The 288,358-nt window shown below is 35.3% G+C and overlaps 7 protein-coding genes across 13 annotated transcripts in view; 3 read left to right on the top strand and 4 right to left on the bottom strand.

The window, feature by feature from the left end:
* The window catches only part of LOC128994183 (uncharacterized protein K02A2.6-like), an 8,208-nt gene extending 4,746 nt beyond the window's left edge, over window positions 1-3,462 (top strand). The window contains exons 1-4 of one of the 5 annotated variants that reach the window (XR_008490878.1): window positions 1-57; window positions 342-486; window positions 1,771-1,915; window positions 3,313-3,462. The exon at window positions 1-57 is cut by the window's left edge and continues 140 nt beyond it. Coding sequence is in view for 1 of the 5 variants with exons in the window: in XM_054418555.1 (XP_054274530.1) it covers window positions 1,771-1,803 (33 nt within the window). In the remaining 4 variants the exon portion in view is untranslated. Of the gene's footprint in view, window positions 58-341; window positions 487-1,770; window positions 1,917-3,312 lie in introns of those variants that run through there. The other 4 variants (XR_008490877.1, XM_054418554.1, XR_008490879.1 and 1 more) reach the window with 4 other exon arrangements.
* Window positions 3,463-15,960: 12,498 nt separating this feature from the next.
* Window positions 15,961-32,867, top strand: LOC128996003 (LYR motif-containing protein 4B-like). Its single transcript, XM_054421111.1, has 3 exons — window positions 15,961-16,216; window positions 27,994-28,114; window positions 32,466-32,867. Exons 1-3 carry the CDS (start codon window positions 16,134-16,136, stop codon window positions 32,532-32,534), a joined length of 273 nt encoding a protein of 90 aa, XP_054277086.1. The 5' UTR covers window positions 15,961-16,133; the 3' UTR covers window positions 32,535-32,867.
* Window positions 32,868-78,583: 45,716 nt separating this feature from the next.
* On the bottom strand, window positions 78,584-80,657 carry LOC128995964 (uncharacterized). The gene is made up of 2 exons (XM_054421049.1): window positions 80,487-80,657; window positions 78,584-78,916 (listed from the first exon to the last, which is right to left on the bottom strand). The coding sequence occupies exons 1-2, from the start codon at window positions 80,631-80,633 to the stop codon at window positions 78,641-78,643; spliced, it is 423 nt and encodes a 140-aa protein (XP_054277024.1). The 5' UTR covers window positions 80,634-80,657; the 3' UTR covers window positions 78,584-78,640.
* Window positions 80,658-81,491: 834 nt separating this feature from the next.
* Window positions 81,492-282,677, top strand: LOC128994399 (transcription factor AP-2-epsilon-like). Of its 3 annotated transcripts, XM_054418946.1 has the most exons (11): window positions 81,492-81,545; window positions 105,811-105,866; window positions 193,220-193,298; window positions 241,006-241,395; window positions 249,194-249,343; window positions 257,596-257,647; window positions 264,918-265,074; window positions 267,206-267,324; window positions 280,907-281,051; window positions 281,362-281,533; window positions 282,158-282,677. In XM_054418946.1, exons 3-11 carry the CDS (start codon window positions 193,239-193,241, stop codon window positions 282,296-282,298), a joined length of 1,386 nt encoding a protein of 461 aa, XP_054274921.1. In that variant the 5' UTR covers window positions 81,492-81,545; window positions 105,811-105,866; window positions 193,220-193,238; the 3' UTR covers window positions 282,299-282,677. The 3 variants fall into 3 exon arrangements, with proteins under 3 accessions (XP_054274921.1, XP_054274923.1, XP_054274920.1); XM_054418948.1 differs by lacking the exons at window positions 81,492-81,545; window positions 105,811-105,866 and adding an exon at window positions 175,277-175,363; XM_054418945.1 differs by lacking the exons at window positions 81,492-81,545; window positions 105,811-105,866; window positions 193,220-193,298 and adding an exon at window positions 213,459-214,118.
* LOC128994398 (dynein regulatory complex protein 11-like) lies at window positions 132,130-138,370 on the bottom strand. The gene is made up of 11 exons (XM_054418944.1): window positions 138,155-138,370; window positions 137,773-137,845; window positions 137,279-137,443; window positions 136,464-136,745; window positions 135,747-135,991; window positions 135,243-135,543; window positions 134,682-134,932; window positions 134,216-134,446; window positions 133,102-133,308; window positions 132,684-132,914; window positions 132,130-132,357 (listed from the first exon to the last, which is right to left on the bottom strand). The coding sequence occupies exons 1-11, from the start codon at window positions 138,347-138,349 to the stop codon at window positions 132,169-132,171; spliced, it is 2,370 nt and encodes a 789-aa protein (XP_054274919.1). The 5' UTR covers window positions 138,350-138,370; the 3' UTR covers window positions 132,130-132,168.
* On the bottom strand, window positions 138,548-141,267 carry LOC128995603 (dynein regulatory complex protein 11-like). Its single transcript, XM_054420620.1, has 3 exons — window positions 141,134-141,267; window positions 140,460-140,612; window positions 138,548-138,743 (listed from the first exon to the last, which is right to left on the bottom strand). The coding sequence occupies exons 1-3, from the start codon at window positions 141,265-141,267 to the stop codon at window positions 138,548-138,550; spliced, it is 483 nt and encodes a 160-aa protein (XP_054276595.1).
* Window positions 144,857-148,504, bottom strand: LOC128995602 (uncharacterized). Its single transcript, XM_054420619.1, has one exon. The coding sequence runs from the start codon at window positions 148,502-148,504 to the stop codon at window positions 144,857-144,859; it is 3,648 nt and encodes a 1,215-aa protein (XP_054276594.1).
* Window positions 282,678-288,358: the final 5,681 nt, after the last annotated feature.

Genomic DNA, 288,358 nt, shown 5'->3' with positions numbered 1-288,358 from the left:
TTGTCAGTTAAGTTCACTGGAAAAATGGTCATCTAAAATGTGGTTGCTGTAGAAATTGTAAGTAGTTTTAATATTGTTTAGTAATAAGATTTTAGGAGATTTATTGTATATAGCATTTGTAGAAATCATTTTTGGGAAAAGATGTAAAGTAAATAATAGTTTTCAAATCAATTTTTAATGCTTTTTACAAGAAAATAAAACAAGTAAAGTTTATACAGACCTGTCCAGTTTTGTTCTAGGAGAAGCACATTTTCACAAGGAGTTGTAAGGATCTTAAATCCACTTTTAATTATTAGAATTTGTAGAGAATAGTTTTTATTGGGTTTGTGTGATGTTTTCAGACAGAAATCAACCACATTGATATTGAGATTGACTTCTTGTTCACCTTCTTATGATTGGTCCAGTAGCTTTTGCACCACTTCTAGTTGCTTTGCATGGTATCTGCTAGTGCCAGTTCTGACCATTAAACCAGTGTCTCTGATTAAAGTAAGATCTTTCCACTATTTTATTATTTAGTAAAAGATTTGGGAGTAATAAGACCATAATGGATTTTATTTGGAAAGTGTATTTGGTGTAATTTGAGAACCATAAAATATATATGCATTTGGCCTACCTTGTCTTTTAATTTATCTCACTTCTACTACCAGCTTGAATTAGATTCATCCTAAATTGAAGTATACTACCTAATTGGCTACATGGTAGGGGTAGGCTATAGTTTCCATTCCTGCAAATTTGTGCCGGCACAAATCTCCAAATTTGTAGGAATGGAAACATCCTGGCTCAAGTCGCGGCACAAATTTGTGCCCGCTGACTGCGCGACAAAACATGTGCCCGGGCCGCGGGCACATGTGCCTGCAACTCGTGCATGCAGCAGGTCCTCCAAACTACCGCATGCTCATAAATGACAGGTAATCATAACCTCAAATTTCGTTGAGTCCGTTGGAGGAAATTTTCGAAGCCACTTTGTATGCGCAAATCTCTCATCAATTGATTAAATGCACCTTCCAATGCTCTTTTAGCCAAAAAACTTCTTATCCACTATCTAGGTAGTTTTCTTCTAAGTTCATTGTATGCACCAGCCATAAATAAAAAAGCAGAGGCTGTTATGTCATCCATGGTGATTTGTAGAACACAATATAATCAAAATCAGCCACCGAACCTCACCACATCACAATAAAAGAGAACACTGCCTTGTCTACCAGTTGTAGTGGCGGGACTTGTGCCTGGAATGGAAACGGCATGACAAACTACGTGCGACATGTGCCTCGTCATGGTCACGACATGTGCCTCGACTTGTGCCTGCGACTTGTAGGAATGGAAATGTAGCTTAAGGGTACTCACGGCGTAGTGCTTGATATCCTGACCCTAGAAAAGATGACGTGCAGGCAGTGGTGGATTTAGAACAGTCACAAGGGGGGGGGGACCAGGGTGTCTGAGAGGTTCGGGGGTACCCCCTCCCTCCCCAAAAATTTGTTTAAACTAAGTCTTCAAAAATGGCAGTTTTATACCATTTCTTTGTCCTAAGTTAGTGTGACAAATTATTTTACGCAATTTGTATGCACTACTGTATTAAATGCAGTCAAAAATATATGACATATATTTCCAAACTGCGACTGCCCCCCCCCCTCTGGATCCGCCACTGGGGTGCAGGAGTACTATACCAGAAGAGCACAAAATATAGACTTTTCCTGCTGTCGTCTCAAACATACCTAGAATAGCTATCCTCGTTCTACTATTAACTACAATTCATAACTGCCTACTCATTTGCAGGAGATGGATGCACCCTCCTTCAGAAGGCGCTGAAAGGAATACTAATTATAGGCCGCTGTACTCCGTAGAAGAACTTAAGGAAGAGCACCTAGTGAGATAAGTGTATGTCTGCCATATCATCCGTTAAACAGCCAGGTTTTTGAAGGTATAGTTTATTATAAATATTATATATAGAGTTATTTATTAAATCACTTAATAATTTACTAGCTTCTGTGCCCGTGCTTCGCAACGGGAAGATGAACTATACCGCCTAATCCAAACAGTTGTTAAGTAGTCCGAATTTATGAACAAAAGCCACCAAATGTTGGCCTACTGTATAAAAAAAATTATGACCAACATTGTAATTGCCCTACTGTTTACGTTAAAATATATCAATAACATAATATTCATTTTCATATTTGAGTTGTTTTGTCTCAAGATCAATGAACCAACTATAAAAGGTATCAAATTGCCTCAGTACTGCCAGATTGATCCTGTTTAGTCCTTATGGATTACGGGTTTTAAGGACTTAAGTCCTCATCATGAGATCTTGTACAAGAACATTTAACACTGTAACTTCGAAAGGGTCATCAAGAGTTTAAATGCGAAACACGGACATGTACTATTTACAGTCATAGACGTTTTATGAACAAAACGAGTAGGCTTACTGACAAAAACTTACAATGTCCAACCCCAACCTCGTGCGCACAGTTGCAGATGAGGGTCATGACTGCGATGCGGAAGATGGTTGGGCGGTGGACTTTGTACAGCTCGGCTCCTTGTTCATCAGCTGATCTTGTTTTTTTATTAGAGTATCATACAAAGCGTTAGACTGTAAACTGATTTTGTCGTTTAATAATGTGTTAGCTTGAATTTTGATTGTTTTTTAAATTTCAAATTCTTCTAAAGCATCCATTCCTGTATATTGCTTTTACAATCAAAATAAACTATGCCATGGCTCGGTCCCCAGGTACTTATTTCAATTCAGGAAATTAAAACCTTTACAACTATTATTCAACAAAAACTTCTTTGCACTAACTTGATCAGGGAAATATAGGCCTAGACAAAATATAAAAGGTTTAATTTACCTGTTGCTGATCCTGTTAAAACTGTTAACAAGGGCAGGCCAAGACCATAAAGCACTTCATCCAAAAATAAAATTATTGCGCACCCCATACAGTTGATTTCTTGAAGTTACAAGTTCAGGCGTCCGATAAAAGCATGTAGCTTCCCAATAAGATCCTCCTCAGGAAGATATCTACCTCTTGCCACATTAACAAGAGTTATTCTTCTAGCAAGAAGAATAACTCTTGGTAATGTGGCAAGAGGTTAACATGTGTCTTTAACAAGCAATGAAAGCCCCTTAAAGCTTGAGTTTGTGTCGCACGTTTGTAGGCGGAATAAACCAGTTAAAAACTTTTAGTTAAGGGTACCTATGGTAATTTATTGTAAAATAAGACCTTTTTATTTGAAACTACCAACTACATCAACCCGCATAATTTGGTACCCCCGAGTATTTTAAAATTGTGACTTTCTTTACCAAGATTAAAATGTTTGTTTCAGGAAGAAAGATGTAGCCCCAGCTCTGGACAAAAATATTATGGAGAAGGTTGGCCGCTGTACAGGGCAGCTATAGTTATTATTATATGTTGCCTTTTATTGTTATGTACTGTTTTTATACTTTACCAATAAACCTTATATTTATCTAGAGCAGTTAATTTTGTTAAAATTCTTACCAGTAAACTTCTCTGTAATTTGTAAAGAAAACATGTAAAAATGATTATATATTTTATTTTGATCTTCTAACTATTTTGACAGTTTTATAGATAAAATATTCTTTTTTTAGATAAATTTTTTTATTGTTCTTGTTCGTACATGTCTCAGATAACTATACATAAAGATAAAATGATATTTATATTTGTATCATATATGCGAGTGCCAATCTTAAGAAGCAAAGTTAATATATAGCTAGTAAAATAAAATAATGTTGGTGTTTAATGACTAATGAGTGTACTGTAAAATTGAAATAAGTAATTCAAAAGTTGAAACAAAAACTCTATTTAGCCAACCCAATAAAATCACTCAAGAATTTTCCTCTGAATAAATGTTTGAACTTCATAGTCTAGAGGTGTTAGAGTTAGGTTAATGAGATATAAGACTGCTTAAGGGTGTTGCTCAACATGTAATGAACAAAATTAAATTAAGAAAAACAACAAAAGTAAAGCAAAAGAAAACTTTGAAAAGGCAAAGATCAACAATAATAAGATAAATAAATGTACAACGTTATAATTTACAAGAAAAGAAAATCAATTAAAAAGTTAAAAGAATGAGTTACTGACAAACTATATGACTTGTTTGTTTTACAAAACTTTAGTTATATATTTTATTCTTTTTACATTTTGTTTATTGTCCCAGAAGCACATGCACCGATACACACACTCCGAAACTCTCGATCTTCTTGGTCCAGTGGCCCGTGGTGAACTCCTCGATTTGTTTCTTCAGCTCCGAGACTCCTCACCCCTCCATTTCCTTCATTAGCCCTTCTCATTGGCTGATTGGGTGTTTGACTTATAGGTTAACGATGTTTCTTGGAAGTCAGCCCTACCGATCATCGCCTAGCTCACGTCAGCTGTGAAAGGAATTTGTAAATCGATACTCATGCTACTGTTCAACTCTCTTCACACCATCTGGTCGACTATAGTCCTCGCCACCCTAAGTTGAGGCAGCCAAAGGCCGCACTAGATATACGCCGTGCGGCCTTGGGCTGCCTCAACTTAGGGTGGCGAGGACTATAAGTGTAATGTAAACAGAGTATCTGCTTAGATGAGCACCGTGGTTACGGGGTTAATCCCCTTTCTTACAATGTAAATCTATGTTGTAAACTTCTTGACATACGAGAACTACTTTAAGGACAATTTATACTACGCGTACGCTCATTCTTCCCGTATTGGGGGCCTAAGACATTGAAAAAGGCTGTGCTGGTAAAAGCGACCAGAATACACAGTAAGACCGAAGACCCTAGTTGTTGCCGCACATAAAAATTATACTGGATATATAGCAGGTATGGATACAAAAATCATGGATGCTCAAACAGTGTCTTGCACAGCAGATCATTTTGAGAATGCCAGAGGTCTTGGCACAGATGTGCTGAATGTCTGGCCCAAAGCCCAAACGCATATGGCGAGTCAATAAGAATCTGGGAAATAGTCAATATCCAGAGAATTTTGTTAATGCCAACAATTTTTAACTTATTCTTGGTGGAATCAACCATTATCTTTGGTCAGGTCTTAGCTAAGACATCATTAAGAGACTGAGACGGTGGTGTCATCCTGTAATTCAGCTACTAAGGAGGTCACGAAATGTGGATATTTATAGGCATGTACTGTGGATGTGATACTTCCTGGTTTGAATTAACGCCCTTACTAGTGAGTACTACGACTATCCGCAGTACTATCCTGATAATTAGACCAATTTTTTTATACCTACCAAGGAAAAATGTGGTTCGGATTCTACTATAAACTGTAGGTCCCAATAGTTTCCATTAGCCCAAAGTATGGGCTATTAATTGACAGCTGTGTCTAAGGAATATGTCAGCCTTAGTCACTAACAAGGATACAAAATCGTGCCACTCATCTCCATGCATACTGGTACTTGGCTTAAAATACCTACTTTGTATGGTTGCCATTTCAAATTAAAGTATTAAGCCTAAGGCAAAATGACTCTGACTCATAATCATAGAGGGAAGCAACTTTCCACAAACAGATTTATATCGTCAGCGAACTAAGCAGGGATCTTGATAACTCTCTTGATGTCAATATCTATATCTATACTATTATATAAAAATCTAATGGTGTCTGTCTGTATGTGTGTTACTAATAGGTGCAAAAACTAATGAACCAACTGGGCTTAAATTTTACAAAAATATAGCTAATATACCAAGGACCATTATAGGACTATTCACATTTCGATACTGACCATAGGCTTTGCCCCTTTGGCTTTATAAGTTCTGAGGTGAACATTTTAAAAGTAAATATTGATTGGTCTCCATGGATGCAATTAGAACACTAATAATGTTTGTTTACATTTGCTTTGACATTTCAATGTAAACAAGAAGAACACTGCTAAATTGAATAATTGAATATTTCACAATTTCAGACAGCTGATACAAAAAAGTTAAATATAATATTTTCCATAACTACCTATGAGGTAGGTTTATTTTAATGTAGCGTTTTATCATGGATTATTTATTCTAAAACTGTCAATGATTATAGAAAAAAAAGGTTCTATAAACTGTTGCTGTAAAAACTCTGGCTCTGCTTTGGATTTTTTAAAGCGTCTCAGTTATGAAAATAATGTTATTGATATGTTTTCATGGAAACAGTATAAAAATTACAAAGTATAGATGTTTTGTATGAATTTGGAGGCTACTTTAAATAAATTCGAACTGCTTAACATGTGTTAGATTAACTTAACAAAGAATAACATCAATAACTAAATTGTACGTCATTGATTTTTGTGTTCTAAAATCTGTTGTAGGCCTATATGTGTAACTATATTTAATTATCAAATGGTAATACAAAATACGCTTATTTTATCATAACATAGCTTTCAGTTCACATTTACTTTATTTGATAAATTTTTTATTTGTGTTTTGCCACACCACTGATTAAATTAAACCAAGAAAAATATCATAATACTAAGCAGTACACAGTGTTCTTTTGTTTCTAAATCAATGAAATATCTGTTACTATGTTTACTTAATGGTAAGTGTGAAAATTTAAAGGCAATGGACGATGGAACTGATTAAAAGAACTGGTTTGTATATTAAGTTGTTTGTTGATATTTATGTAGAGTAGAATCAGAGATGCAATGAAAAATATAGGCCTAATGTACTGCATTTGCTATCATATTTTTTAGTCCTCGACGCTATGATAATCATATTAGTTTTGTCTGCTGTCTTTAATGCTAAATTATTTATTTAAATTTTTTTATAGTATAACTTAGATATAGTTTCATTAATATTTCAAAAGACTGTATTGATAAGGCTCAACAATACTTCTAAAGTTTATAACAGCTGACTTAGTTTTGCTAATGATTTATAGTGAGTGAAGAAACTGAGGATGGAAGGATTTGTTATTTAATATGAAGAAGAGTGAAATAAAAAAAATCCATTTAAATTTAATAATTAGTATTTTTGCAATTTCAAAATTGAAATTTAAAATGTAAATTATAAATAAAAAGATATGTAATTAAGGGAGATGAAGGTAAATAGTATGTGAAAGTTCTATTCGAAGATTTGGTCAGTTTTTCTCACATCAGCCTACACAAGATTTAAAATTAATCAAAACCAAAATGGTGGTATCCACTACTTACCAGATTTAAAAGTCATAACTTAAACGTTTCTATTAAGGCCATAAAAGTTGAATTTTGTTTCTAAAAGTGTTGGCGGATGTGTAACTATTATATGCAACAGATGTAAAGATTAAAATGTTTCTATTTTGTGTCCTCTTCCCGTTGCAAAGCACGGGTACAACAGCTAGTATACAACTAAAAATATCTGTAAATTTCTTTTGATGTTTTCATGATATATATGCAATGCAATAACTTTTGAGTAACTTTAAGTAGTTTTTAAGTAACTTTTGAACATTAAAAATAGATGTTAACAACAAATTTTTCGATGAAACTCTTTACAAAAATCTGAAGGGCAGGTCCAGAATTGATGGCCTCTCAAGTCCGTAAATTGCATCTGTGATGTTTTTTAGTAAGTTCAACGCTAAATGATTATCAGTTAACTTAACTTATCCAATCAATAGTGTTAATTAATACTTATGAAGTCAAACGGAACGGAACGGGGTGAAGCCCGTGGGTAACTGCTAGCAGTCTAGTTGATATAAAACACGTTTTTAAAAATAATTCGTTTGATGCTTTAAATGCAAATGTTAGGCATTTATTTTATGAGTTATTTAACTTTTCATACAACAGATCTATGGGACATAACAATAAATTATTCTCTTTAGCGTTCCTTTAGCGAAGCACGGGTATGGCGGCTAGCTATAGTACGCTCTATTTCGCAACGGGTACACAAGTTCAGAATACATTTAATTGGTTGATGTAATAATTAAGTCAATAGCCCAAAAGTAAACTCATCCGATTTATTGTGCATCCTATGTTCAATTGTGTTTTGGATTTTGTCACATAACCTGAAAACCAGTCAAACGGTTACATGGAAATTGTGGGAAATTTCGCTCTACAAGTGCCTGCTGCATCCCTGCATTTATCCCACTGAGCTAGATTTATCCAACAGTGTTGTCATATTGAGGGAGTAACACTAAATTCAGGGGCGTAATCTCGCTGAATAAAATTAAAAGTCTGCAGCAACACCTATTTCAAATTTTAAAGACAGCTTTGTCTGGAGCTCCGTTTTTATATATTCTACTACTTTATTTAACTTATGGATTTTATTTTGTACCTTTCATATGTGTTATATTTAGCTAATAATCTTAACATATAAAAGTAAAAGCCCTCACTCAATGATTCATTACTAATCCAACTTCCAGACTAGCTAGAACGTTGAAATTTGGTGTACTGATTCTTCAGGCATTAAATAGGAAAACTAAGTAGTTTTTATCCTGATCCGACTTTTGGGTTCCACCCAAGTGGTTCTGGAGTTTCCTTGTTAACCTTATAAGTATCTATATTATTAAAAGACTTTGTTGGATTTTGTGTGCAGCAAATTGACCCATAAGTTTGAATGTTTATAGGCATATTAGGTATCCATATATTAAATATATAGATACCCAATATATTTAATAGGCAAACACGAATTTTGTGACGTATCCGTTTTGAAGCTGCTATGCATCCGATCACCACGTAGATAAATGCTTTCCATTGACCTACCTTTATATTGATTGGCATATCACTGACAAATGATCACTATAATGTATCTCAAAACATATATATAAAGCCTAGAATAATAACATTTTGCATTGGGACGACAATCCATGTATATGGTGTAGATGTACAAAGTTGGGGGTTTTGCAAAGTTCTAAATTCAAGGGTGGTTTAGGGGATTAAAGCTATTTCAGAAGAAATTCGAGTATGCAAGATATTATATTTTGGTCTGTAACTTATAAGCTACAATGCTTGGATCTTAAATCTTATGGAAGATCGGTAGTGTAGAATTAAATTATCCACAACTTTTGTATTTCAAGAGTGTTTTTCTATCTCAAACATATTTCGGTTAAAATAGGTTTACATTCAAAACTGTGAAAATTTGCTTGTTCCTCCACCTAAAAACTAGTCAGTGTCCGTACGTTTAACCATATGATTACCAATCTTTTATTTTATCCCGTAAACATTTGAAATCTTCTATTCTAAAGCTTCAATTCAGTATATGTTGTTATCATTAACCGGAACTGCTACACAATTTGTTGTAAAACGGTGATAGTTTTCGTTAAACGTTAATAGAGTCAATCTTCTTATATTTAAAAATAAATTTAACCGATTTTCATGATTGAGGTCTCAAATTGAAGGTGTGCACAGATTTCACTCTAAGCATCGGCATATATATTGATCTACTGTATTACTCGTCCAAAAAACATATATTTGACTTTTCGAATTCTTACTTCAATTTAAGACGCATTTCACCAGTTATAATTATAATAATCCTACATATTTTGGTCTAAGAACCTTCAGTGAAATGCCGGCTTTTATTTAAGCTATTAATTAGTTATCCAAATCGGACGGACTACAAGCAATTGCAATGTGAACATCCAACATATAAATTATTTTTTTATAAGGGTTTTCTATGATTAAAAATCAATAGTTCCACTATTAATTGTTTATGCTTTTTTTCGGACCCAGGGGCATGGAAAGAAACTGGTTCGCAAGATGATGGACTTAATATCGTATTTTGTTATTTACAGTATTTCACCTATGAAAAGTTCAAACTAGATATTTTATACATATAATTTCCTTCGGCATTTAAACTGCCTACTTTGTAGCCGTAAATATCGGAATTACCCACAAAACCCTTGTATGGGAATGTTTATTGCTCCAGACTTTTGGGTTGGCAGCACTGTTTACCCCATAACAACTACTCCCTCCCCCAGAAACCTTGCAGCCAATGAGAGCAGTCGATGCCCCCACCACAAGAGCAAGAGGGCGTTCATTACCTCACCAAATTGAAAAGTAACCAACCTGACCGATTTCAATATCGGGCAGGTAGGTCCCTTCACCAGTTTGAAAGGTTACCTACTAGAAGGGATCCCGTTATTTATACATTTATGACAACAGCTAATTTGAACCAAGCAGCAACAAAAACCTGTAAGAATAGGCTGTAACAGCAAACCTAGGTATTCGTCTAACCTAATGCTATTTAAATAGATTTAATTGTATACTAATTCAGGCAAATGGAAATTCGCTTAGTCTGCAGGTTTGCTGCGACGGGGTATTTTGTATTTAATGTCTGTTAATTAATCAGCTGTTATTTTATTTTAAAGTTAAGGGTCAAGTAGCAGGGGATAGATTTCTTCTCCTAAAACCACCTAAATAATTATTGTGAATTAAGTAATCGTATGGGGGTCCCAGTTGACCGACAAAACAAAATGACCCTGAAAGTAGCATTTGACTAACATCCCAAAATTAACCTTAAAGATGGATAAAACATCTTCCATACTCCACACAAACACAACATACTCCACTACTGAACCATTGAGTCCTGAACTAATTTAACTTCTCATGGGGTTACACCATAGACTAACCAACACAAGTATGTTTTATCTATGGTTACACTTAGGTTCGTAGTCTGCCAGTCTGCGCTCAGGTTTCCAGAAAAATGTTCCAATCTCCTCGATTTACTCTGAAGATGTACATCAATTGATGATGATAAGACAACTGGTTTACAAATAAACAAACCATTGTACCGATATTGGAGAGATAAGCATTACATTATTAACTTAAATTTGGATTTTCTGCTAAGTTGTTGCTTCCAATATCAGACTATAATTATGTAGCATAATAGATAAAACATACTGTTTTATCTATGGTAACATTAACCTTTTTAAATAAATGCCACGACTTCGCATAATAGTTACAGAGCATAGAATAAATATTTATTATATGCTCTGTGATAATACAGACAGGTGACAGCTAGTTATAAATTATGATAAATTATAGTTGAAGTCTGTTAAAAACATAAATAATTATAAATATGTGATGCGGGCACTGAGCTAATTATTATAACTAACTGGAGTCACCCACGGCCATCTATAAGGCAGTCATGAGTCACCACTCTGACTTTAAAAAGCACACCACTGTTTTTGCTGTGTTTTTTTAGTTTTTCGTGTTGTTATGTTGGCCTGTGCCCGGTTGGTGGGATTGCTGTTAAATTCGAACTCGAACCAATCAATCCAACCAACCGAGATAGTGTGCTCAACAAAACATGGCAACAAGCGGACATCCGGACATTTTCTTGATTCTTGATCACGCTTTTCTCTTGGGAGTATTTCAAAAGTTCCAAAATCGGAAGATCCAAAGAATATATTGCCGATCGGAAGTTCCAAAATCGTAAGATCCAACGTTTATATTGCCGATCGGAAGTTCCAAAATCGTAAGATCCAAAAGTACAGTCATAACTAGAAGTACAAATTTATTTCTTAAAGTAAACTTATGAAATAGACTGTCCTTTTCACTTTGGAACTTGTGATCATATGCCGGGTCGGAAGATCCAAAACTCTAGTAATCAGATCGGAAGTTCCAAAACGCTAGAACTGTTGCGTCTCTCAGATTGAAGGCGTTTAAACACACGTCGTCACCAGCAACGTTAATGGTTATTATTAGCATGCAGGGCTAGTGTTGGTATTGTTTACTATTTATTTTCAAAAGTAAAATAACGTGTTTATTTTTATTCTTAAAAGATGGTTTAAGTATTAACCTTGACAATAACAATACTAAATTATCTGGCAAACGTCTTAAACAAATAATAACTTATTTTTATAGCTTATGACAATTTTTGTTTACTCCGTAAGAGAATCCAGAATAAATCATTTGAAAAATGAAAAGATAATGAATTTGTCGTGGTTTATTTGAGCTGAACTATTAAGTTGTAATAGTGTACTAGTAACCAACGCTAAATATTTGAAGTTGTTTCCGGTTGTTGTAACAAACAGGTAGTTTTAAATGTAATTAAATTGAAATTGTAACGTTAAATTATATTTAGTTTTCCCCACAACTAGCGAATGTCTGCTGTAACCTAATTCAAGTGAAATGTAATTTTTTCCTTACAAAGAATGTGTTTTATCAGGAAATGTAAAATGTTCAACTGTATATCAAACATTTGCGTCTAATCAAGTTTTGTTGGAGATTCAATTTGTGTACCTAAGTAAAAGGTTTTGTTGTAACAATTTTAAGTCATGTTTGAAAATACTTATTGTTCTGCAAACTATCGCTTAATCGTTGAAGATATGAGAATTGACTTATACGACATAGTTTTTTGGTCTTTATATGTGTAAATAGCTGTTCTGAATTAAACTGTTTAAAAAATTGACTACTCGATTCCCGTGCGTTCGACTGACCAACATTTGTACATTAACTCTCTTTACTATTCAAATACTGTTTGCGTAACTGTGATGTATATGGGTTGCGTTCTGAATCACAAGGCACTGTAATTATAGATAGGGCTCAGATTATTAATTGACGGATATTGTGTAAATAAAGCAATTGTTTTAAATCCGCTTATTAAAAGTATGCTATCGTAAACGAATCAATTTAGCATTTAATTTGTTTAAATAATAGTGATATATTGTTATCAAATGCACAACAATTATTTTCAATAAATGTGTTTCCAGTTGGTGTCGTTTGAGTGCACAGGCGTCAACTCAATGTTTCACCCGTATTTAATGGTAGATTGTACAAATTGTAAACACTATTTTTTATAGTTGAAACAAAATATGGACAGGTCTAATTAGTTACATAATTATTGAAATTAATTATTTCATTATAATAATCTTTCCAGTAAAAGATTTATGCTCCAATAGGACTTATCAGTTTTCGGCTTCAACTAATCAACGAAAAGTCTAGTGTGGTACCGGTACCGAGAGATAAATTATGCCCCCCACCTATAAAAATAATCGTATTTTGCATGATAAATGTTTAAAAAAACTGGAGTAGGATCTTAAATATTCCTTTTAGCGAATTTCCCTATAGGGAAGTAGCTATTACCGTAGGTCTCATGGTAAGACTTAGGCCCGGGACCGATTTACTTTTTCATTTTGATGTCCCCAGAGGCCAAAAACACCACTCGTTCAAATTTTTATATATGTATATATATGTGTCCGTGAACACGATAACTTGAGTAATTTTTATCCGATTTTGATGAAATTTGGTTTGAAGGTGTAAGGCGGGATAAACTTGAATGAGTTCGCGATCCAGCATGATCGGACCATGGGAACAGGGTTTTATGGGGGGTTTTATGGGGTAAAAATTGGTTTTTCTCACTTTTGACCCTCAAAACACAAAATTTCCCAATTTTTCTCTAAACCTTCTTAAAGAGCTTAAAAAAACAAACAATTCAGTATATCAAAGTGTTTTTGTACGGTTATTGGTTACGGAGAAAACTAAAAAAATGGTAAATTTAAAATTCCCATGTTATTCTTATGGAGAATATTGTAAAATGTCGTAGTTTGCCTTTTTATGGATATCTTTTGATCAAACTTGGCAAATATATTCATTTTATACTAAGCAATAATTATTTTACTTAAAACACACACTTTATTAGTTTCCTTGTAGCAGCAAACCTAGGTACTCGTTAAACATAATGTTATTTAAATAGATCAATTGAAAATCAATTCAGCCAAATGGAAATTCGCTTAGGCGTCAGGTTTGCTGCGGCGGGGGTATTTTAATTGCATACCTTATTCAAGTTGTTATTAGTTCTGCGATGAAATTTCTATGGTATTTAATAGAATTATATTTGTATTGTAATAAAACATGTCTGTGTAGTATATTTCTTTAACAATTAAATATAATTAACCAAACTCAGCAAGGATTAGTCACCCGTTACTATCTTTTAGTTTAATATTCATTTATCTTTGTTTAAGGTATATTATTTTCTACAATTTAAAAACATTTATTAGAAGTCTAATTGTCTAAATGCAAATTTACTTGCTCTTATGCCATGTAGGTATAAAATAAAAAAATGAAAGTATTGTAGAAGAGGGTTCGTGTAAAGGTAAATTTAATGAAGAATACGCAGCCCAGTAATTTGTTGATATTGTAAAGAGTGTGATATTTCGTTATAAGTCTCTTTGAACTGTGAAGGATCCAAACAGTAAACAGAAAAATAAGTGTTACACAGGAATTAGTACTGGAAGGTGCTGAAGACTGTACAGTATGTAGAATCATTTGTGTTCGATAACTAAAGTGAACCTCCACAAAACTACAGTAACGGTAGGCCTACAGTGGTAGACTGTGGAAGTATAGTAAAGCTGTAGTTAATTTTTCACAACAAATAAACTTACAAATGTTACCTACAATTAATGTGGATCTTTGGTTTCTAATGACTCAATTTTTTACTTTTATGCCCATAACATTTATTGTACTCCCATTGATTATGGTTGCTAACTATCGCTATATCGTCATATATCGTCATTGGCCGCATTAAAGGTAATACGATAGACGAAATATGAAATATACTTACTTTTGTGACAACTTATTTGCTATAGAACTTTCAATTGCTATATTAATTACTAGCAGAGTACCCGTCCTTCGTATACGGGGTTGGCATATAAGTAAAAAAATGCTTATTGCAGTTATATTGAACTCAAACTTGGAACTTGCAATGGGGGAGGACACATGTTGAGGACAACATGGCATCAACCGATATACGCCGTCTGCAATTATGTTGCCTTGTTAGAAGGCAATCTATATATACCACAGTGAGGCAAGCAGTATTTGACAAATACGGGAGTTAGAAACTGTATGAGGAAAATTAAGATTTCCTAAACAAATTGCGCTGTTATCTAGATACATATTTTACTTTATAAAAAGATAAGTTACTTCAGATAAATACAGTATAAACCACAAAGTAAACTACCTATTTGTTCCATAATACTTAATTCTATGTTCTAATAGCAAAAAATAAAATGTTACCCTACTGAGAGTATTCTCAGAAGATTAACTCTTCTATTAGGAGTATTTCATTCCATCTATGTTTGATAATATTGTTGTCATGATGGTTAAATTTAAAAAAGGAGATGTAAAAAAATTATCATAGCATATATTTAAGGCCAATACATACGCTAGAGAATTGTAAAACTATACAAAGAGTGCTTCAAAGGGCATTTTGATACTCCATTGATAAAATACAAACAGCATTTTAGTAATTGCCTTTACGTGATATAAATTAGAACAAAACTAAAATTAATTAAAAACTCCGTTATACTTAATGGCTATTTTATGTGACAATATTTATCTAACATAGAGCGAATTAAAATGTTGTTTTTAAACATTGTCTGAATATACGTCTTAAATATGATGTTGAAATGGTTTTTGGACAAAAAATACACACACCAAATAAGTAGTTTGGTTACTTTTCTATACAGATCTAAACTCGAGTGTCTAAACTTTTCCCCTGACATTAGCAACGCGGCTGGTTACGGCGTTCATCGCCTTCAATCTGAGAGACGCAACAGTTCTAGCATTTTGGATCTTCCGATCTGACTAGTAGCGTTTTGGAAATTCCGACCCGACATACGATCGCAAGATCCAAAGTGAAAAGGACAGCCTATTTCATAAGTTTACTTTAAGAATTAAATTTGTACTTCTAGTTATGACTGTACTTTTGGATCTTACGATTTTGGAACTTCCGATCGGCAATATTTTCTTTGGATCTTTTGATTTTGGATCTTCCGACCCGCTAAATAACCTTTGGAAATTCCGATTTTGGAAGATCCGATCGGCAATATAAACGTTGGATCTTTCGATTTTGGAACTTCCGATCGGCAATATATTCTTTGGATCTTCCGATTTTGGAACTTTTGAAGACCATCCTTTCTCTTAATGTTAAACCAGAGAGTAGGCCTAAAGTAGTGACTCCATTTATAATCTATTTATCTCAATGGATGCAGATAGCAGTAACATGGTTTTATTAGAAGCCTGCGCCCAAGGCCCAATGCAAAAAAGGTCTACAACCTAAAGAAAAAAGTAGGCAGACGGGAAAATAATCAAAAAACTAAATGCAATCGGCGAAGGCGAGGCGATTCCAAGACAAGCTTCACAAACCATGAAGATTTAATTGGCTCTAGGCTCTAGAAAAAATCATCCTCAGTAATTATTTGTAGATAAATTTATTACACAATCTTGAAACTAAACTATACTATAATACAATGGCTGGTCAGACCTCTAAAACACTGAAGCTCTACAAAACCTTACTTAAAGAAGCTTCCAAATTTCCCCTCTATAATTTTAGGTAAGCTTTCTGCTGTTCTTTAGGTTGGCATAGCCCATTAGGTAGTAAATAGCTGCATTTAAGTACTGAGTAATATTATTTTTTTTAAATCTCAGATATTGGCTGAAATAAGTTAAACTAGCCTATGTGTTAAGTTAGCTATGATTAGGCCTAGGCCTACTGTAAGTTACTGTATTATAGGCCCTCCTGTATTGTGGGCATGAGGTTTTCTAAATCCGGGAAGCTGGGTTTACACTATGTAGCAAAACCTGCTATATAGCAGATTTTTGCAGGCTAACATCTAGCAATGATAACTTATAACATTTGCTAGAAGTAGAAAAAGTTAGGCCTACCTAGGCCTACTTTTTATAAGTGAGTGAAAATTTAAAAACGTACGTTTTCAGGAAACACACTTTGCAAATTTTTTTCCCCTTTTTTCAAAACTTGTATTATTTTTTTGATTTCATTAACATTTGAAGTTTCATAAAATGCCCATGGTAACGCAATATCTTTGGTAGTTTTTTTTTAAAGAGTATCTTTAGTGGAAAAACACAAAATCCTGTCACGACCATAACAGACGTTTAAATGAATATTAAAAATAGTTAATATTATTTTTATAACTATGTTTTGCTATAAACTAATTTACTTTTATGACCATTATACGGTAATTATTTGGACGTAGTGACTACTCGCAAAAGTGAAATTTTTGATTTTCATAATGACCTAAATTTCACGCTGAATCCGAAAATGACGTTTTTATTTTTCGGAAAATACCGAAAATTCCCGAAAAAAGGGAAAAACGGGAAATTTTTTTTTTTACTCAAAATACGTCATGTGGGTACTCAAAATACGCGGAATATTGTGTGGATTAAGAATATGCAAGAATTTTTTTGATCCGATGAAAAACACCGGAGATAGGGTGAAAAAACGGTGAATAATCGGTTAGGTTAGGCTTGGTTAGGTTAGGTTAGGTTAGGTTTGGTTAGGTTAGGTTAGGTTAGTTTATCAATAACATGAGTATTGTAAGTAAACTAACCTAACCTAACCTAACCAAACCTAACCTAACCTAACCAAACCTAACCTAACCCGAAAATGTGCGATGTTATTTTGGATTTTTTTGTCCAAATTTTGTCCGTGTTAAAATACCAGCTGATCAGCTGGTCAATATTTTATTATTATTGTTTATGTTAGGTTAGGTTAGGTTAGGTTTGGTTAGGTTAGGTTTAGTTAGGTTAAGTTTGGTTAGGTTCGGTTAGGTTAGGTTAGTTTACGTCAGTTTATCAATAACATGAGTATTGTATGTAAACTAACCAAACCTTACCTAACCAAACTTAACCTAACTAAACCTAACCTAACCAAACCTAACCTAACCTAACATAAACAATAATAATAAAATATTGACCAGCTGGTCAGCTGGTATTTTAACACGGACAAAAGTTGGACAAAAAAATCCAAAATAACATCGCACATTTTCGGGTTAGGTTAGGTTTGGTTAGGTTTGGTTAGGTTAGGTTAGGTTTGGTTAGGTTTGGTTAGGTTAGGTTAGTTTACTTACAATACTCATGTTATTGATAAACTAACCTAAACTAACCTAACCTAACCAAACCTAACCTAACCTAACCTAACCTAACCTAACCAAACCTAACCTAACCTAACCAAGCCTAACCTAACCAATTATTCACCGTTTTTTCACCCTATCTCCGGTGTTTTTCATCGGATCAAAAAGATTCTTGCATATTCTTAATCCACACAATATTTTGCGTATTTTGAGTACCCACATGACGTATTTTGAGTAAAAAAAAATTTTCCCGTTTTTCCCTTTTTTCGGGAATTTCCGGTATTTTCCGAAAAATAAAAACGTCATTTTCGGATTCAGCATGAAATTTAGGTCATTATGAAAATCAAAAAATTCACTTTTGCGAGTAGTCACTACGTCCAAATAATTACCCATTATACATTAAAAAGGTCACTGAGCTTTTAGTATATTTGGTCTTTCTAGAAAAAAATAAAAAACTCAAAAAAATTGAAAAAAAGCCAATAATATCTTTTTAAGTTTGTATAACTCCGAAAAAACTTACCTGAGACCCGAAAAATCGTTATGTTTGCATAGAGGCGTGCTTCTTTTGTGTATAAAACATTGAAATATGACGATATTTTAATTTTTGAAATTTTTATGACAGAAATCATAAACGTGATGGTCAGGGACAAGCGGTACGGTCGTGAATTTTATAAAAAAATCTAAATCTTTCTAAACAATCCTTTAATTATACTGTTAGTTATAATAAAAATATGTGTTTCAATTGAACTAAACTGTTCAAATTACAATTATATTAAAGTTATTGTCACGACCAAACACACTATAATCCATAAGGCTGGATAGGTCGTGAAAAAACCCGCGATGGTCGTGAAACTTTGGTCGTGAAATTACGTGTTATTTGGCTCTGTTCTGGCGGTAGCTCTGCACCTCATGTTCGAGGATACAAAGTGGACTTCTAGGTTAATCTAGCAATTGAAATATCATATAAACAAAAATTAACACCATGTCTACTTCATCGAATGACTATGTACGGTCATGGACACACCAAAATTACAAAAAACACAACCTTTCCTGTATTAATCTTGTAATTCCTCCTTTCAACTCGAAACGACCGGCACTACAATCCTGACGTACACCCCGAACTAGTCTCTAAAACCAACTGACTCCATCATCGCCAGGCTTGCCACTGTCGTGCTCCAAAGTTGAAAAATTTTCCCAAATGGTCGTGACGCCAAATCGAGGGACAGACTTATTATGTCATGGTAGTCAGTTTGCAATGACAATAAAATTATAATATGCTCCTTTTTTGTAAGTTTAATAACCATTGATGACATAAAAATATGGCTTTATATATTTCTGCATGAATAATTAGTCTAAAAACAGCGTGAAAGTTGGAAAATGTACCCTAGGGACACGTCATGGTCGTGAATTTCAAGACTTTAAAAATACGAAAAAAATACCTAGAACCTATTTAAAACCAAATAAATGTGTGTAACATGTTGCCCCCATCCCAAAAAATATTAAAACACTTAAACTACAAATCCAGTAGCTACGAAGTAAAAGGCCAGGGACATGAAAACGTACGTTTTTAAATTTTCACTCAAGTGCTATTAAGTTAAACTTATATAGCTAAAATTGTGCTATCCATCGGGAGTGCTATCCATGCAAAAATCAAAAGAAATAGGCCTACATACTACACCTAACATTGCTATACGTAGCATTTAGTGTCATCAGTTGTAGCCTCCTGGGTGCGGACGTTTTTGCTCAGCGATCTTTGTTTACAATGGAAGGACTAGAAAGTGACAGTGCGTGGGATCGGGAGGCTATTATAAACTTTAATTGGACTGTTACGTTGACAACCGGCGTTGTGGTCATACGTAAAACGCTTTTGAATTTTACCATCGCTTATTTCACGTGTTAATTATGGATCGTCAGCGTGATCGTCATCATTAAGGTCCCATAATAAATCTGCTAAGTACACTGTACTTTTTTCTCGAAGCAAGAAGCGGTCGAACCTAAAACCTTCGCTTCCGCCTCTGACTTCCAAAGATCACCGGGTCAGTCCATATGAAATAAACATAGGGTTCTCATAATTTTATAAGATTTTGTACAGTTATTCTACAAAATAAAATAAGTTTATTTGCAAAGTTTCAGATTTTTATCTCTTGTACTTTTTGAGTTATAAAAATTTAAAGTTATTAAAAAAATTCCGATTTTGGAAGACGTTACAATCTTTAAGCACGAATATCTCAGCTCCTAATTAAGAGTCTTCCTTAGTGGAAGCCATGTTGGATTTCTTCCCCATAAGAACAATGTTAACTTTGGGTCCAAATATCTCATCAGCAAATTGTCATATAATTATGGATAAGGAGTTAAATTTAAGGAATTGTGGTCCTCTAGAGATTGACGTTTTTTATTTCACAATTTTTAATTTTTATAAAGAATAATTGATTATTAATTAGCTTAAAATTAAGCTAATTATTGAAAGGAAATGAAAATGGATTTTCGAAATTCAAAAACCTCAGTCACGAGTCTATTATGTTAAAAATACAAATTATAAATTTCAAAGCTATATCTTAACAAATAACGCCGTTACGTGTCCACAAATGATGTAATGTTTAACATTGTTCTTATGGGGAAGAAATCCAACATGGCTACCACTAAGGAAGACTCTTAAGATAGAGGCATGAAATGTATGGCAAATTATAGCTTTTTAAATAAGCTTTATTATGATATGCAACTAAAATTATCGTGGGTCAGTCCATGCCAAATCAACACAGCTCACAACCTAACCTTTTCAGATCTACATGAAATTTGGTAGGCCTACTCTTATTCTTATTCTAGACTAAGAAATAAGTTTACATGCAAAGTTTTAGATTTTTCTCCCTTGTATTTTTATAATTAGGCCTATAAAGAATTAAAGTTAAAATACCCCCGCCGCAGCAAACCTGCAGACTAAGCGAATTTCCATTTGACTGTTTGGATTTACACTGAAATGTCTACTTAAAAATATAACATTTATTCTTGATTTAAATAGAATTAGTTTAACAAGTACTTAGGTTTGCTGCATCAGGAAGGGTAAAACTGTTTTGTTTTTTTTTGTAAAATGTGAATAAACTTAGGCCTAGTTAGTAAGAAATAAAAACATTTTCCAAATTTGATCAAAATATGTTCACAAACAAGCAAACTACAACAGTTTACTTATTCTCCATAAGAATAACATGGGAATTTTAAATTTACAATTTTTTGGAATTTTCTCCGTAACCATTAGGCGCATAATAACGCTTCAATATACTAAATTATTTGTTTTTTTAAGCTCTACAAATGGTTTGGAAAGAAATTGCTAAATTTTATGTTTTTTGGGTACAAAATGGGAAAAACCTATTTTTACCCCATAAAACCCCCCGTAAACCCCCATTCCCATGGTCCTATCATGCTGGATCGCGAACTCGTTCTAATAAACGTACGTTTACACGTTTGTACCAAATTTCATCAAAATCGGATCATTTTTGCTCGAGTTATCGTGCTGACGGACACATATATATATAGGTATATGAATTTGAACGAATGGTGTTTTTGGCCTCTAGGGACCTCAAAACGAAAAAAAAAATCGGTCCCGCGTCCAGGTCTTACCATGAGTACTACGGTAATAGCTTATTCCCTATATGGGAAATTCGCTAAAATTAACGAAATAAATTAGTCCTAAAATTAGAGGAATTTGTAAATTACAAGGCAAATATGTGGCTCGGATTCCACTATAAACCGTAGGTCCCTTAGTTGCCATTGGCTGTAAGTTATGGGCTATTAATTAACAGTCCTGTTTAAAAGGAACATGTCTGCCTTCGTCAGTAATCAGACTACAAGATCACACCACTCATCCTACACTCATCTCCATTCATACTTGGCTTGAAATACCCATCTTTGTATGGTCGCCATTTCAACTAAAAGTAGGCCTAACTTATTAACTTAAAGTAGCCTATAATAGCCCAAACATAACTTAAAATTATTTTTTCTGTAGTTAGACCTATGACTAGGTAGTCTATAGGCTAAGCATAGATTAACAAACACAAGTAGATTCCTCATTCCATTGTAAATTCCGAAGCTCGTTTTTCGTGTCTAGTTGACACCGGTGACACTGATTTCTAGGTTACCTATTGTCGACGAAATGTTGTTTCTTTATTTTATGGTTAATATCATTATATGTGCTTTACTGTTTGGTTAAATAACTAACTTAAGGGACGAGTTATTGTTTATGACTAGATTTATTTATTTATTCATACCAACGGTCAAACCAATACATAAATATGACAAAGCATTGTGACTTAATTTAAAAATAGACATTTTTGAAACAAATTAAGCCAACTTGAAGTAATCAATAAATAGATTAACAATAGACAACAAAAAGATTAAGATATAACAAGATGAAGGACATAAAAAGATATAGAAAAGGATTTAAGACATAACAAGATATAAAATGTAACAAGATATAGATAACAAGATATAGATATAACGATGTGACAAGCAACAACAGTATAAATAGGAAATGAATATACAAAATATAATAAATAACAATATAAATAGATATGTAACAATAAAGCATAACACGGACAAGAAAAAAAAAAAAAAAAAACAATATTATTCAATGTATGAGGAACGCGCTGCTAACAAGTTTTTTCTTGAACGTTTCATTGTTCATGCTGAACAGATCCAATTGACCAGGTAGGTTGTTTGCCAGACGTTGCAGACGAGGAAGTGCACTGTGGTACATGTACTGTGTTGAGTACTGCCGCCTCGCAAACAGCTGGGTATGGCGAAGGCTGCGTGAAGTGCGGAAGTCCAGTTCCAAGAGCAGGTCGGGAGCATCAATGGAGGATGTGACCAACTTCTTCAAGAACAAGACATCATTAACCTCACGTCTGGTAGAAAGAGGCAACAGGTTCAACTGGAGTTGCAGATCATGAACAGGAACAGCACGGTATTGCATCCCCAAACGTAGACCAACCAGGCGAACAAAAAGGCTTTGAGTGTTTTCCAGCCTGGCAATCTGACCAGACTGGTACGGATTCCAAACTGTGGAAGAAAATTCAAGTATGGGTCTGACAAGATGGATATAAAGAGTTACCAGTGCCGATACTGAAAATCTGTCATGACTGACCCTGGTGATGAAATTGAGTGCTGAGTTGGCCTTCTTGCAAACATAGTTAATGTGCTCTTGAGGATTGAGGTCAGGAGAGAGTATGATGCCTAAGTCTTTGACCTTTGAAGAACGTTGAAGCTGCTGATCTGCAAGTTTATACAGATGAATAATAGGATTATTAGATCTGGTGAAGGTTACCACCGAGCACTTTGAGACATTCAAAGACATTTCATTCATCTGGCACCATACTGACAGTAAATCAATACTATTCTGTAGAGCCTCGCAGTCACTCACATGAGAAATCTCTCTGAAGATCTTGGCATCATCAGCAAAAAGCAGTACATTTGAACCCAAATGCTGAACCAAATCATTGATGAATATGGTGAACAAGGCCGGGCCCAGAAGCGATCCCTGAGGAACCCCGGAAATAGCAGGAAACGGTTGAGACAAAGAGCCAGCCACTCGCACCTGAAGAAACCGATCCTGGAGGTAGCTCTCTAACCACATTAAGAGGGGTCCATTTATTCCAATGGCTCTAAGTTTAGCAACCAAATGTTTGTGGCTAACTCGGTCAAAGGCCTTGGAGAAATCCGTGTACACAGCGTCAATCTGGTGGGAATTTAAGAAGGCTGTAGTAACATTACTCTGGAAGGACAAGAGGTTCGTAGTGGTTGAGCGTCCCTTCATAAAACCATGTTGTTCTGCATTAATCACACTCTTCAGAGCGAATGACAATCTCTTCAGCACAAGCGATTCAAAAATCTTTGCCAATGTGGACTGAATAACAATAGGGCGATAGTTCTTGACATCAGCAGGAGATCCGGACTTAAAAATTGGTGTTACATAACCATTCTTAAGATTCGAGGGAAAGACACCAGCAGCCATGAGCGAGTTGAAATATATGGTGATATGAGGTGATAAAACACTGCTACAGAACCTCAAGACCAGTGGTGATATGTCGTCGGGTCCAGCACCTTTGCTTGTATCAAGTGAATTCAGCTCATCCTCCACCTCCGAACAGCTAACATAACATGACGAGATTGAGGTGATTGCATTTAGCTCATAATCTGGTGGGGTAGATGACGGAGACTTATAAACGGAGGCGAAAAATTTGGCAAAAAGATTGGAGATATCCTGGTGACAATCAGCAACTTCAACATCCAACTTCATTCTTGACGGCAGGGAGGGCAGTTTCTTGGTAGAATTCACATAACTCCAGAAGGCACGAATATTGGCTTTTATAGATGAATCAACAGTCTCGATGTAAGCTGAGTAGCATTCCCTCGTCATCCTCTTGCATATAGTTCGAACACCGCAAAACTGGAGATATGTTCGGTCATCGAGACTCTGCTTGAAGCGCTTGTGTAGTTCCTTTTTCTTGATAATCATCAATTTGAGTTCTGAAGAAAACCATATGGGAAAGGATCTTTTTCCTATATACTTTGGAGGGCAAGCATTTCTTATAGTATGACTTAGTTTAGAGCAGAAGTCGGAAAAGTATAACTCAGCATGCGTGTAGTTGTCAAGTATAGGATAACTAATGCTCTGTACCCAGTCAAAAACATGGTGAAGATCACATTGTTTAAGATTAGGAAAGACGGCACTATAATTGAGATCATCAAGAGGGCAAATAGGGAGTTCCATTTCTAAGGCAGGGTGATGGTGTTCCACAGCAAGAAGAGGATCAATTGCATTTTGGACACGCAAATCTTCAGAGGAAAAGACCAAGTCGAGGAGAACACCACGCTCATTCACAATGCTGTTACATTGTCTTAGCTTCAGGAAGCTCATAACATCACAAATTGGTTGAGCAGAAGTATCAACTTGACAAGTTGTAGGATCCAGCCAATTAACATTTGGTAAGTTGAAGTCACCAACAACCAACATAGGGTTTGAGTTTGGATTAGCGACAAACAATTCCTCAAGTATTGAAGAAAATTCAGTATATTGAGATGAATTTTGATTAGGTGGTAAATAGACTGCACTCAGTAAGAACAAGGAGTTTTTGAGCCTTACGGCAGTGAAGACAGACTCAACGCTCTGCGTAGATGATAGGAGTTCCCAAGACTCAAAATCATTCCTTATTGCAACAATAACACCTCCGCCACTTGATTTAAGACTTGATAATGGCGATCTATCACATCTATATACTCTATAGTTTTGGAAACCAAGTTCAGAATTACTTATATCATTAGTGAGGTTTGTTTCAACCAGTATAATAACATCATAAATTGAGTTGCTCAAAGATTGACGAAGGGCAGGGAGTTTAGTTCGTAGGCCGTTGACATTCTGAAAATATAAACTTAGTTTGGTTTGACCGTTGGACTTACCCGTTTTTTGGCTTTGTTTTAACAATAGAGGGTATACCATTAGAGTATTTTATAGTAAGATCCTTTTCTCCAGCATTCTTTCTTTCCTCAAGTTCCTCCCTCAATTTCTTTAGATGATTTCTCTCTCGGAGGGTGCGATCTCTAGAAACACTCAATAGGCTATCTGCAGCAGCGTTCTTTTCAGAGAAGCGTTGGTAGAAGAGTTTAGCTTCATCAACGTCAGGAAAGATAACTTTGATTGGCCGGGGTTTTTTGTTGTTCTTAGTGCCAATTCTAAAGTTTTAACATTTTTCACATTGACACCCTGGCACACTCCTGTGATGAGATTTTGTATTTCTTGAGTATCTTGTTGTTTCTTCAAATCAATGGTGGCAAGAGTACTCTCCGTGATACCATAAACAATAACGTTGAACTGACGCTTCTTTCGATCGTTGATTTCCATTAAAGTCTCCTCAAAACTGTCTACATTTGTTATTTTAGACTCAACTCTTTTTTCGACAGCAGACACTCTCAACTCAAGCTGCTCAATACGGGGCTCAAGCAGCTCAAATTTGTCGTGAATTGATTTAACATCATCTTGTATAGATTTGACGTTTTCGGGAAGATCATTCAGACGATCAACTTTGGCATTAAGAGCATCTATCTTTTGAGACAGATTAGAAAGAAGCGTACTTAAATCAGGTGACTGTGGCGAGGATTTACAATCCACGCGAGTGCAATACCACTTGCTGGCATTGTCACTAGAAATTTTAGTGTACTCATTTTTGGTAACTCCTACGCAATTTCGGTGAAACCATCGATCACAAGGCCCATCACACTGAAGTCCATCATCAGAGCTCACAACTTGTTTATAATAAGGAATGCAAATAGTTTTATCCATGATTTTGCTATATAATCATAGCCTGAAGTATTGACCAGTTGAGGCTACTCGATTCACCTCAAATAATAGATTGTTTTGGTACATTCCTCTGTTAATAGGAACATTCATTATTTATTATCGATGATTTATTTTCAATATATCAACATGTTTGTTTTCCTTTGCGATCCATATTCCTTCTGTTTAATATCTTCAAAGACATTTAAATTACAAATTGAGAACTAATCTTGTTTAGGCAAAAATTATAAATAATAGGTATGGATTAAGAAATGAAACTGTTCTAAACTAAAAACTAACAACTAACCAAACTTGCTGTACCATTTTAAAATTTCCGTTTGATAAGAGAAAATGTGGGGTAGCCTATAAGTTATCTAATGGAATTTTGAAATATGTTACAGCAAGTTTGGTTAGTGAAGTTAGGTTAGTTTAGAATAGTTGTATTTTTCAATATAATTTTTTAAAATTATTTGTTGATACAACTGAACAATATTTATTTATCGTAGTTGTCAGCTGACATGTTTAAACTTAATAGGCTATCGATAAATCGGATTGAAAAATAAAATCGATGTATCGAAAAGAAATCATCGATAATTATAAATGTTCCCTTTAACAGGAAAGTACCATTGTTTTATTTGGTTAAACAAGGGTTTAAATTAGGTACTCAAATAACAAGAAACACATTTTAAAGACAACAAGACTTCTTCAGTGCACTGGACAGAACTAACAATAAAATTGTCTTCAGCTGATCCATAAGGATGAGAAATTTACCAATGGAGTAGTCTTGCTTTTATTTATTAGATATAAGTTTAGGCTAACTTCTATTGCAATGGTATGTTTATCTTAACACAGATTTATCTTACTTAGGCTACATATTTAAACACTGCATCATTATGTGTCATTATCGATCCAAATTCAGCCTCATTCTTTTACCGGTTTTCCAAAATGTTTGGTAAGATCTAAGATGTCAGGCAGAATGCCACATTCCAAAATGATTTGACTTTTTTTAACATGTCACCAACTGCCTAAATCATTCTTATTTTTTGTCGTTTGTCAACAATTGAAATTCATGCGTAGCTGACGACACGACACGACGTCCGACCCGCACAAAATAAACTTAATAGCTACCTAATCTAGGCTAACATAAACAGAACTAGCCAGACAAATAAAGAAGATTGATCTTTATGCCTCAACAAGAATAAAAAACAGCTGACTTGCACAGTAGGACATAAAACTTCAACTTATAAAGGTAAACTTAAACTCTGAATTATTGAGGCTCGTGAACTAGAAACTTTGAGTAATTCTAGTAAACAGTGAACACTTTTCAGTTACAAGAGTCACGATCGATCTGAAGTTTCCAAAAGCAATACAAAAATGTATACTAGGTACCTCCCCTGTTGGAAAAATCTTGTCTTCTTTTGTCTATATTACTTAAATTAAAAAGCTAAACAGTATTTTTCCAGCAGCTCTGTTTTAAGTTAAAGATCTATACACCTTGTCAGAAATAGTCCAGAAACCTAGACGCAAAACAACACTGTAGGCCTACTCTCTTTTGCAAAGGCCACTTTACAATGTATAGTAGCTTGAGGAGCCTTTCATAAGAGGGGAATCTAATATTTCCAACACAGCCTCAGTTACTTTTTTAATGTATTTACTGTTTTATGTGTGTACAATATAAATGTTGACGCTATCTATTCAAAATCTCTGTCAAAGATAAAGAAGACAAGTATCCAAGTAAGTATCTAAATAGGCCAAATTTAGCCCGTTAAATTTCATACATCTAGTGAATCATAGTCGTAGGAATATTTATGCCAATTATGAGTGTGGAAAAATTACATTTTGGGTTAAAAAAATATCTTTAGTTGTTTTTATTTGTACTAGTTAGCTGAATTGATTACAGTACCGTGTATCTTGTTACAGGATGTACGCTCTGCGGAGGATTCATGACAAATTCAAAGAAAATAAATGCCTGATAGATACAGCTGCTATTGAGCAAGAGTTTAATGAAGGCTTGAAGGCGCTGGAAGTCATAAAAAGACAGGTACAAGAACATAGTCTCATTCTCCTTGTACTTTTAATTTTTAATGCAATTCAACTAGGCCTATCTCACACTGTAGGCCATAGTCATTGGTTACCTCCCGCTATCTCCGCGTTCCGCTACCTCCGTGACCCGCCACCTCCGAATTTCAGAGTGACCCTTAAAATCCTCGGTTACTACCTGCGTTCATAGCCTCCCTTAAACACCGCTAAAATATTGAATATTTTGTTTAAGAATTTATAGTAAAATATCCAGTTTGTATAATTTCTTTGTTTTAAAAATACTTGTATGGTAAAATATTCTTTAGATCTATGAGGTTATTTTATTTAGTCTATGATTTTGTCATCGATTATAGGAAACAAGTAAGATAAGTAGATATGAGTAGACCACAGAGATAAGTAAGACCATTGCTCTATATACAAATCAAATCGTATGCTCTGCTCCCGAGAACTGTATCATGGGTTTCAAATTATCGGATTTAAAATACATAGCTAGCTGTTCTGAATTAAACACAATTTTAACTGACTAGTCGATTTCCGTACGTAGGACGGGCCAACGTAGGGGGGCTATATATTAAAACGTAACAGGGTTTTTTTAATTTCACGATTCTGAATCAACCATTTAACGGATTTTCACGATTTTTGTGTTGAAAGAAAGATAATTTTTAGAACTAGGGAATGTCGAAGCTATAATTTTAGTTTAGGGTTTCAGTTTTTTTTAGAAATTAAGTTTTAATTTTTAAAAAGTCTAGCAGCTGACGCTTATATTCTAGACTAAAGCTTTTGCTATAATACCATTTGCTTAACGTAACAGCGTTAATTAAATGACATACATAGGGTTGATTTATTTATACTATGGAGGGGAGGTAATTAGGAGGCGGGACTTGATGACAATGACTGCTTGAAATGACAGCTAGCAACGCAGGCAGTGACAGGGGATTATAAGGGTCACTCAAGAATTCGGAGATGGCGGGACAGATATCGGTTCGGAGGTGGCGGGACGCGGAGAAAGCGGGAGCACACGTAGTCATTGATCCAATATCCATTCCAGGAGAGGGTGATTGAAATCATAAATACTTAGCCTATTTAACATTGCAAACAATATGACCACTTGGTCTTAAACGTAACCTCCGAACTACCATCAACTAATCATAAAAACTTAAATCTCTAAACAAAACATAGGCTAATCTGTAAACTAAAGTGAATAGCAACTTGAAAGTTCATAGCTATCCCTTGATAAACAAAACCTTTCATTTACAACTATGCAAGCATAACTGAAAGAAAACGATATAAGATATACTTGATGTTTGCTGCAGCCTTGAATCCCACCTTACAACCACTACTCTTGTTTCGCTACCGTACTGTAGTAGGCCTGTTAGTTTAGTAGATGGGTGGGTCCAAACAACAAAACGAAGGCTCCAAAGCTTTAATTCTCTGATCATGAAACAGAGATTGAGGGTTCGGGTCCGACCTCAGTCAAGTCTAGTGTGCTTATGACAACTCAAGAGGAGTTAACCTGTTCATTTTGGTGGGAGATGTCCACCTAAAATAAACGATAAAGAGTTCAGGAGTGTTTATTTATTTATTTGCTCAAAGGTACATCATTTTAACAAAGACGTACTGTATATTATTTCTCACACTCAAGCTAGACTAATTTTCTAATAGCAATTAACTGAACTTATAATGCAAAGAAAAATACTTAACTATTGTCGGGACCACGTAAGTTTGCAGTTGAGGGAGGAGCCTATTTACCATATGGTTTAGAATGAACCAATGAAAACCGTGCGGTGTTGCCAAATCTGTTAATACCAGCTGATTTTAATATATTGCTCAGTATATTTTAATTAGTGTTGTCAACGGGCGATGTGGCAACGTCGCACTAGCCTTGTCTTGTGATTGGCTGCCACCAACTGCAAACTTACGTGGTCCCGACTATAAATAATGCAATAACATGACATGACAAAATTAACAACTTATCAATACTAAATCTTTGAGAGAAAACAACACACATAGAATTTTAACAGTAAAAAGAAAGCTCGAAAAGATCTAAGTGACATAACGATGTGAAGTGAATGTTAACAGTGGCGACGTTGACGGGTTGAGTGCATTCTTTGTGTGAGTTGCACCTTAAATTAGGCTTCTTGCTACTGTTACCTATCTTTACTGTGTGTGTCTGTTCACTCTAAACTTATTTGATTTAGAATTTGAATTTTCATTTCCATAATATCCGTACATGAGAAAATATAATAAGTGGCAAATTTAAACCAATAAGTAACTCCTTGAGCTCACTGTGTTAACTCTTCCTGGACGGGCAACTTTTGTGGCCTAAGATGGGTAAAAATTATTCAAATAAAAAATAAATTAATTTTTATTATTTGTGTTTTTTGAATATTTATACCTGTATACATGAAATAAACACAATGGAACATCTCATACTATCTAAATAATTTTTTACTTGTTTTCATGCATAAAATAAATGGTGCGGATAAGCAGGAAAACGGCGGATATATCCACCGCCCGTCTTTGAAAATATGGCAGTGACAAGAATGGGCAATAAATAAAGAACAATATGTTATCACTATTTCATGCTGCTATTCAGACAAAAACTTAAGCTTTTAGTGCCAACAAAGTCAACGTTGTGCTGCGCGCCCAACATGGGGTGGGGGACAGCGGGCGGCCGGGAGGCCGACGTGTCGCTTTCAAGGTCGCAGTGGTTGCGGAGAGCGCGGGTAAGTAGCGCCGTAATAGCCTGAGACATCTGGGATACTGCAAAAACACAAGCCAGGCTGAAGATTGTAAACATATTTATATTTTAATTAAATTCCTAAATTTCATTCATGCTCATATTTTTAAAATTCGTATTAGGCCCATTTAAAACAATTATATTAATCCGAAGTAAATCAAATATTACAATTTTCTAATACAAAGAGACATGTTGAATGGCACCGACGAGTCTACAAGTATCATATTCAAGGTCCCGGGCAATGGACGCACAACCTGATCGAAGGTTGATCAAGGCTGATCGAAGTGGCAGCCAATCACAGCATTGAGCACCAAAGGGATCATCTATGATTGGACACTGTAGGCGTGGTTAATTAGAATGATGGGAAATCTCAAAAAAAAGGAAGGGACAGGAGGAGCAAGATGGGATCAGTCTGGAAGAAGATTTGCGAGGCTTAGGACGGGGTCGGATCGAGCAGGCCCCAAATTATATCAGGATTGGTAAAATCTGCCACCTGAATACGTCCTAGGCCAAACTACTTCACCTACTCAGCCCACGCCGAGAGAAGAGGTTCCAGGGGGTCGTCATCCACCATCGAGGACCAGGATCAACCACCGAGTCATCTGCCAACGGAGACAAGGGGAGGCCTGGACATCACGAGACGTCACCTCGGGGAATTCATCTACCCTCAAGATCTTCTCCTCGGTATGTCAAAATTCAATTATAATTCCCAGGACAACAAATTTTAGAAGAAAGAAGATAAATTTAAATTATATAAAAAAAGGGCCTAAGTTAAGTAACTACAATTCATTCAAACTAAACCTAACTAAAAATAAAATTGAAAACCTAAATAAATTGATGATATAAAACAAAATAAACAATTATAAATAAATAATTTACTGCTAAACAAAACAACAACAATATAGCCTTAAAGGTTATACCTGTAAAATAATGTATTTAATATAATTAAGTTCTCATTTAGTATTTCGTTTTCAAACGACTATTTTTGATACTTTGCTAAATTGTGAATAGTCTTTGTTTGCAAAGTGTATTAATTTTATAGAATTTCATATTAGGATTGTGTATTAAGTTTTGTGAACTGGACTTTGGCCAAATGGCAAAGATGTAGATTAATAACATTTATGAATATCCATATATTTATATAAAAGGGTTTAATTAATTAAGAACGAGTCATTTTACATTGGTATTATATCTATCACTTTTAATCTTATATGTGTTCAATTCTCTTATCTTGATACTGGGGCCCCAAAATATTTAATTCCTTTGGTAAATACGTCATTTGATTTATTGATTATTATATAAATGTATTGTGTTTTAAAGGGTTGTAGATTAGAGTGAGTGGTCAAATAAAATTTAGTAACTCATACAATGGTGTCAGTTCAATCAGTTCCTGAGTATTCTCACATATTCCAAGCGAGTATACTGAGCTTAGTTGTAGTCATTTTGTATTTTTCACATTTAAAGTCAAAGAAAACCCCATAAGTTTACAAGATAAGGCAGATATATCCGCCACCCGTCCTTTATCGCCAAAGACTTATGCGGATATATCCGTCACCCATCCGCTAAGGGTTAATAATTCATGATAATTAACATCTCGTTGATTTGATTTCAGGTGACTGTGAGTCAACTCTATGAACCAGAAAAATTAATCATCGAGAAATCCAATAAAAACAAACACTGAACTTAGTTGTGTCGAAGCAATCTCCATAATGTTTATTAGGTCATCATCATCATCTAATACTCTTGTATATTTTATTAATTTGCTATGTTTTGTTTTATAATCGTTAAAATGATTTTGTAGGCCTAAATTATAAAGACTGAATGACTTTTCATTGTCTTATGTTACGTTTTAACAGGGTTTAATTTTGCATCCAGTTATAATTTTAATTTTACTCAGATTAGGTGTATAGAGAACGTTTTGTATATATGAGCATTGTAAATAAATTCATTGTAAATAGACAGAGTAGCAACACTTTTAAGTGGCTTTATCGAAAATTAAAACATTGACACTTAAGGTTTCTCTTTTTAATTTACACCTTGGCCTTACAGTTAAACAATTCTCGGTTTGATCTAGAGAAAAGTCACAAACGAAAAGTTAACTTCTGATTGTTTAAACCTGGACCCAGCTGTCTTTTTATAATCAGGCTTTTAATTAATAACTTCAGAGCTATAGTTCGGCCGCTTAGAAAACGACCTGCGCGTTAATGCTAAACCAATGCTGGAGGAGGTCGCTTTCTCAGCGGCCGAACTATAATAAATAGCTGGCTTTAGTTTCAAAGGTACACTAGATATTTTATAGTCCTACACTCATATTTGGGGTTAACATAGGACCTGGAGTAGATAATAATGTTTTTATGTTATTCTTTACTTATTTATCCTGATAAATTGTAGTAAAAAGTAGACTTAAGTGAAAGTATTAGAATCTTACTTTGCACAGTTAAATGAGAGGCGCTAAGCATTTTAGTGAATATCTCTTGTAGGGAATAAGCTATTACCGTAGATCTCATTGAAGACCTGGACCGAGGACCAATTTACTTTTAGCGAATTTCCCATATAGGGAATAAGCTATTACCATTAATAGACATTCCATCCCCATGTTAAATTTGTAGCCGGATTTTTTATCAAAATTGTCATATTTGATGTGAGCTATTTAAGGATTGTGCTGTTCTAAATGACTTAATTCCGTCAAATACACTAACTTTTTTACCAAGTCAAGTTTTATCAAACATAGGGAATGGCCTATGTTGAGTTATAGCAACTCTTATGACCCCTCAACCTGGTCAGCAACAAAAAATAAAGTAAAAAATAGAATTTTAGACACTAGCGCATTTTGTGACTGGCTCACACAAATACGTTCTTTTTAAATAAAAAATTGGCTACAGCTGGTACATAGATGGGAAGTCTACTCCAGTATCCAATAGTCAATGATATTACCGTAGGTCTCATGGCAAGACCAAGACCCGGGATCGATTTGCTTTTTGATTTTGAGGTCCCCAGAGGCCAAAAACACCCTCCGGTCAAATTCACACATATATATATGTGTCCGTCAGCGCGATAACTCGACCAAAAATGATCCAATTTTGATGAAATTTGGTACAAACTTGTAAACCTATGTTTATTTGAACGAGTTCGCGAACCAGCATGATCGGACAATGGGAACGGGGGTTTAGGGGGGTTTTATGGGTTTAACTAGTTTTCCCATTTTTGACTCTAAAAACATAAAATCTCACAATTTCTTTCCAGACCATTTTGTAGAGCTTAAAAAAATAAATCATTTTGTTTATTGAAGCGTTGTTGTATGTCTAGCGGTTAAGGAGATAATCTACAAAAAAACTTTGAATTTAAAATTCACATGTAATTCTTATGAAGAATAAATAAACTGTTGTAGTTTGCTTGTTTATGGATATATTTTGATCAAATTTGTCAATTTTGTTTATTTTATACTAAGCTATCAACGTTTCAATAAAAAACACAACTCAATACCTTCCCTGTAGCAGCAAACCTAGGTACTCATTAAAATTAATGTTATTTAAATAAGATATAAATCTGACAATTTTCAGGGAATATTTTAGTAGAAATCCAGCCAGGTAAATGGAAATTGGCTTAGTCTGCAGGTTTATTGCGGAGGGGGTATTTTGTTTTGAGGTCTCCAGAAGCCAAAAACACCATCCGATCAAATTCATATACTGTAATACTAGCAGTTGTACCCGTGCTTTGTAACCTTCAACTGAAAATAATAAAAGTGGTACACTCTGTTGTGAAACCGTGTAACTTTTCAATGCTATTAAACATCACAGAACCCAAATTGTTGGTTTATTTGAAGCAGCTGTCAATGTTCTTTGATTTTTTCAAAATATTAATACCCATAAGGTAAACAAGGGAGACTTCAGAGCCACTGGGATGGAGCACCAAAGGAGTTCAAGAATGGGAATGGGAAAGAAACCTTCCCGGGAGTGTATACAACAACTTCCTGAAGTTCCATCACAATCGGATGCCCGGTTTTGGTAATACCAATACATAAAGAACAAATATATGACATACATTGGCTTTTATGTTTTATGTATATACTAGAGGTCGTCCAGTGGTTTAAAACTCAAACAAAAATATGTAATGTACAGACTTCAACTATTTTCACCCCACACTGTAAATAAAACATGTGATTGGAATTTCTTTTATTTGTTTTGACTTTCTGTTTATATTTCGTTGCCATTTCGTCACCAGCATGGCAACCCATAAGGCCCATGTTTATTTTTATTAAACTAGCAGCAAAACCCGGCTTTGCACTGGTAAAATTATACAATGTACAATAAGTAGTTATATAATTAATTTTTTCCAGTTTTCATTGATGTACACATTTTATCTTGGTACTATTATGGTTGTACTGGGGCTCATGGGGTAAAAGTAGGGTTTTCCCATTTTTGACCCTAAAAACATTAAATTTTGCAATTAGTTTCTAAACCATTTTGTAGGGCTTAAAAACAAACAATATAGTATATTGAAGCTTTATTATGCGCTTAATGGTTCAGGATAAAATTCATAAAGCCGTAAATTTAAAATTTCCATGTTATTCTTATGGAGAAAAAGTATTGTAGTTCATTGTTTATGAAAATACTAGCATAGTACCCGTCCTTCATACAGGGTCTAGGTGTATAAGTATAAAATGCTTCTTGCAGTTTAATTGTACTCATGCTCTGCGTTTGCAATGGAGAAGGACACGGTTTGAGAAAATTTATGGTAAGCTATAGTACAACATGTCTACCATAGCCATAATGTTCTACCCCTGCACCTAAAAAATAGAAAAAAGTCAATTATCAAATTAAAAACATAAGCATAACTGTAAACAATCCTACTTTGACAGTTCTCATTGTGTATCACAGCTTTTTGTTGTTACTTAGTTTAAATTAACTGTTGTCATTAATAAAAAATAAAAATAAAATAGTTCTGCACCCTGTTGGTATACCATGTAACTTTTTAATTGTATTAAATATCATGAAACCAACTTGTAAATTTGAAACAGTTGGCAAAAGTAGAGGAGATGCTAGGTGGAAGCTTGCCGATGAACTGGTTGGAACACTTGTATGACGAGAACACAGTGGTTAGTTAGTTCCTTAGTATAATGCGAGAAAATTAAAATGCTGGGAATGCACAGCACTATCGTTTCAGGCTGTAAAATGTGGTAGGTAAAACACTTACTCAGTTTTGAAACACATACTTATTTTCAGTAATTATTGTAACTATCTTCTGTTAGCTTATCAAATTTGTCTGTTTACACCATTCACAAACGAGATAAGGATTTTGGGGGAAACTCTGACAATTTCGGCATCCAATTGTGGGCCGCGGCAGTGGGTGAACTAAGCCTTTTACTACCCTCTGAATCATTGGCACCCTTGTTTTGTCTGCAATTCACAGAAAATATCCAATTCCTTTGAGAATAGTAATTTATTTAGGTGTTTATAGTCTGTAACCTCCACATATTGGCAATTGGTACATGAATTTAATATTGGACATTTGAGTTTTGTGGAATTAAAATTAATGAGTGTATTTTTGGAGGGATAAAGTTCTCGGTTACGGAGATAGTTATCCTCACTGATTGGTCTACCTTACTTTTTTACTACAGTAAGTGGACTTGCTCTGACTTGGCTACGAACTGGACCTCTTACTAGCGGCATTATCACATAGGTAGGGACCATTTTTAATTGGTGGAAGGTGGGATTGAAACCCTTCGTATACTATGTGAATCTTGTAATGTTTGTTAGTTTTTAGGAATAAACAAACTAAAAACACTCGTTTTCTTCACTTCGTCTTTCTTCGCTTCAATACAGTATATCCTTTGTCACCGTGTAAAAGTCTTTTACCATTGAAGATGTCGTAGCACGGGCGAAACTTCTGGTATTGTAAATAATGTAAATAGTGTATATAATGTAAATACCGATTTGACGCGGCTCCCTAAAATGAGTAGGTATTGAATTAACGATTGAGATGCCAATTAAGTTACTGGCTGAGATCGAGATCAGCTGGTTCCTTAGTCGTAAACATTTTTAAAAGTCCTACGGATAAGTTAGCTGAGTCAATTTTTTTCCATAAAAACATCAGATTTGTAGGGTCGAATTGGCGACGTTCTAGTCAGATCTAGTCCGGTTTCCAAGAAACATGCTTGCCTATTAATATAGGATCGAATAGATTATTAAAGTAATACAATCAAATTTTACGTAAATGGTTAAGGCCATTAACTAAGTGAAAATTAGGCATGGCACATCAAAATGAAGTTTTAGAGTGTGTGGATTTGCCGAAAATTATTGGTATGAACGAATTTCCAAAACGGCTCTGCCCCACATGCTGATACTGGCATGCTTCCAAAGTTGAAATGATTCAATTTTTTTATGAAACAGCTGGTCAATGCAATTAACTGGTGTTTATTTATTTACTCAAAAAAGATGCTTGTGGTGTTTTGTTTACATTGAGGAAACGTTTGCGTTGTTTGGTTAAATAAAGGTAGTGCAAGTTATGAAGAATATTACTCAAAGTTTTCTTTGTAATGTAAAGAGGCTGGACTAAAATTGAAGAATTATGGCAAAACATGTTCTCCAGGAAGCATCAATATCAAGTAGCCTAACTAATTCTTTTGGATCTATTGACATCAAATAAAAGTAGGGGTATTTAAAGTAAGTAAATATACACTTTTTAACCAGTTTATCTTTTCAAATTAAATCACAGAGTTCCAGTCTTTGTAAAAACCGATTGTGAAGCATGGGTTTAGCAGCTCGTATCCATTTAAATTCAGTCAGGTATAAAATGTCCCCTCAAAACATCCAAACCCACTAAAGTAGTTTGATTGCGACAAAGTAACTTACATACCTTTACTGAACGCCATTGTTGATGTATTTAAATAAATAATGACTTCTGAACTGCCTAACTTAATTAAATTTCAAAACCACTGTTTGTACAATTATTCGATGACGTTATGTATATTAAGATAGGGAATCTTAATACAAAGTTTTACACTGAGAAAAATTCCAAAACAAAATTCCAAGGAAACGGGCAGGATCAAACAAAGAAGAAGAAGAAATGGTCCACAAATCAGGTGAGTGCAACTAATAATTATAATCAAGTATGTACATCATAAAGACATAATGATAGAGTCGGCGAGCCCGTGGCGGAGGAGGGGCTATGGGGGCATTACCTCCCCCCCTCGCCCAGACTGGTGCAATTTGGGGCCATAACCGCCGCAAAAACCCGAAAACTCAACTCTTGCCACGTGTTCAGGTGTCAAGCATGTAGCTGTATATTGTATGGAATTTGGTGTTATGTGTTCTGAATATGTTCGGGGGAAACCATTATCATTGACATAACAGAGCAAGAGGACAACCAAATATGAAATGGTTAAATCCCAAGCTTCTTTTATGTGTTTCGTGCTGTTAACGTTTGAGTGCACAGATATTCCCAACAAGAATTGCCATCAAATAGATCATTCGGAAACCCACTACGTTCAATTTGTCAATTACAGATGACATAAAACAGAAAAAAACTAAACTTGAATGCAATTCGTCTTTAGATTTTGAATCAACACATTGAAAACATACCGAACACGTTTTAACAAAGACACGAACAAACATGACCAAACAAAGAAGTCGTCAACTCTTTATCCTCACCCTTGAACTGGGAGGAGCTACAACAACTGACGCGTGCCTGAGAGCCATTTCACGAGTGTGCGATTTAAAAAAATCGATACCAGAATTAATTCTAAAAAAGTGTTACGAGTGTCTTGCCCTTTGTGTGGTATCAGATGGGCTGAGAGCTGGGGGAGGAGCCCATTACCACCGCACGCGCGCCCCCAGCTCCAATTTGATAATTGTCAAAATTATCGGGTAGATAACGAGTCCAAGAGTCAGTTCGTGGTTTACCCGCGACTCTCCGCCGGCCTTTGTGTTGAGTGACAGGTCATTGACGAGTTAGTGGCCTCAGGGTTGCATGACTAACTCTGGATGCAATCTGGTAGTGGAGGAAGAGTTTGTGGCCTCCTGATAGGATTGTCCAGGAAGAAGAATTAGTAGCCTCCTGAAAAGATGCTCCTCAAAGAATGACACTGTGCTGTGTTTGTTGCTTCTGATAAGATTGCCATCAAAGAAGAGTTTGTAGCCTCCTGATAGGACGATCTTGACGTCCATAGCTTCCTGATAAGATCAACAAACAGAACACAAGTCTATAGCCTCCTCATAAGATAGTACCAAAAGAATAATCTGTAGGCTCGTGATGGGTCGTTGTTCCTTAAGGAGATTTCTTGACCATAAGGCAGCAAGAGTAACTTTTCTGAATGCCATGGTTTTGTAGTGAAAAATAATTAACCGATTCAGGATAAATTGGTCATAAAAAGGGTTGATTTTGGAACAGTAGCTGATAGGATTATCCTGAAAGAAGAATCCTTGTCGTTCTTATAGCATGGCCGTAGAATAATAGTTCATTGCATACAAATAGCAACTAACTCTCACGATTTCTATTTTTATTGGTGGTGGATAAGAGATGCTCTTGAATCAAGATTTTTAGGAAGGTTTTTAAGAAGAAGACTTAGTTGATCCTAGATAACATGACTAACTTCTTGACCCAACTTTAGTCGGATACGTCGACTGAATCTCAATAGAAACGTCTTTAGAGAAGGATTAATTGTTTCCAAATAGATCTTGGACATCGAGTTATTGTATTTCCGAATTAACAGAATTGAATAAAACCGTGGACAAGTAAAACAACTATGAGTCGCTGAACCGAATAGAGGACGCCTGAAAAAAAAAAAGACTTGGCTGCGTCTTTCGTCTTTGTAGAACTGTCCTGTAATAGTATATTACGTTACTAGTCCTGAAAATAAGTGTTTACCGGACGAGTGTGGTCGTTCCCGTGCGAGACGAAGTCGAGTACGGGATTACCATACGAGTCCGGTACACACATTTTGGACGAGTTACGTACGATAGTTTACGCCATACTACTAAATCCGTACAAATCCTTATTTCCACCAACTAAAGGACTAAAAATCACTAGTCATAACATGTTTTTGTTTATAACTACTCACTGCCACCTAAATACAGTATAATCAGCTGATTGGTGTCCGGCAAAACTCATTGCAGCACAGTAGTACGCAATGAAACCCCATTTGAATAAGCTGGCGGCAAACAGCTGTTTTCTGGACTAATTCCTTGCGTTGGAAGTTCGTCAAAATAATGTAGTGTGGCGTAAATATATTAGAGTAGCTTGTGGATAAAATGGTTCTGGATGAATTCTCTGACCAGAAAGGTCTTCAAGAAGTAGTTAGCTGCTTCTGTGTTAGCAATGTCTTTGGAGGAATAATCCAAGGAAATTTTAAACTGCGGAAACTTTTAAAAATATGTTATGGAATTCCCCCCTCCTTCATACTGTACAGTTTACTTTTACCAAAGATTACATATGGGCATATGTAATCTTTGCTTTTACTATTAGCAAAGATTACATATTATGCTAACGCAAATGTAATCTTTGCTATTAGCCAACTAGAAATTTGATAACCTCTTCGGGTTGAACGCTATACTTCTGAAAACCTTTGCAACAAATTTCTGACAGAAGGCAACAGTCAGTCCAGTCCTGTTTGGAGCTTGCGTTGAACGAATTGGAGGAGAAAGTAAAATCCAGCGTTGGTCCTTGTTTGGCATTGACTATTAGCATTGAGTATAAACCTAACCATTGACTATGAAAGGATTCATAGTCAATGCTATGAAGTAGTATGCTATGCTATTAGTAGTAGTAGTAGTAGTAGTAGTACAAAAGCTAGCCAATGCTAGTACTCGAATGGTTCTCGTCCTTGTTTAAGCACAGATTAAACATGTTTTCACGGATTGTGTTATTTTTTATTTTTATTTATATTCTCAAAATAGGTTATACTACGTGATTATTTTTTTGTCAAATTATATGTTTAAGTTAGTTGAATTGACGTCCCGTCGCTAAGTGTTGAACCCCACACTATACGTTTTGGGAAGTAAGGAAACTCTTCATGTATTGATTCAAAGGACATATATTTATGCTAACCTACTTCTTGTTAGTCTATTAACCTATCGTTACTGTGTGAAAACACAAATCTCCATCCAATGAACTTTTTATCCTCCGCACTCATTGACTTTAAAACACTCGACTACGATTTTGAAGTGTTATCAATCATTAACACGTACTGGGAAACAAACAAATAGGTTTTTGAATCAAATGATTTTGATTACTCAAGAAGACCTTGTTTTACTTAATCTCTATCGCAAAAAAATTGGCTATTCGTCTTAAATATATGAAAATAAGCAGGAAAATGTTTTGAGAAATGTTTTTCAAAGCCCAGTGTTCATGAATGGCTGGGTCCCGTTTCAAACCACCAATGTAACTAATGTAACCAAGAAGACTTCGGCGACTTTTGATTATCAGATGAGCATCATAACCAACTATTCACATATCGTCATTCTAACTTTTTCCCACTAAATGCACATGCACTATCAACACATTTTGGCGCTCGATCGACCCCGACGCGGGCCCTTGATGTGTTTAATCTCAATAGGATTTCCACGGTATAAATTACCATCACTAATTGTCTGTGGGGAGCTTGGTGGCATATGACGACCAGGGCTGTCCCATGGGGCCTCCTCAAAGAACTAAGCCTATTTGTCACAGGGCGTATAACTGTATTACGACGGGGGACGGTTATCATCGTATGATACGGTCGTAATGTAAATAGACAGACCGCCAATGTAGATATTATCTGTGGGTAAATTGTCCGTTCAGTCCCTGGTGGAATAAAAATTACTTATCGGAGAAATTGCATACTGAATGGTGTGAAATCGTGCGATTCTATAACGACAGCAACATGAGTTTCTTTGTTATTGTCTAAGATCAGTTGTAACTTACGCCAACTGACTTCTCAGGATTGAACTGGCGACCTCCTGAGTCTCAAGCTAGCGCTTTAACCACTCAGCTACCCAGCTCAGTGTTTATTCAGTGTATTCAGTGTTTATGAATAGGACAAATAAATTCAAAACTACTATGCAAGTTCTTTCAATATTCAAAGCATTTTAGTTATCCTTAGTCTAGATTATGCATTAATAGCTTCAGGGTTTAAATTTTGTTCAAGATTCAGGATTTTACAGTCATAATAAACAACAAATGAAGAGATCATTTAAATAATATGGAATTCCCAACGCTACTGGGCCTAAACAGATTACATTTTGGACTGTAGATAAACACATCATCGTTCTAATTTAGGCCTTGCACGAGACAAGTCCGTACTTATGTGAGTTATAGGTTGATTTCGGGACTGACACACCCTAAAATATACAACATAATTCTACACTTCAAAATATATTTAAAAATGTTTGGATTAAATGAAAATACATTATCTAGATTGCCAAGGCTTTGAAAGAGTAGTCCATTCCTATGTTAGTTTGAGACAACTTAAACTCAATAATGGCTACAAAGCCATTTCTAAAATCAAAATTAACGTATTTCGATTGAGCCACCGATGGATTTTGCTGCTATCGATTACTGATTTCTCACTTTAGCAAGCATCAAAGTATGCTACATCAAATATGTAAGAATCGACTATTGGAATAGTCAAAGATGTAAGTAACGAAAATGAAGAGACAATAATTTTGACAGTATCAATCTTAAACATACTTTAGCAGCTCATTTAACATTGTTTAATTTGATTGATATAAATTAGATGTTCACTGTAGTATACAAAGGTCATTGGTCCATATAAACTATATTTACCCAAAAACCAAAGTGGAATTCAAATTACCTTCCTGGATTTTTATTAGTTTGACTGTTTCCTAGAGACAAAAACTTACAACAAAACCGTCTATTTGATTGTTAAACGATGCAGTTTCCATCCCAGGACTAATTTTCACTTCCCCTCATGGTGTATCTGATCTTGGATTGTTCAGTAATAAAGTTTCACCGACCACGCCTCCTATTAAAAGTCGATGCATGTAAAAAGCGAGTCATTTCAGGCGCCCCTTCCCATCTGCTGGTCTACTAGTAGAAGCTACCCTCAGCCCTAAAAAATGAATTTGTCACGGTCGATGTGCGGTTAATCAATGTTTGACTTTTTAGTTCGAGCGCGAAAATTGATAGGTTTTTATAGTTGGATTTGGTAGTTGTTTAACGCGTTTCATGCGATTTTGTAGCTGTACTGTTGTTTTTTTTCTTTCCTTGAACTGTAACTGTTGGTATCGAAGATTACATTAGCAGAACAATCACTGACTTCTGTATAAAGAGCTACTAATTAATTTGTAAACTACCAAATTTAAATAATTCTTTTTGAAAACGTGAAGAATACTGATATCAGTTGATATTTCAAATTACAGATACCATGTGGACATTATAATTAACTTTGGATGATACAAGCAAAGCTTCTCATTCGACTGTAATTATGAAGCCTGTTTTGACGTGTTTCATGTCTGATTACGTCTAATGTCCTTATACCTTAAGTTACCAACCTTAAGTTGTTTTCTGGATTTAGGGTGAATTTTACTGTGAATGATAGTTTTACTACTTGTTTTCCTCTTAGATTTTAATAGGGTACTATCAGGAGTTACTTAATAGTTTTTAAAGGTTAAAATCGCTATACAGCTTTTTAAGTAACGATAATTCAGTAATCAATAAAACGCACTATTAATAGGCATACGAACATAAACGTGACTTGAAACACTTCAGTTGCTGAAAATGGTATACTTTATATAAGGGCATATTATGTTTTATGTAATATTATTCTGTGTCTATGTACTGTATTTCAAGATCAGCGTTGGCACTGCCTTATCCTTAATTTGAACATACTTGTTTTTCCTTGTGCAATTTATTGGTATGTTAGTTATTTAATCTGGGGGTTTTTATTAGTTTGAGATGAAAGTTATTTGGAAAAGCAGGTATACACTGAGACTCTCAGGAATTATTAAATCATGTTCATAAATTTATGAACTGTTTTGCTGTACACATATAGCATTTTTAGTACTATAAAGAGACAGTAATTAATGGTAGGATGGAGGTTGGATTCTAGGACACAAATGCTTAATCTTGGTTCTCATGAAGCCTTGAACGAGATAAATCAAGACTGGGAACTCTCAGGCTGCTGCTAGGGGGTGGAGAGAGGCATTTGCTGGGGGAGGAATCGATTTTGGCTCCGGGGCGTTAGAGGGATGCAAAATACAAGCTCAGGATACTACGCTCCATAACGTGCGTACTCGGAACATACGGCGTCTCGGATACTGGGATGCTCACCATTGTAGTATATCCTGGGATACTCACCATCGCCGTGTATACAGGGGTACTCTCCATTGCCATGTATATTGGGATACTCACAATTGTAGTATATCCTGGGATACTCACCATCGCCGTATAACCTGGGATACTCACCATCGCCATGTATACAGGGGTACTCCATTGCCATGTATACTGGGATACTCACCATCGCCGTGTATACAGGGGTACTCTCCATTGCCATGTATACTGGGATACTCACCATTGTAGTATATCCTGGGATACTCACCATCGCCGTGTATACAGGGGTACTCTCCATTGCCATGTATACTGGGATACTCACCATTGTAGTATATCCTGGGATACTCGCCATTGTAGTATATCCTGGGATACTCACCATCGCCGTGTATACAGGGGTATTCTCGATTGCTATGTATACTGGGATACTCACCATTGTAGTATATCCTGGGATACTCACCATCGCAGTGTATACAGGGGTACTCTCGATTGCTATGTATACTGGGATACTCACCATTGTAGTACTGTATATCCTGGGATACTCACCATCGCAGTGTATACAGGGGTATTCTCGATTGCTATGTATAATGGGATACTCACCATTGTAGTATATCCTGGGATACTCACCATCGCAGTGTATACAGGGGTACTCTCCATTGCCATGTATACTGGGATACTCACCATTGTAGTATATCCTGGGATAGTCAATATCGTCGTGTATCCCGGGATACTTACCAACGCCATTTATACTGGGATACTCTCAATTGTGATGTGTCCTGGATTACTCACTATCGACGTGTATCATGGAATACGGGATACTCACTATCGTTATGTATCCCGGGATACTCACTATCGTTATGTATCCCGGGATACTCACTAACGCCATTTATACTGGGATACTCTCAATTGTGGTGTATCCTGGAGTACTCACTTTCGACGAATTTCATTGATTACTAATCATTGTGACATCCTAGAATATATGATATTATAGACACATTATAAGATACGTCATCATGGTATATTCTGGATACTAATTATCCTGTTGGTTGTATTACAGGAGATTGACAACTGTATACACTATAGGATACCTGCGATGCTGTATGAATATGTCTACCGAGATAACCACCATCGTGACCTATCCAGGGATACTATCGACATGTGTGAATAATAGGTTATTCTTAGTATATGTGTATTTATTAGTTGAAACGTAAATATGTACTTGAGATAACCATCGTAAAATGTCCTTGGATATATTCCTGTGGATGTATTAAAGGATATTCCGTGTCTTAGCTCTATGAAATTTACCATGCTGTGTAAACATGTATTCCCTCATAGTAAAATCTCAAAATATCTTGGGATACTAAAACACGTGTACTACAAGAAACCCCAGTGTATTTCACCTCGAATATTTAATAATAGGCCTAGAAGTATGCGGAATAATCTCATATTTCAATTAATTGGTGATGGGTGATTTGAACCCGGGACCTTGGAGACATGAGGACGTCGTTATATTGATACACTAAATCATAAACAAGCTATTATATCAGTCACCGAAACACAATATTGAAAAACGAGTTGATACAAGTACAAAGCTGCAAGTTTATTAGGCCAATTAAATTATTCACGGTGTATATACAAAACTCGGACACTTGCTCCAAACATCCCTCAGCTCTCGTTGCCGCGGTCCTCATCACTACACCACATGTGGTACAAAGCACTAGCTATGAAGGCCAGCCCAAGCACTCCCAGCACTGTAGACCCGAGACCACGGGACGGTGGTGGACAACTCTTCCCATTACTATTACCCATCTGCGACTGTAGTTGCTTAAAAGTCTTCTGGGTCTCACAAGCCATCTCCTTGTACGCGCGCTGCACCTCTTGCAATTGCTGCAAACACTGCTTGGAACAATCAGCCATCGCAGTTGTTGGGCTCTCATCTGAATGTTTAGGTTTACAATGTCCCGGTAACCCCTTGTTTTCTGTTTTAGGTTTACAATGTTCCCCCGAGTTTTTCTTCCTCGGCGGACAACATTGCTGCTTTGTTGTGTAGCTCGTGGTGCGGAGGGTTCGAATGGATTGTTTGAGCAGGGTCTGCACTATTCTTGAATTTAACATACTGACGGATTAAATTACTGAGAATTTGTAGTATAGAAATTTTAGTGTGTAGTTTCCATAGTAATATGAAACGCATTTAGAATCATATTTCAATAACCCTGTCGGATTTCTCCACTATTATTTTTTACTAGTGGACCTGTTGTTCGAATGCGAGCAATTGCAAAGTATTACAGGCGTTATTTCAAAACGAATAACCCTTACAGTAATAATTTCCGATGTAAAAGAGTCAACTCCTAGATAATGTAATCAGAACCTGTCCACGCAGAAGGTGACTCCACTCCAGTTGTCGAAACTGAAAACAAAAGCTCTTTTTTGTATCATGTGTTAACTATGAACAGCTGTAATTAATACAAATTATTCGACTGTTTAATTAAACAAAATCTTTTCTTTATAAGAAATACATTGGGATTTTGATGGCCTGTTTCAAAGCCCGAGGACTTATATTACAGGAATTTGTGTAGGGCGTCTACACAAAAAATACTTTATTTTGACACGTCGTTTGTAAAAATCCGTTCATTATTAACGGAGGATTAGTGTTTCGTAGAAATCGCCTTCACGTATTGTATATAAGGATTCAAGAAATCGTATTCTGATATAGACCATATCTAACATTTATTTGTATCATTATACTCGATTGTTTACTCATAAGACTCCGAGCTACCAAATTATTTGTGCAAACGCTTACGTAACCGTAAGCATCCATAACTACTTACTGCGCTCCAGAAAGTATTACACGACTCCCGTGTAATGTGAGGTTAAGCGCCAACAATGTCTGCTAAAGGAAGCATTTCTACCGACAGAAGATTGCTTCAGTTTCATTCTTCGCCATTTTTCGCGGATCGCTGCACAAAGTGAAAACCCTCCAAACCGTTTTAATCTGGGCCCGAGAGGGTTAAAATAAACAGAGGGGGCTTCGGGCTTGGAATCTTCTTATTCTTGCTAAAATAAGATTTAGGAAAGAACGCTCTTTTAGAGCCGTTTTAAGGTTAAAATACCAGATTTCAAATCCTTTAGAAGGATTATTAAAATGAGTTTTTATTTATAAAGATTTAAAGTTTAAATTTGTATGAATAATTTGTATTTTGTGATAAAAACATTAAAGATCACACAATTTGGAGATTCTTATATTGTATACAGAACGTTAGTGTGCAATATTGAAGATTACAAAGTTTATAACGTGTTCTTTCTGTAAAAACAACGTGTAATAAATCAGATTACGGTGGTAATCAACTTAAGTATTATTTCAAATGGAAAATACTGATTGGTTTAATAAAAAATATTGAATTTCTCTGCATACATTTAGCATTTTTGTAGTAAATATCAATTTCCTAGTTAATCTGCTGAGGCTGATTGCAGTGTTTCTTTTTTTGGGGAGGGGAGACAAACAAAGAAATTTCCCACATTGGTTTTCAAAAGTTTCTAAATTATTGAAATAGAGTTATATGTTAGTGTTAAATCAGGTTATTGCATTTAACAAATAATTGAACTGTTATAGTAGTTAACGCAACAATTGCGTAAAGATAGTGTTAACGACACGAGTAGAAAATTTAAGGTACAAGCCTTGGCGAGTGCCTTAAAAACTTCTACGAGTGTCGTTAACACTATTTACGCGAGTTGCGTACACTACTTTACCTACGACGGTGTTTTAATTACTAAAAATCACTACTCATAACTTCTAAGAGAGGTTATGTTTTTGTTTATAACCTCTAATTGCCACTAAAATTGATGCAACACTACATACAAATTGTATCAAATACTAACTGCACCAATCAACAATTAAATTGGCCTGAACAGCTGATTAGTTGAATTTCGAATCATTACAATTTTGCTTCTCCTCTCTCAATCCTTGAACCTCATTGGTCCGTTACCCGTGTTGTGATGAGTAAAACTATGCTGTCATGAATGTAAACAATGCTGTTATGAGATACTTTTCAGTTCTAAGAACTGTACTGAAACGGCTACTTTAAAAAACGGTCATAGGTAAAATATTTTTAATAAGTACAGAAATAAAAGGAAACCCTTTCCTAACCACAATCACTTTTGTCATCATGAACAATAACCTGATCATTTAATTGCCTTTGGATTAATGTAATACCAATAACGTTGTTTGCCTTTTGGTGTTGTTGGTAGACTTTTCCTCATCCCGCCCACACGCCATCTCAATTGACACGTGCTATACCATTGCTATACACAGTACCGTTGCTAAAACATTTTATATAACTGGCATAAAACTAACACTAAACTAAACATAAAACATAAACATACTCTCTCAGTAGATTTGTCATCCTCATGGAACAGCTGAAACCAATATTATTGTTAGTTCTGTCCGATGCATTATAGAGATCGTGTTTTGTTTATATTTTTTTCAGTAATTTCAAACCTTGTTTAGCCAAATAAAACGATCTAGGTAATCATAAACAAAAACTTGTACCCTAGTTATATAACCTATATAAAAGTTTGTAGTTAAGTACAAAATATGAAATTAACCTTAAAATAATAGAAACAAAATGTTGTCGACACTAGCGATCAGTGTCACTGGACATGAACTGAACACGAAAAAATATCTTTACAATTTACAAAATGCTATTTTCTTTATCCCTCTGTTCATAAAATTCCTAAATAGGGAAAGTATGGTTTTAGTCACAATTTTCAAGTTTGAGTTTTGGGTGGAAATGTCCTTTTTGGTCCCCGAGAGCAAAAAAAAAAAAAAATATATAGTTTTAGAAGTGATGTATTGAGTGTGTTTATCTGTCTTTCTGGCTATCTGACGGTATTTGTATATAGACAGACCATAGTACCGACTATTATATCTATAGTCCGATTTTGACAAACTTTGGTATGTGGACTTATCAATGGCATCGCCAGGTGTTTTTTTAAACTTTGCATAGCGATTTTTCAATAAAAACTTATAAAATAACGGAAAAATTTCACGGATTTTCACAAAAAATGGCTCAAACGATTTTGATAAAAGTTTAGTACTGTATAGTCTATGGTCCTTTTGCCTAAAAAAAATTAATTTTACCCCCAATGCTATACAAATTGCAGTTCAAAAGTTATTACATTTTTTTGTCTTTTCCCCATAAAATATTATAGTTACGTACACCCAGCTAATGGCAAAGTATGTTTTTGCTGAAACCGTTGATTTTATAGTGTAACTAGCTGACCCGGCGAACTTCGTATCGCCTAAGTTATAGGTTTCCCCTAAGACAGACCGATGGAAAGAAAGTACCGTTACGTTTAATTTTCAAGATGATCTCGTTCGCATCGCTCAATCACGTCCTGGTTGAAGTTCGTTCGCTACGCTCACTCACCTTTGGGTTGGAGCTCGTTCGCTGCGCTCACTTGCCTTTAGGCTGGAGCTCGTTCGCTACGCTAACTCGCCTCCAGGTTAGCTCGTTCGCTACGCTCACTCGCCTCCAGGTTGAAGTTCGTTCGCTACGCTCACTCACCTTTTGGTTGCAAATTAGCTGTTGTCATAAATGTAAAAGAAATAATAGTGCTGCACCCTGTTGGTAATCCTTGTAAATTTAATGCTATTGAACATCATAGAACATAACCAACTTGTTTAATTGAAACAGCTGTTAAGATTCATTAATTCCATTTCTCATAAGGCTAACATGGGAAACTCCAGAGCCACTGGGGCGGAGCCCTTTTAAGAATTTCGAAACGGGAAATAGTTTACGTCCGATTCGCATACCTACAGAATTTACACACCAAATTTCATAACGATCGGTGAAGTCGTTCCGGAGGAGTTTGCAGACAAACACTGTGACACGAGAATTTTATATATTAGAAGATTAGTCAAAGAAAATACAAAACCAAACCACCGCACATTTTTAAAATCCCTACAACACTTGCAACACCAAAGACAACTGCTAACCACCAAAACAACCACGATGCAAAGACCAACGTAACCACAATACGGTGGTTAATTATCGTGGAAGGGTTGGTTTTGAGGGGGGCGAGGGGGTGTCACAGCCTAACAGATGAAAACATCGCGACGGTTGACAAGCATTGTTGAAGCGGCGGCATAGATTTGTACCACAGGATCGACCGAGTTTGACGTATTGAAGACTGTTCTTCAAAAGGAAGATGACTCTTCAAAAGCAAGACAGCACATCAATGTTCTTTGAAACAGGAATATTTGCATGCAAGATTGCTTTGAAGAGGAAATTGGATGTTTTACTCGTAAAAAAAGTACTGTTGTATTGTATGTGTTCTGGATTATGATCGAAGTAAATCTTTTTTTCAAACTATGTCAAAATATTCGTGTAAATAAGGGATGTTTTTGTTTTAAATGTAGAAAATGAAAATGATTTTATGGTGATGAGTCTGGAAATGATAAACAACCACCGGTTATAAGGGGGTTTCTTCTGTTTATATGTTTGTGTTTTCGTTAAAAGGAAGACAAACTACTAGAATATTACACTTCAGTTATGTTGCCTAAAGGAGCATGGATAGTTTATTTAGTGTTCCGAGTGTATTTGGTTGGTAATCCGCTATTTTCCTTGTTGGATATTGATACGGTAGTTAAGTAAAAACAACAATGTGAACTTACTGTAAAACTTAACTTAATAAAACTTAAACTCAATCATCCATTACATTTGTTGTATTTGGTTTCAAGATTTTGATTTTACCGTGACAAATTGTGGATGAAATATCTCTGGAGGATGAATCTGACAGTTGTTTACCATTATTTAGGAATTAATTATATGGTTTGGAACGAAAATACAAGCGAACTAGTAGCAAAACGTATCGCCTTTGGGGGCGCTGTAATAAACAAGTTAGGGTTAACATTTACCTTTGTTGTTTATTGACATAATATTATGTTCAATTATTTCGATGCTGCGGCATAAGTCAATTGCATTGGTAAAATATTTTTTACGTAATAGCTATGATTGCACACACTGCCGAATAGCAGCCATTTGAGTCCCATTTGAAAGCTGGGGCCCGTTTCGTAATAATAAAGAACTTTCTTCATATAAACCGGTCAGAGTAAGCTATAAAAACAGTTTTCTGTCTTTAATCAACATTTATTTATGTCAAACTGAGAAAGAAAATTACTGTTAACTATTATGTCATCAAGCAACTCATTGTCCGTAATAGTCTAGAATAACAAAAAAAGTACGAGCTGTTGCCCCTTTTGGGGGGAACTTTATTGCGAAACTCGTTTGATTGGGCTACGAAAATGTGTGATGTAGTATAAATAGCTTTCCTTCTTGAACGCCAACCTTAAACCTTTTTAATCACGCCAGACTAAAAAAAGAGCTGATTATTGTGAACTAGACTACTATGTCACTTCGCAGTATGAAAAGAAAAAAACCGCTTCAATAGTAGAACATTATATTTGTTCTCTATGATAAAAGGAAAAAACCTGACTGCAGCTGGTCTATATGGCCTAAGTCAATGGTTATTGGACACTTAGACTGCTAAAAAGGTACCGAATTTACATGGTTTTGTAACCAATAGCATAGATAAAAGGAGTATAGTAGTCTAAAATTTTGAATCAATAGTAAAATATCTACTTAAATACTTCATATTTCATACTTCATATTTCATACTTCATATTAAATACTTCATATTTTTTTTATAATTCTCTTATCCCGAAATTAAGAAGCCAAGACAAAAGTTTAAGGCTATGACATTATCAAGATAAGTGCATGGGTAAACTACAACAAATAACGACTTATATGTTGATAAAAATACTTGAAAATTTGGAAAAAATTAACTTCTTGGTAGTTTTATAAGACGTAACATAACGTTGCAAAGTCTAAAAGATATCAACCAAAATAATACCAAAATATCACAGGGTTGTTCAAAATATTATATAGCAACCAAAGTAGCACTTTAATACTGTAACATGAAGCACTATCGGATAATTTTATTTTCATTTCATTATTGCAATAATCTTCAACAATTTTCACACAATAAATTGAATGAACCCAATAAACAAACCAAAAGTTCACTGTAACCCCTATCAGTCTCACAAGGGGTTCTCACCTTTCTTAAGGGCTACTGAACGGCGCCCTCGTAATTGGAAAAAAGAATGATTCACAAAGCCCGGTGTGGGAGAATCTCGACAGGAGCGACGCTAAACAAACTACCGAGAAATCAAAATCCTCCCCCAGCTCTGAGCAAACATCCTAACATGGGGAGAGGGACTACTGTGCCGAGGAGCTCACCGAGGAGTGCCAACTTACAAATACAAATCCGGGTGGTCTCATTGGGTGTGGTAGAAAAGTATTTCAGTAATTACATGTAATATTAATTGTATGCATGCTGTCGTCAATTGTATACTCTTTTCAGTGTTGAGAAATTATATATTTTGATTGGTTTGTAGTTTAGAAAGTGTTAAGGATTTTTATGACTGAGAGGATTCAGCGGAAGAGCGATTGGGAAGATGATGAAAGAGTTTTCACCCAAAAATTAGATAAGGATCTTTATGAACTATGGTCCTCACCAGAAAGAAATAAGGTACATTGCTATTATCAAAATTATTCCTATCAACATTACTCCCCACAAAAGTGTCAGGGAAAACATTTGACGAAATTCTTAGGTAAAAGATCGGGGAACGTTTGGAGTGATTCTCATCCAAAAATAAATAAAAGAACTGTACCATCGAAAGTCTTCGTCTACGTGAAAAGGGATTTTAATATCCAAGTTCATCACTGTAAAATTGTTAAGGGACGCTATTACCAATTGTGTTTATGAGAAAGGTTAAGGCGCGTTATTATCCATATTTCTCACCCCAAAGGTAATCAGGGACGTTATCATCTTCTAGAGAGATTCTAACCTGAAAAGGAATGAAGGAGTTTGTATACAATTTTGAGAGGCATTTTCCTATATAGAAACGTATTAAGCTTCATTGAGATTTTTTGTTTAAAGTGAAAACAGCGTAAATCTAAAAATGTTTGTGCAGATTCTTAACTTCCAACCGCTACTATCTTAATCGAGCATCCAGCTATTTTTAAATCTGACGTAAAAATCTAAACTAATTGGAATTTTTTGTAAAAACCCTCCATTAAAGCGGTAACAGTGTAATATGAATTTCTGAATTGTCGTTTTAGTCAAGGTTCAATGTAAGTGTGATGTGACTTTTATTAACGAAATATTAAACTACAGTATCAGCTTTTTTTGATAAGGTGCAATATTAAACATTTAACAGTGTACAGTTATGACGTAGCTTCTCTTTTAACAAAACTAACGCAGGTTACCACAATACTTTCAAGACTACAAAGCCATACAAATGGAAAAGACATTCGTGAACACTTCAAATAAGTCTTACATCATTCGGCAATAAAATTCAGCAAAATCCTAAGTTGCAGATGAAGCCTCCAGTAGTCGATGAAGATGAAAAACTAATAGAGACTACCCCAATTCGACGCAGGGTAAGGATCACAGGATTCAAACGGGTCCTTCAAGTCCTACAATGGGATGCGAGGGGAGATCTTGTTAGTGCCTTTGTCGTAGGACCTCCAACAGATTGTTTGGCGACTGGTGACAGGAGATTTGTCACAGATGAGTTCAAAGGACGACAAACTGAGGATCAGGACAGAGTCCTCAGCAGGTCAAAACAAACAAGGTGACACTTGACAATGGTAGACCTTTCGATGGAAGAAGAATGGTGATCGAGGTAATTTCAACTGTTGGCTAGCTCTGTGGGTGGAGTATGTATCTTGACGTCATTGGGAGGTTCTGAAAGTTCGTCTGGTAAGGATTTGATCCGGTAGTGTGGTTAAAGTATCTGGTTTGACGTCATTGGTAAATTCTGAAGGTTGATTTGGTAGGAGTTTGATCGGGCGATGTGATTAACCCACTCAAACAAATCTTGGATCTATATTTCAATCCTCCTCAAACTTTTGCGAGTTAATTGTTAAAGTTTGCTCGTTCATGCTTATAATTGACCAAATTTTGAATTTTAGCTCCATTATTTAATTAAAAGCTATTAAAATTTCTCAAAAGTAATCTTTGACAAATTTAATATCGAGTACGCCTAAATCTATCTATACTATTATACAATTTAGGTGGTGTCTGTCTGTCTGTCTGGGCGGCTGTCACGACTAAAATACTAAACCAATATAGCCAAGATCAAGCACAAAGATGGTCCACGTACCTAGGAACGTCATAGGCCTATTCACTTCCTTGTGGATGTCCAAAGTTTTGAGGTGAAGTTTTAAAAAGTAAATATTAATTGGTCTCGATGGCAGAATGAGAAACTCATTATGTTTATCTTTGCGTTGACATTTCAATTTAAACAAGAAACACTGCAAAATGCTTATTTCACAATTTCAGACAGCTGATCCAAAGAAATTTAATATATTTTACACAACAATGTGGTAGGGTTATTTAATCTAAAACTTTATAATATATTATTTATTATTTATTCAAGGTCTATTTCAATGATTATAACACTGATTTTTCTTTCCGTTACAAAGCACGGGTACAGCAGATAGTACTCACTAAACCTAATGTCATTTTTAAATAGGGAATAAATAAGATATTTTTAAGGGAAATATTTTAATTACAATCAAATAAGGCAGATGGAACTTCGTTGAGTGCAGGTTTGCTTCAGCTGGGTATCTATTATATTACGTCTGAAAAATGTTACTGCATATACTTCAACAAACCCTTACAAAATAAGCAATTTTAAAATTATATACTATCTGAAAAGTAAACTAAAAAACTTCTCCCATACGACATTAGAATTTAAAACTAAAAGTGAGTGGATGGCAGAAATCAATGAAAAGAATTAATGACTATCCCTTTTTTACAGTCAAAGTTAAAGCCGTATGGCCCTTGATTACACTTACAGCCTGTGAGTGTAAGAAAAAGGTCTAAATGTTTGTCGAAGTAGTTATTTCGCACAAACATGAGTCTTGAACTGTAAACAATTTCAAAGAAAGTGTAAAAGAAATAACTGCTTTAAATATAGCCATAACTCAATTTTTTTAAAACTTTAAAACCCTCGCTCAATCACTTGGAAGCATATCAGAGTATATACTAGTAGTTAGAGATTTAATGTTACTAAATATGGCAGAAAATAAATATTTAAGATTAATCGACTAGTGAGGGTTACGTGATTTGTAATGTACTTTTGTTCTGGGAATCTGTAATTTAACGGATACTCAATTTACTTTATGGCAACACGCTTTACGTAATATTTCTTATTTGTAATAGATTCTACTAAGCTCAAATAACTATTTGAGTTATGTAAGTTGCATCTTTTGCACTTCCAGTGGTGTTCTAATCGACCTTATCATGTTCTCGAAAATACAGATGTGGACTAGTCAAGCCTGAGGTTAAGGTTCGTAATATGGTGAGAATGAAGCTAAATATCTAGTTTTATTGAAATATCAATCGATTTACTTACTTTTTATGTCGTACTTGTAAGTCTGACGAGCTTTGCTCTGTGTAAAATATTAATATTATTCAGAACATAGATGAAGGTAAATCACTACAAATGATTTCATATTTTTACTAATCGAAGACAATGTAAACCAAGTGTTCCATCCCCTTAAATTAGTTTATTTCTAAATAAACACAGTTATGAAACTGAGCCAGGTTTTGTACGGTAGACATTTAAAGCAAACAGAGGATCCACTTATTTTTAGAAATTCTGAGTATCCATAATGTAATTGATTGTAGAAGTTATATATTTCCGTACTGTGATCAAACATTAAACGTAAGAAACGTGATTTGCATTTCGCCAAAAATCTGTAATGTAAGTTAAATTTACAAGATGTCTGACGATGGTACACCAGAGTTCTCCAATAACCAACTACTGACATGTGATTTACTTCAAAGAGACTGTGCAGTGTGTGCACGTTGGGTGCATTCTCCCACGGTATAAACGTAGATGAGATATCAACCTTTCATATTAGGCCTATACACCCAATGATATACATTAAATATGCGATAAAAGTCTTAGTAAACCTATAAGCTCAGTTGTTCGGTGTGGAGTGGTAAGAAAATCGAATAAAATAACACATGGATAAGTCATGTTTTAATGGGATTATAGTAAAACTGTATGCTCCTACAGGCACGTTATGTGTAAGAACTATTATTATGCATGAAGTGTTCCTGTTTTAATCTTACACTAATTATTGTTATTTAACATTGTTAAAATGAGACAATAATAGGGACAAAACATTTTGTTTTTTAAACCACTTCATGGACATAATATAATTATAATATAAGTCTCAACCAAAGTATCTTAAACTTAAGCTGGGATTTGATTTAAAATCAAATGAACATATAAAAACTAAAACTACAAACTAAATGTTTGATGTGCATTTAAAAAATGATTACAAGTTGGAATTACTAAACAATTATTCAAAATGAAATATTGTATAAAAACTATAAACTGACAGTTCAAACCAGTAGGCCTATAAGCATCTTTTAAATATCGTCCTATCAATTGATTCACTCTGCACCAAAGAGAACAGAAGCAGCACACTAGACATAGAGTAATGACACTTAGGCCTGCGGCCCAGCTTTATGTACCTTCTGCGTTCAGCGTTTAGCGCTCAACGCACAAACATCTGCACTTTAGAAACAAACGGCCAATCGGACAACCAGACAAACGGACAAACAAGCAGACGACCAAAGATCGGCTGGCGGGCAGTGACATTGTCATCGGGTAATTATGTACTGAGACTTCAAAGTTCTTGCTTGTCGGAGAATTTATGTTTAATGTTTTGAGTACAAAGGGATGCAAGGGTAATGTTACAAATTGTTCTCAATTTAAGAGTAAAATGTAAAACTGTAAACATGGTTTTGTTATACAATTAATTCTTTATTATTTTTTGTATTGCTGGATGTATAAATTGTGTTAGTAACAATTATGTTGTTTAAGTTTGATCTGGGCGCCGACGACAACTCCTACATCCAAAGAGTACTTTAATTTATCAACGTAAAACTGTAAAAAAATTTTGTTAACTTCCCCTATTCGATTACGTCGTAACCGTTACATTTCTTTTACTCAACAACTTAATCTCAAAGATTATCCAAATCAACAAAAAAATGTAATTTGCAAGAGTATATGACTATTATAAAATGCCAGCAACGAATTGGACTGTACAAATTGTGAATATGTCAGTAATTACAGTATAGGACATGCCACAGTATGTTCCATGCTATAATATTATTATAGCAACATAAGTTTGAATGGGAAAACATACCGGCAGCTTACTTTGTAATTAATGAAAAAAAAAAAAAACAATTCTCCTGACTTTTAGAGACGAGTAATCACTAATATTCGCTTCTGCGTTGATAGCTACGACACTGAAAAGCCAACTCGCAAAAAAATAGTGAAATGAAGAAAATCAAGGTAGACGGAGTCAAGCAATGCATAACATTACCAGACGATAGCTCGAGGTTAGGCTGAAAGTGCTACAGTAGTTGAACATGAGCACGAGTGGTAATTTGGCAACGTAGTTACACATGTAGCAATAACGTTTGTATGTTTCAATTTTAGTCTTGAAGTAGAGGGTAAGATATGAAATTTCGTCGATAATATTACGTATAAGTGATCCAAATAATAGAAAATCGACGATTTTTAATCACAACAAATATGTCAGTCCGAAGTTTTGACAAACTTTGATAGCAAAAAATTAAATTCGCAACTTTTCGGAATTCAACCACAGTTCTTACTTCTTACACACGTCAACTTAAATGCCCAAAGAAATAAAACCCACAAACTAAACGTCCAGCAAAAAAACCAAAGACAATTTTCAATCACAAACTCGACGACACCACCCTGGGACAAAAAGCAAAGAAGGGGGAAAACTTTAAAATTATTCCCAGGGCGGATTTAATCGCGGAAAATGAAAGACGCGATTGGTTTGGAAGAAACATCTCGTAGAATTAATAACCGCAGACCTCTGTACAAATTACCGGCGCATTTGCATCGACCAACATGGCGGACTCCCCTATCATATTATTTCCAAAGTATATAAAAAGGTTGCAAGCGAGGGTATTGAATCAGTGCTCGGGGCGAGGGGGAGCCGACCAATGAGAGCGGAGTAACCCCCCCGGCCACTGGCGGCGCCCCTAGCAACGCAACTGGTTAAACACCGTAGTCGATACTGTAACTTCCGGTCGCATAAACATCCCTTATTGATTTCCGGTCCGCGGATTAACATGTTCGCGATCCATTGAGTCCTCAACGGCCATTTTGTTGAGGTCATGAATTAGGATTGATATTTGTGACAATATTGTTTTCGAAATTTCCTTGTTTGGCTATAAGTTTGAGATTGACTTGTATGATATTTTATTGGGTTGAGGAGGTTAGAGCTTGATAATTTACTTAGATTTTAAAATACTGAAGGTTAATTTGGTAAAAAATGTCATCATCACGACATGTTATATTTTGTTTGCTCCATCTTGCACTAATTTGTTCATTATTTACTCAATATATGTTTTTCGTTATTAAAGGACATTCACAGAAAACGTACTGCGTGTGTTTAAGAGTTTACACATAAGAATAATAAGAATATCAAATATATGTGAATGGAAACAAATAGGGTTTAAATTATGGCTGGTATATTTATTAAGAGATTGCTCAAGTAAATCATAAGGCAATTACGTAGTTGTATAATTGTAATGTACAAATGTATAGACATCAGACATACTTCTTCAAAGACAATGGTTTATCCCAGTAGTAAAACTTGTCTGCAGCAAACTTAGTGCGAATGAATTGTGGTTACGTTTAGTACAGTCGCATAGTGTACGTGTGCAGACATTTAGTTACAGATTTCTTCTCAGTCCAAGAAACTAACACACATTGAATTGGGCTTGTTATGCACTGTATAATATAATTGAAAAATCCCGAAGATAAAGATATTAATATATTCTGTCATTATGAGTTAACGTATATCCTATATGTTGTAATAATTTGTAATAATTTTCCAATATTATAATAATGTAATAATTTTCTCCTACTATCAAGCCATTTCAAACTAAACTTAGAGAATAACTATAAACCATATGTATTACCCTTTGATAGCTTAATAATTATCAAAGTAAAGAAAACAAACAGATAAATATATATAAGTATTACATTACACACAGTGCAACTCTCTATGAGCAGAATACTCTGTTTGATATTTTGATGAAAAGTTGTCCACAGGAGATCCATATGGTTGGATAACTTACCCTAGTATCCAAAAATACCAACAAAAGGCCGCATTATAGGCAAATTCAAAATACAGGCCGTTTATAAAAGAATCATCAGGATTTAAAACATTTTATTGACGTTAATTTTAAACAAATACGGAAATAAAATTTATCAACATTAAAGAGAACTCTTAAAATTTTCATGGATACCCCTACAAGTGCGAATTCGTCCACTCTTGAAGTGTTTAAGGCATTGGCAGTATATAAACTTTATCTTTTACAAAGCCCATTGGAAGAAAAATCACACACCGAAAGATCAGGGTACATTATCTAGGGGACATTTGAGAAGGGTAAAAAGTCATTATCGTTACATTTGCCAATCCATCTCAGCTTTTAAGAGAACTCTTGCGCGACCACTGCTTTTACGTTTTAATACAATTCTAGAATTCTTAACTGGCAATACCACCTTAAAATGCTTTGGTGTGTAGGAGGAGTATGTCTAAAATGCCCCCAAACTCACGCCGGACGGTTATTAAAGATGTACTTGAGTCATAATGAAAAACACAAAATGTTTTTCTTGAATTGTAATGTGACGTGGGGCCCATATCCCACGCAAGTCGAGAAGACTGCTGAGACAGCATCCCCGAGCCGTGGTGTCTTGGACGAAGGCAGAGGCAGTGAGCTGCGAGACACGGGGCCGAGAAGGTCTCCGAGTACAGAGAGCGTCGGTACTTCCGCGTCGCGCCGACACGGGAACGGGTAGAGGGTCGGTCGGTACCTTGATGTTTTAGCGCAGGGAATTTTATTAATTGTTTTTGTTAGAGTTTAAGTTAGGGAAGTTCGTTATTAATTAATATTTTCAATAAATAGTTCGTTCGTCTGCTGATTTTGTTGTGCTGTTTTCAACACCTCACCACCTCTCACCCAAGCGAGCACCCCCCCCCCCCCGTCACAAGGGTAGACGTGACAGTAATCATTTTTAAAATGATCCAAACACGTCCAAGAAAAACAAGACTGATTATTGAACAGCTGATTATACAACTTGGAAACATGCTTTTTAAGCACATGTTTCAAATATTGACGTGGGACAAGAATTGGGCGAGGTACACACAATTAAAACCTGACGATTCTTTTATAAACGTCCTGTATTTTACCAATCTTAGAATAGGTAATTTCCTTTCCTACTTACTATTAATACCCAAGTAGTCTAGTCTAGCTCAGTCAATTCAGCAAACTATTTAATCACGAATAAAAAAAAACATTTATTAGGCCTATTTTTTAAACCAATGTATGGTAAAAACTATCATAGTTTTCTTCTTTCGGCTTTGCCACTTTGATAAAGCATAATATATTTCGATCAAAATTCAAGACAGCAGTTCACAACCTTTAACACAAAGTACCAAAAAAAGTTTACCTACAATTTTCCCCTTCATTACATCTCCCTTATGAAAAACCGCAAACAAATTATTACCGCGGAACGATCCAATGAAAAATAAAACGATTTCCATAGCCGGCGGTGGCTCTGTACGTGTCACTGGTGTTTTTGACTAGTCCATTAAATAAATGCGAGTGTATCTGCTAGGGGGGAGGGGGTAGCCGGGAGCCTCCCCCTGGGCGTAGTGCGCAAAATCTCCCCCCGCCTTGGGGCGCGCGCCCCCCCCCCCCGGCACCACCCCAGGCCTTGAGTAATTGTCATCCGTATCACATCGGTCTGTAGTGATTGTGCTTGCTGAGAGATTCCCGGTTTCGGTAAGTACTTCAGTTTGTTGCATGTACCCGGGTTGGTTAGTTGGTTTACGCGAGAGGGTTCAAAGATGTTTTGTGAAGTGAAAACGCAAAATTGTGAAACACAGTGAATGTATCGGGTGTACTGTGATAGTTCAGGTGAGGAAGGAGTGGTAGCTGAAAATTGAAAATGGACTATAGTGTTCATTTACCGTATATTTTATATTTTGCATCATATATTTTGCGATATTGATATCGGTTCCTGTGCAAAAGTAAATTTTCGATCGGTTTTTAAAATAGAAGTTTCCAACGCTATTTCAAAATATCACACAACCAGAGATTTTACATAGTGTAACAACTATAAGTTGTAGGTTTGTCTTTTACATGTTGATAACACCCAATAGTGGAATATATTATGTTAAGCTCGTGTTTAATAGATTTCCTTGTACTTTCCTGAGGGAAAATGTTACCGATGTTGAACATAGTAATATATGAAGATTAATAAATAAAATCCTGTTACAAACATTGCACGATAATTAAATGAAAACACTAAACAGAGTGACATAGATACAATTAACAATTAATTTTGATTTGACAAAATGACCTATGCTAGGTGTTTTATATTGTCAAGGGCATAATTACCACAAATATATGTTTGTGGTAATTTAAAAGAACTTACATTTAACTTGAGTGATATAATACCAGACAGATAACTGTTTATCCGATCAATATCTTAAAATAAATGTTTGACTAGGGTTGGTTAAATTAAAAAAAAAAACGTGAATTATCGACCCACTAGGAAAATGTTTGAAACTTATTCTAAAAATGCCCTTAGGAAATTTCTGGAATAATTTTAAAGGTTTATGGACTCCAAGGGTGTCTACCCATAGCATTTGTTATAAGTGGATAAGTATCCAGATTTTAATTTGAAATACATAATTATATCTCCCTTAACGAATATCTCGGAAACGTATTTTTAATAGATTAAAGCTATGGAACTTTTGTTTCTTGAACTTGGCTTTTGTATGTAAAATAACAGTAAAATTCAGATTTGTAATTTTTTAAATAAATTATTTTATGTTCATGGTATGGAACCGTGTCTTTTAAAAATATGACGTATCCATCAACACATAAATTAATGTTTATCTATAATAAATAAATATATAGCTTACGAATACCACACTTAATACTTATTGAGAACACTTGTTTAAATATACATCCTCGTTGCGCTACAAAGGCGTTTCACTTTTTAGGGTTTTATTTTTTGTGAATATATTTTTTACGATTGCGCGAAGGAATAAAACTTTTAATACGTGTACTGTGTATCCAAAATATGTGTAATTTATTGGTCGATATAAAATTTTAAAATTCTTTGTTTTCCTAAGGGGTGTTGTTTTAATAGATAAGTTAATTAACTAGAAACTAGCAAACTATCGGTCATAAAATCATTTATTTCGTTTGAGAATCAATTTACATTAGTCATTTGGAAAACGTCATACTACATTACAATCATGATCATGTGATATCAAAAAATCTTCATCTAATAAATTCTGAAAAAAATATAATAAAAGTTTGATCTATTCTTTACCAAAGACTAATAATTGATGCTTAGAACAGTATGACATGCTTCTTTACCGTTATTATGTCAATTTTTGTATATTGTAAGACAAATAATGAATATTTATTTAAGTCTATTGTCAATTTCATGTAAAAAATATATGTTACATTTTAATCCTGCCTTATAATTTGAAAACAAAAAGCTTATATTAATTAACATTATAGATTAACATTATAGCTCCCATTATAGATAACATTTAATTAGCTATCTAGATACTGTTATTAGAGAAGTCAAAAAACCCCTTCGTACCTTATAAAATAAATTCAATACATCAACGGTTAAATTAACATTGTGGCTAAATCTTTCCAGCTTGTCGAACTATTTAAATTGAAATAACAAAGCTTCATGTACGATTTTTGATTATATACTCTACCTACATATCATTTAACTAATCCATATGATAGGCCTATGTTAAGATAAATACAGTATATCATACAATTATTAATTTTATATTTCTCCTATCCATTATAGTTAAAGGTCATAAACATGTGGTTCAAAATTGAGCTCGACTTTTTGTATTTTTTATGTTTTACTAACAAATAATTAAGAACTTTAAAATAAATATCAATGTAAGTTTTAGAGTTTAGTCTGCAAGGTTGGATTATACAGCCAGGATAAAATAGTGTTGTTTGGAATGCTTAAAAACCTACTTTCAAAAACCTCAACCTTTTTGACATTTCGAACAGCATTATTTTGACCAACAACTTTTAACATTCAGCATTATGCCTATTATATTACTGAATATGTAACCGAGTCGTTAAACTAATTTTAAGTTAAGCTACAATTAAAATGTAAAAAAAAACAATAACAACCTGTTTGTTAATAGGCATTACACCTTGTTGTTAAGGTTATTGATAATTTGATTATTGGTTATTTAACTAAGGATAATTTGGTACATTTTAGACAAAAGTAATCATTCTAAAATTTAAACAAGTTAAAATACATAATTATTATCCTTGGGATTTTAAAGAGTGACACTTTTTGCTCTCTTCCGTTAAAACGTTAGAAATCAACAAAACGCCCTCTGCATGAACAGAGCTAAGTTAGGTTAGCTATAAAATTGTGTTCAGCAGAACCATAAAGACGATAAATATATAATATAGTAGGTTTAATATATAAGTAGTGTACTTCATTTTTGTAGTTTTTGTTGTTCCGGATCGGTGTAGACAATCAAAAAGGGTTGAATTACCTGTGTGCCGAAATGTATAACTTCTTAATCAGCATCGTACGTGTTATTAAATTACCTGAAAGCACAAACATTCGTAAATATACGTAAACTTATACTGTTTACTCACAAGACGGTAAATACATATAAAAAATTGTAAGTGGTGGTCGATGGTAAGTTTACATAAATTAAAAAAGTGTAATGCATGTTTGAAATGTTGTGCTTCCATTACCTACCTGTATGGAATATCACATTTCACTACCAATTTAGTCGAGTGGGTATTGCTAGTTAATTATTGTTTGAATTTGCCGGATCATTAAGAATTGGATATATTCGTTACGATATGAATTTTAATATTTGGAAAATAGGTAATACAGTATTGTGATTCTAACATCTAGGTATGATAGGGCATGACTGGCCTGGTACGATACTCACCGTATATATTTAGTAACGTACATTATAAAAGGCCTATATTTTCTAAGTATTTACACGCTCTTGTTGACAAAATAATATTTTAACACAGGCAAAAAATCACGACAGTAAATTAGATACAATTTTAGTAGTTACAATAAAATAACTACTAACCACTACTACTATGTTGTGTTGTGATTGGCAAGGCTAATAAAAAAAATCATTCACAACTGATTTTGATGAGTAATGTTCAAAATACAATGTACAACAATTGTACAATTGTTCAATTGTACAATGTAATACAACTCAAATTTATAACCAAACTCTGATATCGCAGTACAAATTCAGTGTTTTCTTAATAAAGAAAATTGCACCCACAATTACAAATCAATTGTTGGTGTCAAAAGACAAAATGTAATCTTCAACTAATGCTTGATTCTGGACTCAGCTGCCCTTCAAATATACCATACATGGGTAAAAAGTTATATTTTTGTGATGGTGACATAAACTTAAGGTCTTTTGTGCAGAAATAAAATCCACTACCACATACAATATCGTCCAATACTAAAAACCTATGAGTGTGATTGATTTAGTAAAGTGCGCAGAAATTCTGTCCTTGAAACCATAATTCAAATGCCGATAATATCTAATGGTAGACTAAATGGTTAGGAACCCACCTTACGCTTTAGAAGCACCTGTAATGCCAAGATAGGCCATTTGTGAGATCTGTTCTGTAATGGACTCTTCATCCACTTACAGCCATACGATTAAATCTAAACACACTACTGTGCACTTTTACTTTTCCACAAGACTTCTCGACTCCAGAAGCTCCGGTAGTTCTCACGGGTCCGTACCCGGGAGGATCTCCCACACCCGGGCACGCTAGCCGCGGGGGCGTAGACCACTACCCCGGGCGGGGGATGGGGCTGGGAATCCGAAAAATCTGGCATTTTGTAACACGCACGTGAATATTCCCATCAATAATTTAAAGCGGATCCGTTATAATAAGATCGAACACGATCGGTTCTATGGGAATTGGAGGAATCAAAATAAAACCACAAGCGTGAGCAAGGTTAAGCTAAGCGTACCTCTGGTTTTATGGGTCGATTTCTTTGTGTAATCACGTAATGTGTTTTTGGATTTGTGTACTTAAACGTTACTGGATTTTTAAAACACTTTGGTGTACAATATGACCAGGCAGGTTGAGTTTACCGGAGTTGAATTACATTTGTTGTCAAATTGTTAACATTTTTTAAATAATATTTCCGTTGTGACCCTTTAAACCACTCAAGTATAAGAGCAGAGCTAGACATTATGTTGCATCAGGGATTAGGGAATTTATTTGTGTTTGTTTAAAATGTTTGTTTTGTTTTTATGCTTCGAAGATATTTTTTTGTGCTTGGAAGATCGAAGCCTCTTAAACCACTTTGGTACGTTAACAACGTATGTTGTGATTTTGAATATAATTGATGTTGAAACAAGTTGTTGTGCAGTTATTTAAAATATCTATTAACATTTTGTTCTTTGGCGTTAATGTAGTTTTAAACCATTTTGTTGTGTGAACTGAGCTAGGTGGCATTTTGAATTTTAATACAGATTTTAATGGTATAATATAATAATCAATTTGTGTCTTGAAGCGTAAGCCATTTGGACGTTTGTGTGGAGACTGTTAAAACCTTGGCCTTGCTAGTATCTGATACATATTTTTGCTATTAATATCCACGTGGAATAAAATTGATAAATTTAAGAAATATTTTAATAAATGTTGTAAATAATCAATTACACAATTTAAGGTCATTTTCGCCATACATTCCAGACTGAGTAACATAACATTAAGCTTCTATATTTTTTTTTAAATTTAAAGTGTAAATAATATTAACTCCGGAAATGATCGAACGCAAAATATTCTAGTAGATACAAAGTACGTAATTAAAGGTTAAGTGGCTCTATAATCACTGCTGCCTATATAGAAGCTAATATTTATAAAAATTTTATATTTTGATTTGTGACAATTACTTTTACCTGTTGAAGTTGAACCTACGGACTCCATTTATTAAACATACTCCTTTTTAGAATTACCTTCCTTATAAAGCAGATGAGAAATTAATTATAAGGTACAATAATGGCCGAGATATGTATAAGGGCGTTTTGATTCTTACTTTCGATTCCTTCTTATTTAACGGTATGAATATAAAACAATACTTTTTTAACTGTTACTCGCCCTACAGTATGATGGTATTACCAAAAGTGTTTAAGCACTTAGTGTAGGATTTAAATAAAAATAAGTGAAAGACATGTAGTCTATATTGGTGCATTCAAGCGTGCCTGGTACATATATTGGTTTTATATTCAAACATATGATGATAATTGATAAATCTACTTGTATTGAATCTGAGAGTTATGCGTTGGCATTCTCATGTTTGCCTGGAACCTGTAACGTGCCTTAAAAGTACCACAGGGACTGTGTAGTTTTTTAAGGAAGAGTAGAATAATTCAAAATCTGTAAACCAATATTTTACGAAAATTCTTCTTCTAAGGGCATATATTCAGGGTTGAAGCAACGCCCATCTTTCCATCTTTCCGCAGCGGAAATATCAATGTCCGAGAATGAAGGACGGAAATTTAACATTTCCGCGCCTTATTCGATTTTCCTCGGTCTCTATACTCACCTCTACAGTTGGTGGTTTACGCACAGAAGCGTTACATTATTTTTATCACATACCTATACAAATGTTTGAACTTGTGAGTTTGAATGTATTTTAAAATTAATTATCTTTACGGCAGTGATATTAATTGAATGTGCAGTAAATATCAACGACAATCTTATTTGCAACCCAATCAGACCCTTTTGGAGCGCGGGGCTTTGGAGCCCGAGGTTTCGGGTTAAAATCCCGCAAATCACCAAAGGATTTTATCTATGTGATAATGCCGCGACCCCTAGGACTAGCCTGAAGTTGTGTGTAAACATGTTCCGGGCTAGCTAGAAGGAGCTAGGATGTTCCGTCCTAGATGTGAAGGTCGGACATAAAATACCAATCAGACTAACGTAATATAAATTCATAAAGTCCCATATATGCATGTGTACAATATATAGTAATACACTTTGCAGTGTGTGGTAACAGTAAGTATGGAAACATTCCATACTCATACAAAGGCTTAAGAGCGCCTATGAGCGCCTACGTAATGATTTTTGCCTATCACTATTAATTGTTTAATTTAAACCACATAAATTAACTTGGTAACTGTTTAACTTCAGAAAAATGTTAGTTTAAACAATAAAAAACTGTTTGAACATACAAACTAAAATCTATAAAGAAAACTTTTAGCTATGATATTTTGTACTGAAATGTTCGTTATTTGTCATATTAAATTGTATTAATTTAGTCTCCATAAATATTAAAAATATTCTATATTCAACTTGATACCTTGCATAGGCATTAGTTGTTGCTGTAAACAAATTGCTCAACTATGATTGTTATCCATGTCAGAACACGAAAAACCTTCACAATGTTCAATAACCCTACCACAACGATTAGGATACTGCAGTTTTTGTCTATAAAAAAACCTTCAGCCTGAGTTACATGAAAGGAACTCTGGTGGAATCTTAAGGGTTAAAACTAAACAACCTCAAAGAGTAGAGGCTAAAATATAATCCACCCTTTAGAAATCATCCGGATCAGAAAACTCCAGTGTGTTTAGGACGATCCCACGCATAGATTGGATCATCTGCGTGAAATCTGCAGAGAATTTCTGAAATAAATCGCTGGGGTTGTTTGTAGAAACTATTTTTTATGGGAGGATGAGTTATGTGGAAGATTATTATTTCAATCGACAGTTAGAACTATAATGATGAAGTATATGAATCAATATTTAAACGAGGTGAACAAAGCCGTTGTCTGCTTGCAATATTGAGTGGAGCTAACGTAGTAATTCAATATTTTTCCAAAGTCAATGCTACATCTGGTTAATGTAAATGGGATGTACATTTGCAATATCATAATTCAATGCTAAATCTAGTTCACGTAAATGAGATGTCTCCTTACAGTATCCAAAGTAGTTGGTACATCTGGTTCACATAAATGAAAAATCTACCTGCATTATCATAAGTCAGTGCTAAATTTAGTTCACGTAAATGGAAAATCTACTTGCAGTATATCCAAAGTCAATTAGCTTAATTCCGGCGACCCTAATTCGTTATTTATTTATTAATTATTCTTCCAACCGTACATACCAATGCATAATACTGTGAAGAGTTTTTGGACAAAAAGAATTGAAAAAGGCAACAATTTACAATCAAACCATAGCAAACCATAAATTATATTTAGCAGTTGACGTAACAATAATTAGACTCTATGATGATATAAAAATTGATGACAAAAAAATTTCAAAAAGAAAACATCTTATAACAGTAATAGCATCAATAAATATCTGAATGTGCTATAATAATATTCAACAAGTTATAATAAAGTGAACAAATATCTAATATTATTATTATTTTGTAGTAAATTATCATGCTCAACAATATTATTCCGATTTGTTCATTCTTTTGTTGTGCATTTGTAATGTGGTAACATGGATGATTCGTTGACTAATACTGTACATGTTACGACTCTTTTTTTACCCTTGTATTGTTATCTTGCAAATAATGTCATGTAGACCAATAAACCAATAAGGCCCATGTTAAATTTTCAAAAATATACATTCACGTAGAGAAAAGCCCTATCGTCCGATTTGTACCGTTTCAGATTTATACCTTCCCGTAGTTTGAGTGTGCTAAATTTCATGCGGATCGCTTCAGCCATTCAGGAGGGGTATTTGTAAAACAAAAGCAGGAGTGTAGTATAGAGCTTCGCTCACTCCGTTTAATTCTTAATTGTATGTGTTATTGAATTACATTTGCAGACCCATGAGCGATTCACCGCTTGGTAATTAATATTGCTCTAGAAAATGGTACCACAAATACTAAAGTATAAGACCTCTCTCGATAACCTGACACTGACACCACGAGTGTATTGGACAACCAGTAAAGTCGGATAACCGAATAGAATACTATGCTAAAACTGTCCTAAAACCTAAGACAATTTAACTAGGCCTACTGTATTATGCGTTATTGTGTACACTTAAACTATTATTGGTTCAAATTGACCAATTAAGGCGTTATTTTACCAAATTAGGCACGTTCGAAATCAAATAGCGAATCTCACCATGTTAATAACTTATTAGGCACAGTGTTGGATTGCCAAACGTGACTATCAATTGACGAATTATCGAATACCAATTGTATTCAAATGTAGAAAAGAGTTACATTTAAAACAAAAAGCTGCATGATTTTCAAACCCTATCGAACACCCACATCGTAGTAAGATGAAACCAATAAAACATTCCTAATGAGAAAGAATCGTGTGAAAATCTCACCCAAGGCCGAACCCACTAATACCCGTCATCGCGCGGATATTCGTGTCAATGACAGCAAAAAACACAACTACCGACCGATCGCAGTTATCCCTTGGGAAAAAACTCCCGAAAATATACCTGCGCGGCTTCCAATTAATCGGAAGGTGTAATTTGTGGAACAAATGAGAATGTGGGAGGCTTTTGTCGTCTGGTCGCGTCGCAATAAGAGATAATTCCGTGGGACACTAGTTTGGGGGGGGGGGGTGGAATGCAAATGGCACGCGATTGGATTAATTGGGGCTGCGTGAGCCGCGCACCGGCCACAATTTGTGGGATTCTTTCCAAATTGGCGGCTTGTCCCCACGCAACGCCCAGTCTGCGGTCCCTTGGGTGTAACTTGGCTAGCTGCAGCGCTGCAGGGTGGTTACTCACTGGCCGGATAGTGTTGGATGCGTTTGTACAACCTCTGGTTAGCTAAAAAATTGATTAGTCTTGACAATGAGAGACATTGTCGTATGTTTTCGGCTGTGTTGTTTTTTTATGTATAAATAGTTAATTAATATTTTAAACCTCTGGTATGGTACGTCAACTAATATTTGTATCAGCCCCTCTAGATTAGAACGAAATATAAAAAAGTAAACGGACCAAGAAATAATATTTTAGAATCCTGTATTATAAGACTCCATTGGACACCATCCTCTACTAACACATACTGGACATACCATAGGTGCAGGTGAAATAGTTTTACTGTTTACGTTGGTATTTTTAGTTTAATTCAATTTGTTGTAAGATGTAGGCCTATATAACCACAGTGTTACTGCTGCGCACGGGCTACTGAGACAGTATGTAAGGCTGTGGTTTCCTAGACGCGTATTAGATGCGCAGCGGTTTAGATGCGCTGCTGCTTTTATCCAGGTCCCAAAACGCAGCCGTCGTGAGTGGTTTCCTAGACTGCGTACAATACACATGGTTGGTGCGTAACATAAGTTCACGGGAGAGTGGCTACTATGGTGTTATACGATGATTTAGATAATTAAATGTTTACTTTGGTATTAAAAGTCTTGAAGAAGCGTAAGCAGTGAAAAGTACATGATTAGGAACTGTACGTGGCCCTCGCGGAAGTTTTAACCGTAGTATTAAAGCAAACATGTCAATTTAAAATCTTAACAATAAATTTTAATTTAACCTATCCAACTTTGCTTTTACTGTTATTATATTTAGGCCTACCTATTTGGAATTTACCGAATTTACGAAATGGTATATTGTTTACGAGTATAACTGCAATAAGCATATCATACTTATACGCCAACCCCGTAAGAAGGACGGGTACTCTGCTAGTAATTTATATAGGATTATTACTAAGATGTTCAGATGTTCTTATAATAATTATGGGGGCTCTTATATTTGGGAGTTGGTGTTGTGCTGGCTTGAAAAGAATAATTGTCAACATTAGGTTTATTTACAAATTACAAATATGTGAGGACAAATTAATTGTAGGGAACTTTTAATAAGAGAATTAAATATTAAAATTACACATTATGGGAAAATTAATACTTCCTAACGAATGATATGAAATGTAATATGGTGCTATAAAAATTTTAATTGTATGAACAACGTACTTCCATAATATGTCATTTCCAGAGACAAATTCAATCGATTTTTCGTTGTTGTTGGGGAATTTTGCCATCTGGACAACATTTACTTCCGAATCCATTGCACAAGACATGTCTAAAACGCAGCGTAACTCAGATTTGACTGCTCTGAGAGCAGTCGGTGAAATACGCAGCTATTGGTGCGCGCGTATTAGATGCGCGCGCATTAGATACGCAGCCTTGGAAACCGCATACACGAAACTCCATAAGACAAGTGTGCTGCGTCTTAGATGCGCACACGCAGCGCATCTATTACGCGTCTAGGAAACCACAGCCTCACTACACCAAACAAGTTATTAAATACTAGTAATGTAGTTCTACCCGTGCTTCCTCCACTTAAACCTACACTTAAATATTGAGAAAACTAACTACATTTCATTTAAAACAGCCCAATCAAGGATAAAAAAAGAACCCTTGATTTTTGTGAGTACTGAGCCTATTGAGCTTGTCACAAGTACAAAATTTCTTGGTCTAACAATAGATAATAACTTGGATTGGAATAAGCATGTAGATAACATTTTAGCTAAAATCAATTCTGGTATGTACGCACTAAGAAGAATGGCAGGGATGTGCAGTGAATCCACTCTTAAAATTATTTACCATTCATACATTTATTCACACATTTCATTTGGAATTTGTCCGTATGGCTCATCTAAATTAGAAAATCTAGATAAAATACTTAAAGAACAAAAGAAAGCGATTAGAATAATAAAAAAAACCTACATCCAGGTACATCATGCAGAGAACATTTTAAAATGCTAAACATATTAACAGTTTATGGTCAGTTTATTTTAGACATTATTATGATATTTTTAAACAATAAGAAGGATACGATTTTAGAACAAGAAACACACCATTACAACACGTGAAAAAAGAATGAAATCATACCCACTCACCATAGACTTGAATTTTACACAAAGAAGCCGTCTTTCAAAGGAGCAAGTTATTTCAGAAAATTGCCAAAAGAAATAAAGTGTCAAATAAACAGTTCTAAATTTAAACTAAAACTAAAAACTTACTTGGTTTGCAAAGTATTATATTCCATAGAAGAGTATATGAATAATTAAGCAAATGTTAATTTAAATAGCTAAGTTGACACTATTCAGATGTACTAACATGTACTTGTCTTGTACGAATAAAGATATTTTGATTTGATTTGATTCGTAACAGGAAGAAAAATCTGTTTTATAATCATTAAAATAGATCTAGAAAAAATATTCGATAATAAAGTTTTAGATTAAATAATCCTACCACATTGTTGTATAAAATATATTTATTTTTTTTTATCAGCTGTCTGCAATTGTGAAAAATATGTGGAAAGTCGTCAGAATTTGGCTATTCATAAGGATTGCAATTTTGAAATAATTTTCGAGTTATAAATATAAACATTTATTTATAAAAAAATCACCAATTTTATGAGTTTTTAATCAGCACAATCAAATTGATAATTTGTCCAAATAAATAAAACTTTGATGGAAGGGTACACATTTCATTCCTCTACAATACGTCAAAATATTTGTCTAATGTTGACTTTTGAGACTGCCCTCCGAAGAAAAGTCCTCCAAAGCCCTTTGCATTTTGACAACGCGACAGAAGTAGACTACCCTTCCTTAACTGAATTGTTCACGGAAAGTTGCAGAGTTGATGAAGAGGGTCGACATAAGATCGATAGCACAACAAACCGCAATGGGGCCAATGTTTCGATCTCAACGTACCCTTCTCTACTTCCTTGCTTCTATATTTTGTTTCTTTTCTGTTTTGCTTCTTGCATCCCTGTTCGCTTCTCCCTGCTTCTTAGACTCTTTTTACCTAATATTTTCTCTTCCTGTTTTCTTGTCCTCTGGCTCATTGCTTCTTCAATAAACTATAGTTTATTTTCGTAGTTGCTTTTCTTGCCTGTCTTCTTGATCTCTTTCTTTACTTACCTATTTTCCTGGCCTCATAATATTATCAGTTTCTTTATCTTGTAGAGGGCTGCTTATTCTCTGTTCCTCTGTTTATACTTTCTTGTCCCTTCCTTCTTCCCTATGCTTCTGTTTTCTTACTTCCCCTTACTCTGGCTTCTAGCATCTTTAGTAATCTGTTCTTACCTTTTTCCAAAGTAGTTTTCTACTTACTCTTGTCCTGGTTCCTTTATATCTTACCTTCTGCACTATTTTTATTTTATTTTACTCATTTACATTGTAGTTTGCTGATTGCCTGTTTCTGATTATGTTCTTTATCTTTTTTGTAACTTTCCTAGGTTTTTTAAATTAAGTTTCTTTGTGGTTTCGCTTTTTTTTGCCCTATCACTTGACTCTCTCAACCATGATTTTCTGTTTTTGCCTACTTTATCTTCTGTTTCCAAACCGGTAGGTAGTCTATCTTATTCAGTTCCAAAAACATTTTCTGCTTTTCGGGATCCTTTTCTCCGCTATGTATTCTGCTCAATCAAGATTTTTGAAACAATAGTACAGTAGTAGTTATGTATCAATGCAAAAATATAGTGATATGAAAACTTTAAACGAGTTACAAGAAGTTGAATAAACTGTCTATAAATAAAAAAAAAAAAAAAAAAACTAATGTAAATAGTTATAAAACCAGCACACACGCAGATAACCGGAACCTTATTTTACATTAGAAAAACATCGACGTTTAAATATTCAGTATACTTTAATAATTTTCATTGAAATGGTGACCATACAAAGTAGGTAGCAGATATCATCACAACAGAAAATTATTAACATAAAATTATTTAAACCTCAACAACCTATCTACGGAATAAAAGTTTTTCAAAAATCTTTAATGAATGTAAAATTTCGTAAGAGAATCAGTTTTACTGGATTTCCTACTGAACTGAGCAGTCACTTTGCTCTTGATCAGGCCGGGATAGAGAAAGAAGCATGTTTGGGGGAGAGGTCTGGAGGGGTGTTTTCAATTTGGTCCTTGTTTGTGTGGGCCGCAATGGGCTGGAAAATGAGGCTTACACCCCGACGTCACCCGAGCCCAAGATGCATGGAGTAAAAGCATGCTTTTACTCCATGCATCTTGACCCGAGCCACCCCTAGTGTCCGTGTGGTCTGGTTACGCAAGAAATATTACTTATGAATTCAATCTTGGATGATATTAAGTATCACCTGGACAGTCTTACCTGAGGTGATCGTTGTGATGTTTGAGAAAGAACGATAGGTTTTATAAGATTAGAACGTTTGAGTTTATAAGACATTGTTTAACCCAACGGTCGAGATCTTATGCGATCGATGCATCATATCCTTTTCATTTTTACAGTTGGTGGTTTTTATTTATACAGTACTTTTTTCTACTGAAAAAGTTATAATTCCCGTTTGATGTATAAAGTTTTATCAAATACCATTTTTACTCATATCTTTTGTGATTTATTGTTTTTCTATGAAAACATGTAGCTACCAATATTTTACATAATACTTATCGTCGAATCGATTAAAACTTTTAGAAATTGTACAATAACACTAAGGTTTAACTTAAATGATATATACAGTTAATCATAAATTATTATGAAACTTCTCCCGGGCAAGTCAGTGTTCATGCACAGTCCCCTGAAATACTCACACATAAACAATGAATTTACTACTATTTATAGATTTAAAATAATCTAACAAACTCTCTTGTGTGACAACAGCAGTTCAAAAACCCTACCGAAACTTCATTAAAACACTTCGCCCTCTTCATTATATTGTCAACCCGTAGAAAGCAATATCGCGGCGGCGGCGACAAACAGCCGTGTTTGGTCAGGGCGTGCGTCTACACGCGTGTCGTGGTCACGTGGTACACCCCCACCCCCACCCCTGCAGTCAACAGCCCTCAGGACAAGGATAACACTCCACATGGAGAGGGTGGTGTCACTAACGAGTCTGACGGTGTCACTGAGCCTAGAATCAGGGTTTGTAAAACTTCAGATTGCCTTGGATCAGAAGTGGTCTAGAAGAATCAGAGCTTCTTTGTAACATTCACTTTGTAGAATTAAGGATATCCTATAATCGGAGATGCAATTCAGCGTGTTATAGGATAAAGATAGTCTGGAATCAGGGATGATCTTAAACATATCAAGAACCAAGGATTGTCCAGGATCAAAGCTCTAGAACGAAAGGACTGTTTAGGGCCAAAGGGCGTTCAGAATAAGGATTGTCTTGGATCAACGCTTGTCTAGAATTAAGGATTCTTGATTACCACAGCTTGTCAAATATTGTTAAAGATAACTATTTCATTAGGAATCAAGGGATGTCTAAAATTAGTGTTTGTCCGTAATTGAGGATTGTAAAGTTTCGTTATATAATATCACAGCTTGACTGGAATTTCAAGTAGTCTAGGATCAGAGGTTGTGTGGGATTGAGGATCGTCTAGGATCACAGGAATCAAGGCTATCGTCGGAGTTTATCAGGAATTTAAGGTGATGTCTGTTACACTTAATACCACACAGCTTTTTATGAAATCAGTCAGGGTGGACCTTCATTGGCACCCAGGATTGTCAATTACTGCTTGCCAAGATTCTATGCCGGAAATCACAAAATACAGAGTTATCTTGGATAGAAAATTGTTTGAAAATTTGGAATCATCTAGAATCTAGATTGCCTGGATATAAGGATTGTCATAAGGGATAATATAAAGGGTGTTCTAAGATCACAGCTTGACTGGAATTCAGGATCGTCTATCAGAAGTTAAGGATTGTATTGTATAGAGTTTGAACTCATCCGAAATTCTGGATTTGTAAATATTACAATGCTTATCTAGAATAAGGGCTCGTATGATATTAGAATAGACTATATCAATGGTTTGTCTAAAATAGAGGATTTTGGAGTTAAAGCAGGAAGTTGTTAATCATGGTTTGTCTATGCCTAGGATATTAGGGTTAGTCAGGATTCAAGAATAGGGTTTGCTCAGAGTTAGGGTATGTATATAATACAACATATAGAAACTTCCATTTTAGGATTATGATTGGGATACGAATTTGTTTAGATTCAGTGTTATCATCTATTTAAATGTTATTAAAAGAACTGTAAACAATTATTCAAACAGTTAAGACCTTTTATCTGACGACAATTAACTTTGATTTGTACTTTCGCTTTCCACAACCATAGCGTTAATTGTGGCAAATGAAGTGCTATTCAAGTGGTATGTTACATAATATCATGCGTAAGTTCTACTACGTCCTTCACGCAATCAATATGAATAACGAGGAAAATTCTCACAAACCTATTTGAAGCAACAATGCACTCAATCAAGCAATCTTTGGTCGCGAATTAATGCGTCGAAGATGGTCTTGTTGAAACGTTCATTGTTAACAATAAACTCAAGAAGTATATATAGCAGGAGGAACATGCTATGGAGTAATTCAAAATGAAGCGGACTATCTTACTGGTGAGTTGGTTTTTAATCTAGCCCTAGAGCAGAATTATTTGTATCATTGTACTAATATATTCATATAATATTTTGAGACTAGTCGTAAATACACATACCATAGAAACCAATCGTTCTCATTGCACTGAACACGACTTAATTATTTGGCAAATAATGTTTACTTCTCGTTGCTTGAGCTATTGTTTGAATTTGGTTGGCATTCATAAATCAAGTTCTATAATTTTACTTAATTCTAATTCAATTTTTTAGGTTTACAATTTTTTTGTGGTGATAAAAGATAACGAGTTCGATACTAGAGACGGCTATGGTTCGAGTCTTATTGGCCACAGAAAAGCTATCCTATCAACAATGTTACATGTAATAGTACTAAAATTTATTCTTTTCTTAACTTAAGTTGAAGGTGGCTGAACGAGCCTTGGTGGAGTGTGTGCTACTACGAAATTGTGTTTCCCTCTTTGTTCAAAATTATAATTGTATAATTATGTTGCTCTAAAAATGCGCATAAGTGGCATATAGATTCAACAGTTTATAATAATCTGTTTACAGTTATTGGACTCGACTTGATGCAAGGTTAAAAGAGGCCGCCAACCTCTTTAAAAAAAAAAAAAAGTTGAAACATTTACAACAGAAAAAGAAAAAAAAGTAAATTACTGTAGGAAACTGTTGGTGCTTTAAATCAAGCATGATCATTTTTACCCCTAAACTGGGTACAACTTGATCATGGGAATATAATGTCTGCCTTAATGTAAAACTTTTCAAGCTTCTATTACTACCAAAATATAAAAGAACCTTTTAGTTTAAATATCTTACATCTTAACACTTTTTCAGGTAGTGTTGGTCGTAGTGGTGGTCGCACACGCTTCACCTTTGGGCCTCGGCAACGGGTTGTCCATAGGAGCAGACGGTGTGAAGCTGAACACCAAGCTGAAGGGACCTCTAGGGGTGGAAGCCGATGTGAACACAGGGGTGGGTCCAGGCGGAGCAAATGTGGGAGTGGATGCTAAAGTCGGGGACACGAAGCTGGTGAATGCCAACATAGGCGCTAGCAAGAGTGGATTGAAAACGAATTTTAACCTAGGAAACGTATGATGAGAGGCTGCTGAAAAATGTGGAAGAATAAAAAGTGTCAGTAAAAGATTGAGTGTTTGTAAACCTAGTTCATGTTTGGAGTTGAGTGCTTTTAGAGTTAAACTTGTTTTATAAATAAGTGACAGTAAAACGTTATCGAAACTCGTCTCCATTCGCATGACGCATACACATTTTAAAGTTGTGTGGGTAACATTTCGTACAGACAAAGAGTGTGGTATTAATCTACTCATTATGGGAATTGTAAGCAATTAAAACATAATGTATTTCATAGTTTTTTTTTATTTTAATTTTATTCTCAAATCGTGTGGTATACAGTATTCAACTTTCAGTTTTGTCAGGAGAAAAATTGCAGTAGAATAGGTAATAAAAATGGAAATTCAATATATAAGAATGCATTTTGTAGTTGATAGCTGAACGATATCATCAACTAATGTTGGAAATCGTTAACACATTCATTCGTTGGATGAACATTTCTTTATATAAGGAACTTAACATTATCGGCCGTATTTTATTGCAATTATTGATCATGATTCTTGTTCTCATAAGTAAGTAAGCTATGCATCGTATTTTTACGCGCAGCTATTCCACATTATGGAATGTGTGTATGCGAGAAGCCCCGTTGTCAGCGGGACGGAGTATAACACCACCGAAGGGATTTATTATATCGGTTTCACATCCGTGTGACTAATAAAAATCATCACTGAATCATTCGTGTACTCCGCCTACCACTACACTTGATACGTTTAAAATTTTAAACACATGCCTGAGGTCCATAAACGAACAAATGCAAGGTCAAAATAGACCATCAATCACTTAAAAAACCTATTTAATCACAGAATGAATTGAAAAGGCTGCGATTTCAAACTTTAATCCTTCAAGTTCTTGATATGCACCGCCACTACTTTGGCGACCTCGTCGACGCGTCGGTCGAAGCTGGACTCTGCCGGAATCTGACGACCACGGGGCACTCCTAGAGCAGCCTCCAGAGACCGCTCGATGGCATTGACTGTGTCATCCTCTGGGAGTACGTCGACGGAGAGCATCGTAGCCTCCTGGTCCGGCTCAGGGGGAGGGGGTGGGGGGTCGTAAGCCTCTATGAAGAAGCCGAGAGTCACCGTCGCGGACAGAATGAAGAATAGCACCTGGAAAGAGATGTATTAGTTTGAATTAATTAATTATTATGTTTTTATCACGATTAGGAAATATTTCAAAATCTGGATTCTGCTCCTGTTTTTGTTGTCCACCACATGCTAAAAATTGGTGAATCTTTGTTTTTATATAGGGCGCGCGCGAACTATCTTTGTTAATGTACTGTATAACGTCAGACAATACTGGGATGAAAGAACTATAGGCCTAATATTGGTTTTATTCATGAAAATAATTCACTAGTAATATTAAACACTGAGTAGATTTTCAGTACGATGTACAGAAGTATTTATGGTATTTAATCGCAGATAGATTACTCTTAAATTTGAAAGTAAATACAAATTGAAGACAGAAATATTTGAAAATGATCATATGTATATGAGTCATCTGTTCGTAAATTAGCCTTCTGTTCATAAATGTGTTCCTATTCTATACAGTCCGCGTGAAAAGTAATACATAGCGAAGTGAATTTTTCCTGGTTATTTAAAGTGTTTGCCAAAACGTCTTTTGAAAAAAAAAAACATGTAATGTTATCCAATAGTAAAGGATAACGCGTACCTTGTAATAATTGAAGTTACTTGTTAAGTTAAGTATGTGCTATCAAATCATTCAAGGCTGTGTTTATATGTTTAGGTAATAACTGTTTATGTAATTAAATGTAGTTTCATCTACGTTGGAAATATAATCATAGCACCAATGACAAGTTCACTATTGTACCTTATAAAAAGTTAAAGATAATTTTAGATCTAAATCGGTATTGTATAACTGCAAATGAAGCACAAATATTTTTCTAAAACCAATTAAATAAAAAGACAAATTGATGATGAAAGAAATAATAATTTAATTGGACAATTGCACTCGGGAGTTTTATCTAAGGTTAATTCGCGTAATTAATTAGTGAGATGATATCTTTATTAATTACTACGACCAGCTGGTTTTGAAACCGGAATCCTCGTAGTGTAGCTCATTCTCAGCCCAACAATCAAAATACAGTTATCAAAATAATTGACCTCGGATGCTAAACCTAATTATTGAAGTACTAATCCAACAGTATTATGAAACATGAAGATTGTTTTGACCTTCAGTTTTTGACGACTATATTATTTTTCACACATTTTATAATATAATTCCAGGACTGATGCGCCTTTATAATAGCAGAAGAAATAATTTGCAGATACAGTTGTATATCTTTCCATGGGAAAACAATAATTATTTTAATATTGTCTTCGACTGGATTTGTAACAAATTCAAATCTACAATTGAACATATTCAATCAATATCATCATACGAAGTCTCATAATACGGTGAAGATAGATTCTTTGGTTCTTTGGTCGTGTAAAAAAAGAAAACACACTTCTAACCAATGTACTAAGTGTTCGTTTTCCATGAAATAAAATCTAAAATAAAAAAATATGATAATCCTCCACTAAATACGTCCATTGTGTTATCTAATTTAAGTCCAGCTTGGTTCTCACCATGAACATTAGACGTACCAAGGAAGGGCAATAATTATATTTGCAACCAACAAATCTTCACAACAATCAAATTAAAAATTTTACTACTTACAATAAGCAGTCGTCTCATCCTCCTGCACGCCGTCTTGAGACAATGCCTCATCCATGAGACAGCTGTTGTCACAATCTTGTCACATTTCACATTGTTGTCACTTCGCTCTACTGTCACACGTTGATGGGCAATTCTCATTTTACCCATGTAGCTCTGCGGTAACACAGCTGGCGAACACCTGATCAACTATCGACCAAGTTTGTGACTGCATCCGCGCTAATGGGTTGTTGTAGATTTTGTAATTTACATCGTAGATTCTGTACACGACGTTATTTCAAACTGATACATACATTTACCGTCATCATAATCTGGCGATTTAGGTTAAGAATTATGCATATGACGAAAAATAAAGTGTATTACAGGACCAAAATGTCTTATCTCTCGCTCATTTCACACAGCTTTGACAAGGTCGGTAAACTTGTGTTATTAGTAAAGAGTCACATTAGGCTAGAGATAAAATGTAATGTTAAAAGTCCTCTTACTAATGGAAAGATGTCCATTGTGATAATTGTCCATGCTATCTGACACTGACCGTAAACACCATGTGTGTCTTGTACAATTTCAAAGCTGAGCACGGAAATTACTTGGCTCGAAAACTGACGATACACTGGATTCAAAAGTCACTAAGATTTTAGTTTGTTACAGAACTACATATTACCCATGCATGTTAGTAAAATAAGAAAAACGTTTAAGGGAAATTTAGAGAGTACCATAAATGGTTTGAAAATTTTCACAACAACAAAATAGCTCACCTCTGCTAGATCAATGTACAAAATAACTAAAAATACACGTTTTTATTCAAGAACATTCCTTATTGATTCTTTAAGTCTCAGAATGTTTTTTGATAAGCTGATTTTAAAATATGTGCTTGATACACCTTTGAGGGCATCGTCCTTCGTTGCTAGATTATGAACCAACCAATTTAGTATTGATTAACACTACTTAAGGTTTAGTTAGTTTAAGTCGTTGTCAAATGTGTTATGACTAACTGACCCTTTGTTGTGTTTCAGCGAGTTGAGTGCGATGTCTTCCTTTTGACGACGTGAAGTGTTCGCTGAGGTAAGAACAGAATTCGTAAAGTAAAAATTAGATTTTTGTGGCGCTCACATGATGGTAAATAAAATATTTGTAGCTGCAAGTTTTTCTTATATACTCCGAACCTAACTGATTCCAATTTTAATCCCCAATCATTCGAAATAAACGAAAGTTTAATTTATTGTAGGCATATTCGTATTGATACTGTAGTTGACAAGTTCAAAGAAAACCTCTCTCAGGAAATAAGACTTCCCCTATAATCCCCACACATAAACAATAAAAATGCTTAAATTGGTTAAACTTATCAGTTGCGAATCTGATTTTACAATATTATACATTTTAACCCTTTTCCTACATACTCCACATCGGTGGTCCGCACCATGACAAACCCTCAGTTACTATCTAAGAGCGGTTTAAACCGATTATTGTGCAATCATTTGCGCCAATCGCCCCCTCCCTCCCCCAGCTTCATCAACCCTCTACAGACATATGGGCTAGACACCCCGCAGTCTACGATGGTTTAGCAACGATCTTGTGGCAATCGTGTTGTTGACTAAAAATTACTCTGAAATTGTGTGATAAATTTAAAAAGGAAATGTAATTTTTACAGGAGTTATCTAACGACAGACTTATTCACTTATCAGAACCAATGACGGTTTGGTTCTGAGAAAAGAAAGAAGTTTTTAATTGCACAACTTGATTTTTCGACATGATATTATATTCTCTGTACGTTCGTAACGAAATACGTGAATCAGCTCATCCCAATTTGTTAGTAAAAGTTTATCTACAGTAAAGTGATCAATTTAAGCATTCTAATGTTAAATCTGGCAAGGACTTGAGTTAAGTTTTAGCCAACAACAGACTGCACTGCCGTTAAATTATTGTTTAAATTCTCACATTGTCTTCTTAATTATGACAAACTTAGAGGACACTGATTGTAGACTGATAGTCAGAATGTGAAAAAATAAAGATACATTCAATTTAATTCGTTATGCTCAATAAACATCGTCCAATAATGCAATTAAATAGCCATATCCTTAAAAAAATTATAATGAATGATAATAATAACATAATACCCCCGCCATAGCAAACCTGCAGACTAAGCGAATTTCAACTTGTCTGATTAAATTTTTTCTAAAATATTTCCATAAGAAATATTTATTCCCAATTTAAATAACATTAGATTTACGAGTGCTTAGGCTTGCTGCTACGGGGAAGATAAAAAGTGTGTTTGACCATACGTCAATAGTATAGGATTATATATAAATAATTTGCCAAATTTTATCAATATTATATCCATAAACAAGTAAACTACAACAGTTTTCATTTTCTCCATGGGAATTCTAAACTACACTATTTTTGAATTTTCTTCGTAACCGTTAGGCATACAACAGCACTTCAATATACTAAATTATTTATTTCTTTGAGCTCTGCAAAACGGTTCAAAAAGAAATTCCAATATTTTTCGTTTTTACGGTCAAACGTGGGAAACCCCCTTTTTTACTCCATAAAACCCCTCATAAGCCCCCTTTCGCATGGTCCGATTATGCTAGTTCGCGTACTCGTTCGAATAAACGTAGGTTTACATGTTTGCAAAAAATTTCATCCAAATCGGATCATCTTTGCTCGAGTTATCGTGCTAACGGACATATATATATGAATTTGAACGGATGGTGTTTTAGCTTCTATCACGATTGCTTCTAGGAAACTCAAAACGAAGAAAAATCGGTCCCGGGTCCAGGTCTTACCATGAGTACTACGGTAATAGCTTATTCCCTATATGGGAAATTCGCTAAAAAGGAACTTAACAGGACAAAAAGGTTAATGTGGAGTGGTTTTGCTTCAACCATAAAATCTCTCTTATCTAAGTATCTCACCCCATCCCAAAGATCATGGTTATAAGCGGTTAACAAGATTAACGACTCCAGAAGAAGCAGGCGATCATCAGTTGGTCTCTTGACCTACCAACTTTCTCTGTTGGCCCTAGACTTTTCTGTGACCCCGCACTCCATTACACGCATCACTTCTTGGGTAACCGAGTTAACTGAGGGAGGCTGCAATGGCTGGAGCAGATAAGCTTGCGATTGCAAACTCGATAACGTTTGAAATTCATTTTTCCAACATACTTCGTGCATTGTGAATTTTAATAGTTTTCGTTTAGTTTTACATATTTTAAAGATGTATTTTTAGTATCTTATGCCAGGTATTGAGCGCGAGTTTCGTAATCCACTATATAACAGACTTCATATTTCACAACAGGATGAAAAGTCAATTTATAGTATCCAAATTCAACGTCACTTCTTCCAAAACAACATTGTTCCTCTAAAACTATGAAGGTGGCAAGTGATGTTAAGTGTCATCGTCTTCAAATCACCAAACGATTTTCAAATCACCCACACAATAGGTCTGCTAGATGATGTTGTCGTAGTCTCTTGACACCCCCCCCCCCACATCTGTTTACCCCCCCCCCCCCCTGTACCACACAGATGGGAGACGTTAATCGCCCATGTCATTGACTCGCCACTTTCATCCAGCAACACGCCCTACTCTGCACAAAGAACTATTTTATACCATCCTTCAAATGCAAACTAATCATTTACCACCCTTTGTACTCGCGAGGGTCTATCACCGGACAATTTTGGTTTAGGGGATGAACAGGGGTTGTCTTTGATCCCATATTAGCCGATGACGAATGCGAATTTTTTAAGTTTGTTTAAATTGAGATTTCAACCCTTTCAAGTTCAACGTCATGTGGGCTGCAGGCTTGGGGAAGTAGAATGGAATTATCATGGCTAGAAATGTGTCATACGTTTGCCAAGTATTATTTAAAACTAGTGTACCTGTTTGCTCGAATTCTAGCAAATTTTTGCAAAGTATTACAGGGGTTATTTTTTTTTTACAAATTACAGTTATAATTTTTGATTACTTAAAAGAGCTAACTCAAAGATAATGTAATCGATCATACCACTCCAGTTATCAAAACTCAGTCTGAAAACGAATGCTCTTGTGTGTATCATGTGTTTACTATGAACAGCTGTTTTAGTATGCAATCAATACAAATTATTCGTCTGTTTAAGTAAACTAAATCTTTTCTTCATAAGAAATACATTGGGATTTTGATGGCCTGTGGGGCAAAGCCCGAGGACTTTTATTACGGAAATTGGTAAAAGGAGGCGTACACACAAAAAAATACTTAATTTTGACACATCGTTTGTAAAAATCCGTCCGTTTCGTAGAAATCGCCTTCACGTATTATATACTGTATATAAGGATGTGTATCTTTGATGTGGATACATGGTTTATTTGTATCTACACAATTGGAATTTGTTACCTTTTTTAGGTAACGGTTCACACCCTGCTCTTGTTCTATCTCAAGCTCCCTACGCACGTAAAATTCGACGTGTGTATGGACTGTTTTGGATTTATGATATAATTAATCATTGTTTTCGCTTGTTTGTGACTAGCCTTTGTTTATAATAAGCAAACAAAACGGGCCATTTAACGTCCAAAAAGATACCATTTCAAATTTGTTTTGTTAAAAGACGCATGATCACGAACGTTTGACATCTTGTTTTAAACAAACACCACTTAGAATTGCCTACAAACCCACGGTCCAAGTTGTAAGTTGTACACCTCGAAGCGAAATCTGCAACAAACCATGTAAAACACGAGCGAACCGCGTACGAACGCCACGGGCTGGCGAAAAATGCGTGTAATAAGGTAAATACGTAAAAGACATAGTAAATATGCATGTGTAGTTGTTTCTAACACAACTCTTCGCGCACTAGGAGCATGTCAAGTATTGTGCGGTGCCTTATAAAAAGTAAACAAAGTACAATGTCAGAAAATAATGTTTATAGTAGCTCGTTTATTTATTTAATTAACAAGGACAAGGAAATGTGTAAGTGAAACCCTTAATATTTAAGCCCTACTATATAGCCTAGACCTATGTAAATATGACAAGTAGACCCTAACTCTTATATAACGGTGAACTTAAGGGTAACTCACTGTAAACCTTATAATCTTTTGTGTGCTTATAAATTAATTATGCTGAATATGAAAACGTAAATAGAATGTAGGTTACACCCCATGAGATGCAAATCATAAAATCAATCATAAAACTAAGCAGTACACAGTGTTCTTTTGTTTTCTTTGAGACAAAAGATTGCTGCTTATGACATGTTAACTTAGTATATTTGCGTAAGCGACAGATGCAAGTTAAACTTTCGTCCATTTAAGTGTTTACATTTGCAAATCTTTTACAAGTTGGATGCAGATTAAACTTACGCAAGTGCTACATGCTAGTGTAAACCCTGATTAAAAAAGTACGATCATGTAAAGCAAACAGAAACAATTTCGACCAGAGTTCTTGAGGACGATCATGAAGAGCCTACAATAAGTTTTTTCTGCTAGTCTAGCTGCTGATCACTTAACTTGTAATAAATTGTCCTAGCTGCAGAAACAACTAGTTTTAGTAACAGCTCCAACAAATACACATACCACATTAATCTTTCTTTCAATTTCGGGAAAATACTTTTTGAACTGTGTACATACCTATCTTAAATAATAATTTAGTAAATCAGATGTGTATACAACCCTTTTCATCTCAAATGACGCATATTTACTTCAACTTTTAGTAAAAATATTTGATTTGACCTATTGATCAACGGTACAATTATTCGAAGTAGATATATTTTTTAGCTTTGAACATTGCTCTAGCCTCTTGCAGGTCCCGTATCCCTCCCTAGCCTCACTACAGGTCCGCAATACCGCAATCAACTTGTCACGGTTGAGCTATAACCGTCTGATAGTCCACGATCACCCAGCTGGGCGTATAGTATTATTTTAGTACTAAATCATTCGCACGATCAGTTGTTATGGGTTAATGGAATCAATCATTTTCGAGCTATTATCTCCTTTGGTCAACAAACGCATGTCAAGGTAGAAACTTTAATAGATTATTGTCGAACGTGGGTTTTATCAATTTGTCCGTGAGCAGATGAAACAGTTAGTTAGTGATAAACAGTATTGAGTTTGTGGGTTGCAAAACTACTTTTACGTTTTTAAAGTATGTTTACACATTTTAATTGGAGTTTTCTTTTGAGATATGAAATTTTGTCTACAAACCAACAGCAGGTCTTTTTTAATGCAGTTTACTCTTTAAGAAAAGGATTCACTTTTGAAACAAAGAAAGGGTACTTTTCAGCAAATGTAGTTATTCGAGGGATTTCATTACCAATTAAAAGGGAGTTCTCCCCATACAAGCTAGTTCATTTTTCAACCAAGGACAACCCATTAACCAAAATAAAATAATGAACACGAGTTTTCTTCTGGAAAAGTAGGATTTCCTTTTAAAAAGAGATTTATTTATGAACTAGAAATATTTTTTTCCAATATTTTTTTGACAACGTTTACTCTTAAAATATTAGGGTATTCACTCTTTATTGTATTAGTATTAGTTTGTTATTCAATCAAGTCCTTGGCTTTTTAACAAGGACAGGTTATTCATAATCTAGTAAAGCATTAGATGTAAACCAGTGCTTTTAACTCACCAACCAGGGGACTTAATTGTTTTATCATTTTCCTGAGACAGTATATACTACATTGCACTTTGTGCTTGCGTACTACTGAACGTGGTAAGGGTGAGGGTGGATGGAGTTAGGCTCTGTGGCTCTGTAACTGACCATAACGCAGTTGTTTCTTAGCCTGACTTGAATGAAAAGCCTGATCAAAACCGTTTCAAATAATAATTAAAAGCTGAATTTTCTCAGGGTCGGACCAGTGACCTTCTGATCGTCAGGCAATCACTATAACCACTCAGTTATCTAGCTATTTTTAACGAAAAGTTTAGTCATCAACTAGTTTCTCTTGTAGATTAAAAAATTTTGCCATGAAATTGTTCTCAACCAGAGGTTTTACGCCTATGAGTTTTCGTTTACTCTTGACCAAACATTTCGCTGCTCGTCCATGGTTTAAGATAATACCAAAGATATTAAATCACTTCAAATAAGTATTATTCTTGGACTCACAGCATGTTCTAATTCTAAGTAGACCGGAAAGTTAACACCTCCTGCTCGGAATATACAGCGGAGGAACGAGAGGTGAATTCAAATTTGTCTCTTTCTTCACTCGCCCGCTCGCAGCTATCTTGATCAGGTGTTATACCTGATTAATTGGGCCTAATAACTGGCTATCGTCCATTAAACCGGTACCAACACAAGGTACAGTACCGAGGATCGGTAAAACACAAGGTACAGTACCGAGGGTTGGTAAAACACAATAAAGCCAGCGTTCGAATGTACAGTTGGACTATAAAAAGTCCCGTCTTTGGTACCCCTTGGAGTTGAATTAAGTAATCAATTTGTGGAATAGGGTCGAGCAAAACGTGAAAATTTTAATCACAAATTAAACAAATAAAAAAATTTTTGTAAATTTTATATCCTTCTTATACTGTTGTTTAAACCCATACCTGTTTAAATAACTTCAGCAAGCATAGGTTGTTTGATAACTCAAGTATACAAATTAAGTAATTTTGGTGATTTGCAGTATTTGAACGTAGATCTGTTGAAGAAAGTTCAACTTTTGGGTTAACACATTGTAACGCGTGTAATATTGTTCTCCGCAACACAGTATTTAGGTTTTATATCAGTTTATAACTTGTTCAATCCAAAACTAAGAAGCTAAAATCTACACGGTCATCTTAAAGGCCTATAAATTAATTGGTTTCTCATTTTTGACTAATCTATGTACTAAACTTAGATGCACGGGGTAGATTTATGTATGTAAAGTATGAGATCTTATAAGGTACGTGAATTACTTTTCTGGTGTCTCTGAAAAATACTTATGCGTTACAAAACTTTCCTCTCACAACTCTCTAGCTAAACCGCAGTCAACTTGTTTAATAGATATACGCGTATCGAATCTTGGGTGTTTATAATTTACACAGTTCACTATTCAACATTCAAACCCCTACACTACCAAGACCGTAGCTGAACGCTCGACCGAGCGCCAAAGAGTCCGCTCTAACACGGTTACCTCGCAATCATTTGCGCCAATTGCAAGCCCGATTTTTGAAACCGGCGTGGCGAGGGGAGCAAGATTGAAATTACAATTGAAACTCGATTTAGGGTCAGGATACGTGGTTGTGATCAAAATAAACTCGCCCAAGTAGTTTGTGTTTCATGCATGATTTTGGGGGGAGCAGGAGTCGCGGGCACTTCAAAGCGAGAGGGATTTCTAACGAAAATAGGGGATTTGTAAGTACAGTACATACAATGGTTAAAAATGTTCTTGAAAAAAGGTTCATTGCTTACATATTAAAATAGTACAAATATCATATATTATTCTTACTTGATAATCAAATGCAAATAGCTAATGCAAATGTAAGCTGAATGCAAATAGAAAAAAATACTTTTCTGTGAATTTGTTTACCTCATCTAGTAAGTGCCCTTCTAAAAATAATAATTCCCCTGTTAGTTGTTTATACTATGATAATTGATTATCACATATAAGTCCATAGTTTAGGCCTTAATGTCCACCTATTTTTGGCGCATTTGCAAGGTTTTATTAAAACGGATCTGAGAAGCTTAAAACAATGTTAATTCTAATGTTCTATATACCATTTTGTTTGGAAAATCATGGGCTTCAATATTATATATAAAACATAAGGAACATAAAAAAAAAAAAAAAAATTAGGTAAAAAAATATATAATTTTGAAAATTTTCAAATAAAAATAAGTTCGTGCTCAATGAAATTGTATAAATTATAGGCCTATAAATATTTGAAAATAGCCACTTTGTTCTAAATTTTATGAGGATTACAAATATATAATAATATAAGGAAGTAGATTTGCAAATAAATAAGTTATGGGCAAAAAACTGATTTCAGTATATAGCGTTTAGCTAAGAATGCATAGCCTAACCATAGCTAGGAATCTGGCTGATAATTTACATCAATATCACTACCTACTTCTTCAGGATCATCAACCAGCCCTTCAAAACCACTTAAATCTTCTTATAATGCACCACGTATATCACTACTTTTGATTTTTAACACTAAAAAAATGATAAACATAATAAAACACATCAGTCATCTTTCCGGGGGAACCTAGCTGTTTACAAATACACGCACGTCAGCTGTCTGCTACAATATTTTCGGAACTAAAATGAATAGCGCTTAGAGACAGACCTCTGGAGAAAGCTTAGAATATTACGGAAAGAACGATACCTAACTCGATCCAGTTCAATCCGATTCAGTCAGTCATAGAGCCTTCGCCGTAAACGATGTTTGTGCGTCTTAAACTCGACGCGTGACCCTACACAAAGTGTGTTGTGCGTCTATTTTTTGACGCGTGACCCTCGGAGGGTTAAGATGCCATCTTTACAATAAGTTGGTCTTTCAGTTCGGCTTGGTTGATGGGTCTGTGCATGAAACAGAAACCGGCATTTGGCAGCAGCACCGTTGAAGCACCCCGAGAAATTGCTATAGGAAAGTGCCTGAATCGAAATAAAAAAGTAAGGCCTCGGAAATCCCGAGTGGAAAACGGCACTCCAGGTTCAAAAAGTGCCTAAAAGGCGACACCTCCCCCCTACAACTACACATGTCAAAAACCGTAGCTTCATCTAATTTCCAATCACACTCACCCCTGCGGTCAAATCCTCGTGGGAATCCCCCGAAATTCTTCGGAAGTCACGAAGTCGAAATAAAAAAACCAAATCCAAGGACATTCCGGGTGGAAAACGATATTCCCACAGAGCGATCGGTTTCCCATGGAGACGGTCGCCTAGAGCAGTCTGTTTGTTTTCTTGTAATGAGGCGTTGCGGCCAACAGTAGCCGTGTAATGAGGGTTTTGAGCTACTAGTGTGTTATTAGCCCCGGCGTGCAGCCGTGGGTAACACCAGTGGCGTTCGTGGTCGTAATACGCGGCTTGTGCGCCTTATCTGCCAGATCATCCGAGCTTTATTTCTTCTTTAATTCGATGGGCGTTCGGTTATTCCACTAGATTTCGTGCATCCTGTTATTTGGAGTTTCACTCTGGTGATCATCGGGATCTTTGAAATGCAGTTGCGCTCTGGAGGGGATTGGGGGTGGAGTATTCTTCTGGGGATTTCTACATGAGGTGTTTCTAGAGAGTTTTTTTTTTTTTTTTTTTTTTTTTTTTTTTTTTTTAAATACGATTTCTAAAGTGATTTATCCTAAATTACAGTTTGTTATTAGTAAAAGGATTTCATTTGATCAAAATCTACGAAAAAAGTAATGGTGATTCCAAGTGCCTTGAGTAGTAGTTCGTTCTGTGTCAAAAGAAATTGCAAAAATATGTAGTACAGAACATTGTGAAGTAATATTCTCCTGAAAACTTTAAGTGTCACACTATGCTACATAAAAAAAATAATTAGTTTAAATTATGCAGTCACGATTTTCAAATGATGATATTTTCGGCTGCAAAGTCTTCAGCAACGGTGATGGTCTACGTAGCTACACAAAGTGAAATAAAATATCAGAGAAATGCGATCCCGTGCAGTGAGTATTAGTTGTAAATCTCCTTCGATGCCATAACTTTTCTCACGTGCTGGACTACACACTGACACGCTCGAAGTACATGAATCATGCAAGCAGTGGCTGACGTTAACTTGAGGCTTGGCAGTGCCTTTTATCCTAAAGGCTATGGCTATGACTTTTATCATAGAGGCTGTGGATATGTCTTTCATCCATAAGGTGTAGCTGTGTTTTTATTGGGTGGCGTGGTTGTGCCTATTTCTAGATGTGACCTTCTATTTTATCCAGGTGGGTGTGGGTTGTAGATATGCCTTTTCCTTGAATTTGTGGTTTTAATAAATAACTTCATGAACTCAAAGGTTGTTCTCCATACATCCTGGAAACTTACTGTATTAAATACAGAATTTCCTGGTGACAGTCGCGATAATATATCCTAGGAATAATGAGTTTTGTACACACATCCTACAGACAGCGGTTGTAATTTATCCGAAAATTCCTATATTCTGGCTATGTGACTTAAATCTCGATGGCTGTGGCGTACGTGTGGATGCCTGTCAGCCGCTGAAGACTAAAAATAAGACTAAAGAATTCAGCAACAACTTTTCAAAGAACCTAACCGACACAATGAAAATTGTAGATGAAAAAATCCACGCTGAAATAAACAAATACTTAAAAGCAATAAAGAAAAGAATATAAAAATATGAAAACCCATATCACAAAACATAGAACTCAAAATACAGCTCAACAAGTACATATATGTTTTCTCAATCCTTTGGGTGCTTCATCCGTGGCCAACCTTGTTTCGGGTTAGGACATTGCTTGATCGGTCCCAAGCAGAGAAGAGTCACCTTAACCTTCCATTTAATGAAATCCGTCAAATCTTTAGAATCCCGAATCCTACTTTTAATTAACAAAAACAACATGCATCACGATATACCACATCTATGTTTCTTACTAACAAAAATCTATTCACCATTGACTTAACTGGAAAATAAGATTGTGTTTACTAATGGACAACCACAGAGAACATTGAGGTCTCATGGGTAAAAATGCCCAGACCACCTTTTCGGCAAGGAAAAAAATCACGTCTTCATGCAAATGTCAACCTCCTTGGAAAACCACAACATTAAACGTATGTTTTATCTATGATTAAACTTAGCCTCCTCACGCTGGATCATTTAATAAATACATTTCTTTGAACTCACAAAACTGTGAAGAAAAAAATTGAATAAAATAAGTATTTAACTACGTCTTCGCTAAAACAACTTGGATAGTTCAGAAACGTTTCAATACAAATTGAAATTGATTAGAAAGTGTCAAGTTGGGAAAAGTGATGTTGGATGGACGTTTTGTAAAGACTTCGTTTACTAAATTTACTAAAAAATACTAAATTTACATATGCCAACTGCTTAAAATTTAACCATTGACTTTTGATGGTTCTTTGTTCCGTTTCATAAAAACGTATTGAAGCATTCATATTCCATCAAAGATTCAACCATGATTAGTTATTATAATGAAAAATTCAAACATGATTAAACCTACAATACTAAAACTGCCCACCCTCACTTTCCACAGTCGTACACAAATTGACAAAGCATTCCACACAAGAGCTGTAAACATTTCATATCTGAATCACTCCATCACCTCTTGTAAATGTGTTTCAACGTCCATCCTACAGCAGCCAATCTATAGCGATATTCAAATCGAACCGAGTGGCTATTAGAGTGATATCAGAGCCTCTTCAGCATTTGAATAATTACAAGTTCTGTATTGTTTCCTCTGGAATCTGGGCCTTCCTCGAACGCTGCCACCTGCGCCTAAATTACCACCCACCCTCGGTATTCATGGGTTTTCGCCCTGAAGAGTAGTTTTTATTGTGGATTGAGTCCAAAATTCGTGTATTTACCGGGCGCTGACCGCTTACGATAAATGCTTCCGTTTATGTCGGAATCTGAATATCATTGCTGCAGTTAAAAGGACCGCATTGATGTTCAACGAAATCGGTTTTAGGTTTTGATAGGGAATGATTATGGGTTGAGTGGTTCGTATTTGTAACACAGGGAGATGAAACTCGTGCCTATAAAAAGTGAGGCTTAAGTTAAAGAACTGTTGTAATAAACATATTGGTTAAGAAAACAGATTTAACACACTTAAATAATAATTGGTGTGTAAACAAAAAATTTCTTGAGTAATTGGTCTATTATCTTAGAAATCGAATACTCTTGCTGCTGAAGAGCATCATTCATGTTGATTGGTTGAACTAAATTGGTTTCGGGTTTTGATAGGGAATTATATGGTTTGGGTGAATTGTGTAATGAAGAGAATTGGAGGAAATCGGAAAAAGAGGGTATGAAAAGTCAGACAAAGGTAAACGAGCTTTGTGTAATTGATTAGTTGCTAATTAACTATAACTACTGGTTGAGGAAAATTCGTGACCAAATTACTGTTGACACATTTAGATAATCATTTATTAGAGATGAGCTTAAAATTCATAAGTGTGTATAGTCAAATAAGCTTGTTGACTCCTCTTAAGGCTTCTAGAAACTTCCCAATAACTGCAAACCTAAAAAACCTGATTTACCCTTGATTCAAGCTTTCTGAGGTTTCGCCTGTCTATGAGTCAGTTTACCAAAGAAGTCAGACACTGACTAGCTTTTTTTACATTTGAAGAGTAGATGCTCAGCAGACTAAAATAAGAAAAAGAGATTTTGAGTACAACAGAAATCATGCACATTGAACATTTTAATTAAAAACTTGACAATCACAATGTTACTGACGAGCTGTTTACTGAAAATTAGCAAGACAACTCAACGATATCTCTAAAAACAAACCTTCCAAGAAATACAACATCCCTCATAATTAGCAATTGTAAGACACAGGAGGAATTAACATTTATAAAAGTTTCGTTGTTTGGAGTTCTTGAGTTGCGGATTGGGGGGGGGGGGGTAAAACCATTACATTTAGCGAACGCCTAGGGCACCTTGTTTTGCGCTTCTCCCCCTCAAAAACTGAGGCAATTAAGGTGAAAATGCAGCCGCAGTGGAAGAATAATACGCGGGGGGACTGCCGATTGTGAATACTGAAAATGTAATTAATTAAAATTTAACTTGGTATTTTACATTTCATCTCCCTGCAACAACGTCACAACTTCTGATGTCGCAAGATCTCTTTGTGTTTCGCTGAATCGGCGTGAACATTTTGAAATTGAAATGTTTTTGTAATAATTATATTTTCTAGTTAGAGTGTAGTATATGGACAGTAAATTATCCAACACATCTTGTTTAAAATGCAGGTAAAGATTTTGAAGGATAGTAATATGAGGTCCGTAGTCAAAATTGTGCTATTCCCTTATCGACGAAAAATTGTAGGGTAAGATAGTTGAACAAGGTTTACAGCCACCAGAATAACAACTTAGCTGTGAAAATGCTGTTAGATATTTTATATCAGTTTGAAACTATGAACATTCAGTCAACGCTAAGCTAATTAATTACCTGATTTTGAATTTATTACCAATGTAGTACAACTCATTCCTGTATCAATTAGGCCTAATATTGCCATCCCAACAACATACGACGTTAGATATAGACTAGTTCAGGTTTTGATGGTTTTGAATAGTTTTAGGGTAAAAGACTGTTTGAAAAACTGAAATTTTCTGGGTATCTGAGAGCTTTCAGAGCCCGCCTTCAAAACTGAAGGTTGCAGGTTCGGTTTCAAAGATTTCGGAGTTTTCAGTTTTCATTGAATTAATAGCTAGCAATTAATTAATGGTAATCTATAATATTAAAACGTGACAGGGTTTTTTTATTTCACAATTCTGAATCAACCACTTGACGGATTTTCATGATTTTGCGTTGAAAGAAAGATAATTTTGAGAACTAGGGAATGTCGAAGCCATAAGAGTTTAGTGTGGGGTCCCAGTTTTTTAGAAATTAAGTTTACATTATTTTTAAATCTAGCAGCCGATGCTAACATTCTAAACTAGCTTTTGGTATAATACAGTTTGCTTAACGTAACAGCTGTAAACATTCAGCATTTGGAAAATAATGACATGCATAGGTTGACTTATTTATACTATGTGTAATGCTATAATCATTGATATGTTCATTTAATGATAAGGAGATGACAGACTATTTAAATATACATGGAAAAATGCTGGATGTTCTAATTTAGTTTTTAGAGCAGACTTTAACATTTTAAGTTTGCTTTAGTGCAATATAATTTGTTTTAACTAACAGCTGGTTGAATATAAAAATATTCTATAGAACTATCAGGTTGGTTTATTATTCTGTGATTTTGCCATTGATTATAGGAAATGAGAAAGATTCTATAACCACTGATGTATACAAATTGAGGCTCTGCCCCCGAGTCTTCAAAGGAAAGGTCATGCAAATTATTTTTCTGTTCCACTTTTTGAGGAAAGAATAGGAAAATAACAATATTTACATGTTTTAATTCATCTTGGCAGCTTTTTCTTTACAATAAATGTTTAACCGCTTAAACTTTGCTTGGATTAGAAATGGAAATTTTGAGATGACTTCAGTTTTCGTTCACTACTCAATCCCCGTACGTAGGATGGGCAAAAAGCTCGTTGTCTAATAAAAGGTGTAAGATTAAGGTGCAAGACTAAAAATTAGATCGTTCCCAGACAAAAACAAAACCAAATACCATTGTCGTCACGGACACAAAAATAAAGCCTGTGATCTGAATGCCACGACTTTCATCAACATACACACATATCTAAACCAAAACTTTCCCCAATCACTTAGCCAATTCAATCACCTATGTAAGCTCCTAGACCCCAGGTAATCCAGCCCTGGACTACGGAGCGTCCCCAGCCAATCTGGTGTCTATGTTAATTAACACTAGCTCTAGGCGACCGGTCTCATTACGATCATTACAATAATTCCGCCATTCAATCTTGCCAGTTTCCTGTTTATTAATTAATTACGCCGCATTACGCGGTTTTTGTCCGTCTTGTGCGGTATGATCGCTGCGGTAAAGGTGAAGACCGGTGAGATCTAGAAGTGGATTGAAAATAGAATAAACACGTTTAATTAGTTTCTTATGAGTATTTTATTTTGTGTTTAACGCCTTAACGGAAGTTGCGATATGATATCAGCATGATCAGGTATAAACTTATATACTTCACTTTCGTGTTTCGTGAGAGGCCAAATTAACTAATTAAATTGGGAAACTCAATTAAAACTGAAAGGCCTACCTCTTATTAAGGTTAAGTCGTATGGCTTTGTTTTATCGAAATATTAAAGATCTTAATTTTGATTTGGAACGTGTGGATAGTTTTTTTTTTAATTTTACTTGCTGTTAATCGTCTGTTTTAACCGTAAGTTTCTTGTGTATTTCGTGATTAGACCACCAAAAAGTGAAATCAATACAGAACTGTAAGATACATTCCTGGAAGTATGAATAAATATGTAAATTTATACATATTGAAACAAACTCAGATTTATTATTTTCCATTATTTGCAAAGTGTCCCAGCGCAGGGACCTAGTAATTTTCTCTAAGCCTAAAACTTCTATTAGGTAACAAATGAATGTTATTACAAATAGGTAAACCGCTTACGAACGCTAGTTAGAACGTTTTATTTCCTACAGGAATTATGAGAAATTAATCAAAATAATTTTTATTCTTACACAACTCCCACCTAAGCAAAAACAAGTCCCCCCTAAAAAAAAACTGTCACGTCCATCCCAGCCAAGATCTGCCCGTATCATATCAGGTGCCAAAACAAAAAACACCCTCTAGTCGACACGAGCCTATTAGTTACCCTCTTAATTTGTGTAATGGAAAAGCGCTCTTCTCGGCGCGTGGCTCTCCTTGTATTTCGTTACATACTTTTTCCTTTTGAAGTGGATGACAGGACTAATTTCAAACACCATTACCTCCCCCCCTCCCCCCGGGTGTTTGTCGGTGGGCTTACGGGCCCCGGGGTCGGGGTTTTGGGGTTGAGCTCCGGGGCAGCTCAAATCATCCGACCCATTTGTGTTTCAGTTTGCTCATCTTCTGATTGACGGTTAATCCTAGACAGCTAATTGAATGGCCCAGCTGTCAAGTGTCATTCTGTGCGAAACATGTTGGTAAAAGATCTTAGGGTTTAATTTTTTATTGCAATGAGTTTTTAGAAAATCTAGTTGCGTGTAACAATTGACATTTTTGTGCTAATCGGGTTTTTATGAAAGGGCGCCTCTTGATACATTTTCCCCTTGGATTTCATCAGATAGCATAATATTTTTCCAAACACAAGTACCCACATGCACATAGAGTTGGTATATAATTTACTAATCTACAAAATGTACTGAACACGTCACATTCGAAATTTACACGATTACAGAAACTTATGGCTGTAATTTCTCTGAAACCGTTACAGTCAATCGCAATGTTTTATAACAAGGAAAACTAGTACAGTAATCTGTGAAATTAATTTCTCTCAAGAATAGAATCAAGAATCATTAATGCCTTTGATAGATGCAATACGGCCATTGGCATAGTCAATAAATTAAATAAATAGATAGGTTATTATGATTTTACGATGATATGGAATGTATATAAAAGATTATTTCCACCAATAATTCGCAATATCTGTAATTTATAATACTAATAATAAACCAAATTAAAAAGCTGATTATTCTAGAAATTGAAAATTAATAATGTACTATCGTTTGACTTGTTTACACAGAAAATCACGATATCAAACATACTGTTTTGAAGCAGAACTTTTATGTCTGCTGCCTACTGTAACTTCACAAAGTCACAAAAATGCTATTCTTTGGATGAAATTGGATTACACTTCAATGATTCAACTGTAAGTTTTAAGTATTGAGTTAAATACCTTTTATGCCTAACAATGTTTGTTTGTGACTAATGTTTATCTTGTAAATAATAACTAAAACTGGAGAGACAATAATGCACATAATTTGAAAATTAGAGAAGAAGACCAGAAGATAAATAACTGACATACGTTAGTGAAAATGGTGACGAAGGTTTACAAATTCAAACAACTGTTTAGTGTATATGTCGAAGAGAGTTTAAAATGCAATAACGAAGAATAAATAATTAAAAATTTTGCATGTTAAAACCTTTATTGGAATATTAAAAGTAAGATATCAATTCCCTAATACTCTATCAATAATAATTGAGCAGAGCGAAGCTCTTATACTACACTCCTGCTTTTGTTTTACAAATACTCCTCCTGAACGGTTAAAGCGATCTGCACGAAATTTAGCAGAGTCATAGCAACCAACCATTGGACGGTATAAATCTGAAATTGTACAAATCGGGCCACAGGGCTTTTTGATACATGAATTTAAACTTTTAGAAATTTAAAATGGGCCTTATGGGTTAATTGGTTGCCATGTCATTATCTATATTCCACAACACTAAAAGAAGTTTAAGTCATTTTCCATTACTGAATATTCATGCTTATAAGGAGAATGGAATAGTATGGATGGACAAAAATTCTAAGCCTTTGGTTTGGAGACAAACTGAATGTGACTGAAAGAAATTTAAAGAACGAAGAAGACATTACTAAGTTAGTCAAGAGTCAAGACTACAATTATTTAACACCCCCAGCTACCACCACGGAGCGCTAGTGTCCCCAGATTACTAGTTCCACCTCACGCCGCCAGGCGTGCTGCTAGTGTTAATTGCCTGGTTACTCTTTTATTGCTTCTCAATTAGGTTAGGTCAGGCAGCGTAATCGGCCGCCGTGGTTCTTTAATTGATTCCAATCGCCTGAAGGCCGCCGCTATCACTGTTATTTTTCAATTAGTTTTTGTTATTACCCGCTAACAGTCCCATAATGTTTGTTTTGCAAGTGTGAGGTTATGTCGATTTTTGTGGCAGGTAGTTATTAATTTGGCCGCTTGAGCGCTTTATTACCAGGTGAGGTGGGTCGTGTCGACAGTTATTGGACGCCTACTTCGGTAGTCGAGGGGTGGTGCAAGTAAATTATCTTGGGAATGAAACTCGTTAATAGATTTTTAGGGAATATCGTTATGGACATTAGTTGGGCTATTTTCGAAAAACAGGACCCACCTTTGAAGTTTTCCCTATACAACAACGGTGATGTAAATGGTATGGCAAGGTTAGGATGGATTACCATTCAAAATCACCTTCGTTAGCAGAGGACAAATTTGAACAGTGGAGGCGCTCTTCTTGAGAATACCCCTTAGTTGTTATGAAGAAGCGTATTTCAGCTACGTCCGGAGAACAGTGAATCTATTTTACAATAGATTTCGTCCACTTGGTTTAATGAAATAAAAATTTAATTACTACATGATTTAAGATGAACCATCGAAAAAATAAGAGGATTTTGATTTTTCTCTTCATAAATATTCATTATATCAAACCAGCTAATAATTCCAATAATTTCTGCGTTATTTCCCTGTGAAGAGTGTTACTACGCGTCCAAAATACTGTACAGTGCTAGTCTTAGCTCTATTGCTATTGAACTTAGGTATTGATTGCATTATTCAATATCTAGAGGTACTGTAAAGTAAAGTACAAACAAAGTCAAACAAGCTTTTCCTCCAATTATTAACCTTCCCGCAAAAGAGGCAACATCACGTTTCCAGGCTTTATCTCCTTGAGTATAATTGCATGGCGAGGTCCTATTAAACACATATACATATTAAGGGTGGGTGGAGACGGGGGTGCTCCAGAGATAATAGGTCCTCGAGCAGCCGCTCGCCGCGCCACTGTCGCCGTAACAGTGAACTCGTGTAGACTAACAATCATCCCTTTTGTTCCTCGCCTTTTGTTTTTCTTTCAAACAAAACCCCCTCCAATTTGGCCCGCGACGCTGGTGCTGCTTTGTTGACCAACATCGTAACATCACGTCCACACCCCCTCACGGGGTTTTGATAAAATGTCCTAAAATGGAATATGTTCTCAAGTTTTGGTTTTGTCTTCATAGAGTAAGGTATTTTGTGTTAACGGTGACATGCCAGAGTCGTAAATGTGAAACACATAAAAATCCTTCAGATTAGGGTGCTTAGTCATCTTCCTGTAGTATTCAAAGTCAATATTAAAACTGAAAGGTGTACATCATGACTTTAGCCCTGTCGAAAAACTGGACTGAATCTTTGACTTTAAAATGAATCTTGGACTAAAAATTTTATTTTTTGACTATACATTGATTGAAGCCTTGACTTTAGGTTGAATCTTTGACTTTACAGTTTACCAGACGATAAAGAACCTCAAATTTTTTCTGCTCATTCATAAAGATTTTTAAGTTATTAGGGAGTATGGTGTGTGTCGTATGATATATCTATAAACAATTCTCCTCGTCCTATATTAAAATTTAATGTTATAATGTGTGGAATTCTGGTTACCTAAAGTAAGTGATTAAATGCGCTAAAGTAGATTGATTCTCTATCGGAGTGTATTGAATTTTATGCTTGGGTCTTTGGTAGTTCGTTGGTAGCAATACTGACAGTTGGAGGAAAAGGGATAGTTAGAATTATATCGCACTAATGACAATACGAATAAGCAGTTTACCTCAATCAAGTCTCTGTTTCCGTATCATATAATTAGATAGAACAATAGTTGGGAAAATTCTTAGACCAAAACCCAACTAATCTCAGAAAACAAACCCGAAATCAATAGTTGGTGCAATCACTAAACCACATTAATACCACAATCACCCAAAACCTCGCCTTCTGCGTTCCACAATTCCCTTATCAACCCTTGTTTCCCGAGCCGTAACAATCTTTGTCGATCTAAACAACTTTTCCCTGTTTCTCAATCCGGTAAACAATCACCAACAATGTCTGTAAACCACTCCGTTCCCGCCAGAAACGCAGATTTCACAGTCCACTTCCCGCGAATATTATCGCCCGCTGATTAATGAAGGAAATTAATCATCAACGGCCTAGCCGCGAGCTGCGTTCATGTGTTTAATTGAATTATGGTGGTGAAATTGCGGCGGGCGGATAACGGGGCAGAGGTCAACACTGAGGCAATGGGCAGGTGATGGTAAACAAACCTGTGGTGATACGTCAACCTGTGGTGGGGAAGAAATATGTGGTGTTGTTAACAACTATCATGGTATACAAAGATTCTGAAGAAAAACGTGGTGTTAGTGAACAAACAACAAACATGGGAAGGAAACGTGGTGATAGAAAACAAACTTATGGGGATACGCTAACCTATGGTGGGAAAGAAATATGTACGTGGTGTTGGTAACCACTATCATGGTAAACAAATATTTTGAAGAAAAACATGGTGTTAATGAACAAACAACAAACATGGGAAGGAAACGTGGTGATAGAAAACAAACTTATGGTGATACGCTAACCTGTGGTGATACGATAACCTGCGGTGATACGATAACCTGTGGTGGGAAAGAAATATGTGGTGTTGTTAACATCGATCATGGTAAACAAATATTTTGAAGAAAAACGTGGTGTTAGTGAACAAACAACAAACATGGGAAGGAAACGTGGTGATAGAAAACAAACTTATGGTGATACGATAACCTGTGGTGATACGCTAACCTGTGGTGATACGATAACCTGTGGTGATACGCTACCCTGTGGTGATACGATAACCTGTGGTGGGAAAGAAATATGTGGTGTTGTTAACATCGATCATGGTAAACAAAGATTTTGAAGAAAAACGTGGTGTTAGTGAACAAACAACAAACATGGGAAGGAAACGTGGTGATAGAAAACAAACTTATGGTGATACGATAACCTGTGGTGATACGATAACCTGTGGTGGGGAAGAATTAAGTGGGGTTGTTAACAACTATCATGGTAAACAAAGATTCTGAAGAAAAATGTGGTGTTGGTGAACAAACATGGAAATCATGTGATTGAAAACAAACCTATGGTGATACGCTAACCTGTGGTGGGGAAGAAATATGTACGTGGTGTTGGTAACCACTACCATGGTAACAAAAAATGTGCAGATGAAAAACGCGATAAATGTAAACAAACTTGCCGAATAAAAAGTTGTGTTGGTAAACAAACATGCTGAAGAAAACATAATGATGATAAATAGCCAAATAGCAGCAATTAAAGAAATGTTGTTGATGATAAACATCAATTCTGAAAAAAAAACATGGTGATTGTATAGCAGTGATCGAATATTTGGTGATAGTAAAAAACCGGTCGAAATAAAAAAATTGTGTTGATAGTAAGCAAAATTAGAAATATATGGTTATGGTAACCAAACAGCCGGTTGTGGTAACAATGTTGTGGTAGAGAAAACTATGTGATGATGAAGAATCTTGGCTTGATAAACTAGCTTTTGATGAAAAGAAACCAAGAGGGATGGAAATGTTAACAGATAGCCTAGTTAAGTCATGAAATTGAGAAGGTAACCTACAAAAAGTGTACCTCCGTGTTCATATTTATCAAACAAATGTCTTTTGCTTTTTTTTAAGAGTATATTTTTATTTTATAGTAATAAACATCCCAAGTACTTTAAAGGAAACTTTTGACTAAAACTACAGAGGGGTTTAAAACATTGTTGAGTGGAAAAACCATTTCACATCAAAAAGTAATTTCAAAAAAATCGCATAAACCTTTCCCAGTGAAAAGCATAAAGAGAAACAAACCCTCAAACAGTTACATTTACCTGAGCCATTTAAGAAGTTGATGCGACTTTAATTAGACGTTTCGGGTTTGGAAAGGGTTTGAAGACACTTACAGGGGTTGAAAGAGCCTTAACGACTCGTAGCTGGGGGTTGATGAGCTTTAATTATTCAGGTTTGCTCTCTCGCTCTATCTCCTCTCTCTTCACTCCCCAACCCTCTTCGTCATATCCCAGACGAGTTGTCAAACTTGTGCTTAACTGTTGGTAAACGTGCCAAGTAGTTTGATTAGGAAAAACTTTAACTAAGTTGTCTACATTTTCTTTTCATCAAGCAAGAAATGCAGCACCGAATGAGCCATTGCACAAGAAAAATCTACGTATGTAAGATTATCGAAAAAATTATCATACAAAAATAATATATAACATATTAAACAAGAATGGTCCTCTTCATAGGCTTGCTTAAGTGAGCAGTCTTGGGAAAGTAATCACCATAATTTAAAAAATAATAATAATAGCAGGACTTTCCCCTCAAGCCCCGCGATTTAAAAACTGTAACCTTTTACCAGACATTCTGAATATTATATTAAACAAATTTATATTTAGTGGGAAACTTGTAATATTGTATTGCACTATGTTTTATTTTCCACCTTTTGAATTGTGGGGCCTGTGTATGGATTTTATTAGTAATTTAGTCATCCCAAGCAAATACAAGAAGTCCTAAGACATTTTCGTGCAAAGATTTCAAGAAAGCAATGTCAAAACCGGGCGTCCAAGGTGAAGAAGTCAGGACTCTTTATGATAGCGATGAACTTGTAAATGTGAAAGTATTTCGTCACATATTACAATGACAAAGTTGTAACTTAGTAGAGGCAGAATTTTAATTTTCAGAGAGGATACTGCAAAATAACTGTTTCTCTTATGCAGATTCACAAAACCTACCTACATGAAAAGCAATCTTCTGGAAGTAAAATATTATCAATTTATGAAGAAAAAACTACGAAACCAGTGCATCTAAATAATGCTATATGAAAAATCTCTACACTCATAGGTGCTAAGTTGCATTTAACAGCTTCAACCCACTGCACTATGCAGTCTACCACACAATCACAAACGCAAGAGCCTATCGGTAAACTTAAAAGCAACTTGTAACAAGAATACCATTAAATCACAGGACAAAATAAATTACGGAAACCTGTACATAGGAATGAAGCTGTACCCTTGCAAGCTAAAGTTGCATCTAGCTTCAAGGCCTACGCACTACAGCCTACCACGCCTATCCAATAAAGCGTCTCTTTACTGCATTTAACTCATGTCCACTAACGACTGCGAATCCTACAATGATTATGATATTCCACCGGTCATAAACAACCACAGAGGACAATAATAGCCTCCCTTGACCATTCACTTAGCCGCCCGGACAGTCTTAGGGGTAATAGCCGCTGTCAATCAAGGGTTTATGACGTTTCCAAAATAAAAAGTATTTTTTCGGCTTTAAAATGGCGCCGCCGGCACACGGGTAAACTATGTTGCCCGGCGTTCTAAATCATCGAGGAGCATTATCAAAAGCAGTGTGAAGTGCTGGGGTACGAGGGGGGCGAGGGGGGTCCGGCCCCCCGGCTATCACGAGCTCCGCGGCAGCGGCACAAACGCACCCACCTTATCACTGTATTTACATCGCTAGATTTATACCTCGGCTTCGAACCTGCCCCCACCCGTCACTGTCCTGTGCTGTATATTGTATGGGATGTTCGGATTTTTATGTTTCGAGTTACTGGTAGCTTAATGTGCATACCAAATATTCCGACTCATTCTTGTGGAGAATTAGTTACCAAAGCACTGACATCGGCCATCAAAGAATTCTGTCTCGCCGATTGTAGTATTCAATCTAGACATAGATTTCGTTAATGCTATGTGTTCTTCTAAGTGAATCGCCGACATCGTTTTGTATACCATACGACAATATGAGTAACGTTTGCGCGTGCTATGATTTCAAAAACGGCTCCATTGATTTCCTCTAAATAGTTAGAAATATCTTGGTTTTAGGCTAAAAACAATAATTATGATAGGATATTTCTTCTGGGGAAAATTAGATTTTTTGTGAATAATTACCAAGTAGCACGATTACTAGAAAAAACCCGGTTGTTGATGTTTATGATCCATACCGGGTTTTTTCTAGTAATCGTGCCAAGTAGCCATGGTAATTTTACGCAAAAGTAAACAAATGAATCGTAACATATGCTTATAACAAACCATTCACAGTACATTAGGAATTTACTGAATACAGTAAAAAAGACTAGGACACTCGGATAATTACCATTGAGCATATCATAAAATACTTAACCTTTGTTGTTTTGAATTATTAGTTTTGTTTAAGCATAATTGATTTTACAGATGATGTTTTACAGAGACAGGATTTGTAAATATGTTGACTTTGATTATGTAATTGTAAATTTTTGTAAGAAATAGGTTTATTGAAGAAATTTGATTATTTAAAATGTTATTGGGATTTATCTGGTTTTGTTTATATAGGCCTTTGATGAACTATTCTGTTTTATGTATTTGGAACTTTAAGACAATTCTTGTTATTTGTTAAATTAGTGTAATGTTATGCAAAAATATATGTAATATTAACAGATATCCTGTACCTACATTATTATTAACAGCATTAGTAATTCATGTTATGCCTGAAGGGTGGATCTCTGTTACGTATATGACTCAAACTACAGTATTAAATACTGTAATTTATCAGCATATTTACCGTATATACTTCCTAAATAAATATGGCTCTATAACTTATTAAAAACCTTTTTTTCAGAAAATGTTTATCAATGATCCCATTTGTGAACAAATTAAAACTTAAAATTAATTTTAAAATGTCAAAATACAGAACTTTATAGAGAACAGATTACATAAAAAAAATTGAAAGTTATTCAGTTTTTATATTCATTTGTATCAGATTAAGATACTGATACTTAATTAAAAGAAAATGTATCGTTTATTTTTAATTGTTAACATGCTGCCATAAGATATCAATCAACAGCACTTAAGAGGCTTTACAACTGTAATATTTTAGTTAAATTATCAGCTTTTAAAATAATTGCATAATCTATCTTTAGTTTTTCTTGAATACTTGTATACTTGTTTATAAAATATTTGACGTTTAAGGTAGTAAATGTATTTTCATTTTGGTTTATTCGTCAAATTGATTACTAACCAAGTTTGTGTTTTCCAGGTTGAAGATTTCGAAATGGTTCGGTGATTTTACTAACAGGCAAACCTACTTAATTGGTAAGTATTACACAATTTGTCCGTTGTTGCTTGGTCAATTCATTGTCTGATACTCAAGGAGACGTACCATCTAATGGTGCCAACTGTAGCCAGTCTTTTTTTTTTTTACTCAATGGGAACATATTAAATTAACCTCTCATACAGTATGTCATTGTTGAGGTTCTATTCCTTTATCAGTTTTTCATAATAGTTTTTCAAGTGGATCATAAAATCAGAATACAATGTCATTTGATCAATTGAGCAAAGCTTTTTTATTCTGAAAATGACTACGTCTTCAACATGTCAATTGATTGTCCAAAAACCGTTTTGTAGAAATGTAGATTAAAGGCAAAACAATAAACGTCTCTTGTGCCAACCTGCAAACTTACCATCACTTGCCCATGCACTCATCGATTATATCCGGTAGTTTGTACCAGTATGCGAGTCAATATATTGCGTATATAAATGTTTTCCATACGCATGTCAATATGTATTCTCTCTCTCAACGATGATGTTAATTAGTCTTGCTCAAGGTTAGCAAATGCCCAAATAACCAAACCACATTGCAACAGTTTTTGTCATCACATTGTTATTCGTTGGAACTGAGGAAATCATATTTTGTCCTATTTTAATTTTTAAATTCATATATCACACTTAGCATTACATATTTAGAGATACTTGTTGAAATTATTTATATATTGTACATTACTGCTCCAAGAGAGCTTTCCATTACACCGGGACATTAGTAGTGAAACCCAGCCAAACCAGTAACCGTCCCGAAAAACCATGCCGTATGGAAATCCAATAAACAAACCCAATCTACGATCAATTTAAAAGCCTATTTTCAAATGATATGGTATGACGAATGGAGTATCCACAGGACAATACCGGAGTCCGCCGGGAGTCCGCGGCATTTTAAGGGAAACCTTAACATATGGTAACCAACCATACATGTACATATTCTCTGAATCTAATCTATGAATTTCAAAGCCTACATCCAAATGCTACGACGATTCCAGTGACTATATCTCCCATGGGCGGGGGCGGAGACCAACTCTTGCAACCACGACCTTCCACGTCCAACACCTCTCTTACACGGTATTTAGTGCAGCCTGCCCTGGGGCAGTCAGGAGTCGGAGGTCTCGGGTTCAAATCCCGACAAGGCTTGCGTCACGGTGAATGTTGCAGGACTGCAGTTGCGATCACTCCATGGATCATTCGCCCGGAGGTACAGATTTCGCTGAATAGTTTGCTGATTAAAAGCGTTCCAAATACCATCGAGGAGGTTCGTTGGTTGTTAAAATGTGGTTGTAAAGCGATCCAGTTAAAGTATGTAGTTGAATTAAAAGTTATCTTGGGATAGTGAGAAGTTTTGATTTTGAGCTGCGGGAACACTGATGACGTAAATTATGACTTTCGATCTCAAATTTGTTTTAAATTTTGGTAGTTCCGATTTTCCAGAGGTCTCTTTGTACTCGCTGTAGATGTGATTGGAAGATGGCGTAGTTGGAGTAAACAACTAACGGAGTGGGATGCTGCCTGCTAGTGACTGTTTCTCTTCTTGGCTTATGTATTATGTATTTCATGTGTCACAAAAATGTGATATCATCAACTATCGTATCCTTTCTAAATAGTGGCAAATAATAATAAAAAAGGACTCTCACTCTTTTTTATGTGAAATGAGGGAGTCAGTCGTGCTTTTATATGAAAAGTCAATAGTTTAGCTTACACTTTGAATATTTAAAAAGTTATAGTGTTGATAACTAACCCCTTACGATCACTATTTTGATCAAGGTTTATTCCAATTACTGTATAACCTTTTCATCAACACCTTAGCAATAGCTTTTAAAATATAAATTTCAGCGCATTGCAGCTATACCTACTGTATTGACTTCAAAATCGGCCAAATCAATACATTAAAAATAAAGTTTCGGTCACAAAGGTTACCAATTCACCATTATAATACCAGTATTATCTCCTGAGGGGCCTTAGACTTTGATGTTCCTCTGTGTATCGGATTAGTGCAACCAGCTTTGGATTGTAATAAAGTTACAGGCTGCATCTAATATCTTTACACCCTATAAGGGGTGTATGCGACTTTATTGATACAGTTGTGCCAGTACTGTACAACGTTTTATCATGGATCAAGTGATTTTTATTCAATTCAACTGTAGCTTAATCAACTAACTTCATTTACCACTTTATCTATACTTTCTAAAAAAGTAAACAATGTTCTAATATGATAGATAAGTTTTATGATTTAAGAAACGCATCTCATATTTCCAATAGCACTTGTACCACCTTCCACTGTCCAGCAAATCCAATACAAACCAGCCAAGCCCCGAGGCGCGCGTGCCTTTTATACATATGTTTACATATGCAGAAGGCAGTGACACAGCGACGGCGACGGGACCGGTCAAGATGGCAGTGGCAACTCCCTCCCACCGCTGATCGTACATAACCTATAATTACTACTGTCGCGGCGGCCAATCACCGCAGCCAGAGCCGCAATGGCTGCCAACCTCACCTGACTGTCAAGCGATCCTATCTCCCACTTCTTCTTCTTCTTTTTCGCTATTTTTATCCAGCACGATAATCGCGGCTCGTATTATTCTTTTTTCGCGGCAATTTCGGCCTCCGCCACCACCGCGCCGGTATTTCATTAGGATTCTCCCCGGTTATGGTCGGCTGATTACGATTTTACCCGCGGTAAATGTTTGTTAAATACCATTCTGGCGGTAATAACGCCGCCGCTGTACGAGATTTATTCTATTGTATCACATCGCGGACTGACGGGCCTTTAATCACTTAATACCATTAGAACAGCTGTATCGTGATGTCATCGCAGATCTTATCTTGTGGATCGCTAATTGTTGTTATAGAGTCTCGCCGCTCAGTGGATAGTTATTATACACTTGGAGTTTTACGTGCGGTTTGGGTTTAGTCTATACCGAAAATTATACTCTACGTTGTTAATGTGGGCCGGTATAACTAGTATTAATCCGCATTTCATCTTTTAACTCAATTTACAGTTTTACTTTTTAAGCGTAGTCTTAGTAGAAGTACAGTCTATCTTTACTACAGAATGCTTACGTTTTAAAAATATGAAATTAAAATGTTGATAAATATGACAACATAACAAATATCTAGCTCTAATAGCTAAATACAGGATACATAACGAAAGCACCGTAAACGAATACATATTTACCTCAACCTAATCTCATTGGCTGAGCAGTTAATTTCGAATCCAATATTTAACGTTGATGCTTGATAGTAATATAAGATTATATAACTTTTGTATTGTAATGCACGATTTGAACCGTTTTAGGCAGATATATTAACCGTTAACCAGAACCTACAGAGTGTATTTGAATTACAACTAATTAATTGTATAAATTTGCCTAACACATACTTGTCAGAAATACACTATTAGTCTACGTAGCCACAGAAAACATATTATGTTTTCTGTGACGTAGCTCACGTAGGATACCAAAGAATTAGGCTTTTACTTCACGCCAAGGAAAAACAAAATCCTAAATACTGTACTATTTTATGAAGATTTATTGTAATATGTAATTTTCAATTATTTTAAAATTATTTTAATCCATCTAGATATTTCAATTTATAATTATTGAATATCAATTCATTGATCGTGTCTATACAAAAGTCTTTAAGTTTAAACTCTGAATGTATAAATACACTTATAAAAACAATAATCTTCCCTTTTTTTATTTAAAAACTTTTTATCACAATTTAGTTACGGAGGGTGTCAAATAGGTATTACAAACCAAGTCTATAGGTAGTAAAATTAGTGGACTTCAACAATAAAAGAAAATGTCTTCTGTTCATTGCGAAGTTTTACTATAATGCATCAAACTTTGAAGTGTTAAATCGTACGGCACATAATGTGTATCACGTGTGTTAGAATGAAAGTGCTCTTATACTTTTATTCTCCTTCAATATCACATAACTAGGCTATAAGGTACATCTCTGTTCGGTTTATAAAGATGTTATATTCGAAGAATCTTGGTTTCCGAAAAATACCGCGTTATCAAAGTGTCTAATGGGTTGCAGTGGTCCACGTTTGGGTAAGCTGCAATTAAAATTCATCATTCCAAATTTTAGGGAAGACGAAAATTAATAGGCACTATATAAACTTCCTATAGTAAACCTACCTATAGTACCTAGTGGTAGTTCAGGAAGAGAAGTGGCTATTTATTAGGGATCATCCTTTTATGAAATCCATACATAATAGCTGAGTTTTGGTGCAATATTCTAAAACTACGGATGGTTTTAAGGGGTTACTATTTATCACGCTATCCTTCAATTACCTACTGAATAATAACATATGTTTAATATAATGTTCATTTGTTTATGTTGGGTTTGTAAATATTTACTTTTTTTACCTACCTAGTATCTCAAATAAATCCAACTAAAATAACTTTAAACTTTCTTAAAAACCTTTTACTCATATACTTTGTAAAAGGAATTTCCTTCAAAAGTTCTTCAACACAGATCTACATTTGAAATTTTGCGATACACATTTTATATTATTAATTTTTTCACTGTACTTCTACAACCTACCCAAATATGTAATAACACATTAGCATTTACAAAATACAAAATCTTAACTCACAAACCAACGAAATCTCTATAAACAGTGTTCCAGCTTGATGAAATCTACCAGGAGAAGAACTGCCATCACTATACATAATACTGCGTTTAACGCCGAGTGTCCACCTGAACTGTCGATGACACCGACGATTCCGACGATGAAGAACAGGATGAACCCTATGATGAGGAATAGCCTCTGAGCCCACTGCCCAGGAACTTCGTCCAGGAAGTAGAGCGCTACGAAGATACAGAGAACGATGAGGTACCCGCAGTTGGCGAGGAGGAAAAGAACAAATGTTGCCGTGCTTGTCCCATAGCCCGGATAGAACCCAATACTGCCAATACCGCCAATACGGACGCCTCCGATTCTGACACCTCCTGATGAACCTGGGACTCCACCACGATCTGAGGAGACCCAGATGATAAAGATGACGATGTTCACAATCATCGCAACCACCTTCAGCAAGAAGTTCAAGTCCTTCACGTCCACCATTTCTGAAAAGATGTTTGTAGAGGTTTCACAATAATGTTGTTGAAATGAAGTTGTAAATAAACAAACGCTCTTGAATGCATCATGTGTTTACTGAACAGCTGTAATTAATTCAAATTATTCGTTTAAGTAAACAAAATCTTTTCTTCATTAGAAATACATTGGGATTTTGATGGTCTGTGGGGCAAAACCAGACACGTTTGATTAGGTATAGGAATTGGTTGTCTACACAAAAAATACTTAATTTTGAAACATAGTTTGTAAAAGTCCGTCCATTATTAATGGAGGAGTAGTGTTTCGTAGAAATCGCCTTCACGTATAAGGATGTGCTCTTATACTTTTATTCGCCTTCAATATCACATAACTACATCTCTGTCCGGTTTATATTATAGATGTAATTTTTTACTATTTATTTATTGTTATTAAACCATCTTTAAAACTACGTTTGCTAAATATAACAATGTATTTTAATGCTTGTATTCTAGTATTGTAAACAAAATAGTAAAGCACAAATTGTTAAATAATGTGATGTCTAAAATGCGTTTCCAACACGTAAACACATTTTGGTCTAAAACGTGTAAAAAGTTGTAAAGACGTATAAAGTTAACGTACAACGCATTGGAATTTGTCATCATGTCACGTATAGGTAAAAATAGTGTTATTCTGTAATAATATGTAGTTTTATTTCATGTTTCTTTAAAACTCTAAATAATACGCAAAACCAGCAAAGCCATGGTATAAATTATTTATTACATTTAAAGATAAAACATAAAAGGAGTAGTCATTGTCCACTCTTCAATCTGAGCGTACATTATTCTAAACCATTGACTTTGAGTACTGAAATCGACTCGCCATCTTAACGTTACACAATCTACTACTCTTTTGACGTGTTTTCCAAAATCCATATAACCAAAAATATATAATTTTGAGTGATGTACAGACAAAAATATAATTTTATTTATATAGATAAAGTAATTCAATCTAGAAAGGAGGATTTAAAAAATAAAATTAATCCACTTATTTGTAGTTATGTTGCCTTCGACTAAATTAGTTCAGACAATATCAAAATACAAGAAATAAATGGAAATTATATTTAGCAATTTCTCTCTTCTGTCGTTCTCAACCCAGAAGGTATTTTTGCACATCCCGGTCATTTTATGAAATTAAACATTTAGCCTACACTAAGACAAATAAAGTCACGTTAAAAAGAATTGTCCATCTAACACGTGCCGACTAATGATAACCTACTGTATCTTCAATATACTGTATTGTCAACCTAAGTAACACACTCCTTGTGACCTGAAAGCACTGAATGTAATATCTTAATAACAAAACTGTTACTTAATTTGTATTCTGGACTCATAATTTTTACTCATATTTGCCTTAAAATACGAACCCTGGTGTGTTGTAGTCAAATCTAATACAGCGTTTTTAACGCAAAAAAAATTACAAGTAGTCTACTACCTTAGGACACTTTTTAACGACAAGACAAGCCCACATTTTGGCATCCCTGCTTTCTTTACTTCATTGTTAATAAGCTGATATGCATTTTTGCTTAGTTATCCATGAGTTTTAGTGTTATTGGAAATTTATTGTGAAAAAGACTATTAACATGGTGTTTTCGTAAGCTCAACGAGTATTTATTGCACAATACAATCATTGGTACAATCGTTGGTTCAATGCTATGAAAGATTTGATTAAGTTTCTAGGTGCGATTCCAGTACCTGAAAAATAAACTATTCATTGAAAATGGTCACAATTTAAGGAAACCCAATCCGTAGAAAATAAAACGTAGACCTACAACGCATACTCTATTCGAGCTTCCAAAAAAACATGTTATGTCTTATTTACATAAATTATTAATGTCACTAAACACATACATATTCAACAGAGCATATTAGCTTATCGGCAAGTAAAGAAAACATAAATAGGCCTACTAACATATGAGCTGTTTTTTTTTTTTAAGGCGGCTCACGGTAGTTGTAATTATTTGTGTTGCATTTGAAAAAGAACCCTGTACAATCGTAAACATTACCATATGATCATGGTTTGGACATTAAAGTCCAAACCACCCTTAAAAACTTTCAGTTTTTGATCCTTTCCCCTAGAACACCCTCAATCACCCATTTTTTGTACCCAACCCCTTAACACCCACATAAACGTAGCGGCTCTATCAAGATAGAGCACTTGTTCAATTAAATGGCCTCCAATGACCATGATAGAAGGGAACAAACGAGCGCGCCGGTAAGCAACCTCCTATTACGGCCAGTTGATATTAAATGTGCGTTATGCAGTATGTAATTGTGGGCCCGGGCCTGTTTTTGTCCCCGCCTACTATAATGACGTGCTTTGCTAAATATAGACACTCAGGCCTCATCAGGACTTTTCACTTTTGTTGCAAGTTCGTCAGAAAGGTTCGTTTATGATCGTGTGTGGGGTCTTATGAGTGTATGGGTAAAAAATTGTACTTTGGTATGAGTTTAGCGGATTTTCCATATAGGGAATAAGCTACTACCATATGTCCTGGCAAGACCCAGAATAGATTTTTTTAATTTTGATGTCCCTAAAAATAATAAAAAAACCACCATCCGTTCAAATATATATTTGTGTGTGCGTGTGTGTGTCCGCTAGCACGATAATTTAGGTAAAAATGAACAGATTTTAATGAAATTCGGTGAAAACTCGTAAACCTACATTTAATCGAACGAGTTCACGAACCAGCATGATCGTACTGGGAACGGGGTTTTATGCGGTAAAATTGGTGTTTTCCCATTTTCACGCTCAAAACATAAAATTTCCAAGTTTCATTCTAATCCATTTTGTAGAGCTTAAACAACAATTTAGTTAAGTATATGAAGGGCTTTGTACAATTAGTGATTACGGAGGAGATTCAAAATATGTACTCAAGGTCATAATAGTTGCAAAAGGTTATTTTTTACAACCCCTTTTATAACCCCTGCTAAGTGAACTGATTTATGAATAAATAGTTTGCTTTAGGACTATACTTAGATTAAAGTTAACAAATTATTCATCTTATACTAAGCTATTAACATTATAATACAAAAACTGTATATTGCTCTTGCAACAACAGACGTAAGTACACGTTAAAACTAATGTTATTGAGCTTTATGGGTATACTAGTGTACATGTTGCTCGAAATCGAGCAATTGCAAAGAAGTACAGGAGTTATTTATATACAAATAACTTTTTTAAAAACTAATTATAGTCGTAAATTTCGATGATTTTAAAAGAGTCAAGATTTTAATATGTTATTAACTAATGGAAATACTGACAATTTACATAACAGTCCTATTCCAGTTTAAAGGGTTTTAAACTTTTAACGATCAAACTGCCCATGGACGGGAAAAGGTAAGCTTACAATTTAAGTCAACGTAAAAAGGCTGTCAGCTTTTATGAAGTACCGTACCTAAGTTATTTAGCCAATTTGTAGACAATAAGGTGTAGGCTACTTTAAACTCTACAGGACAGAGTTAGGCAAAAACTGGCAGAACTCAGAAATGGTGTTATTTATCATAGGCTTACTCATATGCCAAATCCTTAAAATAAAAATTAAATAACTAATAACTTATATCGTTAAACACAAACCAACATTCAAAACTATACACATTTTTAATACAACATAGATATTACACATTGACTGTTTACAATTAACATGTTCTTCTTCTCACTATTAATTTTTGCTTCACAACGGGAAATATCTGTTTCATAATCATTGAAATAGATTTATAATTTTGCTTCACAACGGGAAATATCTGTTTCATAATCATTGAAATAGATTTATAATAAACTAGCTGTAACCCGCGGGCTTTGCCCCGTTTAACTTCTTCATTTTCAAGATTATCTCGTTCGCATGGCTCAATCACGTCCTGGTTGAAGTTTGTTCGCTACGCTAACTCGCCTCCAGGTTGAAGTTCGTTCGCTACGCTCACTCACCTTTTGGTTGCAAATTAGCTGTTGTCATAAATGTAAAAGAAATAATAGTGCTGCACCCTGTTGGTAATCCTTGTAACTTTAATGCTATTGAACATCACAGAACATAACCAACTTGTTTAATTGAAACAGCTGTTAAGATTCAATAATTCCATTTCTCATAAGGTTAACATGGGAAACTCCAGAGCCACTGGGGCGGAGCCCGAAAGGATTTTTGAAATAAAAATATGCCTATATGTTAATCGGGAATGTGAGCTATCATCATGCCAAATCTCAGCCCAATCCGACCAGTATTTTTCACGTTCACTTGTCACAAACATACATCCATACATCCATACATCCATACATCTAAACTTTCTCATTTATAATATTAGTAGGATAATTTATCATAAAGTTTAAGATTAATAAACCTACCACATAGTTGTTTAATTTTTTGGATCATCTGTCTGAAATTGTAAAATAGGCATTTGACAGTTCTGGTTGTTTACATTTAAATGCCAAAGCAAATGTAAACATTGTGAATTTTCTCATGCTTCCATAGAGACCAATTATAAATATTTAATTTCAGACAACAGCTGGAGTTTCAAAACAATGTTTGTTTCCCATGTTAATCTTATGGAGAAATACGAAACTTTAAAGGGCCTCAGGGCCTCACTCTCTAATTATTTCCCTAAAAAGAAAGTTTCCTGCACAACTTCACGTTACGCTCTTTCCAATGACACCAAAAACATGTCAATTGGTTCAGTAGTTTCGGAGGAGTAATTGTCACAAAAATCCTGCTTGCGTATTAAATAAGTAAAATAGATTTAGATTAAAGTTAACAAATTATTCATCTTATACTAAGCTATTAACATTATAATACAAAAACTGTATTATTGTTCTTGCAACAACAGACGTAAGTACTCGTTAAAACTAATGTTATTGAGCTTTATGGGTATATTTAGATTAAAGTTAACAAATTATTCATCTTATACTAAGCTATTAACATTATAATACAAAAACTGTATTATTGTTCTTGCAACAACAGACGTAAGTACTCGTTAAAACTAATGTTACGGTATTGAAACAGTAACAAATTTGACTGAAGATCCTCATAACGCAATATTTAAAAAAAAATTAGGATTTGTTATCGTAAAACAAGAATGTGTATAGAATTAATGATATAATATTAAGAAATCATTGCATACCATTTAGTGCATGCATATAATTTTACATAATTATGTAAAATTCAATACATTACTAAATAATGATTTTTCGATCTAAGTACAGTAGTTAAAGCAATTTATATTCTCAATCTAAAATAAATTATTTAACATTAAACATTTTTTTTATTTAAAAAATGACAAATATGCTTTAACAAATTACACACAGTGGTTTACGGCTGAAGCTATATGTCTAAATACAGACAGAAACTCTATTGTGTCAACAATATTGGTGTTTCTGTATGCAGTATTGTAAAATGAACAGCTACAGCATTAAAGTAAAAGCATATTAAAAACAAACCCTATTGTTGTAATGTGTTCAAACCACTCATCCTTCACACAGAAACTAGTAGAAAAAGGAAACGTCTGATCTTTCTGGGTATAGCACAAGACTCATAACTTCGAGGCCATCGAAAATATACTTCGTTGTTCGAGGCTGGGTTCAAATCCCGCCAAACACTCACGAATATTAGCTATTTGACAGCTCCGTGTCCCATTAAGCTCGGATCCCACCTTAAGCTTCAAGTCCTTCTTTGAACACAAACCATTTACGTCCCTAAAATGAGGAGAGCTTTCTATCTTTTAAAGAACTCACTTTACTAAAAGCCATGAGAAATAAAATGATTGGCTAAATATACAAATTAGCACAAATCTTTACCAGCCAGTAACTCTGCTAACAGAATAGCTGTCTAACTGATGCACTGTAGCGTATAATTAAAGAATCATTACAGAACCATCAGGGCTTGGACAGGTGTGCGCATTACAATAGTCGTGGGTTAAACAATTATACCTGTACCACTAATGTCTCTATACGGCTGAACCACATACTGTATAGTTCGGCCGCTTAGAAAACGACCTGCGCGCTAATGCTAAACCAATGCTGGAGGAGGTCGCTTTCTAAGCGGCCGACCTATAGTGTCATTACTGATTTTGAGGGTACAAGATTTATAGATTCTAATTATGTTATCTTAGCATTGAAACTCCAATTCTATTTTACAGGTACAATAGTTTGCAGGTACAAGATTTAAGCATTCTAGATAGATAAGGTGCCTTTCGAAGAGCAGCAGTATAGTCTGCTTTACTGCCAGTTCGATTTTCAGACAAGGTAAAGCCTGTCTCAATCTTGTTTAATTGGCCCTTATCCAATAAAGAGCTTTTTATTGTTATCTTCAAGAGCCTAAGATACTCTTGATAAAGTACCCCAAAGAGCATAAATCCAAAATTCACTTTAACTGCCTTTATACTAAAGACAAATTTATTTTAAGGTTATTCTCTTATGACGCAGGCGCTTAGGAACCACTGATGAAACCCCCTCTAGAGCAATCGAGTCTATGCACTAATCTACACACAAAATGAAAGCGTTCCATGAGCTTTTCCATGTTCTTCATTATGCATAGATAATTGCTTAAACATTCTATGCAGTCGTCTTATGACCCATAGGCCTTATGGCCTCCACACACCAAAACCTTAATGTGCCACTCAAAATCACTAAAAGTGTCAACGTTCACCATCGATGTATATCGGGGAAGCGGTTTTCAAATACATATAAAATCCAAGCACCCTTACGACCCTCTTCAACCTACTAACGTGATGGTCATCGAGTCATTCAAACACGTCCAACGCGGGTCCACTATTCAGTGTGAACCCTGATGAAACAATGCTAAGAAAATAAAATTCTAAACAAGCATCCAGGGTAACTCCTTCCAAACTCCACAACCTCAGTGTTCATCAAGTCTCTCATAATATCAGTGTTCAGCAAACAGCGAGAACACCAATCTCAATTTTCTATGCTATTCAAAATTATTGTTAGGCATGGACGATCGCTTTTAATATTTTCCTACCTTCATGGTCCCTGCTGTCCCAAGCAACCCAAAACTTCAATGTTCTTCTCAAAGCCACTCAACGTCAATTCCAGTATTTATTACGAACATTGATCTACATTTGCCATGCTCTTCAAAAACTGTATAGACAATAATTTTAACCCTCTATGGAGTCTTCCTATGTCACATGCTGACCCCGCCAATCCTCACCAAACTTAATGTTTCTCAACTCAAAAACGTCCAGCATCCAGTGTGAACCGATGAAGCGATTCCCAAACAAATTTAAAATTCGAAACAAGCAGGTCCCGCGCCCGCGCCGAGCGCCTAAACCAAAACCGCCGGCGGGGGACACGCAAGGCACATTTCTCGTCTGGAACAAAGCAGACCCCGTAGAAGCCACCCGCATAAGCGCTCTCGGTCCCTCCCATGGCACCCATATCTCCCTCTCTCTCAGACACACTAGAGACGCTATCTTCTCTCCTTGTCGTACCCATTGCCCGGGGCCCCTTCATGTTTCGGTCAAGATGTAATGGTCTCGGTAGAGTAATGCGATGACCCCATCCTCCCCGCTTTCTAACCGGTAACAGTCCTCACTGATATACCGAACAGCGCTTGCCCTTTCGCTGGTGGGATGTTTGTGTTTTAATAGTCTTTGGCGTAGTGGCTTATTGTTTATTTGTGATTAACATGTTAGTTTTGTGGTTCTACGCTCGTGTTAGTTCGATCCTGGAAAAGTCAGTAGATTCTTATGGTTCGGAATTGAGACTGTCTTTGATTATTGGGCTTTGAACAGATGGGCCTAGCTAAAAAAAACCAGCTGATATTAGCCAGTAACAAAGCAACACAGGCCATCTCACCCCTTCTACACTTTAGGCCGGTATGGTATTACACTATTATAGTTCTACGACATATATGTATTATCAAATATGTGATAATAGGTTCTCGCTGTGAGAAAATATTGCATAGATATATGATTATAGTTCAACTATTATAAATTAACTATTATAAAATTTGGTCTATTACACTGTAATACTTTGCCATCAAAGACTGGCACTTGTACATCAAAGACATAATGATAATAGATATAAGTCATAGAACTGTGATAGTGTAATACCGACGTAACCTGCTTTTAATCTACATATTGATTTGAAACAGTTTTTCTTTGTCACTAATTTGAGAGAACGGCTAGGCGTAGAAACTTGGTACAGGTGTCTAAATAAAGGTCTGTATATGTATATGTCTGTAGATGAGCCATCAAAAGAGAAACAAGGTAAATTTCCCTTTTTCCAAAGGCCTTTAAAATTCCCTCCCTAGATTTGTTTACATTATGACCATGTGGATAATTTTACACTACTTTTTAATGAAACAACTGTTAGTATTTAAATTGTAATTACGTATTTGCAATATTTTTCTCATATAATTCAATGTGTACCCTCGTCTTCTTGTCACACGAGCTTATGATGACGAAAAACCATCGGAGAGCAATTTCATTGTCAATATCCTTGATTGACATCATAGACGGTACTGTGAATTTACCGAAAATAGGTAACGTATATTTTTCCCCATTTCACATAGTCAGAGCAGCAACAGTGTGTGCGTGTTAACGTGCGTACGACTGTAGCCCACGTACGACGTGCGTGTCGTAAATGACACGCGTGATGGGTTTATTAAATCCGCGCTGTTTACGACCTTGTTACAGCTGTTTTACGGCCTCAAGTTGCCAGTCTGAGTTTACATTGTCAATTTTCGATGGTTTATAGAGCTTCTAAAGAGACAGCGCTACACGTGTAACTAAATTTGAAGAAACTTGTTGAGAAAACGTTCATTTACCACATAATGTAAAATTACATGGTTCATGTACCATGACATACTTTTTACCTTGTGGTGTACGTCGAAAAAGACAGGCTTATACCTTATATTTGTGCTATGAATAAAATGTAGTAAACTGTTTCACGGGGAGTAATAACGTGATGACGACGACGAGGGTATAGTAAATTTAAAAATTCGTACATTTCATCACTAGGGCCTGAAGTGACTCCTTTTCGACCCAAGGTCAAGTTTTACGATCGAGTCGAAGCCGAGGTCGGAAAATGAGTGAGGGTTAAAAAGTTAAGTTGTGTGGTGAACTATATTTTTCGTCACATTGCATAATTAATTAACAAACAAAGCTAGAAAACAAAATAATTTGTATGTAAAGATAACCTCTCAAAACAACTTCCAGCTTGTTTTCAATTCTGATAATGCAGATAAGCAGCTATTTAGTAAGTGATTCAATCATTTCGTCTATTACGATTGTGTGTCAGTACATTATACCATCGATATGTCGAGCAATCAACCATAACTAGTGTATCTGTTGCTCGTAATCGTATTATACAGTAAAGGTATTATAAAGAAGATATTTTAAAACTACAGTAATAACAGTCATAATTTTCTATGAGTTTAAAAACACCGACTAAATGCTTATGTTACTAATTGAAATACTCACGCTATTTGATAGCGCTTTAAAATAATAAACGCTTCTTGTAAAAATATTTTAGCATTTTTTGGACCCGGCCTTATTTTTTAGTGTTTTTACAAATGTTTCCCGACTTAAAGCTGCTACCAGTAAACATTTCTTGCATGTACTTATTTGATCTGATTTTAGGTAGGCTTACTTTACCACTGTAACAACATGATGGTTCACCCATGCAACGGTTCACCCATGGAACGTTTTTTTTTTTACTTCCAAAATAAGTTGCTTAGCATAACTGGCAAAAATGATTCACCTCCCCAAGTGATTGTGTACCTGGATTCCTTACTGTGAGGCCAGGCCTCTCCTCTACTCTTCTCATACGTATACGATTTCCTATTAATTGCCTCCTCCTCCTGTTTTCAATATTTCTCCTCCAAACTCAAGACAAATTGTATGTTCTTCCAACAAAACTGATTGACTCTTAAGATTTGTCTATAACCTCCTGAATATTACAAAAATCAATATTTACTCCCAAAAAAGCTGGCGAGTTTTATTTTATATACAGCTGTTTTTGTTTTTAAATTTGTTTTCAATGTAATTCTTATGGGGAAAATGCGACCTTTGAGAGCGTTTCATGCCCTTAAGGGTTTATAATATAACCTTTATGCAAAATCACGAATTGAGACGAATTATTTGACACCTCAAACGTAAAAATCGGTCCAGAAATAACGGAGGAGTTTTGTTCACAAAAAACAGCCCTCCAAGAGATAGGCTTTAGAACAGGTGATTTTTACTCCCTAGAGTCTAAAAATGAATGCTACTTTAGACCCGCAACGCATGCATGAAAAATTACTGTTTTTGCTGCAGTATGACGAAAAGTATATTAAGGCACTACAGGCGAGCTAGAAACGAAAATATTACAAAATTATGGTAGCCTAAACTATAGAACTATAGTACTGTACAATGAAGTTTTTTATGTTAGAGTATGGTATAGTTTCTTCATAGAGTAATAATACATAATGCACATAATCTATATATATAATACGCTAAGCCGATTTTTGTGAACAGAACTCCTCCCTCATTTTTGGACCGATTTTAATGGTTAAAAAGTCAAAATAATGGCCCTGATCTGTAGTTTTGCAAAGTGTTTTTCATTTTTTGAAATCTTTATTAGTTTGGGCAGGATCATCCATCAAAGTTGGGTTTTCTCCCATAAGATTAACATGGGGGAATTCAAATATTTAATTTGAAACTTTGTCTCCACTAATTTGAGAGAACGGCTGGGCGTAGAAACTTGGTAGAGGTGTCCAAAGAAAGGTCTTAGTCTCTAGATGAGTTATCAAAAGAAAAACAAATTGAATCCCGTTAGGGCTCTGCCCCAGAAGCCCTTAAAGATCCCTCCACAGATTTGTTTACATTTTGATGATGTGGATAATACTTTTGAATTAAACAGTTGTTAATTCTTAAATTGTATTTTAAACAACATACGTTTATTGGGAGTTATTGAGTTACCTATTGAAAATACCAAAAGAAGTATTTTCAATGATATTTACTTATTTTAAAATTTATTTTCTTCTGTATCATGTCATGTTTTGCAATATAACCTTCCATTACGAAATCAGTTGACAATCATTTTATAGCAACAACTCTTACATTCTTTTTGAACTAGGCCTATTTTATATCTATTGTACGGGTTGGTGTCTGCCTTTATTACCACTTTTGCCTATATTTTTTCATATTATTCTAGACAGATCATCATAGGTTCATGAGATTATTGTCATAGATGTTTTTAATCATTGGAAAAGTCTTTGATTGTGTAATACAATACAAAGTAATACAAGTGCAGAAGGGCGCGTTGTCCATATGAGACGTGTCCATATTTTATTAAATTAATATTAGTGTACAGCAACTGGAATATTTATGTAGAAATATGTGCATGATTTAAAAATTCATTAAACTGTAAAACTGCAATTTACTTCAGACTTTTCAGAGAGGTTACTTCGATGTATTCATTCCGTTTATTAAAAACATAATAAGGGTATGTATACAAATAAGAACTTCAACTTTTAGAGAGCCTTTGAATGTTATTAGACTAACGAAGAGGATTCTGCATGTTAACTATCGCTACTCAGCAACAAAAACCATTTAATTTATCTTTCAAAAATAAATTATGAAGTGGACAGAGCAGCAGCCTAAAAATACTATGTAACTTACTTATACAGTTACAAAATGCCCAAACTCGCTTTTATAATTCGGCTTATATGTCCCCAACAGATTAATTATCTGTAGAAGAAGTTCATTGAGCTCTTATCGTGTCTAATAACATCCAAACACAGAAACCTTGCCTAGAATGGTACCGGTACCTATCTTTGACAAATTATTTGCAGTAGCCTATATTACACCCGTGGTCCACTAGGTTGGTAATATTATTGAAAATAACATGACATTTTGGCTGTAAAAATGGCACAAAGAGTAAATACTATTTAAGCAGGTACAGTACTGTCATGACAGAAAGGTCATATTCCTTTATACTAGATCACATCATTCTTTATAAGATACGTTGATTAACAATGCATTTAAACGGCAATATTTACGTAACAGCCTATTTAGAGTATTCTTTACTTTTTGGAAATGCCACTTTGCTATGTCATTTGCATTATTTTTTGCCAATGTAGCCCCACGCCCATATAAACGAAGAGGCCCCTAACCGTCGATTTCGACGGGTTTCTCCTAGTACATAATAATACATTATGTATTATTACTCCGAGGTATTACCAAACGGCTGTTTCACTATAAAAAATAATAAACTACTAACGCAAAGAATGTAGTGATTAAATTTTAAATTAAATAATACCTGATGATACCAACAAATTAAAAATGGGCTTCTCAAAGCATCACTTTAATGTAATCACAATAAAGAATCAAATAAAAAATCATCTAATTTACTTTAGTAGTTTAATCCTTCATCTTAAATGTAGACTATAATACTTTTTATATACTACTGTACAGTGAAGCTTTCAATAAATTTTCAATAGTAATAAATTTTAAAATTCAATGATACCTGATGATATTAACATAAAAAATAGGCTTACCAAAAGCATCACTATAAAGTAAGCACAATGAAGAAACAAATAAATTAATCATCTAAATCATGCATTAGACATATGACCGGACATTAAACATGAGCGTCGATGGCAAACATTTATTCTGCATTTGAACAAATTAATTATCATGCCTGCAGGGCGCCTATGTTAGGGGGGGGGATATACACCCCGGGCGCTGTGAGAAGCGCACACCTGTGATACTGATAATGTCCAGCCAACTGGTCAGCAAGTGAATACAATTTGAAATTTTTTCCTCATTGACTTCACATTCATTGGTTTCCGTGTAAGATAGTGCGTAAACTTCTAGTTTTGCCCAAGACTATGAAAGTAGTGTAGTAACGTCAGTAAGGCGTGAAGTGTAGGTATGTAAATAAGTTTTTAATATTTTTGGCCGAGTTAAGCTGAGTGACTGTGATTATAGTCTGGTCACTAGAAGGTCACTAGTTCGATCCTGTGAAAAGTCTGTTGTGTTTTTATGGCCCACTTATATTGGACCCACCTGTCCTACATTGATGGGGCAGAAATATTTATGCTTTTCAATTAGAGGGATGCAGATGATGAGTTGGCCTAAGTGAAAAGAAAGGCAGTGGGAAGTTTACCCTTAAGATTTCTAAATTTTCGGACATATATTAAATTGGTTAAATGTTTAGGTTTATGTTAGGTTTTTACGTTATGTCATTGTTACGATAACATTTAATGACTGTCTGATCCAGAATCTGAATTCATTAGAGATCTGGAGGAATGGTAATAGGCAAGGAAAACTTAAAAATCTTACACAAACAAATAAAAAATGTGTCGAGTTTTACAGCACAAATTAGTTACATACTTATCACTTATGGATAGTTTATACTCCCCGATCGTGGCGTTTTTTACCCTAACCTACCATAACAGATGATATCTCCAGGGTAAAGACCGCTTAGCCCTACAACTTTGCCTAATCGTTGGTTACCCGTGATTTAAATAAGACCCGTTTATTTTGGCCCTTGGGCGGTGAGGGCGGCCCCGAACTCAAAAATCCCACGCCGCCAGTCTCACCCGTGGCGCCTTTAGGGTTAGGGGTCACTCAAACAGCGCTTCATTTGGTATCATTGTGATTACAGGGTCTGCACTGGGCGTTGCGGTGTTTTGGGGCAGACGGTTCACGGTTCCCGCTAAACTGAACCGCCGCGCCAAAAAGAGCCGCGCGACGATTCGCGGTAACGCGGCTACCCCATTACCATTACGGAATTATCACGTTAGCGTTGACCGAAAGGGTACGTTAATATTGATGAGTCATTAGCGAAATTGCGAAATTAGGGAATGGAACTGGTAATTAATTGTTATTAGGGAGGCTAATGGTGCCTTGATTGTTGATTGTTATTGATAGATCGAGGCTGTAGAGGCTAGAGGAGGTCTGGGATGTCACCCATGCTACTGGCGATAGAATGCTGTAGATAGTGTGCAATTGTCAGGATACTTTGTGCATTGAATATAAACATATCATTAGGGGATATAATTTCAATATTACTTATGAGTGGTCGTCTTTATGGTTGGTGTTTATTCACAGTTTCGACCTATGAGAACAAATCAAAAGTGCATTTTGTTGACAACATGAACATGACCATTTTTGTTTAGACCGTAATTTTGAAAAGGGCAAACAAAACTAGTATACGAACACAAATATCCAAAATATCTTTATTATATTGTAAAGAATATTTTTAACTTCTCCATTTTGTTTTAATCTAAATTACCAATGTTATTCCTCACTGTCGTTAGTCCTATGGTTAAATTTATTTCTTTTAAAACTTTCTATATATGATCAATCCATCAAATCGTATAACGCGATATGTAGAGCTAGGAATAATACAGTGTCCAAATTACATAAAGCTGTATCACGTCTAAATGCAGGACCTAACAGTACAATCTATATATTAATTTGAAACTGTTTTTCTTTGTCGCAGCTATTTTGAGAGAACGGCTGGGCGTAGAAACTCGGTAGAGGTGTCTAAAGAAAGGTCTTGGTCTGTAGATGAGCCATCAAAAGAGAAACATGGTGAATTCCCTTGGGGCTCTGCCCCCGTGGCCTTTAAATTCCCATCCCATGTTATTCTTATGGAGGAAAACGGGGGTTTTGTCACTGCTAATTTGAGAGAACGGCTGGGCGTAGAAACTTGGTAGGGGTCTCTAAAGAAAGGTCTTGGTCTGTAGATGAGCCATCAAAAGAGGAAAGAGGTAAATTCCCTTGGGGCTCTGCCCCAGAAGCCTTTAAAGTTGCCTCTTCAGATTTGTTTACATTACGACCATATGCATAATTCTACACTACTCTTTAATGCAACAGCTGTTAATATTTAAATTGTGATTTATTGAATTTGTCAAAATGAAGTACAGTGTTTGCAATGGATTTTTCTGATTTTAAAATTGATTTTCTTCTGCATCGTGTCATGTTTTCCAATATAATGTTCTATTACCAAATCAGTGGAAAATCGTAATATCACAGTAACTTTTAAAATTATTTCTCATGGAGTTAACTTATAGGTATCTATTGTATGGGTTGGTTTCTGCCTTTTTTTACCACTTCTTGGAGATTGTACGTAGGTGACATTCTTTGGCATATTGCATCTGTAGACGAAACTTGGGTTGGTGTAATTATTACAATGGAAATCCTGGACAATTTGAAATAGGCTAAAAATAAAACTGAATTAACACGGTGCTACATTTCTTGAGCAATCATTGAAATAACCGATTTGCAAACAATGGAAACATAGAAAAAGTCATAGAACACAACCAAGTAAAAGAAATAGAAATAATGTTTTTTTTTTCACTAAAAACACTAAAAAAACAAATCAGCTTTTTGAAAAAAGATAAGATATTTACAAAAGATTTTGATTATATCTAACTGTTGTGTAGATCGTGAATATTTCCATAATCTTTGAGACGCCTGTAATGCTTAACAATTGCTCGAATTCGAGCAACAGGTACACTAGTGTAAATTAAAACACCACAATGTAAGTTGTACAACATTATGAGATGACATGGCAAGTGGAAATGTAGAGCAAAGTATAATAGTAAAATATCGTACGTTGTTTTGTGATGCACAAGACATTAGAGCGTGTAAATTACATAGACAATTACACATACAGATTTATAGTATATTGCAGAATAATACGATGTTTAAATCACATAGAAGACGTTGCAAGTTGTAATGTAGAGCACAGACAAGCTCATAGTGTGAGAGCATATTGGGTTTCGTATAACGTTGTGAACTACAGTTGTGAATTATATGGAACATCTTCTGTGCCGACATTTTGCACAGAATAGTACAATGTATGAAAAAGAACAACTGTTTAGCAAAAAATAATAAATATAAAGAATACTAATATTAGTGTTCTGGGTAGCGTAGTGCAGTGAAGATTGTGAATTACATAACAGATCATGTCATTCTTAACGTTGTGTGAAATACAGTACAATGTGAAAATTACATAGTACAACTCGTAAGTCGAATTTAGTGCACAAAACAATAAATGCAAATTAAATAGAACATTATTAGTGAAAGTGCAGGGCACAGAACAGTGTAAAAATTATGTAGAATATCTTGTCAGTCAAAATATAGATAACATACAAATGCATTGTAAAAATTACAAAAAAAAAAAATGTAAGTGGAAATATGGTGCTGTAGAGTACTGTATGTTAAGTATATACAACAAAGTGTAAGTTGAACTAGTACAGTGTGTAAAGGCATAGTGTGTACTGTCTTATGTAGTGCAGTGCAGACTTATATAAGAATGTAATTTTCATAGAAACAGTTTAGCAAGTAAAAATTGTCATAGAACAGTAAAATGTTCAAAGGAATATTGGGTCGTGTAAAGTTCATCAGTACAGATTGGCAAACAAAAAGAATGCAAAACAAATAACGCAGTTTACAATGAAATACAGTGTCTACAGGCGAATTGTGTTCAATCATGTACTCGACACAATTTAGTAATTTAGATCAGTGCAATCTGTAGGTGGCTCACATCAACTACGACAATTTCGATAAAAACCCTGGCTACGACTTTAACATGGGGATGGAATGTCTAGTTGTATTAATAGTCAAATGTTCAATTCAACGCAGATTGAGTGTAGTGTGTACATTTCATATAAGACATTGTAAGTCGATATGTGCATAGTGCAAAGGCCACTTCAGTGTTTAGAGGCATATTGTTGTGTACAGACCACACGACGCGGCTGTGCTGTGGGGCGGTAGGGTGAGCGTCGCCGGCGGCCATTTTGAGATCGATGGGCGGCCCAAAGCATCGCGACGCTGAGCCCGCGGGCCAGCCAATGGGCGTTAGCGTCGCCGACTTGGGTTATCGATTCTCCCAGCATATGTGAGACGCTGCAAATGTATTCCGCATTGATTCAAACCCGACGTTTCTTTCCTTTGAAGTTCTTGATTTCTTCTCCCCCGCGACGGAGATTTGATTTCTATAAGGAATTTAAAAAGTTTTCAGGAATGTTTTACATGAAATCACACAGTTGATATGACTCACTTTAGAAGTTGTGGGTTTAGAGACAATTTTCCAATATTTTAGTCAAGTGGGGCAAAATACACCAGTGTTTTATTGGGGAATAATACCTTACAGGAACATTAATACAATATTACTAAAATTAAAACTTATTATTAATTTACTACTGTATAAATAAATAAATTAATTAATACTCACTCCGTACTCGTACTCATATAATTTGAACTGTCTACACTCTTCTAAACTTAAAATATCACTCCCATATTCTTCTTGCATGTCCAAGTGATTTGGTTCTCCTACGCCTTATCATTGCTAAAATATATCGCTTTCTGCACATATTCTTGAGACTAGCTGTGTGCCCGTTCTACGCACGGGGATCTTATCATAGTCAGTTAAAACCTTCTTATATAAAGCACAGCAGTTGGTTTGCATAGGCCTACTTTCAGATATGCTGACAAAACTATTCCTTCGCAAATACGGTATCTGACAGTTTCAAGCCAAAACTAATGCTTCGCAATTAAATGTCACCCGGATCTTGTTGGTCCATATGTTATATCCAATGGTTAAACTAATAAACGGTATCAGCATTCTGACACATACTTTCTCCCATAAGTTTGTCAACAACATTTATCATGTGTAAGCGGTGAGAGTAAATATACGGAAATGGGATTTGTACAATTTTGTTCAGAATTTAAAGGACTATAACATAATGGTTAAAAATTTTTAAGGTACTACCTCAACCTCTTAATTTAACACTTTATTCGGGTTGACATTTTCATTATCAAGGCGCTCTTGTCCTATCCGTGAAACATTGAGAAACAAGGACATTAATACGTTACCATCATACATACACACAAAAATACCGAACTTAATTAGGGAATCTGCTACGCTTTAAGCATAAAAAGGTACATATAAAATTAGTAGGCCTACTTTAAATCTTTGTTAATGCCATAAAATTTTATCATAACAATTTATATTTGCTTGGACCGGAGATGACTCGAAATTCTGTCGAAATGCTATCTGAATCGGTTTGCTATATGAAATGAAGTACAGTAGGCCTACTATAGACGATTTAGATTGGTAATTTATAATAAAAATTACCAAAATAGGCCACGAACTATTGATACATAAACAACGTTCAAAGTGTTTGAACAATTCATGATGGTTTGCTGAATAAATGTTTTACTAAAATGCGTTATAGTTTTCTTAGCATAACATTTTGGAATCCAGACAAAAAAAGCAAAAATTATACAGTTAAGACATCAATTAAATTGAATAGGCCTACGCCTGTAATAAATAAGGTGCAACACCAACGATAACTAATTTGTAAATTACTGTGATGTGTTGGTACGTAAAAATGATTCTTGCTGCTACTAAAGGTTAAAAGGAAAAGAACCAGTACCGTACCAAAAACCAACGTTTACAGTTAAGAACTGTAGTACAGCCGACCAATTATATGCGTTAATCAAGGTTATTGATCTCTTGGTTTTGGATTTTCTCGTAAAAAGTTATCGGCAATCAAAGTTATTTCCCATAAATTGCTTTATTTGTACACAACTCTTAATGTAAACTTATCGGTGTCAGTTTGAAAAAAAAAACCTTATACAACATAACTTGCTGTTATTTAATAGATTACGTATTCTCTAAACAATGGTTGCTGGTATATATATTAAAATTATAAGGAAATGTGACAAAAATCACACAACGTTGGGTTTTTGGACGTTTGTAATTTTATTTCTTAAGTACCTAGGTAGGCCGTGTATTCTATGGAAAAGTACCGGTATCAAGGATCGTTGTCGAAAGGGTTGCTATAAATAATTGGGTAAGCATACGTACCACACGTACCCAAGAGAAGGGCTATGGGCCTATTGGCTGTATGGTCCAGCGATTGCATCACACGGTGAGTAGGAACTATTGACTTTATATAGTCAATGGTAGGAACAGAAAGTGACACATTGGAAAATCGAGTTCAGCATCATCCGTAAACCTCTGTTACAATCACCCACTGCAGTTGTAATTTTTTGCTTTACACTTTACACAACCACCATTGAAGAGCCGTCAATGAGTGGAACATTGTTTCTAAGCTATTGGCGACGGTCATTAGTAAATTTAAGTTTCCCAGCCGTATACAACACTGATTCAATCTTGATTCAATGTCTTCTTTCTGGTTATCAAAACTCCAAAACAATTTTATACACATATTTCTGGTTCCTGACCTGGATGATGCTTAGTTATTTAATTTACGGTTACACTATATTATTCCACTTGTGATTAATTAAATCCTTTATGTAATAAAAACGTTTTTAATCTCACTTGGATGGGATTTGCCTTCAAAACGTGATCGGAAATTGTTGTGGTGTTTGTAAACAACATTTGTAAACATTTCAGTGACAGCTAGAAAAAATAATCTTGATCCGAACAGCTGTTCGTTGTTTCATAGATGATTATGTGATACAAATTGGAAGAAAACTTGACAAAAATCGCACAAAACAGCATTTTTGAACGGCCGTAATTTTAATTACAAAGTAGTGAGACCATATTTTAATGGCTAAAGACACTCTCGCCAATCCAGTGAATACATTAAAATGACTTGGGTCTTGATAGGTACTCTCGTTTTCCTGGAGAAGATTGCGTAAAATGCCATCTTGAGTGTGTCAGACAGACAGACAGACAGACAGACAGACAGAAATTTAGATGAGTCTTGTTTCGGCTTCTTTAATGTATAAAACGTAAAAATAACCTAAAAATGTATGATTCTGAGCAATGTACAGACAAAACTCTAATTTTATTTATATAGATTTATTTCTCACTCTCACGTTGTCCCTATGTTATCCCTCTCAAAATTTATTTGTAAAATACAATTACGTTGTCACGGCGTGCTTTTTACGAATACTGTCCATATCTCAGATGCATACATGAGCTTGTATAAGGATATTATTTGAGAAGAATTAAAAAATGTACAAACACAGTACACATAGTACATACAACATAGTAAAATGTGATGGACTTTACACAAGTCAGTGTCAAAACCACCTAACCTTTTCTCAATAAATCTTTCATGATGGTGAATGCCATAAAACAAAATTTAAAGATCAGGAGTGTGAGCACTCCTCAAACCATAAAGGTTTACCATCATAGCCCATACCGAACTGCAACAGGACGGATCCCTACACAATGACGACCTAAGTGTACATAGGCAGCCACTTAACATACACGGATTGCATCTTATAGTCCTGTCACAGGGGGAGGTTTAAGTGAGAAGGGAACAGCCCGGGGAGACAATCAGGGGTGGGAACAGCCACCTGGTTGACTGAACCGTGTCCATCAACCACAATCACATGGTTGAACCAATTGCGGTAGTTGGTTGCATCATGCCTACGGATGTATTCATTGTCCCACTCCAGTTACAGCTCCACTGTTGTTATAGTAACTTACTACCTCTGTATTTAGATTGTAATGTATTCGCTCCGACGGGGTTAGTTGAGATTTAATACAGCAAATGTTTTGTAATTATGATTGTAATTATTTGAGCACTGATTATTCATTCAATAAAATGAATAAATCATATAATTTTTTTTCTTTATGACGATGTAGGTTAAATGATAATAGCTTTTGTTTAGCTAACTTATTTGTACTTACGACCGATGTCAAACTTTAGTTGAGAACTCGATTTGAACGCGATTCGATTCGATTTTGTTTTATTTATACGATTCCGACACACTGTATACCTTTTTTAGGCGAATATTGGTGAAAGATGAGTATTGAATAAACGAAATGGTAGCTTTTTACTGACTATAAAAGCCGTATTTTTGATAATAGTTATTATTTTGAATTTCAATGATGAAGGACCGATGGATTATGTTTCGAATAATTTAAAAAGCTATTTAATTTTCTCGGAACCACTCTGTAATTTCCAACCATAATATTTTACTACAACTTTTAAGTCTTACTACAATACGAACTCTTCAAAATTTATGCCACTCACATAGCTCATATGACGTTATCTTCATTATACCATGTTCATCCTAAGTAAGGCCTTACTTATAGTAGGGAATTTGAAACATTAAGAAAACGCAATTCTTAAGTTTGTAATACTGTATACAATTAATAATCATCTATAGAACCGTTCGTAAGGATTAGACACTTGAATAATTTATTAGTCATACAACAACAAGTAAACAACACATCCTGCTTCCACTTAGCTTATCATTTCTTTTTCTTTTGATCCTTTTTCTTTGCCTCCGCAGCTGCCTGCTTATCCCTCAACTCCTTATCAATTTTCGCTTTCTCTCCTCTCTTCTTGGCCAGTGGGTAGGTTGCCTCGTACCATCCCCATAGCTTATCTTTCTGTTCTTCAGAGATAGCTGCTTCACCGAGGAGAAGATCCAGCAACTCCTATTCAGACGTAGCAAAATTAGATTAAGAAATTAAACATACAGTTACTAAACTCTGAAGCTACCGTGAAAATATTTCTTATAACACATCTCAGCGAAAAAAACACACATAGAAACAGGCTTCAGATTTTGAAATTGAATGAGAAATTAATTTGCACTATTCAAAGTCGATCGTCACACAAATGGATATTTTTTAAATTAGGTAAGGCCACCATAAAAGCCTTGTTATTGACATTGAGGTATTTACATTTCAGAGCTTTGCGAGGGATAAAAATATGACAATACCCATTCCTTGATCACCCTATCAATATCTACACCTAACCTAACCTGAGGATCCAAAGGGCGGTACTTGAGAGCTACGACCCTCTCTGCAGTCATGAGGTTTCGGATGACTTTGTCTATGGTCGCCAATGGGTACCCTTGGGTGCACCATGCCAACGGAGAGTGGAGGAAATCGCGGTCGACTCCGTGGTACCTCATCAGCTGGAGATGCCAATAGTGCGCGCTAGTAGACTGATCTGGTGCGAGAACTGGGACGATCTTGTCAAAAGTCTTTCTCTAAAGACGAAACAAAATATCGATGAGCATTAAATCATGTTCGAAGATAATGTGTTTAAGAACTCATTATTAAACGTTGAGAAAGTAATAAAAAAATAAAATCCGAAGTAAATGATTTTTATAGTGATAATAACAAATCAAGGAACATCTCCAAGCATCATCAATCTCCCAGCAACATTACACTCACCATCGACTTCACTTTCCCCATCCACGGAGCCTCCGATGTGGCTACGAGAAGCACCTGGTCCTGAGGACCGATAGACTTAACCATCTTGGGAAGTTGCTTTTGCAGAGCCTTTGGATTGTCTTGCTTCTCGGCCTTGGGTACTTTCTTGTAAAACACCTTCTCGCCACCTTCTATGAAAATCACGGACGGCTGTAGAATTTTTGACATCTGAAATCGTTTGAGAGCCAATTTTTAAATGCAAGTCGTGGAAGGTCAAAAGAGATTTCCTTCCTCTTAAAAGATAAATAAATACATCTTTTAAAAGTATTTGTGAGTTCCCACTTTCGACACGTGATGACTTTAGATGGTAGTGTAATAATATGCAATACACTATTTAAATAAAAAATATATATATAAATATGAAGTCTTAAAGTTAGTCATGGCCAGGTCCAAATTCACCAACATTTTTGGGGTCGTTTCTAATGTCCAAATTCACCAACTTACCTTTAGCAGGTACGATATTTCTCCCGGCGGGCGGGGAAGGAATTCCCTCCGAATAGTTTGCCATCGCCTGCTCCGTCTCGTCTCGGCGAGAGTGTACTGTAACCTAACCTAACCTAAATAACCTAACCTAACCTAACCTAACCTAACCAAACCTAACCAAACCTAACCTAACCTAACCTAAAGCTGCCTGAAACAATCACAGCTTAAACAGTACTATTTAGGGCTAAGCAGTACACTCTCGCCGAGACGAGACGGAGCAGGCGAGGGCAAACTACAGTATTCGGAATTCCTTCCCCGCCCGCCGGGAGAAATATCGTACCTGCTCCAGGTAGAAAGTTTTGGACATTAGAAACGACCCCAAAAATGTTGGTGAATTTGGACGTAGCCGTTAGTCATCACCCACTAAGTAGTAAGTAGTGGTAGTTTTATCATCCACTAAGTGGTTGGTCGAATAGATAAAGCTGGTCCCCAATCGTTCAATCAAAGCAATATTAAGTTGGTTTAATATTTGTTTCGAGAACTCTAAACTCTACTACTATCAACCTTAACATCGTAGAAATAACATTCATTGAATTAATCACGAAAGATATCTTCAATAGTTACTGAACTAATTATACAAAGCACTCCTCACCTTAGAAACCAAGTGAACCAGCATATTGAGTCCCTTTTTTCCGGGATATTTTCCCGCGGTATTTGCCGGACTGAGGTCGAACAAGACACTTCCAGTCTCTGTAGCAATAGCATCAACCAGCATTCTCTTGCCGCAGTCCGGATACCCTGCTAGCAGGAGAGAGCGTACCAGAGGGGCTGACCTATGCACAGTTACAGACCCCAAGGGTAGGATGGCGTACTCCTTCACCACCTGGCCAAGATATACATGATAAACAAGTGAAAAGTGTTGAAGGTACCATCGGAGGAGATTTCAATAAAAAATTAAGTTCAAGCTTTGACTATTGATAATTCTGTATCCAATGGTTACAGAATGGCCAACCTGATTTGAACTGATTTAAATTATGGCGGTAATTATCATACCATCCAACTAATTGCCGAGATTGATATTAATATGAAAGTAAGCAATGTCATATAAATGCTATTACCTGCTTTACATCCCAAAGGTTTGGTTGCGAGTTTTGCCACCAAGGCTCCCGCCTGAGATCATAATTGTTCCAAGACGGATCACAGAAAAACGAGTCAATCTGTATGTCCTGGCTCTTCTTTACTATTCCGTTTTCGACCAGTTCGCGAAAGAGAGACTCTTCTGTCCTGTCATGTGTTAGATCTTTTTTCTCCTTCTTTTTCTTAGGCTTCTTCTTTTTCTTCTTTTTTGCACCTCCCTTCTTTTTCTTTCCTAAAACACTTACTAGAATGAACAATTTAAACTTTCATTATATAAAATCGCATATTCTTCAAATGAAAACATATTGTTTAAATTCAACTGATGTCATTGCCAAGGCTGTAAGATTAACAATAACTTAATTTCAACCTCAGTCTGTTTTTGCTTAAATAATTTGACTCAAAAGTTGAAGAAAGTTATATCTATGTTTCAAGAACATAGGATTAACGTAATTCTAAATACCTTGTGTGTCTGGTGTTGGTTGTAAAGATTTGTCTGTTTAAGACGCGCAAAGCATTTTAAACTCAAACAATTATAAAATTACCTCTATCTTTGTTAAGAGCTGATTGAAGACGTTCTATTTCCATTCTCATAAGCTCGTCGACTACTTCTCTTAACTCGTTGTGTTGATCATAAACAATCTGCGTTCTAGGCAGATCATCCCTGTGTGTCTGATTTGGGTTGGATTCAAGATCGTCAAACCCATTCCACTGAGCGTTGGATTTGTCTAAATGCCTAGTAAAAGGATCCAGCAGATCTGTAGGATTCGGTACAACTCCTCTTTTTAATTTTTCTTCCAGCACCTTCTTTTTCACTTCGTTCTCTAAACGTTTCTTTTCCTTCTCCTGTAACGACCGTAATTAAATTAAAGACAGTAGGCGAAGAATACCCAAAAATAACCAAATTTAAATCTTCTTTGAGGGGGGGGGGTTTGTAATTTCTGATGCAGCTAGGGCAGAATATTAGAATGTTACACCAATGATACATAATATGTTAGATCTAGGGGCTACTTCTACATTTCTTAGCGAATGTAGATCATTCTATTTACCTCAGCTTTCTTCTCTTTGAGTTGCTGCTTGGTAAGTTTCTCTTTCTTCTGTGACTCCTTCCCCCCAGCCTTTCCCTTAGCCAGTCTGGCGGCCGTGTGTGCTAGGTCCCAGAGGTCCGGGTCAACCCAAAATCCGGCCACAAGAAGGGCGGAGCCCCCGAGCAAGTGTGGAGGAAGACCGGGATACATTTCTCGATGTCCCGGCGTCACCTTGGTCATTCTCTTGATAAAATCCTCCGGGGTGTCTGTTAGGGAACAGTAAAGAATAATGTTTATAAAAAATAAGCACTGCCAACAATATGGATAAATAGGTAAATGCTAATTCCATCTAAGCCATAATATTTTTTGCATGTTCTATATGCTTCTTGCACATCACTTTGCTACACTATCGGCATTCCAAAATGGTCTGGGTATCCGAATGGTTTATATGTAGTGCTCACCATCAAATCTAAAGATTGCAGCTTCGATTTCAAGCTAGGTTATCCTGGACCCAGATGCCATTTGTTATTTGGCTATGAATAGTTTAAATTTTTAACAAACATGAGATACTAGACAGTACAGCGTACAATATTCAGCAATTTCTAACCTGTTTGAATCAAATGCTATAGGGACACAAAATATACGAAAAATGCGTGATACAATCATTTTAAGTTAAGGATCATCCGTTTACAAGGCCAAATAGTTATACTTTGTCTTTAAAGTAGAATTTAGAATCACCTTTAGGCCATCCAAGCATGCCTTCTGGTTCATCTATCTTAGCCGCCGCTGGGAAGTCAGGGAGCTCGCCGATTCTGCGGTACCAGTCCTGGATGTACCAACGGAGGTGGTCTGCGATGTCATCCTTGACGTCGTCAGCACCGCGACAAACCTCGACCTTCAGTTGCTGCAGTGCCGCTTCGTACTCTTCATCGGCGACCTTCTGCAGCTCGTGGCGATGGTTATTCACGGCGAGCATCTTGTCCTTCTCGGCGTGCGGGCGCCAGCTAGGAGTCAGCTCTCCTATCAATTGAAATATGTGTTTAAGCATAGGCTTGTTAATATATTAGTCTAAATCCAGGTAGCGATCAGCTACCTGGAGCTACTTTTGGATTGGCAGAAATATTTGACAATAAGTTTAACTGTATGAAATGGTGTATAATGGAAACCCCCTCATGCTTTAGAGTTCTTGAATATTTAACTGGTAAAGGAATACAAGCTCATACGAGCTCATATTTATAAATCAAGGACTATTTTTTGAAAAAGAAACATTTAGAGATCGAAGTGAAAAAGAAGGCGATGGAAGAAAATCTAAAAGAGGAGTTGTACAAAACCCTATAGACCTGCTGGATCCTTTTACATTATAAGGTAGGCTTCAACGGGCAAAGTGAACTATCAAATCACCACGTCGTTGAACTAGAGTTACTGACTTTTGTTTCGGATCAAGCTCCTGGACTCAACTTGATGCGAAACACCCGAAACGTCGACCCATTTTAGCCACTATTAGGCCAAGATTCCTTCAGTTACAAAAATATCTGTAAATGCTCACTGCTCACCCATTAGCAGCCTGTTCCCCGTCATGTGACTCCACGCGCGATGCTTGGCCACGTATCCTCTCCAGAATCTCTGTATCTTATCTACAGACCGCTCCTGTACATCCTGAGGGATAGGTTGGTACACGTGCCAAGCAATGTCTCTCTGGATACGCTGCTTCTCTTTCACTGCAACCCAAAATTGAATTAACCCAGTGTACATGGTCATTGGTGGTAGGTTTATAACTGTTCCTATTGTCTCATCAAATTCTGTCCCTTTGATCGTACTACCTACCTTAGTAAACTCTAGGTATTTACATGCTTTTTGAATGAAAGGGGTACTGCTAGTATGTGTTATCTATGCTAGTAGTTAGCGCCTCATAATAAGGTGCGGAAGGTCGAAGGGCCGATTTCCCTTAAAAGCATTTTAAATTATTTAACCCAATACGGAACTTGCGTAAACATTAAAAAGAAATGCAACATACTTTTCACTTGAATTTCCTAATTAAAATACTTACATTCCTGAGTTTGAAGACGTGCTACTCTTGCCCGTTCGTGTCTTTGGATCAACCCAATCATACTTTTGAAAAGCTGAAAAAATTCAACGACTAAGTATGAATGAAATAATAATGTATGTACCTATTTAATTTGGAAATGCAAAACTCGATAACATTTCAGCAAAAAATTAACGATTTGTTTTTTTACTTTTTACCTTCAAATGTTACCAAAAAGCTATTGTTGTTTAATAAGTACGCTTTCATACAGTATTACATACTCAACTTTTCGGAATCATGAAAACAATACAAACTAGTCAACGTGGGTCAGATTTAGCAATATAATATAATTAATAGTCAAAGGTTATATGCATGCATTTATTAATGTCATTTTATTAACAGTTACCTTTTGTGATTCCGTAAGTTCAACCGTTTTGAATGAAGGGGGTCTGTTACGTATTTTTTTCATCCGCTCTTCCTCTTTCTCGGCTTCCCTTGCAGCCGCTTGTTTTATTTTCAAAGCACTTCCTTGACTAATTGTATCCACTTCTTCATCTGGGACCTCTTCTCCCTTTTGGCTCTTTTCTTCCTCCGAAGCCATATCAAGATTATCCTCATCAACTTCAACTGGCAAAGATGTTTCTAAAAGAGAAGATTGATATGTATATATGCGACAAGGCTATAATAATAATATAGTAATATAATCACTTTTTAACTGGATTTTGGGTTTTTAAATAGAGTCTAGGTACAGTATGTGATTTAGGTTTGTTCTGTAACCTTGTATAGGCAAGAGACGATCTTACCCTGGAATATATTTTGGACCGTAGTAATCTGTATAATTAGAAAATACTGTACCAAGTTCCTCCAGAATGGCATCTATGTCGTTGTTGATCTTCGCTATCTTCTCGGCCCTCTCACGTCTGTAGTACCTTGGTACTTGGCACTCCACGTCGTAGGGAGTCAATCTCATGTCAGCTAACACCCCGTCAAGATAGCTGCAATATAGGAGTTTTTAGGGACTTGGCTGTATGGCTTCAAATTTCAAAATAACCAGCTACCCCTATAGTTAAGCCAATTAACTACTAATTTAGTTAAGCCAATTTTATCAGCGTAAAACAACTTTTAAATTCTAATTAGTTCAAAAAATGACCGCATCCGCTGAGTGGATATTAACGGTTTTAATTCCATCCTCGGAAAAATTTAATCGATGGGGATGTATCACTTAGGTGTTCAAAGATTGTATTCTTAAAATATCATTAGTTCAAAATTTTAGTTTTTAAGTGATAAGGGGGTTATAAATGCAGTAAGGGCACATATTTTGTGTATTTTTAGTACTAGCTCAATTTTAGGTCGTGGCTTCACCCGACTAACTACAACTCGTATGAATAAGAGCAACTTTGGCCATCGTGATCAAATATACCATCAGTTTACCATGTGAGTGACTAAAATAAAGAAATTTCGTACTCAAGACTATTCTATACCACTAAAATTTCGCATATACTTTTTATGTTTTTATACAAAGAAAATCCAAGTTCCTTAATTTTTCCTGTACACAAATTAAAATTCAACCACTTGTGCTGTAGTCTGTTGGTTTATTTTTATTTTCAAACGTATTGCACAATCTACCTACTACTTACACGCACCAAACACCTTTACATGAACCTGTCGCTGCAACTTCTTTTTCTACTACGTGAGATATGGCTGCCAATTACTTGCACCGTAAATCCCACCTTAACTCAAAATTGGGCTACTTTAATGCATGTCGAACATGAAATTACGATTCGCTGGTCGAGGGAAGTGCAACTGTTGTAAATCAAAAACGTAAATTTATGTATGCAAAGGCAACACATCTGCCAACCATTTCTTGGTAGGAAACCATAATTTACACCTCGCAATAACAACCAATTATGATGTTTTATTTGAGTTTAAAGCTCAAATTTCCCTTGTGTTTTACCGATATTATACGTTGAAAAAACATTTATAATCCTGTAAACTTTTCAATTGGTTGATTTTTGTCACTACAAGACGGTAATACACTGGATATGAATGCAGAGTGAGTGTCGAATGAAGTGGATGATCTTTTTTTCTTACCAACTAAAATATTCTGCTCTTAGCCAGGATCCGAGACAGCTCGATCAAGTTTTAAACTATTAATATCCTACTTATTCTTCTCAGGATCTAATCTGCAACCGTTCGAAGACAACGGAAGACAATTAAGCATTCACCCTCTTAACCCCGAAATGTTCTATTTCCCGTCAATAAAATGTTTTACCTGAACGTAAACCCATATTAAGCAGTAAGCACATCAAGGATGAGCAAATATAGCGATATACAAGAATGGTGGAGGTCAGCATCGAGTGCATGAATTGACTCTGTCTGAATTCCCGTCCAAAAAGGTCTTTGGTCTGTAGATAAAACACATTAAGGCCAAAAAAAAAAAATTCTAAAATTTCTAAAAACTGTTGATTCGTTACTTAAGAAACCCAAGAGAATAATAAGTGAAGAATGGTGGAAGTACTACCGAACCTACAATACTTGTATCATAACACCTATTGCGATTAATGCTCATCTAATTACAATTAGTATCTTGTAATAAGATGCTGCTACAAATAATGTCCAAAATCAATTTTTTGTTAGGTACGTAAAAAGCTAGTCATAAAAACAAGCATAGATTAATCTACGGTGCTTTAAGAAACAGAAAACACCCTCACTTGAAGTCAGAAAGTTCTTGATTGACCAGTTCTTGCTTGACTTGAAGCATTCTTGATATAGTCGCTTCCAAAAGCGTCCGAACAGTTATCCTTTTATTGGCGTGAACCATCTGGTCAAGGCAAATGTTTAGTTTGTTTGCACACCGAGTATACCTGGAAAATTGACATTTAATTGCAGCATTAGACTTGGAAGAGGACACTTGCGACACTTTAAAAACACATATTTTTTGTTGATTTCTAATTCTACATTAGCTTCTTAAAGATTTCCAACACTTTTTGGGACACTGTCCTTCGCGAAGCTGGGCAGGGAATGGGAATGGAATCTTTAATTAACCTAAGTTGCGTGAAGGTCAACTCTTGTAGGTAATTGCAAAAACATGTTACTAGGTTCTCTATACATTATTTATGTCCCCATAAAAAGGTAGGTAGTTAGTATGACTAAATTTTATTATAAAAATATTTAGGCCTAGCCTATTTACAACGACATTGGGGAGCGAGCTGGTCTATAGTGGTTAGGGCAAGGGATTCCGGTCCCTGAGGGACTGGGTTCAAATCTCGTCAAGTCACCAATGATTTTAACTAATTGGTAATGCTGCAATTCCTAGGTCTAGCCTGAAGTAATGTGAAAAACAATTCTGGATTCGTGTGTACAACAACGTTATGCAAAGGCCTACCTGATATAATTTGTCGCAGCCTGCTTGAATGCCTTTGGTCTGTCCTCTATCACATCTTGAGCCACGTACTCCTTGTCATCTCTCAGGATATCAGCCAACTCCCCCTCCACCTCCCTCCAGTGCGTCTCGTACATTCTGTGTGACATGTCAACGTCTCCGCAGAACACCCACTAGATCGTGGATGTAAGGGTCCAGCTGGTGATCTGACAACCTCTTAGTCCAGTAGTCTCCAGGACAGGTGCAGTGGTCTTGGGTCCTGATGGCTCTCCTCAGTCTACTCTCAAACCTTGCAAGAAACTCGCTACTGGTCGCCCTAGGTGAGAGACGGGATATCTCTTCAAGTAAATTAGTCAGTGATCCTGTTGGAGCCGAATCAAAAGTAGTCCTCGGACGGATACCCTCTTCTTCACACTTCTTGAAGAAGGTTTCACAAAGAATCTTTTCCTCAGTCGCCCTAGGGGTGGGTTCTTTGATCCGTTCCGGGTAAGAATATTTCTCAATTATCCTTCTCAGACCTTTCTTTCTTCTGGAAGTTTCAGATTCGCTTTCGTCACCTGATAGAATGTTTCTGTAGATTCTATCCAACTTCTTTGCTACTTTTCTCGGGTCCTTTTCCTCTGGGAGGGGTACGTAGACATAAACGCCTTTGTCGTCTTTCCCAACGGCGTTTTTCAAAAGAATTTCCTTTTGTTTCGGAGTAATAAAGAATTCAGATTTCAGTTTATCTATAACTTCATTCAACGAGTCTTCGTCCTTCAACGGGTTGAAAAAGTTGTGACCACGATTACAGCCTTCTGCTCTGTTACAGCAGGTGTTGAAATCTTTATTTTCCGACTGTGTGTGTTGAAGGTACCTACTCTGATATTTCTCTTGGCTGTCTACGTAATCTCCTTTATGGTATTGAACGTCGTGCCTGGCGTCCAAATTACCAACTCTTCTAAAGCCTTGACAAAATTCTCTGTAGTGTTTTCTGTGTTCCAATACGTTGTCGTGTTCTGACTGCGACCTAGTGTCAAAGTGTTGGCGATGGTTGATCTCTCGATGGTGAGGATTGAACGCAAGAGTATTATGTCTTTCTCCGCGCCCGTGAGGTACTCTTGAGCCTTCCCGTACGTCGGTGGACGAGTAAAGCTGTTTGCAGATCCTGGGGTGTCGATGGTGTCTTCCTCGTTCCCTATGATCCAGGGATTCTTCTACAATCCTCGGGTGGGGTGCTACCTCTTCTTGACTACTCTCTTCACTATCCTCCCTTACGAACCTTGCGTTCCTGTGCTTCACTCTGATCCTCGGGGAAGCGTGTTCCTGTAGATCCTCGTCATACAGTGAATGTTTGTACAACCTGTACTCCTGGAGTTCCTGTTCGTTTGGACGTCGCTTGTGGATCACCACTTGCCTCGTTCTCCTCGGTCTCCCTTCAGGGTCTACCAAGAAGTGAGGAGATACAGCCTCCACATGCCGCCGATGACGGTGTTCGGGTTTCTTTAGTCGAGAAATTTTGGAATTATTTTTCAAACACTTTTGTGTGAATCTAATATTTTCGGTCAATATCGTGAATATTCAACTAATAATCATAAATATATTAAAACCATCACATCCAATAATTATTACTTGATAATTTTACATAAACATTACGTTTCAACGTTAAATTTGAAATGAATCTACCACCAAATTTGTTTACACTATTTTGGATTTGTTTACATAATTTGCTAGAATAATTCTATCGGGGTTTATCAAAACATCTGTTGCTATAAATCATATAAACACGCGCTCCGGGCACTTTGGTGGTTTAGTTGGTCGGGAAATGTGTGTTAACTATCATTTAAGCCAGGTAAGCAAACAGCCCCCGGGTTATTGTTTCATATAACCTCGATACTTTCAGCTGCACCGCTTGTGAAACGTATATGCGATGTTTCACAGCATGTCAAGCTCGTTTGCAAAGGTTTTCGGACCAAATGTAAATGTGGACAGCTAATAAATCTGGGAAATCTATTTTGTCAGTCTTGTAAATATTTGTAATGTAATCCTTGGTCTTTGTTATAGGTGTAATTAAAAAGTTTTAATGAGCCAAAGTGTCTTTCATTTTTTATTTTTTGTTGTTTGTACTCTAGTGGTATTTTTATTGAACGAATCACAGCCACTTATAAGAGAAGATTGTCCAAACTAATTTTTCTATGGATATGCTTGGGATTGAACCGCCACTCTCACACTTTAGTTTTTGTATTTAAACGGTCATTAAATTCGGAGGTTCCTGCTTTAATTCGTTTCTATAAGCTCAAGTTTTTTATCATTGTTTAGTCAAATACTGTTTATTTACTAAATTATTTAGCATGTGTCAAATGTTTCTATCCTACTTGGGTCCAACTAATCTAGATGCGGACTACGGACCTGTTTAGTGAAAAACTAATGTAATTGGTTTCATTTACTTAAACAGTATGATGAATATATGTTAATAAATGTTAATGTTGATGTTATAAGTTAGAGGCTAGTCTTGAAAACTTGACTCAAAAGGCGTTTACGAACTTATAATAATGAACTATCTCTGTTAAGAATCAATTTTAAAATGTATAAGTTATATTTCACTGTATGTGACATTTGATTTGATATGTTTATAGATTTTTCTTGGTGTCGTTCGATAACAGTCAAAAACTGGTCTTAACATAATCTAACGTTAATCCGCTATGAACCACCATAGACTAATACCGTACCTTTGACTATTGATAGAACTAGACATACCATCGCTATGTTATAGTTGCTTTCTTTTATACCACTACAACTCAACAACAAAACTAAGGTAAGCCTAAATTTTACAAAAATAGAATTTTAGACACTAACGAAATCTATGACTGACTGGCTAAGCTTTATTCATGTTGTTAAACAAATTGGAAACAGGTGGTGCATATAAATGGGATGTACATTTTATTATCCAAAGGTTAATGGGACTTAATTTAATATGGTAACAAGCTCTTAGCCCATACAACGTACGGGAATCGAGTAGCCAGTTAAAATTGTGTTTAATTCAGAACAGCTAGTTATGCATTTGAAATCCGATAATTTGAAATCCCTGTAACGGTTCTTGGGAGCATAGCATTCAATTTGTATATACAGCAATGGTCTTACTTATCTCTGTGGTCTACTCATATTCTACCAATCTTGCTTGTTTCCTATAATCAATGACAAAATCATGGACTAAATAAAATAACCCCATAGTTCTCTAGAATATGTATATCCATCCAGCTGTTTGTTCAAACAAATTATATTGTAAAAAATAAAAATAAAGAACATTTATTTACGTTTATAACACGTGAACATTACCAACATCTTCACTTTTCCAAAATGTTTTTAAGTCAAGTTAACAGTTAAAAAGTGTCTATTTCTAATGTTATCTTTTCCTACGCGCACAATTTACTTTCTCCTCCCTTCCTTTTGAACAACTATACCCTTAAGTCATGTTACATTCTTCAGTTGGGATTGTTTCTTTAACTAAACGCTTTGGCCAATCGATAATGGAGGCAGCTCTGTGGTTCCTGTTATGAAAAGAAATGTTTAGAAACCAAATTTATATGGTTTTATTCAACTTAATAGTCAGCTACATTTTACATGAGAGAATTGCACAAAACTGTAAACATTACATACATAAACAAAACAGTCTTAAATAAAACAGCTGAATAAATATTTGACAGTACAAAAGGAATCATATTACATAACATTCACCCCATCTTTTTTTTAAATGTAATCCCTTAGATAGGTGGGAGGTCTTCGGACTCTAGTGGAACGACGCAGGTTTGTTTCTTCGTTATCCCTCACAGAAGTAGGGGTCACGGTCTCATGCAGAGGGGATGTTTCGATTTCAGATTGAATAGAGTTCCCAATTTCAGGTTGAAGCAGATTTGATTCACGTCTTAGGTCTTGAAGAGCAGGATCTAGTTCTTGACTGGGATTTTCCGAAGTCTCTGGCTCATCCTCTTGTTGGATAGCTTCAGGAGGAACAGCGAGATGTCGCACCGATACCAGAGCCTCTCTACCATCTCTATACTTGATGCGAGCATAGTCTGGATTAGCCTCTATCAGCTGAGCTTGTTCCACTAAAGGTTCATATTTGTTATTTCTTACATGCCTTCTCACTAATACTGGTCCTGGATTCATGAGCCATTGAGGTTGAGAGGTGCCATAAAATGATCGTCTCTGGTGTTTGAAAAGTCGTTCATGTGGGGTCTCATTCGTAGCTGTACATAGTAACGAGCGTATACAATGCAAAGCTTCTGGCAAAACATACTCCCACTGTTCTGTCTTCAGTCCCTTGTTTCTCAGAACAAGAGATACAGTCTTCCAAATCGTTCCATTATATCGCTCAGCTTGAGAATTACCTCGAGGGTTATAAGGTGAAGATCGGCTAGTGGCGATTCCTTTAGAGTGTAAGAAATCACTCAGTTCTTTTGACATGAAAGCAGAACCTTGGTCGGAGTGGACAAAAGCAGGCATACCAAAGATGGTGAAGATTGATGTAAGTGCTTTGATGACAGAAGATGCTGATGTGTCCGAGCAAGGAATAGCAAACGGATATCTTGAAAACTCATCAACAACCGTGAGTATGTATTTATTCCTTGTCACAGATGGTATTGGCCCCTTAAAATCAATGTTAAGTCTCTCGAAAGGAGCCATTGCATGGATGAGTGTTGATGGGGTTTTTTGGTAGAACCGAGGTTTCACTTCCGCACAAACAGAGCATGAAGCGGTCATTCGCCTGACATCTTCGATAGAGTAAGGGAGATTTTTACTTTTTAAGAAATGAACCATCCGTACTATTCCAGGATGCCCAATGTCACAATGAATTCTACGGAGTTTTTCGAAATCTCTACAAGAGATGGAAGATGAAACTCGTGAAAATGCATCTGCTACTACGTTTTCCTTGCCAGAACGGTACACTATGTCATAAGAGAAAGGTGCTAGTTCCAATCGCCACTTTAAAATCTTGTTGTTCTTAACCTTTCCCGCGTGTTTCTGATTGAACATATATGACACAGATTTCTGGTCTGTAATTAATTTAAACCGTCTTCCAATCAGGAAATGCCTCCATTTCTGTATTGAATCGAATATTGCGAGGGCCTCTTTTTCCACAGCAGGTAGATGTTGTTCACTCTTAGTTAGGGTTCTTGAAAAGAAACATATTGGCCTTCCAGCTTGTGAAAGGGTAGCCGCTATAGCTGATTCAGATGCATCTGTTTCTACAGTAAATGGAATATTCTCTTCAACTGCAGACATACTGGAGTTCGCTATTTCTTCTTTTAATGTCTTAAAGGCCAATATTTCTTTACTGCCTACTGGGAATGATTTGACTGTAGTAAGGCAATGAACCTTTTCAGAGAATTTAGGAATCCACTTTGCGTAATAGGACAACATGCCAAGAGCTCTTTTAAGGCTTGCATTATCAGTTGGAACAGGGAAATTCAAGAGTGATTGCAGGCGGTCAGGATCAGGACGCATGGACATGTTTTCTACAATGTACCCCAGAACTGGAATGCTGGTCAACGAAAACTTAGATTTTTCTTTGTTCAGGGTAAGATTATAGTTTTTAGTTGCTTCCATGAATCTCTGTAGGTTTTGATCGTGTTCTGCTTGGCTACGACCACAAATAGTTACATCGTCCAGATAAGCAAACGTGTCTAGTAGATTTTCATTTTCTATAATCTGATCAATAGTTCTTTGAAAACACGCCACACCATTAGTTACGCCGAAAGGAATTCGAGTGTATTGGTAAAGTCTCCCATTAGCTTCAAATGCAGTGAATGGTTTATCTTCATTCCGAATAGGTATTTGGTGATATGCCTCCTTCAGATCGATTGTACTGAACACTTTGTATTGAGCAAGCTTAGAGACAAATGATTCAATGTGAGGTAGAGGGTAGGCATCAAGCTGTGTGAATTTGTTGATGGTTTGAGAGTAGTCAATACAGAGACGTCTCTTGTGCCCATTGTTGACCACAATCACTTGTGCTCTCCAAGGTGATTTACTCGGTTCAATTATTCCTTCTGATATAAGCCTACTTACTTCACTTTTTATGAACTTACTATCATCTTCAGAGTAGCGGCGGGACTTGATGGCTACAGGCTTGACGTCATTAGTTAGATTATCAAACAGTGGTGGTGGTGATACTTTAGCCCTAAGTAGATTGCAAACATTGAAGGGTGGGCGTTTACCACCGAAATTCAGCTCCACAGCAGAATGTTGCCGAAGGATGTCATGTCCAATTACAACATCGGCACATAAATCAGTTAAGATGAGCAGCTTTGTCAGTGGGTATTCGTGGCCATCGCACACCATGTCAACAATACAGTGGCCAAGAGTTGATGAAACATGACTTGTTGATGCCATCGATATTTCATGCTTTGTTGGGTATTTAGAAATATTGAATCTTTTCACAGTAGCTTCAGATATAAAACTGTCGGAACTCCCAGTATCAATGAGTGCATCTACTGGTTTGCCGTTTAACATCAGTGACACTGTAGCTTTTGAAAGACATTTTTGTGAGGCAGCAACAAGAGAAGAAGACATTGAGTTTATTTCTGTCTTATCACTTTGAGTTGTTTTACCCTTAAATGTCCTACTTTGGTTGCGAGAATTGCAAACTGTTGCCCAATGGCCTTTCTTGTCACAAATATTACAAACTGAGTCTTTGGCAGGACAGTTGGCTCGAGAGTGTCGTGACCGTCCACAAAAGAAACATTTTTCTCTTCTTATCGAGGATAATTGGTGTGAAGACGAATCAGAAGCTGCCTGAGAAACATTTGTATCAGTAACATCAACATCTTTAGGAGTTGACTGAGATATAGAGTTACAAGGGCTTGAAATATATGAAACCGCCTGATTTTCAGCTGATTCCAAGGTAATGGCTTGATTATAAGCTTCTTCAAGAGTCAAAGTTAGATTTTCAAGAAGTCTTTGTCGAATGGACTGTGATATTAGTCCTCGAATGAAAGCGTCTCTTATGTACTCGTTGCGATTTTCATTAGCAGTGACAGATTTAAAGTTGCATGCTTTACTAAGTTCTTTTAGTTTTCGAAGATACTGATCAATATTTTCTCCAGGTTCCTGTCTTCTAGTGGCCAGTTGATGACGTGAATATACCTCATTAGTAGGCTTTATAAAGAGTTTGTCAAGAATATATATAGCTTCGGTATAAGAATCAGCCTCTGAGATTATTTCATGTATGTTGTAGTCCACAAAATTAGTTAGAAGTTTTAGTAGATCATCTTCTGCAGCACATATTTCTTCCACGAAATTCTTGAAAGTGGTTTTCCAATGTTTCCACTGACGATCAGAATGGGGATCATTAGGGTCTAAAGATAGGCGCTCCGGCTTGAAGAATTTATCCATTTAGATTTGTTGGAATAAACTTGAATAGAAAAGATAGAATACAACTTGTATAGAAGAACTTGTAATAATATAGTTAAAAGATTAAGTTGAATAAATATTTGACAGTACAAAAGGAATCATATTACATAACAGTTCCATGGTCGTGCTGACATTTGTTCTGACTTCTTTTTCGTTCCCATAGATTCTGAACATTTTGTGGAACCTGTGGCTTCAGAAAGTTCTTATTTATTGGCAGTTTGCTTTGTGTTCTTCGGTTCACGAGGAGTTGAGCGGGGATAAAACCAATCCCTTGCAAAGAGGTGTTCCTGAGTTCTACCAACAGAGACCAATACCACAATATGGCTGATGACAACTTATTTAATGTTTGCAGTGAGTTTTGGGAAATTAGATGCTCGGCTGGTCCAATAGTAGTGAGAAGCTGTCCTTGGGATCCATGTACAAATCACTCCAACCACCAAAGTCTTTTAGTTTTATGATATGATGTAAAAAAAAAAAAAAATAGGTCTCTAACACGAAGAAACCCTTTTCTGCTTTTAATAACTCTACCTACTAAAATCTATACGTTATTTACCAGTAAACTGGTTCAATGCTGATTTGTGACCGCACCGGCTACAACAGTATTTTAATTTGAAAGTTAGAAGCCCCGCTAAGATATGCGGCCGATCGTGAGTCCGCCAGCTCTTCTGCTGAAGAAGTGACTACTTCAGCCCGATTGGCCGGCGGCCGTCACGACGAACCAATCCCGTACCCGTCCGCCTTCTATTCAAATCCGAGTGTGTTCCAATTTTGCAATTATTTCAAGTCTTATTGGTCAGTTTTAATCAGGGACGGGTCACGCGCTGAGGTCGTGAGGTCAGCAGAGGGGGGGGGGGGGGGCACGATGAGCGGGGCACCGGTCTAGGAGAGGTTGGTGAAGCTGGATGTTTGGTTGTAAATAATGTGAATAGTTGATATTGTATTGAGAGATTGCATCTGTAATGAGCAAGATTTAGAGAAATAATGTTTAAGATTTTTAACATATGTAAAAAATAGGGGTTGCATGTGCGCAATTTGAGTACCTATTTTAAAGAGGTCCAAAACTCGTTTCAGAGGGAATGTTTTAAATTGAAATTTCTTCAATAGTTAGTAATATACAAGCTACTTAAGACTCATGGGGATGGGCTTACCTTATACAGTATACTCTGTTACACTTCACAATTAAAACGTTAAAGTTAACTAATTTGATAAAACCCTTTTGCAAATTGTATCCTTTAGTTTTTTATATTACTGTTTACCAACTAGAGGTTTGCTAAATCAATAATTACAAAATAAATACCACCGCCACAGCAAACCTGCAGACAAAGCCAATTTCAATTTGTCTTATTTGATTTTTATTAAAATTAAACATATTTCCATAAACAAGACATATTTATTCCCCATTTAAATAACATAAGAATAAGGAGTACCTTGGTTTTCTGCTACGGGAAAGTTAAAACTTTTTTCACCAATTTTAATAGTATGGAATTTAATAAATACATGTTGTGGAATTTGATCAGCATAGATTATTAGTAAACAAGCAAACTACAATCGTATTTTTACTACAGGAAAACCTGAGAATCTTAAATGTACAGTTTTTGGGAATTTTCTCAGCAACGCATTATTTTACAACAAAGCTTCAACATACACATTCTTTCAGGATGGCTGTAATGAAAATTTGACATTTTCATGTTTTAAGGGTTAATATTCGAAAAAAACAATTTGAGAACATTCAAATCCCTATAAAATCCCGTTCCGATGATCCGATCTTGCTGGTTCGCGAACTCATTTAAGTTTATCCAACCCTACACCTTCAAGCCAAATTTAATCAAAATCTGAATAAAATTACTCGAGTTATCTCGTCAATGGACTTATATACAGTATAACGTATACGTATACAGTAAATATTTAAATACGTAGCCTATATACATATATACATAGATATTTATAAAAAAATTGAACGAATAGTGTATTTGGCTAGGATCTCGAGCTAGGAAATAGGTAGCATGGCTGTTGAGGAATAATTTTAAGCTTAAGGTCCAAGGACTGCACCAAAGGCCGTCAAAGATCCAGTCATTTCCTAATGGAAGTACTGCTACAGTGTTTCTACAATATTCATTGGTTTCTATCATCGATCTCTATTCAATGGTTTCTATCAGTCGTTTTAGATATACCAGCTGATGTAAATATTGCGCATTTGTTTTTTTATTGATTTTAGTGTTCTTTTTTTAGGTTAGAATGGTATTGCAGTGTTAAAATTTATCGTGTTAAGGAGAAGACCACGACTACGAAGGAGAGTTTTTAGGAATGGTGCAGAGTATAGGGAATGGTTTAGGACATATTACAACGGAGGTGAATGGCAGCAATTTGCTGCTAAGGTCCATAGTATTTATTTAACTCCTGACACAATGAAAATGATGACTTTTCGTGTTAAGTGTAACAAGAACACTATTAACTGTGTACTACTACAACTACGCACCTGAAGATGGAGTTATCTCCGAAACCACAGTAAAGTATCTATCCCCCCTGTTGCGTAAACGGTAAGAACAAATTATATTATTATGTAATTTTGAATTATAATATCCTAAATACTTGCTTACAGCCAAATCTAATCGTAAAATTATAATCTGTATGAATATGACCTTATGCAATTTAAATTTTAACTTATGTTAGGGGAATATGCTTTTCAGCAAACTACTGTATCACTTAATTGTTCAAGTTATAAGCAGTTAGGCCTAATAGCTATTTTTGTTCATGGTCGAACATCTGTCTGCCAGCATACCAAAATCTTGGTTAGTTTTGAAAATGTCAATTAGTAGTAGATATACAATATTGGTTTATAGAAAACTGTTGTACTGAAGTCCAAAAGGCTGTCAGTAGAAGCTAACATCAATTTATGTCATACCATAACTATCGCAGTAGCACTGTTATGTTCTGAAACTTGGGCACTGACCAAAGAATCTGAAAAACCGTATTATTGTTTTCCAGTTCAAGATACAGATGTTGAAGCACAGAGAGCTAAGAAAATCTTTAAACACGTAGATATAGGTGAGATTTCCGAAAGTAAAAGGTTAATATGGTCAGACATGCTAGGAAGAGGTTAGGATTCAATGATCCCTTCTCCAATGATTTTGGATTACATTTATGTAAACTTTTTCTTTACCCATCATGTACCTAGGCTATCTTCTATATTGCTAAGCTAAGATGACCCTTAGACATTTTTTAGGTCTAGATCTAATGGACTTTTAGCGAATAATAAACATTAAATTCTCACTTTAGTGTCTGTAGTTTATGATACTGTACAACTAATTACAATTCCTTTCAATTTGGACAGATATTATCTTAATTTATGCTGTACAAAATAGTACATTATAATTAAAAGTTCAACTTTTAAAGCTCAGATCAGTTTAGTGTAGTGACACAATCCTCGTGTTCAAGGGCAAAGATAAATCCAGCGTTCTAAGGTGTGAATTTTATGATGGATTAACAGCAACATTCAGGTAACAAACCGAGTCTATTTAAAACAAGCGCGTTTCCGACATGTTGTCGAAACGTGAAAAATACCCGGTCCCTGTTGTAAATTGCCCACAGGGAGTATAAATTAGTTGTATAAATTACCTCGGAAAACACAGAGCGAAAAGGAGTCGGTGATGAAATGAGATGATTAGAAGAAAAATGAAATGAATTGTTGGTTTCTCATTATACTTCCAAATTGTGGAGAAAATCTTGCCTCGGCGTGTGCCAAACTGATGTTAACCTTGGAAAATGTTAGCATTGAGTTTGGATAATACAAGTAAATATAAATGCTGGACATGAATATGACTCTTCACCTTTTCCATAAAAAAAATATAAAATAATTTTATATACCTATGGAATATTATAAGATTAAGATTTACCTAGTTGACATTTAAGGTGTCAAATGTATGACAGTTTATCTTCAGCAGAATTCAGTGATTTAACTAAAAATAAGTGGATTACATCGGCAATGTTATTTATGGTTAAATTAGTCGATTCTACTGAAGATAAGTTCGAAAAATGTCCAGTATGAAATAACTACATTTAACATTTGATATGGCAACTACGTAAGTAGATATTCCTTAATTGATAATTAAGGGTGCGAAGGATGGTCAGTGTAAAAATAAGTGAGTATGTTCAAAGTATGATATAACATTAATTAAAAATAAATAAATACAGATCTCTCATATTATTGTAAACTCTGATACTTGTGTGTGTGTCGGTGATTTTTCATTTTACTTTCAGTGCTTTATACTTTCTAAATTTCTTTATCTTATTTTCAGGTGATTTTAAAATATATATTTTACTCTTTCTGTCATTAAAACACCAGGTAACAAGAAAATTAGCAATTTTCAGGAAGATTTTTATTTAATATATATATATATATATATATATATATATATATATATATATATATATATATATATATAGTTTTCTAGTAGTTATACAATGTAGGATACTGTATACTAAACAACTATGTACACTGAATACTCCGTATAGTGACATGCCTCATAAATTTGTCTTCAGCTTACCCATGGATATTAAATAAAAACGCAGTACAGTACAGTTAATCCACGCAAATAATAATAGTCTAATGAGAAAGTGTAATATGTAATAGGGTAATAGGAAAGTGGTGTGGCTGTGGGATTTTTAACTCCTAAAGAAGGCGAATTTAACATCTACCTATAAAACAGGGTTTTTTAATGTGTCTTACTCTATTCCCAACTCGAAAAAAGATTTGTGTCCACTCATTATTCTGTGATCATACACATCCGAGAATATTCTGCTGTTTCTTATTATTTGTTGTAAATCATATGCTGTAATGCAATCGTATGTCCAGTCGAGTATTGTAATGCTGCTTTAGTAAAAGAGAGCAAGACAATAAATCTCATTGTATTTATATTTGATCACTAATCACTAATATACTGCAACCTTTCAGAATTATTAGCCTAAATATATTTAAATTAAGCTATATAGTAATTTGGAAATGCTATTTCTGCACCACCACAACCTATTACATTGTTCCAATAAACCTGTTGACACAAACCCCTTAAGTATATTTTCAACATTTAACTCTTTAAAACCCTCAACACATTCAATATATTTTTATAAACGTTTTAAATATCATACAAAATCTCAAAGTCAAAATCGACTTAAGTAGTTTCAAAAATTACTTAAAGTTCATACAGTTCCTTTACCCTTAATCTTAACTAATGTATTTGTACTTGTTAAAAATAATGTACCTACTTACACAAAATGTTTTAATACAGCCGTCTAGTTTTACCTTTTTAAAAGGCGACCTAGTCAAAATTCATATTTTAATTACCAAAGCGGACGTTGGAGTGGAAGGCATTCTATTAGAAACCCCGAATTCTAATCTATCAGATTGACAAAGTCCATCCGGGTCTGAGACTATTAAAAACACGATTAGTCCAGCGAGAAAACGAGAAACAAAAACGAAAGCTGTTTTAATCATAAATAAATTAAATTTGGCTACTTCCAAAGCCCATTTCCATTTCGATTTCCAACCGGGTTCGGTACGGCACGCGGAAGTCGATAATAAAAACATTAATTTACAGGTAGGGTCGTAATATTGTCACGTGGCGGGCGCAATTATTAAAAACAAATATAGTTTCGGAGGATCGGGGATCGAACAGTCGTTAAATCATAACTCCACTCAAACAGGGGCCATAATAGATTTGGGGCAGGTCAGTAAGGAGCCGAGCCGTTTGCGGTATTTTAATTGCTTCTCCAGATAAAAGTAACAAATTGAAAATTGTTATTCAGAGGCGAATGTAGGCGGGTGTAATTCTTGGTGTTGGCATTTCCTTTTGTCTGGCTCCTGAGTGAAACAGCTGGTAACTTTCCGGATGTTGGGTGGGTTGAATGGGACAAGGATATTGTTTAGGTCTTGGTGCTTAAAATGGTGCCCGAGTAAAGAGCGATTAAGTTAGAATTTCTAGGTGTTCTGGGTCAGGTCTTGAGAAGGTCTAAAAATGTCTAAAACAGAAATTCGTGGAATCGAACATCTTGGTGTAGGAATTGGAATATCTTAATTTCAAAGTGTTTAGTTATAAAATATGAGTTCTATGACAGGTTGTCATCTGATGACTTTCATGTCGGATATTTAACATTTATGAATTGACAACCCCTATGTATTTTTAGTTCAAGTTTCTCAATAGTTGAACAAATTTTTCTGTTTAGGGGAAAAAAGCTAAATGTTTATGAAAATGTAGCTTATATTTATGTCGATTGTCTAATCTTTGTCGGAAGTTATTATACTATTTTTTAAACTTTAACGTTAACATATAAATATTGCATAGTAGTATAACAAATTTTATTACCAACGTCGATCACTTTACTGATGTAATGATGTAAAGGATGAACTTAAGTTGTTATAATTCATACACCATAAACAACATAATTTGACATAATAAAAAACATAAATCTAACTAAGAAAACTTCGTACATCGTCAGTGTTACAAGTTTAAGAGTATGATTATATATGCATTTTTACAAGAAGAAAAGAAGCACTATGGTTCAACCACTATTAGACTCGTTTAGTAATAAAAATCCTTGGCATAGATATATATGGACCTCTCGAACTGTTGCATACTGAAATTGAAAAACAACTTCGACGAAATGACGTTTACAAATAAAATCAACCTGGAGATACATCGGTAACGTCAAATAAATCACTTATTGGAGCGCTACTCGCTGAATATTCATGAAGCTCGGCAAGTTGCCGATCAATTAACGAGACAGCTCTGCCTAGCGGAGGTGGTTGTAACTATCAGCTGTCCTGCAATGTCAAGTGACCATTGGCCAATCAGCTGATGAATCTGTCACACCGCAGGGCTGTGATACTGTGACGAGACATCTCTGTCTAGCAAGGTGGTTGTCTCTAACAGCTGTCCTGCAAGCAATGTCAAGTGACCATTGGCCAATCAACTGATGAAGCTGTCACACCGCAGGGCTGTGATACTGTCACGAGAAATCTCTGTCTAGCGGAGGTGGTTGTAACTATCAGCTGTCCTGCAATGTCAAGTGACCATTGGCCAATCAGCTGATGAATCTGTCACACCGCAGGGCTGTGATACTGTGACGAGATAGCTCTGTCTAGCGAAGGTGGTTGTAACTATCAGCTGTCCTGCAATGTCAAGTGACCATTGGCCAATGAGCTGATGAATCTGTCACACCGCAGGGCTGTGGAACTGTGACGAGACAACTCCGTGTATCGGAGGAGGTTGTAACTATCAGATGTCCTGCAATGTCAAGTGACCATTGGCCAATCAGCTGATGAATCTGTCACACCGCAGGGCTGTGATACTGTGACGAGATAGCTCTGTCTAGCGGAAGAGGTTGTAACTATCAGATGTCCTGCAATGTCAAGTGACCATTGGCCAATCAGCTGATGAATCTGTCACACCGCAGGGCTGTGATACTGTGACGAGATAGCTCTGTCTAGCGAAGGTGGTTGTAACTATCAGCTGTCCTGCAATGTCAAGTGACCATTGGCCAATGAGCTGATGAATCTGTCACACCGCAGGGCTGTGGAACTGTGACGAGACAACTCCGTGTATCGGAGGAGGTTGTAACTATCAGCTGTCCTGCAATGTCAAGTGACCAGTGGCCAATCAGCTGATGAATCTGTCACACCGCAGGGCTGTGATACTGTGACGAGATAGCTCTGTCTAGCGAAGGTGGTTGTAACTATCAGCTGTCCTGCAATGTCAAGTGACCATTGGCCAATGAGCTGATGAATCTGTCACACCGCAGGGCTGTGGAACTGTGACGAGACAACTCCGTGTATCGGAGGAGGTTGTAACTATCAGATGTCCTGCAATGTCAAGTGACCATTGGCCAATCAGCTGATGAATCTGTCACACCGCAGGGCTGTGATACTGTGACGAGATAGCTCTGTCTAGCGGAGGAGGTTGTAACTATCAGATGTCCTGCAATGTCAAGTGACCATTGGCCAATCAGCTGATGAATCTGTCACACCGCAGGGCTGTGATACTGTGACGAGATAGCTCTGTCTAGCGAAGGTGGTTGTAACTATCAGCTGTCCTGCAATGTCAAGTGACCATTGGCCAATGAGCTGATGAATCTGTCACACCGCAGGGCTGTGGAACTGTGACGAGACAACTCCGTGTATCGGAGGAGGTTGTAACTATCAGATGTCCTGCAATGTCAAGTGACCATTGGCCAATCAGCTGATGAATCTGTCACACCGCAGGGCTGTGATACTGTGACGAGATAGCTCTGTCTAGCGAAGGTGGTTGTAACTATCAGCTGTCCTGCAATGTCAAGTGACCATTGGCCAATCAGCTGATGAATCAGTCACACCGCAGGACTGTGATACTGTCACGAGACATCTCTGTCTAGCGAAGGTGGTTGTAACTATCAGCTGTCCGATTGGCGATCAACTGGGATTGGCATCGATCTGTATGTAATGTTGATGTCTCTAGAGAAGGAATTCTGTACTGATTGAGATTGTATCCTAAGCGGCATCATAAATACGTCCTGTAACCGTCTTAACTCATTTCGGACAGTGCTGTTTCTATTAACTATCGGAACTATCCACTGGATGTCACTCTGTCTGTAATGTTGAGATTAATCATGTTTCTGCTAAATAAATACCATCGATTTGTAAATACAAACACAACCATGTGGATACTACAACAGCTGTATCATAGGTATTTTTATCTTTCTATCTCCTCCTAGTAAGTGATTACATACCTATGTCCCATAACCACGGCCTATTTGTCTAAGATTTCTGCAGTGTATTAGTCAGGATAGTCCCAAGGCAACACTATAGGTCCCATAACCTTCCTACCTCTTCCTTGCCGGTGATGTTTCTATTACCAATCTGCTAGGTAGCAGGCGTCGGTCTGTCTGTACTGTTCTGTTGTGGTCTGTAGGAATCCGCCGCAGGAATGTGTTCCTCCGCCTGGTTCTAGACAGTCGCCCCAAGGCACTTCACCGCCCTGCCTCTTGATTGTTTAATAATAGTTATTAATTAGCCAGATTACCATGCATTGTTCTCGTTAGGATGGGTTATAGTTATAGTCGCCCTTTAATTATTTATTATTGCATTCTTTAGATTTTTCTGATATTTGAGTAGTGTGTATCTCATAAACAATTTAAAGTTTTAAAAAGTAAATCTTCATGTTTGATACATTTCATATGCAAACTTTGTATCGTTTAAAACTCAGTATCTATGAATTCCTGCCATGAGTGCATACTTTTGCTAATGTAATAATACTAGCTGTAACCCACGGGCTTCACCCCGTTTGACTTCATAAGTTAAAACTATTGATTGGTTAAGTTAAGCTGAAATAAACAAAACAGAATACAGTAATACAAACAAATAATCACATTTGATTTTAATAAGGTAAATACACTGAAAGAATAACAAACAAGTTAGTACAGCTGAGGTATTTTTATAGGTATATGGAGAGTTTCCTTTAGAAAGGAATTACGACCTTAAAGGGCAACTTATGAAATAATGGATAGTTTTGCGCAAGGTTTCTCGTCATGACGAACTTTTAAGTATATGGTTTATGGGGGTGTGACTTGTAGTTTTCTCAAAAGTTCATGGGTACTTTGGGATTTATATATGGATATAATCATAAGCCGAAATAGTTTTACTATAAAAGGCCAAACTATTGAAAGAAAAAACTCTTGAAGTTAGCGTCTTATAAAATGTTAGTTGTATTCACCCATGAATTTGTTATTTATTTATATTTATCAAATAAAGTAAAACCTACACGAAGGTTAATACTTATGAATTACTTAATTAATTACGTATTCGAAAATTGTAGTTACAGTGAATGCAAAACATGTGTCCAATTAGCCTTTTAATGTTATAACAAAATACATATGAGACACTACCTATTTAAATAAAAGGCGTATGTTATATGTTGATTGCCATTTTAAATCTAGCCATAATCCAACATAAAGTAAAAAAAAATAATCATAGGTGTCGATTCTGGGGTGTGATTTGAGCCTCTCCCGTCTTTCTACGACTTGCCAGACGCCTACAATTTTGACGCAAAGAATCACCTTAAATATATAGATATTGTAGTTTGCTTGTTTAAGGATACATGTTAGTAAAATTTGTCAAAGTTGGTTATTTCGTACTAAGCTAATGTCATTGAAATAATAAATACACTTCATTGCCTTCCCTGTAAGATAAAACCTAAGAACTCATTAAAATTAATTATATTTAAATAGAAAATAATTCTGAAAACTTTTAGGGATATTTTAGTGAAAATCCGACTTGGTAAATAGAAATTTTGTTTATCCTGCTACTGTGGTGATGGTATTTCTTATTGTTGTACAACACTATAGTGTTATTGTTAGATGTTCTGTACTGTTATTATTTTGTTTTAATAATTACTCCTTAAGTAACCACAACTCCTCGACAACTTAAAAAGGAGAAATAGATTCGTTAGATTTAGACAGAGTGAAAATAAAAATATTTAGATCCCGTTTATTTATGTATTTATTCAAGCGCCTCACCGAAGCGACGTGGCGCGGGCGCGGGCCCATACCGTACACCGGCGAGTGGCCCCAGGGCCCCTCTATATAACACTGCCTCCATAAATCAAGGGGCCTCATTACCCGCTGCCCCTTTATTAATTCCGAGGCTCCCATTACGGTTCACTTGAAAAAACGCATTTTTAAATTATTCTTAGACGACGTAGATTTAAGAGTCAAAAGAGTTTTTGTTTCTTTGCACCCGGCAACATTACCATGGCCCTTATCTTTGATTTGTTTATTTCTAGCTAAAGCGTCTGACGTGTGTTTTGAATTGGTTCTGTTTTTTCGGAGTCAAATATTGAATAACAAAATACTCGGAGATAAAACTTTGAGCGTTGTTAAGTATTTTGGTGTTTGATTGTGATGTTATATTAATTATTTAAAGTAATATTTTTGAAAATGAAGTGACTTATTTTAAGGTGTAGTCTGTTGCAAACTAGTTTTCAAAATGTTAAAGCTTTGGTCTGAATTATCAGATTACTGTATCAGTAAAACAAATTGTGAACATACTAAAAGAAAACTTAGAAAGACCAGTTTTTAGATGAAAGCAAAACGCATAGTTTGTGAAATAGTACATGTCTCTTTATACTTTTTCTTGGAACACAAAACTTCTATAAATGTTTCAATATACTAGTGAGGATGACGTTCGATACAACGTTGGAGATTTCAACGTCTTGAAAGTTGAAATCATTTACCTCCAATGCACAATTCGGTATATAACGATAAAAATCCAAATTGCAGTTTTTAATTTGCTATGAGAAGCCTATTCTTTGAAACCTATTTTTAATTTTCTCTGGAACCAGTAGAAACCGATGACAAGCTAGTTCTAGTATCTTCTAATCATAGAAATACTGAGTATGAATGTGGAAACATTCATAATTTTAAGTAAAGATCAGAAAAGGGCATACTAATACTACTAGTTTAAGCATGCACAGGACTATTTCTTCAGTTAGCTAGATAGAAGTGACAAACCCGGCCGGCCAAGTGGGTTTGTTCGCTTCTAGAGAAACCTAAAGCTAAAGTTTGCACTGATGTTTTCCAAATCAAGTTGTACACTACACACTAAGAGTCCTTTCCCAAGCTTCAAAAATCGCACTCCATTACGTGGTTGGCATCATCTTTGGACAAATCTTGTCCAATTCGTGCCCTTCATGAACAACGTGGTCGAAGGTAACGCTTGGGTCGGTTTCAATGTTTAGCGATTTTCACAATAAGCCACACTACACTATGAACCGATCATTATAACAAAGGTCAACTCTACCGTGTCCAACTAATTTGAATAATCGCCGCCGCTCTTTTTGTTTCCCCCCCCTCCCCCAGCACCCAGGAGGCGTTTAAAAATTTACGTAACTGCAGAAACTTGGGCATTAGCGACTATTATTTGCAGATTTACCGCGGCTTTTCGTCTTCTTAAGGTTTATTTTATGTTCGCAGTTCAACAATAAATCTCTTTAATGTTTGTTGGTCTTGCGATAAATTACCGGCATAACTCGGTGCATTGGAATCTGTGGTCGGTTTAGTGGTATGTTGTAGAAATACAAGCCGAAGTGGTATGTCCGAGTTTACAAGATAAATTCAACCTCTTTATATTTCTCTAGTTAAGAATTGTCTGTTTATAAAACTCCTCCATCTCGACTTTAGATACTACACGTAGATTTCACATCGTACTATAAAGCTTTTATTTCTTATTATGCCCACTTACTTTTGGGGTTGAGTATCGAGTACAGTAAATAATTTAATCCAACAATAGTAAGAACTTTAGAAGATTGTTGATCTATATTCTTTCGAAACTATCAAATGCCAGTCAATAAATTGCTTCATTGCTTAAAAATAAAATTTAAGTTAAAAATAATGAGAAATAAATGTATTGTCATGAACTCTATATTTGCCGTATAGAAAAGTACATTACAACGGACTAAAAGTTTTACTAAAAGTTTATATATCTGTAAGAAAATAATTTACTTCGAAAATGGCAAATAGGTGTGCTGTACTCATTTTGTGTAAACATTTTGTCAAGTGCATCATGTAACCGAAAGTAAAAACTTTCGGTTTAAATTTAAAGTTTGTGTTTACTTATTATTGGTTTATAATTCCCATCATTATTCTGACAGGTATCGCTAACGTTGGTTTAGTAAGAAACAAATAAATAAACAACACAATAGATAACCGACAGGAACGTGCCAATATTGGCAGGTGATCCATAAAGAAATACATGTAATGTAGTTTAATGCATGGTTTGATGTATTGTATAAGATACACACTAGAAAAAGCGATAGCATACGACCTTTGAATCGCCAACTAAAGTAATAATTATTAACAAGATAAATATTCAAACTTGATCACACAGTAATTACGTGTAAAATGTCAAAGTAGCAAGCCTTTACAAACCCAACCTGAGAAAATGAAAGACGATTTAAACGTTCCACTAAAACTAGTGCAAAAAGTGCAGCTGCAAAAACACAACATAGTAAAACAAGTATCTCCAATAATTATTTTAGACACGCTCTAATTGTTGCAACAAGTTTTTGCTTTGCCACTCTTGCAATATATGTTCCATTCATAACTGGGGCAGAGGACTTTGGGGCTTATTTTAGCACAGATTCTCTTCTACGAAACCGATTTGACAGTCATTATGACTTATGTATGTAAATTGTTTTGCAGATTGTTTGGGTAATTTTTCAGTCACGAGTGGGAACTAATGCCACCGATTCTTAAACGTGTCTCTTTGGATGGAAACTTTCACACGCATCAGAAAACGAACCAGTAAAAAATAATCTTGACATCATGTTTAATTATAACATTCCAAATTTGTTTGATTGATCAATGAGTTGCATGCACTTAAAATATTAAATAATAAAAAAATATGAAAAATAAACAATACATTGTGTTCTGTATTAGCATTGCCTTCGGGTAATGCAAGCTAACTTCTCATAATCCTTGCAAAGTCTGTTGTCATTGTTTTAAAATATCATAACTAAAATCATTGACTTGTAAATAACCCTACTAAAGTTTACGCACTTACAGTACGCTTTCTAAATTTTACAGTAGAGTATTTTTAAGCTTCTAGTATCGCGGTAATATATTTTAAGAATATTTAAGCAGCCAAACCAACGTTGACATTCCATTCCTTCACCACCATGATTGCCATGGTTGAAATAAACAAAAAATAAATCAAATTCACTTTCAGAACATCAACTTCTCGCCACACTTCATATTATGACATTATTGTCATCATCTAATTACCTTCATTCTCAAAATAATAAACACACGAACAATAACAAATATTTAAGTACTAATAAAAATGTGACCAGAGACAAAATATCTAAAGTGTAAACTCCGCTATACGTACAACTCAAGGAGATTCATCCAATGTCGGTAGCTATCGTATGTAGATGTTTGAACTCTTTTATTTATTACTAAAAAAAATCATCTATAAAACTTAATTAAGGGCCTAAAAAGGTAACGAAATATAAAGGTGCTCACAGGTTGTATAAAATATTGACTTAACGATAGAACTCGCAATGTAGAAGTTCACTCCGAAAATCGGAAGCCTACATTTATGTAGATGTTTAAACTCCATTTAATGATAAATGACAAATGATCTTCAGTAGGTGACGACCTTACCACCAGGGGGCGGCCGTATTTTGGGCCGCACGGTAGCCCCGTGCCCCACAAGTCCCTACAGGGGGCCGCTCTCTTGGGGGCACGATGGGGGGCCGAGCTTATACCCGCTCATGTTTTTAAATCATCCAAGTAATTGAGATTTGCGCTTCCAGTAATGCAATTTTCATATCTGTATTCTCGTTTACTTTGCAATAAAACGCAACGGTGTTCAGATTAAATTTACGAGCACGCATCATGATTTCTCAGGCACTTTAGTATTTGCCAATATTTTGAATTTCACGCGCTTTATGATGGTTTAGTAGCTGCGCTTCCATTTATTGACTTTTAATTATTCAATGATGACAGTTTTTCAGGCAGTGCAAAAACAAAAATTTCGGGAGATAAGTGACCCTAATACTACTACTGTCCGAATCCATGGGGAGACCCTTGAGTTCACCTCCCGGGTGTCGCCATTAATATTATTTCACAAGTCAGTGCAGTATACTAACATTATTTTACCAGCCAGTACAGTAAAACCGACTAACTTCTTGCTTTTCACGTCATGTTTCACGTACATACCAGAGGTCTCTGTGGACAGGCACATGCTTAATCCCTCGTAACTTACTGCGTGTCAACTAGTTGCTAAGTTTAGAGAAGCTCTTCCCAGAAGGTTGCTCGCACCTCATGCTCGCGTGTTGACACTCGTGCGAACTGTGCGAGCGAGCTTCCGATGTTGCTTGAACGGAATTGCAAATCTTCGTTCCTGGAACTCCGGAAATTCTGCGGTTGGCGAAACTAGAGGGAAAGTGGAATAGTAACAGTGTATCTTTATAGGTGTATGAAGGGGCGAACACTGTTACTATTCCGGGCGAACCTTGACTGGGCACAAGCCAAAAAGGGTTCACTAATCCTCGCCTTGGCTGGGCACATGGTCAAAGCCAGACAGAAGGCGCGCGGCAATGAATTCCTAGAAAATCCCGAGTGACTAGTGAAAGTGCAATGTTACATGTTAATCAAAACAAGGGTTAAGACAATCCTTAAATCCCAACATTAGATAATTTTTCAAAAGCCAAAATATAAGTGAAGTGATTTGATACACAGCACACATTTGAAAGACAGCTGGCAACAACAATGAACCTCTTGTGTGAAATCTATATAAATAAAATTACAGTTTTGTCTGTAAATTGCTTAGAATCATGCAGTTTTTGGTTATTTTTACGTTTCACAGCCTAAGAAAGCCGAAACGAGTCTTATCTCATTTTCTGCTCGTCTGTCTGTTTGTCCATACTATGATTCCGTCTGTGACGCCAAAATGTCATTTTACGCGGCCTACTCCTAGAAAACTAGAGTACCGATCAAGGTCCAAATTATTTTTCTGTATTTACTGGATTGGTGAGAGTGTCTTTGGCTATAAAAACATGGCCTCGCTTCTTTGAAAACAAAATAACGAACCATCAAAACCCAATTTTGTTAGATTTTTGTCAAATTTTCTCCCAATGTTTATATTAGGTACTATTACATTTTATAAAATGACGATCAGCTGTTTGGATTAGTTCTAACTTCTAGCTGTCACTGATATGTTTACATTAAAAGTTGTATACAAATACCGCAACCATTTCCGATCAAGTGTTGTCACCACAACCAAACCAAGTGAGATTAAAAACGTTGTGCCGGTTAAATTAATCTTAACCGGTTAAATTAATCGCAAGTGCAACGATTGTTCTTGAGTTTTGATGACCGGGGGAAATACCGTGAATCAGTGTTGTATTAGAGCAAGGAACCTTACATTTTTTAAACATCGTCACCAATAGGCTACCGGTAGCTTACAAAGGTTTCCACTCATGGACGGCGCTTCAAGGACAGTTGTGTAAAGTGCAAAGTTAAAAATCACAACTGCAGTGGGTGATTGTGGTTGTTGCTGCGATCTTGGAAGATCTTTCTGATTTCTCCGTGATTTCTCCGTGATCGTAACAGAGGTTTAACTTACAGATGTAGCTAACAAGCTTTGAAGACTTTGAAGGCTTTGAAACTGTCAGATATTGTATTTGCGAAGGTTTATATGTATTCCTATAATACAGCAATAGTTTTTCCAGCATATTTGGAAAAAATGCACACTAAATATGCAAACCAACTCCTGTTCTGAATATAAGGTTTCAACTTACTATAAGATTCCCGTACGTAGAACGGGCAAACAGCTAGTTAAAAAAATCTTCGCTTGTCTATCGGACATGGCAGCTCAAGCACAACGTTACTAGTCCTGAAAATAAGTGTTTACTGGACGACTGTGGTAGTTCCCGTGCGAGACCAAGTCGAGTGCGGGATTACCATACGAGTCCGGTAAACACATTTTGGAAAAGTGACGTACAATAGTTTACTATTGTTATACTATTTCAGTGAGGGTCTCATCCATAAATATATTTTCTAAGGTAAAAGGTTATAAAAATATATCTATTAGCAATAGAAGAGCAGTGGTCTATATATTCTTTTGTTTTTATTAAAATTTGTACTGCCACATCAACATTTCACGATAAGCCACTGTGAATAACCAAACTTGGTGAGAACTTTCAATTTTGTGATTATCAGACCTAGACATCAGAAGAAATTTATCAAAGAGACATTCTTAATTTCAATCTATCGAACTAAACATCAAATATCCAAAAGTACAATGTTTGAAAAACTGTCTACAAAGCATCAAGAATAATAAAATACACCCGCCGCAGCAAACCTGCAGACGAAGCTAATTTCAACTCGTCTGGTTACATTTTTTCTATAAATAAGACATAATAACATTAGATTTAACGAGTACTTAGGTTTGCTACTACGGGGAAGGTAAAACATGTTGTGCCCCACTAACAGACAGGTAAACGAAAGAAAAGGTGCGTTTCATAAATCAACAAATTGAACTACTAATCAATCGTGATATTGACAGCAGTGTATCTCGTACAGAGTATCTCGTTAACATCTGTGTTCATCGGATCTAAGCATTGTAGATTTTGTAAAACCTATCTTTTTGATATTCGATATAAAACCTGCACATAGGAGAAATGCATTTATTTATTTTATTAGTCTTACGTTCATTAGTTACGTCTTTAGTTCACTGCCTACGTGAGTTATTCCTGGAACCGAGGGGGGCAGACCCTCCCTGCCCAAGATAAAGGATGTGCCCAGCCAAGGTGTTTCAGTTGCCGCATGTGCCCAGTAAAGGCAAGCCCGTATGAAGTGCTGGAATCAGGGGTTTTCCACAAATTGATCCTCATCATTCGGGAACTGCAGTAGTTGTAAGACTTGAAATGGGAATAGACTATTGAGATGGATTGCTTTTTATTAGGAATGATTGCAACATATAAATAGTGAATTATTTAATACATTTTCCATGTCTGATTAGTGATTAAGGAGTTCCACGACGTTTTAAGATTTGGAATCTGACCCCGTCATGTGGGAGAGAGGAACTTAGCTTTTGTGCAGTTGCGATCACTTTGAGACAGTGTTATTGAAATTATTTTACCTTTTAATTTTTATTTATTGTTTCATATTTTATTTGGCAATTTTAAGCAATTGCATTTTATAACTCTTGAGTTTCTCAGCACTGTCTGTTCCTTGTACTAGAAGCTTATCATGTTCTAGGTTTCTCCTCACCTGATGGAGTCAGATCCAACTCCTCCATATTTATAGTGATAAATAATAGTTTTACAAAAAAAGTAGATCATACTATTTTATCACCACTCCTTAATAAATGGTACAACTATTTATTAAGTAGTATCAACTGTTGTTTCTATCACACCCCGTTGTGGACCTACGAGGTTTCAATGACGTAACAATACTAGTTTTAAATAAAGTTACACAGGATTAATCTGCTTAATATCTAGTGTCAATATAGTCTCCAGTACATCAATGTGATCCTGCTAGTCTTTGGCTACACGAGGATCGTCCTGAAGGTCCTTGGCCCTGGGTCCAGGATCTGCTCAAGGTCACAGGTCCTGGTCAAGATTTATGAGGACAGCCATCTCGTTATTGACATTGCAGACTTCATTCACTTCGTTTAACACTCTTCGAACTTGTAATACACAGGAATACGAAGGATCAATTTAATTGAACAACAAAAGTGATAGGTTTAATTAACTTTGAATTGTAGTAGACTCGTCAACCTGCTATAAAATCAGAGGTCTCTTATCATGATATTGTATGTTTTTGGAAAGAAGTAATTACAATATTTATAAATCTACTAACGCACAGAAATGTCGACTCAAATACATTCTACGGATTGTGTTAAATCCATCTCAAATAAGATTGTATAGTATATAATTACAAATATTGATGTAGATTTTTGTATCATGTATAATGTTGATTTAGCTTCACACCAGGTCAAACTAACTACTGGCGACTGTCACGACTTTAACTTATATCAATGGATTTTTTTACAATACCAAAATTGTAATATCAGAAACTGGTTTTAAATGTGTTTTCATGTTGGCAAAATTTAAGTGATTTTATAAGAAGTTCAAAAGAATTTATTTGCCTTTCAGTACAAAAAATACAATAGGCTTTGTCACATACATTTATGTAAAATAAATACTTCTCTCTTATTTTGAGGTTTTTTAGGTGGAAACATATACAAATGACGTTTTTGGCCCGAAAGTAAACAAACCCCCTATACTAAAAGCATTAATTAACATATGATTTTGTTTACTTTCGGGCCAAAAACATCATTTGTTTATGTTTATTATCCATACCGGGCCTGTTCTAGTATTCGTGGGTGGATGTTACAGCAGTTGTTTTAAATTTTATTTTTTGCTTTTTATTTTTTTTTTTTGTTATTATAATAATAATAAAAGAGAATAATCAATAGTGTAGAACTAAAACGTTGTGTTTAGTTTAAATGACTTAGAAATTGAGCACATAAAAACAAATGGATAGTAAACAACAACAAAGGCCTCTCTTCATAAACCAGACAAAATATATCTTCAGCTGATCCATAAGAGTGATAAATACACAATACAAGGGAGTATGTATTTGATTGCTGATAGAACCAGCCATCCAACCCCATGTCAAAGTTGTTGCTAGAGTTATTTTTTAGACGTGAGTATATTTTGATTTAGCCACCAATAGACTTCGATGATGTTAATTGCTGATATCTGTAAAAACGCCAACTTTTTACCGGAGTAAAATCTATATTACGTTACGACTTATTGTAAGCTATTGCAACTGATAGGTCGCATTAAAATTCTCAGTTACAAAAACTAAAGCAGAAAATATAAATTTGTAATCTAGTGCACTATGCCTACTGTTTAACTGCTTTTTCTTATGATTCATTTTATCAGAAATCGGCTTTAGTTGGTCCACATTGATAGGATGTCTACTTCAGGATCCAAAAGTAAAGGGCTTCACGTATGATAACATACACTATACGTTATACACTATTATTATGAACCGTCCCTTAATTACTTACTATGAGAGTGTATAATGGAGTGATAACCTGTGTAGCTTTGTTGGCCACTAAGATCAGCTGATTCTTCAGCCAGAACCAAAACCAGCTGTTTTCAGGCTTCAGTTCCAACTCATCAAAAAACTTCTGGCATCTGTCAGAATTGAGCCGATGACCTTCTGTTTACTTACTACCCAACCACCTTTGTTATGAATAAGGTAAAAAATGTTCTCCTAAAGTCAATATATGAGCAATACTATTAAAAATGCATATACCTACTATAGTAGACATTCCACCTATTTTCTTAATAGGCAAGCTGTAGCCCATTAATTGTTTATTCAAAAATAAAATAGTCAAATATGTTTTCTTCTTAGTTTTTGTTACTTTGATATTTGACGGGCATAACATAATTATGCTATAGTCACAATAGGTTATATTAGGTAAGGTCAAAAAACGCAAGGAATATTCAACAGAAATTATCAATTTACTCCAGCAAACTATCGATGGATTGATTCAATTACGTCTAATTTAATTCTAAGCCTGGTTACAACTTAACAATTGGAAATGCAGTGTCTAGGTCTATCCATAGTCAAAGGTACTAACCATATGGCATACTTTATACCTTTGTTGCATGGAGATGGGCCCAGAGAGCTGAGCTAGCTATAGCACAAGATTTCCTCCCCCATCCTCCCATCTTCTCTCTTTCTCTCTCTGCGCGTAGATCGTACCTCGTGAAGTTACGGGCGATCCTATCTCGTGCTTTACGAGCTCAAGTATTTACTGCCCAAATTGTGCCCCCTCCCCCCCCCCCCAAAACAGGCTCCGAACATCCCGATATTGCTTTCTATTTGTTCGCGTAAGCACATAATGCCAAACCGTAAGAGGCTATTGTGGTTAGTTAATGTTTATAAGTTAAGCAACAAGTTTGTTGGAAAGGCATCTCTTTTGCGGTTTGACTATGGTTGGTTTTGAAAGTTTGTGCACCCATTGACCTTAAAGGCAATACAAGAATTGTTTTGCTATAATAAAAGTTCCAATGTAACATAGTTCTTAAGTACGTTTTCTTTTTATAGTAGAATTGTATAGATGTTTCATCACTAGTCTCTGCGGCTTTTGTCCTTTGTTTATATGCAGTTTAAGAGTAGCAAATGAAAAGAAAATTAAGGTTCAAACTTATTTTATGGACTTCTTGTGGGCATTTTTCATCACTATTAGTAGAATCCAATTTTCACCGCACAATGTATTGACTTATTATTACATTTTATATTTCTTTAACAAATCTTCGCCATACTATAGATCTATGTTCTGGACCTACAAAACATAGATCGCCAAAACAGTTCAAAACAAGTGTCAAGTAGTATTAGTTCGTATAATAGTTCTTCATCTAAGTGAGTCGATTGAAATAATTTGACTCCTGCAGAGGAGTAGCTCAAAGATCCTGATAGCTTGAGCCAAATGGTAAGATATTAAACTATGCACCCCCATTATCTTGCTTATTAAATCAATTATATTACTTTGACGATTTGGAATTCAATCACAACAACATGATAATTTATTCATTTAGGATTCATATATAGAGCCACTTCTAACCCTTCTTACATGCTACTCATTGTGTTTTCTAAAGTGTTTCTTTGTTTTATTCCAAATACTGTATAGGGCTTACATTTTTAGCCTAAGTAACCTATCCAATGCATTTTATTCAACATACATTTTAATGTCTCACATTTGTGTTGTATCGTTATATCGAACATTGTGAAACACCATTTACTAATACAGAACTTATTTTAAACTATCTAAATCTTACTTCCAACCACATGCCATTGCCACAGCTCATGTAATACTTCAGCCATGATTATAAACCACTCATTGCTCGAGATAGCCAAAGACCAAGCCAAGTCTAGCACCTGACAACAATCTTGCTCTATGTCAGCATATGACAGTGCACCTAGATTACTCTGTGATAAGTACTATCAGTTTCCCGCCATTACTCGGTCTCAGCTCGTATAAAACTATTATCTCGTCTATTAGCCATTAGCCGACATATCTCGTGTATTATGGTAATATGACGGCGTTATGTTGGCATTATGAGGTGGTGTTAGTGTGGTAACTGTAGTAACCTTCGCATGGTGGGAAATGCACCGTGGAAAGTGGAAATTTGCGGTAAGACGTTTAATACGAAATAAGGGTTTTGGGAGTACTTTTATTTGTAGATGGAGTTGTGATAGCATTGGTAACCTTCACATGGAGGGAAACAGGAGTGAGGGAAGCGGGAAAAGTGGAACCATTGACTTTAGTGGAACTATTATTAAGTCTATAAGGACGTCATAGAGATAATACTTTTTTGTTTGACTTATTGGAATAAATGCAGTTTTATTATACACTAAAAACTCATTGATGACTTGTAAGTGCAGCATGTGAGAAGATGTTTCTATGTTGTTGAAGAAGGCTTAAAAAATGCAGTATTGTTTTCAGAAATTCATACGCTCATGATTAACTACAGGAGCTATACGTTTTTTCATAGTCAGCGATAGGATGTTACAATACAGTATACATGTGATTTAAAAATATGAGTCTAAGTCGGTACGCCATTGTAGTCATGTTTTTAAACCACTGACCTTAAGATGAAATAAAATTACGATTATTCATGTACTAGTATTATTTTTGTATAAATGACAATATGGGAATATTTGAATTTCGTGGTGGTTTTTATGTAATAGCCTTAACTAATCCTTTGAGTCTGAATCTCGAAGCGTTGTCCTTGTTAAAATTATGCTCATAAATAACTTAAAAATGAAAAGGAAACCCGTGTTGTTAGAAGTAAATCAGACTAATTAATTTGTCTTTTGAATAGTTACCTAATTTTAAAGAGTTTTTTTTTCAATTCAGGTGTAAAATTAATTCTCCTGAAGCAAGACAATGTAAACTGTTTATAAAATGAACTAAATTGGTCCAACTAAATTTTACTAGAAAGTATAATATGTAATATTACCAAAAAGCTGTAAGAAACAACAGACAACACTCTTTAATGATGATTTCGTCAACTAATGATTTTTCAGTTTTTGAAAAACATTACACTTTTTATCTTATACCAACTACCAGGGAACCGATCCTTGCTTGGTTGTGGTTAATTGGGTTTAGTTATAGCAGCATCATAAACAGACAAACTTTATACACGAAAATCTACCCATGAATAAGAGAGAAATTAGTCTGTGCCATTGCCCTCAAACGTCACCAACACGAAACACGAAACACGCCTCAACTCCATATTTTATAACAATATAATATGTATATTTACACTACTTAAAGTCAATGGTTGAGTAAAATCACACGTTTATGTACCTATCTTCGCGCAAACACTGATTTGACAGTTGGCTCATTAAAACAACTAATTGAAAATGTTTTAAGATTCTAATTTACAGTACATGAAATAAATATTAAATTTTAAAATATTTATTTAACTGTTAAATCAAAGTTTTCTAACACATGCCTCAGTATTTCGGGGAGAGCGTTTTGAAGGGAGAGAGACAACGGAACTATTTCCCCCAATATCTAGTAATCTTCAATTTAATCTTTGCTCAATAGCTACAACTGTTTTTTACCCTTTGTACTGTACTCTGTAATTTGGTAGTATTCTGAGGATGGCTTCTTATAAGTCTTTTGTTTATTTTTACCTTGTTATTTTGTAAAAGCAACTTTGCTACTTAGCTACCTATAAGGCTGTTAGTTTTTCAAATTCGATTTTCATATGAGTTTTGTAGCGAAATAAGAGTTTTCCTGACGTACTGGCTTTCACAAATCAAGTGTTTAGACATAAAAGTCATTCATTCTATAATTTAGTAAAAATCATCTGCTGGATTTCGAGATAACTTTTAACAAATAACATAGCTCATATTAGAGTTAGGATTAATCTACTTTTAACATTTTTCTTAGGAAATATTTCAATATTTCTATTAATGGTGTATGTTAATACATATGTATATTTTATCTATATATATGTATGTTAATACATATTAATATGTTGTATTAATGGTGTTCTGTAATAATTTTGTTTGTAGTTTTTCATTTGCCCACCATTTATTCTTGTAGTTCCATTTTACTTATATTAAACTATTTACTTTTCTCCTTAATGAATATATATATTTTAATTTACTAAACATTAAACTTTTGGGCACAACCTCAGTCGACGCACAGGCTTATTTCCCAAGTCGGCTTATTACATAAGCCTTTGTATAATTCTGATAAAACATAGAAATTGTGTTCAAGATTAATTCAATTTATTTTACTATTAATGCCACATTTATGTATGTATTTTTAATTTAATAGTTTTGTACAGGGTTGTCATTTATACTACTGAAATAAATATATATTGTAATATAATATGGGTATTGTTAAAATGCGTTTCAAAAGAATATAATAACATTTATTAGCTAGACAACTGTAATCAATGGTTCTATAAACACGACATAATTTATAAAATATAAAATTATATGTTTTAAAATATATTATATAACGTGATTAAAGGTTTTAAATATTAAATTTTGATATAAAAATAAAGTTATAATGTTTAAACTTAAACTGAAAGACTGCGTAGCACTGTGAATGTATTATTTTTCAGTATTTTTATTTGTTTATTACAAACCTATTTTGAATTTATTTTACCTTGTATTATAGAGTTTCTTCCAGCCACAAACCATTTCTGAGTTTGATATTTGTTAACATAACTAGCTTTTAGGTATATTCGTAATAAGTGCAGGTGGTAAGTTTATAGTTAAAATATTATTATTTGAGTTTTTCTCATTATAGGCTGAGCTTTTAAGGACTCTTTGAAATACACGATACTCAGTCAATAGTATATCTTTGTTATTTCATTTTAATATTCTTAGTTTAGGTCATCTAAAAGTAACTATTGATTGGGATAACAATTACCTTAAGCTATTCAAAAGCTCAATTATTGCAACTACCTATAACTTTATTTGAATATTTTGTAATGAATGATTGTATTATTTTTAGATCAAATTACACTAAAATACTTACTCTAACTACAGTTTAGCCCTAAACCCAAACAAAAAACTAGTAAAAGCATTTAAACCGGGTTTTTGCTAAAAGTTTTAAGTTTAAGTGCTATTTTAAGGTTGTAAGACCAAAATAACTCAAGTTAATTGATTGTATGTAGCTTTGTTAGTCATTGTTTCAAAATCAAAACGGCTTATAGTTACGCCTACTCGTTAAAGGTTCCGTCATTAAACATTTTGCAAACATTTTTGGTGTAAATGGCGGGGTCTATTAAGATAAGCGTTATCTATTTGTATTAATTGAATTTTAAAACAGGGGAATCCCATCTTATAGAAAATAAAATGAAACTAGAATATTTGTAAGATTTTAAACAATAGGATATGCTGTGTATTTAGATCTTAATTATATTTTCCTGTTATAAGATTTGAGGTTTCTAACTACAACTTACTTTATATACTTTTTAGCTAGTGAAATTCATTTATTATTAAGTTAAATAAATTATCAATAATTACAATCTTCTCAAGTAAATCTTCATTATAGCAGTTAAAAAAGGATAAACTATATGAAAGAGTTAAAATTACAAAGACTTTAACGGTTGAGTAGGCTAAAGTCGTAAAAATGTGTTCCTTATTCATCATTGTTTAGCTTAACCTAAAATATAATAATTAATCCAATTTTCAGTTTGAATTTTAAAGTTTTAGTTTTTCTTCTTTTGTTATTATCATTAAACTTTATTGCTTTATCCGGTCAGTTGTGTAACGCTTTAAACAGTCATGAATCGTAAAAGTTGTATTGTTATGAAAAACATGTAACAAGGAATGTTATTTCTAAATATACACTATTGTATATGTTCACTAAAGTTTAAATTTGATTGAAACGAACTTAAAATAATTCAGCATAAGTATAAGTCAATAAGCTTCCAAATTTCAAATAGATATACTTATACTTATTGACTTATATTGTATGTTCACTAAAGTTTAAATTTGATTGATACGAACTTAAAATAATTCAGCATATATTGATTTAATGTTTGTTTTAATTTATATATTATCTTTTTTGACTACTATTTGAACTACTGTAATTGTAAACTATCCATTACAGAAGACCAACAACCACTGCATAACAAAGTTTTAAAACCAAAATAAATAAAAAAAACATTATACTAATAATTCTTAATCCGAATTTATTTTATCAACATTTTTTTATTTGGGAGTAATTCTGACTTTCAAACAAGGCAATGTTTAGGGGGGCTACTCAAATTTTATAAATTTATCGAATTAATGGCTGAGAACTTACGAAGTTACATGACATTTTTTCAATCAATGTTTGTTTTCTATTTGAAATTTTATTTTTATTATTTGTACTAATAACTATTTATCCGGCCCGAAGGACCAATTAGTTATTATTTAATAATACATGTATCACGACCGTAAAAAAATTATTTAAAATAACGTAATACACATTATTGGTGTTAGATAATTAAACATATCTTGATCTTTTTATTTATAATACTACTTGGATAGACCATTAAAGATTGCACTACATAAATAAATTATTCTCCAGTTAAACATCTGTATAACAAAGTAATTAGGAAGTTACAATTTAATCTGCAGATCTTTTAAATTATTCTAGATATTCAAATACCAAATTAAGTGAATTGTTGTATTGTAAAATTTAAAATTTTTGGTATTGTCCTATTTAATTAACCATTGGAACCCCGGACATAACTATTACCAAATATCAAGTTGACTAATCAAAACCATTACTCCCACCATACTATTTACACAACTAACACAAACACTTAACACATGTAAACACAACACACACTAAATCACATCAATTAGCAGAGCCGGTGTCGTGGAGACGTTGATCCAATTTGGAAAGTATTCAAGTGCTATGAAACAATTGGCATTTAAGGAATGCCAGAGTATTTTTATTTTGAGTCCACCTGCCGTCTGGACCAATGGCGTCGCGGCTGGCTGGACCAATGAGAGAGCAGCAATTATGCTTCGCTCGCCCGCCGGTGCCGCCGTCCGCTCATATCGCTACAGGCCTTGTTGCAAGGCATTCTCCAACAAGTCGCTATAGACTTATGTCCTTTGGGAATATGGAACGAGTTGGACCTTATTTATTACTTACCGTTTTTGTCTTTGTCGCCGCGTAAGCCCTTATCTGTGTCATCTCAAGTGTTTTTTTCTGCCGGTTTTTGTGTGTGTTGGACTTTCCTGTATGGCCTGTTTGTGGTATGTAGAGTGTTTTTGTGTATACGTTAGTAAGTGTTAGATTTAGAATTATTGTTTATTTGTGCAGTTTTAATGTGTGTTAGATAGGTATTTCTGTTGGTTTACGTCAATGAACGTAGTATTCTTTCGTGTTACTTTCACCCCCAGCTACAGTAACAATATAAACTTATCTAAGTTACCACTTTTGTTTGACAAAATATCTGATACAAACAATTAAAGTAATGGGAAATTAATGAGAAAGAACATAAGAAAAGTATTAAATTATTTTTGTAATTTTAGGTGGAAAGATTTATGATCAAAGGTGGTTTTGCAAAAATTCAAACTAGGCTATTTATTTATAAAAGGCTATCAAGCAACTTTAATCAGGCCTACTATAAGAAAAGAAATCAACAACATGGCTGTCCGATGTTTACTGTAATTACATAAAACAATTTTCATAAAATTCCCTAAAACGTATTTATATTATAAAGCTTAAGTCAAGGAATTAAAAAAAGCTAAATGTAAAAATGTACAATATAATCTATTTCAATTGAATACCATATTTTTAAATACCTGATAGAAAATCTTCTTCTATAACAAAACAAATATATGAACGATACCAGTTACACAACCATAAAATTGGTAAACAAATCAAATCACTGCAAATAAAACAAATTATAAATACCATTTTACCAACATATCAATTGACTGGCAAATAAAATAATTATAAATATACAAAACAAAAAAACTCAAGTCCCATCACAGCAAATAAAAAAACGAACATACTCATAATTGTTTTAACTATAATTGAGCTTCAATGAACATTTGCTAAGTTTCGTGTTTGTAAACAAACAAACAATACGACAAATCAAGTGTATAGCAGCTAGCCGGTCGCGTGCACACAGAGCATGCGCGGTGAAATATGCATGAAGTGACGTATAGCCATGCACATGCATGAGGGAACTCGACTTGTGTGCGAGAACCAAACAATCTTGTGTACATTAATCTGGGAATCTATATTGTATATTAATAGGCAAGCATGTTTCTTTAAAACCTTTTTTCTCAGCTCGTGTATATCACAGGGAAAATCTACGCATACTGTTAGAAAGATATTTTCCTGTATATGTGCAGAATCCTTCCATAAATTAAAATAGGCTAAAAAATAAGCACAAAAATCATTTAACATTAAACAAATTAAATGGACCTTATGGTGGCTGGTGACTAAATAATAACGATAAATAAACAGTAAATCAAAAGAAATGGAAGACTGCTACACAATCATCACATGTTTAATTTACAGTGTGGGGAAGTCGGTACATTATTTTTGGTCGAGTTTTCTACTACAGGACGACCTCTAGTACGTTATCATTTTATACAATATTTTTTTAACACAAATTTGACAATAGCATTCAATAGTTTACAGTCAGTATAGGTTGAACTTCTGAATCCATATAATTCATTATTTTTTCGTACTTTAAATAATTTATTGTAATTGATTCCGTTGTTTGAAAAATTAGGTGTGTAAATTTTAAGATGATTTAATTCTCGGTGGATTTGTAATATTTAAACTACTGTACATTTATTTGTTATCTAAATTATTACAACGGAAAATATATTTATAATTTTTATTTTGACAATTAATATGCATAGAAGAATTTTAGGTAAGGGATGTATTTGATTATAGAGGACAACCCGAACAACATAATTTATTTATTTTACTTAATATACTGTGTTTATTAGTTATGGTTTAGGCGACGGTGTAAAAGTATTGTGAATTAGCAAAGCAAGTATTCTGTAATCCTAAATATTGTTGTCAGAATGTTAAAAGAATAATTGAAACTTCACTATATAAAAACCTGGCTGCATTAACAGTACTTGCATTGAGTTTTATATACTGAAGTTACTAGTCATTTTATCACATTCAACCCACTTAAGTTAACATGTAAAATGAAATATCTATCTCTAACTATTTAATTTCTAACTTAAACATTAACCATAACAGAGTTAATTTATTCTTAACAATTTTTAATTCAACAAAAATGTGTAAAAAATAACAGTTTTACCATTTATATGGATTCATCAAGGAATAAATAAATATCATTATATAATTTACTTATATATTCTAGGATAAACCAAAACAATATAATTTTCTGTTATATATCATTTAAAATAATGTAAAATTCTTATCAATAAGCAGTCTATAAAACTAATAATCCATAATTCTTAAACTAACAGCAAAAATATATCATCTTCCAAAGAATTTTAACAGTGAAATGCAGTATTGAGGAATTTATATTTATTTGTTAATCATTTAAACCTTAAAAGTATAAATATGTAAGACTAGTTCGTGAAATATTCGTAAATGTTTAAAGCATAAACGAGCTATTATTGAAATGAGAATAATAGATTAATTATTATGAGAATGTTAGGCCACTAAACATATTTTACAAAAAAACTGTAACAACTTTATAGGCTATTTATAAATATTTTTATGACTAAACCATTTTAAACCGCATTAATGTTTAATGTTTTATATCTTTTATGGATAGTTGGTAAATGTAAATAACAACTGGTTACTAAAATCAAAAGTAAAGATTTCCGTGTGATATTCTGGTGTTTAGTAAGACATGTCGAAGATAATCTATAACATCATAATACTAAATATTTCTAATTAAACTTTATTAAAGGGAACAAAGAATTTTAACTACTACTGTTTTATTTTTTTCCAGTACTTGAAACAATATTCGAAAATTAAATACTTATTGCAAAGAGGTCGACAATTTTAAGTCAGTAAGAATGTGTTACAATGGTTTTCTTATAAGTCTACTTAGATTTTTTATTGGTCGGTGTTATTCGTTATTAATGGGAACATGAACTTAAAATTTAATTTATGATTTGAAACTAAGTGAATTCTTACCTAGTTTTTCTTTCTTTCATAGGTAATAAGTTTGAACTAATAAATAAATTTCGCTAATTATATCCAAACGTGAAAAAATCTTTTAAGATAATGTGAGGATAAACGCTTGTTAAGACGCTCAAGAATCATAGTGTAAGAGTTGGCGTACTTATTGATCAAAGATTGAAATTTACTTTTAAAATATTAAGTTTGAGCAACAACACTAAATAGTAGGCCCTAACGTACATGTGTTTCAATCTTTGGTAAGCCATACTGCATTTAATGAAGTCGAAGCCTATTTAATGAGTTCTGTAGTGACGATTTATTTTTGAACCCATTGTGTTTATTTTCCAGTGTATATATATAAGATACGTATTCTACGAGGTTAGTTAATCAATGTGTAATACAATTCAGTACAAAACTGAACCTCGCGAATAGAGGAATTTTGTATTTTATTCGCACACTTATAAATACTCTAATAGGCATACACTTATTTAATTTTTGAAATCCACTGAAATCCATCGGATATTTTGTTGCATGTATACCGAATTTGGATACACATTTCAAGAGTCATAAACATAAATAAAACATTAATAACAAATAAAAAAACAAACACATTTTGTTGACTTTGACAAACTTAAAACTAGAATACCCTAGATCTGTATATAACATGAACTTCCTAGCTCACTTATAAATTTTTTTTGTCAATTGTCGATGCTTATCAAATATTTGTCAAAACTTCCTGTGTGCTTGAACAATTAATTGATTCACATTTCGCAATTTCAAACAAGATTATTTTCCTTGAGATGTCATATTTTCAAATACCACACTTTGATAAAAAAAAAGACCAATATGTGTTAGAAATTATCATCCGAACAGCTGAAACGGCAATCAATCTTCATCCCTAGTTCCATCAAATGACATATAAATCTTAATATTGTGTTTTAAGTAATAAACATACACATATCTGCATATAATATACACAAACAATATACATAAACATATCCGTTCTTTCATTTTGAAACAACCACTCACGTTTATATCTAAACTAATAAAATTGCTCCTTAAACTTGTACTCCAATAATCAAACAGTCCCAGCGGTCTTCAACGCTAATAGCTCACGTTGTAAAAACATAGCGAACCCCAAATTTTGAAACCACGTAAACTCCCACGCCGAAAAATACTTAGGGGCTATTACCCCGGTGAGGGACTCGAAACTTGGGCATGTCGGGCAAAAAACTTCGGCGTTGACTGCAGTCTACAATCTTGGTAATGAGTGAGGTTGGTGATTTATACCTAGCAGACGTGCGATAAACCGGCAAACTCGGGCCTTGGAGAGTCGAGACCGCACAAAACAGTGTGAAACATTTGTTGTTATATGTTGTATATCGTGAATGCACATATTTATAACGAATTCTAACAATTTCGTAACTTTGAAGTTCATACAAGTGTAAAGGTGTTATATAGTGTAATTTAGTTAGTTGATAAAGTGAAAAACTGTTTCCTATGAAGGTACAGATTTTCTTGGTTTCAAATTAGGGCTTTATTAAACATATAAAGTTGTATTTTTTGTAGTTGTTGTTTATAGTTCATGTATGACTTCATATAAGATATTCGTAACAAAACTATTTTGCAGTGTTCATCGTATGGAAATACCTTTTAAATAGATATGGTTAAATTTATTGTATTTTTTTAATCTCTTTTGACAATATAACATTCAGTTATAAACGTCGTTGCAATGTTGAACTAGAAATATTTTGATCAAATTTAAAATAAAAACATCACCAATATTTTTTAATTTTTATTTTCATGAGGCCTTTCGCCAGCTATGCCTGACATCATCAGACACATAACAAAAACTGAAGATGAGTTTGATGATTTTGCTTTTACCATCAATCTATTTCGTAAACCCATTTTTTATGCACATCAATAATGTACTGCTTCAATGATTGATTTTGATACTTTCACACTTGTTTCGTGTATCAAAAACGTGTATATTTAACAGATGTATCACAACTCGCAAGATTTTTCATTATCAAAAGCTGTCTCAATTTATGACAATAATCATATCTTATACTCAAACACTAGCAATATTTTCTGATCGGTGTGCCAAACTTACTTTGAAATCCAGCGAAACTATTTTTGTTAATAATTGGGTTTAGAGGCGTTTGGGACTGAAGACTCGATTAACAGAAGCCACTACCTCAGGAAAACTCTCATTGTTCCGTTTAGGCACTCGCTTGAACATTTCAACATTGGACTTATAGGTTGCAATTTGGTTACGGAATTTCAACAAAAATGTCAAATAACAATACTGTAGCATATGCATGCTTATAAAGAAACAGACAGTACAAAAGAAAAGACAATTCTGATGAATACCATTGATCACAGACTACTCAAAGGATATTATTGAGCCTTAGGGAAAATAACACTGATCAAATACGTAGATTATTTTAATTTGCTGTAAATTATACATAAGTCTGTTCTATATTGCCTTGACCACTCCAAAAAATTAAACAAAACTAAACATATTCCCCGGTGCTATTTTAATTAAGTACAGTACCATTAACTGTTGAAGTTTCCGTGGTTTCTTTTCGTTTCCAGATAAGGGTGCACCTGATCTGACTGTCATTACAAATGAAGTGTTATTAAACATGGCTCTCTACAAATAATAAAATAAAAAACTTTTTATTACAGTGTATGGTGGAATTTTTATGGTTTGAAACTTGGCTTTAGCTGTCCTTAAACATTGGGCGTCAAAGTGTAATTAAGTAATTCATTTTGGTGACTCGTCTGTAAAGTTGACCTATTTTATTCGTTGAAAGAATCTGTAGCTCAGCCTGAACTTTGGGGGGTTCTTGCATCCAGAGTGTGTGATCATACGAATGAATTCAATCGCACTTATATTTTACCCAACTTAGTATTATCAGCAAGATTTATTTTTCAGAAAACTCATTGCCATTTCAAGTCTAACAATCTTCGTACGACACCGAAAATTGCCCCTACTATTTTTTATCAATAAATTATCAATTATTTAAGATGGGGACGCCACTATGTGCGTATTGGTGCGATCTTGTAGTCTTGTTAGCTGTTAATTAATAGCCCAAACAGCTAATAGCAACTAAGGGACTTACAGTTTATTGTGGAATCCGAACAACATTCTTACCTTGGTATTAACGAATTGGTCTAATTATCAGGATAGTACTCCGGATAGTCGTAGTACTCACTAGTTCGGACGTCAATCCACACCAAGGAGTATCGCACTGTGTATCCTCTATAAATATCCACAATTCGTGACCTCCTAGTAGCTGGATTGGATTAGCAGGATAAACCAGTAGTTCGACTGTTCAATAACTCCATTGAAAATCAACCCCTCATAATGATAGATTGTGTAAAATAATAGTGGCACTGCGTATAAACAGTAACCGAGATAAAATCACGGGTAAGTTTTAGATAGGCGATTTTATAAATCAAGACACACGTGTAATTACGTGACCTTTCGGTCCAGACATACCTGCGTCTGCGTAGTAACGGTGTCATTGTAAAATTACATAGGAGTTAGGCCCTACCTGGTTATTTACGTTTAGACGATCCACCCTACAGGCCGGGTTAGGATTCCAAAGTTTTTTTACGACACAACCCTATAATATCATTACCATTCTCTGCATACTTCTACTGTTTGGATTTTGGAAGCTCGACTGTACAGTTTATATTGTTTTGCGTTTATCAAATTTAGGTGTTTGTGGTAAAAAAAAAAAAAAAAAACGTGAACTAGGCCTATCAATTGGGTATCTTGGCCTGTGATTGAGTGATTGGTGATGTGGCAAAAATGTAATGAGAATAACCATTTAAATTTTAGGCCTAACAACTGATCGTCGCTGATAAAGTTGGTCATGGCTACGGTATGCCCATACAATTGGCCTATAATCATACCGATATCTTCGCCTTAATGTTCATTTCCTTGACTTTTGGTGGATTAGTGAAATCATCATTGAGTCAAGAAGGGCTGATTAAAAAGTAGTCGAAAGATGTAAAGTCTGGAATTTAAAATAAATGAAGTTGAAACCTGTGCCCTGGAAGATCTCGAATGCTGTTGAACTTGCAAAATAAAACAACTCCTGCGAGAATAGAGAAATTGTTCGAGTCTGAAAAATCGACAAGACATTTCATTTTCGTAAGCATTCGCCACAGAAACTTGGTTAGCCGACGTTTTATTGCCTAAACGGTAGAAACTTCACCGGTTTCACTCTACGTTGTCAGACCACTCTATTGTCCTTCACATCGATGTAAGGATTTTACTATCAAGAATATCTAGCACGGAAATATTTCCTCGGTCATCCCGGGAATCGATCCGGTGACCTGTTGACCGAAGGGTCACTTTAACCACTATGATAAAGACGTTCTCGTGCATTCCCGCCTGCCCTGTTACTCATATGGATTCCCCGAACTTTGTAGTAACGCTCGTATCCTGGTTCTGCCGACTACCAGGAATGTTTCGGTGGACTGTAATTTGACGGTTAGGTCATATCTCCTTGACTCCGACCTCTAACAACCAATCTTTAACTTTCTGAAATGCCTAATCCACGCTAATAGGCGTGTTTGTTTTATGTCTAATTTGTCCTTTGCTCCTTTTTTGTGAAGGGCTTTGGTTATTGTGGACAGTGGAACCATTATTTTCATTTAGGAGTTTCATAGTAGTACCTATAACAATTTTTGGATCGATATGCACGAAACATATAAACTTGTACGATGCAGCCAGATACTACACGATTGTGTTAAAATGGATTAAGACAACGGATGCAATTTTTATATAAACAGGATCGCCATAACTAGGGTCATCTTCGTAATCATCCTAGTCCATTACAGTTCCTGGGTATGATAGACAAGTAACTCCCACTCAAGATTTCATAGAGTCGAAAGTTACTTCCCTCTATCTATAATTTATCTCTTGACCTTTTCCGCCCGTACCATCCTCAAACACTTATCTCGTTCTCTTGGCTCTCTGATATTCAGCGATCTCCTTGCTAATCGGATAGTTCTCTAGAAAACTCTAAAAGTTACAAAATCTCAGTCTTCCAAGATACAAGTTAAGTCCTGCTCATTTTGTAGTTTATTCGTAATGGGATACTCCATATATTTTCAAAATGGGCAGAAGACTGATTCCACCCTAGGAGCTATAGATGAGGGTCTAGATCTAAATACACAGAGAATAGCTATCTATATCCATGATCTGAACGATAAAGTAGCAAGTTTAATGATCTAATCGAAAATCCATCAGAATTTAGTACCACCCTTGGAACTTGTACCTTAATTCAATTTTTTTTAAGCTTTTGTAACACCAGGAAAATGTTGATGCAGCGTAAAGAAAATTATGTTTTATATCTTGTAGTTGCAAAAGTTTCGACTAAATTTTTTTTGTTGAGTTCAATTTTCAACTAAGGATTTCCATTTGCATAGGTCGTTCCCAATATTTCTCTCTGCCCTTCACACGGCCCATATCAGCTAATGACGATCTAATGTCTGATAACATCTAGTTTGGGTCTGCAACCACGACTGAATATTAATCTTTTCTAATTAATCGCAATGTTTAGGTACATTAGGGTTACAAATGGCACCATCAGCGAGGCCAGATAATCATCAGGCTGCTGACAGCTGGTAATCAGAGGTTATACACTGGATCATCTGGGCTACTTTGTCCCGTGATTCATGAGTGTTCCAGTGAAGAGCAAGTGGTCAATAAGAGAATGAAGAATCTTAAGTCAGCTGTTGAGGATTAGAGTCGAGTGGGCTTAGAAGACAAGTTGGTCTCTTGAGTTTAATTTGAGCTTGCCCCAAAGGTGGGTTACAATGCATCCAACGACGGGTACTATTGATATCCCGATACTCAAGTTTAACTTTTTGGTACATTGATGATGTGGCTGCATACAATGACCTGACGAAGTTCTTAGGAACAAAACTAGTTGACATACCAGCAACTGTGGTTGGATAAGGTCATTTATTTTATCAAAAACATACTCCAACCAAGGGTCACAATGAATAACAACTTAACTTTTTCACATACCTCTTCTGAGTTTTATCGCCAGTTTCGCATAACTTTACTTCTGTCTAAATTGGTTTAGTTTTCTTTAGGCTATATTTTACAAGGTGGGCTGTAATACCGCAGGTTATAATACCAGAAGACAGTATGATACTCAAATCCGTAGTTTTTTTTGTAATTTATTTTAAGAAGTTTTATTATGTAAACGGTTAAGGTAGTTGGATAACCAAATAAAAATATAGGCACAAGGGACATCAAAATGAAACTTAGAGTGTGTAGATTTACCGAAAACTATTGGTATGGACTAATCTTTTAGGGACTCTGCCCATCGGCCGATTTCCAAACGGCTACGTCTGACTTACTTCCAAAGTTTAAATTATTTAATTTTTATTTGTTTAATGAAACAGCTGACCAATGCAATTAACTGGTGTTTATTTATTTTACTTGAATAATATGTTTGTGATGATTATTTAGACTGATGAAATTACGTGCATTTGATTTAGTTAGAGGCTATGTTTGGCTAAAGAAAGGTTGTATCAGTTTTGTAGAGTATTGATCACAGTTTCTTTTATAATTTATAATAAGCCACATGTGAAAAGGCTACACTAAAATTGAAAAATTATGGTAGAACATCTCATTTACGAAGCATCAATATCAAGTAATTGACGTTGTTACTACTCAGGTATGTTGGCATATTCTTTTGGACCATTGACAACAAAAGTATGGGTTTGAAAGTAAATAGGTTTACACTTTCAAATTAGTTTATATTTTCAAATTAAATCATACAGTTGCTGTATTTTTAAACACACATCAGCACCACTTACACTGTATTTGCAGCCTAAGGTGACATGTTATTCCCGTTGCAAAGCACGGGTATCGCAGCTCGTAAGAAATTAATAAACAAACAAAAAAAGTCCGATAAATACACCGAACAGAAACACATTTTAAAATTTAAAACTGTTGCATGAAGGCAAATAATCTATGAGAGAGCATGGTTTAATCTGAGCATTGCAGAATTCGACGGCTGCACTTCAAAGAAAGATTAAAAGTCAGCCAAGGGACGAGGACTCGGATTTAGCAATTGATCTCGCCCATATGCCACACTCCATGCTTTGACAGAAAAACATTCTTATTCTTTATTTTTAACCCCTCTACAAACAGTTTCACTTTAAGAAGGGTTGTTGGTTCTCGGGTTTAGTCACTTGTTCTTTCCCCCGGCCCCAAACTATGCTCTATCCAAATATTAAGAGTCGCCATTTTAACCGGTTGACAAACGGTTGCAATCTAATTACATTCGACTTCCTAAGTGTAGCCGTGTGGAGATCATTGAGAGAGAAGTATGAATGACTCCCGGATACAAAGTGTTCTCTGACCCCGTAGAGACAGGGACTGACCCAAGGGTGATGAAGACTCAGCAGGGATCCTACTAATGGGTGCGATACATCACCAGGGGTTGAAATATTAAAATATTTATAGCTCCGCACTTTTGGTTCTATTTCAAAATAACGAACGGCTTTCGTTTATATCGGCAACCCCTTTGTAAAAGTGGTTTTGGTTTTTAATCTCTGTTTTTCAGTCGGAAAAGGGTAGACCGTTAATGGGCATTCGTTTGTTTGGGCGGTAATTAGAATTTTGAGATTTATTAAAAGTAACTGAGGTGCGTATAATTTCGGATGGATTTTCTGTCAGAGTTAAATAGTGAACGGAGAGTTAGTTTTTTAGTTGTCTAGGTAATTATGGACGTGGTGTTTGTGAAAGGGGTACTAGCCTCTTAGGATTGGGGTTTGGTGTTTTTATAAAAGAAAACTACTGTGATCAGTTCATTTGCAAATATTTGTTTTAATCCAAGAACAAATGGTCAAAGAACAATGAAACTATCTTATTCAGGACCTGTTCTTTTTATATTTACAATTTATCTCCCTGTACTTGAGACAGGAACAGAGTGAAGTAAAGTAATGGTTGATGGTTCCATGAATATATGTTTAATATGAAAGAAGGGAGGAAGATGTGGAGGATGAATGTTCTTCAGCTATTCCATATGCACCCTTACTACTTTTCATTCAATCATAGCTTTGCTAATATTTAATTGACAATCACATCCCTTAAATAATTTAGACACTTTCAAAACACGTCACGTCCTAAAACTTGCCAAAGAGAGCTGGCCCTAGCACACTTCCTTGCGCTACTCCAAACCTTCCTTCACTACTTATCAACAAATCCATGCAAATATTTAGCTATCGATTATGTCATTCAAATAAACATCCTTTCAAAGCTAGACATACCTACCCTGCTAAAGAGATTCGCCCTCTAGTAAACATCCTTGAGCTACTCCTCACACGATCCTTGACTACATTAGCGAAATCAAATTGTCGCTTTTAGGACATTGCATTCCCAAAACAAGGCCCAACCTACAACTTGCTGAAGAGTGGCCCTAGCACACTTCCTTGCACTACTCCTCACACGATCCTTGACTACTTAGCGAAATCAAATTGTCGCGTTTAGGACATTGCATTCCCAAAACAAGGCCCAACCTACAACTTGCTGAAGAGTGGCCCTAGCACACTTCCTTGCGCTACTCCTCACACGATCCTTGACTACATTAGCGAAATCAAATTGTCGCTTTTAGGACATTGCATTCCCAAAACAAGGCCCAACCTACAACTTGCTGAAGAGTGGCCCTAGCACACTTCCTTGCGCTACTCCTCACACGATCCTTGACTACATTAGCGAAATCAAATTGTCGCTTTCAGGACATTGCATTCCAAAAACAAGGCTCAACCTACAACTTGCTGAAGACCGGCCCTAGCACACTTCCTTGCGCTACTCCACAGTAGGCCTCAGTAGTCGCCTCACGTCCCAGTAATTGTCTAAGCACGCTGCCCCTGCTACCGTTGGTAATTAGCCCACCCCTGCATTCCTTCACGCGGTGTTCTCCTCCACCGAGTTACACTTTAACCACCGGCTCGTACCCTGGTCGTGCTTGTTTCATTATCCTCTAATCAATTTGTTGGCGCCAATGATTTACATGTCAGTACAGCGGGGAGTCCACAGCGGGAGTTGGGTCGGAGGTCTTGGATGTTTCCATTCAGTAAACCGGCTGTGTGAGGTGTGAAGTGTGTATTTGGTACTGTTTTGATCATGTGAGTTTTAGATTTTTTTAAATAGCTGGATTCGCAATTTGGTTAGAGTTACATGATAATCGAAAGGTTGACGGTTGAGTCTGCAAGAATATAATTGTAAGATTGGGTGTAGTTGTAATTTATATTGGGTTTTCTGGTTGTCGTAACTCCTAATGAATGTAGCGGATATTCATGTCTTAGGGTCGTTCCAAAATGTTAACTGGGTAATGAATATGTCTGTCTGAAAAACAGTGTGGGAAGACTCTCGTTTGGTAAGCTGCACATATATTAAGAGAGTGCTTAATAAGAATTACTATATGTTAAGAACCAGGAGCTGGGGTCAATCCTTCCCTATTGGTAGATTACTTTGTAATTTAATGCTAAAAATCAACCAAAATTACACCGCCCAAGTCTTTCTTGACTAAAACCAAAACATTTAATGTTAGAAATAAGAAAAATAATATGCCCCCAAAATTGTATTCAATTTAGACTGCAGTTTACGTGGAGCATTGATAAATCCTTCCTTATGAGTTAATGCCCTCTTTGACTAACAAATGACAATTACAATGTATGTACAAGTTCGGCGAAGTTCATATGACTTGATAGGCCTACATTCACTTTCCTACTAGGCTATCTTTCATCTTTAAAATCATTACATACAAATGCATGTTTAAGCTACTGCTTGCCCCGAGTATAATAATCAATCAGATGCATTTATTATAACCACACTGTAAATCATTTCCGAAATAAGATAGGAACTTGCAGTCCTCATCAGCGCACTTGTCGTAACCGGACAAAACCAATGAGACACGTTTTACAACATCATGAGAAGTCTTCTTGAACCCAAAGCCATCCGTGAACGCAATCCACGCGATTTCATATTACCAAATCAAGTATTGCAACTCTCTGATCTCAATCTCTATCTCGCTCCGTACTTCACCCAACAGCCCATACCTCCCGTGCCGGGCACCCATGCCTCCTATAATTACTACGCCACATTCTAATACATAATGCATGCGTCCACTCGTTTATTCTGCGGCATATTTTCATGACGTTCCAGTTTTTTCTTTGTCTTACCGGCCCCATTTTTTCACCCCATTAACTGAACATCTCGGCCAAATTGGGCGCGCGGTCTCTAGGTTATTGTCTTGTCCATAACTAATCCAAGCCCGGCGCGCTTTACATAATACCTCCACACTACTGATCCCCATTATACGGGTCGACGGTTTTAATTATTTTTACATATTTTGAAATTAGTTTGGAATTTTCAACGCGCTCTTGTTTCCCTTTTGATTCATAAGTATATACGGATTAAACGAATCGGAAAGAATTGTGTGAAGTGACTCCGTCCATTGTAAGTTATTGTTGCAATTAAGTTCTCGAAAATTACTGTGAGCATAACATATACGATTTTATGTTCTGAACCTGTATTTCCCAGTAATGTTCAGAATGCAAATTGTCATCAATATCACATCCCTCTAAAATAGCTGTTGTACTTTACTAATATGGCAATAAAATAACAAAACGCATTTCTCCATAAATTCATTTACATAGGGTTACTTTGAGAGCTAGGTTAGTGTGATAGTGCTAGAGTAACAATCAGAAAGTTGCTGGTTCCAACCTGAGATGATTTTGTAGCTTTTTATGGTTCAACTGGATTACTGTCGTTATTCATTGGACTTTCAATAAATTTTCCTGAATAACAAACCGTTGACCCTAGATCACAACACATGTCATCTACACTCATCATGTCATGTAATCATTTATGATCAATTTAAAATACCTAGGAAAATTATTGAGCCTGACTCAAATAACGTTATTTTTTACATTTAATCCATTTCAAAAGCTATTTTCATTATTATTACAAGAAATTCACTAACTCATTACAAAAATGCATACAATTATCACAGAGACCAAAATTTACATTAAAAAGGAAAAACTGCTAAACTCAAAAAGCTCTGAAAGAAAACTCATCAGTTAAATTAATTATCCCACAAAGAAGATAAAACACCGATAAACGAGTCTCCGAGGAGGGGTGAGGACAGAAATAACCGAGATGCTTTCTAATTTGGTTCTTTATTTTAAAAAAGAAAACCAGTAATTCTACTCGGGGGTGCTCGCTGATTCTAAGAGAAAAATTGTCTTTCGGCAAGAGGAGGAAAGCGGAATTATACGGGTGTTTATAAGAGGGGAGATAATAAACTAAATTAAACTCAGCGGTTTGAGGGAGAAAACTCGATTTGGAAAACGATTGTTTCCTGCTTTCCTCGCGGAAAAGTGCGTTTCCTCGGTCCACCACCCTAGACAGTCCGTTTGCGTTTGTTTCTTTATTTAAGAATGCTTTTACCTCTAAATATTAAAGAAATTTTATGTATTCGAATTTGTAAAAACTGTATTATATACATGGGAGTATTTATAGGTAAACAGTAAGGTGTATTTGACGATCGTATTACTTTCTTGTAAAAAGTATTATCTCCAGTCAAATCGGATGTCTACACTCTAGAGTCTAGCTAGAGTATACACTTATCATTCTGTTATGGGTAACCGATTTAATACTATTTGTAAAAAGGTGTGTTTTACAACATTGAAATTGTATTTAGTTATTATGAATCTGTATAATACCTTCTTACATTATTAGATATATAAACTACATAACTTTTTGGAGATTTAACGTGTACATTCAGTTGTAGTAAAAAAAATCACTCGAACTAAAATTTCTATACTTTAAACATTTTTACACATTGCGAACTAGTTCGAAACAATTCTCAACTAATTCATTATTACAATAAACCTCAACGAACACATTTTGCAACATATTTAAACCAGTTTTAACAACTCCCAAAACGCGATTTACCGACACCACAATTACGTAACATTTGGACAAATCAGTACTTCAGGGCATCATAGCATCATTGGAATGCCTGCCTCGGACATAAGTATGTACCTAATGCCAGTAATTACGAGCATCCTGACATCTGGTAATTTGGAGGCAAACTATTCAATTTTGGCGGGAGCGGGACCGAAGACCGTCCCAATCGGGCGCTCATCGCCGTGCGATATTTTTAATGCTCTTTTATTTTATATAATTAAAGTTTATGCGCCCAAGTTGGGACCACCATTAAAGTGAGATTAGGCGTTGCTGGTCGCTCCGTATAATTATATCCAGTATGTTACTAAGCCGGTCCTCCTATCTGCTCATCGCATCTAGCATCTTGCTGCGTAATTTGTTTTGTTGTGGCTCTCGTTCATCTCTTGTCAAGTTTTTAACCCATGTTACTAACTGGTTTTTTGTACAAATCGTTAATAGTGTTCGTATTATGGCGAATGAAAGTTTTTCTTGTGTTTCCGTTTAAATTTGGTTTAGATTATTCTTTAAAATATGAGATTAATTAATTAAGTCAATAGGTTTTTTTTCAAGAATTTAAACTATTAAATAGATTCCAACTAAAGAATATTCACATTAAACATATATGTAACCTTATATAGATAATAGATCAAATTAGAGCAAAAAAGATTTTACTAAAAACGAATACATAACAGGTTCGACGGCAGTTACATTAACATGGAAATTCAATTAATACACAAAATTATATTGAAAATAGAAAGAAACTACAATACTACTTAACTAAAGTATTAGCCACACTCATTAGTTCAAAGAATGTTAAATAATTGCATTAAAACAACTGGCCACTTTCTTCGCTTGACACGTTCCACGAACAGGCCTTTCAGGCACATGACGGACACATGTAAGGATTTAGTGGTCTTAAACCTATGAAAAAAGAAAAAAGAAAATCAAGAGAGAGTTTATCTCAGTGGTATGTCCCTGTATGATTTAATATTATAACAACTTTTTATAATATAATGCTATAGGTTTGCATCCATTGAATAGTAGTGCTATAGGTTCAAGTTCCAGAAAACTGTCATAGATTTATTGCCATTAGGATTGTATTAAGTTTTAGTTAAATTAATTAGAACTATAATTCTGTAAATCCAATAAATCTATCAACGTCTTCTAATAGCAACCTAGCTTTTGCACTTGTATCTCTTCTATACGCGTATAGGACTATCTGGCAATTCCTCAAGGGCTAAAAGTACATTTTTCGTTAACAACTTAATATTGTTGTTTAACTAAACAAGTGTTGTATATTTGTTGTGAGAGTTATTATTCATTCGTTTCACCTAGACCACGTGTCGTCACGTATTTAAACAGATCCTAACCATTAAACGTTTAAGTTAATCAACATATTACAATAAACTCTAACATCCATCTTTCCTAATTACACATTTTACCTGTCAATTACAAAACTACCCAACGTCAGGCGTCCCTATGCAGCTTTCAAATTGCCCTTCAATGGCTCTCAAATTAAAACGCGCCACCCGAATTCTTACCCGCCGCACCTTCATCAGGTTATAATTTGGTAAGAATTACAAATTCTTACAAAAGGGTGAGTGTGACATCAGGTGCAAGGTTTAATGCATATTTAAGGGCGCAGGTGTCCTTTGCGCCCAGGGCGCCACCCTTACAGGGCGTAATCAATGCAGATGGCGGATAATACCTGGGTACAATCCGCCCAAGGCACAAACGTCGTGCGCAAGAATGTTTGTTGAAATCTTTGATTTATAGGGTTCATTATGAATGAAATATCGATGGATTTTAATGGCCACCGAGGTTTTTTGAAACCCGATATGACTCTGGGTAGCCTACTTAGACCTTTTAAGTAAGCTACTAAAATATTTGAGAAATAATAGAATGGGTAATAGATATTCGGAAATTAATATTGACACAACTATACAAACTTTCTGAGTAATTAGAAACTAAATTATGTTACTTAGCCTATATCACTCAATATTCCTATGTCTCAGAAAACTCGTGATGCCAGTATTCATTTGACCTAAGAAATGCTCTGTTCCATGACAACAATAGACTGAAAAAAATAACGACTAGATATTTTCCTGTGGTTTTTATCATTCCATTTATTGGGGAGGACGTTGTGTTAGGAGGAAATAAGACGCTAGAACATGTTTAGACTATTAATTATTATCTTCTCACTTCTCAGGTACATGTTCATCTACAATAATTGGTCAAACACATGGCGTAGCTTGCTTCATTCTTTAGCCATATTCTATTCTTCTAGATTCTGGGGAACTAAATTGTAAAACGGAGTTTAGTTTAATCGACTTTATGAAGTTCCCGGTTATCAGGAAGCTTAAAAAGGTGTCGACGTTACCAAATATATTTTTTCATGTGATCTTTATGTTTATTGTCTTGTTCAACAATCAAGATGTTTAACAACTAAGATTTGTCGTTTGTCGTTGTGTTGACCAGTCAGCTGTACAACCTCAATATCTATGTAAAAGAACTGCTGAGAGACTGATTTTTATTAATTTCAAAATGACTGTTTTGTATGCATAAGTTATTTGAATGTATTATTAATGTGTTTTAATTGTTTTAATAATGTAAACCAGTTAGTTTGTTGTTTTAGTGTATCATGAACACAAGCTCACTTCCTCTGTTAACATAAATGTTACATTTTGTCATTTCTGAATTTTATTATTACCGGCATCGTCCGTGACACCACAGATTCGTAAGTCGCGTTCATTGATGTTCAGTGTTGTTTTCTAAGGTATCATGAAGCTTTAAACATGATGACGTTAGCATGTTTACAATGTAACGACTACTTATAAGTATTATTCAACTTAAAAATTGGTGACGGTGGCATATGTCGACCCTTTGTTTCCAGGTGTGTAAAAAGCTAAAATTTAACATTTTTGACATAACTTATATATCCAGGTAACATGGAAATTAAATAATATGACGTTTGCAGGTAACAGGGAGCCAGCGACATGACGTTCCGCTGTGTCCCGGCATTTCAGCCCCTCAGTAGTGACTGCAGCGCCCCCTGGGTAAGTGAAATTTATAAATAAAATAGTTAATTTTAATTTTAAGTTAATATAAAGTAATATAATTTACTACCCGGTGTATAGGCGTCTGAATAATTTGAGTCCTTCGAGCAACGCGTTCTGTTACGAACATCTTCAGTAAAATAGTAGTACAGTTTTTTATTTTTTTACTAGTAATGTCAAACAAATAAATTAGTTCAAGGCTGCATTTTAATATAAAACTACAATTACAACAGTTGGAGTGGAATAACCGACATGTTCTATAGATTAAACGTATTCCGTTATTTGGTTAAGATGCTTATTTATTATCATCTGTACGTATCGGCTGAAGATGTTTTAACGCTTATTCAGGTCCAGTTTAAGTAGATAGAGTATGTTTTTATCGATATTTGACGTATTTTGGACCAATCAATACGATTTAATTTTGTAGGTTACATTTGCTTGTCCTCGAGTATCATAATGAAAGCTTTACAATGGTAAATCCGAGTAATAAAGGTGTGTTTGATACACTCCATTTAATATTTACAATATATTACATAAAAAAATCTATCATTGAAACTAAAGTGTAACTAAAGTGAAACTAAAGTGGCATTGTATAACCGGCCAAAGGAAATAAATGAAATAATATCCTAACTTATTCGTTGTCTTTGGAAAGGCAATTGGTTGTAAAATTAAGAAACCGAAAATCAAAAGGAACTTCAACGATGGAGTAGAACACATACTCAAAAATAATTGCTCTAGTAAGTATTTTTTTACTAATCTCAATGTTTAACATATTCACATTGCGATCCCGTACATTTTACCTATCATCAAGAAAATTCTTTTACTTACTAGAAGAGTTGAGAAAAGTCACATAGTATGAGTATTTTATACTTTTTAGTATATTATATTTTCAAACATTCTCACCGACTCTCTAATTTACTAATTTACAAGCACAAAACTCTCCAAATAGCCTTAAAACCTACACCACCTCGGCTACTTAACCGTTTAGTACAAGGTACGAGGGGCACTGACAGAGAAATTTGAAATTTAAATTTTATGTGTTGCACTCGCATACCTATTATGATAATACTATTTGCTTTTAATGTCTTACAATTGTTTAGTAGAAGCAGAATATGTTAAGGGTCGCTCCTCTACTGTATTTCAGCATACTGTTTTTGTCTTAATTTAGATGATTCATTCTCCTAATTTTAAATAGCTAACACTCCTCCAGTATGAATCATTGTGAACCCTTAACCTAAATTAGTGATTTTTAAATTGTGAAAGAACCTGAATATTTTTCTAGTTTAGTCTAAATAATAATTTAGTTTGATATTATGGCAAGGTTATAAATAATGAAAGTTTACTACATTGGAAAGATTAATAGTTTAATATTACTATAAATAGTACAAATGCGTTAATTATAAATTATTCTGAAATAAATAGTTGACAATTCAAAAAATACAACAATAGTTATGAACTTGTAAATCTGCAATTGATATTATTTACGTACCGGTAGGCCTAGTTTTTTTTTCTACACTCACCACGAAAACAACACGGTCTTTCTCTGACTCCCATGGCAATTTTCATTTGGCCACGCCAACGGCTGCATACAGCTCCTTCGATACTCTACCAGATCTCGACGTTATCATTCATTTAGTTACTTCCCATTTTCCTATTTGAATGTCTGAATTTATTCCATCCGGGGTTTATTTTCATATTTGAAAACACTTTATCAACATACCCAGTCCATCATGGACATCAGCTATTTGCCTCAGCAACCACATCTAATGCTTGACACAGATCTCTTAGTTCCCCATTATGTTTGCGTTTTTAGTCATAATGTTAATTTTTGGACGAAATATTTTCCTGAGTAGTTATCTTTAAATTTTACTTGCTTTTACTCAGCGCCTTTGTCTAGAGCCCCTGTTTCGATTCCATGTAGGATAATTGGTCGTATTATAGTTTTATTAGAAAAAGAGTCTAAAGCTATAAATATGTCCAAAATAATCGTATGTACTTAACGTCTATAAAAACAGTACTTTCTTAGAGATCTAATAGAACATCATAGAACGCTATCGATAAATCTACGATAAACGTTTAGTAATTTCTTAAAAGATTTCGATCAACATTTGACTCCGATATAAATCAATCCCTACACTTGATTGAAAGACGATTTCAGTACCTAATAAGGGCACTTACCTCCACTCGGGGGTGGATGGACCGAGTCAATCATCCCTCCAATAATGATGTTGATTTTCCCTCGATGTGGGAAACTCTACGTGTGAAAGGCGCCTAAGGCGGGGGTTTGGGCGGTGAAGGAACCAGCAATTAAATAATTAGCCCATCAACGACGGGGCGGTCTGGCTTTTCGGAAAAGTTTGAAACGTTTTTGATTTCTGGCGGCGCGTGCGCGGGCCTCTGTCATTAGGGCGTTGCTGGCGATAAAACACGGAGTACCGCAAGGCTCAGGTCTAGGACCGCTTGTGTTTCGTACAATACCCGCTTATCGCTCCGTGATGCTTTAATTGGTGGTTTGCGAGGTTCTACGGTTTGTTTTGGGATTATTGAAATTTATGAACGCTATATGTTGTGCTGGAGGTTTCTCTCTGCAGTGTTTTGCTGTTTTGATATCTTTCCTGTTGAAATCTGAAAGTTTCACGTTCTTAAAAAAGAGTTGAGAATGTTAAGTTATACAGTTTAGTCTCCGAACTTTATTAGGTTACACTATTATGATTTTGTCAATTTGTGACGCTTTAATTGGGTATTGTGAGGTTCCAAGGGTTGTGTTATGGTTAGGTTGGGATTGGGAACGCTTTATGTAGTTTTTGTCGTACTTAAGCGTATCTGTAAACTAAAATAGTTCGAGTTAATCAATCTACCATCCAAACTGAACTGAGAATCCTACAGGCTTTGGCTTGGGTCAAAAATGTTAAATGTCTGATTACTATAACCACTTCTCTACCCGTGCGTTGTATATGTGTGGAGTGAGGACTCCGCGAACTAACTAAGCAATTACCTTAAAGCAAAACATTCCTAAGGCGACTGACAGGTAGGTCTGTACTGCTAGTGGAGCACGCGCCGCCAAGGCAATCACGAGCTGATGTCTCATTAATTTAATCAGCCCACGCTGATTTCGAATTTAAATTGGAAACTGAACAGTACGCGGCTGCGGGCATCGGGCAGCGGGCCTACCGCTGACATATAAAGTAGAAGATATAATTAAACCACCCCACCCACAGTACATGACACCATAATGGCCAATGACAATCTATAATCTGGCGTTCATAATCATATGCAGCAACGGGCCATCGCGAGCTCGATAATGATAAAACCAAGGATACGCGAAACATGTTATTATTCTGATCTTTGTTGAAAATCAACGTCTCGCTGGATAGGCTGTTAAACACTTGTATTCCGACCTAATCACTGTTATTGAAACTGTGAAAAAGCGACGAGTTTGCTCTTTGTTTTATTTAGTTTGACGGAGTTGGTCCAAATACAAGTTGTCGTTCTCCAGCGGTAGGTTGCTATTGCTAAACACATACGTAGCGAGATTATAGTAATCCTGGCTAGGAAGAATTAGCTGAAATAAACTACATAAAATGTAAATTTTTCTGACTCTAGACTCGTCCGCCGACTTTGTCGATGTAATCCTGATCAATAAAAATACAGTATTTGGCCTTTTTATTTCTCAACGATCACATAAGACCAAGCGATCAAATTCACACCAATGACTTTGACTTACTATTTGTCGATATGATGTAGTAGTATTTTACTATTTTTAATATTGCATTGAAATAATACCTGGTGGAAAATAGCTGTTCGTGTATTAACAAAACATTATAGGCATACTTTTTAGTTAATTTATAAAGTTACCCGGGACATACATGCATACTGGTAGGCTTCTTAGAGTGAATTGTTAGTTCAATGCTTTTAGTTATGTAAATATTAAGTCTTTGAACCTCAGTCTACATCACTGAGTGTGCAAGTCAACCCAAAATATTCATATAAAGAGTTTTTTCTCATTTTATTTTAATGTGTATCTAACCATTTACTTTCACACTGCTATTTGGCACCACAAACAATACAGCTCCTCAAACACAGAAACACACACCGGAACACGAACAATTGAGCTCTGAGATTCACATTAGTGTGTATCTCCAGTTGAAATCGGCATCAACAAGTGGCCTATTGGGCAGTTTCGTGCTCGACGTGGCATGTTACTGTAGCATGTGGCCCATTCGCGTGCGGGTTGGCGCCAAGCGGTGTAATTGCGCGGGACACGAAGGGACCACGTGATCACGTTTGTTTCGATACCGTCGCATCCAGATCACTGATCACTTGGCGTTTTGATAAACCTGCGCCATATGGTGGTACGATTGAAATATGATTTATATAGACATAGAACACCCTAGGATTTACTGTTTATTGGTTAGCTAAGTCTTGTACAATACACTGTATCAGTGTTTAATTACTTGTGTATGAAGTTAGTGTTTTAGTAAAGTACATGTTGGATTTTTGAAGGGATATGATAAGATTATTCCTACATGATTAGGCCAACTTATGTTTATTCGGTCAAGACACATTGAATTGATACAATACAAACCATCAAAAACGCAGCTGTTGAATTTATAGAATGTCCATAGAAACATAATCTGTGTTTCTGTGAGTTATTGACTTGCGGAGTATGTGTGAAGAATAATTGCTGGAAGGGATGGATAAAGATAAAACTAAAATAGACAATCGTTGTAATACGTATAGTCAGCTCTAAAGTGTGTCAATGCACCGTCTGGGATAAGTGTAAGACTCTGGTTTGTGTTTAAGGTGTTATAAACCATAGATTAAACATAAACATACTCTCTTATAAATTTACTATCTCAATCTTCCAGTTTGCGGAGAAAATGTTTTTGTTTACTATTTTTATTTTTCATTTTAAACTATTTTAATCAAACAAAAGGCGAAAGATTTATTCGTTTTGAAGGGAACCCACAAAGCGATCGAATTGTAATGATTATACTGTTTACAATAGATTGTTCTCTGTTTCTAGTTCTATGGCCAAAGAGAAATTAAAATTCTTAAAATGCACGCTAAAATATATCAATTTCGTGGACATGAACACTCTAAACGTTAACAAGGAGAAAAAAAATTGAATATAAGGTCATATTTTAAATTTAAAAATTGGATAATTGTCAACTAGCATTTTAAAATTAATATCTGATTTAAGAAGAGGTGGGGTAGGTATAATGAAATTTAATATAATGCAGTTTGTTTGAAATCGCATAGATTGCGAAATTATACAAGCTTGAGCATACTTCCAAAAGAATTTAGTTCTTATTATTTACAATGGGGATTTTAGAACCCGCTCTGATCAAGCCTATGGACATAGCAATTTTCGTAGTTTCCTCCGCTAGCAGATATGCCACTATATAGTCAAGTTATACTGTGTTTTACTGTTAGTTCGTTACCACTTGATATGACCTCCAATTATTTGTCCCGTTTTGCTTTGTTGTTTCTATGTTTGTTCTCTTTCTCTCTCTTGTTTATGTTACGGATAGCGAAGCCGAGTAAACAGTTCGTCCCAACCAATTATTTCCCTGTTGTTTTTGTCATCAGTGACTTTATAGGGATGCGAGTACGCGTTTGTCGTATTATTTTGTATTACATTGTTAATTATAGGTCCTTTGTTGGATGTAATTTTTTGTTCTTTTTACGACTAATAGCTTACAGAACATTTTGGGGTTGCCGACAATAATTAGTTCATTGTATGAGGAAGAAAAGTCATATTAAGTTTAATTTCATAAATATATGGGAAGTACAAAAGTAAAAAAATCAAATATAGAGCAAACTTAGTAAATTATAGTCTTGCTATTCAACCAATAATTTCTTATGATAAATTTAAAAGTCTGTCTAAGATGTAGCCAGTTATTTACTCAAATAAAGTATAACCATTTTATAAAAATGTTGTTCTGTGGTATAACACAATTGCCGATGTCACAGAGAGTGTAAATAATGAAGGCTTTGTTTCTTATCTCCGTATATGGGGCATTCCCAAAAAGGGGATCCAATAAGGGAGACATTTCGAACTTGGTGAAGAATACAGTGCAAAATATGGTATAGTTTACAATTGACCTTTTTAGTTTGGATTGTCTAAAAAGTTAGCGTTTACTCTCCACAATTATGTAATCAATGCATGCCTAGCATATGGATGAATTTTTAGGTTTTTTATAAATTATATATATATTAATTAAATGAAACAATTACTGTAATGTAGTACTTTAATGTGGCTAAGTAACTAAGTGGTTACCATGTTTTCCTAGTGGTCTGAAGGTCTCTAAATAAAAATGGATCCTAAAAGGATCAGACAATTTCTTATTGTTCAAAAGTGGACCCAGCTGCCCTTCATCACTAATGGCTAAATAAACATCTGATCTTAGTCAGTAACAAAGCTATCATCAAAGTCATATAACACTCATTCACCCATCTTCAGTCGGCGTTATACACTATAGTAATCTAGCAAGCAAACAATCGTAATACGTTAAGTATACTAAGTTAAACGTACCATAACTAGAGCAGCAAAACATTCATCGAACCATCATACTTATTACCTATTGTATTTAAATACAGATTCACAATTTGACACCAGCAAAACGTTGAAAGAATGCAAGTGTAGCAATGGGCATACCAGTGCCCCACGAGTGCCCGGGGCAGCCCGCGCCTGGTTATGCCCCGTGGGGCACACACGCTCGGCCCGTGCCCAGCCTACCATTACACTGCATCATCCGACCTCTGCAATCATCCGGATTAAACCAATCCTTCCGACTGCGAGTCCTGGACATACTCCAGTAGGAACGTAGCAAGTGTCGTTCCAATTTAGGTCTGAGGATTTATCGTGTGATTATTGTGGTTTTGATGGTCCGAAACTGGAAACAGCTGATCATTGGGCTTTTAATAATCTGCTAAGGAACATCTGCTTATAGCATAGACAAAAAGAATTAAAGATAGACTGTCAGCCGTGCAGTGGTTACCATGGCTACCATAGGTTGTGGCGCACACCGCTGGGAGCGCCGTGTAGTTACGTAGCGTGTAGGCCGTAACTACATGGCGCTCCCAGCGGTGTGCGCCAGAACCTATGGTAACCGCAGCACAGCTGACGGTCTATATTTATTCTTTTTGTCTATGCTTATAGTTAGTTAGAACACTAAACAGATCACATCACTTCATTTTGCACTTAAAATGCGAACATCGCTGTCTCTCTGTGTTAGTGTGATTGTGATATACCTATATGATTAGAACCATAACCTGCTGCTAAGGAAATTCATATCGTTTACACATTCAACTAATAAGATATACTGCACATTACAGGGCTGGCAAACGTTATAGGAGAACTATATGTTCTTATTCTTATACCTTTTCAACTGAAATGTTCAACCTTGACCTTGGGGATGAAATGTGACAGAATACAAATGCGTGGGACGTAAAAGTGAGTCCACCTACAAGTTTTAAAAGATTACATATTATGTAGTTGTGAAACCGAATTGATTGAGTGAGTCCCCACACAACTCCCAAGGACCAAGGGTATGCCTAAGTACATTTTACATTCCCCAATAAAAAAAAGATTCTACTTTATAAAGACGTTTGGCTGCCGAGTGGACAGTTTTTTTTCAATCGTTTACAATATTATAATGAAGATGTGGTGTCCATACAGTGTTAACTTTAATTTTAACTAAGCCTTCTACAGAGTTTGCTTCAACCAATTACACTAGGCTACATAGGATTGTCTTTAATTAATGAATGATGATTGTCATTTTAACCAAGCCAAACTGAAAAGACGACTGGGGTAGGCTTAGTACATCAATGATGTGTATTCTTCAATCAATTATTTAAGTACAGTATTTCAATTGATAATATTTACTGTTTGCAGATTGAAATCGTCCAACAAAAACTTTTTTAAGTTCACAGTATAATATAAACTTAAAAGTTGTTATTATAAGCTTCTAATATAAACCCATCTTCGCAATCATTACCTTGATACCTTGTCTTACAACAACTACCGTAATCAGTGTTGCCAATCAAATGGGTTTACAGCTACAATACAACGTACAATATTACGTTCGGTTTTTAATTACACGTGTCCTGTGGCTTGTATAATAAAACCATTTTCCTGGCAATTTCACGATGTCGCCAACAATTTGTCTTGACGAGAACTACCCAACTACCTCTGCTCTCGGATCATCCTAATTATTAAATTTGATTCTAGAATGCAAGATGGCGGCCACTCCGTGCGCGCGCAGACCGTGAAACATCAGCTGATCTCAGGGTTGCCAACCTGGACACGATCAGCTGATTTACACAACATGGCGATCTGTCACGAGAACTGTTCGATTAATCGGCTCATACCTAATCATATCCGTGTTCTAAGCTCAATTTGCTCTTTTATCTTCAAACTACCAATCTACCTTGTTAACCGACCGATTCTCAGAATACTTGTGCATTCCCCCTACCTCTTTACTTGCCAGTTTTAATTTAGTAAACAATATTATAATTGGAATGTATTTAGTTAATAATCTTTATTAGATGGCTATTGTCGGCTGTCAAATATTTGTGATGAAAAGGAGCCTCATTTCTTAATATCTTTTCATAATATGTTCATGAGTTCATGAGATGGTGTCAGTAATAGGATAAAAACATGGTTTATTGTGTCATTGACGATTTGTGATGCTGTAATTTTTTTTTCTAAATCTCCAACCTTTTACGCGTAATTTAACTACACTAAACTTATGTTCACTTTGATTAGACAACTGGCAACAGCCGTTAGCCGATACACAACAATTGTAAGTAAACTTCGGAAGATATTGATATTCTAGAAGTTAATGCATTGAATCGTCAATACTGTACAATTAAAATGCACATTGTTAGAAAAGTCCATCGTCAGATTTCTCATACCATATTGTAAAATCCCGTTTTGATGTGTGTGTTTCTTTCGTAACTATATTTTCCTCAAATTGTATGATGGATACATTTTATTGTAATAACTCAACTCTTTGGTTGGTTATACTGTACTTACAACCAACGACTCCATCATTTAGCCTAAATGGTTATAAAATATTTGTAAAGTTTAGTGGCAAATGTAAATAAAAATAGTAAACATCAATACACTAGTCTTCACATGTATAACAAGTGTACACGGAAGTACTGTATTATTACACTATGATTGATTACAGGTAGCTCGCGTACAAATGAACGAAAATTTTGCTAACAAAAAAACCCCCTTTTGTCTAAAAAAAAGGTTATACTTGAATGTGTAAGTGAGCACGATTTTTTTCCTGGTTGGTAAGCTTCTATAATTTAACATCTACACATTATTTGTGTGACCACCGCATCAGCAATTCTAACTAACTTTTGATCACACTTTTTAGCGAATTTCCCATATAGGGAATAAGCTATTACCGTAGTACTCATGGTAAGACCTGGACCCGGAACCGATTTATTTTTTTCGTTTTGAGGTCCCTAGAGGCCAAAAACACCATCCGTTCAAATTCATATGTTCATATATGTGTCCGTTAGCACGATAACTCGAGCAAAAATGATCCGATTTTGATGAAATTTGGTACAAACTTGTAAACCTGCATTTATTCGAACGAGTTCGCGAACCAGCATGATCGGACTATGTTAACGGGGGTTTATGGGGGGTTTTATGGGGTAAAATTAGGTTTTTCCCATTTTTGACCCTAAAAACACAAAATTTTACAATTTCTTTTTAAACCATTTTGTAGAGCATAAAAAACAAATAATTTAGTATGATGAAGCGTTATTGTGTGCCTAATGGTTACGGATAAAATTCCAAAAACTGTAAATTTAAAATTCCCATGCTATTCTTAGGGAGAATAAGTCAACTGTTGTAGTTTGCTTGTTTACGAACATATTTTTATCGAATTGGAAAATACATTCAATTCTTACTGAACTATTAACATAAAAAACACCTTTTTACCCTCCCTGATGCAGCAAACCTAAGTACTCGTTAAACTAATTCTATTTAAATAGGGAATAAATATGCTATTTTTAAGGAGGCATTTTAGTGTAAATCCTATCAGGCTAATGGAAATTCGCTTAGTCTGCAGGTTTGCTGCGGCGGGGGGTATTAGCAATAGTACTGTAGGTGCAACGGTAGTGCAACTCAAATTTTTGTTTCATAAAAACAAATTAATTATGATAACAATTCCAATTAATCGCATAATATTTTGCAGGTAACCTCATCAAAGTGTTTGCAGTTTTATTAAGAATTGCTTAGCTATAAATTAACAATAAATAGTGTCTTACTAGCAGCATCACTATAAATCTTTTCCAGGGGAGATCAAAGAATGATTTTGTAGGATTCACGTGAGACACCATTTTGTAATATAGTTATCTTCCGCTCCGCCAGGTAGCAGCACGTACGGGGTCTTCAGAAGTATAATTAATTTTAAGCGAGTACCTTTGTCAGGTTTTTTTTTGTAAATTTATTGTAAATCGTGAAAATATTTGTGTCAATGTGTCAGTCAAAATCGTGTGACAAAACATCAAATATGACCTCAACCAAAGTCTGTGTTTGTACATTTTTGCTGATTTACGTAGAATCATGTACGTACAAAAAGTACAATAAATAGCCATATTATCAACATTAGGTGATCGATTTCGATTGGATTAAGTTTTACTTACAATAACAAGTTAAGCTATACTTTTAAATTAGTCAACCAAGTTTTTCATGCATTTTGTGTATTAATATTTGGTATTGGTATGTAGTGAGGTCGGAGTTAATATCACGTAAAATTCCAGCGTTTACATAACCTCTCTTGTTTATGAGTTATCTATCATTACTACATATAAGCATAGATTAAAAGAAGTCCTTTTATCTATGATATAAGTTATACCCTACTGACTCTTTTGTATCATTATCATAGCCTGCACACTCTGGCGTTTCGAGTAATTGGCATGTAATCTTATTTTTGTCAAACCTTTTAGCATGATTATAACCTTACATTACATTCTAAACATCAACTTACTTTACGACTAAGTTTAAAAGTTACAGATAAAAAATAACACGTATGCGTTTTACCTGCGGACCGGTTTCAACGTCTATGTTAATTTTTCCTTATCCGCAACACATAGTTAAACAATCAGCTCTTTGTACACATATGTTACACATTTTACTAACGCGTATTCGATGTAAATTTATTGTTGAAGAGCAAGGGATTAGTTTGGGCATTAACTTATGTATGTGTAGTGTAGTGTATGTATAGGCATTAATGGTTTTGGGATTATTGGGAAAATAAAGTCAGGTTATGATGAACAACAATGCTTACGTGATAGTTCAACGACTACCCACTAGGTAGCAGCACACGGGTGGCGCTAGCAGCGCTGCAGCCTGGCGGAGAAGCAAACAACTAAAACTTCTGAGTTCTTCCAGTAGGCGATAGATAGCGTTAGCTGTACTATCTGATCCGTGATATTAAAATAATGTTCTGAAAAATAATTAACTAATTATTAAAAAATAAAATTAAAATAATTAAATAATTAAGTTTTGCCACAGGGACCTTTTCAGTCAAATATTTTTATCATGATTTTACTGTAAGAATTTAAATACGATATGAGTTTACCCTGGGTGTAAAAAGGAATTATTATGGACACTTTTAATAGTGCCTGCATTTTTTAGTTGACACATTCATTGCGGCAATGAACTAACATAAGTACAAGTAACGATTAATGAAGGAGCTGATCTTATTATCTATTAAAATCATTAAATTGATGATTACCATTATCATTATTACTATGGATTCTAGACAATATTTTTCGTAAAGTTACAAATACTAATTTTATGACTAAAATGTTTTATATTTTGTAGTAATTTACTATAACGTGAGGAATATAATATGTAGAGTTTTAAACAACTAATAATTGGAATTTGCTGATCGAATCAAAGTTCGTTAATTTTAAGAATTGAAAAGGATTAAACTTTGAAAATAGATGTTAAATTATTATAGATTGCGAAATAATTTGAAGGTATTTTGTTAATGATTAGGTTATTATACTTTGTTATGTAAGAAGTAAAAGTTTTATTTTAACTATCCTACCAGTTTTTAGAAGTTTTACTTTTAGATAAAGATACAAATACTATTAACTTACAATCTAATTCACACACATTGACAAGTACAGGATGTAGTTGTTTTATGAAACCGTGACTTTTAAAGTTAAAATATATTATTCAAACGTACCATTCACGCCTTTATACATTACAAAGATAATTAGACTAGGGTTTGCACCCGCAAAAAAACCTTCAAAAATGTCAATCATGTAAACACAAAATAAAAATAAAACACGACATATATACTAACGAAAACGAACTGCTGTAGTTCTTTACACTTCACAATTCTCTGTACAACATAAGGAGATATCAAGTTTTTTAGAACACCTCTATCAGAACATCGCTGATAGTAGTTCCAATATCTTCCGCAACGTTAGCTCAGCGCTAGCGGCGGTGACGGATTTTAATCTCGTTTGAATGTGAAATTAAACTTTCTCCGGCAAAATTCTATCCAATAGCTAAAATTGGCAACAATAATATCTAGCCTACGATCTAAACTTGATACATATCTCCTTATTATTACGATATTCCCATGAATATATCAACATTTTTGAATGGATATACTGACTGAGCATTTTAAATACTGCATTAAAAACTCTTTTTTTTACAATTCATACCCTAATAATAATCTTTAGCAGCAATACATATCAATAATGAATTAACAGTGATAGAAGTACATTTTTGAGACATTGGATGGTTAAAAATGTTAGAACCCACAAATATTATAACATTGTGCACATAACAGATTTTAGCTCGAGTGAGTATAACGTTTAATGGATAATTGTTAAGGCTGTCTTTGTATTACAGTACATGGATTTGAAAACAAATCAATTTCACTAAGTTTGCAAATATTATATACATAGCTATCACTACTGATGTTTTAAGTTCACCAACATGCGTAGTTTTTAAACAGTTTTCACAAGATAGGAATAGTAAATCTACTATTAAGAGTTTACTTTTACTATGTAATATATTTAGAAATTTCTACAATGAAACAAACAAATCAAAATGAAATCCTACTAAAATGAAGCAAATTTGTTGTTGTTTAATAGGAACTAGAGGTCGTCCAGTGGTCGAAAACTCGACCAAAATAGGTGTACAGGATTCTCTATTTTTCACCCACGCTGTAAATAAAACATGTGATTGGAATTTCTTCCATTTCTTTTTATTTTCTGTTTATATTTTGTTGATATTTTGTCACCAGCATGTCAACCCATAAGACCAATGTTATTTTTTTTGAATTTTCAAATTCATTTTTGTGCTTATTTTTTAGCCTATTTTAATTTATAAAGGGATTCTGCATATCTACAGGAAAATATCTTTCTAACAGTATGCGCAGATTTTCCCTGTGACGTACACGAGCTAAGGGAAATTTTTTTAAAGGAACATGCTTGCGTATTATTATATAGATCACATGAACAGAAGTCAAAGTCACCACTTGCTTTCAGAGCAGTGAAAGCCAGTTGAGCAGAGCGTTCACGTATCATGATTTTATGAAGTAATAAATTTAAAGGTAAATAAAGTATATAACTGAAATAAAACTTTTTAATTGGAATAATGAGTTTGTCGTTAATGAAAAGTGTACTTTCCCTGTTTAAAATCAACGGTTCACCGCGGGGATTTATTTGCCTATTTAGATAAACATTGATTTTGCAATTAGTTAGTTAAAACAGATAATTTAAATTGTTTGTTTTATCTCCTGTTGACACAATATCGATATTATTTTCGCAAAACATTCAGTCAATTTAGTCAACAAAGCAGCACAATCCTGTTTCCAAATAAAACAAGCATGAAATAGGATTAATTTCCTGTTTAAAGTCAATAATAAACCGGCGTGTTGATAATAGTCTATTAGGTTAGATATCAATCATTTAAAAATCGCTAGTTGAGTTTAAATAGCTTATTCAAATCGTTTGTCATCAGGACACTCAAACATTTCTGACATAATAATAATTCTTGTCTTCATATAATAATTATTCTGACATCATAATTTTTCAAAACCAATAGGGGCTGTTTTCAGCCAAAGACAACCGTGTTTCTAGCTGCCCATTCATAAGTTTGTATGGCCATATTGTATTGATAGTTTGCTAATTAATTAAAAAGTATTATTTAAATTATATGTTTTAGTCCTAATGTATAGTAACATAAAGGAAATCAGTAAAATGTTGTACCTATTTGATCAGCTGTAGTTTATAAATGCCCTGTAATGCCCTCTGTGTATTCTTTGAACTTTAATTGTGGTGTTCACCTGAATATTTGACTTTACTTGGTTCTGAATTTAGGTCTTACGTATATTGGTTTGTGTATGAATAAATGCTATGGAATTTTTGTTTACATAAACTACTTTGTATTACGTAACCATCGTGGCAACCCATAAGTCTGATGTTAAAAATAAAACATTTTGAGTCAGTTAATTGTGGGTATAGGTATTATATAACTGAAATTTTGTTTCTTCAAAAACCTTCCCACTGTTTGTCGAAATAACCTTGATAAGTTTGCCTAAAATGTTCAGCCGTCATTGCGTGATGAAATAACAAAGTCGAGGTCTATCTTCTCCCTTCTCTTCGCTCCGCTCAATTATTTCTTTACAATTTCCGTTCGATTCCACATAATGAGCGATTAATTAAAACAGTCTGTTTTTAGTGGTAATTGAACCAGATGTAAATAAAATATATTTTAGTACAGTTTAACAGCAGGTACAAAATATATTATATCGTCACCAATTCCCGTAATTTGAAATGATTCCACAAAATGAGTAAACGAATAAGCCGATCAGTTTTTATAGGTACGAGGTGTTAGGGCGCCAGCTGATATGGCTTTATGGGTAACATCACTCATCCAAAATGGCGCACAACAATGAAGTGACGTCATAAACCAGAGTTTTTGTAAGCCTGGGGATTTGTGACTAGAGATATCGATTATGACTGCATCTTGAGGAAACATCACTTCTTCCCATGTTGCCGCGACGAGAAACTTTGTGGTTTTGTAGACAAAAGATACGTTTTACGGGTTATATGCAAGATTAACTTGTTAAATTTTTGTCATTTATTTATTAAAGCCAACTAAAACAATCGTGAAAATTACACACTATTTAATGTACTCACGTGCATACAGGTACCTATAGCACAAACAGTTAGTTAATGTAGCCTATAAAGAAGAACATTAACTGTTTTACAAAGTTACTAAATGAAGTAATAAAATACTAAATGTGAACATAATAGTATTATATATTTATAATATAAAAATGGTTTATGCAAATTAATAATAATGGTTACAAGTTAATAACATGGAGTAAATTATGAATATTTTATATTATTTTACACTACAAATCCAAAGGAAAACAGTATTGTGTAAGCAAAGCACTCATAATTATAAATTTACTAAAGCTGTCTGAAATTTTATCTAGTTTGTTGTTATGACATTCAATATCTGGACTGCATGTCACGATAAAAGAAAACTTGCTGAACAAATAAGAAGGTTAAAAAAAAAAAACTAATAAGTGCATATTGTTTAATCAGCTGATTGTTCATTATTATCATAGCCTCATGGTATTATTCACTGTGCCTTATGATTTTTTAGTGCTTTTACAAATCATTGGCAGTGAATCCTTCAGAGCAAATTAATTGTGATAATGTATTTGTATTTTCTTAGTTTTCGAGGGTTTCAAAATAAAAACTCTAATTTTGATTCAAATGTACTAAGACTAAAATTTGTTTTAGGACATCGTACAAAGATCTTGCATAAGTGGCTTGTAACTTTCCTAATTATATAACTTGAATTGCAAATCCTTATTATATACCTCTAACCTTCTTTTCTAACATTAAAAACCCCAAATATCTTCCTATCAATAAATTTATTAACATTCACAATTATAAACTTAGAAATATAAGAGTGTCCCTGAACACCACCAACGATATGTTCGGGAGCACTTGCATATCGTTAAGGGGTATAAATATAGACTTGAATTCAGTAGATCAAAGTATTTTAAGATAAGCTAATCTTATTCTTCCACCACCACCCCACGAAGAATCTTAAGAATCTTAAGAAGAATCTTAAGGATCTTATCTTTAAGAATCTTATTCTTCCACTCTGTCCTACCCCTACCAAGGTTGTTGCCCCAAGGTGTTGCAAGCCCTGGGCATCCGGGTGGCTTACAGGCAATTAGCACTGGAGAAAGTAGTCTATTATGGGGATGAAAATAAGCCTTCCATAGAGAATAGGGGTGCACTCACGTATAGTTTGACACTGACATGAGGATTAGCTTAGTGGCATTCGTTTCAAAATTCTACTAACTTTCTGTTTGAAAGGGTAAAGGGTGAATGAATGATGAGTGTGTATTATCCGGGTGGCCTGAAAATATTCGGGAAAATCTGCGAGCTTTGGACAAGATGCTGATTTGTTATGCACTATAAATTACGATTTGTTGCTTGAAATCTAGCATTATGTAAGCTTACAAAGTTGTTATGGTTCTAAACTGGGCCCAACTCATATTGAGCGTTGAATCTTTAATTAAAGCCTCTGGCTTAAGAAACAGCTGATCTTAGTCCACTACACAAGGCATATCACACTGTCCAGTAATTTTTGCGTTAAAATGCATCCGGTTTTGTCAGTATCTCCATTTAATAATACGTGATGTTCACTCCATTTTACACTGATACTTCACACAATTAGGTTTTGAATCCACCAGTTGCATTATAATTTCAATTGGCAATGTGATTTTCACTCCATTTTACACTCATCCGCCGCACATATTAGGTTACAAATCGTCCATTTATGGTAATAATAAGATGAGATAACCTCTTCCTCAGTAAAAACCAAGTTACGATTGAAATATTTTGTCAACTTTTAGGTAATAAACCAAGTTTAATATAAATCCAAGTTTAATATAATATGAGTTAGATAATTAACAGTTTTTGTCTATAGTTAATTTCGATCGTAATACCACAGTTCCAATCCAATGCCTAGATAATACTAGAGAATATTTTGTGGAGTGGCTACAGAACTTTAGAACGAGGCTCGGCATCAGAGTTGTTAGTTGTTTTATGTTGATTATTGGTTTAGACCTATTAATTTTAATTTTGATGTGGTGAAATCGTCTAAATAAAGAGCAGTAATAAACTTTTGGATTATGTTTTAAGGTGGTAAAGATATTCTACTTTTCTATATTTTTTTACATTTTACCCAACAATCATCATCGTCAAATTAGAAGCATTCGTTTAGGCTATGGGAAAGTGTAGACAACGTAAGACTGTAAATCACTCATGTTCAACTTGAAGAATAATCAAATACATCGTTACTAAAGTGGCAATTGCGTGCTCAATTCAATCGGTTTCAATCCAATTACTGATAACAAATACAGCAATGCAGCATATGCAATTCATGAGATACAAACTATCAATTCAAATGCGCCACAGCTCATAACAATATTGAAATTACAGTTTGTTACAGTAAATGCATGTACTTGGTCTACTTAACCAATAGTATGCAATGTTTGTAGTTACTCCCATAAAGATATTTCACCTTTATGGGTCAAGTGAAGATAATTAAAAGGTTCTGCTTATTTATAGTGTGTTTTGTTGTTACTACGTCAATGTACACCGTGTCCCAAAAAAAACTGAACAATTTTATTTACTTACAAAAAGTTTATTAACAATCACACGATAAACTAATTACATTTTAACTGACACAAATATTCCTAAGTTTTGTTTGATATAATATGTGTTAATGATTTTCAACATGGTTGCCATTGTTGGCAAAAAGATAGTCAATACGGCTGTCCAATTCAGCCCACACTCTATGGCGCATTTCGTCAGTAATGTTAGTAAAGGCTGCATTTATTCTTTGCCTCAATTCTCGGACATCGGAAACTTCTGGCTTATAAAATTATAATTTTGACAAATTTAACTCACATGCTGCACAGCGAACAGACTTTCGAAGGTCGTGAAGAAATAATTGGTGCACGTTTTCAATCAATTCATTTTGGATTTTTGGCCTACCTTTACCTTTTAAATGTTGTAAGCTTCCAGTTAACATAAATTTGTCATGCCAGGCTCAAATGCTGTTCCGTGATGGAGGAGATCGACCATAGCGTCTTCTAAATGTTCTTTGCACTGTAATATCTGACTTACTTTGAATGTACCACTCAACCGCATTGCGCTTTCTCTCGTGCGTTCATGGTGCCTGCTTAATGGCAGGGCAATGTTTTTAAATTTCAATTTTCAAGCGACTACAATGAATCAGCTGATAGTTACAATTGATATTGAACAAAACTTCATGAGCTCAGTTATCATATGATCACCTTCAAAGTAGACTAGGTATGCCTGGACGTATTATATAACAATTTAAAATTGTTCAGTTTTTTTTGGGACACGGTGTATATCCACTTGTTTCTTGGTATGCGAGCAATTAAAATATTTATCAGATTTAATTTAATATAATGAATACTGAAGCATGTTCATCCTATAGGTAACTCAATTTCATTAATATACCAAGGTAAAACTATTATAAATGTCAATTCCAGGCTCCCCCAGGCACGTTAACAACAAAAGCACTAATCTGTCCTGTCTAGTTGTACTAATAGTAAAGACGGCTATGGTCTAGGCCTACTGCCATACTATACAACTGAAATCTCTGTTTCCATCTTACCCAGTTCCCTGGTATATTCTCAACAGTGGAAAGTTCTCCCGGTGGTCTAAAATTAGCCATATTTATATTTCAAACGATACTTAATTTGACATAATCCAACTCAACGATGTACCAGTAACCTAAACAAACCATGCTGATTCTTAAGGCAATCAACCCTAGTCCGAATTTCACAGTCAAACAAGGCACTTCACGGTTACAACGGGACAATCTTGATGGTGGAAGTGCATATTCTAAAACAGGGCTGCCACATGTTCAACAATAAATAATACATTTAACTGAGTAAATTGGTATTATATGTATCACCAACAATGAGTCTTCGTCCTCTAGTGTAGCTAACGAGTGCTCAGAACAGAAAAACATTTAGTCGACATCAGCGCAGTCAAACGTAAATAATCATACTATCCTTTTATAACAACAATAATAACAATCCTTTATAATAACAATGGTTTGGATGACAAGTCTTCTAGTACTGAGCGAAAACTCAATGCCTAAATTCAATAGGTTGTTTCTTGTTTCTTGTAATCTTCATAGAGAATAAAGTGAAGTATATTGATCAGTATTGTCTCCTAGTTAGTTGTCTGATACTGATTAATATAAATTTTTACAATTGTGCTCTATCCTTTCTCTTAGGCTTTAGAGTTCAACAAAAACGAATTTGTGTGTTTCTTGTAGCAGGAAACCTCAACTATTCATTATTTGTGAGGATTTTGTAGACTAATTGTTTCATTACTGGATATAGGTTTTGAAGGATTGGACAAAACTAATGACATCGTGTTAGTCTTTCAATACAACAAAGCTGAATTTGGGTGTTCCTCGCAGCAGCATCCAACAATTGATTGGTCGTTATGCAGGCTATATAGTAAATTGATTGTACAACGTTGTACACGAACATTGATTTATATAGTGTGGGTATAAACGGAGAGTTCCTTCCCTCATGAACCTGTTTTGTGTAAAATTCAGACACCGTAAATTTGTACATTCCGTTTGGATGTGAGTTTTACATCTCCAATGGTCATATACTCGTATTTTTCGCATACCTAACGTACCACCTTCCTAACCCCATGTTTTACCGTATACCGGTCAACGCATCCATAACAATAACCGCCTCGTCGACCGAACTGACGGAAGCGTTGCGATTAACACTAATAGTTAGGAGACGCAGATTTAATTTTCTGATAATTCCAGAAAATTGCGCGCCTATATTCCAAAAGGATCCCGTTAAGTATCAATCCACAGGTGGGAGGAGAGAAACCATGCCAATCTGTTGCATACGAGCGAGAGAGATAGAGAGAGAGTGGAACAGGTTCTGTGATTCTCGTCCGGACCGTTGGCGCAGCACTTGTATGAGAAGGACAGAGAGATCTTTTTTCTCCCTCCACTTTATCCTCGGGTCACTCCAGAAACGCCTTAAGCTAGATTCGATTCGGTCGCTGTTTTGACCACGGTTTCACGCCCACGAAGTGTTTAACCGATTTTTTACCCAGTCCGTAGGAAAGTCGATTTTTACTCGGTGCAGAAGAGTGACGTAATCGTTTAGTTACCATGTGGTGATACGCGGGTGCGCATGACACTATAATGCCGGGAATGTTTCACGTTTTCTTCGATTTGACGCTTTTATGTAATTTTCTCTCTGGTCACATAGTTTTATCGAAGTGTTTATAGTTTCTATTAAAGATTTTTGGAAATGTCACCTTCGGAATCCCTAGATCGTTCTGCATTCTCCAGATGACACTCTGAGCAGACTCTTCTTCACCCTCTCTCAACCCCGCATGGTCACGATGGACAAGGACGACCTCATGTTCTCCAAGGACGACATAAGCTCCCTGGACGGTGACGTCAGCGCGTCCAGCGACCAGCTGGAGCAAGAACTCAATGACGTCATGGCCAACAATGGTGTTCAACTCACCCCCGAGGGTAAACGGAAGTTGGATTCTCCAGAGGATCCGGATATGCCGGAATCTCCCCGGAAACAGTTGCAGCTGCAGCATCACAACAACAACGACGTGTCTTTCGTGCTGATAGAAGAGGATGGAGGGGGCGGCACCGGGCCTGACGACTTGGCTTCTGGAGACGAAGAGGTCAGATTTATCAGTCTCTCTGTAGGGTCTAGAGTAGGTCTGCGGTGTAATAACAGCTTCTAAATCTTCCTTGGGGTATTATATGAACACAAATCTCTATCCTTGCTATTTTACTGAGTTTCCTTTTGAACCTTTTTATCTTAAGAGATAGCGAAGATGTCAGGATCATTAGCATATCTTTTTTAGTTCTTAGAGGGGGTTCACTTTGTAGGTGATTAACAACTGTTATCTCCTATTAAGGATATCATCATTATTTACTTAAATCGTTGAATTTCCGCCATTCTTAGCTGTGATACTAAGTTTTTATATTGAACATGCTTCTCTAATAGTTCACGAACTGGTAACATTCAGCCTTTTGATACTACAGTAGTACAGTACTTATTTACAGTGTCTTAAATAAGTTTGAAATATTAGATTTTGTTTTAATGTAATTATTATAAGTTTGCATTAGATACTTTTAAGCAATCAGAATCATACGAACCGTGCGTTACTAAAACCATTGACTTTATATCTACACATTGTAGATATAAAGTCAATGCTAAAACGTAGTGTTGAACGAGGTCAAACTTGGCTTGCATCATGAACACATTAACTAATCAAGTGTTTATATCGTACTGCATCAATATTTAAGAATTAGAGTACAGATTATTTGAAAAATATACTGTATTCTTCAAATTTTATAATTGAAATGGACACAAAAGCAAAATTAAACATCTTTCATATTACATGAATTATTTGGCATGGACATTCACATTAATTAACTTTTATTATTAGGTTGGGAAAAGAAAGTGTCTAGTAAAGTGACATGAAGTTGTTTATTTTGATGAATCGATTCTGTTCGAGATGATGCGGTTTTTTTATATTTTGTTCTGCGCTAAAAGTTGATTCAGTTGAACCGGACCTATAAACAGTTTTACACCACGACATTGCGATATAAATGCATCGTTATCAAAAGAATACATATTGCAGCTCAACATTTAATGATCGCAATTCACGAACCAAACATACGAATCCAATCTGTTTAGCCGTTAACATTACGCTAATGACTCTGGCTCGTAACTTAGACAATCGAATCAGAGATTGAAACATTAACCTATTTAGCTTTACCACAATCTTTAGATCGATCTGGGCAGATATTCTTTACGGAACAGATACAAATTAAGGCCAAAGACGTGGCATTAAATCCCCGTGCGAGCCGATAGGACCAGTTGCTTTAGAAATCGGTTATATGAACGCGGCGAACGAGTTTGTAGTGCGTCGGATTTGGCTGAACTCAACGTGGTTTAAAATTAGCATTGTTGAAGACTTATATTTATATTTTCGAGACGAAATAATCGAATAGCTGAGGCACACGTTTCCTTGTTAGGAAGAAAGGGGGGGGGGGGGGTAAATTCAACACAAAAGCTGTCTTGGGAGGTCAGACGAGCCACGACGTCTGTCCGGCTGAATTGGGAAAGGTCATGGCACGGGCTCATTATTATATTGGCATATAATCATCTGGAGAAGGCCACTTGTAACACAGTTGCAATGGGAATAAAGAAGGGATTTAAACTTGGAAATATTTATTGGTGAAAAATGTTGATCGAAAGTGTATAAAGAAAAAAAAATTGATTTAAGGTTCATCATTTGAAAACAAGTATTCTCTTTCGTACAATCGCAAAAGTTGAGTTAGTATCGAAACCATACAGTTTCTTTGTATTTGTTTCTTGTGGTTGCTCGTTGCTCCATTAGTGGATGGATTAATAGATCTATACGACGCTGCAAGCACCAGAGTGCATATCAGGCGAATATGAGCGAAAGTCGAGTCTTGGATGGAAGAGATGACACCTTTACCACTAACTAAGATAAACTAATTCATTAACCACGATGATTTATTTCAAGTCCAATGATCGTGCCATTGCTGAAACGCACAAGTTAAAAAATAAGTCTAAATTTATTTTGTTATGATGTTGTTAGAATTACTCACTACTTTTACGATTACAATAACCCATAAAAGCAAGATCTATGATAAATCGTCTCACCATAAGTTTACAGACTCAAAATTAAATCCAAAATCACCTAAAATGCATTTTAAATTTCACCCTATTTCAAGTTGTACATTCAAATTAATAGTGCAACATGTGTGCATACTGGCATCGCTGATGCGTTAAACACTCAGCTGTTGCCGCCAAACCGGCAGATTCCCGCGCAAGTCGTGATCCACGGAAGCCGCCTTAGGTCGTTACGTTGACCACGTGACCACGGGGTGTCTAGTGCGCACGCGCCGTGCACGAGACTGCGTACACGCGTGACCCACAGCCCGGAGCTATCAGCTGACTAGCTTCATTCAGCACTACCAACAGTGAAGCGTGAAATTTTTGTTCACAAATTTAATATGTAAGAAAAGTGGAATTTTGCATATGTCATGCACTTTGACCTTAACGTTTTGATGTTACTTCGGCACACAGTATTGCTAACTTTGCAGCGTTTATCGTTTGTTTCACAAACAGTTTTTATTATTGAATATTTATTATTGCCTATCATATTATTGCAACGTTTTCAGGATATTCAACCGTCTTTCAATTACTTTGAAAAGTGCAAAACTGTCATCAGACTAAAAACTGTATATGATCTTATAACAAGGTTTTTCATAGTTTTTTTTTATTTACTTTGAATATAATTAGAGTAGACTTTTCATCTTACAGCCAAATCAGAGGCCTGTTTTGTTATGTGTTTCTTGTTGGTTACCTTTTACTCTGCTTTGTATACTAAACACATTTTTTCTCTTGTTTAAGGAAAATCTGTTCAAACTGCACTTTCCTTTTTTGGTTATAATATCAAAGTGACAGCCATAGTTTAGAAATCAATTGTTTTTAATAATTAGAAACAAACAGGGAGATTAAAATACCATCCACATGCATCGGACCCAATAACACTTTGACTCAATATCTTCAGCAGATCCATGTTAATAATCAATCTAATTTCATATAATGCCAAATATAATTGTATACATAGCAAAAGATAACTGTCCTCGTAATATAGTCAGTCACTTGCATCTGTTATGGAACACGTCCTCTAATAAGCCTAAGCTAAAAGTCGCTCCCACATATTTTAAACGTGAATTTTTACACAATCCACCTCTCCACCCGAGCGTGAAGAAAACCTTCATGATAATAAAATGACCACCTCTCGTCCTTGTGGTTTCCATAAAGGTCACTTTGCCTTATAGCAACAATTCTCCTGTAGACCGTATGGCCTTTCTACTTGCTCGGGCACATTTTATTGCAATGCTCAATGCGAGACTTGGCAACGTATTGGGCTTTATAGATCAATAAATTCACTAGTTTCTCCCAGGAAATACACAGCGCGTCAATTGATAATTTATTATTTGAGCCTCGGATTAACAACGTAATACTGTAACATAAATTTAATTGTAGGTAATCGAATTATTTTTTGTACTTGGTACGTAAAAACAGTAGTTCCATCTCTTTGTATACCTCGTGTATGGTGTTTATTCAATTTTTCTTCAGTTATGTTTGGAGTCCGTGATATTTTTTTTGGGAATAATGCAAATATTGTTGTTTGTATTCATATCTTGTGATATATGCATAATTTCCTTGTTTGAGGATCGATGTGTGTATTCAAAAGAAATCATCTATGTAGTGGAATTCTTTCATTTGCTAATATTTCATGACAGTTCAATTTAATATTATACGCTCAGCGTTGAAACTCTTGTTTGATTAACCTTATTTGATTCGACTCAATGCATCTGTAATCATAAGTTTATCGTCAATATTGTGATTAATTCCTTTTTTATTTTACCATTTTTTAGAATCCGTTATTATATGATTCTCAATAGTCTTAAGTTATACAAAAATTTGCAGTAATTGTGTATACTGGTTTCTTAAAAAGTGTACATTGTATTTTAATTAATTAACCTGTGAAATAAGTGCTTTCATTCAATGTAAAAACGGATTTTATTCCTTTACTATTTTCGTAATGTAGGAAATCCCACAAAATTTCAGTTGTTTTCTCCAAAATTCTTGCAGCTTTATTAAAAAATATATTTTACCTTACATCTGATACGGTCACTGACCCAGGAGTGAATTAGTCTCTAATTACATTATTATTTCGGAAAAATCATATCTTATGACGTCAAAACGAACATACATGCAAAATAAAAACCAACACTATGTGAATTCATTCAAATGTCCAATTATGGGCTCGTTACAATTCCATAAAACAAAATAAATTCAATTTACTGTATTCTAAACTGATTAATAGAGACAAATAGATATCGTATCGTATTTCTAAGATTAAATCGTCTTCCTAAAATATCAATTTTCATTTACATTTTAATGCTGAATGTTTTCAACTGAAATCCTTCAGGTGGGCGGGAGCAGATCCAACTACACTGGTCCAGGTGTCCGGTTAACTAACCAGACCGATGTTTTCACCTCAGACATGATGTTTGTGACTCAGATAGTAGTGGAGCCAGGAATGCTGTCCTTAGGCAAGCCCCTGAGCAGCCTCCGACACACACACACAGACAACACACACACATACAGCTCACCTACACACGCAAACCTACGTGCTCACATACTTGGAGCCGATTTTATATCATTGTCGGTCCAAGTTGGGCTACTTTTTCGTTCCTGGTAATTCGAGGTAGTTCCTTCTTTTGGTTCAGGGTAAAAGATCGGAGATGTTATTAAGCGCCATTTAATATGAAGTAAAACTAAATGGCGTACTTTCAACCAGAGTGAAATGCTATATAATTACTTCTGTGATATGTTTTGTTTGGAAGTTGAAATCTGGAATACGATCGACGTATATGTTATGCTATATCTGAAAAGGGCCACTCTCATATATTCTTACCATATATTTCAAAATGTGTCCTGTTTATTGATTTTCAATGTTCTGCTTTCAAATTGTACCTTTTATGAATAGAATTTAGATTTGTTACCACAACGAAATACAAATTATTCAATTAAGTGCCCATAAAAATTCAATTTTAAAATATTTCAACTTGTGGTCAAAACAATTTTCTCATGTTATACTATCATATCATGGTGTTATACACATTTTTTAATCATTGAAAGTTTGCCATTTACTAAATAAGTTTTTCCTTAGGGGGTTCACGGTAATATAATTTTAAACCAATATTGTGTAGTCCAAAATAATGATGCATCGTCATGAATGTTGAATAACATCATGTTGCAATAGTCTCTGGATCGTTAAAATAAGCACATTTATAGTTTATTTCACCGAAACTTTAGTCAAACAATTTGTGTAGCTATGTACAGTGAATATTTCGTACTCATCAGCTCATCAACTATATCGTAATATACCAAGTTGTTCAGTAACGAAGTTGAGTTGGTTAATAGGGTTTGGATAAACACTTTCATACTAGTACGCAGAATATGTGGTTTTCCAATCGTGTTTATAAGCTTGTGTTTGCAATCATCTATGTGTTTCATCCAACCCTAACGACGACAACTTGGTCCGCGAAGAACTTTTGACGTTTAAGATGATGCACTCATTGGTACGGAACAGCTGTACTCTAACTCCATAGGATCATTCGGTTGAATAAATTTCGGTTGAAAAGAAGCACAAATTCTTCCCATTGAATAATAGACAATCCATCCCCATGTTAAATTTGTAGCCAGATTGTTTAACAAAATCGTCGTAGTTGATGTGAGCCTCATATAGATTGCGCTGATCTAAATTACTAAATCATGTCAAATACACAAACTCTTTGCCAAGTCAAACTTAGGGAATGACTTATGGTGAGCTATAGCAACTATTATGACCCATCAACCTGGCCAGAAAAAAATTATGTATAAAATAGAATTTTAGACACTAGCGCATTCTGTGACTGGCTCACACAACTACGTTTTTTTTAATAAAAAATTGGCTACAGCTGGTCCATATAGATGGGAAGTCTACTTCAGTATCCAATAGTCAATACAACGACAATATCTAAACATGTACAAAATAAGTATTAATCTCTAAACAGACAAAAAGAAAATATGAGAGATAGAAGGAGAGTGTAAGAGTGAAGAGAGGGGTGCATCCAAGGATCAATTGTGAGCGGTCAGCGTAGTTTTTTGTCCGGTTTCTTTCAAAGGATGACTCAGCTCCCCCGGGCTAATTTGACAAAGTGCTTTTTAATATCATAAACCTCTCGACTATACGCACTTTACAAGGTTCAGGTAAATATCCCAACGCGCGCATTCCAACAGCGAGTGGGGTTTAGGCGGGAAAGTACAAAGATTGATAATAAGAAACAGCTTGTGGATTAAGCATTTTGTATGCTCACCTTTAACCTATAGTAGTAGTGGTGCTATAGGAAGGCCTATATTTTAATGTAAAGCGAGCTAAGCTTTTGTTACATTTCCTCGCTGAGAATGACTGTGTTTTCCTGTACACAAAACTAGTTATATTAGTCAGGCAACAGCCTAGGGGGCATTCTAAAATTAATTTGTCCAAATGTTCGCTTGGCACAAAACTAATTGAAATTTCTAAAACCTAAGCATTAATAAATTTATTCGAGTTTTCCGTATGCCACCACTTTTAACCACTACAACAACTTAGGGTATTTTGCCTTTTTAAGCTCAGTTTTTATATTTCTTTACAATTAAAATAGGTGACATTTAACAATTTTCATTCAACTTTAACTAAACCTTTAAAGATTAGTAGTCAACCATTTAATATTACCATATTTGTATCAAATAAAAGTTATCCGTAGGCCCTACAAAATAAGTCCTCTATAAGCTATAAGTTACCCCCCCCCTTTCCATATAACCTCTCAATAAGTTACAGTATGGAGTTGTGGTTTTTACCATACAGGTGTATTCTGTTGGATTTGTTATAGTAAAAATTGTCGTCTTAAACCGTTTTAATTAGGCTACAGAACATTTTCACCAGCAAACGTATAAATTCATTGACTAATACCATTTGTTAATTTGAACCTCAGTCTTATTTACTTTACAGTGTGTTTCAAATTTGTACTTGAATCTTTCCAAAAACCCACGATTAATTCTGTTACTTGAAAAAGTCGTGCCTAGTAGGTTTGAACTATTTCATAGTATCGAGGGGCAGGAGTCGGGCCTCATATTTATAATGTAATGCCCAAGTACACACTGCCCACATTGCCAGCTGATCCCTGATGGTGTTATAGTCGCGTCTGCGTGAAGTATAATGTTTACAGTGTGCGTGTGTGCCATTTACATCGTTACCGTTAGACCGGCCCACTCGCCGCCGCCGCGCACCGTCCGGTAAATTGCTCTTCGGTTTTGAATATAGATTGAACTGCGTCCAATACCTCGAAACCTCCTAGGAGTCCGAGGAACTGGGTTGTGGATCCCCGTAGATGCATGTATTCCTTATATTGACATAGTTGGCAATAATACTACAAGGGTGGTATTTACCTTGTCTCAATCTCAATATGTGACCACCATGATAATTACTCAGCTACCTGTCTAGTATTGTCTAGCAGAAACATAGTTTATGGATAATACCAGTTGAAAAATTTCAATTATGTGATTCGTATCCAAACTCCTTTTGTTCTTTACCATCCTTGAAAAATCGTTTAGATCCTGGAATCAGCTGCTCTACTAGTAGGCCTAGGGCACTCTACACTATAAAAATTGGTTCGTAATCATTTACTCCTTGGCTGAGTTAATTTTTTTACAAGTTTTTTTTTTTCAAAAAAATATTTATCACTCTTGTCTCACTGCGATCACCAACAGTATTATATAAAGAAACTTTGTCCTCCCCCAGACACTACTATTGTTGCATCCACACTTTGGGCACTTTAAGAAGCTAATTTGATTGCTTTTAGAAGAACACATCATCATACATGAAACAAACCTCAGTGATAACGTGTTGGACGCAAGTGCTGCAGGTTTGTTCCATGCAGCCTTGTTGCGACCTCCGCTTGGTCACTAGGTCGATTATGAGAGGGCGGAGAAGTGTTCCTGTAGCAATCGCCGGATGTACAGTGCTGATGAGGTAGTCTGGAGTCTATAACAGTGGTTATACATTTCCGTGTGCATTTCTCTACACACAAACACTTTTACAATGATTACTCTGTGTCTACAATGGTTTTCTACTTGGACGATATTTCTTTGAGTCTACACCAGTAGGATTTTGAATAAAGGAATTACAATGTCTGTGGGAAAGCTGCCCAAACATTACAAAAAGTTTGTGGGAATTGCAAATGTCCCTCTCGAATATAAGTTCGAGACAACACACCATTTTTTAATAAGAAAGTCGTACATACATCCCACAAGTATAGTTGCACTAAAAATTATAAACCTTGGGCATTAATCGTCTTGGAAATTAAGACATTCATAATTCGGTCAAATAACCTTATTACCAATTCATGGTCAAATGAATGACCTCACAAAACTTTGATAATCAGCAATCAAAGTTGATCAGATATTTTCTTACTCTTGATACAATTTTTAATCTAAATGTCACAATCATACCATTTTCCTGAGGAAACACAGTATATTTTTTTTACTAAAACAGTAACTAGGAGGAGTACTATACAAGTTAAATGACAACGAGTAAAATTAATTCTACTACTACTACTTCTGGACTTGTGATGTGTACTGTTCCATCAATTAGCTATTATGAAACTAACTGTTCACGGTCAAAATGTAGAGTTTGTTTTCTTAAAGTTCAACACATTCAATGAGTAAACAATATTCTAGCCAAATGCACAATAACGTAATCTCCAGAATATTTAATAAGCAAATATTCAATATATAAATATTTTTGTAGCTAAATTATAATCTTAATTCGTCGTTTTAGCCCAATCACGGCGCTAAGGTAGGCAATTCAGAGGCACCGGAGCCTGGCGGGTTGCCACTCTTATGGATTTCTGCTCCTCCGCCTAACTTGTAATATAATAACGCTAGCCCATTACGTAACGTTTATGAGTAAATGAATTATATAGGAAAAACTTTTGATTATACTGTGTTTAAAATACAATTTTTTCATCGTATATTTTTTTAGCTGGACAATCATAATCTACCTCGTAATTTTTAATCATGCATTACCCTTATTTTAGTTTCATGTATTATGTTGTTCTGTATTGCGTTGTTAATTGTAAACATCTTGTGTTTTTTTACTAGTAAATATTATTTATTTAGTGTTCTGAGCACTTATCCAAATAACAAAAAATTGTGCTACCAGGCCGAGTACTCAGTAACCCACTTACTTTGTAACACATAGTGAAACGCTTTTCATTGATTAAAAATCCGATTAGTTTTTCAAGTGATTCGTTAAAGTTGAATTCCAATTCATTTCAAAGAACTTCTATTGTAGCCTATTTAAATCTGTACAAGTATTTACATGGACTTACAACAGAACTATTTTTAAATTGAACTGTTCTTTACAAAAACGTAAAAAAGCCACGTGAGGAAAGCATGAAGCACGGTATGAACAAGCCTTTCATAGCTAATATCAGGATCTGCCAGTCAAAATATCCTAGTGTGATTTTACACAGTATAAGTTATTCATGTGGACTTTAACAGCTGATAGTTTCAGATTGATATCAGCTGATTCCCTCCCCTCCTCTGCGACTGGTGCTCCCCCACTACATTCTCCATCTCTCTCCCGAGCTTTCACTTGACCGGCCCACTCGGTGAGGTGAGATGATCATGCTCTCATTTCCCGCAGATTGTCCACTTCGTTCAACACCTGTATTAGCACTAACCACATACAGTTAGTAGAGGCAATGAGACACGGATTTATGTAGAGTATTAAATCATTGACTTTAGATACTGAATAAAAGATTCTATCTATATAGACACCACGTGTAGCCGGTTCTCTCGCTAAAATAAAACAAAATTAATAATCGAAAACGTTCTAAAATGAAATATCCCCACCGCAGCAAACCTGCCGTCTATATATATACTAAGCGAATTTCCATTTGCCTGAATTGATTTTTAATTTAATATATTTTAATAACATAAGGTTTAAATGAGTACCTACCTAGGTTAGGTGCTACAGGGAAATGCGAAGTGAGTCGCGTCATTACATGGCCAAAAGTCATCGGTATTTGGCTGGATTTGAACCCGGGACCTTAGGTAACGGGTCCCGTTCCTTATCACTGATTCAGGTCGCTCTTCTAATTAATTCTTCAGAATTCTTCCTTGTAATATTGTCTGTCAATAAAATTTGTTGTGCATAAAATATACGAGTAGGCTACATTAATTTGCATTAACACTATTTTTTTTCAGTAAAAATTGTATCATAAAATTCCATTCGGTCAACTACTATCGATAACAATATTAACAGAGTTTATACAAAATACGAAATTCTATTCATTAAAAACTGTTTTAAATATCTTATGAATCAAACATATTTTTATATACTAACTAGCTGACCCGGCGAACTTCGTATCGCCTAAGTTATAGGTTTCCCCTAAGACAGACCGATGGAAAGAAAGTACCGTTACGTTTAATTTTCAAGATGATCTCGTTCGCATCGCTCAATCACGTCCTGGTTGAAGTTCGTTCGCTACGCTCACTCACCTTTGGGTTGGAGCTCGTTCGCTACGCTCACTCACCTTTAGGTTGGAGCTCGTTCGCTGCGCTCACTTGCCTTCAGGTTAGGGGGAAAGAGTTCAAGCTTATGATTTCAGAGACAAGAAAAACAAGTGGATGTTTGGTCAAGTAAAGAGTAAGGATGGACAGTTAATTTACGTTCTTGAAATGGATGATGGATCTATATGGAGGCGGCATATCAACCACATGTTACCTTCTAAATTTAAGAGGGAGGATTGATGTGTCCATTCCAAATGTACTGGCTTATACTATATTTGTTAATTTACATATGTTCTGTTCAGTTGTTATTGTTTATATGATGATTGTGATTAAATAAAGAAAACTTGAGTTAATGCATTAAAATGTTACATTACTAAAATATCTATCAGTAATCCTTGTAACTTTAATGCTATTGAACATCATAGAACAGAACCAACTTGTTTAATTGAAACAGCTGATTCATTAATTCCATTTCTCATAAGGTTAACATGGGAAACTCCAGAGCCACTGGGGCGGAGCCCTTTTAAGAATTTCGAAACGGGAAATAGTTTACGTCCAATTCGCATACCTACAGAATTTACACACCAAATTTCATAACGATCGGTGAAGTCGTTCCGGAGGAGTTTGCAGACAAACGCTGTGACACGAGAATTTTATATATTAGATGTATTTTAACCAAATGTATTTGTGAATTATTAACAACACGTTGGCTTTATGGCAAAAAGTAAAGCAAACCTTGTGTATATTGTACCCTAAAATAAGATAGAAACGTGGCATCTAAATCAACACAAACAAGCGTTGCAATACATAAAACACGTATTTAAACATACTTACAAATACACTTTAGTATTGATGTTTTCTTATAGTATTAAACAAATCTGTGTTGTAACACAGTATATAGTATTATTATAGTACAGACTTATAAGAGAAATTGAAGTCTTTGTTCTCTCATATCACCAATGGAGTATCCATTATGTTAAACAATATGACCATAAACCTTGCACCAATTATTTATTTACCTGTGTAATTTTGAATTCATACAAGTGTTTTCTGACGTAACAACTAACCATTCAACAAATATTAATTTTTCATGGACTCACTCATGGAATCACATAAATTACAAATATTTACCAAACAACGTATTTATCGTATAGTTTATTGATGATCGCTACAAACGAGGAGATAAATTCTTTACAGGCTTGTGTCAATGTTGAGCTAATGTTTATAGCCTGAAGAAGCTCGCATAGCTACACGTAAACGAGAAACCGTTTAATGTGTAAAAACAACCAGAGGTGTCAACAGGACTTTGGAGAAGAAAACAAAAATAAATCACTAAATTACAATTAGTCCAGTTCAATGCCGGGGTTTCCGGGTTGACTTTTCACTAGGAAAGTTTCGTTGTAATTATATAATAGCTGTTAATTATTGTTTGTGGGAGTATTGTGGGGGTTTAGGAACTATTTAGACTGATCGAATTCAGCAATATACATTTTGTAAAAAGGAGGAATCAGAATTTCTCTATGCGGACCCGTTAACTATTGTTGGAAATATATCTCAAGTGCAATAGGTCTCAAATTACCGATTTTATGTTTTAGCAGGTAGAAGTCTTTAAATATCACAATTATAATCATCGCCTGCTGAATATAATACACGATCAGCTTAAATATTAAGTGATATTATCTGTGTTGCTTTGTTGATACTTTACTTATAATGTTTTTGATTAAAATGGCGACCATACAAAGTAGGTATTTTAAGCCAAGTATGAATGGAGATGAGTGTAGACTGAATGGTGCGATCTTGTAGTCCTGACATTTCCTTAGACACGACTCAATGACAACTAAGGGACCTACAGTTTATAGTGGAATCCGAACCACGTTTTGCCTTGTAATTTACGAATTGGTCTAATTATAAGGATAGTACTGTGGATAGTCTTATTACTGACTAGTGCGGAATTTAATCCACACCATTGAGTATCGCATCCACCGATCATGCCAATAAATATCCACAATTTGTGACATGTTACTGACCAAGATCAGCTGATACTTATTTTTCTTAGTGTATCGAACCGGTGACTTTATGATTTTCAGGAAAGAATCATAACAACTTAGCTACGCATGCATTTTTTATATATTAGAGACAATACTCTGTGCTATTTCTCTCGATCATAAATTTATTTTTTCAAAAATTTTCTCTCTATACCTTAGTGCATTGCGTAAATCAGCACGGACAAACGTGTTTGTGAGTTACTACTGATGCGTATCCAAGAGTAAGGCCAGCCGCTTTTTTCGGTTATCAAGTTTCATATTAGGATTTCCTATCCTCAGAACTGTATTATTTATAGCTCGGAAAAAGAATTCATCCGATTTTCATGAATAGCTTTTTGACCCTTTATTGTAATTACCTATGAATATTTTGTGGATTCCTTGGATGCGTCTGTTTTTGGTTAGAGAAAAAAATTATTCTTGGGTCTTTGCCACATTAATCTTAAAGAACTAGTTTGATCATAATGGGGTTATGTGTTCGTATAAACTTTGACGCTAAACGACAAAAATGAAATATTGTTTGTACAATCAACAGGGGTGTAGTCCTAAAGCAGACACATAATCCTCAACGATGAAACAAGACTGAAAACTAAGAATTAAAAAAATAATTATGTCACAGCATTTATCTTGCATCTACATTATTGAGAAGAAACACACAATGCCCAGAAGTTTATCAATACTTACACACATCTTTTACTAAATTATTTTTACTCAAGTAAAACTTCACCATTTTCCACTAGTAAGATTTGCCTATCATCACTAGATTTGTTAGTTTTCATTTTGTTTATCTAAAGACAGGTCTTAAACCTTCAAAATTAATTTTAACTTTATCATTGTTTATTTTCCTTAACGCATTCCTTTTAGTAGTTTATCTCTGACGTGTATAAGCTAACTACTTTTATGATATTTTGGTAGAAATGGCTAATGTAACAACTTACTAAATGATCATACCTAACAACTAGTTGTTGTTTTAACTGTGCAGAAAATGTTTTAATTGAACATAGTTAAACACATGATATACAAATTTATCAATACAGGTTTGATAACTTAGTGTAACTTAGTGTAGCCTAACTTAGCAGTGTGATAAGCCTCGCACTGCCTTAATAATAATATTTCAATTATTTTCAACCAAAATCGTTGTCACAATTTACTACATTTTTTATTATACTAAGAAACCATAATTATTTTTCAAGTAATTTAAAACACTCTTGTACCACCATATAGTTAGATTGAAATTAAATGAGTGAAAAGTGCTTTATTTACAAATAAACGCTGTTATAGTTAGATTCGGTAAGCTAAGAAAAAACTTTATACAAACCTTAGATTATTGATAGATTTTTTAATATACTACCGTTTCATATGATTTTTTTGTAAGTATATTCTCGCACCAGGTTTTAAATGCACTTGAATCTGCAAACCAGAATAAAGTTTATATTTGACTAGAAAAGATCATATCGAATTAATAACTATTCCACAAAAATACAATAACAGTTCTCAAAAAAATCTATTTAAAGTATTATAATTTATTTCGCAAAACCAAGAAATCAAAAATATAAGAAATTTCTAGTGTCAATACAGGAAAGTTTTATAGGGGAAATATATCCCACTTTTATGATTTTGATTTATTAATGATCAAGCTAGTTTTACCGTAGAACCAAAACTATATTACTAGTTTACTAGAGCCGTATTTACACGTCTTCGCAAATGTCTCGTTTATTTTCAATTTACTTCGAATTTTGCCGATGACACACTGTCAACAACACATCATTTTAAAGTTTGGACCAAATAACAATTTTAATTAGAACCAATTTGATTCTACGGTTTAAGACTGAACTAATTATGTTTGGAATTAGAAATCTGTTTACGTTAAGGAGGAATTTTTGACCGGGAAGGTGTAAACAGATAATTTACCATAGCGGGATCACCCACACAGAAAAGTCGAACAACAGATCGGTCAAGCAAACATTCCTCGAGGCTTTCCACGGAGAAAACAGCGCCAACCCCCGCAAAGATCAGCTGATACGGCTTATCTGATCAGCTGATGTAATGTCGAGCATTGTAGGGTTTATTTAAAGCTGAAGCGGGGTAAGGCTTATTCCATTTGAAGCCGGTTGGGGTTGTTATAGTAAAATCGTAATATTAAAGTTGTTGAAAATCGAATGGATTATTATTGCTTACAATGTATTTCCCTAAATTCGTATGTTTCGTTGTCTCACTCAAGTTTGAATAATGATTATCATAACAATTTAAGATCCGGCGAGGAAAATACGTAAGGGTTGTTCTAACCCTTCTTCGTACTATAAAAGACTTCCACACAATTATGTAAGTTGCAACATACTATTAAGATATAGTTGTAAACAAGACGTCTACATTTAACAGTTTATTACCTTTAAGGGATAACATGCCACGTTTTGCACTCTGGAGTTTGGGTGATGATGTAACATTCTAGATTGTTTGTTTGTTAAAACCTACCAAATGGAAAACATCCCCTTTATTTAAAAGAAATTGAAAATTCTACCACAACTACTTTTTGTATACCCTCCAATTCCACGCATTGTATGATCGGCCTAAATTCGTGAGCTCGTTAAATTACGAGTTGCTAAACATGGGTGGTCAAAATTTAATAAAAAACTTGAAAATTTATCGATTTGGCTATATTATTGGTTTATATATGGCATGATCTTACGAATACAAATACAGTGGTCCCAAACTTATCTTGTATGAAGTCATGACTATTTTCCGGCAAATCAATTTCTTCATTTGTATGTAAAAACAAGTATTTCCATCATACCAACCATACACCCCCACCGTCCCCTTAACCTCGGGTGGTTTCAATATCACAAGTGAAGCAAGAGGAAAACAAGTACTAATTGAGTGAGGCCGGAATTAGCCATAATTTTGAAATTGCCCAGATTGTTTGTACGAAGTGAAAGTGATATCGTCGCCGTCGCCGCGCTGGCGCCAGCTACAATTAGCGGTAAACATCTTCACAATCTGTCAAAAAATGTAACAACCCTGCAGCGACGTGTGCTCGGTGGAAAACAGGCAGTCGAGGTTATAATACTGTTTATGTACTCGTGGTTTTACCCGTGCAAAAACATCTGTATATACCAATGATTGTTTTACAATCATTTATTTCTTATAATCGGTTAAGCAATGAAATCGTCGTACCTCTAGGGTTCATTAAATTTATGTGATTTGTATTGATCAGTTGTTTGAGAGGGTAAAGTACAAAAATTTTGATAAAAATGAGTACAAATTGTAATTTCAAACAGAAACAAAAAAATCTAAATTAATTACGAAATGACAAAATGTTGGCTTTTAAAGCCACTTATATTCGGCTATTACGACCAAAGATTGTAGAATTTACATACTTTATGCACCTACCCAGATAAATAATGCACCCCCAATCAATACCAAACCCCGCGTAGCCATAAAGAAATACAATATACTCTTAAAATATGTTATGTTCATGTGATATTATGTGTCAATCAAATGCATGCCAGTGTAAAAAGTCATGTATATAAAAACGACAGTTCGCCCTGTGGTCGAAAACTTGACCAATAGTATGTATTGTGCAAACTTCTCTATTTTCAACCGACGCTGTAAGTAAAACATGTGATTGGAATTTCTTTAATTTGTTTTGATTTTCTGTTTATATTTTGTTGTTATTTCGTCACCAACGGCAACCCACAAGTCCATTGTTAATTTTTTCTATTTAAATATCATTTTTTGTGTTTATTTCTGAGCATAATTTAAAAAGGGATTCTGCACATCTACAGGAAAAATCTTTCATTTGGTACCAACCGCGTGTAATTCCTACACCTGAACGTCTGTCTACGTGGTCAGGCTAGCTGTCATAAGTTTTGCAAACGTTTTTTAGTTAATAAGATAGAACAAGAATGTGACATTACCATAGTTTTACAAATTACTGTATAGTGTTATTCAAATTGTTATGATAAGCTGTGTGGTGGTGAAACAGAGAAAACATCATTAAAAATTGTAAACAATGAAATTTAGTGTCATTTACTTTTACCTTTGACTATTGATACAAATTCAGTATCCAATAGTCACTGGTTCTACACAATATTTTGCATGCTTTTTTAATCAGCTGTATGACTGTGAAAAGTAAAAACTAATTAAAAGTTATCCTCTCATGGAAACCAAATAATACCGGATCGTGTCCATGGAAATCAATTATTACATTGTACCAGTTTTCATGGAAACCAACCAAGAAAATAATTCTTCTAAAATAGTAATTATAAATCTGAACTCACAAGGATAGAGCCCTAAATTTATAAAAATTACCACGATTACTAGAAAAATGCCCGGTATGGATCATAAACATAAACAAAATGACGTTGTTGGCCCGAATCCTATACTAATAGCATTGAACATATGTTTTAGCAGTTCCATGTAACCAATGTTAAATAATGTTTATTTTCGGGCCAAAAACGTCATTTGTTGATGTTTATGATCCATACCGGTATTTTTCTAGTAATCGTGAAAATTACCTAGGCCTAATATTCTACACAAGAACACAACGAGCTTATTAATTGAGCGGAGCGAAGTGAAGCTCTTATACTACACTCCCGCTTTTGTTTTACAAATACTCCTCCTGAACGGGTCAAGCAATCTGCACGAAATTTAGCAAAGTGATAGTAACTAACCATGAAAAGGTATAAATCTGAAATGGTACAAATCGGACCACAGGGCTTTTCCCTACAAGAATTAAAAGTTTTAGAAATTTAACATGGGCCTAATGGGTTAATTGGTTGCCATGACATTATTTGCGAGAAAACAAAAAAGGTAAACAAGATTCGCAACATGTTAGTCAACGAATCCTTATATTTAATACGTAAAGGCGATTTCTACGAAACACTACTTCTCCGTTAATAATGGACGGACTTTTACAAACGACGTGTCAAAATTAAGTATTTTTTGGTGTTGACGCCCCTTTTCACCAATTCCTGTATTAAAAGTCCTCGGGCTTTGCCCCACAGGCCATCAAAATCCCAATGTATTTCTTATGAAGAAAAGATTTTGTTTATTTAAACAGACGAATTATTTGTGTTAATTACAGCTGTTTATAGTAAACACATGATACACAAAAGAGCGTTTGTATTCAGAGCGAGTTCGTTTTCAGTTTCGATAGCTGGTGACTTTGGATTCTGCAAATAGGCACTCCATTTATGCGAATCAAATTAACCATTGACTTAGGATACTGTAAATAGACAATTAAGCTTATTGCAGGATTAATATGCTGGCTCCGTTCAATATTGCAAGCAGACAACTGCATTGTACACGTAGTTACCATTGATTTCAAGTGTGATTGAAAGCATAGCCTACACCTACATCCTAACCTGACATTTTTGAACAGTTCCAAAAATTAGGAACATCTATGCTGCTTCCACGCTATCTTCGGCTTCGAATGACGTCACTGATTGTTGCGGTCAGCTGATCATTGTTGGCGCGCACGTGGAGCGACAGCTGGTGCGCATGCGCGGCGGTGGGCGGGGCTTAGCGTCCGTCTGTCTATCCGCCTGTTGCTAGGAGACCAGTACATTGTTGACTACCGCGCGTCAACCTTCTTCCGCGGCGCGACGTGTGTCTAGGGTTGAAAGGGCTGACGACTTACGAATATATTTTATGTTGTAAAATATTGTTATTTATACAATTTAATTTCTTCAATTTCATCAATTATTGTTAGTTGCCATACAATTGTGTTGATAGTTTACAATCAATTGTTTTATTATCAGAAAATTCCTTCAAATCTAAAAAACAACTGTTTTACATTAACAAATATATTTGCAACCAACCTAAATTATCTTAAGTTTATTGGGATACGATTGAAAGCAACTGAATTTCATTTAGCAAGTGTTTGTGCCGAAAGACTTGGTCGTCGCGGACCGGAAGATGTACCCGGACTTACCGGAAGTGCAAGTGTAGTGTCAGTGATTCCTGTGACGTCATAGACCGCCAAGCTGGCGCTTTGTCAGTATGACATGTCCACGTACATGGAGGTACGGGAGTTGAACAGAGTTGCGGAGGTCGAGGTAACTAAATATTATACATTTTTGTATTTTTTTTTTCACGCCATTAGCATTTTAAAATTTTTATTTGGTAAATGGTCAAAACCCTGGCGTTTGTACCATCTACTGTTGATATTTTTATTGGAATTGTCAATTAAATGATCGCCCAATGACAAATGTCATCTGGATCCAGAATTAATCTTACTGGGGATAGAACCGGCAACCTTTAGATTTGAAGGTTACCACTATATCCTTGTATATGCTACATTTGATGAACCGTGGTATGAAATGCCGTGTAAATGCACGAATGAACTACGCATACTATGGGAAACAACCATTAACACACATGATAAAGTATTTTTTAATGATTCACGAAAAACCAAACGCCAAGCCCTTGTAGAGCTGAATTTCTATTGCATGCGATTTATTCGACCAATACCTATGGAGCAATCACCTCACAAACATGATATTTATGCAAGGTACATAAACGTAGACTGTCTAATTAAAGAAAACTATAAAATACAGTTGTCTTACAGTATTTGTAATGCATCATAGTTTAGGAGAAGTCAGTAAAACTTTAGAGAAATACTTGTCAGTGAAGTACACTAGTCAGTTAAATGTAATCTACATACTGTACTTTGAAGTCAACAGGTGATTTTCCGTAATAATACATAATTTAACGTGATGTTGATTTGATATGTAAATTCCCTTAAATGGAGTTTTGTCTTTAAACTATGTATTAAACACCACTTTTAATTAAATATGCATATAGTTTTTTGTAATACGTTATAAGATATGATTTAAAATAATCAGTTTATAATAAACTTAAACAAAATTTGAGCTTTAAGCGTCTACAATTATTATTTAAAACTGTTTTGGTTTCGACACTGTTCAGCCGTGGTTTGGTGAATCCAAAATGATATTTTCTCTAACTAAAGAGTCATAGGTGTTGTAAGAAAACCCATTAGAAGTTTCCAAATGAAATTTTGATTCAAAACTAAAATATTGGCCTCGTACGCCCTTGCATATTTATATATGAAACGTTTTGCATGGCACTAGTTTAATTCACATTACAATGACCGGGGTCCATCTATCTTAATCAAAGATATAGGAATGATACTCGTATTGTTGCATCAACTTCCAAGAACTCATAACATTGTTTGTTTGTTTGTTTTGTTGCAAACAATAATTAGTGTTGGTAAATAGTTATCCGTAAATATCCATCATTGAAGGGCTTAGTGGAAAATATTATTGGTTGGAAACTAATCTTACGTCTGTTAAACGAACGGAAAGTCGTCATTTAACTTTGGTATACAAAATTAAATAAATGTTGGTATTACCATTGACTATTACCTATCAATTATTGTAGGTTTTGCTGAGTATTCGAAAATATTTATATTGATGCAAATCGTATTAAATCTTGTACACAAAATTAGTATTCAGTGATGTTTTTCACTAAACCAAATTATATCTCACACACAAAAAATTGAAAATCTTTTAAGACTATGCTATAATATGCAAAGCAAAGCATATATTATATATTGTAATGCCAAGTTGGTAAATGTATATGCGTTTTTAAACTTTTTTAGCAGAACCGTGGCAAAACTTTATCGAAATACTTGGTTACCAATTTAAAATTGAACAATAAGGCTACTTATGTAAATAATAGATGTTTTCATTGTAAATTTAAATGTTTAACCGCTTTATTTTTCTGCGGCTGATAAGAGATACTTAAAATATTGTATCACAGTACTATCTCATTAATTTTATAAAAAGGTATATCGAGAAATTGTAATTAAATATCCAGTAACCAATTTAAAAACGTAATAAATTTTTAGGGTAGGCAGCGCAATAAAAAACACATCCCACTTTATTCCCCCATAAAATGTGTACTAATTTGCCTCGATTGCCAAGATCGAACATTATTACAGTATATTAATAAAAGGTCAGTTTAAAAAGTCGTAAATTTTGTGAACATTCAATTCTAAACTCAAATCAGTTTTAATACAAATTCGAGTTAAGAATTTTGAACAAGTCGTTTCAAATACGCAAATTTACAAACGCACGCCTACAGAAATTAGTTTTGACGAAACAACCACAAATGCAATGTCGGCAACTACCAAATTTCAACATCTGTTCTAGGATTCAAATGAGCACATTCATAGAAGAACCTAACACGATTTTATACACTAAACACAAATCTTCTCACCATTCAATGTCAACAACTTCTCAATTTAATACCTATTCTAGTTTAGTGTTACACTTTGAACGAGGATTTTTAAATTTACGACTGTTGCCCAGACGTTTATGGTGCCCCAGATACCGTGGACATTCCTACTAGATTGGGATTAATAGTAGGTAATAGGAGTTTTGGAGGTTATGGGGCGGAAGTGATCAGTATTTAGTGCTATAATGGCGAATTTGAATTACAATACTTCATCTACCGCATACTGTACGGGTTGGATGTTAGGTATAATTTTGGTTTGTAAATTTTGGCATGTGGCAAGTATTTTTATGTTTGAGAAGTTATGACATTAAAACATGAAATCAAGAATATAGTTTTCAGCTCAAATATGATTTAAGGTGGTCGACCCCTTTTAGAGAATTTTAAATGCTGTGGCCGATAGACGTAGGAGGCATTTAGTGCGTTAGATGAGCAGTAGTGGCATATTATTATAGAGGAGGGAGGTTCGAAAAGATGTTTTGTCTTAGAGAATTATTTAAAAAATATGAATAGTTTACAGGCATAGACTAAAGAATTCTTAAAATATTTTCAATTAAAAGTTAACGCATAGTATGTAAGCAAATTCCGTCTTCTGACAATCTTTTCATAGCCTAAAATGATATTTTTTACCTTATTTTTGTTGTTGACCAAGTTTATTAGTCGTAACATAGCGCACAATAAGTCATAGTTTGACATTGTAAAAAGTGTGTGAACTCAACAGGAAATAGTAGATTAGATCAGCGCAATCTGTATACCAATCTGCTCACATCAACTACGACGATTTTGAAAAAAAAACTGGGGGCAACTTTAACATGGGAATGAAATGTCTAGTTGTATCAAAAGTGAAAGCTTGCATGTACAATGTTACTCTTACAGTAAGCTGCAAATTGTATAATTAAACCAAAAACTTCACCAATTAAATTGTATTAGATGGCCACGTTCTTGAAATAAGTTTCTTTAGTAAAATGTATGTTACTATTTTATCAAATATCAATTTAACAGAGTTAAATTTAGATATTTAGTTGAGTTTGTGTTCGTTTTTCACTTAGTGCACCAATTTCACACATGAAAAGTTTGTATAACGTAAATCAGATTACACTGAATTATTATAGCAAGTGGACTGGAAAATTGTTAAAATGGAACGTTCAACATACATTTTTACAGACGCCTTTTTCTTGATAACTTTATATTTATTGGCGCGTGAATATTGTGTGTCAAAAAATAATTGAAAAGGGTTTTTTCTGCTATACATGTAAACCGCGGTACTTGCTGTATTTTAACAAGGAATATGAAACCGATAGGTCAGCATATAAATTTCTATTGAATTTGAAAAATAAAGCCAAATCATAAAGAAAATAAATCAGTGACGGCTCTTTGATTTTCTCGTCGATTGGGTCTGATGGTGACCAGTGATCGTACATACAATACATCGATAATCATTGGATCATCTTATACATTCATTGTGTACTGCATCGTCTTGTAAATCTTTACAGAATTAGTTTAATTGTATTAAGTAGTGTTGGATGACTTATTTGATCATATTCAAATAAAGGCACCAACATCTATTTGCAATGTTATTTATACATTGTGTGAGTCGGATTCGGAAGACGTCTTACACTATCACGCATAATAGCCTAATACAATAGCTACTATAACTTTATGTAACCAATTCTTTAAAGAACATATTTTCCACACGACATTGACTACAGGTGATTGACTAGTACAGACGCGTCAGTTTAGGCGATTTAACGCCCCAAACTTGCAAAATCTAAACCGGACGTTGGGGCGCTCCCCTCAATCATTTCCGAGACGTGCTACGCCCCGAGAGAGGGCTGTTTGCTGTTTGGAGCTGTTTTACAATTGAAATTTGAAAATGTAAAAATTTTATACAACATTCATTTGCTTAAAAATATTGTAGAAGTTTAGAGTTGTATTTTTACAGTGTCCGATATTGCATGTGATTGTTTGCAAAGCATCTGCAAAATGATAGTATTAAAAGACGATCTAATGCGTAGTTCAAACAGTGAATGATTCAAAAGTAGTCCTAAAGTCAAAATATTAGCTTTGGAAACCCCAACCTTCGTCCTATTGTCAAATCTGACGCCTGTATAGTGTTTATACCGGGTTACGTTCAATTGCACTGATGAAATAATTTTCTCTTCTTAGAGTAAATGCAACAGTATTTACTACCACCACTATTATACTACCACTTTACTATTTGGACATACGGAAAGTGCGAGGATCTCCATTTGGAGAGTATGACCATGTTTTGGATTTTTCTTTGGTTTAAATGTTTTAATAGTAAAATATTAAAATACACTCTACATATATCTTCAATAACTATACTGTACCTCAGAATTGTAGGACAATAGTGCTAAGAGAGTATTATGAATCTATGTATAATCATTGTACTAAAAATGAAATATTTATTTTAAAAAACTATTGCAGCCCCCGAAAGCCCCAATTTTAAATCTAAAAAGCACAAATCGTTTTAGGAGTCAAATTTCTGAAATATTCTTTCGAAATTACGATAATTATTACATGATTGTTGTGTGAATCAACTGATGATCACTAAAGCGCATTTCATGTCAACTACCGTATCATTTTATCGCGCAACAAAGATTCAAAAACCTCTCAGAGATATTAAACAAATTTTACATGCGGAGACGTTACGGCGTGTGCGGGCCCCGAGCGAGGCTAGATTGGCCTCACTTTAGCCTCGAGCCAGGCGGCTTATTATACCTAATGGATAGTTTCTCTGTCTGTCTGTCTATCGCCACCTCACAGCTGTATTTATTTCTTTCATCTCGGTTCGTAATAATTTCAACCCACTTAAATCGCTGTTCCTCTGTTTCCAGTGTAATTTTATGGCATAACATCGATTTTACACTGATCAATTTGTTTCAAAGTACGAGTACTGTGGTAATAACTTCTGATTTTGGGTTTGGATGATTTTGAGTTCTGAGAAAACCATAATGGATGTTTGTATATAAAAATATATTCAAATACGTACATGTACTATGTTTTAAAGAATTAGTAGGGGTTTCAACTAAGCAGTGTTTTTTTTTTCTTTTTCACCAAAGTAATTCCTAACGTTTGGAAGACGTTTAGTAGACATAGTACGGTTCTCCGTTTTCAGGAACAAAGATACATTACAGTTTAGTCAATTATAATATTTTTAGTTGGTGTTTAGAACCTACTTTAAGTAGCTAATTGTATTGTTTAACATATACGTCCCTTACGCACTATTCAGTGGGAAGAGAGCACTTTAAAACTCTGGGCTAGTGGTATTGAGAGGAAATTCTTCAACCTGTCAAAACATCAGAGCAAATTCCAACACATAAATTTTCTATTAATTTTTGTAGCCTATTCTTTCAGCAAAAAGTAAGAGTATCGATTTGTAGAGGATGTCATCTTTCCGTTAAACTTCCGTCAACTATCATGTGACTTTTTTCGACTTAGCTTGCTTAAAGCGATATGAACGAGAATACACCTCATAGTCACTTGCGAATATAACACTAAGAAAATACCCTATGCATAAAAATAAATGTCTTCACCATTCCATTACATACCTATTCTGAGGTCCAGAGCCAAATACAAAAAAAATACACTATTTAACCCTTAACGCCATTATCCACTACAAATCCTAGACAATAGTGTAAAAAACATGAAAAAGAGAATGATAAAATCAGTCTAGGACAAATGGAGAGGACGGACCTCGTGCTGCTGTGTAATCATCTATGTTAATTGCAGCCACTGGAGCCAATCTTCTCATCAGGTAGGAATCCGGGCGATCTGTTTGGAATATCTCATATTATATTCATGAACGTAATTTTTCTACTATAATAAGGCCTCTGCTATGTCCGTGCTCGTATTTCCCCATATCATAACTGGGTCGTCGAGTGTCTTGTAAAAACCGCCCTTAAGTAACTTATCGATCCCAGCCGGGAATCTGAAACCTTCAATTTTGCCGTCGCTTTAAATTCCTCAGTTTCTTTAGCGTCTTATTTTTTGGGTTATTAGTTTTCGGTATTTTTGTTGGGCTAAATGTGTGTTTTATTGTTAGAAAACACATATTAGCATACCTCAATATTGACTGATATCTTGTAATGCAATTTAAAACAGGCACTGACCGTGAAAGTAGATATTGCAAGTTGTCCTTATTTTTATAGGTAGTGGTGTCTTGGTAAAAATACTAACTAAAATCACTTTCAACGAAATAAACTATTTTGTTAAGTCCTACCATATTGATTTTAGTTTAAAAAACGTAAGCATGAAAATAAATACCTATATTTAATGTTTCAAAATTGGTATAAGGCTTTTCATTATTCCCTGTGATAAAACAATGATACTAAATTTTCAGTAGGTATGCGTTCTATATTTGTTTTAAGTATTGTATTCTATTTTTTACACTAGAGCTAATTTATTGGTTTGAATTTAATTGAGAACACGCACTCGCACCTATTGGTAAAATTGTACACACCGTTATGGTATAACACATATCATTGCATTTCCATTCATCTGGATGAAAATCATCCATTACGTTACCTTACAAAATTTGCTTAGCTAAATTAAATTCTACCACTTTCAGTTCATGCCGAACCTCGCAATGGTCGCTAAAATCACTGTTGGTCAAGGGTCAAGTTGGGCTTTTAAACAAAGGTTCGTTCGATGATTACTGTCCTACTTTTAGTTAAAACCCTGATGATATTTACGGAGTAAGATGCAACAACCACAGCCCACGTTAATAGCCCTGATTGGTTTCGAAACGCTTAAGGTAATTGATCTGGTTGGCTGTACAGTGGCACATCAATACGGGATACCTCAAGGGTCGGTTCTCGGGCCGGTGTTGTTTCACCTGCATCTTCCCAGTAAACATCTTCGACTTGCTCTCCACAATGTTGATTCTTTTGATAACAAAATTGCACGTTTTGAATCGCATAAAATCCCCATTAGATTTTTAACAATATTTATATAATGGGGTGGGGTTTACGTTATGTTTTTCCTAACTTGGACGTTTGACAACTTGCAGCGCATTCATTTAGCTGAATAGATTACAACTGTTTTGTAAGATTGTATGATTGATTGGGCTGAGTCTTTAATCAGGTGTTTCAATTAACTTAGCAGAAATATTTGTTATTGTTTGAGTAAGTTGTCTTGCGTAGGAAGATTAATTAAAATCGTTCACGTGAAAGTCGAGGTTACGACAATCTCTTAGGCACGTTGCATCCACAGAAAGTATTTTTTCCATTTAAGGAAGTCGTTTTAGGAAATCCTAAATTCCCTTACAACACAAAAAATCAAGGGGCTAATTTTTTGGATTATATTATTGCATCTGAAAACCTATAAACCCGTTTAAGGTCAACAGTTGCTTTTCCAGAAGAACAATTGATAGTGCAAATGCATCTTTTGGCATATGTCACGTCCTAATAATGAAATCTATATGTTGCAATAATGACGCTAAAAGTATTTGCTTTCTACCTTTTTCGGGTAGCCATCCGTGGGTTTAACTTGTGAGACAAGGTGTTTTCTGGTAAGAGCAAGGGGAACATTGATGCCGAAGGCTTTATTCGTCGACGTGTGTTTCTCTGAATGCCTTAGCCAACTCGAGGTCTATATTCAGGGGGTTTCAGAAGTCTAAATACTGTATAAAAATCAAACTCTCTACTGTTCAAAAGGTATTGGAAAATTCATTGATGATGGTGTCGTAGCGATGACAGAAACAGTTACCGACTTTTGGGTTGTGTTACAGTAGCCTATCTTCAAGGTAAGCTACAATTCAAAAAAGCAATCGTTAGATACATTTTGAAATCAGCGTTCTTATATCCTTGGATAATGATGGATGCACCCTGAAACGCCGCGTAAAAATGTTTCAGAACCACCTACTACTGATTATGTGTTTCCCATACCCTTACCTTTATCTCATTTTGGACTGATGCTTCTAGATGTCAAGATTGCTTAGGTAAAACCTCAAACAATCAAACCATTGACATGCCTTATAAAGGTACATGTTTCCTTCAACTACTACAACCCCTTCTTCTGTTGCAGGATCGGCTGACGGGCCATGGGACCATCGCGTCCATCGGGTCTGGTGGAGGTGGAGGGTCTTCGCCCTTCAGCCCTTCGCACCATCATCACCACCACCACCGCAACACTCCCACCAACTCCACACCCTCCAACTCCATGTCCGGCCCTCACCAACACACGGACTTCCAACCTCCTTACTTCCCGCCGCCGTTCCCGCCATCCCATCACCACCAACATCAACCCTCCGCCACCGGGTCGCCCGCCGCCATGGACTACCTTGCCGACCCTTACAGTCAGACCCTGAACACCCTTCATCAGACGGCCCAGGCGGCTGCCCATCACTACAATCAGCTGACTGCCGCCGCCGGCCGCCACGACGTCCTTAGGAGGTCGGACTCTGACCTGCATGTGGTGAGTGGACTTGGAAGATACTCAGATTTGATTTGAGTATTATTTTAGTTCTGGTACTTGTGTCTGTAATGTCCAACTTAGAATCCTGGATGTGACAGCCAAAGATACATACATATTTGTCTTCACCTATAGAAATTCTTAAGTCCTGGAGTTTGTAGTAGACACTACTTTATATTAGGCCTAAACTTTACCTGTCGATTGCTAACGTGTTCAATTTCGTTTAGATGTGCATTGTGGAAGGTTACAGTGCCTACGTCTTTAATGATGCAGAGAATATGAATTATTCCTAAACATTTATAGAAGAACCTTAAATCTTATATGAAATTTAAATTGCTTGACCCTATTCCAATTCTAACCACTTTAGTAGATGTTTGTAGATGATTGCTTTCTTTACACTTGACATGCTTGTATTTTTTGCAGAAACAACTTAATGTTGTGTCGTTCTTGATATACAGTAGTTGGGTTTTCACCATTTAAGATTTTGAACATTTAAAACAGTAAAACTAATCCTGACCAACAGATTTATTGTTTTAACTTATTAGGATCAGGATCCAATTTTGGGCGGAGCCCTTTTGACGGATCTGCCAAACCATCCTTCAATAATGCTTGTTACATGCTTGTTATGTTGTTGCCTGAAGGTTTCATTACAATCTGTCGAGCGGTTTCGGAGTCCATAAAGGACAAACAAACATACAAACAAACAACAAACATACATACATTGGATTTTATATATAGATGAATATCCAACTAATTAGAGTTAAAATAAAGAAAAGTCGTAACACTAAAGTACAACTATCTTTTTCCAAAATTTTACTCTTATAACTATTTTTACACGAACAACATTTGAGGACTTGTATTTTGTAATAAATATCCCTTCTTTAAACCACTTCATAAATTAAACACACACAACACAGTGAACTGTTTGCGCATTCTTTCTGAGTATTTCTATCACACGGTTTTAACAACGTTGTCTTGAATTCGTTTGATGTTTGGTAATTTATATACACGTTGTGTCATCGCCTGCAGGAGTGGATGTAGTAAATTAATTAATACTGTACATTCAAGAGAGTCTGAATTGCTGACATATCAATGTGTGTCTTCCATATTTAACAGCATTGAACATTATTTTAATAGAGGTAAAATGTAGAAATTTTTAATTATTTGGCTTTATATCTTACGTAAATCGTCAAAGTTTGCCAAGTTAGATATATGTTGTACGATTCACTGAATTAGCAGAATTTTGTTGGCGCAATTAAAATGAACGAGCTTTACAAAATACACGCAACACATTCTAAACACATTTTATATTTATACTATATCGGACTAAACTATAAATTTATGTAGATGTATTCTGTTGATATGATTTGTTATAATTGGGCTTACTCTTTTATTTAATGTTGAGGAAAATTGTTCCAAGTACTTTAAAATACTCTTAAACCCCTGCGAACTTTGCAAGATATTTTTGGGTCTTTGTTTTTTATGACAACTAAACTTACCATTTATAAATTGTCTACTTTTTGAGGATTTTGATATATGTCCAACCGTTTAGTTTTAATTTTAGTTTTTGTTTATCCTATCGGAATAAGAATAAACTTAGAATATTAGAATCTTGAATATGGCCATGGTGGCATAACTTCTTTAAACAGTAAAAAGTATAGCAAACACAGGAAAATAAAACATATTGTTGTATTGAAGACGGTTGTCTAACCGCGGGTTTTTGTAATGATAGTTTATTCAATAACTGTGACAAAAATCTAACTTCAACGATTGTACTAACACGATTGGTTACTTATTATTAAAATATTGCTTCTTATTTCACCCCTTTTTCAACAACGTTTAAATTTTAAATATTCTAAATAATCTCTCTTTATAATCTATAATAATATCTTAATTATAATTAAGACTAAGAATTGCTTGAAAAGAATCATAAAGGTATTAGCTTTCCTATTTCCCCTCAGATTTATGTGGATATGTTGGCAATGGAACTCGTTCCTTCGCAACGAAGCAAAAACGCAAACGTCACAATAGCAACACGCCCAAACATTCCATCCAAATAATAATAAAATCAACCAATATAATGCTAATATTCAATAAGTGTTGTTGTAGCAGATAAAATCTCATAACAAACTACGGTATTACAACTACTACGGGCTTACATAATTGTAGGATAATTCGTTTTAAGAAAATCATAGTTTTTCTAAATATTATTTCATAGCCTACTGTCGTTGGTTACTGTCATTAATTAACGACGTTAGTTAGCAAAAGAACATGATCTTTGGACGGATTCCTTAACGATATAACAAAACCCCAATGGAGTAAATCACGTAAATTAAATAGTGATATAAATATAAAAAAAATAAATCAAATAAAGTTAATCTTTTTAAGAATTATTATAATATTTGGCGATTCACAGCCAAGAATCACTGTCCCAATAACCCAGAGAACCGTGGTAGTTGACGCATTTTCGGCAGTGCTACGTCACAGTCACAGCCCCCAGGCTTTGGAGGGGGAGGGGTAGCAAAGAAACAATGCAAAATATTGCTCGCGCACAAGGGGGAGGCAAAATATTCGGCAGAAAACATTCCTGACATAACAGCGAGAATTCTCACATAGTCTAAATGAAGGCAACTTTTGCTATTAAAGACGCATCGGCAAGGATTTTCAAAAAGCTCATCGTCTTGTAAGTCACTGCCCCTTTACTGACCGTTCCCTCCCCCCTAGCCCCGCTGATAATAACGGTCCCTTATGCGGCCGATGTATTCGAGTAATTAAATTTCCTTCTTTTAATTTTACGTTATTGGCATATTTTGTACATAATTTTGCATCGGAGATGTTTGCATCTGTGTATAAGTTGTGAAGATTGATTTTTTGTTAGGATTTTATAAATTTTGATGCATAATAGCCTTACTAGTGTTTTAAAACTGTAGTTTCGTGTGTTGTAGATTTTCAAGGAAGGGCGTAGAATTTGTTATCAACACACTGTCGGTAATTGTATGGCTGAGAAAGTGTTTTCTTGCTAAAAACTACCCTTAACATTTTACCCATGAAATTGTATAATTTTCTGAAACTACAAATATCAGTCATTTAGTGGTTTGTATGGGGAATTCGAAATAGGACACGTGACGTGTTGAATTAGAACCATTGTATCAGTTTACACACATTATACATTCATTTCACAATGTTCACGAGGATAAAACATAAAATGGAGGTTTAATCTATCCTAAATTTAATCACCAGAGAACCTTAAGAGATTGATGTATGAATCTGTAGTTCCAAATGTGTCAATTAGTGATTGCTATGAAGAGGTAGGAGACCGGGGGTCCAGGAAAAAAGGATCTTTTAGAAATTCAACTTTACGCAAATTATACATACACAAGCTGCTATACCCGTGCTTTGCAACGGGAAGAAAATGTGACCTAGAGAGCTATGCTACCTAGAGAGCTAAGTGGTGCTGACGTGTGTTTTAAAATACAGCAACTCTATATGATTTAGTTTGAAAATAAAACTGATTTAAAAGCGTAAACCTACTTACTTTCAAACCCCTACTTTTGATATTAATAGATCCCTAAGAATATGACAACATACCTTAGTGTAGTAATAGCATCAATTATTGCTTCATATTGTTGCTTCATGAATGACATGTTTTAACATTTTCTTCAATTTTAGTCAAGCCTCTTCACTTGTAGTTTACTATATAAATTAAGAAAATGAAACTTTGAGCAATACTTTACAAAACATGTACAACCTCACTTTAAAACCAAACATAACCCTCCTCAATCTATATATTTAATACACAGTTGTAACACTGTTTTCTCAGTTTACTGGACCGATCTACAAGATTTATGTCTCAAATTAAAGGGGATAGTGTGTAGATTTGCCGAACTTCCTTAGAATTTACGTTTTTTCTAAGGGCTACGACCTACAGCCCTTTAAAGGTCGAGTCAATACAATTCTTATCGAAGAATATAATACACAGTTTATAAATTATTCGTCAGCTGTTTAATGTTTGTCAGACATTTGTTATTATTTTTATAACCTCACTTTCAGTATGCAATTATTAAACTTGGAGTTTCTATTTATAAACACACGATTTTCATCAAGGAAAGTGTATTTGTTAACTTATTTTTGAAATGTTTTAGTTTTCCTGCAAAGTGATCTGAAGGAAAGTGGTAATTGAGCTTAAGTTTGAGTATGAAATGTGAAATAATACCCATAGTAGGGGACGGAAACTCATTGTTTTGATCAATATAATTTATTCTCTATAGCCACCAGAACAATCATAGGGAAATCCGCTTGCAAGTTGTACAGATAATTGCTAATGATTGGTAAACATACAAACATTTTAAATCGTAAGTGATTAATCTTACTCAAGATCAGTGTTCGACGTCCAAATTTTACCTTCTCGAGATGGCGAGTACGCTTTGATATTTGGAACTACAATTTATCAGTGAACTATACCCTAACTATATTTTTTCGAGTAGGCCTACACAGGGAAGTTGCTTGAGAAACTGTGACTTACGATTTCGGTTCTGGCGAAGAAGTATCTGACTTGATGTTTAATGGCAATGTTGACTCGGGTCATTATAGCGCTATAAAACTTTATCATTCACCCCAGGATGTGAAAAGTACAAAAAGAAAAAGAAAAGGTAATCATTAACCGGGCGTAAAGAGACATACAGAACGAAAAAAACATGTAGAGAACCAGGGTCGCCGGAATTGTACCCCCCTGGAATTGTACCCCCCGGCGATCGTTGACGTCATTTTGACGTCACGCCTAGAGGGGGTACAATTCCACCCCGTACACTTTGATTTTAACGAAATCTAATCTATTTAATGTGGGAAAGTGATCAGTGAACCGGATAATTATATTACATTTTAAAAAGAGCAGGAGATGTACGGCCCGGAATTGAACCCCCCTAGAATTGTACCCCCCGGAATTGTACCCCCTGCCAACATAAAAATATTTACGTACGGGGTGGAATTGTACCCCCCGGAATTGTACCCCCCGGAATTGTACCCCCCTCTTGGACAGCTAGCTTGGCTTGTGTACGGGCTGGAATTGTACCCCCCACCCACTCGATAATCTTAATTGGTATTATGAAAATGAAGTAGTAGAGAATGCCTTCTACAGTGACATATGTAGGATTTTCAAATCTGCACAGAATATAGTGATTGTACCAAGGAACTATAATTGTGAAGAGATTATCCAAAAATCTGGCTTCGCAACTTTACTTCGCCTCGGGCTATATGCATATTTTATTAATTTTCTTTAAACAACTTGAATGCATTATTGCTTAGTTTGTTTTTACTGTAATACTTTTTATACACTATTATCTAATAACATAAACCCTGATCATAAAATTTAACTTTTAATCTCCTTCAATTTTTGAAAATACACAAGACGAAGCCACAATCACAGTACACATCATAGGTCAACGCTTTTTCTAAGAGGCTATTAACATAGACAACATTTTGTCTATGCTATTAATCAAACAACAATGCAGGCCGGAAGATATAGGGATTATTGTAAGAGCCATGACCTTCGGTAAAGATTCTTCGTAAACCAACAAATCGCTCACAAGTAAGTGAGTGACAGGGTTTCCGGTCATCTCAGAACCGATTTGGTCTCAAAAATGCACTGAATTCCCGCACTGCATACTCATTACACAATGATTTTATAATAAACCTTAATTATTGTAATATTCAATGATTACCTTAAAGCAGTTATTTACAACATTAGATTTGGCAACTCCGCACGGTTCTCATTGGTCCATTTAAAACCATATGGTAAATAGGCTCCTCCCTCAACTGCAAACTTACGTGGTCCCGAATGTAGGTATCTGGTACAAAGTAGTTCACAGTTTGTCAAAGTTTTAACCTTTGTGAATTTAAGCTAACCCATGAACAGTTAGTACTTGGGAAGGTTAAGAAAATATTAATGAATAACGTACAAAGAAGTCTGTTATGAATGGCCTTAATTTGCAGTTTCTTAGAATATCCTTTTACAACAAGCAATTCATTAGGTGTCAAATAACAGTGCTTCAGTTCACATTCGTGTGATTCCCCTCTAATATCCAACATAACTATTGTTTTGATTTTTGTTGGTAATCATAATAGACAAGCTCCTCGGTTAAATGGGGGGAGGGGTACAATTCCGGGCCGTACATCTTCTTCTGCGGTGACCAGGGGGTACAATTCCAGGGGGGTACAATTCCGGTCCTATAAGAAGGGCTAGACTGACGGGGGGTACAATTCCAGGGGGTACAATTCCACCCCGTACACTGGTCAATTAAAAGTGAGTTCTAACTGAGGGGGTACAATTCCAGGGGGTACAATTCCGGTCCGTACAGTTTTTTAGATGCCAGTGGATTTAATCAAACCACTCGTGCATAACAATATCAAAGTTTTATGAGGGGGGTACAATTCCAGCCCGTACACGCCGTTTTGGTCGAGAAAATGAGACGTCATCGTGACGTCACAAACCAGCAGGGGGTACAATTCCGCCACCCCGAGAACCAACGAACTAAAAAGGTAAAGAGCAGTGATGGTGTTAAATGTGCTCTGGAAGTCCCTTCTAAAAAATACCAATTTTTTGAATTGGGGTCGTTGGATTGGATTTGTCAGTACTGCAAAGCTATGAATTTTGAGTCAGAACAGACTAACTGGGACACAAATATTTTTTCCTTATGTTGTCACAAGGGGGAGGGTAAAATGAACTCCTTATCAACATTTTGAGTTTATGGAAAATCTTATCAACAGCGACTATAAAAAAAGTATTAAGGGTCAAAAGAGACAAAAAACTATTTGAGTAAAATATAATACAAATCTGCATTTGTAATGGCCAGTTCTAAGTCTCACTTGAATCAACATCTTTCTGGTAGTGGTAATCTACATAGTTTTAAAATCCACGACTCCTTTTCCATCAAATTGGACCGTTAATACCCTCTAACATTGATCAAAGTATTCACAACTTTATATATACGACGTAAACACAGCTTTTACTCACAGTATGGGTCAAAGATTCGTGAAATGCGACCAACTGCTGATGCGTGATTTACATGTAGGCTAAGTGACTATCTTTATTCCATACAACAAATTTAATGAAAAAAAAACGACGATTATAGGAATATACTTGAGAAAATTATCTAAATAGCATAAATGGCTGCTTATTAGATTATCAGCATTGCCCAGTTCGTATACTATTTATTTTTCAAATGAAACTCGAATTAATATAAAACATTCATTTGGTTAAAATGATATATCGGTTTGATATTGATTAACATAAAATAGTTTATACATGCAAACTATCAGTTCTATTTCATGTAGGCCTAAAAAATTTAACAACCCCTAAATAAAATACAAAGAGAAACAGTATTTGTTAATTATTATTTCTTTTATTGCTGACAATATTCCCGTGGCGGAGCACGGGCGGTTAACTAGTCTACATAAAGCAAAACAAACATCTTATTCGAGTAAATAAACAAACACCAGTTCATTGTACTGACCAGCTGTTTCATTATCTAAATTAAATTAAATCATTTAAACATTGGAAGCATGCCAGGCGTAGCCCTTTGAAAATCAGCCTGTGGGGCAGAGCCCTTAGGAAATTCGTCCATATCAATACTTTTCGGCATATCTACACACTCTAAGCTTCATTTTGATGTGCCATATGCCTATATTTTTATTTGGTAAATGACCTAAACCGTTTACATAAAATTTGATTGTAACGTTTTAATAATATAATAGATTATTGTGTATGGTTAACAGATGTTTTACCATTGTATGTTGTATGCTACAGACGAATATGCACGCCTCGTTTCCGTACGACGGGCAGAGACGGACCGAGTACGGCGTCCGCAGGTCGGATGTCCTGGGCCAATCCCATCCTGGGATAGACGATCCTCTAGTCCTTCACAACGCGCTGTCCGCAGCCGTCGACGATGGCCAGGTAATATTCTTATATGTCAACTAGATTAGAAAACTTTGATTTTGTCCATAAAAAGGTACAGTAGTAAATGTATGAAGGTTCTTAAAGGCCGATTCCACAGAACGTATCAACCTTTTCGGATCTCCAGCTTGAAGTGAATCCAAAAGTGATATCTTTGGGTTCCCGTTCAGGTTCCGTAGTTTAACATTTACCAGTACAGATCACCCTTGTCTTAAAACCCCTTGCTTCGTTTGATACCTTTTCCGCACTTTACTTTGAGACCCGGATGGACGCGTGGTTGCAATGTTGCCAACCGCTTTTTGAATTAAAAAATCAAGTCAACCACTATTCAGTCTAATCAGTTGGATTCCATTTATTCTATACTAGCTGTTGTACCCGTGCTTCGCAACGGAAAGGACACTGAAGCGAAAAAAATTGATCTTGAATTCTGTTGTATAAAATAGTTACATATTCCCCTTTGGTTTCAGGAACATAACTCAATTGAAACTCTTAGTTTGACAAACATCTTTCTTTAAGGCTAGGCTAACTTATAAGGCTACCTAGTACGAATTATATGAGACGCTGATGCATATATGGAAATGATGTACCCCTACGATTCAATTTTCAAATGATAAGCTTTCTTAAACATGTATTTTGTTCATAAACGTAGTTTCATAAAGCAATTAAAAATACAATAACATGACCACCACGTTCATATAACTTTCACTATATGAGACTTGTGGTAGTAAAGTTTTTTGATATGACCTGAGGTATATAAATATTCAAAAGGAGTTATCAAACAAAAACCGTGCTACATATAGATACGAAAAACAATAATTCTTTTAGAATAAATCCCCGCTAGTTGCCTTCTGCAATACATATCCCCACAATCATAACAACCTTCCAGCCAGCATCAGCAATCGTCAAAATTGCCCTTGTAAATTTTCTCCAAACCGGAAGGGCTGTAATTTCGCTCAAATCGGTCTGTAGAAAAAACATCTGCCAAAGGGTCGTCAGTCGTCACCAAAGGGCAGATCGGCGATATTAAAAAAATAATAAACAATAGTCGAGCAATGAAAGACGGAGAGTCTAACAAAGTAGCCGCAGCCCTCCCCCGAACTGCCCTTTTGACAGTCGGCTCAAAAACGTACAAATTAAACTCGCCCGTGTTTGAGGTCAGTTTGTTCTGTTTTGTTTCGTCTGCGGCTATTTTATTAAATAAGTTCCGATGTTTGTACGCTTGCCGTTGCGATCGTGAAATTTTATTGACACTTTTTAATATCCGAACACTTTGTCTTTGATCGTCCGAGAAAACTGATTAAAAAATCTGTCACCGCTTGCGACACCGTCAGTGGTAGTGTTGGAGACGAGGTGGCCGTTTTCATTTACAAATTTTTAAGTATTACTCTGCCAAATCGATTGTTTAGTCGACATTATTCTTAATGTCATCATGTTTTAATTGTTCAAATCGATAAAAAATATCATTAGGTGGTAAATTATGTATTTTCCGTATTCAACTCTAGTTTGATTTAAACAATAACTGAATGCGTGATGCCAATTTGTATTTAATAATATATACATTTTGTTGGGGCTAAAAGAAATGTTGAGTCTTTCTTGATTTAAGTGATTGTGATTCGCCTGTGATTCCCCAAACATGCCATTGTACCTCGAGCTATATTTTTTTTTTTTAGTTTCGTATAATGTATGTAAACAATCGAAGTATAAAGTCATTTCAAAACAATGCATCATTAATGTGGTAGTCCATGTTACTGTTTGCTAATTTATGTATCTACGGTAGTTGCTGAGTGCTTACAAAGTGTAACTTTTTGTTGTAAAATTGTAGGACAGTGATGTTAAACATTAGTACTTAAAGGCGTTGCAGTTAATTACCACCCAGTGCTAAAATAATTACAGTTATCAAAGGATACAATTTCACCTTTTTCTAGAGGACTAACAAAATACTTAAGCCACTCAAACCATGTGAGAAATGAACTGATAATTTGAAGACTATGAACTTGCCCATTCTGTAGCTAAAAGAAACAAAAATTCCTAGGAAGAATTAATTCAACTAAAACTAAGATTAGTATCGCATTGGTTGCCTCCAATCAACGTACGTTCAACGTAGTTTGCAACACGCACACCATAAACCATATTTCGTCCACGTTTGTGACACAATGAAGGCTGAAGGTTATGAAGGCAGTACATTAGCTGCAGGAAGGACCTCAGGGCTCGCTGAAGGGCTCAATACCTCCCTTCTGATATTAAACCCTCAGATAGCCCATAAATAGCCCTAATGTGAACGCTTCTCAGACGATCACAAATCTTTGAAATACGATCGCAAACGTTGATGCTTGATATGTTCGTAAACTCTTACGCTTTGGTTGGGAAGTTGATTAGGGTTGGTTGCCAATTTAGTTTATGATTAAGTGGAAGGAATTTGGATTTTTCAATTTAAAAATTATGTTTTGTTAATTGAAACAAATTAACAGGATTCTCTGTGGTGCTCGTAATTAATTCCAATCAGATTGAACAAGGATTTGTTTGGTTTACCCTTAGTAATGTTTTTTGTTTTTTCTCAGCCTTAGTAAATTAAACATTAAAAAGTAATGTACCAAATACGTGGCAGAAATTATTTTTTTCTAAAAACTTAGTAAAATATAAATTTTAGGGTACTCTGGTTTTTATTTTATTATTTCACCTATTTATGTTTTTCATAAAATTAGTGACTGCTAGTTTGAGCATAGGCAATATAACTTTATTGCTCCTATATATGGTAGCGATTATAATTATTTATCCAGTTAAAAATATATCACAGTGATTTCTTCTTAAATGATTAGACTTCCGAAAAGATTTTGTCATTGAACTTACTCCTAAGACCATCTTACTTAAATATTAACAGATTTCACCAAATTGTAGTGACAGCTCAGCTCAATCCAATTTGAAAGTTACCCCAATTGTCATTAAGACCAGGGTTTGTTTATGTCACACAAAGGGTTCGAAAATTTTGAGAACTAAAAATCTAAATTTTAAAATTTAAGAGCAATTTAATGAATTATACCAGAAGTAAAACTTCGGCCTGCAACAAACAGTGGTTATAAGGACTTAATTTTTAAATCGTATGAAGTTCTAGATTCAATTGACTTGTTCCCCTGTCCTCTATCGCTGTGGCAAGTCGCACGTATCTTGTCAGATATTTCTCACGATGGACACAGAGTTGGTTCGGACAGTTTTAATTTGTCCAGCAGATGGTTGCGGTGCAATTCACACTGTTGCGGTCACTATTAGCGGTGCAGTGAAGAGTTGCGGCCCGACGGGACAGCCTTGGGGAACTCCGTAACAAACGACTCCCATTCACACCTCGGTTCGCCATAATCGCATCTGTTTTTATACGTATTTCATTTCTTTGATTATTTTATCAAATCCGACAATATGGAATTGCCAGTCTGTGGTATCCTTTTGATTAGGTGATTTTTATAACTTATTTAATCTTGGTGTGGTTTGAGGTGATTATGTGAAGATGTCGTTGGAATTGAATTTCTTTAACGGTAACAAAATGTACATCTTTGTGTTCAAAGCTTATAAAGTGTTGTTGACGTACCGAGCTTAGCTTATTTTCTTACTTAATTCAACTAAGAGTAGGTAGACGTGTCACTTGTAGTTGCGTTCTTATTTTAGCCTTAGTCAACTATGATCAACAGCGATCTAGCATGATGAAATTTTAAGTTTGGATTTGCATTTGTCTTGTAACCTTTTGCGTCCAGGGTATTTTTACTAAGAAAGCCCCTTAGAATACCAAACTCTAAGATAATTACCTTTATATTTTTTCTTCCTAAAAGATAAATTCCTCCAAAAAATATGTTTATGTTTGTGTTTCTAAGTTAAATACAGTAAACAATGCGGTGCACGGCTTTTCTATTACTCTGTAACAAAAGCTTACCGAATAATATCTTGACGCAACCTTAGAAACCTGTAGGTAAAATTATTCCTTACAAAATTCTACTGAACCTGTGGGGTTTCTCTTCATTCCCACAGCTACTTTGAACCAACGTTTACACCTTGCTATTATTAGCCTTGTTGCGTAGTTGTATTTGCATCAAATTACACGGATAATGCCGAGGTGTGACGGGCTTACCGGGGACGGAGTCAAAAATTGAATCGGCCCCTGATTAGCCCCCAGAAGGCTCGGGGGCGGGCCCCAAACACGGGGACAAAGAGGGGCCCCCGCCAAACAAGACCCCTGGAGTCAACACTGTAATTACAATAACTCAATAAAGAGTCATGCTGCAACTCTTTTGTCACCTCGGATTTAAGCCTTTGTCAGTTAAAATTTAGTTTCGCAGAGGAACAAATGGAGAAAAACAACATTCTGGGTTGGAAGCTGCGTGTGTTAGAAACTCGTATTGTGCTCGAGAATATGGGGATATAAGGACCATATGGGGGATTGAGAGTTGACGTTGAGCTGGGTATAGTTACGTTTGTAGGATTAAGCTATGGTCATCTAGTTTAGATGGGTGAAAAGTGGTGTAAGTGGTGTTAGATATTCGCCATGAAGTAAATTCGGTATTGTTTCTAATTTGCATGTTGTAAATTTTAGGTGATTGTTTTATAAGTATCCTTTGATATCAGTACTGCCTTTGTTTTCGTCTGGACGTTTAAAACAAATCCAACCGTATATGAAATAATTTAGGAGATTTCTCTTTGTCCAAAACATCTTGGTCATACATATTCTTGTAGATTACACGAAGTAAATCAGGATTCAGTTGAGTTGTACGTAAAAATTCAACAAATTACATGTTTCAATCAGTGTTACAACAAATCATATGATTAAACAGCGACGGTAGAAAAACGCACAGCGAAACAGAAAAAATAATCCATGCAATCAAGCAATTTTATTCTCAAACCATCATCTGTCGCAAGAGATAGAAACAACCGCTCATTTCCTCCGTACGTAGTTCATTGAGCTCTGTCCCCATGAATGAAAATAATTTACGCTACACACAGATGGGATTTTCAAATCCCCGGAATAGAAGAGTAATCACAATTAGTGAGATGGTTTCCGCTGCGGTGGGTCGGTGTCGGTGGACGCACTTCTTCAAAGTGATACCGCAGCCCTGAGTACGACCTGTGCAAGCGGCAAATACGAAACGTCGTTGTTTTTAGAAAAAAATCATATGCATTACATTTTTAGTTAAATATTTTATCCAGCCGCAGGGGTAACCCACAAAAAGTAAAGATGGATTAGAGGATAGAAGTTTTGTCTGGAACACCCTATGTAAATGGTGCTTCAGCGACGACGAACCGGTCGGTAGGTCTAAGCACTAAAAAGCCTTTTTAAGATGTCTTTCACAATTTGTTTCGAAAGATCTTATATAATTATAGGGAAATGTAAAATTGCCTAAAGACTCTAATCACGTGTCCATATGCTTTGTAATCAAAGTTGTTTATTCAAGTCAAATCAATAAAAATGTATATACTACATAGCTTGGAACCATTTAAACCACCAATAGATTTTCTACTTAACATTTTATATACCAAATTGACAAAAAATATGAAGATTATACTAGTTTTCACAATAATTTACTGAGCTTTACGGTAAATGGATTTATTATTATCAATCAACGCTCTACAGTAATTACGTTTTTCTAAATAAAAAATTCTTTATTTATTTAAACTATTTCGTTTCAATATCTATAAGATCTAAGACATATTCTCACTGTAATAATTAAGATTCAACTTCAATCACAAGCCTCTTAAATCTCAAGACAACAAACAAAATTTATACATTTTAAAATTTCGACGATACAACAATAAACCTAAATCACGGTATAACCGTATATAGCTCAATCTCTACTGTAATGACTCATGTATATACAGCTGCCTGCTCACATTTCAACTTGAAATTGCCCGGTGCGGCGCTAAGCCACCATTTTCCGGGCAGTTTGTTTCTTTAATTGCCCACGGAGGTTCGACACCTAGTTTATGCCCGGTTCGCGTGCCCTCACGGACACCACGGTCTGTTAGCTATGCTAATGTTATTTGTCATCAGTTTGTTAACAAGCCATTACGTAATTGTGTGTTCCTGTAAGCAGATATTCAGTCAGAGTGCAATACGTTCCGTTTAATAATTGCACATAAATTAATCGACTATTTACCTATTGATTATGTGTGGGTTGGTGTCTGAATTTCAACACTGATGGTGGTTATGAGATAGGGTTTTTATATATTTCTAGCTTCATTGTGATATCTGATCCAACCTAACCTTCCCAAAACTAGCATTTGAAGAATACAGCTAACTTAGTAGTAATGCTGAAGGAGGGTGGGTTCATATTTCAATAATCTCTAATTTCGTAATCATATTGTAAAAAAGTTTTATGTTCATTTACTAAAACTAACTTTTACTTTTTCGACTAACCTTAATCACGTTTTCGTCAATAAATAGATACATTACAGTTTTGGCGCAATTTGCTTCGATCATTCCCATTGACTTCAATGCAATTTGCCCAACCTCTGAATTGGGATGTTCAAACAAACCGTTGCATTTGATCTGACGACGATTCAGACGCTGAAAATATAAGAGAAATGTTGATATTATACTTTTATATAGTTCAAGCATTATGTAGTGTAATTTTGTCAACAAAAATAAATGACATCTTTGAAAAATACAACAAATCTATGTCAAAACTTCTTCACTATTGAACTGACATAAAAAACTAAAGAAGGTGGTCAAAAACACATCCTTCACAATAATTTCACATCTTATACATCTTGAAACGTATCTCGTTCTCTGCGACACAGAAGCGCTGAGGCGGCTACGCGGTGAAAGGTCCGGTCTTAGATTAGGTAATTTGAACGAACAAAACCCTTTTGTACCCAATAATTGGGTCTACTGGCAATCAGAAGAGTCTCGGGCCACGGTTTTGTTTTAGGCGACTCCCGGGTGCCAAGATGTCGATCAGTCGATCATTCAATACATCGATATTCGATACAATCAATCGAATGTGTTGTTTATGTGGTGTTATGGATACGCTATGAATGTTAAGTATGATTGTCGGTTGTATGATTATTCGATATATCGATACAGGTAATAAAAATGTCCCTGCCGTGTATGGTGTTACCCGTTTATTAGATTACCAGTTCTGTCGATTAGGCCATTCGATATATCGATACTGATAATGAAAAGAGTCGTAGTCCCGGGTTCTAGGAGATTAATAGTTTGTCGATCTTTATCCTTCAAAATACATAGATTTAAATATTACAATCGATCTCAGATTGAAATACAAAACGTAAAATAAACGATTTTGTAGGTTAGAAATAAGGATGATTACAGAGGTGATTGTGGCCTCGGATTTTGTTTTTGTGGTAATTTATACATCACTATTAAGTTGCTCGGAAGCACAGTCTCAGAACGTTTATGCCTCTCTTTGAGTCCTACATTTTTTATGCTTAGTTACTTAAATATTTGTATTCGTTTATTTTATATGTATACATTTATTAATTTAACTTTATTTCAAATGGATCGCAATAAAGATATTCGTTATTGAATACGGCTATTTTGGGAACTGTAGTTAATGCTTGGATAGAAAAACATGAAATATTCTCACAGTTTTATTTTAAACTTACTATAATAAATATTTTCCATTATACATGACCATTAAATACATTTCCTTAACTTGCGGTACGTAAAATAAAATGATTGTAGACTGTGTTGAAAATTGGAGTGATCCTTTAACCGTCAAAAATAAAAAATATATCTCCAATCTCAACAATTAGTTTAGAGTCAAAAAAGTATTTTTCAATGGATAAAATAGTGGTGATTCACGAAGGAACACTTCAATATCTGCTGAAATGTTTGCACACATTTTCTCCAGCGTTATATTAATAACCACTAAACTTTCACCATCTCAATTGTTGAGCAATGGCGATTCAGGGAATCCTATGAGACATGTAAGGACGTTTACAAGGTCTTGACGGGCTTAGCTAATGAAAACTGTATCCGTATTATAGAAGATTTGGATGGGAATATCTGTGACGTTCTTCGGTTGTAGCAAATGAAAATACCCATGATCACGTGCCTGGATTATAGCCATTACAGTATCTTTGGATAAAGGTTCCTATGATGATGTCATTCCATAATGGCCGTTAAGACCATACCATAAGACCACACTAATTACAAGGCTAAAATTTACAATTACTTGGGGTCTTGCACTTATATCAATGCAATTCCTGTTAAATAGAAATGCAAATTTACCAAAATGTTTGTTTTTTTCTTTCAGAACACCAACGTCGACGACACGGGCTTTATTAGTGACCTGCCTCTCCTCAAAAGTAAGTATTTTGACTCCACCAAATACTAGCCTTAGTTTGTTTGTATGCATTCTCAAGACTCAATTTCAATACATCATTTTTTCATTAACTAATCGTATATTAGTGTTAGCAAAACGAGAGTGCCGATTGAGACCTGTGGGGGTGCGTGCGTTTGAAGGGACTTGACCTGGTCTCCATCGGCACTCCCGTTTTGCTAACACTGTACAGCTTGCTCATGCAGATGGGCTCTACTTCTGTTTCCAATTACAAGCTCATTCTTTAGACTCTTTAGAGTTTTAAGTGAAAAACCTCCATTCAATCAATCAGGGTGGTTTAATAATGGAGTGAGACGACAAGAGTAGCTTTGTTACTAACTTTACTAAGATCAGCTTTTACTTATGGCAGTGCCACTTGTCATTGGCTTTACACAGAATAGACTTCCCATGTGATATGAAAGTTTGAATCCAAGAAAATAGATTAAGTTTAGGACCATCTCACCAGATTTTATTATTGTATTGGGTTGAATAATAATTAAAACCAATGCAGTATCATAGCAAATAGCTGATCGATTTATCACTTAACACAGAATATTGTCATTAGTTGGTGACCATTTTAACAGATTGCACCACGGTTTTTGGCTTCAAATGTTTACATGGGAAGTTTATTTAGCTATTAAAATCCCAATTTTCGCTATAGTAGTTCAAGCATATTTTTAGCGGCTAGGTTGTATACTTTATAGGCTGTATAGCACCTAGGTCCGTGTGGTAGATAGCTGTTGCCATGCTGTAGATTCTAGATAACCTCTACGGAACTAGCCAGGCGGTTCATCCATGACCCACGGAGGTGTTACCCTCCGCCCTTGTGCGCATTAAGCCATTAACAAGCCCTATAATCACACGCTCTTTACCCCCATTTAAAGGGCCAAATTAGGATTTCATCAGCCGTTGAAATTGATTTGTATCGGAGCCGCCTCGGGGCAACCCTCATTGGTTCATGACCAAATTGAAAGTGTGATTTGCGTTTTATCTGGAAATGGCGGACGCGGCGGGTCGCCTCTGAATCATTGGCTACTTATGTCTCATTGCCCTTAACCCCCCTCCCTCCGTGGATACTGCCCCATCTGCTTCTTACACCCGCATGCTCTCTAATGCTGATAGAGCCACTTTGATGGACGCCTAAGGGCTCACATTGTCACGAGGGTTTAAAATGTCGATAGCTCTAGATTTTTTAATTAAAGTATTCTCTATTCCATTAGAAATGTTAAAAATGTAACTCTTTTGTCTCAAAGTCGGTATTAACTCAATTAATTGCAAAAAATTAGTCCACGTTTGAATAAAATTCAAAAATTATTTCCATTGTTAATGTTTATTGTCAATAATGTCAAATATTCCAGAACAATTTCTTTGAAGAAAAGTGCTCAAAAGTGTTACCTCATTTCAATTTCTTAATTCTTTTCATGAGCTTTGCAGCACTCAATAAAACTTCGGACAAAACCCACTTAATATGTCCATTAAATATGTCAACAGCTAGTGCGTAGTTGCGAAAATGTTCTCAACCCTGTAGTGTGAAAACTGAGACATTGATGTCAAATTCTCCTAAATCACAAATAACTTTAGTAATGCCATAATTATTTATTTAGGTGAGCCGTCACTTTAGTAGTGGCATAATTAGTCTTCAGTAGCCCTGAAACAAAGTTCTCGTCTGCCTCAATGTCGCCACTAGATTTTATTTTAAATCTGATTTATTCTTGTAATATTCCAGTTCATATTGCCACGTTTTACTTCGCTTCTGTTTAATCTTAAGATCTCTGAAAAAGTGAAAATTCAGAGGTAAACCTAACCTCAAAATAAAATTTGACGAAACAGCTTTTGCTGGTTTCGGCTTCTTCGTAGCTCCACAACCAGAAAAAATAAATAAAAATCAAGAAAGCAAAGGAGATTTGTATTATTTTGTAAAATATCAATAAACTCATATTGCAAAATAAGCATATACATTCATGAACTATCGAATAATCTTTGCTCGTCACATAAAAACCTCTCTTTCAATGAAACCACCAAACTTCGAAGTTTAAACTTCGTGTCTGCATCTTCACCACACTTCCCCCCCCCCCTCCACTTACCCCTCATTTCCTCCCCAATTATTCCCCGGAACTTTCGTAGATTGTTGCTCCTTGCATGTGTTTTGCGTTCCACCCCACGACGTTTCCGTTTCAATCGGCATTTCCCCCGTTTATCACTCGGATTCGAAACGTTTCAAAAATTAATTTCTTTCAATTGTATTTTGGGTGTGAAATAAGGAAATGATTTATATTTTTCTTGGTTTACGTATCCACTTATGATAACTGCGACAAAGAGTAGGACATGTAAAATAATTTGCTTATATTTATAAGTTTGTATAAATAGCAATGTCGATGGTTAGTTTTATTTATCTATTCACGTATATTGTTGTGAATAATTTTATTTATGGAAATAAACGCTAACTCTCTAGATAGTTCTAAAAACGTTAATCGTACTTTTTTGCAGTATACTAGTATCCTAAACTCCTACCGTAATCATAGCTTGCCTTCTTTACGTTATAAAACGATCCCCTCCTACACAGGTAAACCAATATTCCTACCATATACTAAACAATGCGGTTAACTTTATTTATTCTATAATCCCACACTAAGGGTTGTACAAATTAAATATAACGTTGTACCCAGAGAACCCTTGCCGTTTCATAGTGCAAACGAGTAGTCCGCATTCTAAAGTATTACAGTATTGTCTTGTATTATTTATACCTTTAGCGATACAGTAAGTAGGCAAAACTCATAAACTTTGAATAGTTACAAAATTAACGGAACAACTGTTTGCTTGCCTCATAAATTCCTTTATCTTCATAATATTCATAAGAAATTGTTGGAGAGGTCGTCCTAAGAAACTGTAGAATTTTAAAATATATTCCATCCAACAGTGAAGCAAATATATCTGATTTAGTTATATCATTGTTCTATAATAGATTAAGCATACATAGATGATACCAAGATATGTCATCCTTATGGACTAGCTGAAGTCAATTTTATTGTTAGTTCCGTCTGGTGCCGCTAGGATCGTGTTTTTGTTTACAATTTGTTTCTTGTTATTTGAGTTATGCAAAACCTCGTTTAGCCAGATAAAATTATCTAATCTCAAACAATATCTTGTCCCCATATTATATAAACCAATCAGTAAAGAACAAATCATATAATAGCCTGAAATTCACAAAATGTTGTCGACACTAGCGCCCAGTGTCACCAACATGAACTAGACATGAAAAAAAGCTTCAAATTTTACAAAGGATGAGAAGTCTAGGTTTTATCTAGCGTCAATAAAGCACGATCGGCTTTTCCAAAATCCACGTAGGTCTAGCTGCAATCTAGAGTAATAAATAATACACTCAACAAGAGTGTAACTAGGTTTACAACGCAGTCCACTGCTTGCAATATTGAGCGGAGCAAGCTTATTCATCCAATACTTTTGAGAAATCTATCTACGACCTGATCGTTCCGAATGGGCTTGGAATCACATAAAAGGGACGTCCACTAGCAGTAGCCAAAGTCAGTGGTACATCTGTTTTACGTCAATGGGATGTTTATTGTCTACTTGCAGTATCCAAAGTCAGCGCTTAATGTTGTTCACGTGAATTAGGTGTCTACTGTACTTACAGTATCTAAAATGTGATATCTTTTTGTCATATTATGTTAAACGTTATTAATCCGATTGTTCTTTCCTTTTGTTTTGTATCTGTAGTGTACTTGTGTAAATTGCTTCTTCTAATAAACATATGTTACGACGCCTTTGTTTACCCTTTTATTGTTACAGTACCTTGCTTCACTGTCATGGAAACCAATTTTTCCTTAAGGCCCTTGTTATATATCTTAAAGTTTAAATTAACGCAGGAAAGCCCAGAAGTCCGATTTGTACCGTTTCAGATTTATACCTTCCCATAGCAGGCTGGTTTACTATAAGAACGCTAAATTTCGTGCTGATCTTTTGACCCGTTCGGGAGGAGCTTTTGTAAAACAAAAAGCAGGAGTGTATTATAAGAGTTTCGCTCGCTCCGCACAATTAGTTCCAGAATTTAGAGAGGAAGTAATCCTGTATGGTTTAATAGAGCTCTTTAACATTTAAATTTACCTTATGCAAATCAATCCTCTAACAGACCATCCATATGTTTTACATCAACCTTCGATTTTTAAAGCTTAAAGCCACAAAATTGTATAAAAACTATGTGAAGTGTTCAAATTTATCACTCTTGTATGTTGTCAAAGAATCACACTCATGTGGTCATCTACGGCAATCAAATTTATGTGTACAATATTCCGTTTCATACTACAAAAGTATCCTCATGTGTTCGAATATGTACAAATCCACCCTAATTTCATTTTTTATATTTTCCCAGTACGCACGAGTGCTAGAGGAGGGCCGTAGTGTATTATTCCGTCATAAAGTCATCGTTGGTCCCGGGGTACAGCCGGCGTAGCATTAGCATGACAACGTACCCCAGGGGGGGGGGTAAAATTAGCCGAACTGTGTTTAGGGGCGGACCTCGCCTTGGAGGTTTTGCTAGGCATTGTCCACGGTTTGCGAGGTGTTTGGAAGTTGTCAATACCTGTACGTTATTTAGGGTAAGGTAATGTGGGTTAGAAGTTGATGATGTTTTGGAAAAGTTAGGTTGACTACGACTACGCCATTCCTTTGAGTATGGGTACACTGCATCTTATGTTACATAATCTATCATGTTCAAACTAAAGGAGGAAATATAATTTTGACACAGCACACTTTGTAGTTTAGGGATCTTGATTCAGAGTCTGTAATGCAAAAAATAACGAAAACTGCTACTGTTAGGTTACTAATTATTTTTAGTGATTATAGTGATCGACAAAATATGGAATTTAATTATTCGGAATGATAAAACAACTTCACTCCGACAATTTGCTACTATCGATATCTCCCTAATCTAAATTTGGTCTGTCATAAACTATTTTACCCTAGGATTAACTATTTTCTATTTTTACGTTGCAGCTTAGTTGTTACCTTTGGAATATTATTTTTTTTACTTTTTAAAAAGTAGGCACAATTACTTACCACAGGCTAAATGTTTGTTTGGAAGAACACGTTTATGTATTTAATTTACCAACTTTGATACTCTAAAACATGTCGACAGTTTTATACCAAATAACATTCTCACTAGCAAGTTGTATTTCTGATATAACACAATAGCTTCGCCCACCCCTTCTGTATCCCCTCAAATTCCTGCTCTACTTTTGTGATAAGGTCCCCCATCACCCCTTGATATTGATTGGGCCAAACATTTTTCATTTTGATATCCTTTCAAACCTATTGATTGACGTGGAGTGATCTACTTTCCTTTCAAGTCTAGATTCATCTTGGTCTAGACATACTTTTATTACAGAAAATTCAATTAGAAGGTCTAGATGTTTATATTTGTAGTATATCACAAGGAATTCAGTATTAATATTTCATATGTTTCTGTAACCGATAGATTTTAAGTTTATTCATTACTATCACTCATTATTACAGTATCATTATAATCAACAGATGGGGACGCCACCTAGTTGCGTATTCTTATCCTAAGTACTCATATATGAGTGAAGCATGAGTGTAGAATGAAGTGTGAGATTATCTACGTTACTTTGTCACTCACTACTGTTTTATCTGCCAGGAACATTTTTATTGAAAGCACAATGCTCAGGAACAGCTGGGTCCTGTGACTGTTCCTTGGATAATATACAGCTACATTGCGTCCGAAACTATTTACACGGTTGCCACCCGAAGACTGGGATATACCAATATAAGTGTCGTAAGAGATCAGATGGTAGACGATGGGACGAGAGACCACGGGGTTTCAGCTCTACATTCTTAGGTCCGAAGAAGGACAACGAGCTCCTTGGTTTGCGTGAACTTTATTTTTTCCCACCCACCCTAAAAATCACTTCACATTCATTTATTTACCGCTATTACTTTTAATAATTTAAAAACATCCATGAACGATTTGCGTGTAGTGCAATCAAGGACACGGCGTTTAATACCCGTTTTACTAAGTAGACAATTGTAGCACAGGTAACGGGATATTATGAAGACATTCTGACACTTGTGGACTAATGAAACTATCGAGGGAAACATACCTCCAGTTTCCCAACCTATCATTAAGTAATTAGAATTACTGGCCGCCATTACGGACGCCCTTGTGCAGCAAGATGCGTACTCCGTCAGTTCGCATTACTACTAATCGCCTCATTATGATTGCGATTACAACGCGCTCTACTTCGACCGATTTGCGAACGCTTTTCAAAATTGCCAAATTTGGAACATCCCGTTGTAGCTAAATTAGTGTTTTGGAAATAGCTGTTATTTAGTGAAAATACGTTTTACCGGTTTGCAAGTTGGACTAAAAATGTTTGGTAGTCTATCTGCATCCACCAGAGCATTGTTGAAAGATTCTATCTGTTTGCATGTGTCGTGCAGAGTAATGAAACTAAGGAATTGCCTCTGAAGAAAGCTCTCCTTAAAACGCAATACAAACTTTAAGAGTGTCAACAAACCAAATCCAGATTACAATTGCACTTCTCTATCTTAGACTTCGGGTGGGAATTAGTATTGCATATCTAACTTCTCTTTCATCCTTTGAAGCCGAATGTAGTAAAATTATTCTAAAAATCTCGAGTTTGAATTCCCCCATACAGATCCAAATTATATCATTAACTTGAAAAAATGCCTCCTCTTTTCTTTAACGACAACAGTTTCACCAGCGGATTTAACAACATGTCTTCTAGATGCCGAAAGTACAAGTGGTTTCATAATAATTCACCCCGAAAAATCTAGCCTGGAAAACTAACTATTTGTATATACATGATAATTACTAATCGCTATCTCTTTCATTTCATCTACAGAACAAATCTCAAATCAAACACACCGGTCAATTTCCGAAGACGAAGATAGTTTAGTTTACTCTGGAAATTACGATGTAGGAGATTCGCCTCGTAGAAATAATGTAATTGATGATCATCATTTTTTTTTACTTCATCCACAAAACTAACTATCTAGTTAGTTCATCAAGTTGGTCATCTCCCAAAAACGAATAGTATAATACGGAAAATCTCATTAAAAACTCGACCATCTCCCGAAGATGAAGATCCTGTGAATCTGCCGTGAACACTTGGACTTTGGAGATTCACAAAGTAGAAATTAAGTAGTTTTGTAATACTATCTAGTCTTCATTTCATCCTTAACAAAAAATCTTGTTGTTCCAGGGGTGTCTTCGCCGTCGGACGTGTTCTGCAGCGTCCCAGGAAGGCTCTCGCTGCTCTCCTCCACCTCCAAGTACAAGGTCACGGTGGGCGAAGTCCAGAGGAGGTTGTCACCTCCCGAGTGTCTCAACGCCTCCCTCCTCGGCGGAGTCCTCAGGAGGTTTGTAATTTGGAAAATGCTTATTCTTTAATTATCTAGGATGTCGAACCATATATTGATTTCAGTATCATTAAAAATGAACATTACAATCAAAACGTGTCCTCCCAATGAGGAATATCACGTTAAGGACATACTTTCGCAACTGTACGGGGAGAGTTTTATCGATCACCCCTCGTTTTCAACGAGACAAAGACGTGAAGACAACCAGTCTCGTTTGATCCGTTGCATATGTTGCGAGTAACCTTTGGTCCGTCACGAACCAATCATACTTCACCTCAGAGCACACATCGGGTTTGTGGTCTATCAAACTACACGGTGCGGCTTGCGAGAAAAATGAACTCGCTAACTACCGACCGATCGCCGCTCTGCTCGCCTTTTCAAAATTTAGTATATTGGTGATGGTTTTGACATTTTGACTATTGTAAAAGGTATCTGAATAGCTATGGGTTTGATGACAAATTGATAGTATTTATTACTGCGAGTACAACGGTTATTATTCATTTTTGTACCATAAATACTAATTGATCCTTACCTTAGCGCTGATTAGTTATACGAATTATTGTCTTTCTGATGTTGATATATAATTTCATTTTTTCTACGCCGGTTGTGTTTTTTACTAGAGTTGATGTAGCCTACATTTTATTGAAGTACATCAAAGAATGTCCAAACATAACTACAGTACATGATGTGGATCCGGTTGTACCTTACGTTCGGGAAGACTTGTAATGTTAGGCACATTGAGAACCCTTTTTAAATACCTATTTACTCGCAAAACTAATGCGATACATTTAAAATTATTCCAGCAATATGGCCTTACTTCGCAGATCATACAATTAAGGATAAATAACATATTACGTCATCTTTGACTCTTTATAACAATATATTAAAATTATGTATACCTAATAAGTAAGTTTCGACACTGTCAATGAGAGGTACATGGTCAAGTTGGATATCATTCAAATCTACATAAGACATAGTTCGGAATTTATAAACTGTGGTTTATGCTTAACAAGCCCGATGAATTGGTAGAACCAAAGGCCATTAACCCTTTTACAAAAATATTGCAGTATTTGTTAGAATACTAAAATAAGTACTAAATAAAAAAGTAGAATTCAAATATTAACAAATGTTTCTAAACAGTTTTCTTAAAACAATTTAACAAAAACACGTCATTAAAGATTCATTTCTGAGCAGGGACCCTTCATGACTAAATTGTACTAGTTTCAAAATCATTTGCTCGCGCTGTTTTTAATTTGTAAGACGATCGAGTATAATCACCAATGTCGGGGAGGCGCGTGACTTTTGGCGCCAAAACGCGGCAGTTACCCGCGGAACGTGCCGGTTACTCCTTGTTTCTATAATTGCCCGCGAGATTTCACCTTCTCGCTCCCGCTCTGCTACCATTACACCAGCTTACAATAATCAGGTCATTTGACTCCCGCGTTCCAGCGTGAATACACCCTCCAAACGACCGTGTTTAGTTTTAATTGGAAAAGGTTAATGTTCTTTCTAAGTATCATGCGTGTAATTTGAGAATCGCTAATGATGTACTCGTCACATAAGTTTACATACAAGTGTTTATTGCTTTATTGTGGGCATAAATGACATATTTATTCAGATCAAAACTGTAGGCTGCAAGACTTTACTACCTTTAGGTTTCCATAAGAAAGATATAGACAATGTAAAGAAGAAACCGTCCCTATATATTCTAAACCACTCGAATTTTATACTGTGGAAACTACTTTATTAACAATTAACGAACTTTTTATAATCGGTGATAAAACAATGTAATCTTCAAAAGTCATGCATATTCCCATAATTCAACCTGACTAATGAGATCGATAAACGTTTCTTGATCGAGACTAAACAATATTTTATGCGATTAAATTAGTTTTGGGCCCTTGTCATTCTTTTTAAATTGATTAATTATTTCTGAGATTTCTATCACAATACACCTGCCAGGCTGATAAACCCCGAAGGTCGCGTTCCTTTTCGACTTGCCACAACCAAAACTTATCAAGAGCAATTTTTGTCAAAATTCATTTATTTATGCGCACATTCGAACGTCTAATTATAATGGATCCTTGAACACATCGCTTCAAATATTCAATATTTTGTTCCTTTATTTCAGAGCGAAATCGAAAAATGGCGGACGGCTGCTGAGGGAAAAGCTAGAGAAGATCGGCCTCAACCTGCCTGCGGGGAGAAGAAAAGCTGCAAATGTTACATTGCTGACGTCACTAGTTGAAGGTAGGCATTTGCAACTGTAGTGAATAGTGTGTTGGGGTTGTTTATGATTGAACTGAGCTAAAATCAAGAAGGGGTAGTTTTACTACTGCACGTATTTTAATGCGAAGACTGGTGGAGGAAGGATTAAACGATGGATAATGAATTGATATATATTAATCACTGGCAACTAAGGATGGCCAAGTCCACATTCAAAAAATGTGCCTTTATATTTTGTTGAATGTTCAATTTACAGTTGAATATTTAAAAGGAAAATACAATACATTTAAAAAATAACCCCGTTTGAATAAAAGCTGAACGGAATTTCATTCTTAAATAATTTTAAATAAATAATAATTGTTAATAAATAATTTTAACTTTACAACAGTTTTTGCTTGAATTGTTTAGTAAATATTTCAAACGACATTCGAATCTTGATCAAAAGTACACTGCGTTGGCCTTAAAACAAGTCAAAGGCATTGATATAATAATTCCTTTAATTTCTCAACATTCGATTGATAACCTTAAAACGTGTTTACGATATACTGTTTGAAAATATTACTTAAGACGACTTAAGATATTCTTAAAGAAAAGGTTCTATATATAAAAAATAACAACGTAAATATTTTAATAGACAGTTGCATAAATAAATGTTTAGCTTTGAGCTTGAGCCCTGTTATGGCGCGTAACGTTTGATATTATTATTTGAGAGTACAAAATTATTCCTAAAGAACAAAATCCAAATTGTCACAACCTTGTCTCCGATTGGAATGTCTATCAGTTAGATGACCAGTTGCAGCCTCCGTTATTCCTCAGATTCGAGCGTGCCGAAGCGTATAATTCCGTCAGGACTAATTTGCATTTACTGATAATTTTTGGATCGGCTGCGGCTGCGCCTCCCCGCGCCGGACTGCGCAACTTGTATTGCGTGCGCGGACAGTCGCATTGCCAGCGCACGCAATTATAATATCCACTATTAAGATAAATACTGTAAGGTAAAAGTGGAACTTGTAGTTGGTGAATTGCATGTAACTTACTATGTAAAAAATTAACTTACATAATTATGAAAGTTGTGTGGTGGGTCAGAAATCATGATGACAGGTATAGAGTATAAATTCAATCTATTGACTTTTGGAGACTATAATATTTTAGAATAGACGTTTCATGGATATTTATCTTTCTTGTGAATCACCTCAAGACAATTTAAAGGTTACCTCTTTCTGGTTTATACACGGGACTTTGCTTTAATTAAACAAATTTGAAAACAATTGAGGGGTCTATAAACAATAACAAGAAGTAGTTACAATATGTACAGTTGTGACATTGACTTTGGATACAGTACTCATCATATTTTAAAATTTGGAGCATTTGTTATGTCTGTTTCATGCCCGGTTACGTTGGGTTTATATACAAATTTCTTTGTTACAGGGTATATACTTGTCCAATTTCCATTCATTTTTTATTTATGTGAAATTGGCATCAAGCATGATTTTATTGACACAATCACAAACCGCCAAAGAACAGTAATACATTATCCCACTCACTATGGTTTTGCCGTTACGAAGTGTATTTTGAGTTATTAAAATCTATCCTAATTAACATAACCTCACTTTTTCTTCTCTTGAAAAGTAGATAGGATCAATGTATGTCGCTCTAATAAAAATAACAAAAATACAACCAACTGGTAAACATATATACAGTGCTTAGGTTTACCTTAACAAAGGAATATACATTTTCATAGTTAGTGTAAGATGTGCTGCTTTGTCTAATATTGACATATCTGTGTTGATGTGCAAGAGTAGTCGATGATGTTATGTTGTTTACTTCATTAGCGACGACAAACAAATCTCGCAACATTCCCTCGTTGGTGCTTCTCTTGGCTTTTTCGCAACATTCAGCCTGTCATTAATTATTACTCCTCCAGTTCTTGCCTAAGTTCCAATTTAGACAGTAACTATTACTGTACTGCGATATTTTGAACTTTACTGAGTGTACCTATGATGTGATTTTCCTGAGCAATAGAGTTGACGAGAATTCCTTGAGTTATATCCATGAATACAGCATTTTCCTAAACAACATAGGCCTACGCAATTTTACTGACACAACATGAAAATAATGCTATCCAACGCACTTAAATCAAACCAAAACTCCTTTACGGCTAATTTAGTTAATTACAGTTCTTGCATTATTAATTTCCACCAGTTATTAATTTCTTTATCTATTGAGCTCCAAGATAAAACATTATTGTCTACTTAATTTTGAGACCTCACGCTTTTCCACACAATTTAATTAGTAGACACGTATTTTACATTGGCTCAAAATGAATAAGAATTGTGCTAAATACTTTTTAACCTAACCTAACTTAATTAATTTGCAGGAAAGTGCAGTAAATTTATACAAGCCCATTTAGGAACCTCCATTAAGTTAACACTAATCATTATCAATTTTAATCAATACTTAAACTGAGACATAAATTAATCTATAATATATATACAACAGCTTTGACAACGGTTATTCTAAAGCTAGTTGTGAATTAAGGACTGCTCTCAACGATGCTTTAACATCTTTAGAACGACATCTGAACACTCCACTCTCAACTTGACCGTTATTTGGTTTACGACGCTATTTAACACACAACAGGTTCGCAAGGAATTTTAACTATTGAGCAACGGCCCCATCCAATAAGATATATAGTTTTCGCTATTTATCCTTATTTATTTGCCAGACCTTCCACCCCATCACACTTTCTTCTCAGTTTTTAAAAGTATTTGAAGATAAAATATATTGCAATTTATTAAGAGTAAATTCAGATACTTTCTCAGAATGAGGTAAAATAAAATCCCCAAAACTCTAATAAAATACGATCCCCTAAACAAATTATGATGTAAAATGTGCATATGAGATGATTTAACAAAGTTTAGCCTTCTAAACAGCAAAATGTTATTTTGTTAAACTTCATTTTGATAACCTCCGCGGGGCATTGAGAGTTTGGCGAAATATGGGAGCTTTTCTGATGAAATTGTTTAATATGTTCGCATGTTTTAACATATTGTTTCCTAACACGTTATTAACTCTTGGTATTTCCTTCGAATATCTAGCTGAGCAGTAAGAAGACTCAACCTGTATTTAATAGTGTAAGAATTGATAACCATGAATAGCAATCCTGGTATAATGTGGTATTCTTGACGTAACTAAAAAGAGTTCAAGTCTTAATGTCATAGTCTATCATCGAAGTTATTTTTTTTAATTACCGGTGTATTCGATAGGTTTGACTTAAAATTTCTTTCCTTCAGTATGTTCTAAAGAACCTAATAAATTCTCAAACAATATTTCACCCAAACAATATGAATGGACCTTGTGTTCATTTAGGACCACACGTTTGGGCATAGTAATTCGTTTCTTGCCAAACACGAATACGATAGACCGTGTACTTTCATTAAACTTCGCGTACTTGTAGCAGTTGTGATTTCTCTGACATCGCTGTTTCAAATACTTAGTCAGTCGAAGTCGACAGAAATACCCCTGTACAGTTATTCAGATATATCGAGCGCGCTTTCTTCCTCTATTATACCTGCTACCCTAATTAAGTTCACACCTTTCTAATCTTATCTTAGTTAAGAAACCGCCTCAATACGAGAGAAATAGTTCATTTCGTGGATTCGCTAAGATTTGAAATTATGATTGTGATGTTAGTTGAGTCGGAAATCCGTAGATTTCGAGTAAAGTATTAATAGCGTGAAATTTTTTAGGGTGTTTGGATTTGAAGAAATGGTTTTAAAGTATACAATTTCAATATAAATATCACGTAACATTGATTTTCCCCCCTGTTTTATACACTTATTCAATTTTTTTCCGCAACTCTCTATACTTTAGGTTTGTTTAGGGATCTGCAAAATCCAATACATGGTTTCTGTAAATGGAAATACAATTTTTGAGCTTATGCGTGTAGGCACTCAATTTTATATGAACAGAAAATGAATAATTAATATGCAATCCACATTTCATTTAGACTAGATTCCAAACGTAAATAATTCCAAAGGTTACATCTATCATTTAACTAATATAAAGTCCTTATCCATGCTAGGAAGAGAAGCAATCAAACTTCTATGTGCAGAATATTTCTGATCCCCTGTAATTTGTCTTGCAAGGCCAGCTGTTTGAATATTTATAACCTGTTAGTCAATAATCCACTTCTACTACTCACTCTACTCGCCCTATTTACACTCATACTCAAGCACTGTTATTAAATCAATGCGTACAGAGTTGGGCACGGATTTCTAAATGATAATAATTCATAGGAGAGGATTACAGAGTAAATGTATTTTTCAACGTTAGTCTTGTTTTCAAGTACGTTTTATTTATGTTAGCAGAATCGTGCAACAGAATAAGCGTGTCGTTAAATTAATTAGATTCTCTTTATCATCCGACAGCAAGATTTTTACAATTTATGTAATTAAATGTTTAGTGAGTATAGCTGAAGTATGTCCATAACTGAGAGTTTAATGCAGTTATCGTAATTGTTTTTTACTACATTTAGACCAATGAACAAGCAGTGTTCTTACATTCATCTTCAATTTGAGCTTAGAAAGAACCTGGTGCCTTGATGTCCACATAGTTTGGTTAAAAACCCACGTCCACACAAGTATAGTACAAGTATGGTGTGTATGTGTGTTTACGGCCCGTTGTACAGATTCAGACAAATTATGCGTGTTTGTGTGTGTTAGTGCGTGTGTGTGTCCACGTACGTGTAAAATAACACCTGATCGTTGCTTCATCGCTGTTTATACCCGTTAATGACATTCATTAAACAGCCCCGTCTCGCGACAACGTACTGCTTTTAGCCAAACTGGATTAGTTCATTCACCCAGACCTGTTCAGCAGTAAACGCAGTGTTACAGTTTACGATGTGTGCGGTCTTGAATTCTCTTGGGATTTTGTCCCGATTGGGGATATTTTGGTAGCATCCGGGGTAAACGGGATGTTGTTGGACAAGAGTTTGGAAATTGATTACATATAACTTTTAAAATGGAAAAGGTGCTTACAATAACCTAAATTCAAATATATAGATGTCTTTGTGGATAAAAGGTAATTATTTTGATTAGCAGTTTTTTGTTATTAAATCATGACTCAAGTAATCATCAAAAAATAACCATTAGTAAGTAACCATAACCATTGCTACCCAAGAACATCCAACACAAGTTCCTAGAGGAAATTAATCCTGTAGCTGATTCAGAGAGCCCAAAATAACTCAATCAGCAACGAACTCAAACTGGAGAAACTGAGCGCTCATAAAGACCTAATTCAAAATAGTTACAAAACTCCAGAAGAAAAGCGGTCCCAGGACGCAACCCTGCGGAAGCCTGCACGTCCGCGCGTGGCGATTGCCACCAAACTATTTCAATTTTCGCAAAATGAAGCACGCGCGCTCGCGTCCCGTAGATCACGTCGTTTTTAATTGGTCTCCGTGGTGGGCCCATTACCATTGTGCGGTCTTAAACACCGGGTAGTGAATGAATACATTACAGATCCCAATTGATATCCGGGAGCCTATCATTGCGGCCAAATGACATGGACGCTGGGTCCCAATCAGAAAAGAAATTAAACACGGGTTAAACTTTCGTTATTAAGATGTCCCCGAGATTGCCGCTTTGCCCCCCCCCCCCTGCTACTTCCACTGCGATTGCAGGCGAAAACGTTGCTGTGCGTAACCCGGATGACAAAAGGACCCCCCGGAAGGTCTAATGGTTGGACGTGGATTTGCAGACTTTCCGTGTTTTGAATTGCTAAAATTGCTTTTGAAAACTCATTTTGGGTTATTGGGCCTACACACTCTAAGAAATTTGAACTGATAAAAGTTGTTCATCTTGATCAAATAAGCTTGATCCAATGATTTATGAATATTTCCAATTCAATATATCTCTCAACCCCTTTTCCGTTTGGAAGATTTTTTAGAGTGTTTGTTTTCCGAGTTGTTTATGCGTTTGAAACTACAAACGCACAGTACAAATAGAGGTGTACAGGTGTAGAGTTATTCTTGATCATTGGGATTGTTATAATCATTTGTCTTGGCTAAATGATCAACTGATCATAGCAAGTAACAATGCTACGCATCTCACTTCATTCTACACTTGTCGTTTACTCATATTTAGGTTAAAATCACACGAAGAAAATCAACCGAAGAGAAACAAGGTACGGTCAAAATACTTTTCTGACTCATAATTTGTGTTTATATTTTGTCACGTCCTACGTTTGCTTGAGAATAGCAGCAACCTCGATATACTCGTCTCTATTAGATAGCATTGAACTCAATCACAGAGTTACGGAAAGATTAATGTTTACAACGTTTAAGGAGTGTTATGTTCCACATATTGTTTACAATGACCCAGCAACACTTACATCCTCCAGACAGCTCCAGAGCTGCTTGACTGGATATCGTTATGGTCCCACCGGATCAGCCACTCCTCATCACACCTGGTTCCAAATCGGTGCGGTTTCAACTCTACCATTACGCCGCGCTGATCCCCTTTATTTTATTTCAACAAAACGCAAATGATTAACGGTAGAAGATTGTTTGGCCTACACGTGTTGGTCGAGTATAGTGGTTAGTCGGGATTGCGAGTCGGCCATCCACGGCTTCCGGGTCGAGCGTGATTCTCGTTGGTGTGAGAATAGGTGCTTAGACGGAACGATTCGCACATTTGTAGAAAGGTGTCAGGTGATATGCGGTTTTGGTTTAGCTTCGTCTCAGTCGAAGATAGAGTATGGCAATAAGTTTGTATCTATGGGTCAAAGTATCTTCATCTGCCTCGGGGGAGGGGGTGGTTCTCATGGTACATCAAGCGATCCATTCGTACGTTGATCCAACCATGAGATAGTATTTTACTTTTGCTATTCTTCTTATCCGTAAAATTTGTGATTTCCATGTGTTGGGTGTTAAGAAATATATCTCCACCATATAATACCCCCGCCGCAGCAAACCTGCAGACTAAGCGAATTTCCTATTGCCTGATTGGATTTACACTAAAATGTCTCCTTAAAAATATTGCATTATACCCTATTTAAATAGAATCAGTTTGACACATACTTAGGTTTGCTGCAACAGGGGGGGGGGGTAAAAGTGTTTTTTATGTAAAATGTTAATAGTTAGTAAGAAATAAAAACATTTTCCAAATTTGGGCAAAATATGTTAATAAACAAGCAAACTACAACAGTTTACTTATTCTCCATAAGAATAACATGGGAATTTTAAATTTAAATTTTTTTGGAATTTTCTTCGTAACCATTAGGCGCATTATAGCGCTTCAATATACTAAATTATTTGTTTTTTTAAGCTCTACAAAACAGTTTGGAAAGAAATTGCAAAATTTTATGTTTTTTGGGTCAAAAATGGGAAAAACCCATTTTTACCCCATAAAAGCCCCCATAAACCCCCGTTCCCATGGTCCGATCATGATGGTTTGCGAACTCGTTCGAATAAACGTAGGTTTACACGTTTGTACCAAATTTCATCGAAATCGGATCATTTTTGCTCGAGTTATCGCGCTAACGGACACATATATATATAAATACTAGCTGACCCCGCGAACTTCGTATCGCCTAAGTTATAGGTTTCCCCTAAGACAGACCGATGGAAAGAAAGTACCGTTACGTTTAATTTTCAAGATGATCTCGTTCGCATCGCTCAATCACGTCCTGGTTGAAGTTCGTTCGCTACGCTCACTCACCTTTGGGTTGGAGCTCGTTCGCTACGCTCACTCACCTTTAGGTTGGAGCTCGTTCGCTGCGCTCACTTGCCTTTAGGTTAGCTCGTTCGCTACGCTCACTCGCCTCCAGGTTGAAGTTCGTTCGCTACGCTCACTCACCTTATATAAATATATATATATATATATAAATATATATATATATATATATATATATATATATATATATATATGAATTTGAACGGATGGTATTTTTGGCCTCTAGGGACCTCAAAACGAAAAAAAAAATTTGTCCCGGGTCCAGGTCTTACCATGAGTACTACGGTAATAGCTTATTCCCTATATGGGAAATTCGCTAAAACTTGTGCTATCAATGTAATAGGTAGAGTTTGGTGTTGATAGAAAGAATAAGAAGTTATTATAAACACATTGACTTGCTTTAACAACAAATAACAGTCGTACAGAACTGTCAATATTTGAAACTTCTAATTGATTCTTGAGGAATTTTTTAGTTCTAAGTTCAGGATTTGAAAAATGTTAATGTTCCCACAGCAATCTAGCTGAACTTTGTCTCGTCTTCTACGAATCTGAGATAGGATATTTTGGGTCGCCAAAAGTTTGGGTGTGAGTAATAAAAACTTTTAATATTGCTTAAAGATTTTTTTAACTTAAACTATACGAATTTAATTTAACGTCAAAGTTGACACCTCTGTTATTATCAAAAGATATGCAACGATTGAATTTACAATTTACTCATAAGTAAAATCTCATTAGCAAAATCTCTCCATTTTGCGTTCTAACGCAATTACCCGGTAAATTGTTTCCCTCAAACCCCTTTCCGAGTAGCGCACACGTCTCGGCAAGCCCATTTACAATTGCGAATTGATCGTACTAATCGATACAGTAATCGATTCTGCAGGATGAATGGTACAAATCGATCTTCATTGACCGTCGATGCGGTGCGGACAGCCGGGTCTCGGGTATATTACCGTGTTCAAGTCACGAGCGGGTGATTGCATCCATTCAACTGCACGCGGCTCCGGGGTACAACCATGGTCTTTGTTGTGAAGAGCATTTCCTGAAGACCATCTTCCGAGAAAGCGGTCATGATAGCCCTCTAGAGAGTTCGAGTGAGAAGGTCGCATCTTAGATGATATTGAAAATGGATGATGGATATCTTTGCCACATTGGTAGAAGTTGTCTTAAATTATGCATTTTGTAATTGTTCTTCGGCTTTCCAGTCTTTCGATTTTTATTTTTATCTATCAGGTGATTGGTAACATTTTGATTCCCCTATTTTACCTGCATCTTCTAACTCATATGAACATATTCCACCGTTGAGATCTACACCTCTGTTCCAAAATGTGAAATTTGTTGTATCATTGACTTTTGAGATGTTCATCGTAATCTATAGTGAATACTGAACTCTTTTCAAAAGCAGTATATTTCAAAATTACTTGTAATTCGTTATCTTTTTGTCCAAAAGTAAACCGTAGTTCTTCACCATTCTTGACACCGAAGAACATCTTTGAACTTCAAATTCCAAAAGACAAACAAACTAATTTTTGAACAGTCTTCCACACAAGTTAAGTTATTCCTCAAGATAAATAACTTGTTAGGAAGAGGTAATGACTGGAGCGGGCAGTCTTCAGAAGTTGGGAATGGGATGAAGTTCAAATGTCCAGTAGTCGAGAGTCCAGTAGCCGGTAAGCGAGGGGCGGACAGTTGAGAAAAGAGGATGAAATTGTAGCCTGTCTTACAGCCCCGACTACCTTATGTCTCAAGTCATGTCTCAAGCAAAGCAAGAAGGTTGAGAAACCTCATTCAAGGTCTCAGAACCGCGAAATTTCATGTTTCTGATTTGTTGCTGCACATTTTATGACGGAAAACATCTCAACAAATCTTTCTCAGTAGAGGTTCAATTTTACAGAATAGCCTACATTGTTCCACAATAATACATCTTTTACGTAAATTTTAACTTAAAATGGTGGGCCTCAATTGTTAATATCAAGTATATATAACTCGGTCATTTCTTTTTTTCTTCATTAATTCTTTACAGTGTTTTTTTATATGTATTTGGATTTTTAAGCTCACTTTTTCAACAAAATTACCAGTTATAAAAACAATTTTCCATTAAGGAAATATCCCTTTACATTACACTTGTAATGATTTACATGATTATTGATCACGACACAATAAATGTAGTATTGTTACACTTATTGTGGTGAATGCGTAAACTCCTCTTTTATTCGTAGCGTTTATAGATAAAGTCATCCTAAAACAAATATCTTGTAACTTGTATGATGCGTAAAAAGTGGGATCCTCGTATGGTAAGTTTACCATCGATCAATCCAAATACCTAAATTCAACGCCAAAACCTAAATAGCTTAAATTATCGTTTTGTCATTGTGGAACTGGAAATGTATGGCACAAAAGTAATTGATGTTCGATCTCTCAAGGTTTGGGTAGAATCAATCATTTTTTCTAGTAATCGTGATTAATACTCATTAATACAGAAATAACCCCTTACGCAAGCAATATATGAATTACTTGTTGATAAATTAATACACAATTTCATTTTTAAGCCAATAGGCGTGCACTTTATATCAATCGCTGTAACACTAACGATTGAAAACGCAAACTTCTAATCCAAACACAAAGGCAAACACAACAAACAAATATGAAAGATGTATAATTTACTGTTGACTAATTTGTTTTCTACTTCATTACCTGTGAGGTTCGTATTCGTCAGGCGCGGTCTGTCCGCCTCTACCGCTTGTCCGACGGTAGACAAATGGAAGCCGTTTGCACCCGTAGACCCAGCTACCGAACTCACTCTAATTATTAGAACTGTTCTGCCGTTTTAATTGCCCCTTGGACCTCGAAAAGGATTGGGCTTAGGTCTAACCACTACGCTGGATGACGTTTTTATTTCGGCGGTAAATAATTTCGGTGAGTTAGATCGTCCGCAGATGTGATTTGTGGATTTTATCTCGTGTACGGTTCTGGTTCGAAGTTGTTTCGATAATTGGTACTGCACTTTTTGTGGTGGACGTTTCTCAATGGTGTGATATGAGAGTTGATTCGACTTTTAACAAAACTACACTGAAAGAACAACTTGTTGCAGACTATAGCATATTTTATGCCACATTGTCCACCTAGCATAGTATTGAACATGTCAGAAAATACAATTTCAACTGCAATACCACACTCTGTGAGTCACACTCAACGTTTTTCTGTTTGAATAAATAATTTGCTCCAGCTGGTCCATATAGATGGGATGAATAATTTAGTACCAAAAGTCGACGATGGGTTTGAATTTTTGTTGGTGTGTGAGTTTCTCGTTTTTATTGTGTGATATTCATAAATGAAATGTTTATAAATCACGGGATGGGTTTCAATAAAAAAGAATTATATATTCTCTTACGCCCCTTAAGTCTTTCAGCCCTTGTTACCCTTCTCAGATGTATATGCCTCTGCACAGTATAAATCCATTTGATGGTTCGAAATCGGCCCCAGCTGCCCTTAGCCCTTGTTTTTTAAGACCCTGACTTAAGAAATGGCCATGAATAGCCTAAAGAAACTTCATTCATTTAACACTTTTCCTCCACTGTACTTCACCTTAAATACGCTGTTAGGTTATTAGCGTCGTATAATTTTAATCTAATCCATAGGTAAAATGTTAGCCAATACAAAGTAGTTTTGTACTTTGAAACATCAGTTTGTAAAAATCGTAATACGTCTACGGCCTTCCAGATTTCATATTTTCTTAATTCAACAATATGTTAAAACCTCAGCCTTTACGATTTCGTCGCAGTCAGTCCACAGCCACCGCGATGTCCAGCGACCCGATCTTGTCTAACGGACGCTACTTCGGCCCCAACTGGTTTAAATCACCTTGTAATTTAGAATTTAATTAATTTCTAAAACGGCCCCTCCACAATTACAGCAGTTTCCCGGGTTTTGATTCGCCTTAACGAGCCGAGACCGGTCGCGATGAAATTCTACTTGCGTATTTTTTGCCCTTGCGTGTTTTTATGATTGCCTTTTTTGCTTCTAAAGATACGTTGATGAATTGGATAACGGCGTTGGCAATTCAATTCAGTCTCATGAATGGACATTTCTCGCATTTTACATATTTATTGCTTCTGCTAACTGGTTGTGTCAAACTGGGCATGAAAATAATCTGGGTAGTTATTACAGTAATACATCTGGTTAACTCGAGTATTAGTTTAAAACTTTGTTATATTTGTCTCTGTCTTTGATAGTTCATTACGAAGGGCATTTTGCTGTTTAGATTATTTCTTTTACGTATAAAAAAAATCCAAATAAAATAATCTAGTTATAAACATCTTTGTCCTCTGGAATTGCAACCAAATGGCTAAAGCACAAATGTGACAGTGTGTATGTGTGTGTGTTAAATTTGTTAGTCTATAAGAGCACTTAAATTTCACTAACACGAAATATTAATACAGGCTTATGATTGTACAATAGGTTAATAGACTACTACTTGCACTGTTCAAAGTTAATGGTACAAATTACCATGAAATCTTTTTGACATATAAATATTTAACTCTAAAGCCCCATAGACCATTGACACTTGCCTTGGTACGAAACGTCCCTCTGGCGGCTCCCCCAGAAGCGCAAGTCAAGCCATGTCCGATGCTGGGTCACTGAGCCCGGGGCTCGTCAAAAACAAAACCGCTGCCGACCCACAATGAGAACGCAATCAAAATACCATTTATTCATTTTCTCCACTCATCTTTTTATCTCCATTGGCTGTTGTAAATTAATCAGCCGTTGTCTAGATTTTTAATAACTCCCTCAGTAGAAGGTGGCGCCGGTACAAAAGGCACAAAGAGCTACCGGATCTATTGTCACATGATAAACAAAGCGTCTGTTGTGTACAGTGTTACGCAACCGATCCGCCACCTATCGCCATTCTGTATCTGGATTAAAATACAACAATGTGTTTGCAATCAAGAAGCAACAAGCATGAATGGCCAGTCTTGCAGGCACCGAAGAGATTTCGCGACCAATGCCTTCTTGATTTGGGATCAGTAGTTGTAGCGGAGGCTGAAGAGAGTCGTAGATTAGCCTCAGTACTGCAATGGGGTCTATACCCACGGGGAACTCATGATGAAATAGAGGAGTTGTCCTGTCAGTTAGGTTCCTGAATATAGCAAAAATGTGGCTGGTTGCCGAGAAAGACATCCATTTAGTAAAACCTCTAAAAAACTTGTCTAGGGAACAATGCTTATTCTTCCTTAAAGATACCTCTTATCGAGGTTCGTGCTTTTTAGGCAAACCGAATTTTGAGGTTATTTTGATCTTGAAGTATCAGAGTGTGTGTAACAGCAAAGTACTCAAACTCCAACCCTCAAGAGACTTTTGCCATTGTCGGTTTTGATCTTTTCTTCACTTTCCAATCAAAGAAGTTATGCTTGAAGGCTTAGGGGTTTGAGGTTTTAACACAGAATGTTACTCATTCTAAATCGATGAAAATGTATACAGTGCGTTCAAACAGCCGTGGCACCTGAGGGATTAGGAGACCCCAAGAGTTTCCATGGGGTCTCCTAATCCGTCAGGTGCGGTCAGGTGCCACGGCTGTTTGAACGCACTGCAATTGTTCAGATTGACAAAATTATACATTTATGATATAATGAACCTTTTCTCATAAAGAATGTATAAAACTCTGAGTATAGCAAAAAAGTCATTAACTTTGTGCTTTGCAAAAATTTGGGAAGAAACTTTGTACTACTAATCAAATTTATGCTACAACATTGATTTTGTGTTGAGGGAGGCCTATGCATGTTTCACAGTGAATTGTGCTGTTAAAGCTATAAAAGCATATGTATCAATGTATCTAATGCTGTTCTTTGTCTCTAATATCTACCTTTTTTCAGGTGAGGCGATACACTTGGCCAGAGACTTTGGCTATGTCTGCGAGACAGAGTTTCCTGCCAGACAAGTAGCTGAATACCTTTGTCGCCAACACACGAACGATCCAACAGAGACATACAGGCGGAAGGAACTCATCCACGCTACCAAGTGAGACTAACAAAAAATATTTACTCTAAGTTTGAAATATTTACAAAAGTTTTACTGAAATGTGTGTATGGTTTCCAGTTCTTTACCCACTTGGATGCGTAAATGCATCCATGATATTTAAGTTTACCTCGTCTCGTAGCTTATTTAATGTTGTATTAAGGCAGTATTGCTAGCCTAGAGCGGAAGGAATGGATATGATTCCTGGCTTATTCACAAATATTTGAGGTGTTTTCAATTACACAATTCCAACTTTAAAAATTAATCTGTCTCAACTACATACAAAATTGATAAAGCTATAATTTATTTTCAGACAAGTAACTAAGGAGTTGATGGATCTTCTCAACCAAGACAGATCTCCGCTCTGTAACACTCGGCCACAGCATATCCTGGAGCCGAGCATACAACGACATCTCACTCATTTCTCACTCATCTCGCACGGCTTCGGTAGTCCAGCCATCGTAGCAGCCCTCACTGCTATACAGGTAAACCATATGTTAGAGTGTGATCTTCATATTGTAAAGAAAATAATATCCAGCAATCAGCAATCAGAAATTTCAGTCAAGGAGTTTAAGCTGGAACAGAAAATCAAGGGAACATTGAGCAGATTAAAAGAAGGACTACCAAGACAATTCCACAGTTAATATAGTACCTACTAAAAGTTTTGAATTATTTGTATTGAAAAATGTTCTTCTCAGAAAAAATCATGACTCTAAATTTTTGAATGAATTTTTGTTAGGAGAGCCTGGGGTATTTGTATGGGAAATAGTATACTAGGGAACTAAATACACAAACCCTTATACCATGCACAAACATTATAAAGTACACTCTAAACTAAAATCTATTGGTGTGGTGATTTGAGAATTGATGATTTAGCTATCTAGTCAGCTATCTAATAAAGATGATATCCAACAAAATGATGACTTGATAGCAACAAAACCAGGGTTTAGATTGTTCTCTTACAAAAAAAGTTTTAAAATGACAATAGTGTTCGGAAAACTTTAATATTGCAGAATTCAACCAAACCAAATTAGATAAGTAACTCGATGTCTCAAATTTTCTAACCTAATCTTTTTTTGAAGTTTATTAATAAGATTCTTTTCTTTTAGAACTTTCTCTCAGAGTCGCTGAAACACTTGGAGAAGGTTTACCCATCTGGCAACAGTCTTTCAGTGACGTCTTCTCAACAAGGAGGTCCTGTACTGTCAGATACCAAGCCTAAAGACTTGGGGTCTGAGATGAAAAAGTGAGGCTGGTTCCGACGGGCCCCTGAGGCCCCTCCGCCTGCTCCCACCCCTATCACGGCCATTCGGCACTCCTGGCCCTACAACTGACAGGTCGAAGGCTAGCTGCGGATCCAACAGAGTTGCATCAAGCAAGAAACTTCAGGGATATGACTGGTTACTTAGAATTAGGAATCAAACCAAAATCATGATTTACAGTACTATCAAATTTTATTTGGGTAATCGACAGAAATTTTGATGAACGTGGCTTTAACAACCTACGGAATCTTAAAGTTGTTTATCTAAGTCCTATATAAAGTTACTTGAGTGTTATTTAAGTTCAACTATGGGTTAACTTACATAACAGTATAATTTTAACATTAAATGCAATGTATTTTGCTCAAAATTTGACATGCAGCAAATTCAATATAGGTTGAGGACTATAAAGTGAATTGATTCTTCAGTTCAATATGTCAAAAAAGTTTATTAGGAGTTCGGGGAAATATTGTAGTGTGCAAAATCTTCAGCAACCATTTTTTTTTTTACAGTTTAAAACTTAAATGTTGAAAATGACACCCAGGATCATTTTGAAGTTTTAAAGCTTGTAGATAAAATCAAAAGAAATTAATCAAAATATTATTTCAACTAGAGTTTTTCCCAAAGCATCCAGTCGTATGAGTCATTTTTTCCTCCAATCTTTATATAAATCATATCAACTAGAGTGCTATACCTGTGCTGGTTATGAAAAGGTTTCATAGAGAAGTACAAAAAATAATTAGAGACAAATACTTTGCAATTAATTTAGTATTTATTAAAATGTTTCCTTAAACAAATTTTCTATTTTATTCAAATATGTAGATATTCAAAAAGGGAGCATTGAGATGCTGAAGTTACTATACTGTGTACTATGAGCTATATTCCCCTTTAACAATGAGAAGAAATGACAAACTATGTGCCATAGATTAATGTTGTTACTTTGTAAATAACTATAAAAACAAACTATGTGTTTGTACAAATTAATAAGTTAAGACTTGATGGAGGAAGGCGACTGTGTTTTAAAACAAACACAATGTAAATGAAGTTTTGTAAAGATTATGAAATTCAAGTCACTGCCATGATAAAGTGACAAAATATTTAGGGAATGAGGATTTTTGTCAATAAACTAATCATGACTATATTAGTCAATGTAAATTTTACGATTTACCTGCTTCAATACTCATTAAGATATTTGTGGACTTTTCCTACAATTTGTTTGTATTTTGTGTATAGTTGTACCATGTATAAAGTATTATGTACAAAAAGTACTTAGGTAAATGTTTAGTGTGTCATAGATTTATATTAGTATTATATAATTATATCGGTTTGTGTAGTGGAATTTCAAATCTATTAAATTAATTTATCCCCTAATTGTTTAACACTTTTGCCCCGAAAAAGTTTTAAGGATACATTTAAGATGTTTGAAAATCTAGTTTGTATTGTTAAAATGATGTGGTATAGTTTAATAAGTAAACTGAATATTATAAATGTATTTATCTGTAAATTAATTACATTGCATTTTTAAAGTTCATTTTCAAAGTTTATAATATCAAATGTGTTAAAACCTTTAAGAAAAGTACTACTTTATTTCTGAATACTGTCTAGGTAGGGCTACTGGAGAAAATATCAAACTAAAAATCAACAAGCAATTTTGATTGTGAATTTTTGAAGAACTTTTAGATCTCAGACTTTGTATACTATATTTGTATTCTGACATAGCAATTTTAATATTTGTATTTATATTTAACATTTAAGAGTTATGTGCCAAAGATTGGTATTTGAAGGTCAATGCATTTTTTAAATCAAACTTTAAAACATCCAAGATTTTATAAATATTAGTATATTGTCCTTTACTTGTATTTATGTGTGCAATAACATTATTTGTCACCACAATACTCTCAAACTAGTTTAATATTATATTGTTTATTTGTATGAATCTTTTAACACATGAAATGGCAAAGAATATTTTTGTGGCTAGGGTTTACTGTATACACATGTTTTTGAAACAATGAATTAATTGTAACTGTGTGAACAATACTATCTTCATTGTGCCATGAAATGTGCCAATAATGTTTTATTGGCTCTTATTAAAGTATTTTACTTCTGCTGACAGTAAAGAATGAAACAATAAGGGTGGATCTTCTAATGGGTTCTTTATACTTAGATTAGAATGTTATAAACAAATATGACTAATTTTACATTAGATTTTCCTACACAGTGTCTCTTACATCCCACTATACCTTCCCTCAACACAATTCTTTAAAAACCACAAATAAATAAAAATGAATAACAATTTATTTTATTTTAAATTGTCTGTAAATTATTTTATTTCTTGACATTTTAAAATAAATTATTTACAGTGTAGAACTACTGTCTATTATATTTAATGTAAGGTAATAATAATACCTAAAGATTAAATCCACAAACCACTGAACGTTTTACAAAGTCACCCAAAATAAAAGAATAAAATATAAAATCTTGCAAGGTTTTTTTTCTTTTAATAACACTAATTTTGCTTTGTTTTAAGGTAGTATAAAGTAATTTTAATAATTTGTGTTCAAAAAACTTGTTTGTGTTAATGGAGTGATGTTTAATTTTTTTAAATTTCTAAGTGTATCTCCTTATTTATAATATAGTTCAAAATGTTCCATTGTAAAATTTTTTTCAATAGTTTAGTTTTAAATAAATTTAGCACTTTGTGTATGGAATCAATTTAAATTATTTTTATAATCCAGTTACAGTAAAGCCTTTTTCATATGATCTAATACTTCTAATAACAATTTATTCTTGGTAACTTTTTTACAGTTTTTGTTTTAATTGATTTGAAAACAATTATGTTTTTCATTCTTTTAGAATAATCAGAGAACAACTTTTGGTGTAGCCAGTTTCTACTTCATACAATTCAACTTTTGGAATATATATTTGTCATATTAGTTTGTGATAACTTAGTTCATGATGGACAAAACCTCATACAGATTGGTTTAAAAAACAATTTCTAATAAAGTTCAAGGGATGGTTAAAAATTTAGTATGTTGTAACTTAAAGGTAAAAAAAGGTTGTGTGCCAGTTGTCTAATCTACTTTTGTAAATACAGTATTACATGTATAATTTTACCATTTGTTGGTACATCTTGCCATTGTGTTCTCACGCTTGTAAATTGTGATATATCATTTTGTATTATTGTTATGTTTTACTGAATGCTCAAAACAGTCCAGTTGTTACTATCAATGGAAGATTATAAATAATGTAGAAAACATTGCCTTTTTCTGTACCTCGTTCTTTTTCTGTATTTTTAGTGTAAATAAAAAGAATTCCACGAATATATTTGTCAGATAATTACCTATTAGTTATGAATCCTCGGAGAAATACTTTACTATTTACAATATCCAGGAATTAAATAGAGTGGTTTGCTGTTCTTCACATAGTATTTAGAGATTCAACAATCCAAATTTGATTGGTGGATAAAAAAGAAAGCAATAAAGTACCAAAGTAAACATTTTAAAACCATTAAAATATTAAATTTCTCTGTTTTAAAACCTATTTGCGGCTTTATGTTTGTGTTCCTATGATGTCGTTGACTTCTTTGTCTTAGCGTATAACCATTGAGTGATGTGTGACAGGTCCACAGATCTCCTGATTGCCAAAAATCAATCTCAATAATAATTAGTTGTTCTGTCGGGGAAAGAATACTTTTATCTTATATTAACAAAATTTTGTTTTTTTTCCGAGTTCGTTTGGCTCTTCTACCTGACCGATTTTCATGATTGAGGTCTCAAATTGAAGCTATGTAGGCACAGATTTCACATCAAGCATGAGCATTATATTCAGCATTATATTATCTAAAGTCCCACTCTTTGGCTTATACAATGCTTATACGTAAACAAAACTTTGCTCCCTAGGTATTTCTTATAGGTAGGCTGAGTTGAAATTGATTTTTCTTTTCGGAGTTCTTTGGCTCTTTTACCTCTAACGATTTTCATGATTGAGAACAAAAGTGTATCCTATACAGAACAAAAGGGAAGAACAATCGAAGTGCAGTACTGTAATATTAATATCAATATCGTTGAGCATAATTTTACTACAAAATGAATAAACAATTAGAGTAGCTGGAATAAGGCTAAATGCACCATTGACTTTAGCTACTCCAAATAGCCATTCAATTTATGTGAACCAATTATACCAATACCATTGACTTTGGATACTTCAAGTAGACATTCCATTTACGTGAACCCTATGTGCCATTGACCTTGGATACTACAAACACAGTAGGCTTGTAATTTATGTGAGCCAAATATACCATCGACTTCAGATACTGCAAGTAGACATGGCATTGACGACTTACGTGAACTAGGATCCAGACCACAGACTTGGGAATAAAACTGTTATTCCTTATTCTGTGATAGTAGTAGTCCACGGCCACCTTTAACTCCAGGCCGCGGCCTTCGAAGTGGCAACATCGGAAGTAGGCTGTATCAGCTGTTTTGTATCAACGGTTACGGAAAAAATCAAGTGTAAATTTAAAATTACCATGTTATTCTTAAGGAGAATGAATAAACTGTTGTAGCTTGTTTGTCTATGGACTTATTTTAATGAAATTTTGAAATTATGATTACTTCATAGTGTACTAAGCTATCAATATTTAAATAAAAAACCCCTATTTTCTTCCCTGTAGCAGCAAACCTATTGTTATCAAATTAATGATATTTAAATAAGAAATAAATCTGACAATTTTAAGAGAATAATTTAGTGGAATTCCATCTTCATGTATGTTATTATTAGCTAAAGTTACTAATGCAAACTATCTGAAATTTGAAGATGTTATTGAGAATTGAGATGCTTAATAAAAGTATATGTCTGAGGGGGGCAGCGAAAATAATAGTATGGAATGTGATGGATATGATGAACCTAAAGAACAGTATTTACGTAGTGGAAGTCTTGGCGGAGAATGGGATTGAAGACATGGGAGCGGAACTGAGTGGCAGGGCCGGCGAGAGCCATCTAGGGCCCCCGGGCAGAGCGATCCCGGGCCCCCTATTAGCGTCCAGTCCAGCCGCCTCCGTGCCGTTTTGTTACACAACAATACATATCAAAAATACATGATAGTTTCATTAATTATCGTGAACACAGTTGCAACTTTATTTCATTCAAAAATTACTAATACCATGCTACAATTTTTACTATTAGCAGATTACATGTCCAAAAAAGATTTTATATTTGATCGGACTGGGCCCCCTTCAGAGCCCATATAGCCCCGGGGCTTTGCCCCCCTTGTCCCACCTATAGACGGCCCTGCTGAGTGGTTTAGATTTACTTAAGAATGATAGATATATTTTTATGGATGAAAAATAAAACAAGGGAAGGAATAGCCTAAGGTTAACGAAAAATATGTCGCCCACAAGAATACCTACTCAAGATTATTGGCAGTGTTCATATGTTGTTATCATCGGATATATCCGTCCACCTTATGTTTTTTTTTTTTTTTTTTTTTTTTTGTGGGCCAGAGACGGATATATCAGTCAAATCAAATTTTATTTCCTTCATAACTTTTGTACAAAAAATAGTTCAGTTCAGCCCTAAGTAAAACCATGTTATGATCCATGAATTATTTCAAGTGAAATAAATACAAAACACAACCACATTATTTTTAATTTTGGCAAAACATAATTAAGCTCCTCCCCCAGCCCTTCATTAAATTTATCCCAGCAGGGGCCCATTTCATAATAAACTACAAGTTACAAGTTACAACTTGTAACTTGTAATTTCCATTAGATTTGCATTGGGCGAGCAGCTGATTTACTAATAATATTCGTTTGTACTTTATTAAGAAATGGGCCCCAGGAAGGGTAAAAAGTGGCCGTGGGCAATGAATACAAACCACTTGTATTCATTGCCGTGGGTGAGTACAGTAGTCCCTTGTAGTCCCTTCCGAGTCAATCAGCTGACGAACCGACAGCCGAGTCTCCTCTCCTCTCCTCAGTCTGTTCCTGTTAAATCACTCAGACACTCAGCTCAATCTAGTCAGTCTCAGTCAGTCAGTCTACCTACGGCGCA

Source organism: Macrosteles quadrilineatus, unplaced genomic scaffold, assembly GCF_028750875.1.
Source record: "Macrosteles quadrilineatus isolate MER2022 unplaced genomic scaffold, UCM_ALF_1.0 Scaffold_5__1_contigs__length_97177068, whole genome shotgun sequence".
NCBI lineage: Eukaryota > Metazoa > Arthropoda > Insecta > Hemiptera > Cicadellidae > Macrosteles > Macrosteles quadrilineatus.
This window is presented reverse-complemented; position numbering and strand designations above follow the sequence as displayed.

Coding starts and splice junctions, on each gene's coding strand:
- LOC128996003 (XM_054421111.1), top strand. CDS start 16,134: ATGGCTGGTCAGACCTCTAAAACACTGAAGCTCTACAAAACCTTACTT. Junction 16,217..27,993: donor TTTCCCCTCTATAATTTTAG/GTAAGCTTTCTG, acceptor ATCTTGTTACAG/GATGTACGCTCTGCGGAGGA. Junction 28,115..32,465: donor TGGAAGTCATAAAAAGACAG/GTACAAGAACAT, acceptor ATTTGATTTCAG/GTGACTGTGAGTCAACTCTA.
- LOC128995964 (XM_054421049.1), bottom strand. CDS start 80,633: ATGGGTAAAATGAGAATTGCCCATCAACGTGTGACAGTAGAGCGAAGT. Junction 78,917..80,486: donor GGATGAGACGACTGCTTATT/GTAAGTAGTAAA, acceptor ATCTCTTTCCAG/GTGCTATTCTTCATTCTGTC.
- LOC128994398 (XM_054418944.1), bottom strand. CDS start 138,349: ATGGCTTCGGAGGAAGAAAAGAGCCAAAAGGGAGAAGAGGTCCCAGAT. Junction 136,746..137,278: donor GGGGAACAGGCTGCTAATGG/GTGAGCAGTGAG, acceptor TTCAATTGATAG/GAGAGCTGACTCCTAGCTGG. Junction 132,915..133,101: donor TGGGGAAAGTGAAGTCGATG/GTGAGTGTAATG, acceptor TTTCGTCTTTAG/AGAAAGACTTTTGACAAGAT.
- LOC128995603 (XM_054420620.1), bottom strand. CDS start 141,267: ATGTACGAGACGCACTGGAGGGAGGTGGAGGGGGAGTTGGCTGATATC. Junction 140,613..141,133: donor GCTGCGACAAATTATATCAG/GTAGGCCTTTGC, acceptor TCAATTTTCCAG/GTATACTCGGTGTGCAAACA. Junction 138,744..140,459: donor CAAGAACTTTCTGACTTCAA/GTGAGGGTGTTT, acceptor CCTATATTGCAG/CTATCTTGACGGGGTGTTAG.
- LOC128995602 (XM_054420619.1), bottom strand. CDS start 148,504: ATGGATAAATTCTTCAAGCCGGAGCGCCTATCTTTAGACCCTAATGAT.
- LOC128994399 (XM_054418945.1), top strand. CDS start 213,810: ATGGTCACGATGGACAAGGACGACCTCATGTTCTCCAAGGACGACATA. Junction 267,325..280,906: donor GCTGACGTCACTAGTTGAAG/GTAGGCATTTGC, acceptor ACCTTTTTTCAG/GTGAGGCGATACACTTGGCC. Junction 281,534..282,157: donor CAGCCCTCACTGCTATACAG/GTAAACCATATG, acceptor CTTTTCTTTTAG/AACTTTCTCTCAGAGTCGCT.